The sequence below is a fragment of the Drosophila virilis genome, chromosome 2, assembly GCF_030788295.1.
Source record: "Drosophila virilis strain 15010-1051.87 chromosome 2, Dvir_AGI_RSII-ME, whole genome shotgun sequence".
NCBI classification, from domain to species: domain Eukaryota; kingdom Metazoa; phylum Arthropoda; class Insecta; order Diptera; family Drosophilidae; genus Drosophila; species Drosophila virilis.
This window is the reverse complement of record NC_091544.1, coordinates 20265414-20551422: the sequence shown is the minus strand read 5'-3', so window position 1 is coordinate 20551422 and position 286009 is coordinate 20265414. Positions and strand designations below refer to the sequence as shown.

The 286009-nt window shown below is 38.7% G+C and overlaps 26 protein-coding genes and 1 long non-coding RNA gene across 49 annotated transcripts; 13 read left to right on the top strand and 14 right to left on the bottom strand.

The window, feature by feature from the left end:
* Positions 1-13760: 13760 nt before the first annotated feature.
* On the top strand, positions 13761-14811 carry LOC138910970 (uncharacterized). 2 transcript variants are annotated; one of them, XR_011416220.1, is made up of 3 exons: positions 13761-14058; positions 14125-14418; positions 14497-14811. It is a non-coding gene; the product is annotated as an uncharacterized lncRNA (long non-coding RNA). The 2 variants fall into 2 exon arrangements; XR_011416219.1 differs by having other exon boundaries at positions 13761-14066.
* Positions 14812-63775: 48964 nt separating this feature from the next.
* Positions 63776-68354, top strand: LOC138910922 (uncharacterized). 2 transcript variants are annotated; one of them, XM_070207110.1, is made up of 2 exons: positions 63776-65289; positions 65367-68354. In XM_070207110.1, the coding sequence occupies exons 1-2, from the start codon at positions 64037-64039 to the stop codon at positions 65470-65472; spliced, it is 1359 nt and encodes a 452-aa protein (XP_070063211.1). In that variant the 5' UTR covers positions 63776-64036; the 3' UTR covers positions 65473-68354. The 2 variants fall into 2 exon arrangements, with proteins under 2 accessions (XP_070063211.1, XP_070063212.1); XM_070207111.1 differs by having other exon boundaries at positions 63777-65311.
* Positions 68355-74239: 5885 nt separating this feature from the next.
* Positions 74240-76165, bottom strand: LOC6630190 (RNA polymerase-associated protein LEO1). The gene is made up of 3 exons (XM_002053223.4): positions 76136-76165; positions 76023-76064; positions 74240-75949 (listed from the first exon to the last, which is right to left on the bottom strand). The coding sequence occupies exons 1-3, from the start codon at positions 76148-76150 to the stop codon at positions 74564-74566; spliced, it is 1443 nt and encodes a 480-aa protein (XP_002053259.2). The 5' UTR covers positions 76151-76165; the 3' UTR covers positions 74240-74563.
* A 4600-nt stretch (positions 76166-80765) lies between these two features.
* Positions 80766-82147, top strand: LOC6630191 (opsin Rh3). The gene has a single exon (XM_002053224.4). The coding sequence runs from the start codon at positions 80804-80806 to the stop codon at positions 81944-81946; it is 1143 nt and encodes a 380-aa protein (XP_002053260.1). The 5' UTR covers positions 80766-80803; the 3' UTR covers positions 81947-82147.
* A 17621-nt stretch (positions 82148-99768) lies between these two features.
* Positions 99769-101180, bottom strand: mdlc (RING finger protein mdlc). Its single transcript, XM_002053225.4, has 3 exons — positions 100970-101180; positions 100167-100905; positions 99769-100107 (listed from the first exon to the last, which is right to left on the bottom strand). The coding sequence occupies exons 1-3, from the start codon at positions 101079-101081 to the stop codon at positions 99858-99860; spliced, it is 1101 nt and encodes a 366-aa protein (XP_002053261.1). The 5' UTR covers positions 101082-101180; the 3' UTR covers positions 99769-99857.
* Positions 101181-101203: 23 nt separating this feature from the next.
* On the top strand, positions 101204-102300 carry LOC6629346 (S-formylglutathione hydrolase). Its single transcript, XM_002053226.4, has 2 exons — positions 101204-101312; positions 101365-102300. The coding sequence occupies exon 2, from the start codon at positions 101368-101370 to the stop codon at positions 102223-102225; it is 858 nt and encodes a 285-aa protein (XP_002053262.1). The 5' UTR covers positions 101204-101312; positions 101365-101367; the 3' UTR covers positions 102226-102300.
* Positions 102301-102453: 153 nt separating this feature from the next.
* Positions 102454-104290, bottom strand: LOC6629347 (uncharacterized). 2 transcript variants are annotated; one of them, XM_070207057.1, is made up of 5 exons: positions 104175-104290; positions 103531-104089; positions 103202-103452; positions 102920-102978; positions 102454-102841 (listed from the first exon to the last, which is right to left on the bottom strand). In XM_070207057.1, the coding sequence occupies exons 2-4, from the start codon at positions 103829-103831 to the stop codon at positions 102928-102930; spliced, it is 603 nt and encodes a 200-aa protein (XP_070063158.1). In that variant the 5' UTR covers positions 103832-104089; positions 104175-104290; the 3' UTR covers positions 102454-102841; positions 102920-102927. The 2 variants fall into 2 exon arrangements, with proteins under 2 accessions (XP_070063158.1, XP_070063157.1); XM_070207056.1 differs by having other exon boundaries at positions 103531-104284.
* A 1087-nt stretch (positions 104291-105377) lies between these two features.
* On the top strand, positions 105378-106332 carry LOC6629348 (vasotab). Its single transcript, XM_002053228.4, has 3 exons — positions 105378-105533; positions 105930-106124; positions 106180-106332. The coding sequence occupies exons 1-3, from the start codon at positions 105506-105508 to the stop codon at positions 106236-106238; spliced, it is 282 nt and encodes a 93-aa protein (XP_002053264.1). The 5' UTR covers positions 105378-105505; the 3' UTR covers positions 106239-106332.
* Positions 106327-107479, bottom strand: IscU (Iron-sulfur cluster assembly enzyme). 2 transcript variants are annotated; one of them, XM_002053229.4, is made up of 3 exons: positions 107310-107479; positions 106638-107145; positions 106327-106579 (listed from the first exon to the last, which is right to left on the bottom strand). In XM_002053229.4, the coding sequence occupies exons 1-2, from the start codon at positions 107394-107396 to the stop codon at positions 106768-106770; spliced, it is 465 nt and encodes a 154-aa protein (XP_002053265.1). In that variant the 5' UTR covers positions 107397-107479; the 3' UTR covers positions 106327-106579; positions 106638-106767. The 2 variants fall into 2 exon arrangements, with proteins under 2 accessions (XP_002053265.1, XP_015027219.1); XM_015171733.3 differs by having other exon boundaries at positions 106327-106575.
* Positions 107480-107891: 412 nt separating this feature from the next.
* LOC6629350 (ubiquitin-conjugating enzyme E2 N) lies at positions 107892-108884 on the bottom strand. The gene is made up of 2 exons (XM_002053230.4): positions 108748-108884; positions 107892-108679 (listed from the first exon to the last, which is right to left on the bottom strand). Exon 2 carries the CDS (start codon positions 108615-108617, stop codon positions 108162-108164), a length of 456 nt encoding a protein of 151 aa, XP_002053266.1. The 5' UTR covers positions 108618-108679; positions 108748-108884; the 3' UTR covers positions 107892-108161.
* A 99-nt stretch (positions 108885-108983) lies between these two features.
* On the top strand, positions 108984-111817 carry LOC6629351 (armadillo-like helical domain-containing protein 3). The gene is made up of 6 exons (XM_032435107.2): positions 108984-109177; positions 109244-109451; positions 109515-109968; positions 110058-110432; positions 110489-111069; positions 111125-111817. Exons 1-6 carry the CDS (start codon positions 109124-109126, stop codon positions 111532-111534), a joined length of 2082 nt encoding a protein of 693 aa, XP_032290998.1. The 5' UTR covers positions 108984-109123; the 3' UTR covers positions 111535-111817.
* A 673-nt stretch (positions 111818-112490) lies between these two features.
* pyd (zonula occludens-like protein polychaetoid) lies at positions 112491-224191 on the bottom strand. 15 transcript variants are annotated; one of them, XM_032435072.2, is made up of 15 exons: positions 223275-224188; positions 176277-176352; positions 157408-157942; positions 130869-131038; positions 125989-127539; positions 125306-125924; positions 121748-121981; positions 120935-121557; positions 120272-120423; positions 120113-120212; positions 118806-119040; positions 118443-118746; positions 117753-117885; positions 113995-116237; positions 112491-112956 (listed from the first exon to the last, which is right to left on the bottom strand). In XM_032435072.2, exons 1-15 carry the CDS (start codon positions 223879-223881, stop codon positions 112733-112735), a joined length of 7806 nt encoding a protein of 2601 aa, XP_032290963.1. In that variant the 5' UTR covers positions 223882-224188; the 3' UTR covers positions 112491-112732. The 15 variants fall into 15 exon arrangements, with proteins under 15 accessions (XP_032290963.1, XP_032290967.1, XP_032290971.1 ...); XM_032435076.2 differs by lacking the exon at positions 121748-121981 and having other exon boundaries at positions 223275-224189; XM_032435080.2 differs by lacking the exons at positions 176277-176352; positions 223275-224188 and adding an exon at positions 158037-158482.
* Positions 224192-228185: 3994 nt separating this feature from the next.
* osk (oskar) lies at positions 228186-232199 on the top strand. Its single transcript, XM_002053233.4, has 5 exons — positions 228186-228814; positions 229527-229905; positions 230320-230633; positions 230692-231073; positions 231414-232199. Exons 1-5 carry the CDS (start codon positions 228208-228210, stop codon positions 231517-231519), a joined length of 1788 nt encoding a protein of 595 aa, XP_002053269.1. The 5' UTR covers positions 228186-228207; the 3' UTR covers positions 231520-232199.
* A 374-nt stretch (positions 232200-232573) lies between these two features.
* LOC6629354 (tax1-binding protein 1 homolog B) lies at positions 232574-234386 on the bottom strand. 2 transcript variants are annotated; one of them, XM_002053234.4, is made up of 4 exons: positions 234257-234386; positions 233515-234089; positions 233162-233456; positions 232574-233107 (listed from the first exon to the last, which is right to left on the bottom strand). In XM_002053234.4, the coding sequence occupies exons 2-4, from the start codon at positions 234070-234072 to the stop codon at positions 232872-232874; spliced, it is 1089 nt and encodes a 362-aa protein (XP_002053270.2). In that variant the 5' UTR covers positions 234073-234089; positions 234257-234386; the 3' UTR covers positions 232574-232871. The 2 variants fall into 2 exon arrangements, with proteins under 2 accessions (XP_002053270.2, XP_032292429.1); XM_032436538.2 differs by having other exon boundaries at positions 233515-234084.
* A 311-nt stretch (positions 234387-234697) lies between these two features.
* On the top strand, positions 234698-238945 carry ScsbetaA (Succinyl-coenzyme A synthetase beta subunit, ADP-forming). 2 transcript variants are annotated; one of them, XM_070206804.1, is made up of 9 exons: positions 234698-234715; positions 234779-234853; positions 235358-235461; positions 235932-236084; positions 236145-236307; positions 236373-236640; positions 237398-237822; positions 237891-238060; positions 238725-238945. In XM_070206804.1, exons 2-9 carry the CDS (start codon positions 234785-234787, stop codon positions 238789-238791), a joined length of 1419 nt encoding a protein of 472 aa, XP_070062905.1. In that variant the 5' UTR covers positions 234698-234715; positions 234779-234784; the 3' UTR covers positions 238792-238945. The 2 variants fall into 2 exon arrangements, with proteins under 2 accessions (XP_070062905.1, XP_070062904.1); XM_070206803.1 differs by having other exon boundaries at positions 234700-234715; positions 234764-234853.
* Positions 238946-239016: 71 nt separating this feature from the next.
* Positions 239017-241417, bottom strand: LOC6630554 (beta-catenin-like protein 1). Its single transcript, XM_002053236.4, has 4 exons — positions 241327-241417; positions 239805-241259; positions 239273-239468; positions 239017-239212 (listed from the first exon to the last, which is right to left on the bottom strand). Exons 1-4 carry the CDS (start codon positions 241354-241356, stop codon positions 239127-239129), a joined length of 1767 nt encoding a protein of 588 aa, XP_002053272.1. The 5' UTR covers positions 241357-241417; the 3' UTR covers positions 239017-239126.
* A 651-nt stretch (positions 241418-242068) lies between these two features.
* LOC6630555 (uncharacterized) lies at positions 242069-245150 on the bottom strand. The gene is made up of 3 exons (XM_002053237.4): positions 244871-245150; positions 244643-244796; positions 242069-242561 (listed from the first exon to the last, which is right to left on the bottom strand). The coding sequence occupies exons 1-3, from the start codon at positions 245014-245016 to the stop codon at positions 242199-242201; spliced, it is 663 nt and encodes a 220-aa protein (XP_002053273.1). The 5' UTR covers positions 245017-245150; the 3' UTR covers positions 242069-242198.
* Positions 245151-250476: 5326 nt separating this feature from the next.
* MBD-R2 lies at positions 250477-255596 on the top strand. 2 transcript variants are annotated; one of them, XM_002053238.4, is made up of 5 exons: positions 250477-252037; positions 252848-253534; positions 253600-253732; positions 253795-255212; positions 255283-255596. In XM_002053238.4, the coding sequence occupies exons 1-5, from the start codon at positions 250798-250800 to the stop codon at positions 255465-255467; spliced, it is 3663 nt and encodes a 1220-aa protein (XP_002053274.1). In that variant the 5' UTR covers positions 250477-250797; the 3' UTR covers positions 255468-255596. The 2 variants fall into 2 exon arrangements, with proteins under 2 accessions (XP_002053274.1, XP_070063775.1); XM_070207674.1 differs by lacking the exon at positions 250477-252037 and adding an exon at positions 252749-252782.
* Positions 255597-256106: 510 nt separating this feature from the next.
* Positions 256107-256931, top strand: RpL24-like (ribosomal protein L24-like). The gene is made up of 2 exons (XM_002053239.4): positions 256107-256266; positions 256367-256931. The coding sequence occupies exons 1-2, from the start codon at positions 256186-256188 to the stop codon at positions 256859-256861; spliced, it is 576 nt and encodes a 191-aa protein (XP_002053275.1). The 5' UTR covers positions 256107-256185; the 3' UTR covers positions 256862-256931.
* Positions 256932-256933: 2 nt separating this feature from the next.
* On the bottom strand, positions 256934-257725 carry Dtd (D-aminoacyl-tRNA deacylase). Of its 2 annotated transcripts, XM_002053240.4 has the most exons (4): positions 257581-257724; positions 257432-257522; positions 257145-257377; positions 256934-257083 (listed from the first exon to the last, which is right to left on the bottom strand). In XM_002053240.4, exons 1-4 carry the CDS (start codon positions 257621-257623, stop codon positions 256974-256976), a joined length of 477 nt encoding a protein of 158 aa, XP_002053276.1. In that variant the 5' UTR covers positions 257624-257724; the 3' UTR covers positions 256934-256973. The 2 variants fall into 2 exon arrangements, with proteins under 2 accessions (XP_002053276.1, XP_032294437.1); XM_032438546.2 differs by lacking the exon at positions 256934-257083 and having other exon boundaries at positions 257239-257377; positions 257428-257522; positions 257581-257725.
* Positions 257726-257802: 77 nt separating this feature from the next.
* Positions 257803-266309, bottom strand: Sptz (zinc finger FYVE-type containing 26 spastizin). The gene is made up of 7 exons (XM_002053241.4): positions 265816-266309; positions 263556-265376; positions 262182-263499; positions 260191-261881; positions 259873-260131; positions 258574-259807; positions 257803-258511 (listed from the first exon to the last, which is right to left on the bottom strand). Exons 1-7 carry the CDS (start codon positions 265894-265896, stop codon positions 258073-258075), a joined length of 6843 nt encoding a protein of 2280 aa, XP_002053277.1. The 5' UTR covers positions 265897-266309; the 3' UTR covers positions 257803-258072.
* A 217-nt stretch (positions 266310-266526) lies between these two features.
* On the top strand, positions 266527-268799 carry ninaG (neither inactivation nor afterpotential protein G). Its single transcript, XM_002053242.4, has 5 exons — positions 266527-266800; positions 266854-266988; positions 267045-268315; positions 268383-268594; positions 268658-268799. The coding sequence occupies exons 1-5, from the start codon at positions 266782-266784 to the stop codon at positions 268797-268799; spliced, it is 1779 nt and encodes a 592-aa protein (XP_002053278.1). The 5' UTR covers positions 266527-266781.
* A 26-nt stretch (positions 268800-268825) lies between these two features.
* Positions 268826-269651, bottom strand: Cypl (peptidyl-prolyl cis-trans isomerase-like 1 Cypl). The gene is made up of 3 exons (XM_002053243.4): positions 269484-269651; positions 269371-269419; positions 268826-269301 (listed from the first exon to the last, which is right to left on the bottom strand). The coding sequence occupies exons 1-3, from the start codon at positions 269555-269557 to the stop codon at positions 268903-268905; spliced, it is 522 nt and encodes a 173-aa protein (XP_002053279.1). The 5' UTR covers positions 269558-269651; the 3' UTR covers positions 268826-268902.
* A 1330-nt stretch (positions 269652-270981) lies between these two features.
* bumpel (brother of rumpel) lies at positions 270982-274457 on the top strand. Its single transcript, XM_002053244.4, has 8 exons — positions 270982-271428; positions 271998-272063; positions 272127-272401; positions 272699-272948; positions 273012-273392; positions 273456-273652; positions 273722-273905; positions 273965-274457. Exons 1-8 carry the CDS (start codon positions 271069-271071, stop codon positions 274022-274024), a joined length of 1773 nt encoding a protein of 590 aa, XP_002053280.1. The 5' UTR covers positions 270982-271068; the 3' UTR covers positions 274025-274457.
* An 18-nt stretch (positions 274458-274475) lies between these two features.
* Ipo9 (Importin 9) lies at positions 274476-278300 on the bottom strand. The gene is made up of 5 exons (XM_002053245.4): positions 278047-278300; positions 277335-277976; positions 276859-277277; positions 275199-276536; positions 274476-275117 (listed from the first exon to the last, which is right to left on the bottom strand). The coding sequence occupies exons 1-5, from the start codon at positions 278198-278200 to the stop codon at positions 274599-274601; spliced, it is 3072 nt and encodes a 1023-aa protein (XP_002053281.1). The 5' UTR covers positions 278201-278300; the 3' UTR covers positions 274476-274598.
* Positions 278301-278592: 292 nt separating this feature from the next.
* On the top strand, positions 278593-279647 carry mgr (prefoldin subunit mgr). Its single transcript, XM_002053246.4, has 3 exons — positions 278593-278775; positions 278903-279297; positions 279354-279647. Exons 1-3 carry the CDS (start codon positions 278689-278691, stop codon positions 279457-279459), a joined length of 588 nt encoding a protein of 195 aa, XP_002053282.1. The 5' UTR covers positions 278593-278688; the 3' UTR covers positions 279460-279647.
* Positions 279648-279881: 234 nt separating this feature from the next.
* Positions 279882-280808, bottom strand: mRpL40 (mitochondrial ribosomal protein L40). The gene is made up of 3 exons (XM_002053247.4): positions 280655-280808; positions 280354-280584; positions 279882-280287 (listed from the first exon to the last, which is right to left on the bottom strand). The coding sequence occupies exons 1-3, from the start codon at positions 280678-280680 to the stop codon at positions 279975-279977; spliced, it is 570 nt and encodes a 189-aa protein (XP_002053283.1). The 5' UTR covers positions 280681-280808; the 3' UTR covers positions 279882-279974.
* Between the last annotated feature and the right edge of the window lie 5201 nt (positions 280809-286009).

Sequence of the window (286009 nt, the reverse complement as noted above, 5' to 3'; positions counted from 1 at the left end):
TAAAAAGTAGTGATAGCAAGCGAATGTTGAAACTAGCATTCAAGTGTTTAGAGCCAGATTAACGTTATCCACGACAGAAATCGTACCTAGCTTATGATGTTATCAATAAACAACACTTCGAACGAGCAACGGGAAACACAAGGAAAAGGAATATACAGCGTAAAAGTAATTGCAGCGAAATGCCAAGGAAATGGAAGTCTGTACGCCCAACTGGACACATTCTACTTGGAAGCAGCAGCAGCTAAAACAACAACTACAAACCAGGGAACCAGCAGGGAAGCGCAGCCATGAAATATTTATGAGCTCAATCATGTAGATTTATGTTGCCGAAGCGTCCGAGCTGTGAGCGAATTGAAAAATCTGTTGAGGAAAACTTAAGTTATCTCCGAGTTTTATGCTTTATAAAATAATTAAAGAGACGAAAGCAAAACGTGGTTTTAATTTGCTTTTGCCAAATTTCACAACATTTTCTAAACTTTTTTTTAACCATAAAATTCAAAATTCATACACTTTCATGCGAGTTTTTTTCTAAATCATGCTCAATTATTGGCTTGGCTGTTGAGTAGAGGCATAGCAAGTGTTGCGGTCTGTTCGAGTTCGAGCCCTACCGGGAAATGAATATGGAAAACAGTTTCTTAGGGGTCTAGAATTTGAAAAATACATTTTAAAAAACTATTCTCTAATGTGAAGAAAAGCTTATGCATTTTTGGTTATAGTCAATAGGCTGGAATTGTTGCTAATATAGTTACAACTACAGAGACGCCGTTGTCAACTCCCACGCCGAGATGACAACGCTGTTTTTGCGGTTGTTTACGCCAACAGCCGCACCAGCAACAGCCCTATTGCCCTATCTGCATGCTGTCGCCCATTCCCTTGATTTGCATATGCTCGCGCTGCTGCCGTTCTTTTTGTTGCTTTCTGCTGCTGGTGCTATGGACATAAGTATATGTGCCGGTGGTCGATGGTAGTCATCCATGGAGGCAGTTCCCAGGGTCGTCGGTGCAAATACGCTGACTGTGTTATTGCCGCCAATTGGTATACACGTGTATTCATGTTTTTCGGATCCAGTGTAATATCTGCAACACAGAGATGATGATATGGAGTGTGTGAGAGGACATGAGTAATAGCGGGGCACATTAATGTGTTATTTATGATTATTCGCTGAATGACCTTGGCAGCAAGACAAACACAAATTTGTCCAGTTGCCCACCACGCATAAATATTATGTAATAGGTAGTAACATCGTCAAATAATGCTTTTGTTAATTATATACATGTATTTATTTTTTATACCGTCGACATGCCTTTCATTGAATTGTGGGATGTCAAACTTGAGCTAAAAAATGTCGACTAAAAAAGCATTATGAATATTAAAAATTAAAGCCGTTGCGTCACATCAAATGTGCTCAAATGTTATTAAATTGCATTTTTTCACACTCCTTGTGCCAACAACAAGACAGAAATTCAAATTTTATTAAATTCTAATCCAGCTCAACTGAAATTTGCAGAAATCATATATTCATAGGGGTAAAGAGAAAATATACGTTTTCAATAAGATAGAATAGCTTAAATTATTTACTTATCAAATTTTTAAAACAATAAAAATTTATCAAAGATAACTTACAACTACCACACTTGAAAATTATTTGTGAAATTTAATATAGCTGGCTTTTATTATTGTAGCATATATACAAACTTACAGACAGCCAGTTAATACGACAGATTCACACATAACATCTTACACAAAATCGCTTTGATTGGAATGGATATTGTTGTGCCATGTTTCTCTAACCAGGTGTGAGATACACAGACTGCCGCACTTTACGCATGGAAGTACAATAAATGTGCTTTTTATTTGATTTCAATTGAAAGAAGAGGGTTAGAACAACATCTGACGAGGTCGCCCTTATCCTCATATACAGCCTATTCCACGCCTCAATGGCGTTTTTCGAAGATTTCTTCCTCAAGCTGCGCAATGTTCTGCAATTGACATACAGATACGCACAAAGGATGAGGTTCAAAAAAAATTTTACGCGGACAAACGAATTTTGATTTGATATGTTGATGAACAGAATTCGAAATTGGAATGGAATTGCATCGCATTATGTGAATACGCAGCGCACACCTGTCCGCACAATGGCCCGCTCACCTCGCAAATTGAGTGCACACATATCTCGAACATACATAAGCACACCCGCCTCTTCGTGGGGATAACTAATGTATGTCATTCAAATAAGAATTGAAAGTTGCGTAAATTATGCTGCACAAAAGTGCGCGCAGCGTGTATTCAATCAAATCAAATGCAATGCGAGCCAATTTCTGATATAAATTCAAAGTAACGAAAACAGCCTTTCGATTATATTTTCTTTTATCCGTTTGATAAATTTTTAGAGAGAAAATGTCGACTTGTCAGATTTATATATTAATGTATATTAAAAACTGTTTGAAAAAAAACAAGTAAGAGGTTCTAGTCGGGAGCTTCCGACTAGGGGATATCCTGAACCCTCTTCTTCCAATATTTATTATATTATATTTATTTTATTATATATTTTCTATTTAAGAAGCTATATGTCAAGTTTGGTGACTCTAGCTCTTATTATTTACCAAAATTGCCCAAAAAACACGATATCGATATCGATTTTTATCGATTGCTTGGAAACGGGGTATGTTATCGATTATCTGAAACAAACGATCTGCGCAGGCACCAGCAGCGCCTACATCTAATATTTCAAGTCTCAAGCTCTTATAGGTTCTGAGATCCTTGCGTTCATACATACGGACAGACAAACGGACGGCCGCTTCTGACCTTTGAATTTATATTGAGTAGAGTGCTAATTAAAAAAAAAAATCAACTGTAATCTGTATTAAGTATCTGAAAACCATGGTTACATTTCTCTGCTGATCCTTAGACGCGCTTTGGTCTGTTAGAAATGCAAACTAATTGTGCGTTACATTTATTAATGTGCTGCCCAAGTTCCAAGAAAAACCTCATCAAGCCAGTTTACATAAAATTTGTAGTGAAAATTGTTAAACAATTTCCCTAAATTAAAAAAGTTTGATGATGGTCTTTGCATATCTCATATACTCGAAGTAACCAGCTTTTCCGGTTTGAGACGCAACAGAGACAACTTTGCCAACTTCGAATGCTACTCAAACAAGCATCGGGTGCTTCTTGGAACAGCGTGGCAAGTATCCACCTCTCCGACAGTTTTTCGCCTATACTAAATTAAAAAAAAAGACAGTCAATTTAAAGCGAAACTCTCTGCTGCTCGCCCTCTGTTTGAGTTTGGCCAATGCAATGTGCATTAGATGGCAGGACCGTCCTGCTGAACGGGCAGAGCTAAGCCAAAGTAGTGGGAGACCTTTTACAGTCACTGACTTAATACATATCCTACTTAGCTCGCAAAAAAAATTGGGTTGCAATAACCCACATGGCTGCAGAAATCATTAAGTCCTTGCGTCCCGATAAGAGATGGCGAAATATTCCACATTCTTTTTCAGCATCACAAGCCAAGTCGATCTAGCATTGTACGTGTGTCTGTCCACCTGTACATCCATCCGTCCGTATGGGTGAACGCACGAATCTTAGAACCTACCGCGCAGTACGTGCTAGCTTACGATAATCGATAAGTTGTCCCGTTTTCAAGCAATTGGTAAAAATCGATCTCGAAAAGATGCATTTGTGTTTATTAGGATATCTTGACCAAACTCGGTATTTATTAGTTTTTCTATGATCCTCATACATTTGCAAAACCCTATTAAGATCGGACCACTAACGGAACGATCGGTCGAAATCTAGGATTTTGATTAAAACCTTTTTTGTTTATCAAGGTACCTGGACCAAACTCTTCATTAACTATTTTCCCTGTGCTTCTTAGATACGGGCAAAGCACTATTACGAAAAGGTTGGGTCTGCAATTGGTGTGCCGAAGATAGCCATTCGTTCTTCTTAAAATGATGTTTACTACTGCTAAAGCAAAGCTGCATTTGGGGTTGTCAAAGTTTTTAGCTTTTTAAATCTGCTTTAAATGCTGAGATAATTGATATTCAATTCGTTTTTAATATTCCTAGTCAGTGTATCTTATACGGGAAACTACTAAATTTAAATTTCATGTCCAACTTTCTAAATACTATGGGCTCAGAAAACTGATATCTATTTATCGGCTTATGCGGATCAAGAAATGAGAAAAACTCGTTGCCAGCGCAGCATTAAAAGATGATAACATGGATGAAATACGACAAACAGCTGACAACCCGACAGTCGAGGACGCACTGACTGACAGTCAAGAAAAGACCCAAGCCAGGCCAGACCAAGCCAGTAAGCACGGCTACAGCGAAACCCATATTCTGAAAGAGTGACAGACCGAGAGAAATAGCAAAAGCGACAGTTTCCTAGAGTCATTGGGACTCGACATACTTTGACTTGCCTTTCATTTACGCTGGCTACGCCAACTGGGCGCCTTGGCTTACCACTGTCGTTGTTGTTGCTGTTGTGTTATACCCTGAACTAATTGTAAAAATGATATAATGGCTCTGTGCCAATGAATGTCACAGGCGAATATTTGGTATTCTATATTATTGATCAAGACTACGAGATAAGTCGACCTAGCCATCTCCGAAACTACAAAATCCAAAAAGCCCCATTCCTCCCAAAATGAAACCTACTGTCATTTCAATGAAGATCCTTTCGGTTTGCATTAAGGTTGAATGTTTGTAACAGCAACTCTGGCTATGGGTTAACACTATTTATATCAAAGTCTTGTGTATACCTATTTCAACCAAAGGGGTCTCGTGACACCATAGATAAGAGTGGAAAAAGCTTTTAAGATTAGTCGCTACTAATAAATTAATTTAATAATCAATTAATAAGTTAAAGTTAATAAGGAAAAAATTATTTAACTTAGAAAATAATTTCAAGTTAGAAATTGAAAAGGTGTCTTTTCATACCTTTGGTATAAATAGTGTTAAGGGTATCTTCTAGTCAGGCACTCTTACCTAAGACACTTAAACATCTCAATGTCATGAGTTTGGCCCGGAGCCAAACGCAAATAAGCCAAAGTAGAAGGAGAAATATAAAATGAAATGGGCTAAGAAAAATGCACAGTTGTATGCAACTGAAAACCAAAATATCCGTAAATTAAGCGACCACAGAAGTTTGACATGAGGCAGAAACACGCTCTAAGTAGAAAGGCCGCTAGTTGTTGATAAAAATTTTGTATATGGGTTAATTTATTGGCCGGTTAATTTTGATGCGTCCGTTGATGAAATTTCAAACTAGAAGCCGACAAGAATTTAAATATTCGTGGCTGGCTGCATTCATGAGGTAATCCCTTCCAATTGTATAAAATAAGGCCCCGACTCCCCCTGCCTGGGGCAAACAGCATCAGCTGTTGTCGCTGATATCTAATTTATGCAAGGTCATTAAATTGAGGCTACGCAACATTGCAAACATTTTGCACGACAAGCGTGCCACTGGACAAATCGGTTGGAAGTTTGTGAATGTTTGGGTGGAGCCACTTGCAGCCTAAGTTGATACTATGGGTGGGTTTTTGTCATTCCACTAATTAAAGGCACATAAGGCATAAGGCAGTTGCTGCTTCTCTTTATCAGGCCAAGGCACTCTCTTTGGGCTTTTGGTTATCCGAGTCAAGCCTTGTGTCCTTGCATATAATTATCTGGGGTCCTTGAACCTTGTGTGTTAATTCGGTCAGCGTGTAGCCCTCGGTACGAATTATACTCAAATGCTCGGTCTAGGCCATTAAAATTAAAATAAAAAATAAAAGGAATTTAAATTAAAAAATTGCCATGGCAGAAAACGCATAAATCAACTCGAAAATTAGTAAGAGGCTCTATTTGCGAGTTCCCGAACAAGGAAGTGAACCCTCTTCTACAAACACCAAATGATGCTCGCGCTCGTTTGCTGTAGCAGCAATAAAAATAAATTAACATAAATAGAAAACACTCCTCTTAAGAGAACTCGAACTCTTAACAGACCACATTACTTTCAACTGCCTCTAATTAACAGCCACATCAACACTATACTGGTAATAAAAAAAAAAGGGATAAAAATAGCAGCAATGAAAACAATACAATCGTAATTGCAATGCTGTTGATAGAATTCAATAATCTCTGTTTAAGTACGTCTTTCTATAAAAGAGCAATAAGTCTGCAGAATGAGTAGTTTTCGTCGAAAAGCGAGAGGAAAACAATATGAATTTAAAAGATAAATCTCAAATAACCTCAACAGGAATAGAAAACAAAGTAAAATATTCGACTCAAGATAAGGCATCAACTGATGCCTAAGGGTGCCTGTCATCCCATCTGGGCCAACTGAAGAAATGCAAACCACAAGACCAGCGCAGGGAAGCTGCAATCTGATAAGAAGATTTATGTGACAGACTGCGAACCGCATCCTCCGAGCTATTTTTGTGTGAAGAGAACCCAGACCCACAGAGCCCGAACCATAAGATTACGATCTGACATTTTTATACCCTGAATACATTAAAAATTGCCAGTAATAGTAAAGTATATATATTTTTGATCAGCATCAACAGCCGAGTCGATCTAGCCATGTCCGTCTATGATATTTACTATTGGCACCAATGAGGGCTTTTAGCGTTAAAGATGACGATAACGCCACAAAAAGGCACTCACGTGCCTAAAACTTGCAACACTTTTCGACAATTTGCATGCAAGCGTTTTCAATTGCCCACTTTAAGTTAATCTGCTGGCTCTCTTTTTCGTATTTGTGCATTGGCCGCCAGTTAACTATAAATCAGACGGACATGCATTGCGGCTCATTTCTTTCCGGACGCTCGAATTCATACGACTAAAGTCGAGCTCTTGGCCCACCAACCTCGCTGCTGGCATACCGGCTGTAGCTGCTGCTATGTGAATTAAGCCTCCAATAGAGAGAGCGAGAGAAAGAGAGTATTATAGGGGCGCAGAGCGCGCAGGCATATCTGGAAGTGTAACGTATTCTGCAAGGTGAGCTTTTGCTCTTACAGTCCTCTCTTGTATCTCGCAATTGGTGGTTCATTTGTTCCTCTCTCTGCTTTAGTTAATTTATATAAAAATTCAAATAAAATCTTATCTTTTTCTTATCATTCAACATTATTTGATTTCATGTCATTTTTATTTTTCAATATCAATATAATAATATAATAATTATTATTATGAAACATTCGCGCAATGCAGACTTTTGAGCCAGATTGATTTTTGCTGCGAAAATTCGTTAGCCCGGCATGTAACAGAAATCTGAACGCGAACTGAACAGCCAAACGAGTTTGTTTCAAATTAAATTTTTAATTAATGCCATTAATAAGCACAGCACATAGCAGGCAGTGGGCAGCGGTGGGGAGCGAAAAGGGTTTAAGAGGGGGGCCACAAAATGTCGACATGGAAAATTTAACGGGCAATTGAAGTTTACATCCGCAAATTGTCGCTGGCCTATAGCGAATTGTTCGCAGGGAGCTGCTGGGCCGCAAAACGAAAATTACGCCATTTGCTACTAATTGAAAAATGTTTGCTTCCATTTTACGGGACGGCTGTAGTTAATGTAGCCCGTCTCAAATCACGAGACGCACATTAATTGTTAAATATACAAACTGTTTGTTGCGCCATTGCAGCTTCATAAAATATTCAACTTGAGGAATTTACCAGAGCTCGCATTGGTCGCACAGTGGGAGGCGCTTCGCGGGATCAAGCTGGGTTGGTGGCCATCCGGGTGAATCAGGGTGGACACAATTGCCACATAAAAGTGTAATTAAGTTCATGTGACGAAAATTGAATTGTTTCATAATGAATAAAATTAAAATGGGTTCTTATTTTATGTGGCAAATGAAACAGCTGCATTTGGCAGGCACGCGGAAAATGGAATCCGGCCAGAACTAGAACTATAATGCCTTTGGAGCACGATTCGCATCGTAACCTTGCAACGACTGTTTTTCAGTGTTTCCATGTTGCTTTTTACAAACAGTCAGCAGAGTTTAATTATTTGCCCTTTGGCTTTAAAAAAGATTAAAAATAAATTGCATCCATGGTCATCTATGCGGCCCAGTTGAAATTTCAGTCAGTTCTTGTTGTAGCATTGGTCGCACTGACCTCGAAAGTGAATTTGCCACACGAAAGCATATTCCAATTCAACAGTTGAATTTAAATTTTGTCAAAAGCAAATGTGTATTCGCAAGCGTTTCGGCTTTTTTAATCCGTTGTTCATATGGCAACATGTTCACAAAAATTCTCTTTTCCACAAATTAAATTGTGTTTTTTTTTTCTTATGAACATTTATTTGTATTACAAAATATTTTTTATACGTAGAATTAATAACCATCAATTATTTGACATATTGCGGAGCAAGCGCTTTAATTCTTCAATTTTTTTTTTTATTTGAACCAGATGGTGAACAGAGAATATATTAAATAATTGTTTAATAAATAACTAAGGAAGTTTAGATATGGAAACTGAATTTTAATCAGCTTGAAAAATTCAATGCTGTTTTAAAAGATGTACCACTTTTTATTTAGATCTCTGATCGATTAACAGACGATCAAGTTAAGCGGCAAACCTCGAAGCTCCTCCAAACAATATCCATCAATGCTCTAAGTGCTCAGGGGCATGCTCTGAGAAATTGACATCATCGCTACCAAGCTGAACCGTGCCAATAAATGTCCTGCTACTGAAGCGAAATAGAAGTTAAAAGGCGAAGGACCACAGAAGTAATTTTGAATGGGGAGGGCTCAAAACGCAGAAGGACAACCGTGAACACTTAGCCGTTCTCTTTGTGTCGTCAGCATAAAAGTTTTATTAAATGATAAGGCCAAAGTGTCAGTCGAAAGACGGCCGCCTAATACTTTGCATACTTGCAACAATACTTTCTAAATTTGATTTCATACACTTGCTTGCACACACGAACACATACATGGACGGAGACTTTTGAATTTTTGATAGCGCTGCCCTTGCGACTGATTTGTCGATCTGCTTGACAACCCCATGCCTGCTTATTAAATATAAAACTACAATAGAACGCCTTCGTCGTCAATTTTGTCCCGGCTGGCATTGGCGACACTCATGAATTATTCAGTGCGCACTCCCGGATACTTGCTATTTCTTTCCTCTTTGTATTGTCGACATTGCCTCTCTCTCCTGCCTTATATAGTTGGTAATGTTGCTTTTTATTTTCATGTAAAAAACGCAGTTTAATTTATTTTAATATGATAATTGCTAAAAAAAATTAAATTTTTCTGTTATTTTTTCTTTTTCTTTTTTGTTTTGTGCTGAGCTCATTGCATAATTTACCAACCTCTGCAAGTCGGCAGGAAATATGGTCCTTTAAATACATTAAAGTATGGAAACATTCCCCTGCATATATGAATAGGCATGTGCTTCACATTCGGAGTGTGCCCTTCGTACCTTAACATTTTTTTCTTTGTCATGACTTTGTAATTATATCGAGAGCCTTGCATTGCTTGCGGCACATATTTTATGTCACAACAATTTTATTCTTAATTAGCCATTCTCTGCGGGTTCTTGAATGTAAATTAAAATATTGATTGGATACAAATTACTTGTAAGACTCCTAATGATACATAAAACTTAATAGACATTTTAAAAACTCGAAGGGTGGCAAAAATAATGAAAAAAATGTACTATCGGTTAATTTATTTGTATTTAGCTTCTGCTTAATGTCTCCTAATATAGTGCACTTTCAATAGGTCTAACTTTATTTTTGTTGAACATATCTTTTTGATACGAAGAATGGTCTTTCTGCAATTAAGCAACTTAGGTATAAAACAAATCTAAGTTAAGCGAACAGGACTTATTGACCCATTAAGATAGGCTCGCACAGCTCTTTAGTTGGGAATAATCTGACTAGTTGATGTTGTACAAATTCCAGGCGAAAGTTGAACAATGCGGAAACATAACTGGCAGAGCCCACAAGTTTTGTCTTGGGCCTGTACGAGTATATAACTGCATATCTGAAGCGTGGATTCGGTCTTGACTCGATGCCAAGATTAGCACCGCAGTCGCCGCGAAAATTCACGAGGCACACAGCTTACACTTATTTCCGTTTCCGGATGCTTGCAGAGTACAATTGGCATACGCCCTGCGGATACTTAGGCCGTAAGGCAACCAACAAAAGCTTATGCATAAATTATGAGCAGAGCAACCAGATAAGTGCAATAAATTATCAAACGCCTTAAGATCCGAATGCAATCTGCTGCAGTTGCCCATAGTCCTTTCCTCTAATGTTGCCTGCTTTCCACATTTCCCCACAAACACAAAAAAAAAAAAAAATTAGACACAAACAATGTCAAAAGCACACACACACATGTCTTTTGTTATGTTTTTAGCAGCCTTGTGGCAGTTACTGCTATACTGCCTCTGCACCCGCTTTTGTTTTTGTTGTTAACGCCAGCACCTGACTGCTTTAGAAATTTGTTTTAGAGTCATTTTCATTTATTCAGTTTTATCATTTGGTATTCAAGTCGACTTCTGCGTCGCTTCGTTAGTGCCCTTTGCCTGCGCTACTCGTAAGCTTGCGCCGTTTAATTTTTTTGGGCGTGTTTAATGCCTGCAAATTTATAGCAGGCAACATGTTAGACATTGCGTGTGAAAACACTCACACACCTGCGCACTCCTACACACTCAGATAGAGTAGCTGGGTGTTACCAGTCAGGCTCATAAACATTCAGATTCATATGCAGACACGGCACGAAAAAATGGCGCACTTAGAATTGTTTGGGTGAGAGGGACAAGATTGTAACAACTTTAATATTTTATGCATCAAGTAAGTCTATATCTTTCAAATTTTAGATCTTTTGGAAATCCGACAGCTTATTATTGGATAATGCCTTTGTCACTTTGACAAAATGTTTTTAAATGCCTGTTTAATATTCACTAATTCACGATTAATATCAGTAAGGTATACGTAACAGTATGAGCAGGTTTTTAAATTTTATTCCGAAAACTACAAGCTATCGTTATTTTAATTACGCTTAATTTTATAAATGCTTAAATTCGTCAAAAGTTATCTTTTAAAATATAGATATTAGCCCATGGAAGTGTCATAAATTGTTACGACGAGCTCTGATTTTTAAAACAGACAGTTGCAATAATATTTAAATTAAATATATGTCTTACCTGGTAATCAATACATAGAAAATACATTAATATTATTAATATAAAACGAAGGCTAGGGCAGAGAGCGCAGGTAGCTGGAGCCTTTCAGACGAAACATACATTGAAGTGCATTTAACGCTTTAATTTTATTGTTATTACGAAAAGCTAAATTTATATTGACTGGAGGCTAGCATTGACGCTGGCACTGGATGGAGAATGTGGGGAATATCATCAGCATCAGGATGAGGACAGACGCACTTAGACCCACGTGCACTTTAAATATTTAAATATTTACAGAAATATACTTGCATGCACTTACCTATATATATGTAACTATAACAAAAGTTAAAATACTTCTGTCGCTTTCATTTTTTTAAGGAAAATTTCGTTTTCCATTGTGTAGCGTTGTGCACCAATTCTCTTAGCTCTCTGCAGCCAACATGATTTTTTTCTGCTATTCAAAATCCAGTTTAGTTGGTATGTTTCTGTGTCTCTTTGTTCTGTGCCAGCATCTTAATGCATTTTTAGATATGTTATTTTAGACGTTTCGCAATACATATGAAACGTATTTGTTCGACAGGGTAAAAACAAAATAATTAAGGTATAACTAATATAATTAAAATCGTACATATTTATCAGAAAGATAAACTAAACAAGTAAAAGGTTCGAGTCGGAAGCTCACGAATTGGGGATACCCTTCACCCTATTATTCCAACACCAAGCCCGAAATCGGCCCCTACTATAAATAACATACATTTCAACCTCTGCTAATCCCTGGCAAAAAGACAACTAAATCTATAAAAAAAAAAAGTTTGTTGTGTCCTCCATAAACAGTGGACCTCATTCAAACATGCATATAAATTTATTAACCTACTTACCGAGAGTGCTGTCCGCTGATTCAATGGTACAGCACAGGGGCTTCGATGCGGATACGGACCTTTGAACTGTAAAAATACAATAACAATAGCAATATCAACATCACGACACAAAATAGCAAAACTAACATGAATGGCAAAGCGCAAATAATGCCGTTGATATTTGATGCACACAAGTTACTAGAAAGTGCCCATGTGGTGTGTGTGTGTGTCTGTATGTGTATGTGTGTTGGCGTGTGAGTAAGTGCCATTTATCCCGATGCAGCGTGCAGTGTGGACGGACGTTGTCTGCATTGTGGGGCATTTTATAGGATTTACGTATGTTTAATTTGGAGCGTAAACTAAACACAGCAGCTGCGGACATGCCACGATGGATATACAAAGGTATGGATGAGAGGGCTGTGCCAGTTCTTATGGAGCTGCAGATAGCAGCATGGCTCATGACATATGCCATGGATAATTTATTCTTAAAACACGTGCCAAAGGATGTGTATTTTATGTGTGGAAGCGTAAGTCATGGCATCGCAACAACTTAGTTTGAAAACTCTACTAACTCTAATGTATCTAAAGTTCGAATTTTTTAAAATCATAACTTTTCTATCAATGGAAGTAGTTTCTATTAAAAGTTCTATTCCTTATGTATATACTTATAATCATTTCAAAATTCCTTTTTTGTATATTATGTACCATTATGTACCAAAATCTGTGTTTCATCGTTTGAATCTTTTTTTATTAACAGATATATTTTATTGACCTCATTTTAAATTGTTAGCCAACCTGTTTACTATTAAGCTCCAGGTTGCTGCCATGCTGCAGCAGCTGGCTTACAAGGACTGTTCTGCTGCATACCAATGAGACGACAAACACATGTATTACTGCAAAATCCCTCCATTTACGAGTTTACGACAGCAGAGGGCATATGATGACCCTTTGTTAGCTGGACTGGGTGTGTTCTCAGGAAGGCGTGACCAAAACATGTCGGAACATGCTTAATATGTGTTGTGGACGCCGCAAAAAATGTTGCAGCCAAATTGTTTGCGTGCTCGCTATTAATTTCTATAAAATATTTGAAATCTTAAGCAAGAATTTAGCCTGGAGCCTTTGTTGTGAATTCAATTGTTCCTAAATGTACAGAAATATGTATCTATGGTTGTATCCGTTTGTGAATATAACTCATTATATATTCTCTTGCAAGCACACAAAAAAAACAGATACGAAGGAGAACAGAACAACACAAAAACCTAACCTATGCCCTTTGCCGCACACATATACGAGCTATGCATTTATGCATTTCTCCAATGTGGCACATGGGCCACACACACATACACATAGCTTTATGCATTTTCATGATATACATTCGAGCGCAGGTACAAATTATGCGCTTTACATGTATGTAAATTTATCGACATGGGCATTAGTTTGATATGGGCAAATACCCCAAAATATTGAACTGAACAGAAACTCTTTCTCGACACACAGCACAGCATGCTTTTCAAGCTTTTCTTCGTGTTAAGCTTCAAGATTCCAAAGCCTTTATCATGTAGCTTTGTTACTGTAACCCTTTAACACTTTTGTTTAAAGAGTAGCATCAGTAACATAGATGCAACAGCTAGAACAAAAGAGGTAAATGCTCACATTGTTGAAAATATTTTCCAAAAATATATACTTTAGCGTCGTTTTGCTAAATAAGATATAGTTTTAAGCGATATTTATAGAAGAGAACGACTTTGTCCACATTTTGTTTAGAAATTAACCAAGTACTCTACCCAGTATTTTTTGGAAATTTAGTTTTCCGTATTAACGGAAGCGCTTCATATAAACGAATACTCGCCCAATGGTTTTGCAACCCTGCAGCGCAAACTTCTCACACTTTTTAATTTTCAGTCAACAGTTTGTCTATTAAAAAGAAAACAAACAATACATAGCAGGAACGAAGCGAAAAGTTTATTACTTCTAGATGAAATACCGGCAGGTTGCGCTCAAACCCAGGATATCAAGCAAACCAACCGCGCAGCAACAAGAATATTAACCAAGCCAACTGCAACTTTGGCAATTTAAATGCTGTACAAGTGTATCAAGGAATGCACTCACAAAAATTATTTATATACATTAATTGTTCTAATTTTCAGAACTTTGGGTCGTGCTCGCCAGTTTGCTTTGACTTGCCTTGAGACTGAATGAAATTGAAAGCAAATGTCAGGACCGGGCATAGGAGCTTAATTCAATTTACTTAGTTCAAACGACAGCAAGGCAAAAGCCAAAGGCAACAAAAACAACAGCACTTGCAACAGCAAATCCCCTGCATTTACTCTTTATATTCCTGGCTGGCAGGCAGCTTAAACTTGGTTCGTTGGGCCACCGGATGTTGCACGGCCCGGCACTGTACGCCATTTTGTTTTCTGCACAGCGATACAAAACAAAAGGTAAGACTATTGCCATCTACTTAATAAGATGAATTCAATTATGAAACCTGCTGCGTCACGATAAACCCCACAAATTAGACCCTTAAATCACCTACCGAATCGAAACCCAAATCTACCAACATGTTATTCGTGCTGCTTCTGGATGCGTCTTACGTTTGCTGCACGATTAATCCGTCTACCAGCTATCATACGACATCATACAGCTTGAAATGGATTTGATTCATGTAACAGTTTCCGTTTGCGTTGACAGTGTTCCAGCTGCTGTTGCACACAATTTGTGTATAGCGAATCACGGCAAAATTAAAAAGAAACAGAAAAACAAAACTGGTCAAGCGAAGCGTCTTAGACTGACAAATACCCTCTACAATATGTTTAATGTTTAAAAATATATAAATGACCAAAAATTAATCGCAACGCTTTTACATAAATCATAATCATATATAAATGGAGTCAACTGTGCAGTATTTATTTTAGCCTTCAATTTTAATAATCTGCCTTTGTAAATGATTGAAGCACTGTATATGTTTAGTAAAACAAAAGAGCATTCTACTAACCAAAAAACACAGACCCACCTTTGTAAAAAAAATTAATTTTTTCTTATTGAGTATTCTCTATTCTTTATTTATTTATTTGGCTGATTGACATTGCTACCAGGTGTTGCGTATGATTAATTAAATTATCTGCCAGCTGCGTTGCGTATACGCCATGTGTGTCAGCCACTCTAAGGTGTTTTTTGCTGCTGCACTGAACAAATCGCATGCAACCTTGTTGAAAGCTATTTACACTGCCTTCAGCAGAAACAACAATATGTTTTGATGAATTTACATTTGGGTATGTATGTTTGTATGTTTAATCGCCAAACTTTGCCTAAATCTCTTGCCAGCCTGGCATCTAAAGAAGTTTCCTTTTCTGCGGTTATTCAGCCCACAGCAACAGCAAAGAGTAGCAAAATGCGCAAAAATATTGCATACTTTGAAACGGTTTTCAAGTCAAGCATAATTTTAATTGATATGCCTGCCTCACAGCCGTCGTTGCCTACACTCTTCGCAAAACGGGCATCCTTGCATATACATAAATACTTTGTCACCATGCGCACTTCGCTTGTGTTGGTTTGGTATATGCGTACATATTCTTGACTGGCGACCTGCTTGTCACAAAATTTATATCCGTCTCCTTTGCTCTCTTTGGTTATTATACCCTGAACCTATTAAAATGGGTAATAAGGGTATAATGTTTTTGCAAATGTCAATGTATGTAACAGACAAAAGGAAGCATATCCGATCCCTAAGCTATATATTTTGTTGATCAACGGACGAGTCGATCTAGCCACACCCGTGTGTATGGCCGTCTGTGCGTCTGTCCGTCCATCCGTATATAAGTCCTAGAAGAGCTAAAAATTTCATTAAGAAGGTTAAGGTTTTAAAGAAACTGTGTTCTAGCTGGCCTCGTCTTTGCGGCCGCTAGCGCAAATTGCAAGAATTTTTGTATACATGTACACACACGCATTCGCGCGCTTCATCTTTGAATTCTGTCAACAGCACTGCAATTGTGATTGTATTGTTTTCTGTGCTGCTCAGCTCAGTGCTGCTGTAGTGAGCAGTATATATTGTTGCAATGTATATTACACTCCTGCTTTCGGTTAAGCAGTGAAAAAGAGTTAGAAGATTGCGAGCAAGTGGATCATTAGTCAATAAAAACAAATCTGGCATAGCTATCAGAAGCCCTGTTTTTCGCTGGTTGACCAGCATTTCCAGCTTATCTCAGTTCACGTTAGACAACCCCATGACAACCTCACCTTTTCGGTGGCTTTGCGTCATCTAAGTCCAGGCCCAACCTTGTTTTACACACTCAATCCCGAGGGGTGGTTTAACCCAAAAGCCATGAAAAGTTGTTTGTTGAGCCAAAGGTTAAAATGGGGAAAGAGCAGCATTGTGCGGCGCCAAGCCAACTGCAGTTAGTTAAAAATCGTCTGGCCTGGGCACTGGTAGAGAGCATTCTGGAAAAACATGGAACAGTGCTCGAAGCCCACTCAGTTGCACAGCTTCGAGTTGATTTTGATTAATTTGTTTGCTTTCGCTAAGCAATTTGCACGCGGTGCAAGCTCTGATTTTCCCAACCTAATTGTAGATGGAACAGATACCAGATAGAGTTGTAGCCAGGTGACGGCAATGGACCAGAAACTTTGTGAGCTCAACACATTCGCCCAACTGGAATGCGTTTGTTTGCGTTCTGTCTGTTGGAAGGCAGGTTCCTCAGATTCGACTATTGTTGTTAGCCCGCAGCTGGGAATGGGCAGCTGTGCAGCGGTCGGAAAACGGATGTGCGCACATTTGTAAGCTGCCAAGGGGATTATACAACCAACGCCAGTGTATTTATACCAGCTGTGTATCACTCTGCCTCCACTCAACCATGTTGCGTGACTTGTCTTGCTTTAGAAGAAACTTTGCCAGAAAGGATGCAAAATGCGGTATGGGTCTGTATGCGACAGTTGATAGCACATCACTGTCAGATGCTTTTAAAAAATTATTTTCAAATTTTACAATTGTAATCAGCTCGCTCCTGTCAGATTCATTAGTTCTGTCGAGCTGACAAAATTGAATAATAGGGTACTAAAAAATGAATTTCATATTTTGTTAGAGATAGAATTAAAGATGCTCTACAAGTGCAGATTAAATTGGCGCACAACAGTACCAAAATATCTACATAGAAACGTTTTGAACAAAAATTACTTAAGTTCACATAAGCTAGAGCTTAATTATTTGGCTATAGTGTTTCCTCTACATAAAGGTTGTTATGTCCCCTGTTAAAGTAAGAACAGTTAATATTGTTTAAGAAGTTAACATTATATAAATATTATATATATATATTTTTTTATTGCTTGATTTATTTTATTTTCTCGTACTGTCCAAATTGTCCTTCAATTAATTCGTCACCCATCAATTGATGGCAACACATTTTCTATTTTAATTTGAATAAAACTTTAAGAAACTTCTTCCCTTATTTTGATTTTGATTCATAGCACTTTTCCCAAGTTGTGAAAGTTAATTAATTACATTTTGCGAGCGCAGGCGATTTGAAAAATAAAAATACATGGATTATGTAATCGCAAAAACGAAAAAAGTCTTACATTTATTAAAATAATACAATTTTCATGCTGTTAATGCATTTCAGGTAACGCCCAATGGCATGGTTATATGCTATCTCAGAAACAAGCATTCGAATTATTTGGATAGCTGTAAGGCATGTCCGTGGCGAACAATGTTACCGACCAACAATTCTTCGAAGATTATTATTAAAATTTCAAAATTTGTTATATTTCTATATTATTATTATTAAAATTATTCCAAGCCCGCTTTGTTTGGAATACAATTTGGTAGGCATTTGATGTCAATTGTCAATACTTTGACATTGCGTTCTCTTCTTTGAGAAACGACGAAACAAGCAACAAAATGTACATATTACCTCTATATTCAACTGTAATAAATAGAACAAGTAATGCTTTATTGACAGTTTATAAAAGAAAGCTAACGAAAAAGGTGTTGGTGCTGAGAAGGAAATATATTTCGGTTAAAATTGAAAGGGACAAAAATAAGTCTGAAACTATATTATTATATAGCAAAACTTAATACCCTGATCTCTCGACGAGCCCCTAAGCTAAAATATACAACAAACTTACCAAATAGGTTTATTCAATACAAATAAAACCACCAATTTTTGTGCTGATTGTAGAAAACATGCTAGTAGTAAGTGTACTTTGAAAAAAAAAAAATGCTATTTGCAAAAAATACGCTAATCGCACGATCCGATTAACAACTATGCACACTTTGGCTGTTTAAGCCTGCAAAAGTTGTCTGCAAACTTTCTGTTCGATTCAAACCGTTTTATTTATCCCTTTGAAGGGATTGTCGTAAGTTTTGGAAATCGCTCCTTGATGCCACCCCTGCATTGCAGCTAGAAATTATAACAAAGTTTAACCAATCAGCACGAAATTTGTTGTGGAAGTTCTGCTGCAATCCGCATCGCCGAAAACAACAACAATATGGCCAGCAACAAAATAAAAGCCCTTGCATGGTGAAGCCAAATCATACTGAAGCAAGCAGCTTTATATGTGGATGCCATTAACTTTGGCCTAATTCCCGCACATGGCTCACCGTCCAACTCCTCCTGTGTTGTGCAAAATTCGTTTAATTGTAGTTTGTGTTTCTTTTGGAATTCATTTGAAATGATGGCCGATAAATAATGTTGAAGCATCTTGATTGAACTGGACTATATAAGCCATGCATTAGTCATTCTTCAAATATAGCCCTCATAGAAGCAAATTTATCATATGCAGAGCAACTAAGTTTTTTTTTTTTAATAATATCAGGCAAATTAAAATTACAAAAGCAAACTTACTTAATCATACAGTTCTCGTGACATGCGTTGTCTACGTAACTCCGACAGCAGAGAACAAGAATCCTCGCTGGGTCTTTTAATATAAATAATAATAATAATAAGAGTCATAACAGTTAATATAATAAAAGCTGATTCATAAAATGTACCTCATAAAAAAAACACGATTTTATATTTCTCTAAGAAGAGTTTGATACATCGTCAAAAAAACACTATTTAATTAATGCAGACATGCCAAAAAAATTTTAACGCGATAAATTAATCAATTAATATACAAATATAAGTGTATTATTAGCACACTCCCTAATCTGGTTATCACACCAATTGGTGAACAATATATAAAATTCTATTTAAGTCAATGAAATAAATAATTAAAGTGACATACAGCACATGAATATGATGTGTTGACGACCACAACTCAACCCCCGCACACACAGCCGTATGGAAAACAGCCTATAGCGTACTATCACAGGTAGTCGCGGTTGTCGTGTACGGCGACTGAAATGACACGGGGTAGTAAGATTCTAAATGCCATTATGGCCATGATATGGCCAGATCATAGAAACAGACAAATAGACGGATGGACAGAAGAAAAGGGTTGTTTCGACTCGGCTGTTGATATTGATGAAGAATATACATATACCTAGCTTGTAGGGCCGGAGATATCTCCTTTTATGCGTTACACATTTCACTACACGCACACTTACAAAACTATTGCTTGGTCTTTATTAAGGGCTTGACAGGTGAAGCGGTAAACCTTTTTCCCGCGTAAACCGACGTTGATATTGTAATTTGAATAGTCCCAGGTTGGTAAGGAGCAGGCGAATCCAGGAAAATGTAATAAAGGTCTACTACGCCATATGTGGGTATCTATTGTGTATTTTTTGGATTATGACTCTATTTGGCTGGGTTGCCAGAGGTTTGCTGGGGCATGAAACCCAGTTAATTCTTGTGAAAGCAGCGTCTTAGTTGTCAATTATAACAAATTTAGTGGAAAAAACAAAATAATAATTGTATAATTAGAGTTATATATAAATAACATTAAGAGGGACCCATGCTTGTCTTTGCAGAGCTTTAATTTAAAACCCCGCCAATAAGTATAAATATACAAATCAGCATAACTTATTTATTTTTGATGTAGCTGGTGTCGTGCGTGTGTGTGTATCTGAGGGGGTTAACATGTGACGCATGTTGCCGAAGCTACCATGCTCAACCCGGAAGGCGTCCTTATTGAAGCTCATCTGCAGAACCTTTGCCTTCAAGCTAGATAATAGCCCTCGGGTGAATTTCTTTTAAGCCGACATCACTTCTAATTACTTGCCAAGAAAACAAAGGGAAAAAAGCAAAAACAAATATGAAAAGCAAATAAAGTAGATTTTTTCAAATTAATCATTTTAAATTTAAAAGGCGCGGCATGTGAAAGGTCAAGTGAAGCCTCGGGCAATGCACCATACACGATTTTTTTGGCTGACAGTAATTGTTAAATTGTTTGTGAAAAAGATGCTGGAATTTCCCGTTCTAGACTGAATACTCGTGCAATATAGCCTGCTACTACTTAGGTGTTACGCATGTATTTTATACTTTTCAAAGTCATATTGAAATGTCACAAATTATTCAACCAATATTACAAATTAAACCAATTATTGTTACATAAGCAATAAAAGGCAAAATTTTATTAATTCTCTTTGGACTTATAACCGAACAGAAAAAGGAACACCCAATTAAAATGGCGGCTTTTTTTTATATTTCTTTCTGCACTGTGCAATATCGTATCGTATACCAAAATCCGAGTGATATGCAGGACTGTGAAAACAATCTCGACTATCCAGCGACTGTCAGTACATAATTTATAGCTTGCAACTGGTAGGTGTAACAGGCCTTGGGGGAGGGCAATTGGAGCCCAGCCCAGGGCCAACATATCAACAAATTAATTTTTTATTTTCATTTACAAATACGAAAAAGTGGTGAGATATACAAATAATATATGCGAGTGAATTATGGACAGATCAGCTGCCCCCCTCGGGAGGAGAAAGTGGTTGAAATATGAAATGTGAGCGAAGTATATTGTGAATACGTTTGCATTCAAATGAGTATATGTATCCATACATGAATTTAACCAATTACTGTTATTAACTAATAAAAGGAAATTCTCTTTGAACTTATAACCGAAAAGAAAATCGAGTACTCAACTAAAATTGAAATTAACATCAACGCGGCTTTTGCAATAATTCTACCTGCACTTTTGAATATCGTGTCGTATACGCAACAATTGAATCATTGAACAATTTACATACATTGAAATTTAAATCCCATGAGTGCAGGGTACATAAATATTTTACACATTTAAGCTTATTTACTGTGCTTCGTATTTTGAGTTGTGGTTTTTGCTTATGCATATAAATAAAGCTGTCATTTGATTTGCAGAATTGTGTGCAAATAGACTAAATTTCGGGGAGTCCGGCTGCCAAAAACCAAATTGTCCGCAAAATGTCAAAAAAATAATAATAAAAGAGATCGTGTATGGGCTTGCTCCATATAAATATATGCGTTTTTACTGAAATAATATATTTTAGAATTTTATTGATATTTGAGCACATATAGATGCACTTGCCAGGTTGATATACAGGTTTCAACAAATATGTGCCAGTTTGTTAGTATTATTTTCCTTATCTTAATGCTTTTTGTTTGACCTCCCAACTCGAACAGAGGCACGTTTATGGCAGCCAATGAAGCGAAGGCATTTATTTAATAACTGCACATCAATTTGCATTTACAAGTGCTTCGATTTTAATTTCACGAATCGAATACCAATCCCCAATGCTCCCACGGGGGGAGCTTGCCTTTTTGCTTTTTATTTTTAATTGAAAATAACATATAAACAGTACTGTTGCTGCAACTGTGGTCGTTCTGCAATGATGTCTGAAATTGTTAATTGTTTCATTTGTTAATTTTCCCTTGCATCTGGTATTTTTGTTGATATTAAAAATTGTCCAAATATATATTTTAACTTGGGTGATAATCCGAAATTAATTATAATGATGCCAATAATCTGAGCTAATACACAGAGAATTCAGGTGAAATCATTATTGCCTCCATGTGTGCCAGTACAAACTTGTAATTACTTATAATGAATTTTACTTCCTTTTAATGGAATTATGCTATAAATGGAATTATGCTAATGATCCATATTTCAAGACTCATTACAAAATAAATGGATATCAAAGATAATATTACCCAAAAAACGAATGGTTCACTGCTTACTGGAAAATCTTTGAAAGATTGAATTTTTATTTTAACAGTATCCATAAAATTGAATTAGTTTTGAATTGTTACAATTGCATCTGTCTAAATTACATATGATACAAAAATATTATAAATTAGCTTTCGCAGCTTAAAATATATTTGTAATTATTACACTCTATCTATTCCCTAGCAGCTACAATTCCATCCAAATATAAATCCCGAAACATTTCTTAGCGCTTGACACATTCTGTGCTTCGGCTTTCATGGCATATACTTATTGTTAGTTACACGGACAACCGTGACCTCAAATAACCCTCAATTTGTGCTCCCTATTTACAAAAACGAACAAGAGGCAGTAGTCGAGAGCTCCCGACTAAGGGATACCCGGAACCCATTTTATCCCAACATCAAGTGCAATATATTTTCCTCGGTAGGCCCCTACTCAATATCAACGCCAATAATTGCGTGTTAATGAGAAATGAAGCTGATTAAAGTAGCAGCAAAGAAAACGAAAACTTTATTTATAATTATTTATATATTTATTTCACGTGGTGATCGCCAAGTATAAGAGACGATACATTTGTAATGCCCGCTGTAAGTCCCTAATCCGTACTTAGCATAGATATAAAAACGTGCAAGCAGAATCATTATAAATAATAATAATCTAGACCATATTTTAGCCGAAATAGCTATAAAACATTAAAGAAAACTGAGCAAGAGCAGCCGGGTCCACCTGGTAATCATGAAGCATAACAACAATAGCAATATTTCAAATTATAGAGGCATACTACAAAAAGGTATCACGCCCAACAATAAAATAAGGCGACACAAAAATAAAAAAAAATAAAAACAAAAAAGCGGGAAACAAAACAGGCCTAGAACTGATCCACGCTTTGAAACTCGAAGCTATCAGGAACCAAAGCCCATTCCAGCCAGAAAAAAATGAAATAAAACAATGCCGACAGTTCTATTTTGTGTTCAGTCAAGCATCCGACTTTGCGTCCTTACCGAGCAATTCGAGCAGCAACACCTACTGCGACTGTTGCTCGTATATTTCACGCTCGAACATCTTTGGGGTCCCACAAATCCGATTCACATGAATATAAATAAAATTCATGTCGAGCTTTGAGTTGCCGGCAATAAATTTTTGAGTGCGTTTCAGCAGCGTCACCATCCATAAATACAAACAAGTGCACAGAAAATGAAAGAGCAAGGAAAAATCTTACGCTAAACAAAGGACATGCTCTAGTTTCCTTGCTTTTCTGAACTAATTTCACCTCACTTGCTTGCTTTCACTTTTTGGCTATCTACAACTACCCATTTGCAATTATTACAATTCATTAAATGTGATTTAAGGATTTGCCACTCTACTTGCCAAAACATTTCCCACTTTAAGCACTTTGTGCTGTACTTATTTTAACTATAAGTCGGGGTAACAAAAAATTCCGCTGCAAACAGGGCGGAAAATATTCATTGCAACAGAGCCTTTTTCGAAGTTAATCGACTTCAATCTTATACTCAAAATGTTATTAGATATAGGTCTTTAAGATGTATTTATATGAGTGTATGCATATGTGTAGGTCATTTAGTACTGCGCGAAAAACAACTTTCGTTCTTTTAATATGAAAAGGTCTTGTAGCAAGATCGAAAGTGAGTTTATTTGCGTATTGAGATAAGCATATTCTGATACATAAATAACAATGTTGTAAGTTCAAGTAAAGCCATTTCCAAAAAAAATCTAAAATAACTCCTACTATTTCATTGGACTTCTTTAAACAATGCTCTAACATTCAATGCAGAATCCTGAACTCTTCATTAAATGCAAAAGTGGGTAAATAATGCAAGGCATTTCAATAAACTTACAGAATTCCTTGGCCCATGGCAAAAATGTTTGGGCTTAAATGTATGCACTTAATATAGCGGTAATATGAGGCACAACAACTGCCTTACAACACATAAAAAATGAAAAAAAGCTGAACTAAAGCAACCAAACCAAGATCGAAATAACGAGCTATCAATAAGAAATGATTTTTTTATTATTTTAAAATTGTTTTAAGTTCAGTGATAGTGAATGTAAAGGGGAGCGATAGGACACCGTTGTCGCTATCTGCTTGATGTTTGTTGTTGCTCAGGTAGCTGTCTCCTGTTCGCTCTGCATGAGTGTGTGTTTGTGATTGTACTATGATGAGAATGTAAATTACCCGGAAAATATGACATACAAAAGGACAACAGGAGCAGAAGCAATAGCAGCAAACTACAACAATAAGGGACGAGCGCATCAGCTGCAAGCACAACTGGCAGGAACGTGGTTTCGGCAGGGAGCGTGACTGTGCCACAAATGGATGCCACTTTCCAACTTAAGTGAAAAAAAATAGCAATACGAGAGCAGCTCCCTCTGACACGTGCAGGTCAAAAGGGCTTGCCTTCCCTTATTTATACGCACAACATTGTAGCATAACGGAGAGTCTGTCCGTTTAATTTAAATATTACTCGGCAACTAAGGCGGCTTACCCATGCATGTGTGTGTGCCATAGCTGGGTATAAAACGTGTGTAACGACTAAGAAATTAAAAAACAACTGAATGACAACTATGTGTTTGTGTGTGCGACATAGCGACAACCGTAAGACAATATTAAGAAATATTTCATAGTAGCTCATTTAGATACTGTTTATTGCATTTATATTGTATACTTGACAGCTGGGTTGAAATTAATGTCTTAAGCTTATTTGGCTATCATACTGCTCGCATTTAGGTTGAGAATGTATTCTTAGTTAAAATATGTTTTAAGATTCAGAATTAGTATATCCTTCGCAACGTGCGAACCAAAGTACAATATTATATTGCAGAAAAGTATACGCATATTTTTATACCCTGAACCCTTCCAAAATGGGAGCTCCCGACTAGAACCTCTTACTTGTTATTATTGTACCCTTAAGATAACGAATTAAGATTTTCAATATTTACCTAAGATTATTATTTTCTCAACCGGGACCAGAATGCCAGCGTCGCAGTGATTTTGTCCGGAACATTATGTGTATAGATTTTAAATGTTATGAGAGTTTCCACAGTACGCAAAATATGTAAAAGACAAACGAAAATTCGGATTAAAGATGATCTCTCAGATTTCGCTGATTTTTCTTTGCTTATGGCATACGACAAACGTTCTAAAAGCCCAAACTTTTTGGATGCATTTTCACCCTTTTCCAATTTTTATTCCATGCCTTGTCAACAGCTTGCTGAAATTCATTGCTGTTACTCTCTTGTTCTTGTTGCTATGATTGCCTAGCACAGCTGCGTTGCCGTTGGCTGGAAGATATTTTAAATCTTATTCTTTGGGCTATTTGCACTCAGAAGTAGGGGGAAAAACTTAATGCGAACCCAATTTCACAGCGTTTTCCATAGTATACAAGCACACGGCGTATAAGCAATGTAATCTTGCCTCTATTATAATTTTAATGACAGTCTACCTGAGTGTGTTTATACTTGCTTAACGCCACTTTCTTCCGCGACTCTTACGTATGCACCCTCATTTTAGCCCTTAAATACATTTCGTAGATGTTACCAGAAGCTACTGAATAAATTTCAATGCGTAGTTTTGCCAGTTCTGCCTAAAATTCTCTATCTCTTTCATTCGTTTGTCTGTACTAAGTATGTACATTTATTTTTCTTGGTAAATGAAAACTAACAGACGTTTCAGTTGTAATTGGTATTACTCTAATTTAATTAAGCAAAGAATGCTGAGATCGCAACAATGCTTTTATATTGAAACAATCTAAGATGCATATGCTTGTCAAGGATTTAACTCTCTGACGCAATGATGCTGTGGTCGAAAAATATAAATAAAGTCAATTGTAAAAATGTGAGTCAGCTCAACATGCCTGAAGTCAATTAATATGAATGCTCTTCCTAATTTTAATTTATGAGCTCTCTAGCTTAAGGCTGAAAAAATAACATAATATTATTTGATATTATTTTGCTAATAAATTTGATTTTCAGCTGTTTTATAAAATATAAATATATAATAATATAAATATATTAAAATATAAAACATATATAATACACATTTGTTAATGCAAAACCAGATAATTGTGAATTTAATTATTTAATATAAGATTTTTCAACAAATTTTTTCAATTGACTATAAACGTCGTCGACACGTGCTTAAAGAAGTATCTCAAAAATAAATAAACTTCGCTTTCTTCAGCTTTCAGCTTTCTTGTTGCATAATTTTCGCACACACAAAGGCACGAGGGCGAAGGCCAAATTCGAGTAACACCTTTTTTAACTGCTTAGCGGCTTCATGACAGAACGGGTCTGAACTTCGAAGTTGTATGGCGGGCCGGCTTTTATACCCTTTATTTTAAGATAAGGGTGCCTTAAAAGATTACTATAACTGCTTGGATATGTAAAATATATGTGCAGAATATAATCAAATATTTCTTAATTTTAAAAAAATATCTGTCATATGTCTCTTAAGAGGTATCCGATGATCGTGTTTTAGGATTTTTAAGTGAATTCACTTGTAATGCGCGGGCAGCAGACTGGCAAAGTCCGTGGTGCAAACTTATGTGTGTGATGTTGTGTATGTGGGATATATAAGTGCAAATGGCTTATCAAATAATTTAACAGTAAATTATTAATTTATGGTAAATTGCATATTGAAGCTTCAAGTCGGCTCCATTGTTGTGTGTAATAAAGAGACGGCACCTGCACCTTCCATACGCACCTGTCTTACACTTTCTGTTCTCTTTGTTGTCGGCCCGCTGGCAAATGTAAATTTTTATTTCTTATCAGCTTGGTACCGTTAAATGGAAATTTTTCTTTTAAGTAATTGCGTGTTAAAGGTGAAATTTCTTATGTAACGGAAATGATTACGGACCAAAAGTGGGCGATGTCGAGTACCGAGAATGCCGAGTGACGTAAATTGAATAATGGCTTGTACTTTCTATTGAGCAGGCTCCATTGTAAAACAAGCAGGTTCCCTTCAAAGGCTTTAGTGACATTCCAGTCTTCCTTTACTCCACAGGTGCAACACCTGTCCGTAATCTTAATGTGAGTGCCTGCGGTTCCGGCGCAATTGTAATTCGTTGCAAATTTGCAAATGATTTAATGAAAGCTTTTTCCAAGTTTTAATAATAAAGGGAAAGGACTAAGTGTCCTATGTAACGCAATTCGAAACAACCAATAAATGAGATTTCAGTAAAGAATTTAAATTAATATTATGAAATAAAAACGATAATAAATGAAGGCAGGAAAGGCAGGCATTCCTTCTTTTTATATTATTATTAAATATATAGTAAGAAATATTGAAAAACAATTAGGGTTTGTTTTAATGAAAGAGAAATTATTGATATGTTTTGGTGGCCCATGTCTTAGTTTGAACTTAAACAAGAACTTAAATCCTTTATATCATGCAATAGGCAGATTGAGCTAAATGTAACTTGCAAACTCGTATACTCATACGATACTCATACCAATTGCATTGTACTGGTATCAGGCGATCTTCAACAAAGCTGGCGTGTATATATATGCTTACATATTTTAAAATTTTTAACTGTCTAGAAGTATTTTATATCAAAATGAGGCCCAGGGATCATCTCATGCTGTTCATTAAAAATGTGTTTGGCATTGGCACTTTAATTATATTGAAAAATCTTATATTCGGTACACGTGATCTCTGATTTAAATCTCAAGCCCCTTGTTTATAATATAGAAAGCAGATATGTCAATAAAAACTTAAAGCAATACTGAGCCCGATTCCAAAATCTTCAATATATTGGTTGACTGGCTATTGGAGGCAGACCAACTGCACTTGATTGGTTGTACCTAGACCAGTTAATCGTTCAGTCAATTAATCTGCAATGAGATGCGTTCGCTGGATTAAAACCAATTGGTGTTCGACCAATCACGTCAATGGGGCAATCAGGGGCAATGGAATGCAGTGTGATTCACTCAATACTTGGAACTTCTTGCTGCCAAAGCTCCAGCTATTTTCCATACAGTTTACAGAATATACGAAGCAAGAAGCAAACAAACTGCAAAATACAACTTTTTATGTTTTCTCTTTTCGGCTAGCGAAATTGAAAATGTATTTGTGTACAATGATTTCCTTTCTTAGGAAATGAAAGAAATAAAAGAATTATTTCGTTGGTCATTGAATGTCATTCTGTTGGCTGATAATATTTCCTGCAGCCCCTCAATAAGCTTAACTAAGAGGTAGCAAAGTAATCTTAACATATTTTTTTAAATTGTATTGATGCGGACACAAGTCAAAAATGTGAAGAAAATAAGTTTTTTAGTGATTAAATCGATCAATAAACTTTTTTGTTAAATGAAAAATACCTCTCTCGGCTTGGAACTTACTTTTCTTGTGAAAAATATTATAAGAGTTGGTAAATATATAAACATAAAATAATGTTACACAATAATGTAAAAGTGTGGATCTTTATTACTTTTTTATTTATTTATTAATGGTCGACAAAACGAGTGTCTTCCTCATTATTCAAAAGATTGTACAATATAATTATATGGTAACAGCCTAGTTAAAGGATACAATTTTCTAAATAGCATCACCGACCGATGGAGGTGTTTTATTTGCCAGTCCGGCCAGCTGTGCCCCTTTTCACAGCTAATTTTGTCAGTGACGCTATTAGAGCCTACATCTAAGCAGAAGGTTGTAAGTAGGAAAAAAGTGATCTAAGTGAAATTAAAAATAATCTTAATTTGCTATATTAATAAAGAAAATACAATAAATAGGAAAAAATAAAGTAAGAAAATTGTTAATAAAGTAAAGCAATATACCTTGCTTACTATTAGTTATAACTTTCGACTTTAACTAAATAAGAGATAAGAAATAGATAAAACATCAGCTCAATTCGAAGGAATTGCTAAATTTTCTACACAGTGCAACATAGATTATTTCATTTATGCTTGCTTCATTTGCTTGGTCCCAGCTTTGTTGGTAATGATTTCATGAGAAGTAAGACTGGCTTCACTAGGGCCATTTACAGTAATCCTGCAAAATAAAATTGAAGCGAGAGAGAGCAGAATGAAATTCATTGGAATGTTAAATAACCATACTTGATTATATAGGCACACACACACACAGTCATATATACATAAGCGAAATTAATTGCGACATTTGATTGTTTAATTAGCGGCTTTAAATTGATAGCTCATTTGGCCAACGGCTGTTGACTGTTTAAACCTTACCCGCTCCCCACTCTCGAAAATAATTAAAGTGCTGGCAGCGATGGCGACATTTGTCGGGAAGTGCCAAGTGGAAAATGCTAAAAAGTTAATATTTGCAATTACCAAACATTGACCAAAATGTTGGCGTCTTGTGTTGTTAATGGTTGAGTGCGGCGTATGCCAATTCAGTTTATAGCACAAACGGCAATAGCTGCTTATGGGACTCACTTATGCTAATATGCTGTCCTAATACAGTTGAGAGGAAATGGATCTTTCTATACAAAGTGTTGATTGATTGTGTTGCTGCCATTTGGGCAATTTTAGTATCCAAAACAAAATTATATTGAAAATGGTGGCTCTTATGCATTGAAAAATTAATTTGCTCTCAATGCGATGTTGAATTTGCTTGAATGCCAATTGATGGTAGGGATCCGTACGCATTCAAAAAGATATAACATTTTAAAATCAGACATTATTTACCCGAGATATTCAAAAATATCATCGAAAAAGTTTCGATTTTCGCACCGACCTCCATTTTGAAAAAAGCGGGAGATATGTCGTTTCAAAACGACATAACTCCGCCGTTGATAATGGCGAGATTATGTCGGTTTGAAGCCACATACATAGCTCCGCCGCTGTAAAGCGACATACATTTCTTTGCGCAGGGTTACCCTTGCTCCAAACCATTTTCTAATTCGCTGATTTTCCTACAAAAAAACGCCTTCGATGTTATTTACTTATAATTACCATGTAAATTGAAAACATTCGATAGATAAGTCTGAATAGGATAGTGTAATAATTAAAAAGCTAATTCTAACCCCCTTAATAAACATTAACGATAACATTATTGATGTAATGGCGCGCTGCTAACTGAATTTCGTTACATAAATTAAGGTAACAACAGGTGAATACCCCCAAAGGCAGATGTGCTTTGACATATTAGCCAAAAGGGCTTCCAATTGAACTCGTGATGTCTCTGAATAGATGAGTGATAATGGCCGGAAGTTTAAATGTTTCGGTTTATCTAAAGTGTCATCATTAACCGCAATCAACGCGTATTTTGTGCCAAATGACAAACAATATGCGATTCTGTAAGCGGCAGGTGCTGCAACCGGAGAAATAGCTACATAAACATTTTTATTTAATCTGCTGATCTGCTCATGTGGCAAGCCAGAAAAGCCGTGAAAAGATGCCAAGAAATTTTATTTTTTGCACTCAAACTTTTTTGTAGAAATTTTAAGACAGCTTAGAGCTTCTTTCTCCGCTTAACTTTGAAAACAAAATGTTTTTCAAAGTGGTATAAGCAACAGAAAATGAAGCAAAAAAGTTTGGAGAGCTCAGAATTCTCTGCAATGTTAGCCCACACGAGTTTAATTAGAGACAATACTTGTTAATTTCAACAAGTTAGTTTTGTATTGTGCAACTATATTAAGAAATAATCATTTTAGCTGCAAAAACTATTGTATTTTTTCAATTCAATTTTTTTTATTGCAATCATAGAAAAGTTAACATTTGGTATATATATGGGTTCTATATTTATACCAGAATTGACCGATATTATTACAATATAACTGGCCTTTAATAAGTCGATGCTTTAATAGCCGCTATACCCTTAGTTGGTTAGGGTATGGCATAAGCAAACGAGGTGCTCCAAAGGTGCTTCAAAGGCACTTTGCTGCTTTGGAGTCGTCTCCCGCTTTTCCTCAGCAGATCCATCCGCTCATCTAAGACGCTTTTCGAGATGCCTTCAACTTCGCAGGCTGGGCTGTTGGGAAAATAACACTAAGCCTGGCGGCAAAAGTTTTCGGCTTGTTACAAAAAACCTACGCGGCGTGTTAAAATCTTATCAACAAATGCAGAAGCTTCAGCTTCAGTATTTGCGTTAGTCATGAGTAGAGCTAAGAGAGACTTTTCTTACACAACGCAATTAAATTTGCGTTAAACGAGCTCACGTCGCTGAGTCTAAGGAGCAGTCTCAGCTGCTCGGTCTGCTGCCCCCAATTTTATGCAATAACAGAAACTTTTACACGCATCGTCTCCTTCCCATGTATGCGTGTGTCAAAGGGCGGCCTTGAGCTAAAGTTCCTTTCTTAGCACAAGCAATGGCAACAAAACAACGGGCAATAATCATTGAAGGATATGTGCCTAATCCAGACTGACAGCCGCACGCAAAAATAAGAAATGTGGATGTTTCAAACTTTGCCAACATTTCTAATGTGAGCATTTCGCCTCGAGCCAAAATGTTGATTACTGCCAGCACAATGATAAAACATAAATTTAGATAATATTCCGGCAATGTGCAATATAAAATAGTATTTTTTTTAATATTCGTCCATTTGATTTGCGATGAACAGTACGAACATTTTGTATATCTCTCTATATAAAATTGTTTGTCTTGACTACAAAATCGTGCCACTGGCAAGGCCGGGCAATACCTGCCAGCTGTATAATACATACAAAGTAACGGCCGAGGGTGATACATTTTTAGGCTGCCACCTTACCAATTCCAGGGTTACAAATGCAGTCGCGCAGTCACAAACATACACATCTTGAATATACGCTTCCCTCTTTACTCTGTACTAGACAAACTAAGCACACATATTATTGACACGTGGAGTTTGCCACCTATTTGCGACTCCCATTGTATGAATTAATTTCCGTTTATTTACGACTGATGGAATGCCAAGACCTTGAATTTCAAAGGGCCCTAAGTAATTAAGTTAAGCTATCAGACGAGGGGCGGACAATGAGCTTAGGCATTCTAGGTGTTTTCAGACAGGCACCTGCAGTTACATTGTTGCAGCAGGAGGTATCAGGTTTCAACCGCCTAGCTCGTTTGTATATCTATCCAACTTATACCTCAATAAGAATAGACAAATTATTGGCAATATTACAATATTTTGAATAAATTACTTAATATTCTTAATAATAATTTTCGATCTTAATATTGTCTTTGCATAGTGAAACTTATAAAAATCGAGCTTCGCCCAGATACTTATGAGTTACTCGTTTGTGTCTGTTATCCATATTCTAAAAACAATAATATTTTATCACAAGCTAATTCTTTAATGGCAGAGCATAAGAAGTATTGTGTGTGACTGTGGAAAGGTAAGTAACGGAAAATGGGAAATATCTTGGCAACGGCTTTGTATAAGCCGCAACAAAAAGAGTGTCACACATGCGCCTTTATTAAGTCCGTCCATGTATGCATGTGCGTTCGTGTGAGTGCGTAATGAGGCTGGATTGGAGAACAAAGCGCGAAGCAGAATATTAATTAATTTTGTTAGCGCGCGCTGGAGAGCCACAACAATGCGTGACACAATGCGCTGTGATGTATCAGCTCCTAGAATTATGCTATAAATATTTTATGTGCCAAATTAATGCGATGCGTGGCGACAAGGGTAGCAGCAACGCCATTTTAATGAATTTCAATATAGCTTTAATCAGTACGACGCCTCTTTTCCACTCGCAGTGCTTGTGCCTGGCTCCATCTAAGGTCGCTCATGTGTGAATGGCATCTTGGAAAATCCTTAAAATATCCTTGCAGTTGATGGCTGTTAATTAAAAGCCGCTTAGGACAGCCGACAATTTTTAAGTGCCTTAAATTTGCGTAAATTTCAAATGGATTCTCGAGTAAAGTGAGCATAGTCGGAATTAAATACATACATCCGTACGACCATGCACATAATAAGCTTTTAAGCTCTCATTTATTTACGTTTCATGGATTTTCGACATATTTGTGTCCTTTGTTTTTCTCCACTCGTTATTATATTTTAGTTTTTGTGGATATTTTAAAAAAACTTTTCATTTATAAATTTAAGTTTAATTTACTAATATTGAAGTCCACCTTTTGAGTTATAAATTCACTGAGTTCTTTTCGACAAAACGAAATAAATAGAATATTTTATTTTGCAAAAAGGGTGGTTTAAAAAAATAAAAGGAAAATTCTGGAACAATTTAGCACAACACAGAGCTGCATTTGGGTGCAGATCTGATTCCCACAACCGGAAAATATTGGATAAGCAGAAGGGAGAGAGTACGGCTGACGCACTAGAACCTATGTACACGACAACAAGAAAACCGCAAGAAGACAACCACTAGAAAAAGTTCATGTTCATATTTCTTATGGGCTCACATTATGCAAATAAGGTACAAAACTAAGTACGTTTCCGAATAAAATAATTTAAGCGTAACTTTACGTATTGCTGTAATGAAAAGATTTCAACTTAAAGTGCATGAACAAGTCCGATCCTTCTCAGCCTCAGTCCGATCCTACGCAACTAGAAACATGCAGATACACAAAGATACACTATAACTTTAAAAAGCCCAGCTGAATCTTAAGCAGTAAATATTTTGACAATACTGAAAACATCCGCAATATCTTTCTTTGATGTATTTTATCATCTGTTATACTTTTATCCCAGCTTAGCAGTTTGCAGAGCAACAAAAAGGTTGATAGTTAGCCGAGACCTAAGCGAAGTGGCCAGACATTTCAAATTTAAATCCACTCTTTGTGCCCGGAACAATAACAACCAGAGTAAGAAAAAACAGTCCAAAGTGCAGGCAAAAACTAAGCATTGCTTTGGTTCTTGGTGTTTTTCTTGGCATGACCACTGACAGTCAGCAAGGGTAGCTCAGTGGCAAATGAAATTACCTTCCATTATTGGCCAGACGGCGGACGCCTGCTAGTAATGGGGCCTTTATTAAAGAGTAGGACTGCAGGGTGGATGATGGTCTAGACGGGAGGGATTGCCACATTCGCAATCTGGTAGGCGGCAGCCTACCAAATAAAAAGGGCTACAAAATACATATAAGCACAGCCTGCGGCAATTTAGTCGCTAGCATTTTCCTAACTTCCCACCCGAAAGTCTCTTTTAAGAGCGCGCGCATAAAAGTTACTTCCTGTCGCCTGGCGACAGGAAAGGGCTAAAAGAGAGGCTAACAAAACTATTAAAATGCCGGCGACAAACACCATTCCAGCTGTATGTATGTATATTATTTATTTATCTTTCCCCATTTAGATCTGTGTTTTTATTTGAATGGAACTGGCTTTCGTATTTTTGGGTCTCTCTGTCTGCAGGCTAAAGCGGAAATAGAAATGCTCTAGCTGAGAATTCTGAAATAAAGTTTTCACTTTACCACGTCCGGTAAATGTGGAGTCGCCTGCAGCTTAGCTTTGCCTGTTGCCCTAATGACGCCCAGTCCCACCACACACTATTTCCCCTGAGTGGGAATTTTGTTTTGCTTTTCAGTGAAGCTCGAGCTGCATTTGGCAAGCAAAAAACTAAATTAACGTGTGGCTGGCCTCCGACCGTGTTCAGAGACCGGCCTTCACGCTGGCTCTCCATACTCAGTAATTTGGCGCTTAGATATTGGGACTTAAAAATTCACATTAAATAAGAAATTGCATAAATGAACTTGTCTAAGAATTAGTTTTACTATACACAAACTCAACTCTCATTTATATTCTCTATTGCGAGACCGTTTAGGGGCTTTAATGGGCAGTTATCTGGTCTTTTAATTACATATTTTATTATGTTTAGATCCATCTTTAAGCGTGTTCATAGGTAAGCCACTTGTCAAATTTGGGTAATTTACGCTTACAACTATTGGATATATAAATCTTCATATATACGAACGGACGATCAGACAACTAAGGCAACAGAGCATGCATCTAATTCTATATAAGTACATCAGGCATATTTTCTTATTAAAAAAAAATAAAATCAAAATCAAAGTGACTCTAGTTTACCAAACTAGAGTTCTATATCTCATAATAATGTTGATACGTGCAGCGATTCCAGAAAAACACGCCCGCCCTGAACAAAATGTCACTCTCATTCTCATTCTTATCTGACTGACCAACCAAATATTTCATTTAAATTTTTGTGCGACAAGAAATTAATAATAAAAGAAGCACAAGAATGGCCAAATGGCAGCGTACAGCCGGTGGCAGTTTTCAATCACCTGGGACGCCCCCAGGGACAACTATATAAGGCTGAAAAGCGTGTGGCACTTAATTTATCAGATTTACATAAGGGGCTGTCCCCTCCCCAGCTGTAGGTGCAAGTCAGCGCGGTGAGAGTCGATGTCATTAAATATTGTGTAGTGACTGGCGGCCTGCTGGCCAGGCAAGACGGGGATGCCAAAAAAACTTTCCAATGGCGGTGACAAAGTTTTGCGCTTTACAAAATGGTTGGGCATATATATTTTTTTGTGCTTAATAAAAACAAGCTATGCGCTTAAGCTATTAAAAAAGTCTTTAGGAAGTATTTCATGGCTCCAATACTTGAGGACAACATTTTTTCAAGCCACTGCAGGTGTGCGCCACATAAATTACAAGTTCTGTTGATTAATGATCTTAAATATGCCGACTTGGCAGCCTGCTCTTCGTCATCGTGAACTTCGCTTTGTGAATTTATTTAAAATTTGTCAGAGTTCCAATAGATATTTTAAATAATATATTGAGGAAATTCATTTGCATACATATTAATGAATTTGTTTGATGCGTCTGAGGCCTTCCAATGGTGATTGACCTGCTAAGGGGGATTATATTTTTATTTTAATTTAATATTTTTATTAGTTGCTAAGTAAAGTTTACATTTTCATTTCAACGGAATTTAAGTTTAAGTCAATACCATTTTGCAACAGTAAACTGCTGCTAACAATTTTTATTTCATTTATATTATAGTTGTTAATTCTTATTTCATATAATTTAATATTTAGCAACATAAGATGGGATCATACGTCAGAGAATGTTTAAAATTTGACATTTTTAAGGCTGTTTATTTTTTTATTCACGTAAGTGTGCTCTTATATAACATATTTTAGTCCTAAAGTGTGTAGCTTTAAAATGAAAACAAAAATATCCAAGTGAAATTTTTATTTATTTAATTCTGGTATTCGAAAATCATATGTGTTGGAAGCAATTTGTGAGTAGAAGGGGGGAGAACAAACAAAGTTCGATAGCTTCATGTATATACTTATAGACCAACTTTGACAAACAAGCAGAAAAACAAACGTGCCCTTCTTATCAGGATATCGAAAGCACACATCAACACAAAGCTTCACACATACAAATTTGTATATAAGTAGAGCGAGAACGATGCCAACGTCAACGGGTTACGATGATGACAACAAAGGAATTTTTCAATATTGCAGGACGTTGCGTATACGCGCTGTCGGCCAAAACAAATAAAAGTAAACAACAGAGGGAAACAGTTGCGATTGTGTTATGTAGGTTGAAGGGCGGCTGAAAGGTGGCAGAAGAAAAAGGCGACTAAAATTCAGAAAAGGGCTGTATAAAGAGAGAAAGATTTGACTTGCAGTCCGATGTGTGCGAAACGGACGGAAAGCGCAAGCGGAAGTAGCCGATGTGCGTGTGTCTGTCTTGTTGTGTGTGCGTTGTGTTGGCCCAGTCCCTGTGAATCGCCGCAGGCTTGTACGGCCCTAGCCATTGAGCTAGACGTACCACTAGCTAAAGAAACCCTGGTGTTTAGAGGTCTCCAGAGGTCGTGCACTTCTTGCTTCTGATGCTTAAGCTCGTCGAATGAGGCGTGATTTTCTTCCGTCGTCACAATATATAAAAAAAAATATAAATATAAAATGAAAGATATACAAATTCTATTCAAGAAGCTAAATGTCAAACATGATAACTCTAGCTCTAAAAACCTAAGAGATATGGTTAAAATAGTATTTCATTATCGATTGTTATCGATCGCTTGGATTTGGGGCAAGTATCAACTATCGAATACAAACTCGTACTGCGCGGGCACTAGGATGCTCTAAGATCCTTGTGTTCATACATACGGACAGATGGCAGACGAATATAGCTTGATCGACTCAGCTATTGATGCTGATCAAGAACATATATATTTATGCACAAATATAGTATACCCTTCTTAATGGATTCAATGTATAATTGTTAAATCGTGAAACATTTTCCAACTCCATTTTTTATTAAACGATTAATAAATAAATAATTAAATAATATATTAAAACTTCTTCATATAAGAAAGATAATTATAAAGTGCGCAAATTTTATTAGCTATAGACCTATTAATACACAGATAACTATCGTTGGCATTTTGAAAATAGTATTTGCAGTCAAAATAAAACACTGATTGTGTTTTCAGCTGCATGCCAATTTAATTAACCAAAAATTATTTGACCATACTACAATAACCAATTACAACTCAATAACTGGAAAAGACTGAAACTAGCATAAAAACGTATATGTTAATTTACATGTAAATATTTCAAACAACAACTGCTGCGAAATTTGCTGCCGCATTGCGTTAGATTTTTTAGGAAACACGCACTGTGAAATTTGAATTTTAATCCACGCGGCGTTACAGAAAATTTTGCGCATGCCAAATAAGGCGCAATTTGTTGTCCCCATAAAAAGTAAGCAATTATTTTGCGGAAAATATGGAATGCATTTTAATTTGATCAACATTTTTGCGGTTGCCATTAAACAGGTAAGTATAGAAGTTTAGTTTAGCAAAGTTTAGCAGTTTAGCAAATGAAATTGAAAAACAATAACTTTTAGAGTTTTCACTTAACATGTTTAATTATTTTTGGCTTACATTCACTAACAACTAAAAACTAATTTTGATTATCTTTTTTTCTGGTTAGTGCAACAATCTCTATGTTGTTTTCAATTATGTGGGGAAGATTGTATCATCTATTCTTCCATAGTATAGGAGGCTCTCCGTTATATTAAGCGCGCAGAGACAGGAAAAAATATTGTGATTTTAGGTAGACACTTTTTTTATTCAATTAAACTGTCAAAAATCACCTTTATGTTAGCAAAATTATTTTCCTATACTTTTCGTACAATTTGTTACTTTTTTTATACACAAGAAAAAGACATTTCGGCGAGTTTCAAACTGCCAGTCAACAAAGTTGCAGCGACCTCCTTTCAGCTGGGTCACAAATGTAAAAGAAGGGTGCAAGAGGAAAATCTACACGCAATAAGAATTTTTTATTTGCACTGCCAAGTACGAGCAAGATTACGCATACGCCCCGTGGTGCATTCAAAAGCAACTGGCACGCATAGCCCCAATTGTGTGTTCGTGTGCTTTTAAGGAAGAGAGAGCTTGGCATGGTTTATACTCCCCACATGTGTCCCGTGTAAGAGCGAAGCTAAAAGTTGGGGAAAGATAAATAAAAATATAAAAGTTTATAGCATCAAATGTGCCATGAATTATAGAAGAAAAGTGTATTGGTTGAACGGGCCGGACATCTGGATATCTGTATATTTACGTGTCTCATGCATAAAGCATATGCTAATTGATTTCCCTAATACTACTAAGAGCCAAATAAAGTATGTCAGTGACCAGTGCTGGCACTATGTGGGCCTGTGTGACCGAGTTAGAGCTGGCCGCAGCATCAATTGTTCTTGTTGCTAGTTTTGTTGCAGTTGCTTTTTTCCAGCTGCACGACCTTAAGTCAACAGTGCATTCACCGACCTTTTATCCGGTTGCAAAGATAGTCTGTGTGTATGAGAGTCCGTGGATGAACACCCTCTGCTATTGATGAGTTGGCGATATATATCGGCAGTGGTAGCCCTCCTCGGGCACTTGAACTTGATGGTAACATTAAATCTTGCGTTAAACGGTTCAACTTGACGTCAAGTTATTTGAGTGTGGCCAAGCGCAACCGACCAAAGACTGAGACAGTCTGTGATTTATAATTATGTCCAGTGCACAACTCTAAATGAATGGTTTCACTTTTTCAGAGTTTAACCTGAGATAAAATTCTTATTTGATATTATCTATGCAGAAAGAACACAATTCTTAACGAAAACAAAGATTTTGAATAACTCCTATGCTTATTTATTCATGTTCACGTTCCTCTTTATCCAATTTGAATTTGTATGATAGTGTTTCACAGTATGTAGAAAATTCTGCAATAGTTTAGAGAAAATCTTTTTAGTTTGCACGAAATGATACAAAGAAAAAGCGTTGTCGTTATATTTTTACAGATATATAATTTATTTAATTCAGTTGTAGGTCTTGCCAATGTGCCGTAAATTATTTACTGGATATATTCACTGCTGGGCTTTTAATTAAACACACTCGTTTGTTGTTGGTAGTATGCTGCCATTTTAGTTGTGCTCAATCTTACTCGCACTCCTTTTATATGTTTTCCCTTGCTTTGTTCTAATGATAAATGGCCTGTTGCAAAAAAGTTGCGCAGCAGGTCATAAAACTTGTGCAGACCCAACAACAGCTACAACTAAAACTGGAGAAATATTGGGCAAAGTGCGGCACATTGCAGTTGCTTATCTATGCGCCGTCTTTTCTTTCAATTTCACCATCTCATTTCTTTCCTTTTATTTTCCACGGTGCACTACAAACCACAGCTGAAGTTGAATTCGCAATGTATTTCAATGCATTATAAATAGTAATCGATGCATAAATTATTTACTACTTATTTTAAGTCTTTCACATACCCAAGTTACGTGTTTGCTTTAAAAACCAGTCCAAGAGTTTTCATGCCATGTTTTGGAAGTTGGCCACAACCAAAATACTTTTAAAAGTGGATTTAACTAATTAAGTTTTTTTCTTTGCACAAAAAAAAGATATGGTCGCGCTACATGGCCACTTAAGTTATGCAGAACACATGAGGTTAATGTGTGTACACAATATGTATACATTCAAATAAAGCAAAATGTAATATAATTTTATTTACAACCTGTTACGGCGTCAATTCTAACACGTACCTAAATGTAATTTTTGTAAACGGCAAGTCGAAAGGCCAACAAAATAAAACAAAAAATGAAAAAACCATAAAACGTAACCCAAATACAATATGAATAATGGGCCTGGCAAAGGATAAAGCGCGAGCGCCGCAGCAATAAATAGAAACGGGCAACATCGGCAAAAACACATGAGACTGGGCGCAATGAGATTGGAGGTAAAAACCTTTTTATTGATGCTTTTACGTATATACAAAATATTTTTATAACCTACGCTTGGGCCAAGCAGACACATTTTGCTAATGCTTTGAACAGAAACAAACAGTGAAAAGACGTAAATGCAAATGCACACACAACCAAAGTCACACTCTAGGCGAGCTTTAGAATGTTTTATACGTCTAAATACCAAAAATAAAGAAAATTAGGAAAACTGTTGCATTAGCGATTACGATTACGACGCATCGACATACAGGCAGATTTGCCTGCTGGACACTTTGGCCAAAGTTCTGGAGAAGCTAATCTGCACCAGGCTTGAAGCAGCTGTCCACAACAATGGTGGCTTGTGCCAAAGTCAATTTGGCTTCGCCAATGCAAGCTTGACCGGCAACAAACGCTATCCAAGCATCACGATCAAAGATCGGCCCAAAGAAGAACTGCCTCAATGATGAGCCTATTTTATGTTTGAAATACATTTTTCCGATTGTGTATATAAATCCCATCATTTGGTAAATCATACATTTTACAATCATGCAAGTTACAATTCAATTTCAATTTTTTTTTTTTGTAAATAGTTTCTGTTTTGGGCTTTAAAATGTAAAATGTAAATACCTTTAGGTTCTCAATGAATTTACTAATAATTTTGAAATAGGTATTTACAATTATTTTTATATTAAAATATTCACAAAATTCTCTTAAGTTTTCAACAGCTGAATATACCGTGAATTATGTATACAAATAGAATTAAATAAGTAATGCGATTTGATATCTTCTGCGTAATATTTTCATATTTAAGACAAAGTATTTTATGGAAATTTAATTTGGCAACAAATGTACAAATGTGTATGAGTCTGGTTCCCTTGTACTCAAGTTTCTGATCAGCTTTAAGCATAAAACTCACCAGTTAAAGCCCTTCATGCTTGACCATTTAAATGTATTAAGGTCGTTAGCAGTTTCAGCGACAGACAACGTCAGAGTTCATGTTCTTAACATGCAGAGGGCGTGCTGCTCGACAAAAAAGGGCACAATAAAATTCCGTGAAAATGAAAAGAAAAGGAAATAAGAAGGGTTGACCTTCTTGAAACGTGACATAAAGATAAGGTTGGCGAGCCAATAAAGCTCAGACAGCAATGAAATAAGAAAATCCGACAACTAAATGAACTGCAGCCGTATCAGCGAAACCACACATAGAAACGCTGATGTGTTCATCACACACGTCTCGTGGCTCGTGTTCAGCTTGCGGTTCGTTCAGCTGAATGAGAGCTGCGGGCAGAAAGATGAAATTTCGGATGTGAAGTCGTTGTGTAAATGTTTTAACAATTTAGATAAAGTTAACACATTTCTTTAGAGGCTGTCCGAAACTGTAAAAAGCACTTTGCAGGACAATATAAATGGGCATTAGTTAGGTTAGTCTTTGTACACAAATACGTCTGCGGATGTGGCCAAGGGAGCAGCCAGTCGGAGGATGGCCTTGACACACATACACACAGAAGAAATTACAGAGCACAATGAACTTGGCCTTAAGTAAGCCAAGAACAAACATTTATGTGGGCTGATATTTTGCGAGGCATGCCATTGCCCATTGTTGACGCAATTCCCTAAAAACAAAGAGACCCCTAGACAAAAACCATTAAGAAAAGTTGTGATAGCTGTTTACAATTTACGTACAATTTACAATTTAAACCAATGTTTTGCAACTTTAAACATAACAATATTCAATTTGTAAAGCCTTATTTTAAATAAAACCCCACGTTTATTATGCTTATATGAAGAGAAAAAACTAGTAATAGGAGCCATCTTCGGCACGACGAAGATATAATACCCTTGCAGACCCAACCTTTCAAAATACTCATAGCACTTTGCCCGTGTCTAAAAAGCGCAGGGAAAATAGGTAATGTCGAGCTTGGGCAAAATATCTAAAAAACAAAAAAGTTTTCCTTACGAAAACTTTATTTTCGACCGATCGTTCCTAAGGCAGCACGCCAATGATTTAATGTAGAAGACGGGAAAATTCCAGAAGAAAAAATTGCACTTGAAGTTGAAGTTAAAGAGAAAATATCTTGGTCCGTAAAAAGTAATAAAGTTACACAAACCTGGCTGAGATGACGTAGATAAAGTCGGAGATGTAGAAGGTCCTTGCATAACATCTACTGTAGCTGAAATCATGAAAGGATTCGGGACGATTTCCATGTCAGGAGAACCGAATTTAGCTGTCGGAAAAGTTACAGGATATGGGTAAGTTTGACCAAATGAATTAAGCTTTTTAATATAGTAGCCTCATGCTGACCAATAAGTAAGAAAAATGTACGCAGTCTAAATCGAGGGTAGATTGTCTGACAGATCGATTGGCTAATCGAATACTTCTTGCTATCTCAATGTTGTACTGTTTTCTCTGTCAGGTGGGATCTGTCAGGTGGGATTGATCCCGCAAATGTTTGGTCGCTAGCGCTTGAAGTTGTTGTAGTTGTTGACCGATTCCGCGGAAATGGGGGAGCATGTTACAGGTTCGCTTTGATTAAGTCAAAGGAGAGTGGAGACCCGAAGTGTTTTTAAAGACGATTAAACAAGAAAAAAATATATTATTTATATTGAGAACAAATATCTCCTGAATCCATTGAAAATGGGACACGAGCAGTATGAGTTTGATTCAAATCTTATTAACGAATCGATATCGAAAATCTGTTTTTTTTTTTATGATTTCTCATAGCCCTTTATGTAGCCATCCATCAATTTGGATGCTGTATAAAATGAAAACTCTTCAAATGGGATAGACCCCTCTTATTAATTATTAATTAAAAATTATCAATATTCGAAGCACTCACAATGTAAGACATGCAAAGCAAATAAGAGTCAAATAAGATAAATTAATTTAGCGTTGAGTCTGCCCTGCTTCCAACCTACACAATCTAAATTAATGAGCGTCGAGTATTTCTACCCAAACCCTGACGACGAACACCAAAGCCATTCATAATGATTTGGCCGCCAGCTTATGAAATACTTAAATCAAAGAACGCCCACGTCCATCATTTGGCTACTAAATTATGCCATAAGACTGGGATGTCAGCCACTGCTGGCAGGAGTCTGTGCTAGACGGGACAACAGCAGGTTTCAGGCCATGTGGCATGGCCAGGTCAATGACATGTCAGCAAGCCCAGGACACGCGTCACCAGTCCTTATTTATCCTCGAAAATTACCAGCAACGCGTGTTTTCAACGCGTAACGATGTCCAGGATACCAAGCTTAACCGACACCAGAGCTTGGACCAGATGCAACTGTACATTTTTAATTTGAAAGCTAATAAGCGGCCACAAAATGATCTTAGTTACTTAATTTAGCCAATATTCAGCTAATCGGATAAGTCGCATATTGTAATCTTACTTCGTAGAATAGCTGTATAGACCGTACAATATTGTTTATAACCAAACAATATTATTTCTTAAGGTTAGACGAAATGTTGAATATTAAAAGCGAGGATTTTAGCCATTTTCCAAATAGGATAGAATCGGAACTACGAATCGAACCGTATCCCAAATCCAAACAATTCTAATTTCTTACATAGTTTGGATCGAAATAAAATCATGTTTTTGGATCTCAACAATTTATTGCATTGCATTTTTTATTATTTGAGTGCACCTTCTGAGTCGACAGTGATTGTTAGCGTACTTCCTATTTAATTTTTGGACGCTGATGCTGGCAAAGTAAATTATTAAATTTATAGACTTTGGCAAATGGCTTCGGGGAACACATTTTCTCCGGAGCAACTGCATCAGCTGGCATTAGTGCCTACCATCGCCAACGGCTGTCAATGCAGAATCAGTGAAACGACACTTAGGAATTCATTCCGTCTTAGGCATTCATAGCAGCTGCAACGTCGTTTTTCCAGTGCAACATGGAAAGGACACACAAATCGTGAATCTGGGCTGCAGACCCCCAATCGCCCCACGTGTCGCACTTAATGCACAAGCAGAAGAGTTATAATGGAAATAAAACGCCATACTCTCAAAATGTCAGAGCAAAGTGCAACCCCAAAGCCACGTTAGGGGCGAAGTTGCAGACCGAGTAGGTGCATTGCTAGATTTGTTAGGGGAGCACAAGATACGGCATCCATTTGCTTTATTTTTTATTCTCAAGTAGAGCCTGCGTTTGATGAATGGCGAAATACTAGTGAACGGAGCGTGGAGTACCATTATCAACGTCATTGTCTTATGGCATTAAGTGTACTTAAATTGTCACCTCAAAGGGACAATGTGAGTGATAGGGTGTGGGGTGGAGAGATTCAGCACTGCAGATACAATGAAAAGATTAGGGAAAATCGAATGAATTTAAACAACGATCTTTGGAATCAAAAGAGGTCCGATCGAATGGTCTTAGCGTGCACCTCCATCACAAAGGATAACTTCAGCATCCTAGATATCCGTGGGTTAGTCAGTAAGGAAAAACCGGTATATATATAGAGATACACAGAGGATGCAATAGATTATCCTTTAGGTGCTAAGTCTCAAAGATAAAAAGTTTTATTCGGATAATCATGGATATGATTTTTATTAAGCTGCGAATATTTGTATGTTTTCGCTGCTGCTGGCAGACCCGATAGGAACAACACGCTCGACCAGCTCAACGCTCATTTATAAACCAAATTAATTAAATAATTGCAGGGATTCTCAGTACAGGACATGGCGCAATAAGTAATGTACATAATGAAAAATAATGAAACGTTTCTGGAGCACATTCACATTCACAACCAGAGCCATAACCCAGCCTGTTGCTTATAATGCCGTGTGCACTAATGAACATAACACGTACGCCGAGATTCATGCGATTCACTGTGTACACAGTGCATTACAAGTGAATATACGCACACGCACATGCAAACTGTGCTTATAGTACGGCTTATATAAGGTGTTAGCATGTAGACTGACGCACTAATTAAGAAAAATTAGTTATTGATATGGCTTCCACGAGGATGTTGATAAGTTACGAGACAAAAGTTCATTTCGGCAGTCGGACATTTTAATAAGCAATGACAAGTTTTATTAAGTTTATTATAAGACAATAATTAACTCATATCTTAGTCTTATCTAAGTCAAACCATAACCAATTTCAAGAGATAAGAAAATAAAAAAAAGCAGACTTCAAAAACAATATTTAAATAAAAATGAAACCTTTTATAAAAGCAAGAAAGCCATATTTTAAACTGTTCTCAAATAAATATGATACTTTAACTACAAATAAACCCAAACATTTTACCCACATGTGTTAAGATATACATGCCTTTATATATATATTCAAATAACTAAGTTTTTCAAGAACACAGCGAATAAATATTATGGAAAAGCCGATTTGAAAAGTAAAAGCACGGACAGTGTACAAACTATTTTCACTCGCAACATTGCCAAATGGAAAAACATAAAATATTTAAATTATATATTATTACATTAGAACCCATTACCACCGCACTATTATGCAATGAATAGGGTATTTTATTGACAAAAGAATTTTAAATGCATCATTTATTGGAAAAAGGTGATGTAAGAATTTTATAATTGATATTCAATCAAGCTAGCATGCTGACTAAAATATCTTTAAAGTTGTCATATAAGTCTGTTTCTGACTTATTCTTAAATACATTACTGTTATCTTTTTATAATTGTCTATATTAATTATAAGTGAAGAGACGGCGATAAGAAAAAACGGACACTGCGTATTGTTCCTTATCCTACATATATATAGTTTCTATCGCCGCATATACTCCTCCTATGTCCATTAAAGAATAATAAAAACTATTTAAACGAACTGAATTTTTATTTAACATACAAATAAAAAATCATTTTATTAGCAGATAGCAACTATATTACGTCCACATTATCTGTCGAAATATGAGCTTGATTTTATTAAAATATAAATGAAAAATAATTCTTACTGTTGTGTAAAGTCTGCAAAGTTGCCCAAAATTAATAGCTCCCTATCAGCCAGAGTGCGACTGTTTGGACTCGTCGTTAGGTAATGTTTCACGATATTTTCCAAAGCTAAATGTATTTTGCTTGCGCACAAGGGTAATGAAGGCAAACGCTGGAGCTAGTCAAAGCTTGGAGTGATCCTTGGAAGGGAAAGGGGATATAGAGTTTTTTATGTCCCAAATAGCAAGCTCGTAGCAAGATCAGCTTGGTAATAATTAAATTTTGTAAATGTATTTGTGCCTTCCCAAAAATGTCAAGAAAAGCAAAATTCTATTTGTCGCCAAGTGAAATTCCATAAATCAAAAAACGAGACGAGCCAAAAACGAAGTCCGAGAATGAGGGGCAGAGACAGGGCTGAAGCACAGTAGAGACGACAGGGACATCATTTTGCATTAAACAAACAACAATTCATCATTTTTAAATACGTATACACATGCATATATACGTATTCTATGCACAGAGCCAAGCCTACGCACAAAATTGCAGCTGCGCAGAGAAGGAACATGCAAATTGGCAAAGCAAGCAAACAAATCTGCTGCAAAGTTAGCCACTGCTAAAACAAGAGGCAGCCTTTTCCAACAGAGTACAGAATTGCCCCAGATACAAACATGTCTACCAAACGATTATTAAGTCATCATTTATCACATCCTCCCTCGTCATTGTGTCACATTCTCCGCTAGAACGCCTGGCGACAGTCTGATGAACAGGAGTCGCAGGCTCTGGTGTAACCTTGCCATTTAATAAAATTCGGAATAGAAAAACCAAAGTTACAGGTTACACATAAATACATGTTTGCAAGGAAAGGAAAAAAAGGACAGCCATAAGAATACGCAAATAGGCAAAGGCTCTGAAGCTGATGTGTATGCACGTCGAAAGCTTAAGAGCTAACCCTTCCATAATTCTTAATATTCCTTTATTGAAATATGCAAGTTTGATTTGCCTGACCGGAAAAAACTTTTTCTATGTATGTGAATATCGGTTTTGCACACTAGTGGATGCTCGTTGAGCACTTCTCACTGCGAAACAAAGGGCAAACTAACGAGAAGACTACAATCAGTTAAAGAAACTGCGCGGTTGCCGCTTAAAACTCGGGAATATCCTATGGGACCCCTCAGTGACAGTAGGTAAAAGTAATTTTGTAACTCAGTCTCCCATTTCATTTCATCCTTTTGCTTTTTTACCATTCAAGAAAACCGCAAATGAAACTTTCACTGGGCTTCGTCTGACATTAAACTTTAAGTAAAATGTTTTTGCACCTGGGCGGAGCGTATGTCGAAGTTTTCATAAAAGGATAGCTTAGCGCTTGTCAAAAGTTGTCCAGAGAGAGCGAATCAGTTGGGACGGACAACCGCCGGACAGCTGAAAGGTTTGAGCAGCACAGCAGCAGGAATTTTTCCAACACTGCTCATGTCAGGTTTTCAAAACTTAAATCATTTTTAGCTTAGCTTCCAGCTTAAATGCATTTCTCAGACGTTTTCACCTGAAAAGGTTTCAGGCATCTAAGCGAATCGAGGACAAGCCCCTACACTCTGTGTTCTAATGTCAACATGTCAGTTGAGTGCGAGAACAATTTGTCAGCCAGTTGTGAATGACAGCCAAGCCGACGCTGGTATGAAAACGAAACACACACAAACACGTTATTTGACTATGTAAGAGAAACTGCCCAGGGCACCTGTCAAAACTCAACTGTTCAATATGTTGTGAGGTAATCGAAGCGTTCAAATTAGTATTCAATTATCCTTAAATGAGTTTAACAATATTATGCTGAGAACCGTTGCTGTCAAAAGAGCGTTCAAGCAGCCGGTGCCCTCAGAAAAAATAAAAAAAATTATATCATGCAATATTTTGTGCCCACCTGCACATACAATTTGGAACAGCGTGCTTTGAGTGCGCTTAATGAACCATAATTTAATTCATCTGAACCTTAAGATCTTAAATTCTTATTAGTAGTGAAGTACAAATACATTGGTAAAGAAATTTTTTTTTCCAGTGCGTGATATTCGTATAGTTGGCAAACACTATTTATTAATATTGAATAATTTCTGTGTAGTTATTTTTATTTATGATCTAATGTCTATTTTAAGTAGGCCTTTGTAGGCCACCAAGTTTTGCATGAAAACGCGGATTTAGTAGTTTATTTTGGATTGGAAAACAGAAATGAAGCTTATATATATAATCACCCGCTTGAGGCTCTGCTCAGGCTTTAATAATAAGCTTTCCAGCTACACGACACATCAAAAGTTGTTTGCAATTTATCTAATTTGCCTGCAAATAAATCGCTCTAAAAAAAAATAAAAATATGCAATATAAATAAGAAATGCCAAAACATTTTTAAAGCAAAAAAGCGAGTAACGCAACCTGCATTTGGTATTGGTAGAAGAGGGTTCAGGGCATCCCCTTATCGGGAGCTTCCGACTAGAGATTCATAGTCGTTTAATTACAAGCATGCAGTGTCCCTGCAGTATGGCCTCCTGGTCACAAGTGTCGTAAGGTGGTGCTAAAAGTTGATAAAGACATGTTTCTGCTTGTGGCTAAATGGCCTTTGGGGTCGGTTATCAATTGAAAATTTAATTAATGATCTCGGGTCATAATGGAAATAAATATTATTGGTCGCTTGCCTGAAAAAAAGCATCGAATTGGCGCTTTTGACGCTGACTGGAATAGCAATTTGATAGGAAGTAGTTAGGATGAGCAAAAGATATAGGAAAACGACAAGTTAATCTGTTATTTGAAGTTACACACACGCAAACTCTCAGAGGACTGTAATCGAATAAAAGAACATTAATGTCCCGGAAAATGACTGAAAAATAATAGGCAATTTTCGGGCGCTTTCGTTTCGATAATTCATTTATATATATCTGTATGATGAGTGCGTGTGTGAACGCACTTTAACACAGCTGGAGTTTTATTGCTGTTGCTGTTTTTTTCTTTCTTATTTTTTCAGGGCATTGTTAAATTTGTCAATAAAAACAAGTGCAGTTGAAAGGAAACAAAACATGAGCGACGAAAATAAATGCATGCAAGAGAGACTAAAAATAATAATTTCAGCTTGGCAGCAAGGACAACTGCAACAGAAAAAAGTCTAGTATATTTTGGTTTGTTGTATGTGAAAAGTAATATGAAGGTAAGTCCTTCTCTCTGAACCTCATCTAAATCAACCTTCCATGACAATATTGCTTCACAATCAAGTCAAATATATTTTAAAAATGTATAACTTTTTTTAAAGGAAAATATACATGTTTTAATAAACTCATAGAGAACGTCCATGTTTTGATGTACAATATACGAACTAAGCTTTTTGTTCTTTTCAATTTAAATCATGACTAAAAGCAGCCACAACGTAGAAATTGCTAATGTGCAGAAAACGCATTTTCCTTTGCTTTGTTTGTCCGTACGTGTCGGTGGGCATGTATGTGCGAGTTTTCATATTCTGTATTTTTATAAACACTGCATGCCTTTGTCAACACGCTTTTATGGCTGGTCCTTTGTCTTCGGCATTTTTGTTTTACAGCTTTGTTCATGCCCTAGCGAACATTAACGACAGCACACCCGCCACTCACACACACGCACACTTCAAGGTTCATTTGGAATAACACTTTTCATAGTCATTGCACACGATGCGCACTTTTGCAATAAAATAAAAAAGTTAAGAATAAGATTTATAAAAAGATGTTAACACATGCGGCGTATACTTAATGCACAGCAATATCTTCTATATTGCCATAAATATATATATATACTTATATGTTATGTGTGTATAGAAAATGCTCGGATTAAGTTTTTGTGCAACTGCCTTTATGCTGGTTATTATTGGGTAACACATTTAGATGGATTCACTTGCAATATCTTCTCTTATGGTAAAAATGGTTGTACATGGAGCTAAGCACAATTTTAATAAAATTAAGTGTAGCCCAGCAAATAATTTAAGACAAGACTTTACTGAATAATATACTTTTTCACAATGTTTAAGATTTAAAAAAAAAAAAACTTAGTTCTTAACAATAACGTACTTGAAACAAAGCCTCTATAAGCTCTATGAGATTACTCGTTAAGCAGATGGAGAGCCTATTAATAATATGATGATCTTTGTAGAGTAACATAATTTGTAAGGCTTTGTTGGAAGTTCTTGAAAAAATACTCCCACCGATTTTGCCAACGATAATGTTATAATCATTCAAAAAAAGCTTTCATACTTCAACTATCACATTTATGATAATTGTGTGCGATCGATAATTATGTGCAAATTGAATAAATTAAAAACGATTGGGCTACGCAACAAAATTTATTGTCAAACAAACAAATTTTTTTATTTCATTTTATTATGGATTATGCACGGCAATAATAATAAAGCGGTAAAACATACATTTTTTCAAACTATGAGGAATTGTTGCGAATTTTTGTTTTTTAATTTTTTTTTTACTACTAAAGCAAAGGAGCGCGTAGCGCGAGCAGCATTTGGCTTGGAAAAAGAAGGTTCCCGGTATCCCCTAGTCGGGAACTCCTGACTAGAGCATTTTGTTTTCTTGTTCAGCTTGTAAGAGACGCGTGAATTAAGTGTCATCACTCTTCGCAGTCTATAGTGGAGCTATGTACTCAATAAGTTCGTTTAATCACTCACCCGAAAAATGGCAAACTTTAAAGAAAAGAACATATTTTGTTTTAGTGAAAATTTTCGTCTGCAGTTAACAAGCACTTTTGTAAATGTTCAATCATAAGTTATTCTGTATTATTGTCATATACGAGAAATAATATTTCAAATGTTGCAATGTACAATTTGTTGTCAATTACAGATTGGTACTAATCAGAAATGGCTGATCCGTAAGTTGAAGAACTCGCCACAATACACAAATGGCAATAATTTTTTGGAAAACTGCGGCATTTGAAAATATACCCGCACGGGATACATAGCCGACTCTGTGATGTTTTGCCAGCCATTTGTTGAAGTGGACACTGCGCGCACACACACATGAACGGAAATACACACGCACACACAGTTGTGTGCATTGGTTGCCATGTTGATGCAAGTTTTTACGCGAATTGGAAGCTGCATTTGAAAAAACTTTTAGTTTCGCTTGTTTGCGTTTCCGGTGGTAGGTCCTTGTTGTTGTTGATGTTGATGTGTGCGGGCCTGGCGTCAATTTTTGTATCAATTAAGCGAAACGTTGTCTAGCCAGGCATGGTTGGTGTCAATTGACTGAACGTAACTGGCGAAAAAATTGCTGAGGCGGGTTATGATCTGACAATGGGTCAGCTACTCTTGGCACGTCTGCTCTATAAAGGCTATAAAAGCGTTATAATGTGATTGATTTACAAAATGTCCAATTCCTATTATAACAAGTAAGAGAGGCTCTAGTCGGGAGCTCCCGAACCCACTTATTCCAACACCCAATGCAGCTCACACTACGCTCTCATTTGTAGTTATATAAATATTTTATATATATATTATGTGCGAATACACACATTTTTTAAAAATCTCACATTTTTGATAAATGTGAAAAATGTTTACCCGATTGCAAATGTCATAAATTTTGTTTAGTTTTTTACTTGTTCAGTTTCCTCAAAGCCCACGCTTTCTACACGCCTCCTAACTTATTTGTCAGCTATCAACTTGCCGACACAACGTTGCCACATTACATTAAAAAATTTTTAAGTTTTTGGCCACGCTGTAGCAGCAAAATAAATAGAAAAATTTTTGCAAAGAATATTTAAACCCTTTTCTGGGTCTTTAATTCTACAGTAACTATATCTGATGAATATTAGAACAATGTGTTTTATATACTGGAAATGCATTTAACACATACTTATCTCATATGTTTTATGTGTTTAATTTCGATGGGTTTCCAACTTGTAAAAGTGGCTTATCGACAAGTGTGTACCCGGACATTTATTACGGAAATAGCTCTACGGAAGCTTGAAGCTACAAAGGCAATTTGAGTTGAAGGACTCACATTAGTAGTAGCTACACCCACAATTATGCATGTCAAATTAACTGTACTACAGCTTGTAATAGGGCAGTGACAAGGACAAGGGCGTGGCGTTAGGGCCGTAAGAGGAGACGGCAGTGTTGAACAGCCATAAATCTTAAATGCGACAGACTCAGCGAGCAGTTAGTAATGATGTTCATAATCAGAGCCGCGTGTAAAAGGAGAATGGCCAAATACAGATTTACATCCGGGGGTGAAGGAGTTAAGGCAAGGGTACAGCAAGGGTAAGAAGTGTATGTATATAGCTAGTTAGGGCAGCGTCTGGTGCTAAGTTGTGAGCCACAGCAACTTTTTTAATCACAACCCTCTGTGTGAGGGTGCATATGTATCCGTGTGTTGCGGGAATACAAGCTGTGAACGCTACTAATTTAACGGAAATAAACCAACACCGTTAAGAAGAAAAGCACGAATGAACCCCATGAATTGGACTCCAATTCTGGACTTCAGCTGCTGTGAAGCTATAAAAAGCGCTAAGGCCATAAATGCGCAATATTGTAAAGGAGGCATGACAAGGAATAAAGCCAAGCTATAATCTAGAAGAAGATGCGGTTGTAGATGTGGCAGTAGCTGAGATACAAGTTGATGGCTGGGTGACCTCGATTGCATAAGTACAAATTGACAAAGACATAGACCCCACTCATGTGCCTAATTCTGAATATTCTTTGCCGAGAGTATCGCGTTGTGCTAATTTATGGCCAAAATATATACAAGATACTCGCACTTTTGTCTAGTATTAACATTACATATTCTAAGCAAAGCCTTAAAGTTAAGCAACTAGTTTGCTTCTTCTTTTATTATTCTCAAACAATGAAATATTAATTTCTGCATAGCCCACGTGTTCATTGGATGTTAAGAATATAAGCGTGGCGTTTAAAAATGAGGGCGTCCCTCGTGTCTACTTGACGGCTAAATGCGATACAAAAACCTTGCTTTCAGCTAGGCAATAATCGCGGGTGCTCATAAAATATGAGGTTGAACAATATTATGAATGGAAATTTAAAGAAACTTTTTCTATATGAGACATATGAAAATAGCTAGATTGATGGTCGAGGATGAGCCCCGAACTATCTAACAGCATATATTTATTTATTGATTTATTAAAAGCCTTTAATATATTTCGAATGGATTCGAAATATAGCAATGTTATTTATAAAAACTAATTTTCCTATTAAAATTCTGACCTACGCGAATTTCATTGAAATGTGCGTTTACGTGTGTATCCACAGAACAAACAATTTAAAAATTTTGATATTCTTTTTATGCATTGAAAATTAATAAGATATTAGAAAATACAAACTTTTCTTTTTTTGCCCCCAGCATGTTTGTCAAATTATTGGCCTGAACCAAAAAAGTTTTCTGAGGAGTAAAACAAAGTGAAATACGATGAAAAGGGCTTAATCGATAGCTGCCAATGTGTCCAAAACACTTCAAGTTAAACGGAATTATGTAAGAATCGCCAGCTTAAGCGTTTATAAGTAATACATCTTATTCTTTATTCATCATTGATTTGTTATTTTCGTGAATTGCTTACTGCGAAAATAAATTATAGCCCAAAAAAAGGTATAGTGTATGCTTAGAAAATAAGCTTCAAGAAGTACTCAAAATAACACAATTTGTTGAACTATTCCCCCAAGTAAACGCCTTTTTAATGAAGTAATAAATTTACCCACTTCAAATATACTTACGTTTATATAACATATATTCAAAGTTGGCTAACCAACCCTTTCATTTTGTAAAATATTGAGTAAAAACGTCCCGCTTAATTAACTAAGCGTAACACACAAGATTCCATGATTCGCACCCAAATCAGCAGCTGAAATTGCTGAGTCAATACAGTTTTGAACACAAAAAAGCCGAATGCGGGTCACACAAATGATTATGGAAGGGTAATGGCTCTGCGTGGAGATATGACGTTCCAAAACGACATAGCTCCGCGGAGATATGACGCTCCAAAACGACATAACTCCGCGGAGATATGACCTTCCAAATCATCACGTTTTTTTCAAAATCGAGGTCGGTGCAAAAATGAAAATTATCTATTATATTTTTTTTAATATGTCGGGTAATGTCTCTGAGTGGAGATATGACGCTCCAAAACGACATAACTTCGCGGAGATATGACGTTCCAAAACGACAGAACTCCGCGCGGAGATATGACCTTCCAAATCATCACGATTTTTTTCAAAATCGAGGTCGGTGGAAAAATGAAACTTTTTCTATTATATTTTTTTTATATCTCGGGTAATGCCTCTGCGTGGAGATATGACGTTCCAAAACGACATAACTCAAAGGAGATATGACCTTCCAAATCATCAGGTTTTATTTTTTTAAATCAAGGTCGGTGCAAAAATGAAACTTTTTCTATTATATTTTTTTTAATATCTCGGGTAATGGCTCTGCGTGGAAATATGACGTTCCAAAACGACATAGATCCGCGGAGATATGACGTTCCAAAACGACATAACTCCGCGGATATATGACGCTCCAAAACGACATAACTCCGCGGAGGTATGACGTTCCAAAACGACATAACTCCGCGCGGTATGATGGATAATAGCTCCGCGGGGAGATATGACGTTCCAAAACGACATAACTCCCTCTGCGCGGATGGAAATAGCTCCGCGGGGAGATATGACGTTCCAAAACGACATAACTCCCTCTGCTCAGATGGAAATAGCTCCGCGGGGAGATATGACGTTCCAAAACGACATAACTCCAGGCGGTATGATGGGTAATAGCTCCGCGGGGAGATATGACGTTCCAAAACGACATAACTCCGCGCGGTATGATGGGTAATAGCTCCGCGGGGAGTTATGACGTTCCAAAACGACATAACTTCCTCCGCTCGGATGGAAATAGCTCCGCGGGGAGATATGACGTTCCAAAACGACATAACTCCCTCTGCTCAGATGGAAATAGCTCCGCGGGGAGATATGACGTTCCAAAACGACATAACTCCGCGCGGTATGATGAGTAATAGCTCCGCGGGGAGATATGACGTTCCAAAACGACATAGCTCCGCGCGGTATGATGGATAATAGCTCCGCGGGGAGATATGACATTCCAAAACGATATAACTCCCTCTGCTCGGATGGAAATAGCTCCGCGGGGAGATATGACGTTCCAAAACGACATAACTTCCTCCGCTCGGATGGAAATAGCTCCGCGGGGAGATATGACGTTCCAAAACGACATAACTCCAGGCGGTATGATGGGTAATAGCTCCGCGGGGAGATATGACGTTCCAAAACGACATAACTCCGCGCGGTATGATGAGTAATAGCTCCGCGGGGAGATATGACGTTCCAAAACGACATAGCTCCGCGCGGTATGATGGATAATAGCTCCGCGGGGAGATATGACATTCCAAAACGACATAACTCCCTCTGCTCGGATGGAAATAGCTCCGCGGGGAGATATGACGTTCCAAAACGACATAACTTCCTCCGCTCGGATGGAAATAGCTCCGCGGGGAGATATGACGTTCCAAAACGACATAGCTCCGCGCGGTATGATGGATAATAGCTCCGCGGGGAGATATGACATTCCAAAACGACATAACTCCCTCTGCTCGGATGGAAATAGCTCCGCGGGGAGATATGACGTTCCAAAACGACATAACTCCGCGGAGATATGACGCTCCAAAACGACATAACTTCGCGGAGATATGACGTTCCAAAACATCACGATTTTTTTCAAAATCGAGGTCGGTTGAAAAATGAAACTTTTTCTATTATATTTTTTTTAATATCTCGGGCAATGGCTCTGCGTGGAGATATGACGTTCCAAAACGACATAAATCCTCGGAGATATGACGCTCCAAAACGACATAACTCCGCGGAGATATGACGCTCCAAAACGACATAACTACGCGGAGATATGACACTCCAAAACGACATAATATCGCGGAGATATGACGTTCCAAAACGACATAACTCCGCGGTGATATGACGCTCCAAAACGACATAACTTCGCGGAGATATGACGTTCCAAAACGACATAACTCCGCGGAGATATGACGCTCCAAAACGACATAACTTCGCGGAGATATGACGTTCCAAAACGACATAACTCCGCGGAGATATGACGTTCCAAAACGACATAACTCCGCGGAGATATGACGTTCCAAAACGACATAGCTCCGCGGAGATATGACGTTCCAAAACGACATAACTCCGCGGAGATATGACGCTCCAAAACGACATAACTTCGCGGAGATGTGACGTTCCAGAACGACAGAACTCCGCGCGGAGATATGACCTTCCAAATCATCACGTTTTTTTTCAGAATCGAGGTCGGTGCAAAAAGTAAACTTTTTCTATTATATTTTTTTTAATATCTCGGGTAATGGCTCTGCGTGGAGATATGACGTTCCAAAACGACATAACACCGCGGAGATATGACGCTCCAAAACGACATAACTCCGCGGAGATATGACGTTCCAAAACGACATAGCTCCGCGGAGATATGACGTTCCAAAACGACATAGCTCCGCGGAGATATTACGTTTCAAAACGACATAACTCCGCGGAGATACGACCTTCCAAATCATCACGATTTTTTTTCAAAATCGAGGTCGGTGCAAAAATGAAACTTTTTCTATTATATTTTTTTTATATCTCGGGTAATGCCTCTGCGTGGAGATATGACGTTCCAAAACGACATAGCTCAAAGGAGATATGACGCTCCAAAACGACATAGCTCCGCGGAGCTAAGACGTCCCCAAACGACATAACTCCGCGGAGATATGACGTTCCAAAACGACATAAGTCCGCGGAGATATGACCTTCCAAATCATCACGTTTTTTTTTTCAAAATCGAGGTCGGTGCAAAAATGAAACTTTTCTATTATATTTTTTTTAATATCTCGGGTAATAGTTCCGCGCGGAGATATTACGTTCCAAAACGACATAACTCCGCGGAGATATGACGTTCCAAAACGACATAACTTCGCGGAGATATGACGTTCCAAAACGACATAACTCCGCGGAGATATGACGCTCCAAAACGACATAACTTCGCGGAGATATGACGTTCCAAAACGAAATAGCTCCGCGGAGATATGACGTTCCAAAACGACATAACTCCGCGGAGATATGACGTTCCAAAACGACATAACTCCGCGGAGATATGACGCTCCAAAACGACATAACTTCGCGGAGATGTGACGTTCCAGAACGACAGAACTCCGCGCGGAGATATGACCTTCCAAATCATCACGATTTTTTTCAAAATCGAGGTCGGTTGAAAAATGAAACTTTTTCTATTATATTTTTTTTAATATCTCGGGCAATGGCTCTGCGTGGAGATATGACGTTCCAAAACGACATAAATACTCGGAGATATGACGTTCCAAAACGACATAACTTCGCGGAGATACGACCTTCCAAATCATCACGTTTTTTTTTTCAAAATCGAGGTCGGTGCAAAAATGAAACTTTTTCTATTATATTTTTTTTAATATCTCGGGTAATGGCTCTGCGTGGAGATATGACGTTCCAAAACGACATAACTCCGCGGAGATATGACGCTCCAAAACGACATAACTCCGCGGAGATATGACGTTTCAAAACGACATAACTCCGCGGAGATATGACCTTCCAAATCATCACGTTTTTTTTTTCAAAATCGAGGTCGGTGCAAAAACTTAAATTTTTTTTATTATATTTTTTTTAATATCTCGGGTAATAGCTCTGCGTGGAGATATGACGTTCCAAAACGACATAACTCCGCGGAGATATGACGCTCCAAAACGACATAACTCCGCGGAGATATGACCTTCCACATCATCACGATTTTTTTCAAAATCGAGGTCGGTTGAAAAATGAAACTTTTTCTATTATATTTTTTTTAATATCTCGGGCAATGGCTCTGCGTGGAGATATGAAGTTCCAAAACGACATAAATACTCGGAGATATGACGCTCCAAAACGACATAACTCCGCGGAGATATGACGTTCCAAAACGACATAACTTCGCGGAGATACGACCTTCCAAATCATCACGTTTTTTTTTTTCAAAATCGAGGTCGGTGCAAAAATGAAACTTTTTCTATTATATTTTTTTTAATATCTCGGGTAATGGCTCTGCGTGGAGATATGACGTTCCAAAACGACATAACTCCGCGGAGATATGACGCTCCAAAACGACATAACTCCGCGGAGATATGACGTTTCAAAACGACATAACTCCGCGGAGATATGATGTTTCAAAACGACAGAACTCCGCGCGGAGATATGATCTTCCAAATCATCACGATTTTTTTCAAAATCGAGGTCGGTGCAAAAATGAAACTTTTTTATTAACTTTTTTTTTTTAAATCTCGGGCAATGGCTCTGCGTGGAGATATGACGTTCCAAAACGACATAAATACTCGGAGATATGACGCTCCAAAACGACATAACACCGCGGAGATATGACGTTCCAAAACGACATAACTCCGCGGAGGTATGACGTTCCAAAACGACAGAACTCCGCGGAGGTATGACGTTCCAAAACGACAGAACTCCGCGCGGAGATATTACCTTCCAAATCATCACGATTTTTTTCAAAATCGAGGTCGGTGCAAAAATGAAACTTTTTCTATTAAACCTTTTTTATATCTCGGGTAATGCCTCTGCGTGGAGATATGACGTTCCAAAACGACATAACTCAAAGGAGATATGACGCTCGAAAACGACATAGCTCCACGGAGATAAAACGTCCCCAAACGACATAACTCCGCGGAGATATGACGTTCCAAAACGACATAACTCCGCGGAGATATGACCTTCCAAATCATCACGTTTTTTTTTCAAAATCGAGTTCGGTGCAAAAACTTAAATTTTTTCTATTATTTTTTTTTTAATATCTCGGGTAATAGCTCTGCGGGGAGATATGACGTTCCAAAACGACATAACTCCGCGGAGATATGACGCTCCAAAACGACATAACTCCGCGGAGATATGACGTTCCAAAACGACATAAATTCTCGGCGATATGACGCTCCAAAACGACATAACTCTGCGGAGATTTGACGTTCCAAAACGACAGAACTCCGCGCGGAGATATTACCTTCCAAATCATCACGTTTTTTTTTTCAAAATCGAGGTCGGTGCAAAAATGAAACTTTTTCAATTATATTTTTTTTTATAACTCGGGTAATGGCTCTGCGTGGAGATATGACGTTCCAAAACGACATAACTCCGCGGAGATATGATGCTCCAAAACGACATAGCTCCGCGGAGATATGACGTTCCAAAACGACATAACTCCGCGGAGATACGACGCTCCAAAACGACATAACTCCGCGGAGATATGACGCTCCAAAACGACATAACTTCGCGGAGATATGACGTTCCAAAACGACAGAACTCCGCGCGGAGATATGACCGTCCAAAACGACAGAACTCCGCGCGGAGATATGACCTTCCAAATCATCACGATTTTTTTCAAAATCGAGGTCGGTTGAAAAATGAAACTTTTTCTATTATATTTTTTTTAATATCTCGGGCAATGGCTCTGCGTGGAGATATGACGTTCCAAAACGACATAACTCCGCGGAGCTATGACGTTCCAAAACGACATAACTCCGCGGAGGTATGACGTTCCAAAACGACAGAACTCCGCGCGGAGATATGACCTTCCAAATCATCACGTTTTTTTTTTAAAATCGAGGTCGGTTGAAAAATGAAACTTTTTCTATTATATTTTTTTTAATATCTCGGGCAATGGCTCTGCGTGGAGATATGACGTTCCAAAACGACATAACTCCGCGGAGATATGACGCTCCAAAACGACATAACTTCGCGGAGATATGACGCTCCAAAACGACATAACTCCGCGCGGAGATATGACCTTCCAAATCATCACTTGTTTTTTCAAAATCGAGGTCGGTGCAAAAAGTAAACTTTTTCTATTATATTTTTTTTAATATCTCGGGTAATGGCTCTGCGTGGAGATATGATGTTCCAAAACGACATAGCTCCGCGGAGATATGACGCTCCAAAACGACATAACTCCGCGCGGAGATATGACCTTCCAAATCATCAAGTTTTTTTTTTCAAAATCGAGGTCGGTGCAAAAATGAAACTTTTGCTATTATATTTTTTTTTAATAACTCGGGTAATGGCTCTGCGTGGAGATATGACGTTCCAAAACGACATAACTCCGCGGAGATATGACGTTCCAAAACGACATAACTCCGCGGAGATATGACGCTCCAAAACGACAGAACTCCGCGGAGATATGACGCTCCAAAACGACAGAACTCCGCGCGGAGATATGACCTTCCAAAGCATCAGGTTTTTTTTTTTAAATCGAGGTCGGTGCAAAGATGAAACTTTTTCTATTATATTTTTTTTAATATCTCGGGTAGTGGCTCTGCGTGGAAATATGACGTTCCAAAACAACATAACTCCGCGGAGATATGACGTTCCAAAACGACATAACTCCGCGGAGATATGACGTTCCAAAACGACATAACTCCGCGGAGATATGACGCTCAAAAACGACAGAACTCCGCGCGGAGTTATGACCTTCCAAATCATCAGGTTTTTTTTTTAAAATCGAGGTCGGTGCAAAAATGAAACTTTTTCTATTATATTTTTTTTAATATCTCGGGTAGTGGCTCTGCGTGGAAATATGACGTTCCAAAACGACATAACTCCGCGGAGATATGACGTTCCAAAACGACATAACTCCGTGGAGATATGACGCTCCAAAACGACATAGCTCCGCGCGGAGATATGACCTTCCAAATCATCACGTTTTTTTTCAAAATCGAGATCGGTGCAAAAATGAAACTTTTTCTATTATATTTTTTTTTATAACTCGGGTAATGGCTCTGCGTGGAGATATGACGTTCCAAAACGACATAACTCCGCGGAGATATGATGCTCCAAAACGACAAAGCTCCGCGGAGATATGACGTTCCAAAACGACATAGCTCCGCGGAGATATGACTTTCCAAAACGACATAACTCCGCGGAGATATGACGTTCCAAAACGACATAACTCCGCGGAGATATGACGCTCCAAAACGACATAACTCCGCGGAGATATGACGCTCCAAAACGACATAACTCCGCGGAGATATGACGTTAAAAACGACAGAGCTCCGAGCGGAGATATGACCTTCCAAATCATCACGATTTTTTTCAAAATCGAGGTCGGTGCAAAAATGAAACTTTTTCTATTATATTTTTTTTAATATCTCGGGTAGTGGCTCTGCGTGGAAATATGACGTTCCAAAACGACATACCTCCGAGGAGATATGACGTTCCAAAACGACATAACTCCGCGGAGATATGACGCTCCAAAACGACAAAGCTCCGCGGAGATATGACGTTCCAAAACGACATAACTCCGCGGAGATATGACGTTCCAAAACGACATAACTCCGCGGAGATATGACGTTCCAAAACGACATAACTCCGCGGTGATATGACGCTCCAAAACGACATAACTCCGCGGAGATATGACGCTCCAAAACGACATAACTCCGCGGAGATATGACGTTAAAAACGACAGAGCTCCGAGCGGAGATATGACCTTCCAAATCATCACGATTTTTTCAAAATCGAGGTCGGTGCAAAAATGAAACTTTTTCTATTATATTTTTTTTTATAACTCGGGTAATGGCTCTGCGTGGAGATATGACGTTCCAAAACGACATAGCTCCGCGGAGATATGACGTTCCAAAACGACATAACTCCGCGGAGATATGACCTTCCAAATCATCACGTTTTTTTTTCAGAATCAAGGTCGGTGCAAAAAGTAAACTTTTTCTATTATATTTTTTTTAATATCTCGGGTAATGGCTCTGCGTGGAGATATGACGTTCCAAAACGACATAACTCCGCGGAGATATGACGTTCCAAAACGACATAAGTCCGCGGAGATATGACGTTCCAAAACGACATAGCTCCGCGGAGATATGACGTTCCAAAACGACATAACTCCCCGGAGATATTACGTTCCAAAACGACATAACTTCGCGGAGATATGACGCTCCAAAACGACATAACTTCGCGGAGATATGACGTTCCAAAACGACATAACTCCGCGGAGATATGGCCTTCCAAATCATCACGTGTTTTTTTTCAAAATCGAGGTCGGTGCAAAAAGTAAACTTTTTCTATTATATTGTTTTTAATATCTCGGGTAAAAACTTTCTATTTACAGCAATGAAATTATGCGAAAGGGTGAGAAGGGTCAGTAAATAAATTTACAACTTGGGTTTATCGAGCGAACCAACCCGCAGCGAGCTTTTAATTATTTGCAAATAAAGGCGCCCAAAAGTATTCCAATTAACGCTGTTACCACTAAGTAGACGAGCCACAAGACACTGAAAAGGCGAAAGAGAAAAAAAGTTCTCAGAAATGAGCAAGCCATAATGAATAAATGTCACACCGGAAGCGACGGAAATGTGATCAAGTTTTCCATAATGTACAGCATTCCCGTTAAAGTACCGAAAAGTGGCAACCACCCTAACAATGTGACCAGAGCCACGACAGCAAGAACAATAACAGCGGCAACAACAACAGGAACAACCAGTGTCCAAAGAGGTGCCCGGAAAATGAAAGCGCAAAGGGGTTAGCTCTTAATGACAAATTATGTTTGGTCTAATAAACTTTTTTCGTCCAGTGCAGAGGCCAAAAGCGTGATGACTTTGCTAATAAGCTTCGTAATAAGTTTTGCAACGGAAAAACATAGATCAGCTTAAGTCTAAGCCGCAAGTGCATATACATATTTAAAAAAAATTGTTATAAATTGTTTATAAAAAATTGTTAGCGCAGTGCAAACCGAAAGGAACAAAACAAAACGAAAGAAAAACAAAAAAAAAACGGTCCGAAAAGTTTCTACTTAGGTCAACTCTGCAGAAAGATAAAATTACAGTTGACCAACGATATAATTTGCCAAAGACTGTTTAATGCGACACGGCAAGGTATCTTTGTAATAAAATTACCTCGCTGGTAAAAAAAAAAGCTCTATAATTACAACTATAAGTCGGTATATGCCCACATTTTCAAAAATCTTTGGTCAAATTCATCTGAAGGTTGTTTCGCACATTATGGGAAATCTATCCCTCCTTGGTGGAAATGGGGGATGAGTGACGTTCCACGTTTAAATTCATTTCCAAATGAAAAATCATTTGAGATGTGTTTCACAATTTTCGCAGAATCCGAACTTATTCGGTAGAAATTCTATTAAATGCTATTATGGTCGAATTTTTAACTTTTTTATGATTTGTTTAAATTTATCTTATAGCTTGAGAATACGTGTTTCAGCGATTTGGAAAAGTCCTCCCGCAACAGTGGTAAATTGGCGGAAAACGTGTGTAGGAAAGTTTTTTGTATACCGTTCAAGCAGAGTCAAAATTATTTTTAAATCTTTTTAAGAAAATTTTTTTTCTACCATATGTGCCACGGGCGAGGCTGTGTCATACACACTAGTATAATATAAAATAGTATTTTGTGAGAGTGGGTTTAAATATAATATATGTAACTATGAATTATATAAGACTATGCAGTCACTGAAATAGTCCGGATGAGTGCCATTTTTGGTCGAAGCGTTGCAGACGCGTTTGTAAATTGTATTAGTGTATTTAGTGTACTTAAATTAGGTTCTCTAGGCTAATGAACTCTGTCTTCTATATAATTCTATAAAATAATGTAATAGGATAAGAGCATCATTGGTAACCCTAGCCAGGGTATTATAGTGTCACTATCTATGTTAATTATAACAGTACGATAAGTAAATATCGATAAAGAAAAGCGGCTGCAGAGAAGAAGTGGAAGGCAGTCTCTCTACAGTACTAGCAGTAAGAAGACGTGTTGTTAAAAATAAAAAGGCAACCCGAACATAAGTTAAATCAACGAAGAAAATCATACTATTACAATATCAGAAGTGGGATTGACTCAGAAAAAAAAAAAAAAAACACAACAAAATGGAAAATATAAATATAAATGACGTGTCAATAGCGACATTGAAAAGTTGGTTGGCATTACTAAATTTGCCAACAGAGGGTACCAAAACTGAGCTGATGGCGAGATTAAATAAGGTACCAGTGGACATCCGAGACGATGCTGCAAAGGAACTTGAAGTTCAACGTAACAAGGAACAGACAATTGAGGCTCAAAATGAGTTGCAAAACATAATGCAACAACAGCGTGACGAAATAGCAAATGGCGCCGAGATGCTGAAATTGATGCGTCTCGAAATTGAAGCGTCTCGAAAATTCCTAGAAGAATTTCAAGTAACGGTGAACCGCAACTCGCACATCGGCGGGAGCGACGGGGGAGAGCAAGAAAGTGAAGTCGGCGATTTATTGCAGCTAGAGGATGGTCACACTGAAGAAAGACCACGGTCGACGGATGGCAACGCTGGTGCAGCTGATTACACTGGAACGGATGGCAACGCTGGTGCAGCTGATCACGCTGGTGCAGCGGGCAACGCTGGGGCAGCTGGAAGGATCGACGAAAGTGGCAACGCTGTCGGAGGCAACTTAAATAATTGCATCCAAACTGGAGCGATGATGTTAGCCAAGGAAATTTTATTAGAATTTACTGGAGAAAGTGAGGTGCGTAAATGGGTAATGCAATTCTTCAATGTGGCCAAGATCTACAGACTAAATGATATGCAACAGCACTTGCTTTGTATAAGCAAATTGAAAGGCGGTGCTTTGAAGTGGTTGCATGCAGACCCTATGCGCATCATTGCTCCGATTGACGAGATGCTAAATCAATTGGTTTTGGCCTTCGGGGGAGGATTTTCGAAGTCGGAACTACGACAGAAGTTCGAGGATCGGGTTTGGAAACCAGATGAGGTGTTCGCCACATATTTTAGCGAAAAAAGCATATTGGCACAGGACATCAACATTGATGTAGAGGAGTTAATGGAGGGTATTATTCGAGGCATACCTTGCGAAAACTTGCGCACTCAAGCTAGTATGCATTGCTTTACCAATCCGGCTCAAATTTTACGTGCGTTTGCAGCTATAAAGTTGCCAATTAAACGGGTACGAAACCATGTAGTGAAACAAACTGCACAGGAAGCACAGGCGGACAAACAACAACGTTGCTACAATTGCAATGTTAAGGGCCATTGGGCCAAAGATTGTTTAAAGCCCAAACGGGAGGCAGGATCTTGCTATGCGTGCGGCTCAAAGGATCATTTAATAGCAGGATGTCCAAATAAAAAGTATGATATGGAAAACAAATATGTAAGATACTTAAGAATTCATTTTAGTAACTCATTTAACAAATCAATAATTGCAGAATGCCTTATAGACTCTGGCAGCCCTATTTCATTTTTAAAGGAAAAGTTTGTGCCATTAAAAGTAAAGCGTATGCCAGATGCAAATTCGTATGTAGGTTTAAATGAAAGTAAATTGAAAAATTTTGGAAAAATTTTATGTTTTATGAAGAAAAAGTTAATAAATGTTTATTTTAATGTTATAATTGTGGCAAATGAGTCTATGAGGTATGACGCTGTGCTTGGTAGAGATTTTATGGATTCTTTTGGTTTAAATATTGATTTAAGAACATTAAAAATTGTGAACGGGCATAAAGTTGATCACCAGAATAATGGTAAAAATGATATCATAGCTACAAGCTACAAAGAAAAACAAAAAAAAGTGGACGATGAAGATATCAAACACGAGCAAAATGAAACTATATTGTTAAATGATAAAATCGTTAATAAGGAAATAGTCAGTAATGAAACTGTTAGTGATGAATTAGTTAGTGAGAAAATTGTTAGTCCGGAAACGCTTGGTGATAAAGTTGGTAGTGATGAGATAGTTAGAAATAAAATAATTAGTGGTGAAATAGTTAGAAATGAAGTGATTGGGATCGAAACTGTTAGTGATGAGATAGTTAGTTATGGAGAGCTTAAGCTCGAACCTGATAGTGAAGAAGTTGTTAGTGATGAAATTATCTATAATCAAACCGGGATTGAAAAAGTGATTATAGAAGATATAGGAAACAGTGCAGTTAAAATTAATAATCATGTTAATGAAGCGCCAGTGAATAGCGAAATCATGGGAGTGTTAGAAGAGAATTTTGAGAAGGATATCTTAACAATAAGTTGGGAAGATTCTAACAAAAGAGAAAATATATATATTTTAAGTGAAGATATTGATTACAGCACAAAGTGTGAATTTGAAAATTTATTTGAAAATACTTATGTAAAAGCGAAAAGGCCAAATCAGCCAAAATTAAGACATGAGTTAAGCATAAGATTAGAAAACGACAAAGTATTTAATTGTACACCTAGGCGGTTATCTTATATGGAAAAAGAAAAGTTGCAAGAATTATTAGACGACTATTTAAAAGATGGAATCATTAGGCCAAGTTGTTCAGAGTATGCATCACCTATAGTACTAGTGAAGAAAAAAACTGGAGACATGAGGTTATGTATTGATTTTAGAAGACTGAACAAAATTATATGTAGAGACAACTACCCGCTACCATTGATCGACGATTTATTAGACAGACTATGCGGAAAAACAGTATTTTCAAAGTTGGATCTAAAAAACGGGTATTTTCATGTTTTTGTTAATGAGCAATCTATTAAATACACTTCATTTGTTACCCCTTTAGGACAATATGAATTTCTTAGGATGCCCATGGGTTTAAAAACTGCGCCACATGTATTTCAAAGATTTGTTAATAACATATTTTGTGATATGATAAAAGATAATAAGGTAATTGTTTACATGGATGATATTATGATAGCAAGTACAAACATAAAGGAACACATGGAGACCTTAAAGGAAGTGTTTATAAGACTGGTGCAAAACAAATTAGAGTTGAAATTAGATAAGTGTGAATTTTTTAAAAGCAGCGTTAAATATTTAGGATTTGTGGTGGATAGTAAAGGCGTTAGGGCTGATGAAAAAGGGTTAGAAGCGGTTAAATCCTTTCCAATACCAAACAAAATTCAGGGAGTACAAAGTTTCCTAGGGTTATGCTCCTACTTCAGGAGGTTCATTTTAAACTTTTCTATATTAGCTAAACCCTTATATGATTTATTGAAAAAAGATAAGAAATTCAAGTTTGGAGAAGAGGAGTTTAAGTGTTTTAATATGTTAAAAGATAAATTGTTAGAGGCGCCAGTACTATCAATATATAATTACAAAGAAGAAATAGAACTACATTGTGATGCCAGCGCAGTGGGATTTGGGGCTGTTTTATTTCAAAAAAAAGAAGATAGGAAATTACACCCGATTTTTTATTTTTCTAAAAGAACAACCGAAGTAGAGTCTAAATATCATAGTTTTGAGTTAGAAACGCTAGCCATCATTTACGCATTACGCAGATTTCGTATATATCTACAGGGAAAACGATTTAAAATAATGACAGATTGCAACTCTTTAACTTTAACGCTTAACAAAATAGATTTAAATCCGAGAATTGCTAGATGGGCGTTAGAACTACAAAATTACGATTTTGAGTTAGTGCATAGATCGGGCAAGCAAATGCAACATGTGGATGCGTTAAGCAGATGTTATGAGGACATTTTAGTTATTGAATCCAATAGTTTTGAGGACAATTTAGTTATTTGCCAAAGCAAAGATGACAAACTGGTAGATATTAGAAAGATGTTAGAAAAAGAAGAGCACAAGCTATTCGAAATGAGAAATGGGGTCATTTACAGAAAAACAAATGATGGCAGATTAGTTTTTTATGTACCAAAGGATATGGAAGAACATGTACTTTACAAATATCATGATGAGTTGGGACATGCTGGGAGAGATAAGATGATCGATGCCATTGGAAAGAGTTACTGGTTCCCATATATTAAGGAAAAAGCAATAAAGCATATAGGGAATTGTTTAAAATGCATTGCCTTCGCCCCCAAGACGGGTAAGAGTGAAGGACTATTACATAGCATACCGAAAGGAAACAAACCGTGGGAGATGATCCATATAGACCATTATGGACCAATTAATGCAGGAAGGGCTAATAAATATATATTGGCGGTGGTTGACGGATTTTCAAAATTTGTTAGACTATATACAGCAAAGACAACAAGTACGAAAGAAGCGATTAAGGCATTAAAAGATTATTTCAGAGCGTATAGTAGACCTAAGTTCATTGTATCGGACAGAGGGAGTTGTTTTACTGCAAAAGAGTTTGATGAATTTTTAAAAAATGAGGGAGTAACGCATATTAAAATAGCAACGGGTTGTCCGCAAGCAAATGGTCAGGTGGAAAGGTTGAATAGGGACTTGGGTCCGATGATGGCAAAAATGGCGGAGCCAGAAAATGGTCTACATTGGGATGTTATTATAGAAAATGTTGAATATGCAATAAACAACACACAACACAAAAGCATAAAGAAATTTCCAAGCGAAATGTTATTCGGATTACAACAGAAAGGAAAAGTTGTTGATGAATTAAAAGAAAAATTAGAAGAGTTTACACAGGTGAACACGTGTGATAAAAGAAATTTAGAAAATATAAGAAAGAGTGGAGAAATATATCAAAAAGAAGCTCAAATCAGAAATGAAGAGCGGATTAATAAAAAGAAGAAAGTATCAGTAGAATATAAAATAGGTGACTATGTCATGGTAAAAAATTTTGATAGCACACCAGGAGTTTCAAAAAAGTTAATACCAAGATATAAAGGGCCTTATAGTATAGAAAAGATTTTAAAAAATGATAGATACTTGTTAAAGGATGTAGAAGGCTTTCAATTATCTCGCAACCCGTACGTTGGTATCTGGAATAGCCAAAACTTTAAGCATTGGATGCGAAAATAGGCAATAAGCATTAGTTATAAAGATAGATACACATATAAAAGACAGAGATCGGGAGCTCTCTTTGTCAGGATGGCCGAGTTGTAATAGGATAAGAGCATCATTGGTAACCCTAGCCAGGGTATTATAGTGTCACTATCTATGTTAATTATAACAGTACGATAAGTAAATATCGATAAAGAAAAGCGGCTGCAGAGAAGAAGTGGAAGGCAGTCTCTCTACAGTACTAGCAGTAAGAAGACGTGTTGTTAAAAATAAAAAGGCAACCCGAACATAAGTTAAATCAACGAAGAAAATCATACTATTACAATAACAATGTCAACCGAAAAATGAAATTAATTAAATACTTGAAATACTCTTCGGAAATGTTATGTATGCTTGGGCACTCGCAAAATGATACGCCTTTTTTCCCAATCATCTGTATTATTTAATCAGTTCTGACAGTTCTGATCTTTAGACGTGGGTTATAAAAAGTTGCAAGAATATTTTGGTAAATCTTTACATATATATACACTTTTATAAAAATCCAATATTAAATCTCCATTAAATAATTTTCTGCATTATCATTCGAAATTATTTTTGATTTGAAACCGCCAACAAATGAACAAAATATATTCGAAGCAAAGCATACTTCTGACTATATAAAAAGAAAGAGAATTTTTTCATTTAGCTCTATCTGCGCTTCTCTCCCACTCCCAAAAGGGTAGCTATAAATCTAGATCCTTTTGCTAGCCACGTATTAGTCACATGTACTCATAAATATAATTTGTTTGCTTTCCAGTTCAGCATTTGTGACAGGCAATTTATTAATTGGCACACAAAGATGAAGATACAGATAAAACACAGATACAGCTACAATTGTATTGTATAGGTAATAGTAAAACAGCAGCTGCACAAAGCAGACAACCAATTTGCAATCTATTATGAAAAATGTCAACAAATGTAAGAGCATTTAATATTTATATGCATTTCTACCCTTTCTACCCTTCCAAGCAAGGAGGAAAGTCAAGTGTACATTTGCCAGGAAAGAGTCAATGTGAATACCCTCTGCGTGTGCCATTGCCATTGCCATTTATGCAGTTGCCTGCAATAAATGCGGTTCATATGTGGCCCACACATGTAGTCTCCGTTCCCAGTAGGGTAATTGATTATCAAATTCAGTGTTGCATTTGCGAATGCGCTATTTTGCATAGTACCGCAGCGTAGGCCACAAAGCCAAAATGGCCTTACACACAAACACAAACATTACTTTCGCTGACTGCTGCCCCTGCTAAACTCCGGGCAGGAATTTTCAGTTTTTCCTATTTTATTTATTTATTTCGCTATAAACTTTGGCCGTGCACTTTTTGGCAAGCCGTAGGATTCTCAGTGGGCGGGCCAGTATTGTAAAGTAGCAAGCACATTTTGAATGCCAAAATACTGTGAAATTTATGTCCAGCCGCTTTAATTAAATTTTCTCAACATATTTTTTCTTATATTTGCCCGCTAGGTGTTACTTGCTAATGATTTTTTAAGCATCTTACTGAACGATTATGTAACATACAAGCTGTTTACCGTACAGCACGGACCTGATATATATACGTATGTATATATAATACCTACAGAAAAAGTTTATAATATTTATAATATTTTCTCGAATTCTATCTTCGGAAGCTACGGATTTGCACAAGCCTATACTAAAATAAATAAAATTTCTTCAATTTGCGTAGATTTAAAAGCTTGATACCACAGCATTTATATTAGAGCTGCTATGAAGGAATACAAATTCCATTAGCGCAGTTGTTATTCATGCATAACCGTTATTGTTATCAATTTTAATTAATTAAAATGAAATTTGGCTGTGGTATCAATTTGAAACATTTTTGCAATGAATTGAAATTCAATTAAAACGCGACGGCAGTTGGCACTTGTTGTTGCGCAATGCTCACAAATAAAAACTCGAGGTTGCGTGTTAGGAGCAAGGGTTAAATGTACTTGTGCCGTGGGCGTGAGTGTTTGTGTGCAGCCTAATGGCTTTTACGTCCCACGCAGTGCAACAAAATCCATTAGGTTCAATTAAATTTATTCATCAATTAAAATCGAAGGCTAAACAACAACAAAGCTTCATAAAAAGTGAACATAAATTGATTACAACCGGAAGCGGAAATGCGTGAATGCCCGTCTTTCGCCCCGTTTGCCTTTCAACTAACCTTCGCATTGTGCTGCATTGTGCGAAACCAAAGTTTCGCCGTAGGCGAAAGTTTCCCTGCCACCTTAATATAATAATTTCGGTTATGGCCCAAATTATACAAGGAGTACCCTTGAATGAATCAATTTGACAGCAACGCCTGCGGGGACGACTTTGATGAGGCCCAGCTGACAGTATGACCTTGTGCGGAACTGTACTTGACTCGGAATGTATAGTCTACGGAAATCTATATTCTGGGCCGCGTCCACTTATCAGCACTTATCGTCTGCTTGACATTGCATGAGGTTGTGTTCTATCAATTATTTTTGAATCAAACGCTTTTGACTGTTTTGACCACAAAAAACTTATCTATGTGTGCGGTTGGCTTTGTGTGCGTGCGCTATTGCAGTTTTCAGCTGTCAACACATGGCGTATGTGTTATATTTTCTATAATGACATGGACCAAATTCATGCCGATTGTCTTAACGCAGCATCCACATATTCAACGAATATTGTATTATGCGTGAATTCAGAACATATCTATTTGTGTAACTCATTTGGCTGGCTGGTTTTCTACCATTGTGTGCTCTTTTGTTTTGTAATTACCTTTGCTATTTGAGGCGCCGAGTAGAGAACGGATACGGTAACAGAGACAGAAGCGTGCACGGAAGCGGGCAAAAAAGGTCAGCTCTCAAAGTTCGTATGGCCAACTGTAACAATTGCTTATGCTGGCGCTAAGCAAACAGTCGACACAGTCGGCCCAGCGCTCTGGCAGTTGACCAACATCCTGCCCAACTTGTGTTTCCCTTAATCTGCCCATAGGGCCTGCTACAATGTCAACAGCAAAATGTGAAACAGAATTTTCCAGTCGCCTGGCTCAAGCTGCAACTGCAACTAGAACTCACACTGGACACTGAAAGCATTTGCTGGCTGACAATTGTCGGCATTCTGCAGTCGTGTGTGTGTATTTTTGTTTAAGTTTTATACCGTCCTTATGCCTAGAATATATTTAATAATGTCGCATAAGAACTGCCAAAGACTGCGTGATCTACTCAAATATAAAAAAAAATATACTTTTATATATTTATATTATATTCTTAAAATTCATCCAAATGTATTGTCTTCGTTTAAATAATGCCTATCTTTATGTGTCAGTTAAACGACTTTCGGTACCCACGCAATGTCAGGTCCGTGAAAATAAATATTTTCAGGTTTATGCACAAAAAGCCATTAAAACCTTTGGATCAACGGGTGCATGTAGTGGGCCAACATTTTCAGATCCTAGAGCCAGCTTAAACAAATATACATGGCATACAGACATGGGCACACTTACAACAGCAAAAATTTTCTAAACCTGTGGCTATAAATCGTATATGGAAGGTATTACAAATTTTACAACTAGCATAAACAAACTAAAATATTGACATAGACTGGAATACTGTCTGCTTGTATGTCTACAGGCATCGATCTCTGGAACTATAACAGCTAATGTAATAATATATGACCACCGCTGAACGTACCTTACAGGATTTTGAAACCTCAAATAAGTTATGAGGCTTTTGTATACACAAATCCAAAATATTTTACTTTTTGGATACCTGCCCTGGTTCCCACCATAATTACAAAAACTCTACGAATATCTCATAGTCGAGCGCTCCCGACTAGTCTTCTTACTTATTTTATAATCCAAGCCCGTTCAAAACGCTACAATGCTAAAATTCGAATGGCATTTCAAGATTTAGGGCTAAAAGCATAAAGTTATGCATGTATTTGTACATCATATGTCAGGCACAGAGACACGATTTGCGGTTCCTTCTTTTGGGTATTTGTCTGTATTTGTGTCAAATTGCAGCGTTGACAACTGAAACGTGGTCAGGCTCATAGTCTCTCTCATTACCGCATCTTATGAACACACACACATATATATAAATATATATATGCGCCGACTAATTCGTGTTACGTTGGCTTTATTATGACCTTAAATTACTTAACCAATTTGATGGCCTGAAAATTTAATGTAATTTTGCCAATGCGTTGCTTGAATTTCAAACCCGTTTGCTGCGAGCTGTCGTTGCCAATGCCACAAATATTTAATGACTACGTTATGTAGACTGTAAGTAAAGCAAGCTGTGCATATACTTAAATAAATATATATATATATATATATATATATATATATATATATATATATATATATATATATATATATATATATATATATATATATATATATAAAATATATATTGGGTGCATAGGTCATGAACCTTGAATAAATTAAAGTGCGCCGGAGTGTAACTGTGTCTGTAAGAAGCTCACAATGTGTTGCTGGTTTAATAAGTGCCACTTATTTGCGCCTTACGACCAACAGGGTCATCATGCTGACCAATAATAATGCAAATAGTTTTGGCAAAAACATAAAACTGTCGCTTTAAATAAGCTAGCAGGTTAGTTACACAATTTTCAATTATTATAGTAATTGATATTGCCAATCTTGTTTTAAAAGTTGCTCAACTGAAAAAAAAAACCTCTTTCTGGTTTTTGAAAAATTATTAAACGAATGGTCAGATAGTATTTTCCTTTGAGCAAATTTTAAATAAGTTTCAGGCAACTTGGTATTATACGCCTATTCCAACAATCTACAGCTTTTAATAATTGAATGTCTCTAAATGTTAATTTTAACTATAATCATCAGCATTATATATGGTATAACATATAAACAATCTGAGCCAACAACTGTCACTTAGCTTTGCGGCGAGTCCTCTGCCAATGTGAGCTGCTATCTTCGGGCTTATATGATTAGGCAAACAATAAGAAACTCAATAAACAGGCAACAATAGAGCTGGCTGGCAAAAGTTATATCAAACATTGTCAACCTATCACGAACTCAAATTCTTGCATGTGCATGTAGAAATTCTATTACAATGTCATTTCTGAACTGTTGTTGCGCTGGTGCTAATTGTTTGCTAATAAACACATAATCAAGCTTAACTTACAGCAGGTGCTCTTATTGCATTTAGACAAAGGGCAGCCAACCAATGCAATCAATACTCACATCCGCGTCAGTCCAGCCAGCAGGCCCTGTGCCGCCCAACTTCGAATTCCTGGCTAAGAGCAGCATAAATCGGAGATAGTTTAGTTTATAGCCCGCTTCAACTAAGGCGTACGATGTTTAGTTACATTTTCTCTGAATATATTTATAACAATATCGAATATACTTAAATGTACTTATATTCACCAAACTATATGAGGGTAGACTTCCGTTGAGCATTCTCCAACCTGCACCTCTCCTGGCACTTTTTGCCTCCCCCGAAATTAACAGCTTTGAAGTGTGGCAGTGTTGCATATCTGCCATTTGTCGGACAAAAGGGTGATGTTGCACCTAATATATACTAGTTGTATTATTACAAATAGGCTGGTAGCGACCTACTAATTAAGTCAAAACGCAAGGAATACTTGCAGCAAATGCTATTCAGGTTAATAAATAAACAGCAGAAGGAAGAGCCTGCGCCGAATGCAGGAAGATTTGTGGAATTGTGTCAAATTTATTCAGAATCACTAAGGATTGCTTGCTTGCGCTTAAGTTTGGGTTTGAGTTGTTTTGCACTCGATTTCGTATTGGACTCGGGTTTTAATTTCGGTTGTTCTACAGATTCTTCTTTGTTTGCCGGATTATTCTGTTCCTCCTCATCATCATCTTCGTCGTCGCTTCCATCTTCGTACTTTGTTGGCTTAATGTCTGTGTTCCGATTGGTGCGTATGCCTAAAGTACGTTTGACTTCAGGCGGCACAGACACAGGATTTGAATTGTCATCCTGTTCATCGAGATTACGATCGCCTTCGGTTTCATTTGTCTGTAGAGATGTCTCCAAATCGGTATCATCGGCTGTACAGTGACGCATGGGTTTTACCCTGGGCTTGCGTTGATTCTTCTGCTCGCGACGCTTGTCTGATTTCTCCTTGCGTTCCTGAGCCTGCTCCTCCTTGACTTTGCGCTCGCGATCGAGCGCTGGATTGGTGCTGAGATCCATAAGTACCTTTACACAGCTATTGACCGGCTTATAGAATGCAAGTTTGCGCAAACCCTGGACATGGCTTTGGCCAAAGCTCGACTCCAGTTTGGGCCGCAGCGAAAGCTTATCCTTGATGTGGCCCTGCATATGATAGTAACTGCCCTGGCGCACATACAGCTGATTCTGCCCTGCGGGCATGGGATGGTTCACTACATCGAAAGCCTCGCCGCCAACGTGAAAGGTTTCCGAGCCATCGGACCAGCGCACAATGCGCGCGTTGGACTCCTTGTAGAGCGCGCCGGTTGTCTTATCCTGGCACTCGCGCCAGCGCACAGTGGTCATCAGTTTGGTAATAAATGCGTCACGGGCCTCCCGGTCGTTGAGATCTTCTGGGCGCAGAGCGTCCTGAAAGGTATGCGCCTCGTAGGCTTTCGGCTCGACGGGCATAAAATGTGGCATACGCAATACCCGGTCAAGATCACTTACCAAATTACCATCGATTGTTGGTAGCTCAGTCTTGAACTCGGCGGACAGTTTACTCTGATACTTGTCCTTACAATACTTTTCAACCTGCTCAACCATCTCTTCAAGTTTCGCCTCACGATCGTCCGGCTCAGCGGCTACTGGCTGGGCCAAGACAATAAAATTGGCATCAGCATTTTCCAGCTTCTCGGGGTAAGCTGGCTTGGCCGGGACCGAGAAAAGCTTGCGGCTGCCATCGCTGCAGCTGCTGCTGCGACTGCCGCTACGACTGCCACTGCCACTGCTGCTGCTGCCGCTACTATTTTCGTCGCCGCTGCTAGAGGATCCCTCTTCAGTATCCCTTACTGGAGACTTATTCATATTTTTATTATAACTATCACAATATTTTATAGGAAGCTGAGAAAGCGAGCAGTACTTTAACGAGCTTGGATACTTCTATGAACAACAATGAAATCAAAATGCAATTATAATTTGATGAACTTAAAATATTCAATTTAATTTTACATACCCTTTGACAGCCGAAGTATCGCCTTCTTGTTCCCAGCCAAACCTACGATAAGAAATCTATAAAAATTTAAGAACACATTATAATTTCTTCATTAGAATTGACTTCAACTTAACCTTTTTCAAATGCATACAATAGATGCACTTCTCTATAGCAAAACTTAATTCTCAGTGAATCTGTTTCTTCTTCTAGAAAAACAGGGTTGCATCGAAAAGCGGAACTGGAACAAACAAAAAAGCGTTCTGTACTAAGTATATTAGACACCGAGGCTTTTCCATTTCACGCGTTTTCTTCTCATGGGAATGAAATCGCAGCTTAAATAAAATGTAAAAAAAAAAGTTTTGAAAATTACTAGAAAATTATTATAATAGTTTATTTTAATGGTTTGTTTGTAGTAAAAGTAAAGCAAATCATTTTTATAATAATTTTCTTATTTCTAAATGGGAATTAAATAGCGTAAATTGAAAATCGTTTTCTAAAAAGTTTTCTGTATATTAAGTGATCTTTATCAACAAAGTTAAAGTGGCTTGATCAGCGAAAAAACGATGAGAAAAGCTTTATTCGAAATTTAGAATCATAGAGAACTGCATGAAAGTTAAATTTTAAAAAATCCTTATTTGTCAACTAATCAAACCTGAATGTCTATATATCCCAAGTGATATGAAAACAAATGTACGTACACGCATACGCTTTGGAAAAAGCCGTAAACTTTTCATGATAATAGTATAATTGTATAAAGAGTTCCCAATTAACGAAATCACGAAGTCTGCTGAAATCTGAATATCAAATTTCCACATCTGAAATATTTGCTGTTCTATTACGACCAAGAGGAGATTATTTATTCATAAGTTAAACATAGGTTCTGGGCGTAAAAAAATCATACGCAAGCCCGAAAATGATTGGCTATTAACCAGCAAGAAGGCTTCATTTGAGAGTGCCCGACAAAAAGATACTAAGGTACTAACTGACTGATTGATGATCAGGGCACAGTCGAAAACATTATGTGATCTGAAAAATTCTATGCTGAGCTAAGGAAAATTGGTGGAGTTTAAAAAACGTAACAATGTTGTCGGAAACAAACTCGATCGGCGCGGGCACTCTGAGGACCTACAGCTAAAGTCTTTAAGGTCTCAGCTACAAGTCTCTAGCTCTTATAGGTTCTTGCGTTCATACATACGGACGGACGGACGGACGGACGGGCGGGCGGACGGACAAATATGGCTTGATTGATTCGGCTATTGATGCTGATAATAGAGTCGGAGATGCTTCCTTCTGCCTGTTACATACATTTGCACACAAACATTATGCCCTTTTTAGCCATTTTCAATGGGTGAAGGGTATAAAAACTGTGTAGGTGTGCATGTTTTTATACTAATGCAAACACACCCTTGGAAACCCTTACAAAATCACACACACAGTCAGTCGTGTTTGGCGTTGCTAGCAGGCAAAGTCAAAAATAAACCGACATTTAAAATAAATATTAAAATTTGTGCAATAAGAATGAACATCTGTGTATACATGTGGGTGTGTGCATATGTATTTTCCTAAAGAGCAAGTGCGGAAGTGGCGACCGTCTGAAGTTGAGAAATATTAAGCTTGCCACTCCGCACCACTTACTTAGTTGTATATTCTGTCTGGAAGTGTTGAAAAAAGCCCGCAGTAGCAGGTTTATAGCGCCCAAAGCCAAGGAAGTGAGGCGGAGCAAAGCGCAGCTAAAAGTAATACAAGCAAGTATATGAAGTAATGAGCTGCTGAAATGCGACTGAGTGAGCAACGTTGATTCACCGGAGAGTTGCTGTAAAAATAAGTTTAATATATCCGCCTCGAGATTGCCCCAAACCGGAAGACAGCGTAGGTTGATAAAAGAATCCACTTTGCGGCTGACTTCGCCCCAAAGTATGCAACGTGCAATGCCAGGTTTGCAGGCAAAAAGTAGCACACACACATGCAAACACATTCACGATATTATTGCTTTATTAGAATCCAATAAAGTGGCTTCCCCGATGAGTGCATGAAAAAAGAGCAAATTTCTTATTGCTGCTGTGAGAGCAGTATCAGAGCAGAATATAATTAATTGTATGCATATTTAAAATGTTAGACTAGAGAAAGGTAAAACCGATAACTTCATTTTGACGAAACTTAAGTCTGAGCACTGCGTGATACGTAGCAAAATGCAAAAATAATAACATACGACATATGGGTTAGTATTGCATTTAAATCTAAGCTTTATTTGTCATCCACTGTTTTAATAGCGGTAAAGTAGTTATTTTTGTTACGGTTTTGCCAATATCATAGAAGTGTAGTAAAGCTCTGATGTTGAAAAAATAAGTTATTTTAACAAGAACTCAATTTTCGACAAATCATTACTGTGGACAATCCGAACAATTCTGAGACAAAGCCATATGGACTCGGCGGTTCACATTTATCTCTATTAAATAAACATTATTTCCGAGATGAATTTTTCTATGAACTACATATTTCAGACACATATATAGCAGACAGGTAATATATAGTCAGAGATCCAAGATGATGTATAATACATAATAATAATATTATTTATAAATAAATAGTATTTAAATAAAATCTTTGCATTCCGAAATAATTTAAATGATTTTTGGAAAAGCAGCGTAAACTATAAAACTATTCAATTTTTATAACCTGAACCCATTAAAAATGGGTAACATATAGCTTTTAAAATAGAATGCATATCTGCATTTGATATTTAAAGAAGAAGGTTCAGGGTATCCCCTAGTTGGGAGCTCCCGACTAGAACCTCTTACTGGTTTACTAATGTACATACTGTAGGATTCCCCTTTTTTTACTAGAGGTTAATTAATGATTACATACTTCGCTATGAATCGACATAGAATAAGTGTAATCTCGGTCTCTAATTGGCTTTCATTTAAATATATGCAATCCTTGGAAGCGCTTTATACTGCACTGGCTGCCATTTCCGGTCGCTCTCAGTTGTCGCTGAAATTATTTCCGCAGCTGTCTAATGGAATCCTTTAATCAGAGCTCAACGAAAGTGAAAACGGAGAGAGAAAATAATGGCAACATGTTCAAATTATGCAGGCTCTGATCAAGTTGCACCACCTGGATGCCATTGGGGCATCACATGCCACAAGCAGCTTTACTTAATTGCTTGGAAATGCAACCACCCCCTCCCTCCATGCAGCGACTTCTCCGCTGGGAAGTATTTACCCCAAGTGCTCAACAGACTCGTATTTATACTCTGGACCGCCCATGGATTCCATGTGTTGTCGTGTGGCATATGGGCCAAACGCAGCCTGACACTTGGGAATGGGTGCAGTGGGTCGGTAAAGAAAATATCGCGTAGGCACTGGGCATAAGGTGAACATATCCTAGCGTTAAAACAAAGCATATCAATCTTTGTGGGTACTTTGAGTACATTGCTATATATTCTATATTTGTTGCTATTCGAATCATAAATTTACGTGTGTTATATGGTTATAGAGAAAAATATATATATCCCTTTGTGGACTTTTTCCATATGATTTATGACCTAGATTCAAGGTACACAATCCCGCGTCACATTACTTATACATATACGAACACACGCGCACACACACGCATAATTTCACATATGCTCGCCTGTTTCTCTGCGCCCTGGGATCGCACGAAAGTATGCTACACTTTTGTTTTATGAGTCAATACCACTTCGCCCGTAACAATGGTAGCCACATATACATAAGTATTTAGGGATGCATTTGTGTGTGTTTTCTTTTTTTTTGGTATAGGAAGAAAAAAAGCATTAGAAGCCGAAAAGTGTGGGATTTTAACCCGTTAAACACCCACCTACGCTCCACTGTTGATATTCTTATTTTTTTTTATAAACTCTTCATCTATTATTTTGTACCAAATATAAAATTCTAAATATTTAATTAAATTGTCTGTAAAACTTTACAAAAATATTAAGTGCAAGCTATTTTTTGTAGCTATTAATTTGGCCTTGGTAACCTTTTTGCTTTAACAAATATTTTCTGGTTTCTAAAATCTTGTTTTTGAGAGGAATAATATCGAACAGGCAAGTTATGCCATCATTCGTTCCCAAACTTATAAAATACCATATATTTTCGGTAAATTAAGTTTCAACTATGTTTGCCTATGAAATATTTATATGTTACTCTAATTTATGTACCATCGTGCATATTTATATCTATATACATTAATTCTCAGCTCGGCTCGTTATAAAAGAGTTTTAGTTTCCATTTAACAAATATGGTTAGATAAATGAAATCTTTTTTTCAGACCAAGTTGAATGTGCGTTGATAGACTCGGTTAGGCAGAAATGATAAAAGAATATGTTTCCGTTCGTACTTCAACTCTGCTGTTTTCTGAGATAAGGGACAGGAAGCTTCATTCGGTTCATAGTAAAAAAAAATAAATATTGCAAGCTTGAATCGGTTTTTACCGGTTTAACCGCAAAAAAATCCAAGACAAGTCTAATAAAGTTCTAATTAAATAAAGCTGACAATTAAAAAATACACACAAAAAATAAAGACATAGCGACAATAGATAAAACTTTTAACCACCTTAATCAATGACCTTCTAGGGCTAAGCACAGTAATTGAAAATCAATGCAGAACAGTTAATTCAGCGAATTTGGTTAAGGGATTAGTCGGAGCCACATTGTTGCCCCCAAATGGTGATGCAGATTTGCGGCTAATCCAATTGCGGGCGCGCATATATAAAGGCCGAGCGGAGCGTACACTGATTTTGTCTTGGGCAACGACGGATCCATCAACGTGGCCAAGCGGACCATGGATTTCAATATTAGTGGCATCGGAAATGTGTCGACGGTGCTGCGACCGGAGGCGCGTCTGGCGACCGAGTCAAGATTGCTGGGGTGGAATGTGCCGCCGGATGAACTGCGTCATATACCCGAGCACTGGTTAACGTACCCAGAGCCGCCGGAGTCCTTGAACTATCTGCTCGGTACACTTTACATATTTTTCACGCTAATGTCGCTGATTGGAAATGGCCTGGTCATTTGGGTATTCACGGCAGCCAAATCGCTGCGAACACCCTCGAACATACTGGTCATCAATCTGGCCATCTGCGATTTTCTGATGATGAGCAAAACGCCCATATTCATCTACAACAGCTTCAACCAGGGCTTTGCGCTGGGAAACCTGGGCTGCCAGATCTATGGCATCATTGGTTCCTACACGGGCATCGGCGCGGGAGCGACAAATGCATTCATCGCCTACGATCGCTACAATGTGATCACACGGCCCATGGAGGGCAAAATGACGCACGGCAAGGCCATAGCCATGATCATATTCATCTATATGTATGCCACGCCATTTGTGGTAGCCTGTTATACGGAAGCATGGGGTCGCTTTGTGCCCGAAGGTTATTTGACCTCCTGCACGTTCGACTATCTGACGGACAACTTTGATACGCGCATGTTTGTGGCCACCATATTCTTCTTCAGCTTCTTCTGCCCCACCAGCATGATCTTGTACTATTACAGTCAGATTGTGAGCCATGTATTCAGTCACGAGAAGGCGTTGCGCGATCAGGCAAAGAAAATGAACGTCGAATCGCTGCGCTCCAATGTAGACAAGAGCAAGGAAACGGCTGAGATACGCATTGCAAAGGCGGCCATCACCATTTGCTTCCTATTCTTTGTATCCTGGACACCGTACGGGGTTATGTCGCTGATTGGCGCCTTCGGGGACAAGAGCTTGCTGACGCCGGGCGCCACAATGATACCGGCCTGCACCTGCAAAATGGTGGCCTGCATAGATCCGTTTGTGTATGCGATTAGTCATCCCAGATACCGCATGGAGCTGCAAAAGCGTTGTCCCTGGCTGGCCATCAGTGAGAAGAATCCCGAGACCAGCACGGTGGCCTCCACGACGACCACACACGAGCAGCAACAGACGACTGCAGCGTAGGACTGCAAAATACCTGTTAAGCCTCCAGAAAGGACACGAACTCAACTGAACTCGACCCGTAAAAGAAAATGCCAGGAAAACAACTATAACAGAGACTCAAAACAAAAAGAAAATGTGCTAGCAATAATATTATAGCTTCTGATTATTATTTGTAGCATGCTCTTAAATAAATAGTTAATAAATGCAAGCAATCAAAAGGAAGCCCAAGCTTGTCGGTCAAACCCCAATCCCTGACCAGCTGCCAAACCAAAAGAAAGCCATATAATGAATACTCTGTTGTCAGTTAAAACTAGCAACTATCCCTGTCCCTGCACTCCCTGGGTAAATGCACAGCAGCGAAACAAAATAAGAGCAACGGCGGAAATACAATGAGTGAATGTCTAATATTTTGTGCTAGTTTTCGTTTGCCGAATGCAATCCACAAGGAAATCCAAAGCAAAGCTCTCTCTGACTCTCTCACATATTGGAATGCGTTTGCGCATTAAAACGCAAGTGTAACAAAAGGTAAGAGGCAAAGTGAAGGCACTTTCTGATCAAAACTTAGCATCCGCAGGCTGATAACAGCTTGAGCCCCACATGATTTCTCAACTTTGTTTTGAACAGCTTCCACATTCGTTCTACATGACAAAAATGCATCTTTTAACTAGATCATCTGCTCCACAAATAGTGGCACTACTTAAGCAGCCCCCATCGCCCGCCTCTCAGCACCAACACATACATAAATTTGCATTGGAATTTTGCTTCTAACCCTGCCCATCAAAAGGCGCCTAGGCACCTACACCCAGCTGCCGCAAGACCCGCAAGTCAAAGTGTTGCGCGTTGCGCCTTTTATTTATGTGGCGCATGATAATTAGACGCGTTCACGTAGTTAAGAAGAGAATATTGGTTTTATTGTTATAACGTTTTTGAGTAAAAGTGTATATTACATATAATGTGATTTGATTATAGGAATTATAGATTATAGAATTAAGACTAAGAATCACTCTAAAAATAATTTTTATTTTTTTCATTCATAAATTGGGCGGTCAGACTATTTAAATTATTTTTGAACGAGCAAAACACATTCGGTTACAGCCGATTGGAAAATGCCGCAACCGCAGCTCGTTTCAGAAACAGATTCTCCTTCTTCCTCACTGTCAGTGCCTAGCGGCTATAGCCGCCTTTGCCAGCGCCTTTTCCTGCCTTGCTTTGCGGCAAGCCTCAAACCGCGAACAGAACAGCGGCAGCAAGTGGCGCAGGACATAAGCCGAAATCTTTCGCAGCCACCGACCATGGCGACAGCAAAAACGAAACAAAATTAATGAAAATCACCCACAAGCACACGTTCGTTTCCCCTTCTCACACGCATATATATATATATACAAAGCGAGACAATTAAAATAGCAGCCACAAACGTCCTTGCGGTGCACGCGAGCTGAGTGACTGCCGCTAGGACCGACAGCCGACAACTGACAGCCAGTCCCCGCACATTTTTCTTTCATGAATTTTACTTTCGCACTCATTAATTAAGATAATTAGGCCTTTTCGGCGCCTTCCAAGTTCAACCAGCAAAAAAGCACCCAATAAACGAAAAGCCAGTCGCACGCTTGAAGGACGACGTCGCAGCCGCCTTCGAAATCGAGGTCGAGCCTTAAGTGACAGTTCGAAGCTCGTCGAACCTGTAATAGTCATGGTCCTGGACTGCAATTTTGAACGACTTGCATGGGCACTTGAAGCCTTTAATGAGTGCCATGCAGCATGCCACACACACACACACACACACCTATTCGGCTTGCGTGCAGTGGTCCTCTTTGTGTACCTTACCCGTATTTGTAAGCGGTGCCCCAAACAGCACGGAGCCACACAGCAGCAAAATTAGTTTATATGAAAATAAAATGAATAACATAAAAAATCAAGTCTATTAAATAATAAGTAAATGTTTTGTAAAAAAAAACCCACACACTTCCTTTAATTAGATTTGTAGCTTAAAGTTATATAGTTGAAAGGGATATAATGTATTTTTGCAAATGTGTGTAACAGGCAGAAGGAATCCATGGATAAACAACGATATCGTAATCCTGGTTTTCGAGCCAATCTCGTAGGCAATAAGAGCTTGAGTCAGATATTGGAAAGATATTGACGTATTTAGTCATCGAAATTTTATAGACCTGAATGTAATGATTGTGTTTGCTTCGCGGCCCATAGCCATATTTGGTTGATGCTATTAAGGAAAAAAGAGATTAATATTACTCATTTGTGTATCATCATCTCATCTTTGATTAGGACGGGCAATAAACAAAATTGTTTCGCAAAAACTGGTTCAAATTATATTACAATTTATGTATTAAACCGAAAGCTAAGTTCATGAACCACGTGCATGGTTTTTTTTTGTTTTTTTTGTTTTAAATTTGCTAACCATCCAATTTTGTAAAATTCCTTATTGGTTTTGGAACAATGTGCTTTCTTTGGGTTATATTTGCTCGTTTTTTAGATTCTTTTTTACTTGCAGCTAACATCTTGCTCGAATTTTTGAGGCTAATTGAGATTAACATGATTCTTGTATTCTGTCTCTCTTTCTCTCTTTGTTTTTCTCCTTTTCTCTCGATTAGCCGAGCTGTGTCATCTTTTGTGGTTCTGCTCCAATCCTAGTACTTTGCTCTGTTTTGAGCCAGGTTGCGACGCGATGAGTACACGAGTATTGTGTATACGCCCGCTAGTCCCTTGTTAATTGCAATGCTTCTCATTCAACGGCCAATTTGCATTTAAATTACAAAATTTAAAGATTTTTGTTTTTGTTGCCAATTGCGTTGGGCGCCCTCATACTATACGATTTGAAGAAGAAGGCACCAGAAATTCGGCGGCATTGGTTGCATTTGCCATTGCCATTCATTTGAAATACTAGAGACTTTCTGATCTGTTGTTTATTCTGTCACATTGGCCATCGGCTGGCTAATTCTCAATGAGCATGGCTAGTGTCGTGCAATGTTTTCAGCTAATTTTGTGCGAATTGCTGGACTATAAAAAACAGCAACGAAATTGCCGTGTTATGGCACAGCCCGTCCTGACCCCGAACTTTGCTCATTGATGCGGACGCGAGATGATGGCTGCTGTTTGCCGTTTAATAAAAGCGGCACCCAGCACGAGGCACGCACCAAGCCCCTTATGCGTGTTGACCTTGTTATGTTAACTTTGTGTGCAATGCATAAGCTGTGATAAAAGTCGCACATTCTACGCAGCGTTGTTTGCCCCATGTTGCCTGCCCCACGTTGCCACATTTTTAATCTCAGCCTACTCGGCTTGGTTTTGACTATGGCTAAGAATTATTAGATCGTATAATTTATGGCTTCATTTTAGCTTAAAAAGTTGCGCCAGCCGAGGCAAACTCACCCATATCCTATATACACAGATAAAGCTCTTGAAGTCGTTCCACTGAATTATACATAAATTGGTTGGATTTATTTTTGATGAGCTATAAAAGTTCCGATGCTTTAAATTTGAATAAACCTTATTGACTAGCAATCAAAACTGGTTTCAAAGAAATTCAATTTGTAATTTAAATTAAATAAATAATTGGGTGATTGAGTCCAGATATTCTGTTTCTTATCGTTACAGAGAGTTATTGAGAGATCCTTAGGCATAAATACGAAAGGCAATGGATTTTTCAAAACTTTTCATAGAAAGACGATTTTTTTGAAAATAGGTGGCTTTTTTAATGAAAGATACTTGATATATATATATTATTCTAGAAACAACATGTCAAGTTTGGTGACTCTAGCTCTTATCATTTACAAAATTTGATCAAGAAACAGGATACCTATATTGACTTTTATCGATATCGACTATCGGAAACAAACTTGTATTGCGCGCGCCCAAAAATTGTAACAAATACTGGCGTTATGAAATGAGGTCACAAATAATTTGATGAATGTCATCTTTAACAACGTGGATTGTCAAACTTATATTGTGCTAAAATTCACTATACAACACTAAATGGCGCCACAAAATGTTCAAAACTCTGCAATTATTATTTATAAGTAAATTTAGTTCAATTCCCACGGTTATTTCTGACTGTCGTATGCATAATAGAAAATTATGCGTGTTTAACAGATTAAAGTCACTTACGTGAATATTTTAAATGATAGTCAATAGTTCGCCCGCTTGCAAATAATTGCATCAAGCTTTTCTTGGAGCTCCTGCTGCGTCGTGGCCTGCCAATTTCTGTTTACAGTGACACCGATTGCATTGCGGTTCGGTTGCGTCAGAAACTATTTGTTTTAGCATTTTTATTTTTTAGTTTTATTATTTGTTTTTGTGGGTCAACGGAAGGACAGACCAAAGTGTTATGTCTAAGTCAGTCAACACTTGGCTGGCGGCCAAAAATTGTTGAGCTCTGCATATTGGCACTTCCATTTTGCTTGGAATGTGCCAACTAAGTAAAATACAAAATGTCAACTAAGTTTGACTTTAAAGGGGACTCGCCAGCTCTGGTCACATTTTCAAATGTTGTGTTAAAAACCACTAAAAATGCGAAATTGCGCAAACTATTAAAGACATTTAATTTTGTTTTATTAATTGAAAGTCAAACAACTTTTAAGTTTATGCGCTTTATTGAATCAAAGCGCAACTTTGCTTCTACTTGATTTTATTCGCAGTTGATTATATACTATAAAGCCATTTAATTTATATAAATATAGTATTAAGATACTGGAGCATAAATGTAGCTGGAAATATATAAACAATCATATGACTCAAATTGTAAACATTGAGTCATCATATTGAAAAACTTTAGAAATTGATTGGCAGATTAAAAAAACCCGTTGTCGTTTCTGTTTTTAAGCCGTTAAGGGCAAGTTTTTGGCATTAAAAATCAATTTTCTAATGGCCATTCTATCTGTACTATGACAGAAAATGTCTTTCTGCTTTGCAGATTTGAGTGTAAAATATAACAAAACTCTTAAATAAAAACTAATTGTAAGCTCAACGTACAAAATCTTGAAAAGTGCCCTGGGCCAACTGCCAAACAAGCAAAAACACATTGGCTAAAAAATAAGAAACCAATAAAACTTTGTGAAGCTGCAAGCTTAAGATACTTTAACAAGTTAAATTGAATCAAGTGGAAATCCAAATCGAAATGGAAATTCAGGTTGAATATGATTCGAATGATATCAAAAAAAGGCGCGCCCGGGCTCTAACCTCTTGAATTTCCAATCTAACAAGCCCCGATGTTTGCCTAATACAGCTTACAACATTGTCAACTGAAACTCTAACAACTGCAAACTGCTAACAAGCAGCAAATGGCAGTTACTGCTGCAACTTGAGGCCAGCTAATGCAGGCGCTTCGATTTGCGGCAAACAGGCTAGATGCGGGCGTGCAAGGGATATGCTCGGGGGGCAGTCTGATTTTTCTGATTTTTACAGCCATCGCTAACGAGTTGCACTGGCGGTTGCAAAGCTATTGAAAAGATTACGAACAAACAAATACCACGTGAATTAGCGATATTTGCCTAAAGACCCAATCAGCTGGAACCACATACAAAGCCCGAAAAATGTTGTATTCGGGTCAAAGCTTGCGTTAACGAAATATCAATTTCCACTTGTTCGGCTTCAAAACTTACAATGATTACAATGACTTAGGTACGTGAATTTAATAAATTTAAAGAGAGCTAATTAACTGGTCAACCGCTGGTAATATAGTTAGTACGTAGAAAAACCTTAATCGTCAAATATATTAACATAGCAAATGCCATGTATCGTATTCGGAAATAATACAAAATTACATATATACCAATCAATTCAAACATACAAATTAATTTGTATTCATTTAAAAGGAAAGACCTTGAAAGTTCTGAGGTGCTGCAGATGCAATGCCTGCATGTCAAGTATACGCACATACGCACATGTGTGTGCCATACACACTGCATATGAAACTCTGCATGCGCCCCACCAAGTCGAAACATGTCTGCGGGCTGGCGATCTGACAGTATCGAATCGTTTTTCTAATTCCTAGTTCTCTGTTACTAGAAAGTTGCAATCGTAATGGAGCCGCATTTTGGACCGAATTAATTAGAAACTGATGCAATGCGATTTTTTAGACTTTCTTACGATATTTAAAATTTTATATAATATCATCAAATCAATTCTTGGACTGGTAATATAGAAATACTTAAGACGGGTTGCTCTTTAACTAGTTAAATATTTAAAACTAGTTGTCGCTGACAACAGTTCGCGTTAAATGGGCTTATAAAAAGAGCTCCTACTACTATTATAAAGTATTGCTTACTTTTGTTGACAGCCTTTGTCGAATAGTTAAGTTATTGCCTTAACAAAAAATAATAAATTTAAAAATAAAATATCCCGCAGTTCCAATGTAAAATATACTTTAGACTTAAGATTTTACATTTATTTATCACATTTAAGAGTTTCAGTAAACTCTACGCCTGAATTTGTTAAAACTGAACTTCTTCAGAAGTAAAGAACTTGTCATTAAAAAAACTAGTTTGTGTGGAAATCCATTCAAATCCAGATTCATGTTTGACCATATATATTTTTAAAATAGTTTATTTGTTAAATACCTATTATAGTTGTGGTTGCCTGATGCCATTTGTGTGTCTTTAGTTATATTTCGCTAGGTTTTTAACAATCTAAGAACTTGTTTAAGTATAATTTTAGGAAAATAATAAATTTTGCATACGACACAATTTTTAACCGATTAAACTCTTGAAGGTGGAGCGCACAGCCCATCCCCCAAATGCCCCTATACGCTATTTTAATGACAACAGTTATTGAATTAAATTATCAATATACGGAGGGCAGCTGGGTCCGGGCCAAACAGAGCAGCCCAATCAAATTGATTTTATTTACTTTGACAGCCAGGACCCAATTTGACTTAAATACGGTTTTGGGATCGTTAAATGTAACTAAAAAATTTCCACTGTCCTGCAACTGCCTCTGTCTGACCTTATTGTTTGTTTACTTTGCCGCCCTGTCAATTCGGATTGCTCTATAGAAAATATTGATGGGCACTTTGCTTGGGTCGGCATATGTCGAACGAAAAGCATAAATTTAAGCATTTAAAAACAGATTGTTGCTTTCTTAAATTTTGGGTGAATTAAGTTACCAAATTGCAATCGAAAAATGGTTTACCATTTTAAAGCATAATGGTTTATTGAGCATCAAATTGTTTGCTTTATGAGCGTGAAATCAATGGCAAAATGTATTGGATGAAAATGGAAAATATATAATTTCATAAAATGTTTAATTACGCCATTTAGTTTTGACTGGAAAGAATTTTTTCCGTCAGCCATCCCTTCATAAAAGTAGTGTCCAATGTTGAGGTTTCCCCTTTCTCGAACGCCGTAGTCGTTTCGTATAATGGCCACAGACAAAAGGCCAGGTAATTTGAACTATGAGCACACGCTATCCTATACGCAGAAAAATCACTTCGGTTCAGCTACGCGCCAGTATGAGCCGAAAGACTAAAAAGCCCATTGAAATGGCTGAGCACAATGCGACAAATCAACAAAAAACCGCGGCTTAGATCGTGACAAAAAACCAAAAAAACCAAAATCGCCTGGCCTCGTGTGTGTACGAGTATCTATGGGTGTGCGTGTGTGTATGTGTGTGTGTGTGTGTGTGAGTATGTACATGTAGAGGCTAAGCATTAATGCATTTTTTACGCAATATAAAAAGAGCATTTGATTACTTTCCTGAACCCAACTATTTCCTACCTGTCCAGTAAAATTAGTAAATATTCGTTGTTCTCTACTCAGTTGGATTCTGTTTTAAATTTCTGTTTCTTTACTCAAATCAATTCAAATAAAATTTTATTTTTTTTCCAAAAATGGAAAATGGGCATATTAAGAAGCAGTTGGTTAGAGATTACAATAGTATTTAGGTCTTACTAATTATTTATATTTTTCATTTTATGTACCATATTTTTATATATCTCACTAAGTTTATTCTAAGTATTTTTCTGCTAACTATTCTCGACACTCCAACGATAACTATATTTTTCATCTTACTTCTTAAGCCTATATATAATGTAGCTTTTGTACGCATAACATAAACTTAATATAGACCATGTGATTGACGGGTGAAGGTATAAAAAATCTGCCGGGGAACCACACAAAACGAATTTCGAAATTGTAGTTTTCATGCATCCGCACCGGAAAATCTGCCCAAAAAGTGGCCAGTAAAATTGTTAAGGCCCACGAGCGTACAAAAGCCAACACTTCAATACGACCACGTCCACACCTACGACCACGCACCGTCCAAGGAAAAAGTGGCTGTCGAATTCATTCCAGACTCTCCATGCTTTCAAGCTGCCATTGTTATTGTTTCACTTGCAATGAAGGTGTCATTGTATTTTTTCAATTTCATGCAGATATTTTGTGCACTTTTGCTTGAATTGAAATATGTGTGTTTTTTTTTTTTGTTCCCTATTGGTTTGGCTTGGTCCAGTATTGGTGTTTAGAGTGAAACACCTCATAGCTCTAAATATTCAGAAATTTTCAAGAGTGGATTATTTTGTTTTATTTTGGAAAATGTAAAGAAAGTAGATAAGATGAAATAAGCTTTATAACTGAAATAACTACATAAATTCAAGTTTACAAGAAGCTTTTAATCCCAAATTATGCTTGATATACCCCAAAAAAATTGGCGTAGAGTATTCTGATATATCCCTCACTTGGCAACGCTGAAAAGTCAGCTGAAATATGAACGCATGTGTGTTGAGAAAAAAAAAGGTTGCTGCACTTTATGGCACAAATGGGTGCATAAAAAAGAAGGAGGACGCACAAAATGCCCAATTGCTGTATATGAAAGAGACAGAAGACACGCACACTCACAGACCAGCTCCCATACAACTAAAGGCATACCGAAAAGCACAAACACTTGCACTAAAGGCACGAAAAACTCGTTACAGAAACTGTTAGTTTTTCAATTATGGCGCGCGTAGATTAGTATTTGAAAGCAATGCATTCAGTATAGGATTGTCTATGTGTATGTCGGTTGATGTGTGTCTGTGTGTGTGTGTGTGTGTGTGTGTATGTGCATAAATCTGCCGCAAGAGCAAGAATAGAGCCATTATTGGATTTTGGCTTGCAACAGTGCCACTGGACATTTGCTGAAGGTGATGGCAAAAAACTTTCTGACACCCGCAGAATAACTTTGAATGAGAAGAACGTGCAACGATTCGGCGGGGCAGGCGGGATCACCATCGAAACTTTGTAACTGCAGTTTTCCATTCAACTTCAGGTTCCATTTACGTAGTTAGAAGACTTCTTGCCATTGATTAGCGCGACTGTGCGGGCACCATGCCAATTTAACAATCATAACGCATACGCCGTGTTGTCCCGAACCATTTTCGTGTTTAGAACAAGTTTTTTTATGGCTCCTTTCCTCAGAATGATTTGGAGTTATCACATTAAATGAGGCTTTAATTTATTAAATTAGATCTATGTAGATTTTTTATTGAAGTCATCATTTGATTTATTACTGCACCGAATAAAGAACAAAGTGTTGGAATCAACGGTTTCCGTCCATATTAGTCTTGGTGAGAATATGAAGAATAAACTTTAGTTCATTTATCCTTTGACCCACGTTTTCCATAAAAATTCTCACCATGATATTTGAAAATGATTTTGAAGCCGATCGGATGTTAAAAAAAAAAGTTTAATACAAGCGTTTCTCGTGATTTTCCCCAACACATAAGATAATTTCAGCCTATTAACTCATACAGTCAGTCAGTTAGTCATGCAGTCAGTAAGTCAGCCAGGCCAAGGAGCCAAGGGACTTATTTTTCTTAGAGACTAGAAAAGAACTTACTTCTAAAGTCTGCACCACACATAAGATCCGCATACATATTAAAATTGACTGAAAAACGAATCAACTAAGCGATAAAGGAACTTGGGAGGGATTTACTTAGGTTTTGATACCAATACCTTCTATTGGTACAACAAATTAAAATAACGTACAACAAATTGTTAAGATTAACACTATAAGCACAGCTTATTTGCTTATAATAAGCCCAATTTGCAGAAATGATAAAGAACTTTAAGTTAAGTGTCCAGTTCTGTTGTTCGTAATGATTTTGAACAGGTATTCTTAATAGGTTTTAAGGTCGGCCACTTCATGCAGTTATCGCTGCGGTTGCAGTTGCAGTCGACCGTATAGTTACGCAATTTTATTGTACATTGAACGGACTTGCGTGTGAACTTCTAGGCGACAACAACTTATGCCATTTCCGCTTCCGCCGACCTGAGCTGCGCCACACCGGCTGCAGCAACACAAAATGGGCGATGCCAAGGAACGGAATACAATTGTGCGTTCATGTATGTGACAAACAATAAAGACTATAAGTAACGCGCTGGTTAAGGAAAGAGCGGAAACGGAAATGCCCTGTGTAGATACGTTTGCTCTTTGTGTGTGATTTAGCAATTGTATATACATATGTGTCTATGTATATCTATTACTTATGTGTCTGTGAGTGTGCGCGATTACTTTAAAAATTAAATGCAGTTTTCATGCGCTTTTGCCGCAAAATATTTCATAAGCTAAGTTTATTTTGTTCAACGAAAGTATGGTTGCCATCGTCAAAAGCTTTGGCTTTCAAATATGTTCACCAGCAGCAAAGCGAACGACAACAACAACAAACACATGCGGCAGCTGTGTTGCCAGAAGCAGGGCTACAGCAGCTAAGGGCAAAACTGTTCTTTGTTCTGACACTTAAAAAGTCATAAAACGCACATTTCCCATTAAGACCCACATTACACATAAAGAACCATAGCATACTCTTCCTGCATTCCATTTCGGGCATAAAATGTGTCCATTTTCAAGTTTGAAGTTGGACTTATTGAATTCGACTTCAAGAAAGCTTTCTTCTATCTCTTTGGCACTTAAACATATGTGTTATTTATGGACTAGGAGTTATATAGGAGTTAAATATAAATTCCTTCTGCTACTGGGTCTTGTATAATTTGTCTTATGCTGGCTTGAAATATCAGTAAATTATTCCTAAAAGAAGAAATGTATGTAACAGGCAGAAGGAAGTATCTCCGACCCCATAAAGTATATATATGTCCGTCCGTCCGTCCGTCCGTCCGTCCCTATGTATGAACACAAGGATCTCAGAACAATTTTAGATGTAGGTACTCCTACTGCCTGCGCAGATCGAGTTTATTTCCGATAATCGATAACTTACCCCGTTTCCAAGCAATCGATAAAAATCGATATCGATATCGTGTATTTTGGGCAATTTTGGTAAATAATAAGAGCTAGAGTCACCAAACTTGACAGCATTGTTGCTTTGATATATTATCAATTTGTCTCAGTGTCAGTGTCTTGCACTTCTCGACATTTTGTTAACCTCCTCATGCTAACACTCCGCTAAAATGTTGGCCATTGCGAGGACTATTGTAAAGCAATTTAAAAAAAAATCTTTACTATTATAGAATTTCTAGACTTTGGTCTGGCTTCTCGGAATGCATGCACATTTCGAGCAATGAAAGGATTTGCGAAAAGCAAAAAAAGCTCAAAGCTAGAAGTTAAGTGTGAAGTAACGATTTTTCCACATTCACACACGCAAGCATGTACACTCAGCTGAGACATTCAGCTGATAGTAAAAGTGCCGCAATATAAAAAAACAGCACACGCACACATACACTGGCTGACATTCTTGAAGTCCCGTTGTGTCCTGCCGTGATTCGCTTGAGTTGCTTGGCGGGTGAGCAGCGCAGAAATATGCCACAATTGCAACATAACTTTGCAGCTTATTATTTTTTATTGCAGCTAATAAGCTTAACTTGCCAGTTTAATGGCGCATTTCCGTTTCCGTTGCGCTCAGCACAGCGCACAGTAAACCTGTCGTAAACTTTAAAATGAAAATATTTTCAGCTTATTGCTGCTAAGAAGGAATAATAGCAATGCCAACTTGTTGTTCGAACTGTCTCAGACCTTCAACGACCTAATGGCACATTAAAAAGGCACTCTTACACACACTTCCTGGAAGTTCTTTTTGTTTTCCACACTTTTGAGCTTATTAAAATAAAATTTTGCACACTTTTCATTTAGTTTATCTGCACATCTTTCCTTATTGAAACTTTAAGACTCATCCTGCTCTTAAGTGGCCCGAACAAACCGACCCCATTTACTAAGAATAGCGGCAAACAACGAAACAAAACACGACTACATTGCTTTTGTTGTCTGTTGATTGCGTTTTGTGTGCTTTTTGTATAGTACTGTCTCTTTGTGGGTGACTTTGTAGCTCATTTGTGTGCTTGACCGGAAGTTGTAATATCTTCGGATACGCCGCATTCAAATGTCCCTCTACCTCATCTGGACGGCCAAGTTCATGAGCATGCTGTGGCATTTAGTTGGCCTCCCAATTGGGAACACTTATTGGATAGCATTTAAACAAAAGTCGAACCATTTATTTTATTATTATTACTCTTTATGTTATTGTACTATCAATTTTAAATTAAACTTTTCTTTAGTAAATATTTCTTTAGATAGATTATCTAACTGACTGAGTCATCAAGTTTTATAGACTGGAGTATGATCTTATGGAAGTGTTTTATTTTCCCATCCGGCCAGATTTGCCTCTTTTCATCGTCATCCACAAGGAGGAATACATTTTTCGAAAAGTGCGAAAAACCCATCGATCGGATTATAAGCAAATAAGTTTCATACAAAGATAACTACAGTAAAATTCAGCTTCCTAGCTCTTACGGTATAAACTGTGCGATGATCGCCAATCAGTCAGTCAATCAGTAAGTCAATCAGTCATTCAGGACAGTTTTATATACATATAGAGATTAAGAAGCTTGAGCTAGCATTGAGCTAACAATTATTTAAATTAAATTTATTGCCAAGCATCGAACACATTATTATGTAATTATTTTGAAATAATTATGCGTAAATAAAAAGCAACAACATTAATCCACCCCAATAAAAAAACATTTATTTTCAAACAATTAAGCACACATACTCTTGCATGCTCATGCATATGGAAGTTAAGATAAAAATTAAAGCGCGGGAAATTCAAATAAAAACAATCGTAAAAATATAAATTAAACAATCATAAAATTGTAAATTTTGTTGCGCGAAAACGAGTACAAAATTGTCCACCAGGGAAAAATGTATACGAATCTGATCCCCCAGCCCCAAAACGGACGATACAGAGAGCCCTGTGTGCCTTACTGCGATGCCAAAAGTTATGGGAAAAGTTGCGATAAACAACTAGGTTGATAAGAGTTCCCAATAGGCAACTCTGCTTCTGGCACAGAGTTTAATTTATAACAATATTTGCATTGCTGCGCCAAAATGTTACCCGAAACTCTGACACTTGAATACCGGCCAATACTTTGGCATTCAGCCAGCATAAGAAAAATAGGAATCAATGTACCAGCAACATCAAGAAAAAGAAGGAAGTACTACATTTACAAAACTAACAAAAGCAAACATCACAATGCAGAAGAAAAGAAATCGCTGCTTTCACAACAATACCAAAGAGGCAAGCATCAAATATGAAACTTTTCAAGTTTTCTTTAAAACAACCCGTAAAAATTCTTGTCGCGATTGACCAAAATGCAAATGCAGATAAAAGTGGACACACATTAAAACTGCAAAGAAAAATAAGTAAGAGGTTCTAGTCGGGAGCTCCCAACTAGGGGTTACCCTAGTTCTTTCAATACCAAATGCAGCTCGCACTACGCGCTCGTTTGCTTTCGTAGTAATGAAGATAAATTTAAAAACAAAGTTCCCTTGACAGGGTTCGAGCTCGCAACTAACCGCACTACTTGCCGCCGCCTGTACTTAACAGCCACGCCAGCCAAAGAAAACAAGTAAGAGGCTCTAGTCGGGAGCTCCCGACTAGGGGATACCCTGAACCCTGTTCTTCCAAAATCAAATGCAGATATATATTCTATTTTAGAAGCTATATGTCAAGTTTGGTTGCTCTAGCTCTTATTATTTACTAAAATTTCAAGTCTCTAGCTCTTTTAGGTTCTGAGATCCTTGCGTTCATACACACGGACGGACGGACGGACGGACATGGCTAGATCGACTCGGCTATTGATGCTGATCAAAAATATATGTATATACTTTATGGGGTGGGAGATACTTCCTTCTGTCTGTTACATAGATTTGCATTTTGCACAAAATACAAAAATTTCTCTAGCTCTTATAAGCTCTAAGTTCATACACACGGACAGACAGGCAGGCGGACATGGCTAGATCGACACAGCTGTTGGGGTCGGAGATGCAACCATCTGCCTGTTTCACATATTTCAACAAACACATTTTACCCTTTTTCGCCATATTCAATGGGTTCACGGAATAATAATAAGAGTTTGTAGTTGGAATAGAATAGAATTTACTGTTGCTCTTACGCAATTTAAATAGTGATGTTTGTCGATTTCTGTTACCTTTTACTCCTATTTTCGACTTGTCTTGCTAACATTTTTTTTTTTTTTCGAATAAATGCAAAACCTTTTCGTGCACTATATCATTTTTGGACAAAGTTTTGTCAGCTGCCTTTTGTTAATGTTTTTTTTCGAACCAGTCAATTTCATTTGGTCTAGCCTGACATCATGTATGCCGTCATGCTATATTATTGATTGTCAGTTTAATAGTTTAATAAGTAAAGCCGCATCAACAGGCCTGCAAGGCGAGTAAAAATTGTCTGTTGCTCACGGTTCGCAGATATACTTTGATTTTAGGTTAGATAATTCCAATATGTTTCGGTGCGGGCTACCAATCTGAGGATGTTCTTTAATTGTTAATTTGAATACTGACATCATACCAAGCCATTACCATATTCGGTAAAAAAAAAAAGAAACTCCCATTAAAACGCAATGAAAATAAATTACTTCAATAGATATAACTAGCCACGCCTTGAAAACTTCCAACAAATGTATTAAGAGAATGTGCAAACAGACAGGCAAATTATACGCACAAGCAATAACAATTTATATAGCCGTAGATATTTCACTGCGGCGTACGTGCCGCAAAGCGGGGGGCGTGCAAAAGGGTCGACAACCTTGGCGAAGACAGGTGCATTTCGGAATTAATGATAATTGACATTATAAACGACAAGTTGAGCTGCAGAGCTGGCAACGCCAACGGACATTGACCATGGCGTAATAGCCACTGACATTAGAAGCCAATAAATAAAAGAACGAGCACAAATACTACGTACCATGCGAAACGTGCGGACAACGCGGCGTATGCGCAACACGCACGCCAGTGTACCAGCAGCTGGCATAGACTTAACAGTATTGATGAAAATTTCACAACGAAACGGAACTAAATGTAAACAGAAATAAAAAAATAAATTTGTTATTAGCTTAAATAACATTTAAGATATATATATAGCATATGTACAATATATTTCTATATAATCTACATATATAAAAGAGCGAGTGAATGAGTGACGAATCGGTAACCAAAGTACGGGCGAAAGAGCAAACATTTGAGATTGTTCAATTAATCAAATCATTCAAATTGTTTATTATAATTAATTTTCACATTTCTGATTTTTATGGTCTTAACCAATTAGTAAAAGAGATTTTAAATTGGGCTGAACATGTTAAAACTCATAGCGGTAACAGGCTGCCCCTAACGTTCAATTACTCTAGAAGGCAATTGAACTTTGGAGAGGCAAAGTGGGAGAAATACCAATTTTCGATTGTAAATAGCACAGCATTTTAGGGTAGCGTGTTAATTTTTAGTGCCCCTTAAAGCGCTCTGTTAATCAAAGCAGTCTGTGTTGCTATTATTGTTGAATTGTTAGCTACGTGTGCACGGCGTTTAATGTATTTAATTCTCTAGTAACTATATAGAATGCCAGTTAGCACGTTTCTGTCGCATTGGAGTTTATTAATATAATGAAAACTGATTTGTCGTAAAATATATGAAGCAGTGAACGTCAAGAAATGTTTCGCCCGCTCAATTTATTTTTGTTCGGCCTTTGTCATTTAATAAAACGATACCCAGGGGCAATTGAATGCCTAGGAAGGAGAGTACGTGACCTGTGAGCTTTGTGGCTATGGATGTCAGCTCAGATTAAGATACTCTGATTTAAAATTTTATTAATTACGTCCGTATAGAAGTAAGTCATAGTAACAAGAACGCCATGCACGAAGATAGGGGTTTGAATCCCTGTTGAGATTATCCTATAATGATTTTCAAGAGCTGTGAAAAGGGGCATATCTGGCCGGACGGGCAAGTAAAACCAAAAAACTCAAGGTGTTGGTTTATTATCAGATTCAAGCTCATTTTTGAAGATCTTTATCAGAACTTATTTGACACACCTTCGCAAAGTTCACCACTATTGGAACGAAAATGCGGGTCTGTAAACGCAAGTTTTTTCTTCAGCCTTCAGAGATGCTAATGGTAGATTTCAATTTTCCACAGGCGTGTACTAAATGCAAAAGAATTATCCAAAATGTTTCGCACAAAACGGGCAAAGCCGGACAATACCCGCTAGCTTACTTATATATAACACACCATTTTGGGCTGCACCGATTAATATCCAGAAGTAATAGCCTGTTACTCTTATGATCTCTTAGTTATTGCCCATTTTCATCTCCTTGTGATGCTTCCACAAGACTTGGCAATTAACTATTCAGAGGACCTCAAAAATTTGTTTGCAAATTCATTGAACTATCACTTGGTCGAGCTCCCTTCGGCTGACGTTGATGCCTGCATTGGGGAAGCTCCAATTGATTTGTGTGCATCGGGCAGGGTCCAAAGTTTGTTTTTGCCTTAGCCGGCATTGTTTTCTGAGACTTATGAGGTCGTTTGTTGCTTGCATCGGGCAGCGGGCTTAGTCTCCTCTCACCAAGCAATCAATATTGGCAACATTTTGGTTTTATGCGCCCAAGAATGAAATGCAAACGAGTTTAAAAGGCTTTTTGGTCAGGGTCTTTATTGCCAAAAAAATTCTTTCCACACACATTCTTTTCGTGCTATGTTCTTCAAATGCAGACAGAAAGGCTGAGACAGAGATTTCCAATAGAAATGTGCGTCGATAAGCACAAAATGGGCAAAATTTGAGTTAAGCTTTATTTTGCATTTGGCCATTTCAACATGTTCAATATGTTGTTTATTTTCATTTCGAACTTCCCCACTGACCCAATATCCAAGCAGTTGTATCCATAGGAACAGAATTGCGCAGACGTGGTATTTGGCTGTCGCATGAACTAGTGTCTTGCATAAGTCTAATATAAATGTTGCCCGGTCGGGCAATATACTTGCTTAAATGAAAATAACTAAGCAAGTATAAACCTTAAATGCCTGTACCTACAAGTGTCAACGGAAGCCGAATAAAAGCAAGTAACCAAGAATGTTCAATGTCTAAAAACAAGTGTGTGTCACATTGACAAAAGAGAATCAACTAGGTTCAGAACAGAGAAAATATTAATTCTCACAGAAAGGAAAACCAATAGCTACTCGTCTCAGTTAGTTGTGCTCGTGTGATTTTTCATTTTATTTGGCATTGCGAGCAACGAAGACGACCTAGGTTTCGTATTTGACTTTTCAGTATAACTTAAGCTGAAATTTTCACTTTCGTTTTTTTTTTTTCATTTGTACGAATTTTTTTTGCTTACCATCCTATACGCACGTTTACATCTTAGCGTGCACCTCCATCATATAAGGTAACTACAGTGAAAATTCAGCTTTCTAGACCTTACGACTTAGGCTTGATCAGTCCGTTCGGACAAACAGTTTATATATAAAAATAGTAAGCTTCTTATATTCGAGTTTGTGTGTTTGAATAAAGCTTGTATGGTTTAGAAGCTACTAGATGATTATTCGTAGAGAAAATAATGAATTCACTAGTCTACAAAAATAAACTTTTTGTTTTTAATTTGACAACATTTAAGAACACATTTTAAAAGGCGCAGTACCCAGCGCAAAAAACCTGGCTAACTTATTCACTTTCGCTATTGGAGGAAACTGGCAACACTTGCTCTATATTTTTGTCATGATGGCCGTGCTCAATATTGTCATCGTCATCATCATCATCATCATCTAACTCGTCCGTGGGTGCTGTTTTCAGGCGAGCTATCAGCTCCTTGGCAGGATTAAAAATGCCATTGGTTTGCTGTGAACAAATTATGCAACGCTGCGACTTCTTGTACTGGGCCAGCGCACATTTCTCGCAGAAGTAATGCTTGCACCTAAAATGTGTAGAGATTTATTAGTATATGTTAATAAGCTGTATATTAAGCCAACTAACTTGGTGACCACAGGATTAACAAAGCTCTGCCTGCATATGTGACACTTGAATGGCAGGGATTCCTCATCCGAGTGAATCTCATATTTATGCTCATCCCCATCCGAGTCACAATCTCCCCGCCGTTGCGCCTCGTGATCCATTTCTAGCTGCCAGCCGGCTTTATAGTCACTGCGATCATGTAAAAACTTGCAACTATCACCAAAGCCACAGTAGCCTGTCTCTTTAAAATCTTTACAAATATCTGGCTGATAATCCCAACGTACAGTCGCACGTAGATGCGCCGGGGCCCGTATGGGCCCACTGCGCACCATGCCCGAGCTAGCATTGCCCGCCGCAGTGTCCTTCTTTTTGTAATATTGCGCATAATTATTAATGCCTCGATAGATCTTATCGTCCGCTTTTCCCTCGAGTTCTTCATTGATTTTAAGTGAGCGCGCGTGTATCGCCTGGGCATCGCGATCCAGTTCCGTGTCCATTTCATTAACGGCAGTGGCGCCCTGATCCTGAGGTCCACTAGAAAGAGCTTCACGCTTCGATTTATAAGCCACACCCACAGCATTGCTATCGCCCGCCGAGTCAGCGTCGCTGCCTGATGAGTCGAATCCTCTGGAGCCTATTTCCGCCTTACGTTTAGCTAACGATTTAGTGCTTTGGAAGTTTGGATTAGTACGCTTCCGACGATTTTCAGCACGAACTAAGGCACTTGTTTTACTTTTCAACTCCTCGTCGCTATTTTTTTCTGTGGTTATATATATTTTAGAACTGTGTTTTATCATTGCTTTTTGCGCCAATTTTGGACTTACCCGAATCGTTGCTGCTGGTGCTGCTGACTTTCTTCCGCCTCATACCCGAACCTTTGTTGAAATTACGCTTCTTGAAGCCAAATGTAGAAGTACTTGGCGCCTCTTCGGACATTGTATTACTTATTTGCTATAAGTGATGCCGGTTTATTTACGTATCGTGCGTTTTGCTACAGTTTAGTGCTGCACATATTTATAAACAGAGTATTTTACAACACAGCTGCGACACAAAACCTTATTTCAGGGCTGAACTTATTATGGAACCAGTACTGAGCCCTGGTACCGGTATAAAAATATTCTGATTCCTTTCGCGAAGATAATTCTTATTAAGACAAAATCTACATAAGTAAATATTTTGCTTCAATTATTGTATAGATACTATAATTTGTAAATTTTAGACCATGAAGCTGGAACTGGTGTCCACCACAAAATCCTTCGAGGGCGAGCAACGTGTCTATAAACATCACTCTAACATATTGGATTGCGATATGACCTTTGGTGTCTTCTTGCCACCTGCGGCAGTTGAAGATAAAACCCAATGCCCGGTGGTATACTTTTTGAGCGGCTTGACCTGCACGCACGAGAACTTTGTGCAGAAGAGTGGATTCCAAGGGACTGCAGCTAAGCAGGGCCTCATCGTGGTTAATCCTGATACTTCTCCACGTGGAGTAGACCTGCCCGGTCAGGATGATGCTTATGACTTTGGCAGTGGCGCCGGCTTTTATGTAGACGCTACTGAAGCACCCTGGTCAAAACACTACAAAATGTACAGTTATGTCACGCAGGAGTTGCCTGAAGTAGTCAATGAGAACTTCCCGACGTTGCCCGGCAAAAAGGGGATTTTTGGTCACAGCATGGGCGGACATGGCGCATTGATTTGCGCCTTAAAAAATCCCGGTCTGTACCAATCAGTCTCTGCATTTGCACCAATTTCGAACCCTTCGGAATGCCCATGGGGCCAGAAGGCATTTACCGGTTACTTGGGTGCAAACACAGAGAACTGGCAGCAGTGGGATGCCACCAGCCTGGTCTCAAAGTATGCCAGCACACCGCAAGAACTGTTCATAGATCAAGGATCGGCTGATAACTTTCTTATTGGCAAGCAACTGCTGCCAGAAAAATTGCTTGCTGCAGCTGCCACCAACGACCACATCCAGACCATATTCAAGCAACGCGAGGGATATGACCACAGCTACTTCTACATAGCAACATTTATAGCCGAGCATATTGATTACCATGCCAAGTTGTTAAAGGCATAAGGGATAAAACTAAAATGTTCGAGTTTTGTTTGTAAAAAGTTATGTTGACGAATAAACTCTGTATATACAACTGCACTTTTGCCTATTTACACTTGTCTACCTGTTTCTTATTTTTGCAAGCATGTGTAACATCCTTGCAAGGTAAAGTTTAAGACAAAACGTAGTTTTCGTACACTTTGACTCCAGTAACTTAACAAAATAATATTAAAACAATACATTAATCATAAATATTGTGTAATTGTAGTTTTATTTGGGCTCAATAACAAATGCATATTAATGAAATTGTATCGATTATTCTTTCCAAAATCAACAAATAATAGTTCAAGTAATACGAGATGCCTTTTCAGGAGTTATGATAGAAGTACATACCGGTGTTTCAAGCCTCACTGTCCACTAAAATCAATGTAAGAGTATACACCGATTGTGTGATTAACACATCTGAAACATGTCAGAATCCAAATAAATTAGTAAGGTTTTGACTCTTTCAACAATGAATAAAAAAAAAATATAAGGCGTTATTTTGCATTTAATACACTCGACGCCTGTAACTCATCTCCTTCCAATATAACATGGAAATCCGTTAGATATCGAGATTCGTCCTAAATTCTGGCCGCAACTGAAAAAGTGGCACAAAAATATAGATCATAGTCTCATTTGGTATTTTTGCAGCTTGGATCTGGTTTAGGAAACCCACCTTTCAATTTATAATTCGCGTGCTGGATGAAAAATTATCCAACGCGCCTCCACACAGGCCTGAAATTATGAAACAAATTTTTAACATCGAAGCCAAAGGACCGGTTCAGTGGGCTGGTGTTCTATCATAAGCTCCACGGGCTAAGCTGGTCAAATTTTAAAATTGTCATAATGGAAAGAATTATATCGATTCACAAAAAGAACGCGTTCGAATAGCTTAATCTTAGAATGCTTAAAACACCTTAACAAAATACTTAAAAAAATAATAAATCTATAGACTTGCAATGCATCCGCTGTCTGTGTTGATCAAGAAATCGTCATCTTGAAGCAACTGCGTGGGCGGAGTGCGACTGGGGCTCCATTCGCAGCTTGGAATGAAACCAATTTCCGAAAATTTATTGAAATAGCTATGCTCATCAACAATTGTCAGTGGTTTCAGCGGTGGCTGGCATTCTGGTAGGCCAAAGCTGTTTTCCTCCAGAAATCGGGTGCAGCCCTCATCCTCGTACGCGGGCGCAGGCTGTTGCTGATAATCTGTTAATAAATCATCGATAAAATCATTCCATGAACTTGATGGCGGCTCATTTATATATTGTTCTGCGGCTACACTACCATTGTCGTCGTTCAGCACGCCTGGAAAGGAGTTCGTCTCCATGGGCAGCTCATAGCTGCTGCTTGAATAAGTTGATATAAGGGAGCCATCAGGTGAGGCAGCCCGATTATCCGGCGATGAAATGTCCACATTTAGTACTGTGGTAACATTTTTGTTATTTTTGCAATTACCCAATACGTCCTTTAAATATTGACACTCTTTTTCGAGCTTTTGTGTTAATTTAAACTGCTTCTTAAGTGCTTTTAGCAAGGATCTGTTGGTGCTACGAGTTTCGTCAAGCTCCTTTTCGACTGCCTCCATGTACGCCTTCTTCTTGCGGCGATTTTCGCGCGCAAGCAACGCATTTCTGTTGTATACATTGGGATCTGGACGTCTTGTCGGCAGCCGAGCTGTTCCGGTTTTACGTTTTCCACTCTCCCCTTCAGCATCTTTAGTTTCATTGACGGATTTTCGCTGTGCTGGTCGTCCAGTCGATATGTAAGAGTCACTGTCGCTATCGGAGCTGCTTACATCAACAGACGCATTACATTGGTATTGTGCGACCAATTTCTTTAATTCCTCCATTATTTTGAGTTTTGCAAGCAGGTAAAATGTTTACTATTATGTGCTCTATTTCACGATAGATCCTTGTCTTGTACTTTACCTTTTATTTAATTATATCTATAAATAACATTCAACGAAATATACTTTCTTTTCTATTGTGAAATTGCAAACGTTTAGAGCGAAAAATGACGCATCGTGTTTAAGAAATCTAGTGATGTGATAACACATTGCGATGCCGATATACCAAACATGTTTATATCGATATTTAACAACGATAGCTTGATTTTCCTCTGGGTTCCTCTTGTACATATTTTATAGTTACTTTTCATATGTTTATTTTATTATAAATTTTTGCTTTATTCTTTCTGCGCTTGCATTTATTTATCTTTAACGTATTATTTTCTTAGTCACCTTACATAGCCGTATATTTGATTTATACATCCAAATAAAAACAAAAACAATTAAAACAAGGAAGCTATGCACTTTATACATTATGTACAACGATTTAACTCATATTGTCGTTTTTAGGTTTAATGACTGGCATGACATCACTGAATTAAAACTGATCTTAATGGCAGTCACTGTTTTTTTGGATAAACAAGTCCATTAAATTCCAGCGGATGAAGAGATTTACTTGTAGAACGTTGAAGCATCACGTGAACTGGATTTGGGGGGCATATCCCCGTTCATTTCACACGAGAGGCATGCAAATGTGCGTAAATTGGATTGAGCCAGAAGTGTAACGTTTCCGAAGACTATCGTTTTAGTTTGGAATGACACCCTGCATATAAATATATCGCAGGTGCTACGAAAAGTAAACTTTTTTTTTAAAAGCACATCAAATTGAAACTTAAACTATTTATACTCTATCAACAATTACATAACATTTTAATTAAACGCCATTCCGCATTTTGTCAAAGTCGCTAATTTGATAATAAGTACATACAAATCGCCCACATAAATATGTCTCCATAGCAGGCACCAAGAGTGGGGGCAAATGTCACTTAAACCGTTATAGACTAAATGACACCACCCGACGCGTGTCCCTCAAATGCCGTCCATTTCGAGGCTGTCGTTGTCCCCGTCATTGCCATCATTACCTACCAATACACATGAATGCATTTTAAGCTTGTCTACTTTTAAATACATAGTAATTTAAGTGTGGGATCAGTGATTCCCATCGGCACAATATAGACTAAATCATGCATACATGCATGCATACATATATACTTATGTCTATCGGTATGTACATACACACACACACATACATATGCACGTGAGTCTGTGTGGCACCGGCTATTGTCATCGGCTACGTTCTGAGCTGGACTTGTATATAAAGGTGATAAATCTCACAGTCTGAAATTCAGTTCAATTCCAACTCGACTCAAAGCCGGTTTTCATTTTTTGCTCGAGACCTTCTGGAATATTAAAATGCGTTTTGCTCTGTTTACCATTCTGGGTAAGTTATAGTAGATTAGCGGACATGAAATAAAAACAATGAAATAAAAAAAAAATTCTACTACAATGATATTTGCATTGTGGGGTAGCGCATAGCTTAAATATATAGATTATAATCATATGTTGTAGGACCCTATTTCAAGATCTCTATATCATACAGGCTTGTGCAAATATTAATTATATACAGATAGTTTTTTATTTATATGATAACCAAACAATCTATAACTTCTCATGTATGGCTCATAGAATAACTTGCAGATTGTACAGCAAACTGACCCCTCTAACATCTTTTGAGATAAGGTAAAAATAAGTAGTTAGGGTAGTATAAACCGTGAATAAGGATGTGCTCTTTTTATAGCACTTAGTAAGATTTTATTTTCTTTTTTTCACTGATTAGCGCTGTGCCTGTTGGCGCTCGTCTTTGCCAGTCCAGCCAAGGACTCTAAGAAGCCGGCAAACAGCTGCGCACGCGCTTGCGGCGACGACTACGAGCCCGTGTGCGCCAGGACTAAGAACAGCAGCAAGGAGCGCCTCTTGACGTTCGGAAGCCCGTGCGTCATGGCCAATTACAACTGCCAACACGCCGACGATCGTAAGTCTACTTTGTTCAATCTTAAATTGGCGTTAAATGTAATTTTCACTTGCAGCATTTGAGGTCAAGTCAAAGGGCGAATGTGGCGGCGGCGTCAGCGTGCGTCTATCATAAAAATTGCGAACAATTGCGAGCGTTTACAACTGAAAAAATCAATATCTAAAGTCTAATGGCACAATCAATAAAATAGTCTACCTACATATTCAGATTTGTTAACAGTTTATTGATTATTCATATACATGTACATTCTACAGGCTTAAATTTGCATAACTAAAAATTTAAATGGCTTCCGCACAACATATTGCCTATTCACAAAAAGGGTATCTAATAGTTAGCTAACCCTTAAAAACACACACATCTTCGCATTAACATTCACACATCGCTTAGATAAGTTCAGTTCCAGCTATTTGCCATGGTTTGTATTCCACGCACACACCACTGCACGCACTGTCTATCTATAAAAGAGAATAGCGATAAAAGATATGTTTTATAGTAACTTATACTACTACTCACACATTTATATACTATAAAATCCAATGCAAATAATATATGTACGCATATTGTTGTTTTCTAATATTGATAACTTATAGCTGTTATCAAGTTTGTTGGTTTGTATTTAACTGGAGTATTTATGTATGCGGCTTTAATTCGCCTCCTTCTTTTGCTGCTTGACCTTATAGTCGGCTAGGGCGGCTTTAATTGCATCCTCGGCGAGCATGGAGCAATGCAGCTTGACGGGCGGCAGACGCAGTTCCTTGGCAATGTCCGTATTCCTCAATTTACCTGCCTCGTCAATAGATTTGCCCTTAACCCACTCCGTGGCCAAGGAGCTGCTGGCGATGGCTGAGCCGCAGCCAAATGTCTTAAACTTGGCATCAACGATTTTGCCATTCTCGTCCACCTTGATTTGCAATTTCATAACGTCTCCGCACGCTGGTGCGCCAACCAGGCCGGTTCCAACGCTGACATCCTTCTTGTCCAGGGAACCCACGTTGCGGGGGTTCTCGTAGTGCTCGACTACCTGAAAGAGAAAGTCAATTGTTAACACGTAATTGTTTTCTTATAGCGTGCCAAAAACTATAGGTCGTACAGTACAATAAAAACAGACAAAACATGTAATTATTTAGTATAAAATATGTTACGAAAGAAATTTGCGTGAGGCGAAATCTTAAGTTTAATACATACATTCTCATGGTATAGTGCCACCGGTACACTCTGAACTCGACGCAGCTGGACTTGTAGAAGTCGAGATGATTTTTGGATAAAAGACATATTTATTTCGAAAATGTTCTTGCTTCAAGTCAACTGATATAAAATGAAATGGTTGTGAAATAGCAGCACGAGAAGAGTCGAAAATAAACACACTGGATACTGCGTAGTTTTTATCGAACCAGCTCAATGACTGGAACTAGCGTTCCAAATGGAACTGGTACAAAGAAGCTTTGTTCGTTCATTGGTACTCATGGAATATTCTTTCTTTATATGTATGTATGTATGTATATAGACATATGTATATATGCAAGACATTTGATATACATGTACAATGTATAATGATTTCTTGCCAGCATATACTTTGGATGTTCTGTTTGGGATTACTTTTGTTTACATATATTACTTTTGCTAAATAGGGAAATGCGGTCGTGAGTCTCGAAAACAACAGCCCCATTTACGAATATGTAAATTAGTTAAAGGGAACATACGAGAGTTATTCAATATCATTTAAACAAGTAATTTATTGAAAAAGGAAAATAAATAAATATCAATGCATTGTTTTACATAGAATTTTGTTTTTATTCGTTTATTATAGCATTATAATTATATCTTCAATGTTATATTCCATCTCCATATCCTCGACATCGACTTATTTAAATATACAAAAAATTGTGTGTTATAAAAATGGTTTAATCTTTTATCGGTTTTGTTGTTGGTTGCTTGCTTTGCTTGTGGGTCGAAGGACGAATGTCCATCCAAGAAATTGGCTGTTAGCCCGTTTTAGCTGCACCCACCTTGTGAGGAGATATTAGAGCACGCAGCGCTTCAGTCTTCGACAGCATATTTCTGGGTCCATTCACGTGCATTGCGTATGGCCTCGGCCTCATTGACCTTCCACAGCTCGGCCACATCGTTGGCTAGCGGATCATCGGGATTGGGCGCACTGAGCAGCGCCTGAATGGACAAGAGAATGGTGCGAATTTGCAGGGCCGGACTCCACTTATCCTTTAGCACATCCAGGCAAATGCGTCCAAGACGATCGATATTCGGATGGTATATTTTTGTGATGAAACGCACCTTGGGTGCCGACATTGGATAATCCTCGGGTAGAAACAGCTCCAGCTTGAAGACGCCGCCCTCAAACGGCGAGTCATTTGGACCGGCGACCACTACATGAAAATAGCGCGCATTGTTTTCATCGGGAATTGCATTAATTCCGGGCACCGGCTCCTGCATCAAGCGCTGCGTCTCCTTTATAATGCGACGTGGCAGACTGGACATGTTTTAACCTTCTTTTTGTCCCAGTTGTTGTTGTTGGTGCTTCTGTTGTTGAGTTCACGCAACTTAAGAATGACAAAGGTAAAATATCTTTTTGGTCTGTTCCGCCAAAAGAAAGTTAACTGATCTGCACCTGTCTAGCTTCGTTTAATTGAGATGGACATAGGACTATTACAATGACGAGCTGTAAAACTATTATTTATAGTTTGATCGAGCGTTTTATAAAAGCAAACTAGCCTGTGTCCCTAAAACTTGAACAAAAAAACTAGTTCAAAAATTGGAATAAATTTGCACAACAGCTGCTGAGCAGTGTTGGTAAGTGTGTAACAATGTACATTGCGTACACGATTCAACTAAAAATATCTCGTTTGTTGGCATGAACGTGTATTAGGCGACGGTGCCGATGTCAAACTGCCAGCAAGAATAGCAACAAAAGGCTGTCTTCCACTTCTCAAAGACGCCCAGCAAATTTTTTTAATTAACACAAACCGTTTTACAAGTTGACTACCATGACGTCACGAAAACGGAGCGGCAGTGGTTCCACGAAACGCCCCAAGGAAAAGGTTTGGAATGCACCTCAATTCACCTGGCTTGACTTTCATTTCATGCATTATTTTGATATTTCTTAGGTTGTTTACATATACGAGTTGCTGTGTCGTGGGGAGGATCCCAGCGCGGATAGCCCCGAGTTCTGGCACGAGTTCTTTTTGCTGCAACCCAACTTTGAGTCCCTGGAGGACCAAATCAGCAAAATAAACAACGAACAGCTGCATGTGGTTAAGCCGAACCTGAATACACTATTCCAAAAATGTATAGAAATGCTGGACACATCACGGGGTAAGACGTCTAATACTTGACACATACACAAACACACAGATCTAAACCTCTTTTCACGCGTAGAGGATCACCCCAAGCGCCTGTGCAACAGCCTGCAGACATTATGCTCGCTCTTCTATGGCATATTCAGGAAGTGCAACACCGATGCCAGCTCGAACATACTGAATGAGATCTTCGGACACGAGACAATGGATGAGTGGCTAAAGCTGCTGATGCAGCATTGCAACCGGATACTGCTTGGCGATGTTACCGAAAACGCGCGCTTCATGTGCTTGAAACTGTTGCTGGTGTTGGTGACTGGCACGGATGTCAGCCAGAACGTGCTCCTTGAATACCTGATGATGCACAGCCTGTTCGATGCTTTTGTTCGCCTGCTGAGCGATCCCACATTTCGTGCCCAGCATGGCCACGACATTGTCATACTGCTGACCATTCTGGTGAACTATCGGAAGCACGAGGCAACCAATCCGTATGTAGTGCAGCTCTCCATTCTGGCCGACGAGCTAGCGTTGAATGGGTAATGTGAATCACTGATTAAATTATAGATAATTAGACAAGCATGTTTGATAACGAATGTCTCATAATGTGCCTTTATCGGTTTTGTAGCTATGGCCAAATGATCTCGCAGTCACTCATTGATTTTTGCCGCCAGTATATGCAAAGCTTAAATAATGTGCAATCCTCTTCGTGGTTTTCGTCGCTCTCAAGCATGGTGGGCAACATGTTCGTTTCCGATGAGGGTTGCGAGCGTGTGCAGCAGATTAAGGCCAACAATGGTCTATTGCTGGCCCTGTATGAGGCAGTGCATCTCAATCGCAATTTCATTACGACCCTGGCGCATCCACAGGCAGAGTCGAGTGCACCGCCATCGCCCAGCAACACATTGAGTCTGACACAGCCGGTGCCAGATCTAGCCAATGCGCCCATCATAGACATGACACAGTATCCCACAAATCTGCTCGTAGCAGTTTTTCAATATTGGTAAATCTATGACATTTCTAGTCGATTGATTCACGTTAATTATTGTGTTTCCACAGCTCCATTGTTATGCAGGACAACAAGAATGAGTCCAGCATTGCCAATTTAAAGCTCTGCTTTCTGATACTCACCTGCATATCAGAGGATCAGTATGCAAACTCAATGATGCATGACAGTAATTTGACTTTCAAGGTGATGTTGCATCGCGCCCAAATGCGTCATCGCAAGCTTAATGTGGATCGTGTGGGGAAGTCGCAGCCTCTGGCAGCCACATTGCTTGATTTGCTGGTGGAGTTCATTGTCTCGCATTTAATGAAGAAATTTCCCATGGAGCTATATCTGTTGTGCATTGGAGTTATTCATCGCATTCTGTGCTATCAGAAACGCTGTCGCGTTCGCCTCAATTATCCTTGGAAGGAGCTGTGGTCGGCTTTGATTGGTCTATTGCGCTTCCTGGTCAATCAGGAGCAGACTCTAGTAAAAAAGTGCAATATATTTCACTTGTCGCTGCAGGTGGTCAACATTTTCAATCTCTTCATTACGTACGGCGACACATTCCTAGCCACAACAAACAGCTATGATGAGCTCTATTATGAGCTAAATCGCGAGGAAAAAGTATTTACGGAAATACACGCCATGGGTAAGCGAACGAAGGAAAATGTATTTAAAACACCTTTTAATAATATTCTTTCTAGTTTTGCGCTACACCACTATGCCGGAATGCGAATATAAGGACGATGTTATCAAGCTACTAAATGCTCTTGTCAACATACTCGCCATTGTGAAGCACTTTCAAAACAAAATTAAGGAATGGCTGGCCGAGCAGGGTCTGTCGACACCGACGGAGGAACAAATACTTGATGTCGTACGCAAAAATTATGACCTTACACTAAAGCTGCAGGACTCGCTGGATCAGTACGAACGATATGCTGAAGCACCGCTGCACAGCAGTTTCTTTCAGGCCATGGTCCGTGATGTGGTCAATGATACGCGAAAACACATCTACGGCTATGTTAAGGAAGCTGTGTCCATTATACCCGAGCAGGAGGTGTTACTAGCAACAGTTACCGCCTCAACACCGACGACACCGGGGCCATCCACGTAGGAGCCCACTGACTCCCAAGACTGTTAAAATTGCTTTCTGACGTTTAGTTATATAATTATATCCTTAATTATTCAATCTCTGGAAGCATACACTCGATGTAATCTATAAGATTAAAAGTGCTTTTGCTAGCTTTTGTTACCTTTCGTTGTCGAGCAGTGCACTTATACATAAATATAAATATACATAATTATGTATGTGAAAAATTATACGTATATGGCTATCGCTACTATTTATCATTATAAATGTATTTTAAATATATTTCGTATATTTGTCTACATTTTCATTGATTGTGTTTTAAAATGTTGGGACTGGTCTTTTTCACTTTTGAGGTTTTTGTTTACCAATTGGGGTTCTTGTTGATTAATTCTCTCCACAAAACAAACATATAGTTGATATAAAAAGTTCTTAAAAATGTTCACCCTAATCGTTCAATAATCATTTGTAAATTCAATTAAGCTGACAATTTCACAGTATGAAAATTATTTAATCCATTTTATTTATATTTATATACTTGTTGCTCCTTTATTAATACCCAAGCTTTCTAAGTGCTTATATCTTTTTCATACAAAAAAGTAATTATATGTAATACATATTAGTATATATATTAATTTTGTTGGCTATATAGACGCTTCCTAAGTCTAATGCATCTATGTGGTTTATATATGTATACATTTTGTATACAACATTTGCAAACGATGAACATTTTCAATGCAATAAAATAGATCATAGATAAAAACAATTTGCAAATTGCGTAGAATGAAATATCAATATTCGATTAAATTAATTTAAAGTTGTAAAATACATAGCAAAAAGGGTTAATAAATTTCATTAAAATATACAGTTGCTTGTTATCAGATTTTTTATACAGATATTTCTTTTTTTGCTTTCACTTCGATAATTTAACTCGTTCGCTTATATAATTTATACGACACCTGGTTCAAAAGCAAATCGATCACTTAAAGGCACAATTAACAAAAATTTGCATTTAAATTAGCTCTTTCTTTTTCATAATCAATATCTAAGTTGTGTTATTTCTCTTGTCGTGGAATTGTGGCTTATATGATATTTGATGATGTTATTTACAATTGTTTATATGAATTTAATTAGGTTCCTTTTATGAGAGGATTGTGTGTTTGGGGGCGGGAATATATGGGTCTAAGTAACGTTCTAAAACTATGTAACTGTAGTGCTCTACGGCCTAGAAGTGATCCACCTTGACGGACACTGTGTGGGCAGCCGCATTGCTGGGCAGATCAATGTTGTCCCATTCGGTATGGAGGTTCTTCTCACTGTCGGTGGCCTTGAGTGCCAGACCCAGTGATGCGGTACGTCCGGCACAATGGGGTATATTGAGTGTAACGGGCACCAGAAACTCAAGGCCCTGCGGCCCGCACATGACAAGTGGCGATAGCATCGTTTCACCTGGTTAGGAGATTACAATATTTTAGATATCAATTGTTTTTCATTTTAAGAGTAATAAAGCTAATTGCAAGTATATGCTTGTGTTGGTGGGTGTGATTGTTTTAGGAATAGCGAAATAATACAAGTTTGGTGTTGTTTGGTGTGTTACGGCATGTGAAGTAATAGAAAAAATAAGGTATATAGCATAACATTTAAAGGAATAGATTTGGTTGATAGGGTTATATAAAATAATAATTTTTGTCTACGAACGTTTTTGTTTTTTTAAAGGTACCAAAGGGAAGTTCTTTTATATATTTTGGAGTATATACATTTTATATATAAGTATATCTATTGAAACCATGTTGATTGTATATTATATGTTTATTATATGTGTTGTAATTTTGAGTGAAATGAAAGAAACTATTTATATATATTTAATAAGTTAAAGCGTTTAAGAATATGAGTGTAATATTAATCATTTCCATCAATTCCATTCCGCCAATTAGTATATAAAAATCAACTAGAATTAAGAACATGCAGGTTAAGCTGAATTATAAGAAAATCCAAACTACAGAGTTAGATCCAACTAAATATAATATATAAATATATATAATATAATATTGCACATTAATAATAAAAGAAATGCCCCTTTCAGAGCTCAATTATATAGAAAATTTGCGCAGTTATTTACAAAACGATAAAATGAATTTTAAAAAATATTTTAAACATTAAATATATTTTACAGCTGCGAATATTCAAAATAAACAGAGTTCCGTTAGGGGAATATCTTTATATACATTGTACCTATATACACATAGATTAAATAATTAAAATGATTTGCATTCAAAATATCGCAAACAAAATTCAAGTAAAAAATAGAAACTTGTGAATTTGCTTTAGTAATAATTATAGTTGCTTGTAACTTTAATTGTTGTTTTTGTTGCTTTTGTTGCTATTGTTGCTGTGGTGGCAATAGGTGGTAGTGAAGGTACAACACAATACGAGCAATACGAGAGTAAGAGAAAGAGAGAGTGTGTGTAGAAAGTTAGATAGACCAACCATTCTCCATGTCGAGCGGCGGACCGCCAACGGCCTGTCCCATGCGCGGATCGCTGACGGTAAAGTAGATCTCCTGACGCACACCAGCCGGAATGGCGCCCGGCGGTATCTGCAGCGAGACGTGCCACAGCTTGTCAGCCAGCGTGCCACCGCTGGCATCAAAGAAGCCGCGCGTGGTGCTTGGCTCACGCGGCAGGCTGGGAAATGCGGTGGCACCATTAGCCGGCACTGGACCAGCAATGGGCAGGGACATGCTGCTGCTGAAAGGTGTGCTGGTCGCATTGGGCGGTCCAACCGGCAGGCTGGCCTGCGATGTGTACTGGGTCTCAATCGAGGTGCAGCTGTCGGCCATCAGCGAAGAACTGGGCGGCGGCGGCGGCGCTGTGCGCTTTAGTATGTTGGAAATGTGAAAGGGCGCGCGTAGTGCGCGAGGTGACAACGGCTGTTTCGAGGCGGAAATTGGCTCTGTGGCATGGGGGAGTGGGGTAACCTGATCGGTGGCCTCAAAAACATCATCCGACATATTCTGCGTGTCGCTGGCCAACATAGCTACATTGTGCTGATTATGCTCGATAGCTGTGGGTTGCTCCGCAGGCTCTGTGCTGCTGTCAGCCTCATTGGGCTGGTCGTCCTTAGTCGCATCCGCATCCTCATTCTCATCCGCATCGATCTCGTCCTGCACCAACGGCGCTTGACAGACGACGACGGGGGCCAGTGTATTCTCAACGACCGTGTCCGAGGACTTTTGCAGGTCTGAGCGGCTCAGCGTGCTGTCCTGGGCATCCTCGGGCTGTGCATTTATTTCCACCTGCACCTGCTCCGTTTTGCACTCTTTCTCCTTCTTCTCATCGGTTTCGTTCTCTCGTGATTGAAGGATGCTTTCTTCGCGCGTCTCATAGATGGGCGCCGGCCGGCCCATGTCTCGCTTGGTTACATAGATCGGTTCCGCCATGCTGTCCAGCGCCTCGCGTCGCGTCTGATAGATTTGTTCGCGAAGCTGGCTGCGCGTACCCTCCCGCCGCGACTGATAGTTGCTATCGGAATTGGAGCGCTCGGAGCGGTCGTCGCTGCGCTCGGATTGACTGCTGCTTTGCGCACTCAGTTCGCGTTCCATGTCGCGTTTGCCCTGTATGATGCGTTCCTGCATTTCCCGCTTCGACTGATACAGATGATTGCGCTGCATTTCGCGCTGCATTTCGCGACGCGTCTGATACATGGGTTCGGCCTCCTCGCCCTGCTCATTGGCGGCGCCGGGATAGAAGCGCCGCCGTGTCATTACCTCAGAGTTGGGTGCACGCCGCTGGTCAGGCAACATATATGCGCCCTGGCGTGTCTGATAAATGTCCGGCGGCTGTCCTTGCTGCTCATAGCCATTCGCAGCATGAGCCTGGTGCATGTGCCGTCTGCCAGGTGGTGCGGTTGCACCACTATTACCCCCACGATCCGCCGTTGTGGTGCTGTGTCGACGCACAATGCGTCTTCCGCTGCGGCCGCTGACAGCCGCCTCGGCTTGACGTCGCTCCAGATCGATGCAGGCGCGATTCGCATATAGATCGTACTGATCATAGCCGGCATAGCCTGTGTCTGGTGGAGGCCGTGCCATGTGCCGTGGTACTGTGCCCCCAATATTGCCATAGATATCTTCACTTTCCAGATTCTGGTAGGTGCTGTTCATCAGCTCCTGCTGTGGATAATGCGGCGCACCGTAATACGGATCCGCTGGTGGCGGCAGCGGCGGCCGCTCTTCATAGCCAGTAGCCGGGTAGGTGGGATATTCGTCGGGATAGTAGGGCCGCTGGACGCCGCGTTCAAGCATCGATTGCTGACGTCGCAGTCCCTTCGGTTTACGCTCCGGCTCCACCATGCTATTCATGCGACGCAGTGGTCGTGTCGATTTGATAAGCGCATTTTTCAGTGCCGCGAGCGGACTCTTCAGTACCGATTTCTTCTTCTTGTGCGGCGGCAGTGGTGGTGGCGCCACCTCCATGCCATGCTCATCATAGTATTGCATTTCCTGGCCTCTATAGCCACGACTGCCTGTGCCGTAGTGGCTGTAGTAGTTGGGATCTTGCGTGTGCGGCGGTCGCTCATTGGGATAACGGGGTGCGGATCGGGAGCGTTGCATTTGATGCGTATATGGATGTGCTGGGTGTGGATGAGCCGCTGCTCCTGCTGGTGCCACCGCTGGTGGCGGCATGGCATAATAATTATCATCATAACGCGCATCGTATGGCTCCATTTCGCTAAAGTTTTGAATTTATTTTATATTTTTTTTTGTGTTTCTTTTTTTTTATGGAGATTAGCAAAAAGATTTTTCTGTTTTTTTTTTTTTAGACGGGATCAAACTTTGGTGCGGCAACGCGCTATGGGAAAGTGACTTGAAAAGCTGATTGTGCCAGAAATTAGGGACTAGAAAACACTACCAGGAAGCAATCGGTCCGACAATGAATTCTTCTTTGAACTTTTGCCATTTTGAAAAAAAAAAAACGTGAAGTAGATTTGTTTACGAAAAAAATATGCATTTCATACAAAAATTTGTGCTTGCAAAAATTAGTTTCTGTTTCGCGATTTTCTGCAAATCTTTCGCATAAACACACAAGCGCATACCCAAAGTTGTATTTCTTATTATATAAATAAGTACAATAAATACTTATTAGATTTTGCAAAAATAACCAAATTGTAGATATGTAATACAAAGAAAAAAAATTGTAACCATTTACCATGTTCAAGTATTTTCAGTAAAAGCAACATTTATGAGAGTACTAGAAGTCAATTAGTCGTTTTTGGGTGTTAGTTTTAAGCGTAATCATAATAATATTGTATTTTTTCTTATAAACCCAAAACCAACAATTCAAATACACAAATGTGTTGAACTCTAATTAAAGGAAATAGTTCAGAAAAAGATATATGCTCGCAGCATGAGTATATGTAGGGTGTGTATAGAGAAATTCTAGAATAAGTGAGTGTATACTAAGTAGAACTGTGTGTGGCAAAAAGTTAACCCGAAAAATGTTTTATTTTCGTTATTTTTATTTTTATTTATTTAATTTTTTCTTTCAAATTTTAATTTTTAATCAGCACAAAATGTGCGCTAAGCGAGTCGAGATATATATCTCTATTTTTTTTTTTTTGGTACATTCAGCTTGCAAATTTGTTAAGCATTTTGGTTAATAATTTTGGTTATTGCAAAATACAATAATTATTTATGCGTCACTTAAGTAAATCAAACAAGAATTTATCTTTCGGTTTTATGCGAGTTTTTTTGTGCGTTTTGTGAAAAAATTGCGACAAATTTCCAATTGTTTTTATGCATTTAAACATTTATAATGACCAGCAACCGCATGATTATGAATATATTATATATTGGCAGTATGAGAGAGTTTTGATTGATCGACTGATTGACTGATTGACTGATTTATTGTTGTAAATTGTAAATCACAAAATGACATATAACAAAAATAAAAACATTTTTCGTTAACAGATTGTGCTTGTAAACTGTGTACACAGTACGCAGGTGTACAAGGTGTGTAGAGCTTTGAATTGGCCTAGGTCTTAAGTAGTCTCCAGATACGCAAACAAACACGCACACACACACACACACACACACACACACACACACACACACACACGCACACACGCACACACACAGCTTGCCGAAGCTGTAGAAATTCTCAATCTGTTTGTAATTCAGTTTTTTTTTTTTTGGGGATGGGGATAATTCAGTGTACATTGGCTTATAGTTGGATTTGAGCACTTACCTCATGTTGTGATGGTGCCCAACAGCGGCGCCGATCTGCGGCTTACGATATAATTCAAAGGCGGAACCGCGCTGTTCCCGACTCCCAGCCAAATCCAGTGCGTGACGTTCGGGTGTATGTGGTGGTAGATTGCCTAGAAAATTACAAATTTAAAAAAATGCTCGGTTATAAGGAGAAAAATCCCCAAAAGCTACATATACAGGATGTTGCCAAGATTGTTATAAATTTATTGAACTAATAATATACTGTTAATTGTTTGGGTTACTTCAACATATTTCATTTGGATTTCTTTTCAAATAGGCAAATTATATTAATTATCTTGACCAATTTAATATTTTTATTTTTCAAGTCTAATCTATCTTGAATTCCCCTTCTAAATTACTTAAATTTAATTGAAACTCGAAATCTTTAGATGTCATCTCTCTCAAATAAGAGCTCGAAATATATCTTCTTCTAGAGCATAAGCCGAGTTAATTTATTTTCCATTATATCCTCCAACTTTCATAATATCGATAAATAACGAAGAGTATAAGAGCTTGCTGGTATACACCTTCTGCTATTGTATAGACAGACACAACTTTTATTAATTTTTTGATATATTGTCCCTTTGCTGTGTATCTGCTGTACGGGTATAACCGAGTAGGGCACATATACTTGCACTTTATAAGCCTCGTTTAAGTAGGGACTTACCTATTGGCGGTGGCATGCCCCGATGTGGAGCAATGTACGGTCCGGTGCCACTGCCACCATTGTAGTGATGACTGTTGCCATTGTAGCCATTGGCCTGGGGATATTGCTGCTGCTGTTGCTGCTGGGTCGGCGGTGCTTGCCCGTAGTTGCCAGTGCTGGTGCCGTAGGTAGGCTGCTGCATGTGGCCATTGCTGGGCTGGCCCTGATGCGGTGAGCCGGGTGCCGGCGTCTGTGGTCCGTAATGATGATGCGAAGGCGTCGGGGGATAGTAGAATCCATTGGGCGAACGGGGTGAACCAGAGTCCTGCAAAGAGCAACCACTGAACGAAATGGCTCCAAAAGAGTTTTTGATTAGTTACTTACGCCATTCTCCCAGGGCGTGGTGCCACCGCTGCCACTGCTACCGCCGCTCTGCACAGGCGGCCGATAGTTTTTGGGCTTGGGTGGTGGCACGGGCTTAAATGGTCCGCTGCCATTGCTGCTGGGCGTGGCACTGCCATTCATTTGCCCACCATTGCTCACATTGGTGGGCTGCACAACGTTGTGTGGATTTTTTGGAAGCTTGCTGTAGTCGGCTGCCGATACGGAGTTGTTGCGGCTAGGATTTTTGTGATTGTGGTTGCATTTTTGGGGCGTGATGGAACATGGTGTTGGCACATACAGTTTATACGTGTGTGTTGGTGTTGTGGTAGTTGTATTCGAGTGGTTGTGTGGTTATGATAGCGCATAAACAAATTGTATGAAACGTGTCGATGGGCACAAACAGAAGCGAGAAAGAGAAAAATATTTGACATAATTATAGGATATGTGTGATAAACTATGTACGCAGCTGTATATATATAGATATATATATTTAATTAATTGGGCAAAACAGAACACAATTAGATAGTTTTAATACAGTCGTCGTTTATTGCACAGCAGACATTTGGAATTTTTTTTGCATGGTCTATATACACAGTTGGACTTGATGAGATGCAAGGTCTTTAAGGGGGCATACAAACAACTATTTTGATAAAAGAATTTATAATAACAAAAGAAAATTAAGACTTGTATGGAAAATAACATTTAAATGCAGGCAATTGGGAAGCTCCAGAGATACACACATATATAAACAAAATTTCTTTGAATGAAATGAAACTATATGTATACAGATATAGATCTATTTTTGTATAGTTCATCTCATTTAACTCTTGAGCTGTGGTGCAATATCGTTTAAAAAGATTTCGTTGTGGCTTTACTAAACGAGCGTATCGTAAGCTGAGACAATTGGAAAATTGGGCGACATTTTGAGGCGGGGCGCAGCAATGGGTCTACGGGTCCAGTAGCCCAGGCCCGTTGCAGTTGCATCCATGGCGCCGAAACGCACCAGGCTGTTCAGCTGTAAGGCCGTGGGCGGCTGTGAACGATGTGATGTGTATTTGAAATGCATGGGACTAGGCAAATGGTAGCGTCTACATGGACGACAGCGCAGAGCGGGCGACAACAAAAAGGTACAATATTTTTGTATATTTACGAAACATTTGAAAGTGCATGCGATTGAAATGCCGAAAACATTAGAGAAAGAGAGAGGAGAGAGAGAGAGAGAGTAATAGGTTTCTTTATGATTTCACGCACGATTATACGGAGTGCTTGGTGTATAAGACTTTACTTATTATTCCTAATAAACATACCTATATTTGCCGTAATCAGTTTTGGTTTCCACCAATGGTTTGCGCGGACTGCTGTCCAGGCCCAGATTCGATGGACGCTGCGGTGTGCCATTGCGCGGATCTGCGGAGGGATTGAATTGAGTGAATATTTGCTGAGAAATCAACTGTTCGCAGACTTACCAATATTACGGGACGCATTCAGATCATGATAGAGTGGCCTGCCGGGACTACTTTGGCGATTCAGATCATTGGCCGCCCCAAAAGCGCGATGATCGTGCGTTGCGGAGCGACCATAGTCATGGGGCTGCCCCACAGGCGGCAGAGGACGACCACTGGAAATATTGTTATTTGATTAGCTCTAATGCCAGGTCATCATAACTTAGAGCTAAACAGTTTCTTTTTTCAAACATTAACGAACCCGTTCAACAATAGTTTGTCATATATATATATTTAAAACTTTAATAAACTTTCGAAAATATTAATTTCAAATACTGAAAATATTTTTATAAATATTTTCGTAAATATTTCCATATGCCAGATTTGCACTTGATCTGATCTCTATCTAGAATTGGCCTCTTCAAAATTTGTTTAGATAAATAAAATACCATAGTTGGTTTCTAGTTTAAATTTACTTTAGTGCTGTGGCTTTTCAAATGCTTTATATTTTGAACCAAACCATTTTGAAGAAAAACATTTTTCGGTTCAGCTATCAGTTCAGTTGTGTTTTGAGAATCTGGATTGGCTTAATGTTTGGCTCATATTAAAAAATAATAAATTGAATATCCGGGCTTGAATCTCCTTTCTTTTTGTATTAATATTTATATTTATATTTTTATATCTTACCTTGCATTTGGCACTGATTTGAGATCATCGGGCGCATTGGGCCCCAGTCGGCCGAGATTCTGCATGGCCAATTGTGTGTTATTGTAGGAGTCGTAGCTAGAGACGCTGTCGTAGGTGGAGGCAGGACCTCCATTACCGTTAGTCTTGTGCTGTGCTGGGCTGCCTATGGCCGCATTCATGCGCGCCTGTCGCTCTAGAGAGGCCTGTTGCTGCTGACGTTCAATGGTATCGCCGCCGGCGCCGACCAACGCATTGCGCGTCACATACTCGGCCTGAACATCGTCCTGGAGCACGGCCTTGCCGAAGAGACGTTCCTGAGCGCTGCGGCCCAGTGTGCCGCCGGAGCTGCCGTTGCGTGATGAGCTGCTAGAGGTGTTCAGGGGCAGATCACCCGGCTTGGACTGACGGTCGACGCGCGGCGGAAGATCCGGTGCATTGATGCCATACAGGGACTGTGGGCGTGTGACGCCCACTGTGGAATCAACTGGCTGCTGCTGCTGCTGCTGTTGTTGTTGCGGCTGTTGTTGTTGCTGGGGCATATGGGTGCCGTAGATGCTGTACTTGCTGGAGTCGAGGGTCTGGCGTCGACTCGGTGGCGGCTGCACGCCATGATCGTAGGGTACCTGTGTCGGTGCATAGCAGGTGAGGAGTGAAGGGCAGCGAAATAGATTAGCACACACTGTGATCAATATGGATACGATGGATGATATATTAGAGGGCCTGAGCTGGGCGCATCGGGGCACTTGGGTGGTGTTTAGTGGGGCGCATGCTCGTAATGTTTAGAATTAAGTTGGGCTTGTTTGGACCTCTTACCGTATATGGAGGTGGTAGTCCTTCACCAATTATGTCTCTATCCCTATCCAAGTTATCCTGGTTAGTGGCAATCGATGGATCTGAGCTCGCTTTAACCAATTGCGGCAAATTGCCAAGCGACAATGATGCGGATGGCCCGGGACTTAGCTCCAAATCAGATTCGGGACTTGATGCATACGATAAACGGGATGTGGTCATGGGGAATAGGAAATCATCGGAGAGGGATTCGACGGGCTGGGGTTTTGTAGTTTGTTAAATGAAGGCACGTTAGGAGCGGAGCGGAGCGGAGTCAAGTTAATTTAATTTTGAATTGGTTTAATTAGCGATATTCAAGAGTTTTGCAAAAAATTAACGCGGTAGCAATTTTGATTGTTGTCGGTTATCGGTTATCGGTTATCGGTTATATATATATCGGGAAATAGCAACCAACGATTTGTATTTTTTGTTTTGTTTGTAAAACAGCAACAAGAAACGTAAATGAAACATAGCAAATTGTATGATTGATTGTTTGGTTGATACGTTCGATTGAAATTCATTTGTATTGTCAAGCATATTGAATATATAAAAATAGTTTTTTTTTGGACGAACACAAGATAATTTTTTTTTTTTTTTTTTTTTAGTTTTGGACGAGGACATTTGTTGAGTATTTCGTTATTTGTTGATAATTGTTGGTGTTGTATTGAGGATTTTTTTTTTTGATAATTGTTGTTGATTATTATGCGGCGTGTTTAACGGGATGATTAAGCAGGAAATGACCATGATGATGTATTGCATTTTTTTTTGTTTTTGATTTTGGTTTTTGTTGTATGTAAATAAAAGAAACAAATGAAAACGATAAACATTTAGTTAGCAACTTGATATCAAATATTTTGGGTATATGGTAAAAGCAAAAAAATACATCACTCTAGCTATAAAGCGAGCGATTCTTTTGCGTAGACTTAAGCTAATATTATGAAGATACGAGTAGATATGAGACATAAATATTTGTATGTATATAGTTTTGTTAGGTATGTTTGTATGTTGATGTGGATGGGTTTTTGAGACCCACTCGTTGCGTTTAGCTTTAAAATAAAGGTTCCAATTCAGCTATTTGCCAGCACAATTGGAATATTTTCAGAGATTGTTGGCCGAAAACAGCTGATATTTTAAACTTATATAGCCACTTTGTGCTCAGAAACTTTAATAAGCTGTGTTTAAAAGTAATTTTTAATATTGGATTCATTTACAATGCAATGAGCAAAAGCAACGAGTAGAGTGTTGTTGTTAATGATTTCTGCATGCGTTAACTACACACAAATATGTACAGACACAAACACACACTAAATGAACACTCAGATATACGTAATTTAGATTTGGTTAAAGCAACTACATTCAGTTTTGCAGGCGACTAAATTAACAACGAATCTCATGCAATGCAATCGTTGCTGCGGCCCACATTTTTGTTGGAATCCGCATTGTTATTGTTATTGTTGTTGTTATGATTGTTGTTGTTGCTGTTGCTGTTGTTGTTGTTGTTGTTGTTGCTGCTGCTTAAGTTATTCAAATTGGCTATCTGATTGGATAGATTATTAAAGGCCAGGTTCAAAGATCTAGCGGCCGGCGTCACCCCAAAGCTCGCCTCGTCCGCCCCATCATCGACCAAGGTGCCGGCGCTGCTGCTGTTGCCATTGCAAAGCAAATCGCTACTGGATGAATAACTACTATAGGCAGCGGTCAATTTGGCGCTGCTGACGCTGCCGTCGGGCAGCCGCTGCTGTGGCTTGGCCACGGGTGTTGCCTGCTTGCCACCCACAGCGGCGCTGCCAGCGCCAGTTGACGCCTTGGTGGCTGAGCCGGCCGCCTCCAGCTTTAAATTGCTGTTCTTCTCCCTGTCCTGCAACAGATTCAGACTCGAATCGAATACGTTCTTCTGTAGCAGCTCGTGGTAGTAGTAGGGCGTGGTGCGGCGTTCTATTGAGACGGCACGACGACCCAAGCAGGCGGCAGCTACCGGCGCACGTTGACCGCTTCGCTCACCATGGAGGGCGCTGTTCAAATAGAGATAGCTACTGCTGCTGCTCAATAAATTGGGCTGCGAACTGTGGTACTGTGAGCTGGCATCCTCATTGACAGAGGCGCTCTCAATGCCTCCGCCTCCGTCCAGTAGGTGACCTTTGCTGCCCGGCATGGAGGAGGCGGGCTTTAGAATGGGCACCATGGTAAATGACTGGCGACTACGCGGCTGCAGCTGCTGCTGCTTTTGGTTGTCTGCCGAGGGTAAGCTGGCGTGTATATATGGACCTCGCTCATAGCTAACGGGCGGTGGGCGTGGCGGCGGTGTTAGCGTGCAATCGTTAAATGGCATTAGCGAAAAGGAGTTGCGCCTGAGCCGCGTCCCATTATAGCGCGGCACCGAGATTGAAGTGGGGCGACAGCAGGCGAACTTGCAAGGCTGTGCTATATAGGGTGGGAATAGCATTTCGGTTGGGGATTCGGGAAGCTGCTCACATTGAGTTTTTATTGAATTAATGCATGTGTGTGTGTGTGTTTTTTTTTTTCAGGGTGGTATGTGTGTCGTGATGTGTTGGTGTGTTGGTGTTTCAGACGGGGAAAAAATTGTTAGAAAATAAAATTAGAATATTGACCATAACCAGTTGTAGATAAAGAGAATTCAAGAATTATTAATTAAATTAAAATTAGTTAAAGTCAAGTTTAAGTTGGCTCAGGTCGTGTGTGGGAGTTGTCAAAATTACAGTGATTATAAAAAAAATGTCAATATTTCTAGAATCTAATATTCGCAATAATGTCTATTTAGAAAAATAAAACTTTCAACACTTTGATTGTTTTTCCTTTTAAGAGAATCCATGCAACTGATAGATCACTGTACTCTTTACTGTACTAACTTAAAAGGGTCCTGCCTTATGTAATCTTTAATGTGAATAGCTTTCAATCTATTAAAAGCATCGCCAAGATGTTCTTAATACAGCTCTAATGTGCCTGTTCAATACTTTGTTAATTTATTTTTTTTAACACCAAAATTATAAGAAAATAAACTTATAGATTTTGAAGGGCTCTAGGCATAGGTACACCCAGACAATATGTCCCAATACAGGAAAAAGTATTATCAGGTAATTTTGTCAACATTTAGGCTCGAGAAAAATACGACTAGTATTTTGTTGACCTTTAAACACATCCATTGCTGTGTATATTTTAGGCAATTAAAAATAAAATTAAGAGTATGATAATATTTGTTTATCAATTAAACATAAAATATTAGTGGCTGTAAGAGCTTTGAATAGTACCATATACTTTATATTTTTCCTATCAGTCTATCAGAGATTATTTCGATCAGCCCCATCACCAGACAATTAAGCATACATCGAGAAGATCGTAATTAAGTTTCGATTATCATGTTACGTATGATGTTATGATTAGAGATTCACGACAACACGACATCGACATCGACACTATGAAAGCTACTTGAGATGCTTGCAGAAACTTAGGACTAGACTACACATGACACTAGACAACAGGTTGTTCCTGTGATGAGATAGAGAGGTGGTTGCAGGATGAACTCACCTTAGACTCGGACATCCAGACGGCGCCGCTCTGCTGCAGATCAATCGAGTCACGGAGCTTGCGGTACCAGGATTCCTCATCATTCAGCACAATCTGTGTGCTGAAGATGTGCGACCAGACGCGATCCAGTTTCTGGCACTGCTCGAGCAGTTTCTTGGAGCTCTTGTGCGCCGCCTTGGGCAGGCCATGGCGTAGCTGTTTGATCACGTGTTTGCTGTCCGTCTTGAGGAATATAACGATGGGATAGAATTGTGCATAGTTGAGCCGGTCGACAGCGTTGGGTGTTATGTCCAGCAGCGCATGCTTGCCACGATCCATAATGTCGCGTATGTGGGACAAGCGGACAATGCGGCATTTGCCGTTGCCGCTGCCGCTGCCATTGTTATTGCTGTTTGTCTTGTCATCATCCTGCAGCGGTGTGCTGAACTTATCTGGGAAGTCTTTGGCAAGCTTTTCCCTGGCCAGGTCAGAGACGGGACCGAATAGCACGAGGGGACGCACGAAGCCGGGATGACGCAGAACGACGCGCTCGTAAGCAGGAAACTTGGAAATGCTGTCCGAGAAGACGACATCGTCCCAGTTCTCGCGGGAGAGGCTCTTGGAGCGACGATGTGTGGAGCTGTTAAGAGATTGTGGGTATGGTATAATTAAGACAAGTCGCTCGGAAGCAGAGCAGGACTTACCGGCGACGTCTAAAGAAATTGCCCCGTGATTCGTTGGCATTCATTTCCTTTTTGGTGGCATTAAACTGAGCTGTAGCCAGCTCCTCGGCACGGGATTTGTTTGGTATTACACCACGCTGCATTTCCTGGTGGCCGCGTCCGATCTTGAGTACCTGCCACGAGCCGACGACGCCATTGTGCAGCGTGTCAATGACACGGAACACGTCGCCCGCCTTAAAGGCCATCTCGCCCTTGGAAGGATTGTCGCAGTGGAAATGGGTCTTGATGTGGAACGAGTCACCGCGCTGATTGGTCACCACTTCGTCGTACTCTTCCTTGCAGTACTGCACAATCAGATCGATGCGATCCTGAAGACTAAGCAAAAATAGCACCGCTTCCTCGCGCGTCACGCCGTGCATATCCATATCGTTCACTTTGAGTATCTTGTCGCCAGGCATGAGGCCTTGCAGCGAGGCTGGTGAGCCGGGCTGCACGGCGGTCACAAAGATGCCCGCCTCATTGCCGCCCGTCAGCCGAATGCCAACGCTGCCCTCCTTTTGGAATGAGATGAAACGCGGCTCGGCGCTCTGCCGCTCCTCGTACAGTTGTCGTCGCGAGCTGTAAAAGTCCTCTTGGGCGGCACGCGGTGGTGGCGGCCTTGGCGGCTCATCGACACGTCCACGCCCTCCATTGGTGGGGGTAACGGGCCTATCAAGTTGCTGCAGCGAGACACCGTCTATGAGCGGACCACGTGAGCGTCCGCGTGGCGTCAGGTTGCTCTTCTCCTCACTGAGTCCATTGCCATTGATGCTGGGCCCGTTGGAGGTGCGTGTTGGCGGCTGCACGTAAAGATTCTGTGAGGAGTAGCTGGCGCCACCGGGCAGATATGCATCATCCAGATTATTGCTGCAGCTGGAAACCTGTGCCTGATGTGTAGCATAAAGATTCGCATTTGCCTGCTGATGGCTCGAGTTGTTCAGTTGATTGACTGCCGCCGCCTGGTTGGTGATGTCGCGCAGCACAACCAGATTGAGACGCTCCTTGCAGCCATCGATGATCTTCTTGGCCTCCTTGAGGCTCATGTTATCCGCACAGTTGGTGTTGTGTATGCGCGTTATGATGTCGCCCTCCTGCAGAGAATAGCCATTGGCAGTAAGCTGGTCGCGCGCCTTCGTCGAGATTTCCTTGACGAACAGCCGACAACCCAGCACAATGCCGTAGTCGTCCTTCTTACTGCCCTTGGTCAGCGTCACCTTGATGGGCTGGGCACCGCTGCCCGCGTTCTGTACCAGCGAGGAGTTCAACGAGTTCGGCTGGCTCATGCTGGACATGGCGGCGCTGGGCGCCTGGCTGCTGGCCATGCCACTGCCATTGGTCAGTCCTAGGCCCACAGAGCTCATGCTGTGCGAGTGCTGATGCTGTGCGGGATTCGTTGCGGCCACATTCAGTGGAACGCGACGCTTCACGACCAGTGTGACCGTATTGCCACTGTCGCGCAACACCTGCACCGCGGTGGCATATTCCACATTCTCCAGCGAGACCCCATTCACAGTGATGATGCGATCGTTTACACTGAAAGTTCAAAAGAGAGAGTAAATTTAGAAGATAGGTTCAAGTAAATTAGAATAAAATGTGAATTATAATACATAAGAAGTTTGCCAATTTTACGATAAAGATAAATATATACAGTGGAGAGGGTAACCTGGAGAACATACAACTAAATACATACAATAGACCCTCAATCTATATATACAAAAGAGTTTGTGCGGAATGGCTGACTCAACGGTGATTAACGTAGGTCCCAAATCGTAAACTTCTCCGATGCTGAACTTTTCCTGTAGCTTTCTTTTGGATCGAAAGTAAGCACAAAGACGGAGATCTGTAAATTCAATCTGCTAGGGGGGGAAAGTGGTGTTCACATTTTGAATGATAAACAAAATACAGTACACAGCCAAACAAGCAAAAGACGCCGATTCAACTCCGGCAGAAATATTTACTTTTTTGCCTGTTTTGTTATTATTAAAAAAAAATATATATCACATTAAATTGGATTCCTTAAACGAATTGAATTTCACACTATTTTCTTAATATCTTATGATAATTATCAACAACCTGCATAATCTTACGTTTACATAAATATTCTATTAGCAAAGCCTTCTTTCATAGATATGTACATGTACATGGTCATATTTCATTCGTTCACTTCATTATCTATGCTACTATGCAAGGAATCAATAGAAAATAATCAGAGGTAAGCAAACGTTTTATGAATCATAGTTTAAGCTACCATGATTGTACTTGAAACATGTGTCGAACCTTTGGACCAACATAAGTCCAATTCGTGACTGGCTTTCGATATGGATTTGTGCTTACAACCAGTTGCGGGTCATTGGGAGGCAGCCTTGTCGTGGCAGCAGCCAATCTGAATCGGATCTTTATAAAGTCATTAGTCTATAAGCTACAATTAACGAAATCCACGGTAGCAAACGCTAAAAAGAACGCTTAAAGGCATAAATTGCTGGCTAATACGAGGCTGGCCAAGTGTGTAGAGTATAGCGAACGTCAATGGTGAATACTTCAATATCTGGTTACATGTTTTGCCACAGAGAAATCAGGTTATGCACGGATCGGACTCATACGCTAATAAACAGACAATTGTCTGTGCCTAACATGACTAGACACACGGCTTATGTACGGATAGAATATATCGTCAAATGAGCCGGTGCGTCTGGGCGAAACGGGCACAAAAACGGTAAAGAGAGCAAGAGAGAGAGAGAGAGAGAGAGAGAGAGAGAGAGGGAATGAGCGTGATATAGGGGCGTCTGAGCCGATTGCGTATTTCAAGGGAACAATACAGGCATATCTGTGCCTACTTTATATATAAGTACATGGTACTTCAGTTCTATATTAACAATTGCAAAACGTTCTTGGAACGGAACCTAAGAGTATGACACGGAAAAAAAGTCAAAACAAGAAAATGGGCCAATGGCGCGCCGATGATTAAATACGCTTACATGGATTACGAATATGTGCGAATAATAATCAGGCTCAATATTGCTAAGTTTGGTGTTAGATGTCTTTGAAAACCGATTAGTTTGCCAAACAAAAATCGCTTTTCACAAACTCTTTTTATAGAACTATATGATATAGTAGACTGAGAGTTCCAATTATGCGTTACACATTTTACAGTAAAGTTATAATACCTTCTACAAGGGTATAATAGAGTAAATAGTACATGACTATAGATAAATATATATAGATAAATATATATAAGCAATTGAGTGTGTGAGAGCAGAAAAATGATAATGATAATGATGGAAATTGCATGTCTGTGCCGACATAATTAACATGTCTAAGACGCGCATAAAGCGTCCATAGCCGCGCTGGAGGATCTGTGCCGCGTTTTACTTTCCGTTGACAGGCCAAAAGACTTCGGCTAAGCAATTAAGCTGTTTAAAAATGCGGCAAAAGAGAAGAGGAAGATGAAGAAGAGGAAAAAGAAGAAGCACCAGCAACAGCGGCAGCAGCAAAAAGCTGTTTGCAAGTAGATAGATGAAGCGCAGCTAAAGTATGTGCTGGGCAAACATTCCAGCTGAAATAACAGTGAAACTTCAGCTTGAGCTCACATCCAGGCGAGCAGCTCACATGTTTTGGCAGCTGAGGACCAGGCCAGAGCTGGTCCGCCTGTCAGCTAGCCAGCCGGCCGGCAAAGTCCGCTGCGGCCTTTTATGTTGCAGCTAATTTACACTTGTCGCCGCCGTACAAATATTTTAGAGCTATATTCTCGGGATTTTTCGTTTTTCTTTTACAATTGCTGCAATCCAGGCTGCCTGGCTGGCTGTCTGGTTGCCAGGTAGACAAACTCAAATTGTTCTTCACAGTGTAAATAGTTTCGTTGGAAAAAAGATTATGACAAGTTTTTAATCACACAAGCACAGAACGTCATTGAGCAGGTCGCTCTGCTTTGCCTCTCCTGCCGTTTGCCGTGTCGCCTCTATTGAAAACGCTTTGGAATTTTTATTATCAGCACACACCGCGGAAAAAAGAGCCAGAGGAGCTGTGGCAATTGTGCCTCAAAACCAAAAACGCATTTGGTTTAATTATACGAAGGCTCTCGCTACGTGATCTGAAGTTTTGAAGTTTTTTGGAATTTGTTGGGTTTTCTTTAATGTTCTAAGCAGAAGATTAACGATGTCAGCTGGGAGGTGCTCTGTCAATTGCTGGACTTATGAATTCAAGTTGTCGCATCGTGCTGAGCATTTTATATTAGATACTTCAATTTTTAAAGGAGGTTGCTTGAACCCAAGCATGTTAAAAACGATCAAAAATTTAAACCGATTTTAAATAAATATATACTTTTTTGTGGCGTAAATTTGTTTGCAATACAAGTGAAGCCCGAACATTTTTAAATATTATTCAATTTGCTGATTTACCAATAAAATCATCATCTACTGAGAACTGAGGGAACTTTGAGTACTCGTTTTGTACTTGCAGAATAGACCATCTGCAAACTAAGATACTTAATATTGATCTTCAATTTTCAATGAAAAACAAAAAATTGTTATCTGTTGCCTATTTAGAAATTAACATGAGCACTCGATGAATAGGAAATGCAAAGTTTGCCTTAGTTGTTTATGCAAAATAAGGTCTAAAATTGACTTAAAGTCGGGTTAGCATCATATAGGGGCACATTAAAAGCAAAGAAAGAGCATGTTAAACATTTCACAAACAATACTTAATTTCCTGCCACGACAGCGACAACAGCTGACACATCAGAATCGGACTTGTAAGTACGTAATTATCAGCAGCTGGCGGGCTCGAATACTCCCATATGATATTTGCCAAGTCATTTTGGGTTGGTGTAGTTACATAGATATACATATTTAGATTTATGTACTTACTGCAAACGATCCTCGGCTGGTCCACCTTTGAGCACATCGCTGACTGCAATCGAGGGATCCCCATTGGCAAAGTGGGGATTATCACGTCCACCGGAAACGGCAATGCCAAACCCGTAGCCGGGCACTCGAGTCACCGAAACTGTGTGATACTCCCATGTGGTGCGATCGCCCTGCAAAGGCAAAACAAGAAAACATTGGGAATTGAAAAGGTATTGTAATAAAAAAAATAAAAATATGTGTGAATGCAAAAGAGAAATGAGGAATACGGCGATTTTCTCTCTCTCTTTCTCTCTCTCTCTCTCTTTCTTTTTTCATTAATTTATTTAAATAAATTTTAATTGAAATTTGTTAAGGATGGGCGCCGAACGTTGCAACGAAATATGCTTACGAGGCGGAAGTGCACATATGTGACTTCCGTTTTACAATTTACACAGGCACGTTTGAGTCAGAATATATTACATTTAATTTTAAGACCCGACAGATTTTATGGCTAATAGAAAAATTGCTAAAAAGGGTACATTCTCTTGTGGTTGTTTTAGGCTTATGCTGTGAATAGTCAAAAAAAAACATTCATGATTAACTCAGGTTAGAAAACTTCTAGCAAAAAAACTAAAACTCTTGTTTGCTTTCAGTGAAATATATACCAGGTTATATAGTATGCACAATAAATAACAATAAATATGAAAATAGAGAATTTTAATAAAAATTGTACGCGTGATTTTGCCGTTCGTATGATAAAGATAAATACTCGTATTCATTGACACTCTACACACTATATAGAATTGGCTTTGACTTGACTTTCTCTTTGTTGAAACTTGATTATGTCTGTTCAATAAAAATTATATTTTCAATGCACTCATGCAGACATTTAATATACTCATTTCAACAAAATTTAGTTTAGTGTTTTACAAAAAATGTTACAGCAACACCTGCCATGACGAATTAATTGATTTTGACTTAGCGACTCGTAAATTCCATTTACACTCGCTGCGGGTGGCATCCTGTTTTGTCGATTCTATATGCGATCCACAACCCTGAAAGCCATCAGACAGCTATTTGTCGGAGTTGGCCAGGCAAGTCAATTAGATCTCAATCAGTACACAAATCCAATAATACAAAAATAAATCAATTAAAAAAAAAGTCCCATTGAGTTGTTGTTGAGTTGCCCAATGGCAATCATTCGGTTGCATTCACTCTGATTCACTGCAATCAATTTTAAGTCTCTCTGCCAGAGTGCCAATCCCTCATTCCAAACCAAGCGAAAGCCATGCACTAAACTCAGAGGTGGGCGCCAAGAAAAAAACAAAAAATTTATTATAAATAAATAGCGTTACGAGTAGTCGCATCCAATTTCGAAACCCCATTTGCAACCAGTTGCCAAGAAACAAAAAAACCAAAAAAAAAAAAAAAACAAATATTATATTTTCACGTGGGCTGCGCTAGACGTGTGCCTAAATGAAAATAAAAAACTTGATGCCATAACAAAAATTAACTAAAAAAGAATTTGTTGGGCTCAGCCAAGCGCTCGCGTGGGCATGCAAAGTTATAAATATTTAGTTTTTATTAAGTTTGCAGGTGTAGATTTTAGATGCAATGTGCCCTCCCCGCTCCCCTGAAATGGGACTTATCCTTAAATTAGCATAACACGCATTTGTTTCAACTATGTATTAAGGTTTCTTTTTTTTCTGCATTCAAATGTTATGCTTGGCTTGTCTGATAAACAAAAAAAAAGGAAAGATTTATATAGATTTATTCATGCACACATATGGCAGGTACTCTCATATGGTGACCGAGTTCCGCGTCAAGCGGAGCGGGGCGATGAAATTAAAATTAACTTAATTGCAAGTGAAATTAGCCTGAAGTTTAATGATGTGCTCTAAAATGAAGGCGTGCGGAAAACTCGACTGGTTTGAGAGGAGCGAGGGGGTGTTGTTCGGCTGAAATTATACTTTCTTTGTAGTTTTGTTTATGCGAGCATTTTATTGGGGATCAGCTCATTTCATTGAAGTATTTCAATGTAATTTATTATTCATATGGTACGCGTGTCAAGCGAAAGCATAGCTCTAATGAGACAGCTAAGAGATTTATGACTTCTCATGTGCGCATAAAATATTTAATTCGCAATATTTCCATAAAATCAAGACTTTGTGCGATACAAATCGAAGCTATGCTTAGTTTTAAGGAAAATAGAAAACTTAGAAGCTTGGCTAAGGAACTCACTCGATTTACACAAAAAGAGGTGCATTCAATAACTGCAACTTCGAAAAATAGAAAACAAGTAACATTGCGAATATTTATTTGATCTGAACACTTGTGGACTCAAAAATATATTTATATATTTCTTTTAAGCTTTACAATAGGTTGTTTCTAAAATATTTGGAGCGAGCATGAAAATTCCTTGAATTTCTAAATGACAGTCAATATTAATTTTACCCAACTTTAATTCCGTTTTCTGCCTGCTTAATGACCTAATATTTAAACTGAAATACCAGTCCTATCTTAAGTTCACATCGGTCAGCAATTATGTAAACAAGTAAAAACTGCCTTTGGTTTCCCATACGAGGGAGTTCTACCAGTTTAAAGCTCTTTTAAAATTCCAAGCGCCAACTTTTATGTAACTCAACCTTCATAAAAATAACTCTGATGGTTTAACTGGGCATGGCTGGGTTTTTTTTTCATCTTTTCAGACGCAACAACTTGATTTATAGAGCATTTAATTTTGGCTAACGAATTAAATTATAAGGAAACACTACACACACACAGGCACATACTTAGGTTAGGGGTTTTGGTCTTAACACTTGTTTTTGTTTTGCAGTTGCTTACCAACATGTTGTTTGGCACATAATCCGGAAACTTCATTGTAAATTTGTGATAATGTTTTTGTGGAAAATGGAAATGTTTTTCATACAATTTACACACTTTGAGCCAGTCAAAGTAATTAACTGAAGCATTTAATTTTTAATTGTGCGGCATATTTATTTGGCTTTTGCTTATGTTTCACTTGTTGACTTAGCGATAAAAGCCCAGATATGAATACACGCAAATAGGCACTAGAAGAAACGAAACCAAAACAAAATATTGTATGCATAACAAATGAACACATCGAACCAGACGCGCGACGAAATAGGTAAATAAAATAAAAATAATAACAGGTAAATAAAAACCGAAATCAAATTGATTCAAAATCAAGAGTGTACAACAGCAGCCAAAGCTGATGTCACTTTCAATTGTTATAAGTATGAAGTACGGGCACAAAATATTGCATAATTAATTGCACTTTGTCGCTGAGCTAATGATTTATAAATAAACTTTAGACTAGCTGCAGCTCACAGTTAACTTCCAGACGAAGCACTAAATTTATTCAGGAATTTTTAACAGCATATGGCGACCGGCGACTTGTATTTGCATATTATTTTATGGTGAATATCTCAATACGCGTCATCCGGTAGCGCACAGATACGAAGTGGCTTGTTGTTGTCTTTTTCGGCTGTTTAACATAAATTTATATTTATATATATACATATTTTTCTTTTTGTGATTTGCGTTTAGGGGTGTTGGCTGTGGTCAGCCAAGGTGGCTTTAATTAACACAGACGCATGAAATTACATGCTAATTGCTGCTCGCACGCACTTTAAGATACTTTTTACGACAAGTATCTCGAATGTGATCGCATCTACTTTTAATGAAAGCAACTGCATTGTCTTCTAAGGTACACTTTGAGGGAACACACACAACAGTACGAAAAGCCAATGACCGAATAGCTTTGCAAATTTGGAGCGCAGTTGCAAGTATCTGTTGGATGCACCGAAAGTGAAATGCTCGCGCCTTGCAGCTGCGCTTCACTGGACACCGCTGCAGCGCTGTAGTGAGTAATCCGCTGGGTTCACATAAGCTTTAACGTTCGATTAGCATTTGAATTGTATATTGAATGGTTCGGAGTTGCTATTTGGGCAGCTGGCCAACTAATTAACATTTACATGTCACAGATGTAGCTCTACTAGCTAGGTATTTGCGCTCGTACGAGTATCTTACAGATACCTCGCGTCGTTGTCGCTTGCGCCGTCGCAGTCCGCTCGCGGCAACCGTTGACGTTGACGGCTTGAAACACGCTTCGAAACTATTTTACAATTGTGGATGGCAGTCGCCGTCCACCAGTCACAAGATCCAAAACCGGAGAGCGAAGCGAAGCAACAGACGACGCTGATAAAGGCGAAGCACAAAACAAACAGGCGAATAAGGCCATACAAAGCGAGCGGCGTGCAGTAGCTGCTGCTGCTTGACAGAGTCGACAGACTCGACAGACTCGTGTATCTGTGAAGTTGTGCTGCCCTATCTGTTAGATGCATTTGTATCGGTGTGTGCATGTATGTATGTTCGGCCCGCTTGTTCATTGAGGCCGGAAAGCGGCAGCGAACACAAAAATGTAAACAAAGCGACGAAAGTAAACAGAGCAATATTTGATAAAGCTGTGTATAAAAGAGATTTTCAGATTGTTTGCCGTGTCGTGCCGTGGAACCTAACGCTGTGGAACCTACACAGGTACATACATACATAGCTAAGAGCTTGGAATTCATAAGGAATGCTTTAAACAAGAGGTTCCTTGTGAAATGCGTAGACAAAAAAGAACAGTCGCCTGTCTTTTGTGCTTCCTCTTTGAACTGATGAAGATGGAATATGAAATTTCATCATAAACTGAAATGCAGATCAATGAAATTGTGTTTTGTATCTAAGGAAACAATGTCTACCCAAATTGAATGAGCTTTTCTGCCAGATTTAATAGACTAATTTGCATTTAATGAATAAAAGAGTATATTTACCTTACTATAATATAATCATAATGGTAATCAAATCAATAAAAATAACACGAAAAAACAAAAAAAAAAATCAATAATAGAAAACTTAATACAAATTTCGATAAACATTCTGAAGAAAATATTAAAGTTGATTTTTAATACCCAACTACAATTTAACTAATGCATTTAAATGCTGTTTTGTGCCATGTTGAAAACCTTCAAGACACATACATTACAACGGATGCATCTGAACAAATGCAATTTCTGAGATTAAATGGTGAATGGAAAAGCACTTGAAGAGGCAAAAGTTGAAAAGTTCACAGCTTGATGCGCATTAAATGGCAACTTCAATTCAATTAAGCGCCCGCACCGATCCGAGCCCGGATCAGCGACACAAAGGCAACTTCTTGACATATTAATTCAATCAAGTGAGTGCTTATTAAACGCTTTAAGTGACAAACAGACAGAAGCAAAAGATCTCCATTATGAAATAAGAGAGTCGCAATTGCAAGGGCAGTAGCTTTAAATTTGTATGTATCCGTATCTATAGATCAGTGTATCTGAAGTAAGCAGCGAAACTTCCATGAAGTGCATTTTAGACGGCAAATGAAAATGTGCAAGCTATGCAAAACTTTCATGAATTAAAGACAAAGCTTTATAAGTGTCATGGTGAGAATTTGTATGTGGTATATGTTTAAATATATATGTATGTTTGGTATGCATGCATGTATGTATTAAGTATGCAGAGATATTCATTTACTAGCTCTTGACAGTCGTCACCGCATCATCGTCATCATCACCATCATCAATGGGGGCTCGTTGACAGCGACTGCGACTGCGACTGCAACTGACAGTCGCGCATATTTATGCAAAATGAAAAGCAAATCGTGAAGGCAGTTACCACTCCTAAATGGATCCACTCCATCAACACAACGACAACGATGTCGACCGTTTTTCATGTAAAATGTAAACGACTCCGTAGTCGATGCCGATGTCGAGCCGATGCCATTTCCTATGCCAATACCAACTATTATGCTAACAATGCTGACTACACCGAGACTGTCTGGAATTTCTATAAAGTAGAAATTCATATTATTGTAGTTGTTGTTGCTCTATTCTGGTGTGAAGTGAGGGTTCACAAAAGCGTTTGTTTTCGTGCCAAAAATAAAAAAACAATGCCCAGCCGATAGTAACTCAACACACACAGATACACACTCTCTCTTTGATAGCCAGTCTTGTCACGGTATGCTAAAACAATGGCAAATATTGTTGGAATTCAGAATATTGAATTGCATTAATGGGTATTGAATTTGCTGTTCGTTTAGACAACCACAACTTTAATTGCTTTAAGACTTGACGCAACGACACCCTCCAATAAAAATAAACCTCAACTTACAAAATAATAAAAAACAACTAGAAATTTAAGCTTGAAAGGATATTAATTTCTAAAATTTTAGAAAATCTAAGGCTGATTTATAAATTATTAGAATATGATTTCCAAATCGCCCAGAAAACCTTACAGTCTGAAAAATCTTTTATCATAAAGTTGTACATACCCTTTTCTACACATTTAAACGGTATAGATGCATGCTGCATGAATTTAAAACTGTATTTGCCAAACTATTTTAAATAGTGTGAGGTCAGGTCATCACAAGGAATGCCCAATCGTCGATACATTGCATCCAAGATAGAATCGCGTTCTAAATGATCTCCGCCTTAATTCGTTCGACACCTCCTGCAGTGATTTAACCTTTTCTCTTCTTTTATTGGTATTTTTCCCAGCGCAATGCAATTTTTCAACATTCTAATGATTTTTTAATCTATTTCGTTTTGGATGCTGTACACATTTCTCAGGCATTTTCAGGGCGATGCCTTAGGTAGATGCAGCAATCCTCGAAAGGGTCTTTGAGCCCTAGGGCAAACCTGGGCTACCCTAGCAGGTAGGCAACACACAGACGAACATGAACATGTCTAGACAGGCACAACAGTGGATTACAATCAGCGCAACACGTTCCACACCATTTCGAATGGCCTCTGGGGAAGTGTTTTGTTTCCATGCAGACGCAATTGATAAACAATTGACTTTGGTGCACAACACTAAAATGCAATCAAGCGTTAACATTTGTTTGCAAATTCTGCTGCCCTCTCTTTCTCTTTCAAGGGTTGTTTCAACGGGTCTGGCTATTAAACAGCAAAAATAATGCGGAAATTAGCCGCACTGCTAGATACTCTCTTTTAAAAACATATCAGTTGTTACTATCACCAACTCCTTGAAACTGCTACTTATATATATTTTATTCCATTCGTCTTTCATTATTTTTGAGTCAATAGCTTTTGTGCATAGAAAATTATTTTGCTGAAATAAATACATGTTCCATACTTACAAAAAGACTCTACAAGGAAATGTATTAATTTAGGGTCATAATTTTAGGTCATACTTTTTAAATTTTGGAAATTTGTCTTTAAATGGCGAATTTCTAAATGTTAGAAAATACATACATATAATTCTTGTAATTAGCAAATCTAAAATATAAATCTATTTACGCTTAAGAGCGATCTTTGGCTAAATTTTTTTATGTCAGATGAGAAATATTTATAGCACGAGGAGGGTTCTGGCTCAAATGTACTGTTCTCTCATAATAATGATATACATATCTATGTAATTAATACACAAAATGATCAGCGACCAACATTGGCTTTTGTTTTGTGAAAAAGGGGTATGTTCCCTAAGGTTAGATTTGAAAGTTGCTGGTAAATTAAATAGCAGAGTAGGAAAGAATGCTAGTTGTTTTGGGAATAGTGACAACAGGTTGAGTTTTTGCTCTCTTGTCGGTCACGTATGACAAACGACCGTCTGCGGCGATTAACAGCCCGGATGTAGCGGGAGCGAGGATACGGAAGCAATGAAGTTAAACTGGCATTGGGGAATGGCGTTGACGCGGCCATTTGGTGGAGCATTTCAATAACAGCATTTGCATATTGTCGATTGGCACGTCCTTTAGACGCCCATCAGGCTTGGGGCGTGGCAAGTGTCGCAATGTTGCATGTTGTGTGTAGAGTGTCTGCTGCTGGAGGTCCCATTTGGGAGCATTTAACGAGTTTTATGCCGGCGCGACGTGTTTATGTTATGCCATGCCCAAGAGGTCCTTGCAATATGCATAAATCGGAGAGCTTTCAATGTCAAATGTGTGTATCTGGCAGATACGAGTAGGTTGATAGTGTTTTGGTCATTTGTTGCCATTCGAAAAGAATTTCTATGCCCATTTCTGTGTCGAGTACATTATTTCGATTCGTGCGTGGTGCGTGCTTGAACTACAAAACTCTAGATTTTCAGATTTCATAAATTAGGCAAAGAGGAAGGCACAAAAAATTAAAAAACAAAAGAAAAGAAAAAAAGAAAAAATACCGCACTGAGCACTGAGGCATGCGTCGAGGGGCCATCGACGCCGACGCCGCTGGGTCACATTTCCAAGTGCAGTCGAGTGAAAATTGAAAAGCCTAAAGTCGGGCCGGTTGTCGGGTTCATGTGTTTGAGTTATGGTGCGCATGCGTGCAACGGCACGGGGAAAGTACCTCAAGTACTTCGAGTCGCTTGAGGCGAGTCTCTGTCTATATACGCAGTTCCATTTCTTGAGCACGCAGAGAGGCGCAAAGAGTGACAATGGACTGGCCTCAAGTGCAAGTAGGTAACGTTTTTCAACTTATCATTCTTAGGGTCAATGTGATAGTAGTTAAGCTAGGATTACTCTGGGCAGACACCAGATTGTATTCTCTTTTAAAAACCAATGAGTAATCAAATCTCACACAAATGGGCAGAATAGTGCTTCATTGTGTTTAAAAAAGATTTTTCATCTTTTAAAATTATAAAAAAAAAAAATAACGAATAAGGTAGCTCTTAAGTATGGCAACGATTAAATATTTTTGTGATGTTTGTAAATGCCTACGTTGGTTAAGATATGATAATTACAAAAACGGCTGCTTACACAAAATCTTAAATATTTCCTCCTATAGAACCATATGATATAGTAGTACATCCCAATGTTTGGTTAAGATATGTTGGAATAAAACCAAATTTTTGTATACAAGTAATTATAAGAAAATAAAATCACCTGATAGGATAAATCAAGCGAAGTTAAGGAAAGTTAAATTGTACGGAATGCTAATTGCCTTTTCAAATCATATGCCTAAATTTTACTCTAGCTAATTAAGCTGTTAATATAGACACAAGCTAATGCTAATAACTCATTGTAGCAGAACTTTAAGCACTTTAAACATATGTCAACAACTTTCGCAGGCATTGGCTCTTCGAAGTCAGCTGAGTAGTCTTTTTGGACGTTGACAGGAAAAATGAAAAATGAAAAACTCATACGTGTTCACAGATCCTTTCACTTGTCACGATGTCTTGTGCAAGATACACACATACACACGCACATACACATACAATCCACCCATTGCCCTTAGCAAACATCTCATGCTCCATTTTGTGCGACCTGATACTAGAGTAGGAAATGTAAACAGGAAACGGGATTCGGGCTTCGGGATACGGAACACGTTTCTAGTGGCGTACTCGTATGCAAAAGTAAACATTTTCAAATGAGTGTGTGTAATTTTCCAAAGCAAACACAGCACCAGCAAAAGGACTACAAAAATGAAGCAAAATGGGCACATGACAAGCAGCTTGTAAAGTGCAATAACAAAGAAACATGCAAAATGCAAAGTACGACGTGTCTGTATCCAAATAATTTTACTTTTTCCAATCACTAACTGCAACGATTTCAGTTGGGAATGTGCAACCAGGATGCTGAACAAGAAAATGGCAAAACAAAAATTTCCATAAAATTTGAAAATTATTTTCGATTTGAAGCAAGAAACATTTATAACATAGGAAAATATTATTAATATTGTTTTCATTGGAGAACGAATTTAGCTTTAATTGTCTGTTCTGATTGAAACAACAACAAATTTAACCTATATTCTATAGACAATCAAAATGGCAGCAGCGTTTATCTGGACTATTATTGACATTTAATTTATTACAAAAATAATTTTACTTAAAGACCTGACAATTTTGCATTGATTAAGCATTTAATTACAGTGCGACAAGTTTTTTTTTTAAGCCGAGCAAACGCAAAGTGGTTTTAAATACTAGAGAAACCCACGCTTGCGTTTGTGAATGTCCTTGTGGCACTCGATCAATAATAATAGGTATAAAGAATGTTTAAAAAATTCATTTATGATTATGGTTTTATTTTCTGAATTTTAATGCAAACTATGTGGCAACGACAGCGACAATTGCAACAAGAATGAGTGAACGACAAGGGAGTGGCCGACTGGGAGATACCCTGAAAACAGCATATAGCTTCTGACATAAACATTGTGTCTTCTACCATAGCCTCACATTATGCGAAATTCGTTCTTGATCAACTTCAGTATTTATGTTGTGATCTGTATGAAAGTTTGAAAGGCCGAAATTTGACACAAAAATGTTTGCGTAGACTCTATCGACTCAGTTCGTTATTTTGATCAAGCGCTTATTTACAATATGGGGTCAGAGTTGCTGCCTGTTGCATAACATTGCATATAATCATCATACCCTATTTATACATTTTTAATGGCTTTAGAGTATAAGAAAACGACGGCAACTCTATTAAAAGCCCACACATCGATTTAAGAGCAATTTGCATGAATGCAGTGTCACTTAGGCAAAACAAATAATTGATATCGATTGGAATAAGGCTTTGCGCAAATATTTCTCAGATATTATAATATCCAAGCAGCAGTATGCATCAGTTATATGCATTGCCAGAGGCCCTGGACTTTAACAGCGTGTTGATGGCAATGTGACTGTCATTATATGATTAGATATTGAGAGTAAAAGCGAGCAAGAGACAGAAGGAGAGAGATAGAATAGTTAACTTGTTGTTTTTAGACGCCTCAATGATTCCGTGGGTATGCGGCACATACCTATAATATGTATATTTATATAGATATGTACTCGTAACACATGCAATTAAGTGCCGTGTTACATAAAAGTTGCCATCCATTCGACTGGAAAATGAAAAACGACCATAAAAATCGCAACAGCCAGAGAACCAAAAAGAGTGTGGGCTTAACTAAAGATAGATAGATGGATAGATTGAGTACGCTCGCATATGAAGCCCTAGTTGAGCTGTCGTTGTCGCTGTCGCTCAAAATTGTTTTTGCCCAACTATTACGTCTCCCTAATGGGGCACATGTCCAAGCGATGGCTGGCACTTAGGGCCAGACCAATTAGGCACTGCTCGAATGAAGATTTTATACTCACGAATCTGCCCTAGGGGCATGCGATTTGTTTAAATTGAACATTTAACTCACCTGCAAAGAAATAGAAGCAAAATTTAAATAATTACATTATTATGAAAAATATTTATGGTAATAATAATAAACATAAACATCTACAGTTTATAAATATGCCATATCATATGTAATTAATTCGTACAAAATGAAGAACAAGTAATTATCTGCGGCTTGCCGAAGATTGAATACCCTTGAAGTCTCCCTATGCATACTTGGCGTAACGCATACTGTAAAATTATGTAATTATCTGCTAATGGATTCTATATATAACTTATTCAAAAATGGGGAAACAATTGTCTGAGTTAATACTGAAAGAAATATATATATATATAGAGTAATAATATGTATGGGCTGGGCAAGGGCATAATAATACTTTGCCTTTACCATTCAGTCTTTATTCGTGTTTATATTTTCAGCTCGAATTTTCAACTCGAGCACATTGTTAAATGTCAGGTTTTAATTTTTTATTTAAGCCTTTTGTATTCCTACGACGATGAATCATGAACAGCTTTAGCATTCAATCATTGTATTCAAATGTGGTTGTACAAGAGAGGGTCAGCCAGAAATCAGCATAAGCTCATATGTTAAATGAAATTCACAAGAGTCGCAATTAGTATGCGAGAAAAGAGCGAACTAAATAAGGGAATATACTACATTTTGAATTCGCAGAATGAACGCAATCATTTTGGTCTAAATTGCTGTAAAGGTCTGTTCTGTTCGGATGGCTGGCTAATCTTTTATTCAGACTCCGTTTGATTTGCATATCAAATTGCTTGTTAGCTGGTTTCGAGTTGTGCTAACGAATTAAATGGGATCCCCAAAAACTTTCACGTGCGGCGAGAGTGAAAGGTTGAAAACTTTTGACCTCCAACTGTCGATTGATTTTACATTTTGAATATTGTAAAAGAGCGTAGCTAAATTAGTTTGTGGCCCAAAAAATCGGAAAATTTAACTTTGACATTTGAGTGGAAAAGTGTGTCACTAAATTTATCGAAGGCGGCAAACAGCCCACGCAAAACACATAAAATTGCGGCTTAAACGAATTTGGAGGTGTGAAAAACGAGATTTACAAACGATGCGATGGAAAAACAATGGCGCCTAATTGACGTGCCATGTGAAGCGAGTAATGGGAAAATCATATAAAATTGTAACATGTTAAGATATTTTAAAATATTATATTTATTTAAAATTACTCTAAATGGAAGTTCGTAATCAAAACTAAAGTAATCCCAAGCTATGCTTCTAATTATAATCAATAAATTATAAGCTCTTTCTCTTTGCAACTTTCACTGTGTCGATGTTCTTAATCATACAAGTATAGATGACATAGATGACATTTACACAAATTAAAAATTTCTATTTGATTTTTAAGTGGAAAAGCCAGAAACTTTCGGAAATAATTGTGCCACTGAAATACAATTCAATTGAATTTTTTGTGATGTTCAGTTACTGGAAATGAAATTCTATAATGGAATTTTTTTTCACTGAGTAAACATTACACACAATGGCAACAACAAATTATCAATCTCTGTCTTGGCTGGACAGTGAAATTCAACAGCTTTCAATTTCAATGAGTTTATATAAAAGCGTACACAAATAATTGTATAAAAAACCAAAGCACATGAATAAATTGTAATTAAATATGGTATCAACAAAGAATGCATTTCAAGTAAGCACAAATAAAATGAAAGAAAAAACAAACTTCTTTTGATTGGCTATAGTGAATCATGGCGGCATTCATTGTGACACTGGGCAAGACAAAGGGCGTATTAAATAAACGCAAATGAAAAAATATAAATAAAGTAGTTAAGGCAAAAGACGCAGAAACCGCAGCGTGACACAAATGCCACTCAAATGCGCTGGCAGGTGCTTATTATGGCAATAAACGAATACCTGAAAAAAAATACGATACAAAAAAAAGTGAGAACTTAGGAATGTGCTTGATGGTTCTGCTTGATCTGATGTGAACTGAGAATTACATTGATATTGCCAAAGAGATGAGAATTTTTAAAGTCTTATGCAAATATTTGTGGGGGGCATGAAAAAAAAAACCTGTTTAGTTTTTTATTAGCTGCATTATGAATCAATTGTCTGGAATTTGCGTCTTTATTAACTGGGTGCGGTATGCTCATGGAGTTGTGTATCTTAAAGATACTCGTTTATGGGTCCACACATGATTTCGAATGTGTTGCACCTCATTTCCTAATCAATTGCATACAACATGCTGTTGTTGCTACTTTAGAGCGCGTTGTTGGTTGTTATTGTTGTTGTTGTCTGCCTATCTTTATGTGTCTGTTGTGCCAGTAACTTGGATTTGTGCGGTAGTTTGTCCGGTGGTTTGTCGATGGTTTCGTAAGCAAACGAGTCTTGCTTTTAGCGGCTCAGGAGCCACACACAAAAATGCCGTCACATTCGGCAACCACATTTTTTTTGGACAGTAGAAGAAACAAGAAGGCAGAAGGGGAATCTGTGTTGTGCCGAAGATTGCATACACTTGCAGCTGAATATCGATATTTCGAAAAACAGGCCTATTCTAAATATTCTTTAAAATAGATCCGCTTAGTCAGCTATGTCATGATAAATTATCCGCCTGGCTTCAACTTTCTATGTATGTAAAATGCATTCATTATTAAATATAATGTTTATAGTAATATCTAAAAAAGTTTCTTTTGCCTGCTATATAGATTTTAAGAAACACTTTATAGCGTTACAAATTGTGTGACAATATCTTAATGCCCCGCTCTGCAAGTGTATTAGAAAATAATAATAAACAGCAAGCAAATGCAGCTTGAACGCAGTTTACACGTTTTCGTATCTTGTATCTGGTAAATGTAGCTAAACTATGCACCAGCAATTGAAAACTTGCTGAATAGAGCTCAGCTCACAGACAGTTCAGCTTTTGTTTTAACTGTTTAGCAAGGCCCAGTTTCTATTTCAGTTTCAGTTTCAGTTCCAGTTCCACTTCGAGATAATCGAGATTGTCGCTATAGATTTCGATTTCCATTTCAAAATGCTAATAAATCGCTGCTAATAAGCTCGTTTCAGTAAATACTTATTGTGTGAATTTTGTGAATGGCGGCGGCAGGTCGTAAAATGTCTTTTAGGCCTGAGAAGTAGCTCAAGTCGGACGACATTTTTCCTAGGTGATATTTGAAGGTGAAATCTTATGTTTATCACTTATAATGTAAGTAAATGCAGCTGCTTCGAGTTTCTTATAAGAGTAAATGTACTATTAGCTAATGCATATAAATTAAAATTGAAAAACAAGAATAGTTTGATAAGCGGAAATTCGAATTGTGAAATAAAAAAATTGCAATATATTACGATAAAAAAAATTGGTAGCATTCTGTAAGCATAATTACTAATATTTTTCCAATAAACTAATTTTTTAGTTTTGTGAAGTTCTGATATTTCTGATATTTCATTTTGATTAATATAATAATAATAATATTTATTAGAATGATAATTATAAGAATAGTTGTAATAATAATTATGATAATAATAATAATAATAATAATATTAGTAGGACTTCGCAAAAAAGAAACTATGTGTTGTTTGCATACACAAGATTTATATCAAAGAGTTAATCACAGTTTATTGCCAGTTTTACATCGAGATTTTATAAACAATCATGGACTTAATTACCTGACTAGCAAATTAGTGTAAAAAACACCCAAACCCATTAAAGAGGAAAAGAGCGAAGCAATTTAAGATCACGTGACCAACACAATACAGTAGCTAAATTAACAATTTTACGGCTCAATCGAGCAATGCCAGCATTTTCCAAAGGGTTCCGCTGGCATGCCAAACAATTATGAAGATTAACATGGCAACCAGCGCGTGGAACGGCAGCTCGGGTCAAGCTCCCTTTCATGGCCAGGCCCAGCCATGATTGCCTGAATGGTGCAACTGGGCTGGGCCCAATGCATGTCTGTGGCGCTGACTCTATTCCTATAACCCATCGATAAAGAGTTGGGGATTGTTCAATTGTTTGATCGTTGGAGTTCACGGCCTGTTAGATAACATTCGAATCGAGAGCCGGAGCCCAGCTGCAAAATAATGGCGTTAAATTACCAATATAAATCAATGTGTTAAGCGAACTTGTGAGCCATACACACACACACAACAATTTTTATACACACACCCGCATCTGCGAGCACAAGAAGAGTACTCAAATGTCAGGGCGGGCGGGGCGATAGTCTCCAAAGTGCGGTGCGGCGCAAAGGGCGAGCCGCCAAGCCTTGGGCCGGTTTATACAAACGTCTATACCCTGGAAAAAAAACCAGTTGAACAACTTGACTTGATTCTAAAGACTTTTTCTTTCTTTCCAAAGTAAGTTGGTTTCTGTTCTTTTCGTTTTGTTTTCGTTTGGCTCGCTCTCTCTCTCTCTCTCTCTCTATCTCTCTCTCTCTCTCTCTCTCTCTCTCTCTCTCTCTCTCTCTCTATTTAATGGTTTATCTTTGAGTGGAACTCAGCTAATGAAAGCTCAGTTGGCGGAGCCCTGGAGTTTTTTATCTCCTTTTTTAGGGCGACATTAAGGCACACACAATTCGTGTTTGTGTGTTATATTTGTGTAGCTTTGTGCTGCTCCTCGAGCGGATCGAACCTTCTTTTATGGCTTGCAGCATGTGAAACCAGTTTCTTTTTTTTTATTTGCCTGTGTAGAGATTCTTTATGGTGACTCTGCGATTGTATTTGCTTTAAATTGTTGCTTTATTTCTGTTTTTTTTTTCATCTGCCTTTCCAGAAATCGGTTTAAAGGATTTGTGTTGCGCATTTGTGCGCATAAATTGCGGCTTAAGGTGCTTCAAAACGTCTTCATAAATATGACAAAAATATAAAATTTAAGTATGACACACATAGAATATTTGACCTGATCTAGTCAAGGCAAATGTTTGCCTGCATTGCTAACATTCTCGTGGCTCCAGCTCTCATAAGAACTCTTCTAGCTAAAATTCACATTATACTTTTCAACATGTGTACTTAAAATACACTTAAAGTGTTCAAATAAAAGCCTCTTCGTTATTTATTTTACCCATAAAACAACGCAAAGTGGAATAATAAAATGGTATTTAACTGATGATCATAGAATTTATTGCCATTCAATTATTAGTCATATGAATTATTTAAAATGTGACATAAAGATTGTTGTTGTTGCTTTTTTATCGATTAACTGGCGCTCAAGTCTATCAGTAGCGCGATAAAAAGTGAATGCCAGCTCCGACAAGCAGCGCCAAGTTTGGTCAAGCAATGTCAAGTTTCTCTAGTTAATAGTGTTGGCAGGGGAGCTATTGGACAAACCAGATTTGCCCCCATCTACTATTTATCTATGGGAACGTGTGAGCAATTGTCTTGTAAAGTGCTGTTCTTAAGAATCTTTGCAATCGCCAATTGTGTAAATGAAATTAACTGTTACGATTTGCCCATTGAAAACTCAAATAAGAAAGCTAAGCTACAATGTTTGAAGCAGGCTTGAAGGTAGCTCCTAAACATCTAAGTTCATACATTTTCCATTCCATTCCAGATCGCATCTGATTATTATTAGGTATTCATTTCAGAAAACGTCAACATTAAAAAGTTTCACTTTCGAAATTTCATTAATTTTATGGATACAAGTTGTTTTTAACTCGATGCCAACTTTTTGCACAGATAGTAGTAGGTCAGGGTGGGGAGGGGACTGTCAAGGGGCACGACTGCAGTAGCAGGTCCGTGTAAGACCCGAGACGTAATGCCAAATTTTAATGACAGTCCAGCTGCACATGCGCCTAGTTGCAATGGCCTTTTATATAATTTTAGATGTTTTTTGTTGTTGTTTTTGATTACTTTCCAGCTGGCGCATGTGCTGGGCATATTTGTTAAATTATACACTTTATGTTAATTGGCAGCGCTCCCAAGTGGTTGGTTTTCTTTTCTTTCCATTTTTTATGGCTTTTCGTGCTTGTTTACGATGTTATCAGTGAAATTGTGATTGATGCTTGGCACAAGCTGAAGAAAACTTGCCTAGGCAACGTTTTTTTTTGTTTTTGTTTTTTTTTTTTTTTGTTTTTTATTAAGGGGGTTATCAAACCTTTGGCATCGGGCTTGTGCTGTTGCTCGTCAAATTCTTGTTAAATTGATAGCTGCACTACGATATCTGCCTAATGACGTCTTTGTACCTTTGTTCCATTTTTTTTAATCCCAGTCAACAATTTGTCGCATTAAATTCAATTAGTGGTTTTCTTGTATTTTAATTGCACTGGCTTTGGCCATTTGCAGCTACCATAATATTTCGCTTTTTTTGAAATGCATTTTCACTTAAATGCAAACAGCTGCAAAAATGCAAGTTGACATTTATGCCATGCAACGCGTGTCCATGTTGTTATTTTCCTCTTCTTTTTTGCTTTTGCCAAATAAGCTTCGCCTAATGCTCAGCATTTAGCGAAGAAGTGAGAGTTTTACAATTGAAATTGCATACAAATGAAATTGTAAATATTTTATAAGCTGCACTACAGGCTTTACTCTTTAAAGGAAATTAAGCTGGTCGAAAATTCATATTGTCTAACTAACAACAGAGATCCCAAATAAAACATTAATCAATAAATATGAGCTAGTACAAAGTACTAGTATGTGTTGCTACTTGTTTGCTCTATAAGTTAATCACATGTTATAGCTAATAATTCCAGGATTTTGCTGTCTTCTGATAATGAATTGACTAAGATATATATTGTTTAGTTCAGCTTTAAATTTCTTAAAGTTAATTTAGATTGCCCTTTCTCTAAAAATAAATTTAATTTGATGGCATCAAATCCCATCTGAAGCACACTTTACAAAAAGAGAAGGAATTTTAATAAATAAATAATAGCTTGGCATATTCATTTAGTTTTCACATTCAAATTATAGCCGCAAATATCATACCCTATATAATTTTTCTTTCATTTCATTGCGAAAACTTTGTGTGCTTACATGCATTTAAAGCTTGTAATATAATAAAATTATTGGCCCCTAAGTAAAAATAAATGTACTATAATAAGTATGTTTGGCAATTGAATTAGCCGGTTAAAAAGGAGAACTAATTACTTTCGATATGTCTTAAGTATACAAATAAAATAAGTTTCTAATTTAATTATAAAATATCAACGAAGTTAGTACTGAGCTTTTGATTTATTTTGGATACGAAGCAACGCCAAAGTATTAATAAATAATAATTTGAAAAGAAAAAAAGCCTCCGGATATATGTAATCTTTTATCCAAATGATAATGATGCAAATTAATATTAATTTTGGCAAAAAAAAAAAACACAGACTTAATAGAGGTTGGAACGAAAGTTTTTATAATTTATTAAAATATTAATTCGTTAGTGACAATTGAACCTTTGAAAACTCAGCTGGGAGATGAATTGTTTCTTTAGATATATACTTTAATTTTCATTGTGTAATTGAAATAAATGTTTGCCATGCTAAGCGTGCCCCATCTAAATGGGGTTCATTACATTCAATCGAACTGGTTTCAACTTTCCATACTCGGCAATCGACACTCTCTTTACAATAATTATCGTATTTACCTGTTGCAACAGTGATTCATGGCGATAATGATTGTTTGGCAGAACGTGCTGATTGCCCGTTGCCGTTCCGACAATATCCATGTTAACAGCCGAAAAAAAAAATTGAGAGAGGTTGTTGCTGGTTTGGTTTTTTTTCTTTCCACTATTTATTTATTTTTATTTTTTGCTTAGTGTGGCAGATTTGCGGGCTGTTGCTGTCGCAACATGTTGCACAAACTAAATGCAGGCGTTGCGCGCATGCGCTGTCAAATTTACACGAAAACCAACAAAATGCACAAATTTTCACAATAATTTTAAAATGCTGTGCGTGTGTTTGTGTGTGTGTCACAAATCTTTAGCTGAGCCTTGGTTAATTAGTTGAACAATTTAAACGAAATGCACATATTTTTATGCTGGGCTGCACTGAACTTTATACTTTTTTATTTCATAAATTAGGCTGCACTTTAAATGGGCTTGGGTGGCACGGGCTGGGCGGCTTGGCGGTGTGGCACAAAAAAGTCGCGAGACACGCGCGCGACAAACAATTTGAACACGAAAACACACAGCGACAACAACTGCTAACGGGGCACGTTCGCAAATGGCCCACTGCTGTTTTTTTTTAGAAAGAGAGACGAGTGCGGGCTGGCTTTAGTATGCTGGAAAAGTACAGGCGCCGCCGCAGCAGTGCAGCGAAAATCAAAGCGCACGACAACGTCTCGATTTGAGCCGAAAATAAACCGAAATGGGCGAAATTCATCCGTTAATCGCGTCCATTCGCCAGCAAACGTTGTCGACTTTTGAAATGGACGCCGAGCGCTCAAGAAAGCAAAAGCCGCCGTTGCCGTTGTCGTACGTGGAAAACGTAAAATATGCTCAAAAATGCCCATTGCGCACACACAGGCGCAGGTAAGCAGCGCGCACCTTTCACACAGACGTAGACCTTCTCACACACACACACACACATACTGACACATGTGTCAGGTAGACGACAAACTTGTTGCTGGCAACATGCGCGCGCGATGCTGGCAAAAATGTTGCCAAGCAACTTTTTGAAACATGGGCCAACCAGAGACCCGGTTTGGCGGCCGACTCTACACATATACACATATGCACACACACACTAACACAGACACACACACACACACACACAACATACACACTCGAAACATAAACGTATGCCTCTTTTGTAGAGTTTGCTGCTGAGCGAAAAGGCGACAGCAAACAAATGGGCAGCACTGGCAACGGGTTTTCGATTTTGATTTAAAAATTTGCTGCTGTTAACTTTGGCTTTGGCTCCTTTGCGCGCCGCTTGCCAGGAATTGTTGAAGGAGTGTTTGTTGCCGACTCTCTGTGGCGTGTTCAAGTTTGCAATCAAAGATAAAAGAAAAACTTGCCAACGTTGGCAGTGTGAAGTGGTATTTATAGGAATGTGGCTCCCTTTTGTTGCTGGCTGCCGTTGTGCATTTCCAATGAGCGACTGCTGCGCCAAGCAAAGCAGCCAAGTATGCACATGCACATGCACATGCACATGTACATGCTGTGGTAGTTGATATCGCCATGAGTCAGTTGGCTGGTCAAGTGGTCGCCCGCAAGGGCGTTAAGCGCTCAACGTTTGTCTGTCGGAATAACCAATCGCAATTGAATTTGCTGTGTGCCAGCGACAATACTTAAGATATTTTAAATACCTTAAGCTACGGCACAGTCTGCACAATTAGCGCTTGCTCAATTCTGCTTAACCAATTTCAGTTTTGAAAGTGTTTTTCAATTTTTCGTTTCTTACACAGCTCTATACGCCAGTTTGTTGGCTGACTCACTTGATTTCAAATGCATGATTTTCGTCATCAGGTTGCCGAATATTAAATACTCTTGTAATCTTGAATATGCTTAAAAATTCCTTCATGCCAAATTATTTATTTCCGACCGACTGCTTCTAAAGGCGCAATAGAACATATTCGTACATTTTGTAGATCTTGCCAGAGTATACAAATGATCCTGATATTCAAACTATTTAAACAGAATCGCCTTAACCAATAATAGTTAAAACATTTCGAGTGCTTCAAGAAATTGCCTACAGCTCAAGTGCATGAGTGTGCAGACAGTAGAAAAAAGAAAAATAGAAAACATTTACCAAGTTTGCTATTGCTCTGGGCTTATGGGCGGCAGTCACTATTTTAAGCATTAACCCAGGTTATTTGCCCTCTGCTATTGATTTTACGTATGCGGGCAGCTACGGGATTTTCAATTAAAAACTGAGCTGCTATCGCAGCGTCGTATCAAAGTAATCTGAACTTGGCTTAAAAGTAATAAAAGTATTAAATTTTATAATATGGCAATATAGTTATAGCCAAATGGGCAATGCGCTGCTTATCGAACCGCTTTTAAATGGGAGCAATGCAAATGCCAGGAACACCTAATGCGTTTTTTTTGTACCCACAATTGTTTTATCTAACGTGTTTATTTTTATGATTGCTCACAACAACAACAATGAGCACGTGCAACCTTTCAAACTGGCGGCAATTCGTATTTGACACAATTATTGCTTTGAAAGGGTAGCGGCAGGCAGGGTATTTACGATATGACACAGACAGAACCAGCTGCTGATCATTAGCCTACAAGTTTTTGGTATTCGGGGGCCGGTTGAGTAATTTGATTTGTACACGAACATTGCAGGCGCACAACTTTATGAACCGTAAGTATGAGCCATGCCGGGTAGTCATACCCTCAAAAAGAGTATATGGATTTTGTTGAGTATTTTGTAACGCGTAGCAGAAGATATCTTCGACCTCATACAGTATATATATATTCTTGGTGAGTATCAACAGCCGAGTTACCTGTCTATTTCTATGCAAACTCATCTCACAGTTTCAAAGTAACGCACAGGTCCTTCTGTTTTATTAATCCGTGGAAGACATAATTTAGGAACCAGTTGGGATTTAAGGCTCGCATAGAATGTTTTTCTATAAGAAACTGGTTGTCGAGGGGATATTAGGATATAAAAAAAGGCTTAAGCCTAGCTAAAGTTAATTGTAATGCGTCAAATATATTCTTATATTTATTTATCATTATTATACATTTTTCAGAATATTTTTGTAAATGATTCTTGATATTCTTCAAGCTGTTCACTTATCTGTCTGCTCTATCTTCCGCAGTTTTTGCCTTAGCTTCAATCCAATTCAGAATTCCAATTATGTTGCAATGTATGTTATTTCGCTGATTGATCCAAAAAACAGGAATTCCTGCACTGCATTCATAATAAGCTACCGCAAGACCTCAAAAAACGCGTGTAAAGAAATAAAAAGCACTGCAGATTTTGTGTTGGCACGTGACTGCGTGCAAATGCAACAACAAGTATAAGAAAAGCGGAAACAAGTAAGAGTGCTCTAATCGGGAGTGAACGACTAATATATACCCCGCAGTTGCAGTTTGCGTATCCACAATACTGACACTCACGACTTAAATATGGCATAAAAAAAGTACTTAGCTTTTATTTTACAGTTTGGGCAACATGGAGAGTTAAATATTCTATAATATTTTCGTGTTAGGCTTAAGTAAAAACCAAGTCTCCAATTCGAATTTTATCTATATTTCAAAAATGATACTTGGACTTTCCCTAAAAGATGGTCAGGAATATTTAGAGTCTTCTGTCTGTTACATACATTTGCATAGAACAACACAACTATTTTAAATCGGTACAGGGTATACAAAAATGTGCAATTTTGTTAACAACTTTCTTCTTTCGTCGAATGTCTTCAAGCGAAACTCCAACAATACGGCATAACACATGCCAGCGAGGAGGAGCCCTGCGTGCTTATTCAATTTACGACCAACTGCAGCGGAAAGGTGTTCGCGCTGGCCAACTCCTGGAATCGTCCAGACCCACCGCTGCAACTGCATGGCCAGTTTTGCATAAAACAGGGAAAAGTGTCGTTGTCTGCCCACAATGTTACCCTACCCCCTCCTCTGGCAAAGCTGGATAATGGCATTTTATCTATGCAGCATTTTGCGGCTGCCAAGAAATTCATTTCACATGTTGGCTTAAATTCCAACACATTGCTCGTATTTCAAGGGTTTTACAGGCTGTGTCGCTTCAGACCCCTCAAGCTTCCCCATGGTCTCGGGAATTGAATGAGTTGGCAAGTTTTCTTCATTCGTTTTTTATTTATTTGATTTCGAGTTGATTCGAGCATAACTCCAAATGGAATTTTACACAGCGGAAGTTGAGTCACTTGGCACACTGGTCCTAAAGTGCAGAAAATTATTGTGAACTCTAATTTTCTTTTTGTTATTGCCATTATTTTTTTTTAAATAAACATTTAAATTTGTTTTTAATATATTGGTTAAGGCAGTTAATATTAAATCCATATGGAAATAAATATTATAAATGGAAATACAACGAAAGTGCGTTCTAGTCAGCGCACACTGTAGTTAAAAAAACAATCATGGAAACTAATTTCTCAAACTTAAATGCTCTTCAAAATTCAAAACAGAAGCGCATAAATACTGCCCACAGCGCGTAAAAAATGATGCAAAACCCAATTTTTTTTGGGTTCCCTAATGATGGTACGTGTAGCAAATAAAAAATGAAACAAAAATGCCTGCAAATGGCTGAAAGAACTGACCAAGACCAAGAGTCCGTTTGTGCTGCGGCTGGAGTGACTGCTTAAATGAGTAAAGCTCAAAAAGCTAATGGAAACCGCAATGGAAGGCCTCAAAGGAACCACAGCAAACGGATAGCCAGATAGGCTCAAGCAGTTCACCTGGCAGGTATGCTAGTGTGTATGTGTGTATTTGTGTTTGCTTGCCAAAGTCAGCGTCAAATTAGCAGCTACTGTGGAGTCTGGCCAACGTCGCATCTGCGGCTGCTTTCCGTTTGCTGGCCCGCAAGCAAAATTTGGAGCATCATTAATATTAATTTTTGCGCAGACAAGCCCTCGGGGCCCTACGGGGGGGGGGGCTGCGGGTCGTTGCAAGCTTCGCTGCGTTCTGGACATGGGTGTGAGTGATGGGTCTCGGCGTCTCGGCTCGCAATTAAGGTAAATGGAAAAATGTTGGCTTGACAAATTCTGAACGCCATTTGATTGATCACCTGGTCAACTCACCTTTTTGAAACGCCGCCGCTGCTGTTGCTGTGAGGAGGAGTGCACTGAGGCCGTTTCGAGCTGATTGTCGGCGCTGGGGTCGCGTTTACCCAGCGCATGCAGCAGATCGTCCACGTTGCGTATATAGGGTCGTTCTCGCTCTCGATTCCGATCTACTACGGTCGAGCTGCCGCCGCTGCCTAGGCAACTGCTAATGCTCTTGTTGCCCACACTGTTGCTGCGGGAGCGCGAACGGGAACGCGACCGCTGCTTGCCCAGCCAATAGACTTGATTCGCCAGATTGATGTCGACGGCAGCAGCCTGGCGGGCGCAATGGCGTGCTGCTGTGGCCTGCTGCTCCTGCTGCTGCTGTTCCTGCGCCTGCTCGCTGCCCAGATACTCGCCCGCAATGTGCACCTTGGGCGTGCTGACCAACTGCAGTCCGGTGGCGCCCAGCTGCTGGGGAAATTCATGTAGCTCCAGTGGAAAACGCGGATCCATCGGCTGGCCAGGCTGACGTGGATACATGTAGCCATCGCGCAGAAACATTTTGCTGGTCGTATAGACGCGATCGTCGATCTGATAGAGGCCATCGGCGCCGGGGCCGCTGCCGCCGCCGATGATCCCATTTCTAACAAACGCGGTGGGTCGATGTCGTACAAGGGGATTGTAGATATTTGCTTTTGGTTGCAGTTGTTTCGTTTTAAAGCTGCGTCGTCTTGTCGAAGGTTTCATTTTGCCAGTTGCCCGAAAGTATGCAATGGATTTCCAATAACGATAATGCCCACAAAAGTATGTACTGCTCGCGGTTGTTGCTAAGTATTTCCCTAACAATTGACAGGGAAATGCACATGAACTATTGCATACTTTTATGAGCCATGTAAGTAAAATGAACAACAATGATTCCCGGGAATTGCAGAGCACATGAACAAATATTCATAAAAATAAGAATATATAAATATTTATTCAGAGGAAATTCGTACCCGGATAAACTTGGTATATAGGAAACTTGAATTAAGTCATGTTGTTAAACGAATATTCCTTATTTCAGATTTGGAGAAATTCGAATTACCGGACACAGCAAGTGGAATTGTGAGTTTCTGGCAATTTTTCGAATTGAATTTCGACCGAGCGACGCGCACGAGACGTTCAACACATTTCACGTTCGATTTTTCACTGCAATTGTTTGAATTTTATTGCAACAACTTTTTCTATTATTTGCTAGAAAAGGTAGCTGCCCAGCTAATCCAATTAGCGAGCCCGTTGTAGCAGACCTGAAAATCCGAGAGCCGGGTAGCTGACCAAAGAATTGGCACAGTTGTTGCCTCCGTTTAGTTAGTTGGTTTGCTTATTGTCTTCCTGAACATTGTCCATCATGTGAGCGATAACGATGACAAGAACTGAGCCTGGTCAAATTCTGTGCTAATCTGTCAGCTTGAGTTTGTTAAATAAGCTAGATTTGCAAGTTATTGGCTTAGTGCCAGTGACCACTCGTGGCCCCAATTCAATATTAGCGATTAAATGAAACAATGCACGGACCAGTAAAAGAATCCAAATACACGTAATACAATTTGACGCCCCCTATTTGGATAAAGATAAATGGAATTGAGTTCAGTTTATTTTCTTTGTGGTTTAACCAAAGCCTTTTCAAGGTCAATTTTGGCATCGGAATGGTAACCAAGTCGAACATCAAATTTAAGCCTTACAATTTTCACAAATATACAATGGCATAGATACAAATATATATGTCCATTTACACTCACTATTACCAAACACATTTAGCATACAATCTTAAAACTTTGTTGGCTCTGTTCAGCTTTTCTCTGTCTTTCTCTCTATTCTTTTTTATGCAACCTTATCACCTTATAAGTAACTTCTGTCAGCTTTATACTTCCGCCCCACGCAACAAAGAAATGCCAAATAGAATTCTTGTTCAAAACGCGACGAGAAACAAATTTGTACTGAATGCATAAATTTGAGAAGCAATCTACGGGCAAATGTGGTTCCAATGGTCATTCATTACGAAGATAAACCGAGAGATAAACTTCCAGTCACATAAGCCACAAAGAGAGAACCAAAACGAATTGCGATAACAATTGTTTTGTTCTTGTAAAGAACGTGAGCTTCGATTAAGATACACCCCCTTTTATTGAAAACGGATGAAAGCGAAGAGACGATAGATTGAAAGAGAAAACGAAAAGCATTTTAATGGGCAATACTTGCAAGTACCATTGTGATATGTTATACCATATGATAATATAAGTCGTGGAAAATTGATCAATGAAGGTGTCTACACTCAAAAAAATATCTTTGCTTACTTAAATAATACACAAAAACTGAAATCGGTTGATGGTCAACGTTACATTAGTATTGAGACGGAATTGCAGTCAAAAATTTCATGAACAATATTGTTTTACAATAAAAACATAAAATTATTGTATGGCGCCTAACAAATGAATTGGCATATGACTTATTTTTATTTTTATTTTTATTATTTTTTTTTAGAATAAAATAGTCAACCAGCGTTTTAAAGTTGGAATATTCCTCATTTTTATAAACAAAGGCCCCCAATTCAAGGCATATTTTTATGGAAATGAAAAGGCAATTTCATTTGCGTGTAATTTGCACGTATTCGAAAGCAGACCGCTGATTATCATGAGAGTAAATGGTATTTCCATTAATTAAACTTGAGAAAATAAAGCACACACATGGAGCCGATCTATTCGAACATGCTTACTAACTTATATACATATATGTAGTTACATATGTATGTGTATCTATAAAATGATAAGAAATAGTTTCGTTTTACTTACAAAAAACTCATCCTCGATGACCGGATCGGCGAGCATCTCAATGGCCTCTGTCATGGAGCGGCAGGTGCGATTCGTGTTCTTCTTTTTCTTGAGCTTGCGTCCCAATGTGGCCGCATCGCTAAAACGATGCAACAGCTTGTCGCGCTTGCGCACTGCGAGCGGACTGGCCGTGGAGCTGGCATGGCACAGCAGGGACGAGTAGCCATTGGTGGAGGATATGGTGCCGGTGTTGGCATAGAAATTCTGTGGCTGGTACTGAGCCGGTGCAGTCAGCGTGCTGTTCGAGTCGATCTTCTGTATGAGATTATACTCCGACTGTGGATATTTGCTGGCCATGATGCTGGATGCATGCGAGGAATCTGTGGACTGTAGCGATGCCTTCGATGTTAGCTGCGGCTTGGGCGGTGGCGGCGGCGGTGGCTCCTTCATGAGCGCCACACGACGCGGTGCCGCACGCGGTATGGTGGCACAGTGAGTCGGTGAGACGCCGCCGCCATAGCTAACTGCACGACGGTTGCGATCGTTCTCCTTTTCTCTGCAATACAAGAATATAACAATTTTTATGAGATTAGAAAAGAGAGGAGACAGGAAGAGCATTTTGAGTTTTAGTCTAAGGATACACGGCCCACCTAAAACGTCGCCGTTGCATGGGTGGACTGAAGAAACAGTTGGGCGCCAATGGCACAAAATAGCCCCACTGTGGTGCCGCCTCCGGCCCATCATGATAGACGCCCAGCTGCGGTGTCAGCTCCCTGGCGTGGCTGCCGGCACGCAGAACTGGCAACGAGACACGCTGTGGTGCATAGCGTTTGTGCCGCTGATGCTGCTGGTGGTGCTTGCGATATAGGTGGTGCTCTATGGAGGATGTGGTTGTGGCATCCGAATCCAGTGTGCAATCAGACTGCAAAACATTCTCGAGCGTGCCATCGCTGGAGTCATCTCTGTCATTACCATTACAATAACCATTACCATTTGGATGCACCACCTCATCATCATCATCATCATCATCATCGCTGGAGCACTCGGGCACCGTGTAGCAGCTATAATCGATCTGTGACATTGTTCCTTAAAGAGTTTACTAATTTTTTGTTGGCAGTTTTATCGCACGTTTCTTCACTGTCAGCGACCGTTTCTCACGTTAACATTTTTATGTCTTATTGTGTTTTGAGATTTTTAATTAGTTCACGACTATTTTTTTGTTTGGTTTTTATTTTATTTTATTTTAATTTTCGTATTTGTTGGCGCTGCTTTTGACAAATGTTAAATGACAATTTCACGTTGTGTTTGGTATACATGCAATTACTCTACAAGTTTGTTCCGACACATTTCGTGCTCGGCTGACTTTAAACTTCTGAGAGAGCATTGGACTGGCCCACGCATTCATCATGTGTCAAGTCTGCTACCCCCTGGAACAGAGAACTCAGCTACAGAGCTAGCCAGCTGGCACAGACCCAGCTCTGGTTTCTAGCTCAAAAGCTGTGTCCAGTGGGCGCAATTAAAAGTAGTTTTGTGCTCGGAAAGTTGCCTTAATGAGGTGCCGAGCGGAAGACGACAGCAATTGTCTAGTTGCCTAGTTGAGATGTTTAACTTTTTGAAAAGGGTCCAGGTTGACAAATCATAAAATTCCCCTCCTTAAATGGGGCAGAAAATGAGCTTAATTTGCCAAGTATGAGGTCAACTATAGAGATGTGTAAATAGAAAATTGCTAAGAAATTGAAAAATCTATTCAGTTTTATTTTTTTTTTTGTATATTTGAAATAATTCTGAATGTTGGGAAATCTATTATTATGGGCTCTTTAGAAAATCTACTTAATTGCCCACAGAGTTTAAGCATCTAAAATAATTAAACTCAAGTGAAAATTAGGAATAAAATGAATCTTAAGACATAAATGCAATGCGTGGAAGTATTTATATTAAAGTAGCATCAAAAATATCTATAATATATTGCAAAAGATATCCTCAATTTTAACAAATAATTTAAGTATGAAAAATTGATTCTTATTATACTCAATTTACTAAAATTTAAAATAAGTGGCATTTTTAAAGACCTTTGCAAATCTAGAAATGGCATGAAAATAAAAAATGTATATACGCAAATATGCTTTGTATGATAATAGCATTTTTTGGCAAGATGCCCAAGCAGCAAATGCATGTTCTATAATATATATATAGATATATATATACATTTATATCTATATATAAAACTATGGAGATTTGCATGGGGAAATTGAAAAAAATTAAAAAAAAAAAAACAAATTGGATAAGCCTCTAATTTTGTGTAATGTCCTTTCATTGGATTTTTAATATCTTAAAACGGGCAGAAAAAACTTTTCAAAAATTAAAAAAATTCTTGCCTACAAAAAATGCACCATGAAAAAATCATATTCCGCACACAATTGCTTGATATCGAAAATTTGAAGAGTTTTCGAAAAAACAGTTAATAACAAAATTAAAAATTGCTGCTGAAATTGTGCCGGCGACTCGTTGCTTGCTGGTTCGAGGTTCACACAAAGCTGCATTCATAATAAATTTCTGTTCAAATTACTCGTACTTTTCGTACTTTATTTTGCATGCGTGACTGTAAACTTTGCAAGGATAGAGTCCTTTAATTCAACTTATGCTACGTCTTAAATGTTTACCTGCTCAAATAAATGGAAGTTAACCACCCAAAGTTAAATAAACTTTTATATTTTTCGCTGTTTTTCAAAAAATAAAAAGTTAAATTAGTTTTTGCTTAGAAGTTAACAATAAAACAACATTTAACCGTAACCGCTTAAAGTTCCACTTTGGCCAACGATGGGCGTAATGTAAACTGAGAAATGCATTTGAACTCAAAAAGAGTTCATTAAGAATTTATAAGAAAGCAAAAGTGTCAACAGGGAAATCCATCAACAAAGCAATTAAGATGTCAAACGGCGGAACGAGGCACACGCTCCAAGCACATTCAACAGCTCCAGCTGCAGCTCCAGCTACGGCTCCGGGACCCCATTAGGAGTGAGCGGGTTTGCCATCGTGTCAACATAGCAGAGTTTTTCATAATAATGATGATGCAAAAAGCGCCGCCAGTGACAGTGAGGCACAGCACCAGAATTAAAACCATTGGAGAGCTGACACACAGATAGAGACAGATGGTGTTGGCAGACAGGCGACATGGTAGACACGCAGCGAGCCGGATATGGCAAAGATTACAAGGGATTGTTTCTGCTCTGTTGTGTGCATGTGCGAGTGTGTGTTGGTTTATGTGTTTATGGTGATTTTATTGTTGCAATTATTTTAGAATTTGCGCAAATGAATTGAATTGCATATTGGCAAATGGGCTTGATTAATGCAGGAAAAAAGGGAAACAGTCCCAGACCGGAAAAGAGTTGAACGATGGAACCGCATTAATGCCACTGTTCAACGATTATGTAAAGCTTGGCAGTTCAATTCCATTGGTATAGCAATTCAGCTCCATGGAATATAGTATATACGCGTAATGGAAGATTAGAGATGAGTTCAATTAACTCTAGCTATGAGGGAAGCCAAGGAGAGTGGACATCAAAGCTAGTCAGAATTGTCTTGCTTTCGATTTTTACATCACGACTTTTTTCCCTCGTTCACAAATTGAAAAGAGTATATTGGTGCTGTCATTCCAACCTTTTGATTTAAAATTTGAATAGTTCATATACGTACAGGTATACTCCGCATTAGAGAAACGATTATATGAATGTTTGATAACATTATGACATCCTCAGAGATTCGATATTTAGACTGTCCGCAAATGCCAACTTAATTCAAACACAAATATTTCACAGTTTTAGAGCTAGACCGACTAAATGGGGAATAACAACTACTGATGAGCTCCTTTAGTGATCAAAATCTATGTATTGCCATATATCTTTGCATGTAGGTAGCATGCTGAAAGCTATCATTGGACGGCACTCGATTCCAACGCTTGCTTGATATCAAAAAAGTAGTTAAGGTTTGTTCCATTTCTAATCATTTGCTTAAACAAATCTCAGAATGATATTTAAACAATTGGTTTATACATTCAAAATTTAAAGCAAAGTTATTTTAAATCAAGAAGACCCTTTTTATATATAAAGATGACCCAAACTTGAATTTTTTATTTAACAAATTAAATCCATTTGAAAAAAACAAAAATCTTTTTCTCCTGCAAAGAAATGCATATACAAATTCTAAGAAAGTATTTTTTCCAACACAATTTGCTTTGCTAATGATTGGCTTTAAAATCACATTTGTCAACAAATCACTTTGCCACCTTATGAATATTTATGTATGTATTTTGGTTCGTTTTAAATTTAGCAATTGCTCACTAGTTATTTGATTGCGAATTTTCACTCGTTTTCGTTATTCATAAAACATATATGTGAATTTATAATTATTTTCTTTTTACGCATTTTCCACAAACTTTAGGTTCATTACAATTCGTCCATTAAATATATCCCAAAAATAGGCGGAAAAAACGCGAAACGAATTTTTCAAATTATTCACGTTGTATTCTTTCGAGCGGCTCGACCGAATAAATGCGCTGACCGCCGGCAATTTTCAAACTGATTTTCCGAGCGCTGCGACAGACAGCAATGCTGTAGCCTGGGAGATGAGAGCGGACAGAACGGAAGAGCCGAAGAGCGGCGGCAATAACATGCGCGACAGACTCATGCCTAAAGATGCGGGGACAGGGGCGGGTTCTTGCGACCAAATGAGAACAAACATTGTTGTCGAGATGTTTGAACAATTTCTGACTAAAATAAAAAGCCAAATTGCAAAAGACATTTCAGACATTTTTACTGGATAACTAGGCGCATTAGTGTTTTGTGTGTCTGTGTGTGGGTGCATGTGTGAAATGTCGTGCGAAATAAATGTCAAACGTGTTAGTTTCTCTCACTCAAGTCTCTCGTTTTCTTTCTCTTCGTTTTGGTTACGTGAAATTACCGTGACTCTTTAAAAATATATTTCTTAAAAATAAACACACACCCCTCGCGCGCCTGCTCAGTTCTCCAGGGCAAGAACAAGCAACAATTTTCACTTGTCACGCATATATTTGCCCATTTTCCCCGCAACCCCACAATCTGTGGGCTGTCCACAAATGTGTGCCATGGTTTATTGACATCTGTTTGCCTGCAGCCAATTGGAATTGGTGTGATTAATCAGAAGTGCAACCAACTGCCAAAGCCATTCAAGCGCCTCTGCTGCTGCGGTTGCTTTATCAATTACACTTGTTAATTAACGGCTCGATGCGGCACGGTTGGCCATGGATTAACCCGCATCTTGGACATCCAAGCCATTCTGTCCGCATTTGCCCGAGAGGGTGACGATGTGTATTTGATAACAATTGCATGTTGGGAATGCTGGTGCACAATTGCAATTAAATCAGTTCCAAACGGGCGTTCACTGAAGCCAATTGCAGTAGTTGTTGCTCTTTTTTTTTTTATTCGCAGCCCATGCTGGCTGCCAGGCGACTTAACGGCAGGCGTGGCGCTTATATGGGCTGCGAATACCATAAAAATTAATTGAAGCGATGGGACGAGAACTTTAAGATTATGCCGTGCGGCGGTAGGCATGTGTATCGTACATATATACTTATATATATACAATACACATGTGTATGACTAGATTTGGTGGATTCAGAGGGAACAAGTGGACACGCTAGAATTGCGTGCACACGACAATGCCATACCCTGTAATATGCTGAGCCCACAGTAGGCGTTCTAAATGGCAAAGCTTTTTTGTTAACTAATATCAAATAAAAAAATAAATATTTTAAGAGACCAAAGAGGCTTTAAAAATATGCCATTGTCATAAATGCGTTGATTATAAGAAAATTCTTCACTACAGCTAACCTAATAATATAATAATGTTTATTTCAACTTTGTAAAGCATTTACGAAATTTGAATTTGCATAAAAATATACCTTATAAGCTAAACATGAGAGCTTTATAGACAAGGCCAAATTACATTGTATTAAAATGTTATAAAACTGATTTAAATATTTATTATTTCTTAAGCTTGAAGATGGGCTAGTTGACAGTCTATTGTAAAGCTAGCGGGCTTACAAATTATTTATAAAAAGACATAAATAAATTTTAATTGTCGTTTAATTTTTGTTGCTGATCCATACCTATCGTGTGCTCATATGTTTTTGTTCGATTTTGCTGATAATTCAAGCATTTCGATAGTTTTTTCATAGGCAGGCCGTGATTTATTGTCCCCGGGTCTGAAATTAAATGGCATCCCAAAGAGTAAGATAAAATGCCTACTTGGCCTAGGCTCGTGCCGGCAAAAAACTCCCAAGTAGCGGCAAGAGACAATATGCCGTCTTACATTTTGCCGCAAGACGGTAAATTTATTATTATTGTGGCACCAACAGCTTGTCACCATAATTATAGCCGCAGCTTAGCGTTTGCTTCGTCTGTGTGTCATTGTCTGGCGGATTTTCCACTGCGTGTGATTTTTTGTGTACCCTAAAGCCATTTTAAATGAGTGCAAGAGGTATAATGTGCCTGAGCGAATGTATCTAACAAATAGAAGCTGGCATCTACGATTCCATTAACTATATATGTATATATATATAGACGATCTGAGTCCGTCTGTCTGTCTATCAGTGTGAAAACGTCGATATCGAAAACTGGACAAGCTAGGGGTTTGCAGTCTTAATATGCATATATTTTTCTATACCTCCAAGCTCCAAGATTGGGTTAATCTTTTTTTCGATTTCTTGCCATAATATCGATAAATAGCAAAAATAGTAAGATTTATCAAATTTGGTCGAAATGTGTTCGTATATATTTTAAATTACCCTCAAAAACTGTAAAAATATAATTTTGTAATATATACACAATTTTTTACGCAAGCACCGAAGCTAATGAGGAATGCATTTCACAAAAAGTGGGAGTTAAGAGACAAGGAAGAAGCACAATTGCTTCAAAAAGGGTACAGCTTGGCGCTGGGCTTAGGGTATCTCATAGTCGGGCTTACTTGATAACTTGGGCACTTACGAGAATTTTCCCACCCAGCTGTTCGTTTTGGCAGCTGTGAAAGGGTTGCTAATAATAAAGAGTAGTACTTAGTTATTGCTGTTGTTGTTCTTGCTTATTTTATGTTTATTAATTTTGGTCGTTGCCGTTATTTATAGTGACAGATGCAGGGCAATGTGTTCTAAGAGGGGAGCTGGTCCCCACAAATACCTACACATCGTTTTGGCTGCCTGAGCATTTTTAATGGCCAGAAACATTTAGTGATGCCTCTCAAAACAGACAAGCGCACCAGCATTGGCCGCATTATTTAAACACATTTCCAAAATATATTCTTATATACATATATGTATATAAATTGTTTGCTGGAACATTTTAGTTTCATAAGTGTTGCCCACAGTTGATTTATTGCTGTTATAGACATGAATTATGTGAGGGGCAGCCTTTGAGGGCGGGTCGCTTAGTTTTTACAAGCATTAGCAATATGTGGTAAGGGTATCCAGGTATTTTCAGCATATCCTTTCCATTTTTAGTTATTTATAACCGTTTCTCTAAAGCACTTAGCAGAGACTTGTTCTTAATTTAATGCTGCAAACACTTTGCACAATTAATCATAATTATACCATGTCAACAATTGCACATGTCAATTGGGCCACGTGCCAGCAGCAAGTATCAACCGCTGTCAACAAACTAAATTAACTATAATACTATCTCTGAGATCTGGGCTCTCAGTATTTTTGTTTTTCGTTTTAAGTCAGCCTGAGAGTCTGAGAAACGCATACGATTGCATCTGCTTGCTATATTATTAATAATTTTTTGTTCGTGTTCCCCTCGTCTTTTTCTTTTTATGAAATTTGCATCGTCTGCTCCACAGTTCCGTGTCATTTGGTTCATTGCCTCATAAAAGTCAACTGCAAATTGCAAACTGCGAAAGCATCAGCAGCTGCTGCTCTATGTCTGCTGTCTTTTTCTCGCGCAAATTCGTGTTAAGAGGTTAAAATCATTTGACATCGTGCATTATAATTATGCTGCATTCCTGTAGCGTGATGTGCCTTTGTCTAGAGTTTAATTTATTTATCAGCTGAGTGAATCAACTTAAGCGAATAAGTTTTTAATTGGCAGCTTTATGCTGCAGGTGCTGAAGGCAACTCAAACTTAACGCAAAAAAGCTGTTTTGAAAAATGTTGCAAATGCCAATTGCAAGCTCAAACTGTTTTTGGCAGCACTTTCTAATTTAGGAATACAATTTTGTTAAGAACTCAAATAGCAAAGTGAATCATAAGTGAAAAATTATTATGAACGGTTGAATTAGTCTTGCGTTTGCTAATAAGAGCAAAATAAGCTCCTGCTCCTGCAGCTTATAATTCACAAACGGTTTATGCGTAGATTAAAAAACTAGCAGTGAAAGTGAAAGGATATGTGATAGTTGAAAAGTAACTATACAAAAGAGTATTTTCTCACATCAGACGCTTTGAAGATCTAATGATCACCATCAACGCAATGATTACTCTGCTATCGAATTTCCCATCATCTTTGAACAATTGCTCTTACCCATAAATGAATGAATGCTGCGCAAGTACATATAGTACATACATATATAAATGCTGGTATAGATTTCACATAATGAGAAAATTTTCAAGGGCTCCATTGCCTAGGGCGCTAAAATTAAAACTTGAAAAGGCTCTTGATGAAAGGCTTCAGCATGTAGGAGGCCCCGCAGCGTCTTTGTCTAGCATTAACCTATAATGGGGTGCGATAATTGTACGAGTAGCTTAAATGATTTAAGTGAGAGCGATTGGTACTGAATACAAATACAAAGTGTAATCAATTTTTTGAAAGTAGTAGTAGCAGCTAAGCCTAACAAATTTCTATCTTGTCTTGATGGTGTCATACTATAGCAAAATAAAAAGCAAGATTTGGTTAATGTTGACATCAACTTTTATTATGTGGCAATCAGACATACCCGTATTCATTAAGAACAGCACCTCACTTGCTGCTTAGACTCAAGGTTAGGCTTAAAGTTTTTATTTTGAATGCACCATCAGCTATTTCATAGACAACTTGCAATTTAAGCAAGTTTCTAACGTGTTTTTACCATATGCATATTTTTTTCATATTTAATTGAACATTTTTTTTACACAAAATATTTAAATGCTTTTGTGATGAACAGCATTCAAGCAAAAAGCTGCTAAAAACGTGTTACTGCACAAGAGAGACCAAACGGAATGGAGTTGAGAATTGTGGTGCCGAAAACTTTGTGATGCGTTTGACACGCAAGTGTCAAAAGTATTATGTCGAGTTATACAAAACAGAAACAAAAATTAAAATAAATACAACATAAAAATATGAGTTTCTTTTCAGAGACAACTCTTGAACTTGTTAACAAAGGGTTGCTTTGCCGTCTTGGTGTACAAAGTAATAAATTGTTATTGATAAAACTTTATAAGCAATATTTTACTGTTTTCCATTCCAAAATAAATGTTGAAATATAAGCGTAGGAGCAGGAAAACTGAGAGGTTAAAGGTTTAGCCAAGTAAGAAACCGACAGAAAAAGAGAGTGAGACAGAAAGAGGAGGGCCCTTACTAAAAATCTAATAAGAGTATTATATATTTCACATGCTCTCTAAATATAGTCTATATATAATATTTAATATATAACAACTTTACAATGCAAAAAAGAGACAGAAAGAGAGAGTAAGGACAATAGTAGCCATCCGAAAAAGGTAGATTTTATAATATATGTATTACTATTATTTTACTATATGTACTATTAACGCTTTACTAAAATGGTTAGTACTTCAGAGTAAATATATACAGACAGAAAAACGGGGAAAGAGAGAGAGAGAGAGAGACAGAACGAAAATGAAAGCTATGCAAAGACTTTATTTTTCCGCCTTCTTTTGTGCCTTAAATACTCCATTTTCCATAATATGAACTATATATTTAACGGTCTACTTTTCACTCGGTGGATATTTTGACTTTGACATTTGTGTAACCTCATTTAAATAATTGTAAAATAAAATAATTACTCGGAAATTAATCTTCAGTTCAAAGCAAAAAATGCAGTAAAATTGCTGCTTGAGGATGAAAACAATAAAACAATAATTGCAAGCAAACGTAAAATATGAAATAAAGGCGATTTCCAAGAAATTACCCAAGACACAAACCAAATGGGGCACACACTACTAAATCAAAATCATGTTGCTCAAATGCAAGAGATCTTGTGGAGCTTGCAGGCAAAATTGGCCCCAATTGCGAATGCTGCGCTTTACAACTAGTGATTGCTCTTGGGTGTAGCTACCAGGAAATAGATAAATTGGAGCCAACACAGCACAGCACAGCGCAGAGAGATTGAGTCATAAAGTTATGATTCAAGTTTGGCTCTGACTCCAATGGGAGCAATCAGTGTTCCCAGTTTTTTGATTTGGCCATCACGAAATTGCCAAAAGCTGCCGCTGGCCAGACGGGCTAGAAGGTATCTATCCCCCCGTACACACTCCCCTTACCCTACACACAAACAGACACACTATAAAAAACCAGTGGCAATTTAATTTGCGCAGCGAATGGATCGTAATTATTTCAGAGCTTATGGCTCTTTGGTTCGTCAACCGTTTCAACTAATTAGCTACTGCTTTAGGGTATGATGACTGTTTGGGCATGGCTCTGGCTCTGGGTGCGGCATCGGACTCTCTTTTTATTTATTTTTTATTTTCTTCAGTGTTGTCTTCTCATTTCGCTTCTTTCTTATTTGCCGATTTTCTAGTTTAATGAGACAAAAGTTCAGAGTTAATCAATTGCCAGACAATTAACCGCAACATTTTGAACTCTGATGCCCGGACAAGAGGCCAACGCAATTAGCGAACGCAGTCAAGTCGCGATTGCAGACGGAGCAGCTGCCACAGCCAGAGCGGTATGAGGGGTACGGGGGTGACGGTTACAGCGGCATCTGCGGCGCGTGTTGCCAATTTATCTTTAGCGAGTGCCCCGCCAAGTTGCAGATTTGTAGTTCAGCTGCCGCTCTGACTCACTGCCTTATGGAGTTAATCCTGTTTTTCTGTGTCAGCTTGACTTATCGCCCAGTGCGCTGCCATCGCTCAGGTAAGGTATATAAGATTTACAAAATCAACAACAAAAGATTTTAGTTTTAACGCTCAGATGTGAAATGAACACAATTGCCAAGAGTTTAACAAAGGTTAATAGAGGCATTTAAAGTTTACAATTCTGAAAATTCCAAGACTGGCAAAACGATGATTATACCAATTCAATATACTATAGTAATTCAATTTTTGTGCTGATATCTATCTTTGACGATTAGTGAAGCGTTTGGCTTAAAGCTAAAGCTAAACCCTTTTGCCCCTTAAATACAATATTTGTCGAGTTCTCCGTAGAACTACGTAAAATTAATTTGGTAAATCAAGCAAGTTTTCCGGACACCCCTTTACTGTGAGCGTTAAATGTCATTTTAAACGTATCGTTTTTGTTGGTTTAGTATTTTAGACCTCTGACTATTATCAAAAAGTAGCTTATCTATTTTCAATTTCATCATCAGCGATTTGTCAAAAATCTCATTTAATATTTAGCATTATTTTTATTGTCTAAAACATATGTGTTAAGTAGATTTAAATAATTTTACAATTATGTATAAATAATCACACACAATCTTATTTTTAAATTTGCATATAAGCTTAAACGACACTGAATTTCAATACTCTTTCTCTATAGACTGTCAATGGATATGTAATTTTCAGTAGCACCCATCCAATTTGTAATTTGTGGAAGGCATACAAATTTCGCCATAACTCAAAGACAAAGACACACAGCTCGCAAGCTTTGTTTGCCTGGCCAAGTTGCTTTGTTTATAACTGGTTCAAAGTTGGCACGTCTTTGGCATACATAAATAATAAAAAAAAAAGAAAAAAATAAGACCTGCGCAGTACACACACAACTTGTTTATCTGTCTTTTCAGCTGTCTGACAGGCAACGTCTCCCTCTCCCTGTGCCTGTACCTGCCCCTGTTTCAGACGCTGTCGTTGTCCCGGTGCCGTTGCAAGTCCTGTCCGTTTCCCAAAAACGCTTGACAGGCAGCGCCAACAGCTGTCGTGCCAGTTAGTCTCTATCGTGTAACCCCTTACTCACTTGCATTTGCTTACTTTCATGTGTTGCAATGGGTGAATGCAGTAATGTTCCCCAACGCTGCTGCATCGCATGTCGGCTAATTTCCATGCATATAGTAGCCAGGTTGGAGCTGCCTGCCTGCCAGCGGCTTATAGTTATAGTTGTCCCCTTCGCCGTCTATTATGACTCCATATATTTGTGAGTCTCCGATGAAAATGTTAATGCCTGGTCAGATTTCATGACTGCTTTTCAAAATGCTTCACGTGCATTTCCTACTCATATGCTAATTTCACACATGGCACAAACGTTTTCTGAATTTTAACCGCCAGCATTTTGGCTGCAACTAACAATTTGTGGCCGAAAGACCAAATGGTTGGGTTGATTATAAAAGACATTGCCTTATTAACGTATTTCTGTAACTGTTTGCCCATTCTAGGCCTACTTTTTTAGGGTCAATGGGCGCCCCCTTTGCCTTGCTCCCAATATGAGTAATGGAATTGCGGTAATTTATGTGTCAAGTGAACTAACCAATTTTAGACTGCGTCTATAGTCTCTGAGCAAAGTCGACGCCCATATTTTGGCTATTTTGCATTTCAAATAAAGTTGGCCATGGCTACGGATTGTGCCCCCGCAGGCGGACGACGCTTTGTTGTTGTGAAAGCCGAACCAGAACTCAGCTAACAGCAGCGGCTCGTGCCAATAAAATGGCACAAAATGCATTTATTAATGGATCATAATGACTGCAGGTGGCCCACCAAGAGCGAAAAAAACTAAACAAAACAGTTACCTTTGGCAGGCCGAAAGTTAATAACCCTTTCAATATATCTACATATTTGATCTTAGCTGTGAAATGGTATTTTATACCATTATATATGTGAACATAATTATTTAATAGCTACACTTTTTTTTTATTATTAGGCACTAATATCTTTCACAGGATATTTAAATATGTATGAGTATGTTTGTTAGCACTCTTCTTCTTTATCATGTATTATTCCAACGTAATACTTAAAACTATTAATGCATAACATATTCCCTAACAAAACTAGAATACCCTCTGAAAGAGTATATGAAACAAAAAATCTGAAAAAATAATACATAAAAGTGGGCACGGACGTTACGCCCACAAATTGAGCAAGTCGCTTGATCACATTAAAAACGCGCTGAAATATTTGCGTTTTCTACAGCTTTTGCTTGGGTTTTATACCCATTTTTTTTTGGGGCGTTTCGTTGTTGCAACGCCTAACTGATAAGCATAAACGTTTAATTAGAGCACTAACTGCATTTTTGAAAACTCATAAAACAGAAAAAAAAAGAAGGAAAATACATTTTTATTGCCTTTTTTCAGATATTAATTTATCATTGTGCGGTATTTATTGTTTAGCTCTTGCGTTCAGTTTGTCAACGCGCGCCGCTGACAAAACAAAAAAAAAAACAAAAGACTTAGGCGACAAACTTGTTTCTTTGTTCGACTTGGTTTTTGTTGTCTTTTTTTTAATGCTGCTACTCTATGAATTTTCATGAAAGAAAATCTTTTGTTTTACTTCAATGCGTTGAAAACGATTCAGTTCGCATTTGCTAAACTTTGCCGTGATTAATGATCAATTGATATATTTCTTTAAGACATTTTTTATGAAATTAAGTTTTGCAAGTGTGAATAAGCTTTATTTAGGCGTTTCGCAAATTTAAGTTCAACTTAAAGACCAGACAAGCTATTCCAAATTTCATATATTGTCTCAAATGTTTCTTTCGTGTTTTGCCGCATTGTACTTCACAGCAAGTTTAAGCTTCAAACTTCTGACAAAGAGTTGTCAAGTCTGAAGACGATTGCAAAGTCGGAGCTTATTAAAGTAAGCTAATATATTAAAGTAGCTATCGAATCAGCCGAGCTTGTGAATTACTTGTTGGCTACTTGCATGTATAACGAACATCCAGCCCAAGCAAGCCGCGCTTAAAATTTGGTTAATAAACTTAAAATTTTACGTGAATTATAGGTGTTGTTCATAAATAATTTTCCAGGTACGCCTCGAATTACTCAATGATTTTCGTTTACAAAAGATCGGCTTTGTTTCGTATAACCCTTTATGAGCTTTCCCAGCGTATTGTCTGGTATATATATTTATTTTTTTGGCTTGAGAATGCGCAACGACTTGGCTCTTTAGTCGTTTGGCCCAAAGCTATTTATAAACTGTATTTATTGGTTCGTCATTTGATAGTTTTTTATTTTTGCTGTTACTATGTTAAATTCATAAGCAGACGACCGCTTGATATTTTCAGTTAACGCCGCGCCAGCAGCTTAGCCATTTACCAAATGAAGTTGCCAAAAGCAAACAATAACAAAAGGGGGAAAAAATAACCTAACTCAAGCAAATAAAGCGCCTCTTTATATATTTTAATAGTTGTCTTTTTATTGTTATTATAATCGGCTGGCAGGTCGAACGTCACGTAATCGCCATCACTGGTTACACCTGTTTTTCGTCGCGCTGATCGCTGTAACATCGTGTAATGATATGCCACCAGCGCGCAAACACAACGCCCGTACAGTTAGATGTTTCCTCTTGGCAAAAGTTCATCAAACGCAAAGGCATGCAACAGCAGCAGGGGGCACAGTCGACAACTGCAACTGAAACTGCAAGTACGAGTTGGTGTCCAACTACTTATTATTTGCAAGGCTTTTGATGTTTGGCTAGCCGACTGATAAGTGCCAATACTCGTACAGGCCAGGCCAAAAAACTAATAACATTTGATTTCTTTTGCTTTTACCACGAACCGAATAGCCACAGCAGCAGCAACAACAACTGCAATCCTGAGAGTGCAACGAAATCTTTAAAATATCACCAATTAAAAACTCACTTCAGTGAAAGTCTTTTCGCACATGAATTTTGCGTAGGAAATTTCGTAATAAATTGCACATTAAAACACCAAAAAACTGTTCAATATTCACACACTTTATATGTTCGTGTGTGCGTGCGTGTATATGCTAATTTAAATGCGTTACGGCTAGGGAAAACAACAAAAACGACAGCCACGGCAGCCATGCGACAAATTGCCATCAATTCGTGCGTTTGTTGACTCTTCGGCTTCATTTGCATACGTGAGCCACTTCTCTCTGAGCCAGTTTTTTACCGATTAGCCCAAAGCAAAGATGACGCTTGGAAAGCAAGTGAGACTGCTGTAGTCGGGTACGCCCGACTAGCAAATACCCTGAACCCAGCACGCATCTGCAGTTACTCATCTTCTAATTTCCCCGTACGAGTTCTTTATTAACTTTGAATCATTCAGTGGGAACTATATGCAAACCATATCGCAATACTTTATTTGAATTTTGCGATTTTTATCGATATTATGAATATATTTTTCAAATTTTGGGTAACCAGGATAGGCAAGCAACCAGACAGGGAGTTTGATAGATCGACTTAGCGAAGATGCTTCCTTCTGCCTGTTACATTCATTTGCTAAAAAACAGCATACCCTTTTGTTCACTTTGTATAAAACGTGATCACGCACAAAAACAAGCCTTGATTTTGATATGGCGCCTTCGAAAGTGAAATTTTAAGGCCATCCAAAAGAAAGCGATTCATTTGCCTCATTAAGTTGTAGGAGTTCAGATGAGTTTGTTCAATTTGTGCGTCTAGATATGATAAACCCGTTGATAACATTCTAATTATGCGCATGCAATTGAGTATAATGATGATGCTTTAATTTATGGCCATGTCTTAGCTAAGTAGTTGGTTGACTTTTAGCCTGTCAGCGCGCATGCGAATGTTGTTTTGCATGCAGCCTGAGTTTGTGTGGGCGAAGAAGTGCTGTCATCACATTTAATGGGATAATACTAAATAAAGTTGTTGCCTCATTTTTATAGACGGCATTAAAAAGATTACATCGCTTTTAAGCTGAGAAATATACGTAAGCCCGGATTTATTAGTTGCTTTATAGTGCCATTGCATTCCAGTTGAATGAACTCAACTCAATTTACGAGAGAAACCTAACACCTGGCTGAGATTTAGCATTTGTTAGTGTCCAAATGCTAATCAACTCAACTGTCCAAAATTGTGGGTGCAATATAATTAATCAAGAAATATATATATGGGTATATATATTGTACGCATTTGTATTTAATTTGTTTGCAAACCTAATAGTGAAACTGAATCTTTGATGGCTTATAGAAAGTTGTATGTTTCTCAAATTTGTGCATGCATGCGGGTGGTATAGACTAAGATATATTTTTTACTTTCAATATCTGAAAGCTTGGCAATTTGCAAAGCATTAAAAATTACCCACATTTCCGTTAAGGTGACTGAAAAGTAATAATACTTATATGAAAATATTGATTGGTGTATACCAATTGTTAGAAGTTATTATTTTATTGATTGGAGTATGCTTATGAAAGCTCATATAAATAATATAAAGAAAACATATTTAATATTTAAATCAATAATAATCTTACTTGTGCTTTTTTTGCGATCTGATCATCTTAAATAAAATATTTTTCGGTTGTAAAAAACAGAATAAAAAATGATAAATGCATATAAATCCAATGAACTCATGTTTATTTATCTGGCTATTCTCGTTTATGCCAAAGGCTCACTAGTTTGTTGTCTTAGTCTTTTGTTCTGCCAATGAAATTATATGGTTGTATCCCGTATACGTATCAATGTTATCCCATGGGTAATTAATATCTTATGGGAAGTTAATTAAATGTCGCTGCCTGGCTATAATATTGCAATATTTTTCATGCAAGAAGTGATGTCTGCAGCTCGAAAACGAGTTTCCAATACAACCCGAGAAACCAAAAAAGTGTTGTACACACATGCAACAGGCAGACAACAGCCAAAGCAAACAGCTGAAACAAGTGCAACAAAAACAACAACTGCAACTACAACATGAATGTCATAATTATTTTGGAGTCATTAAACTTTAAGAAGCAAAATCTCGACTACATATCAATAAGCTAGCCAGGCTTATACGCTGAACGGGTAACAAAAAATTATACAAAAAAAAAATGTAAAAATCCAAAAGTAAAAAATATGACCGCAACGATAAGGAAATTATGTATTAAACACATCAACGATTGGACGGGCTACATGATCAAGAAAAAGTCGAACGAACGACGGAAAAAAATTACCATTTAATGTTGGAAAAAACTTAACAAGTTGCCGGTGTCAGCAAAAACTGCAAAATCTGCCACACCAGCCGATTTTGGCGGCTGTTTAACTGAATTAAATATTGCGCAATCTCAAGTGTGTGTGTGTGTGTGTGTGTGTGTGTGTGTGTGTGTGTGTGTGTGTGTATGTGTGTGTGTGTATGTGTGTGTTTGAGCTGAAACTCGCCCGTGTTCATTGGCCATATAAATGGTAACAACTGTGGCGATCATTGAGACGCTTGTTGTTGTTGTCCAATTGGCGTCCACAAATGGCTTAAATGTGCTCATGACCGCAAGTAATAAAATAATTAAAAAAAATTGCTGCATAATTCACACTTCAGGCCGAACTGGTTCCATGGCTAACATGAAAGAGGTAACGTCTAAAGCCTGTGCAATCAGGCTAATTCTTTGGGTTAAGCGCACAAGGCGAGAAAAAGAGAGCGAGTGCGACTTTCTAGATAACAATTTATTGAGTGCTGCCACACAAGAGCGGAAGTTTGCGTCGTTTAGTTTCCATTAACATGGAATTGTATTGACTTGCAAATTTGAATAAATTTGTTCATCAGGCCAATCAATATGAAGAGAAAATCCGTCTGAGTGCTAACAATTGATACAGGGCTTACGGGCTTAAAAAGATATGTGAACATAATTGAGAAGCTCGTAATTGCCAAGTTTAGTCAAGCTCTTTTTTAGAGCCACTCTTTCTACAGACCTACATGATATATAAGACCGATGATCAATTATGAATATATATATACACAATATACAGATTATATTAGCAGAACTATTATAACTTGATATATTTTAGAAATTCTGATATTTATTTTTGAAACACATTTACCTTTTGCTGCAAGAGTAAGAAGATCTATTTCTTACAAATTATTATGTTTTAATTCTAAACTGAATTGGTTACATTTTCACACCCAAGTATGAAACTTTAGCTGACTTCAAGGCACAAAAGAGCGCAGACATTTACATATTTTGCATTAAAAAAACCAGACTATACTGTCTCATAATTTAAAACCCTCATTTGTCCTAGCCTATAAAAAAAACTGTGGTCACCCACTTTAAAGAGAACAAAAAGGAACGACAATCGAACAACTAACAAATTGTAATTGTACTTCATGTACCAACAACCCAACAACAATCACAGTAATCAAAGCCGCAACACCCAGCACTCAGCGTTGTCAATTTGAGGATTGGTCAAACGTGGCGTATACACAATTTGCACAACGTTCCGGCAATGGCCAAATGGCCAAACGGTAACTGCAACGCCAAGATTAGTAAACAATTATGGTTTTGAAATTGCTACAAGTTAATTCCACTTGTAATTGGTGGCAGCTCTGGCGACTGTCTAATTTAATTCGTGTGTTTTTTTAAGGGCGTTTACCAGAGCGAAAAAAAAAATATAAATAAAAATGTAAAAAAGCGCAATTGAAAATTACAGCACTCGTTTGGCAGTTGGTAATTTTCAACTGCAACTTAAATTGGCTGTCAAAGTTGCGATTGAATTGATTTGGTTTTGATTCGAATTAAATTGTATTGACACCTATTTAGGTTCCGTATTTGTCTCTATAATTACTGGTTCTATTTGAGCTTTTAGTTTTATGTTTCTTTTTTTGCTTGCGTGTACTCACTTGTCAATGTAGTCGATCGTTTCAATTTCCTTTTGCATTTTTTCCTCGCCCGGGCTGTGCTCGCTATTGGCAGCATCTGTTAAAGATAATATATAAAGAATTATTTAAGAACTTTGAATTTGAGTAAGTTCTTGGCTCAAAACAAATCACACAGCATTAATAACATTCACAATAAACTCATTACCATACCACAATTTATAACTTAAGTTATCTCTGGTTTTTGCTTACACCATAACATGATAAAATTGTAATAGTTACACGAATGCTTTTTGAAAATGGTAAACACACTTGCCACTTAGCCAAGACTTACATAAATTAGCCATATCGTTGCTTATAAATCATAATTAGTAGAGCAGCCCAGACAGACGCACACAAACACACACGCACACATCAATTGGAATTGCAAATCAGTTGGATATACAAACATTGAGACTTACGCACCCATCGAAGACAATAATAACAAAATTCTGCACGGCCACAATAATGTTTAACCTTACAAGCAAGGTATATAAAACGTTGTATATGGCTTGATTTATGACACAACATTCGATCGACCAACCAACGCAATTGTATCAACTTTTACATATACATATACTCACTTACGTATACACACGTATGCAGCTATCTGTATGTGATCACATTTAAATGGAGCAGTCAATATGCCGACAAATGTCAATCAGCGCAGATACTAAACGAACAAGGGCCACGAGAGACACTTCAATATTTATATATATATATATGTGGGGTTTTATATTAAAAGTTTATTATAAACAAGTGTATTGTTGATTTAACAAATTGTATTGCTTAGGATGATTATCATTCGAATCAAAGTAACACGTCGTTTCGTCGTTTTGTTCTCAGCCTTCATACCACACAGGTCCAGCGTTGAACTTTTCGTCTTAACGAGCAAACATCTTCTGCTCTACGTCCAGTACGTTGCCCTCGTGGCTTTGCACTGTCCTCGTTGATCGTCGTTTTTGGATAACTCGCCGTCTGCGAATTCGCCGTCTTCTTTGCTCGTTGTTACGCGTCGTGTATTCGTCGTTCGTCTTTTAGCGTGTTCGTTGTCTAGGGATTCTTGTGCTGTTGGTTGTGCACAGTGGGATTTGGGTATACAGCATTTACCCAACCCACATTCGGCCATTCTGACTAAGCGTTCGGCCCGAATGCTTCCTCGTCATCTTCGTCATCGCTGCCAATGGACCATGGCTTCATATATTCGGCACACGTTGCAGAATTCTTCGGCCCATCGCAATTACCTACTTTCTGGACATCATACGCGTTGTTATGCTTAATCTTAACGACTTGATAGGGCCCCAAAAACTTAGGCTTTAATTTTAGGCCTCTACCAAACTGTGTGCGTTTTATGGCAATAAGGTCGCCAACATTATAACGTCTTGCATGCTTTCGTCTCAAATTGTATGTATTTCTATTTTCATTTTGAATTTTTAAAATTTGTGTTTTTGCCTTTGCTCTTAATTCGGTTCGATCGTCATTAAATAAAGCTATTGTTTCTTTATTGATTATATCTCGAATCTTCCGATCTTCTTTTGTTTTCATTTTTACACCAACTAAAAGCTCAAAAGGTGTCGCATCAATACTTCTGGAAAATGTCGAATTAATTGCCTGCTGTACTTGGTTGATGTGTCTGTACCATTTTGTTGGGTCATCAATGCTCAATTTTGAGAGTACTGAAATAATTATAGCATTCAGCCTCTCGACTTGACCGTTCACTCTTGGTAGGCCTGTAGTTGTCTTAACTAGTTTTATGCCTTCGTCGTCACAGTATTTAACAAAATCTTGCGAAGTAAAGGCAGAGCCCCTATCCGTAATGATAAATGCTGGGTTACCAAATACAATACTTTGATTAGTTAACTTTGTAATGACCTCGTTTGCATTAGTAGACTTCGTTGGATACAGCCAACAAAACTTGGTAAATGAGTCAATAATCGCCAAAATGTGTTTGTAGTCTTTATGCGTTGACTCAAGTGGACCCAAGAAATCGATGTGGTAAGTGTGTAGGGGAACGTCTTCCTTCTGTAGTGGGTGTAGCAGCCCTTCTTGTTTGCCTCTTTTGCGATTTGTTAAAATGCAGGGAACGCAACAATCTATATACTTTTTTATCTTCTCTTCGAGGTTAGGAATAAAGTATTCTCGGCAAATTAACTCTTTGGTCTTTTTTGCTGCAAAATGGCCTTTGTCATGAGCATAGCCAATAATTCTTTTTTGCATGTCACTGGGTACTACTATTAACTCATCATCTTTTATAAGTTTGTATAGAATACCTGATTTTATGAAGTAGTCGTCGTATGCTTTATTTTTATCGGTTAAAACTTCCTTAATTGCTTTTATCTTTTCGTCTCGGGCTTGTGCATCTTTCATAGCAATACTGATACTATCTTCGTTGATTATCATTACTGGGTATCTGCTTAAAGCGTCGACGTGCTTCATTCTTGTGCCAGCTCTATGTTCTACTGTATAATCGTATTCTTGTAGGAACATAATCCAGCGTGCCACCCTGGTGCATAAACTTTGTTTCTCTAGAGTTTTTGCAAATGCATTACAGTCTGTTACAAGTTTAAAATGAATACCTAGAAGATACACTCTAAACTTCGTCAATGCTTCTATGACTGCCAAAATTTCTAACTCATAGCTGCTGTATTTACGTTGGGCATCTGTAGTCTTTTTTGACATAAAGTAAACTGGATGCAGTTGACAATCTTCGGGGCTTTTCTGCAATAAAACTGCTCCAAAGCCATCAATCGATGCGTCTGTGTGTACCTCTGTCTCACACGTTTGATTGTAAATACTTAACACAGGGTTTTCAGTAAGAAGCTTTTTCAATAAGTTAACCGAATTCTCTTCTGCTATTTCAATTCTAAATTTCGCTTTATTCTTGGTCATCTCCGTTAAAGGTCTAGCTATTGTAGCATAATTTGGTATAAATTTTCTAAAATAGCCTGTCAAGCCTAAGAAACTTTCTACCTGCTTTATTGTTTGTGGCATCTTAAACTTAGATACAGCTTCAATTTTTTCTGGTGATGGGAATATCTTTTTATTACAGATCACATGACCAAGAAATTGAATACGTTTCTTTAAAAAATTGCATTTTTTAATGTTAAGCTCCAACCCATACTCCTTGCATGTGCCAATAACTTCCTTTAAATGTTGCACCGCTTCTAGCTCGTTTTTGGCTGGTATGATAATATCATCTACATATGGCAAAGCAATTCCTCTGCGTGACAGGTGACGAAATATCGCGTTAACATGGCGTTGAAAAACACCTGGTGAGTTTGAAAATCCGAACGGCACTCTCAGAAATTGATATTGTCCTCGATGTGTTACAAACGAAGTATATTTTCTACTTGATTCTGCCACTGGTACGTGAAAAAATCCATTTTTTAGATCAATTGTACTAAAAATATTCGCTTCTTGTAATCGATCCAGCTGATCCTCGATTAGTGGTAAAGGAAAATGGTCTTTAACAATTACCTTGTTGATTCTTCTATAATCTATGCATAGCCGGGTTGAACCATTGCGCTTTTTAACAAGTACTATCGGGCTAGTAAACTCGGATGTAGATTCTTCAATTATGCCATTTTCAAGCCACTCATCAATTTGCTCATCGACAATACTCATTTCCGTAAACGCCAATCTGCGCGGCCGTGAAAATATTGGTGCCTCATCTTTTACTACAATGCGCATCTCTACATTTGTTGTCTTCGTCTTATTTGGTTCATAGTTCGAAATAAGTTCTCGAACTTCTTGTTTAGCATACTCACTTGCTGTGTCTTCTATGTCGTATACGCAGTCGAAGTCTTCAGGGCAAATTCTTAGTATATTTATCTCTTCACTGTTTGACATTTTGCGAACTTGTAAACCGTTACGACTAAATACAATCTCAGCCTGTAAACATAGTTCTTCGCCAAGAATAACTTTGACATCAATACATTTAATTGGAACCACGTAAAAATCAAGTATAAACTCTTCATCGTCAATAAGAATTAGATGTTTAAAATGTCCAGTTGGTTTTATTTTATTCTCACTGCGCTCACTGCCGAATCCAATAAGAAAAACATTGCAGATTTCTAGCTTCGGCTTGCCAATTTCACAATAAAAGTCTTCACGGATGATATTGAATTTGCTGCCAGTATCAAATAACGCTACACATTTCTTATTTGAGAAACATACTTCTTTACAGGATAAATCGTTTTTGGCTTGCAAACTGCGTGTATTTGATATTACGGCCTCACTTTTCTCAATTTGTTCACAATCTTTCGAGATGTGACCGTATTGATTGCATCTGAAACATTTTTTTCCTTTATTTTTATTTTGACAATAATTAGACGTATGCCCTTTTTCACCACAGTTAAAGCATTTCACATCTTTTTTTGCATCTTTGCTTACGTTGAAAGCTTTTTTGTCTCTTTCTTTAACACTGCAATCGTTACGCTTTGTTTTTTCCTTTTCGACTCGACACTCTTTTTCAATCATTGTTTTATAATATTTCAACTTTTCTTTGAATTGATTTAAATTTTTCGCACCGTATAATATGGATTTGTTTCCACCTCTCTCATCTATTCCGTCAATTAAATACTGTATGAAAGCGTCATCTGCAATTTTACCTCGAGAAGCAATGTCTTTCATTCTATAAAAGAATTCGAATACACACTCGTTGTTGCTGCGTTTCGTCTGCGCGAGCTGTTCGTGAATTTCTTTGCTGCTTACACTTGAACTGAATTCTGCCAAGAGTGCTCGTTTGAGAGAGTTCCAAGTGCTTAAACCTCTCTCACTCAATACGAAGAGTTTCGCTATTCCTTTAAGTGCCTTTTTTGCGAACAGAAACTTCTGGAAATCGTTCCAATACGTGAGTGTTGCCTGCTCTTCATATTCTTCTATCCACACTTCTACTGGAATAGTGTTTGTGCCGTCAAAACAACGAATGCTCTCTTCCACGTCGCGAAAGCTGATCGCAAAGCGAGGAGCAATTTCGTAATTTTCAGCAATTCTCCTAGTTTTCGAGTTTTCCCTATTTCGAAGGTCAGCGGTCTGGAATGAAGCGTTGTCTGCTTCCTCTTCTATTTCATTTTCGTCGTCAGTTGCTTCTTCGTCTACTTCGTTGAATTCCATCAAATTGTTTTTCATCAGATTACGAAAAATGTGTCCATGCAAATCTGCGTGAACATATTCTATACCTAGAATGTTGCATATTGATACAAGGTCAGCCTGCGTTAAATTGTTCAATGCGTATTCCTTCTTCGCACTATACTCTGCGTCATTTTCTGTATACTCGAAGCCAGAAAATTCGCGTAGACGTTTGCGATTATTTCTGTCTCCCTCATTTTCAAAGATGAACTTGTGCAACGCAGTTATGCTCCCTTTTTTGCTTGAGCGTAAGCTAGCACTTATTAAATCATTAAGGCACGACATTTTTTTTTTTGAATAGTTTTTTTTTTTTTTTTTGTTTTGCACAATTGTTGTTGTAACGTAAGATCGTTTTCAACTTTATTCACTCCTGTTCAATCTTGCACAATCTCGCTCACTTTTGCTCACACTTGCTCAATCTCGCTCAATCTTGCTCACACTTGCTCAATCTCGCTCAATCTTGCTCAATCTCGGACGAGCGCCCAAAATGTGGGGTTTTATATTAAAAGTTTATTATAAACAAGTGTATTGTTGATTTAACAAATTGTATTGCTTAGGATGATTATCATTCGAATCAAAGTAACACGTCGTTTCGTCGTTTTGTTCTCAGCCTTCATACCACACAGGTCCAGCGTTGAACTTTTCGTCTTAACGAGCAAACATCTTCTGCTCTACGTCCAGTACGTTGCCCTCGTGGCTTTGCACTGTCCTCGTTGATCGTCGTTTTTGGATAACTCGCCGTCTGCGAATTCGCCGTCTTCTTTGCTCGTTGTTACGCGTCGTGTATTCGTCGTTCGTCTTTTAGCGTGTTCGTTGTCTAGGGATTCTTGTGCTGTTGGTTGTGCACAGTGGGATTTGGGTATACAGCATTTACCCAACCCACATATATATATATATATATATGCATAACAATATACATACGTATACGTGAACTGATTGATAGGATTGAAATCATTTAATAGAAAAGCATGAAATAGACAAAGGTTAAATACTCTAACAGAATAATGTAAGGCAAAAAAGTTGTAAATACTTGAAAATATTGAAATATATTTATTTAATGTAAAAGGAACTTAAACCATTTGCTTGGCTCTATGAGTTTTCGATTTCAAAAGCAAGTTGTCTTTAATATAATTTTTTTTTATTTCAGGTGCAGGAAACTAGAACTGTTTTTTTTTCGATGCCAGAATAATTAATTCTTTTGAATGTATATTATCGAAGAATAAATAAAAAAAAAATAATATTTAAAATTCATAGTTTATTCTTTTTTGTTTACATATTATAAATCAACAGCAAAAAATTTTGTAAAACATATTTTCGGCATTGTTAGATAATCAAACAAAATGTTAAATTCAAAAAATAACACCAAGTTTCTTTTGTCAAATATTAACTACAACTACAATCAAATTCTAATTATTTAAAAAGATCTATGATTTAAGAGACTTGTGCATTATTTCTCGATAATATATAGAGTCTCAAATCGATAATCAATGGTGTCACTAATGTAAAATAACGTTTATTAGATTAGATATTTTATTGTGTCATAGTTCTAATATCTGGCTAGTTGAATGACAAAGTAGAGCAATAAGTAAAACACATATGGATAAGAACTCGAATCAAAACAGCAGACACCTAAGAACTTGTGGCAGAGACAAGCTGGCAACTGGCAAGTGGCACAAGCAACTGACTGTAAATATCTATGGCAGTGTACGATTATGTGTAGTGTACCTGGATCGGCGTGTATTCTGATCTATAGCTGCGGCAAACACTTCAAGTTCAATTGAAAAGCGGCTGTCTGGCCAAAGATCAAATGAGCGGAGTGCAACAGACCAACCGCACATGGCCAGGCAGACAATGGAAGTCTGCGACGGATGACTGTCGGGGTTGGGCCCCAGCTGTTGGTAGTTGGTATAGTTTTGGACGGGTTTTTCACTCTATTTTTTTATTTTTATTTTTTTTTTTTTGCTTTTGAAGCATATGACTAGATGAAGTGAATGCCGGGCAGGGGGGTTGTCGATGTGTCTCGGTCGTGTCTCGGCTCACTTAGCGATTTCATGCATGCAAATTAGTTTTTGAACCTGTTGCAATTTGTTGTTGTACCGCTGCCAGTGTTAACGGCACCCTGAAGTGGCAGCCACAAGCGGGCACGGACCACGCTTTTAACATGGGACAAACTGCAGTCTGGCTGCTCTGTTGTGTTCCCATGTTGCATGCTAATTGAGTTTGAAGTGTAGCGCGCAAAAATCACTAAACTAAAATAAACTCATGGAAAATAGTGCACCAATTATTGGACCCGACTAGGTCTGGTAGGTTGCCTCAACTGAAATTCACTCGTGCATATCCTAGAGACATGCGTGAGAATATCAACATAGAATTTCTCACGGATACACACCGTTCACCCATCCCAGCAGGGAGATGAGCAACCCACCCAACTATGGCCGCGTTGTTGTCGTTGTTACATGCAACAAATTTATGCGCCGCCAGCAACCTGCAGCAGTTGTCGAAAGGCAAACGGGCGCAGGGCCAGCTCGCTTGTTGCAGTTGCTAGTTGGGAGTTGGCTGTAGGCAGCAGTTGGCAGTTGGCAGTTGGCAGTAGGCATGCTGATTTTTAGCTTGTACCGTGCAATGTTTAAACATAACAACATACAAAGGTATATAACATGCTTAAATTACACACTGCACACACATCGGCACTGGCATAGTTAAGTGCTTGGCAGGTTGGATTACCTCGTCTGGATGGTGTGGAATATGTAACGAAAACTTTGCATGTTCTGCCACAAATGTAACCAAAGGCGTCGTCAGCACATTTAAAGGCTGTTGCTCTTTCTCTCTGTGGAGCTGAAGCTAACAATTTCAGTCTCGTTTTGTTTAAGCTTCACAACTAACCAGAACAATTCTCATCTGATTATGTAGTTGAGTTACCAACTGCTAGGCAACTGCCTATAATGTGAATTACCAATTACCAATTAATATTGCCAATAAATATAGATAAATCTTGTTTGGTGCGGACATGTTTTTAAATTTCAAATTATTTTATGCATATTGTCGCATTTGACAAGTTCAATATGTAGTGATCCGATTTTGATGAAGTTTCGTAAATAATTAGCAATATAAATAATAATTTGGGAGTCGCTCTATTATAGCCCTTCAACAACTATGCATACAATTTTTTGATCCCCTATGCGATTCTCATAAACTCATTTAAGACTTATAGACTTGGATAACTCTGCTTACTCTCAAGATATCTTAAATTGTTTGTACTACTCGTAAAAATATTTGATAGCAAGTAAATGACTAGACATCACCGGTAGCAATTACACATATGTTTATGGATTTTAGGCTTTTGCTTTGTAGATATTACACATCATTTTTATTTTTTTTTTTTTATGATTGCAGATGGAAATAAGAATAGAGGCGAACTTCATTGGCGATAATGAGTTGAATGCAAATAAAACCACAAAATATTACCTTAATCTACAGTACAGATTAATGCCTCAGCCAAAATACTGAACATTGGAACTACGGAGCGTAGAGAGAGAGAGAGAAACGGAAACGGAAATATCTTACGGAAATTTGCGGTCTTAATAGTCGTTGATATCCAAAAAGTTCCTCGGCCCTCGGTGCGGCCAATATATAAGTATAAACTGCCTTATGATGCTATAATCAAGAGTTGTACATGTGACTAGAAACACCACATTTATCTAGAAACAAGAGATGAGAGCAAAAATATATACATATACGCTTGGCAGAATGCCTTTCCCAGACTGAAGTCAGACTGACGAGTCTGCAAAAATATGCAAATGATTTTTTAGAAAATGCAGCCAACTGTTGCGGTTTGCACTGGCAAGGGATGGGTCAAGTTTACAATTACTATAAAAAGTCAGGACAAAAAATTGCATTAAAAGAGAAAAAAACTTTTTGATTATAAAATAATCAGCGTGAGAAAATAGTTTGTTGGCAAATGTATATATATTTAAATACGCGTCTTTGCTATTGTTGACAACACACAAGTAAAGAGTGAGCGTAAGCATATATTACAATTGTCATAAATCTTATTCAACAAATTAAACTGTGCAAACATTTTACACAATGCGGTACAACAATGAGATAATAAAGGAAAAATACAGCCAGACTTATATATAAATTTCAAATTGAAACACAAATGCAAAGTGTAAATAGAAATGTCAGCAAAAAAAAAAAAAAAAAACGTACTAAACACAACAAACATATGACAAAAGTCGGGTCCAAATATGATACCACTTAGGCTAACCGGGTCCACAGGCCCACAGCGACCCACTCGAAAGGGGCAGACAGGCAGCCAGACAGACGGACAGACGGACAGACCCACAGACAGAAATTGTCGCGCCAATTTTACTGCTAGAGTGTCAAGTTACGCCAGACAACGCTGTCGGCCGAAAGCTGCCACAATAAGAGAAAACAGAAGAAAAACAAAATCGAATGAAAATAATATACTTTGCAATTGTTGCAACAATTACTGTAAGCACTGCAACAGCAACAACAATGGTATCCAAAATGACGCAAGTGGCATAATTTTTAGAGACTTAGGCGATTTACACAGGTAGACCCAGACACCCCTGAGAAATGAAAAGCCCAAAGCGTGCGACAAGTACTCGCTTTTTTTTCAATTAGAGAAGAATTGTGCAATTTATTGAAAGAGAAAGAGACTTATGGGAGTCGAATAAGCTCAACCATTCAGAGATAAAAAGCCTGTAAGATATATGATATGAAGTTTGATATGCGATACAAATCAACAACAAAAAATAGTTGGCTGGATTGTTGATTGGAATGTGAAATCTATATTTAAACAATAAGTCTGTGTTACATCAATTCTGCTCAGTTTCGTGGACAATCCATTCATTTATTTACATTTAGAGCTTCAGAAAATAAAACAAAGATCACAAATAACTAATCAAAATGTTGTGTAAATATGAAAAACATATTGAAAGTTAAAACGGTTAAAACGTATGCATAATTCATATAAACTATTATCTCTAAATATTGTAAGCACGCAATGCTAAAATCAATTCTCTTTTTTAATTACAGGTATTTAAATTTATAATACGGTAACTTTTCGAACTATGCGCATAATTAATGAAACGGCAAAGTGAACTGAACTTTCGGGTCGAAGTCAAGTATCATGCAGATCGTATAAAATATTTATGGATTCAATGTTTTGAGGTAAACTGTGTAATTCGAACGGATTAAGTGCAGGCCATGCAGATCGCACGCCTTAACCATTTATCACAGCCATAATGAGCGGCTTTTGCGGCCGTCAAATTTAATTTTAAGAGGCCCAAGTAAGAGAAAAAAACAGAAAACAATATGCAGAGAAATACACATGAGCCACAATTTGTCGCAATGCAGCGCCAAACAAAATGTCACATAGATTAAACGAGGCTTAGCGAATGTCGCAGTGTCAAGAGTGTCGCAACGGCAGCTGTCGTGCCCCCAAAGAGTATCTGAGGGATTAACGCAGGCAGCAGCATTGTCTAAGTCAATTGATGTTGTCGCTGATATGTATTAAATTGAGCGCGCGGGCGTGCTCTGGCTCTGACAGTCATCAACAGTTTGCAACTGCGCCCCATGTTAATCAATTTTATTAGCTCGTTTTTTTTTTTTTAAAGATTTTTGTTTGTTTTTTGTTTGAATTTTAATTTTGTTCCGCCTTCAACTGACGGACACAAGTAAGTACGAGTGTTGTAGCACTTTTTTAAGTACAATTTCAAACATCAAAAGTCAGCTCTCAAGTGCGGCAACTCATCAAAGCTCAGACGAGAGCAAACAATAAAAAAAAAATAGAAATGTAAAGAAACAAAATTGTGGAATTATGAATGAGCTGGCAGCGTTTAATTCAACATCTTCTACTCGATGGCCGCATGAATGACGACGCTGATTTGTTCTGCAAATGGTTTTTGCTATTTTTAGTTGATTTTTCCATTTGTCTGCCAACGATTACGCTTATGTTTTTGAAGGTCGGCTGTGGGCCTAGAAACCATTATAGGCCTCGATTTGATGACCAGCTCAAAAACGAAACCGAAAACGCAAAGTGGCGATTAATTCGATGGCACTTCTATTTGTAGGCATATAAATTTGAAGGGGCCTCAAATTATTGTTGTTGTCATGAACTCACGAGGAAGAGCTCAAAATAAAAGGAAATAAATTTAGAAACAAAAGCTTATAATTAATTATTCACAAAATTGAGTTTATGCATAAATCTTTGAGCGGCAACAAATTCAAATTTGTAGTTGTTTGTGTTTACCGATTGTTGATCTTTCTGGCTTTTACTAAGTAGTTACAAATTTCTTAAGTTATCAAGCCCAGTTACATATATTCCATCATGACAAACCATTTTCTGTGCTTTTAAAAAAAGAGTCAATCAAACTCTCAAACTTATATTCCTTTTAAGCAATTCAATATGGACAACATCTCCTACCTCAACAGCGACTTCTTTACTTTGATCTCAAAAAAAAAAAATAAAAAGTCTGTGTGAATATCGCTAGTTATTATTATTAATTGATTAATTTATAAATGTAATTAAAGGTATATAGTTTTAGCTGCAAATAATTGATTTTTTGAATTTCATGAAATATTTTGATGTTTTTCCTAACATTTTTGCAACTGTACTTCCAGCTACGAAATAAATATTTATCAGCATTCATGATTTATTAACTCTGAATGATTTCTTTAAGAGTTTAAGTAAATACAATTATGCTAAAGCTCATCTCACCATCTCACCGATAATAATAGTTTGTCTACTTCTATTTTGATTACAAATTCAACATTAAATTAACCGTATTTGATTTGACAGCTCTCCTTTCTCTGTAGCACTCTTATTTGTGTGTTACCCTCGACCTTTTTGGCAAACGAAAATCGGCTCTAGTCGATGCAGGAATAACCCCAACAATTCGCAACAGACTCGTGCTATTGACAGCTGACATTACAACAAGTGTTTGTACTTGTAATTGCTTTATACGGCTTGAATTTCAACCCCGACAAAGCTCGGGGCCATGGCACATGGCACATGTCGTATCCATGCACACAGGACTCATGTATGGTATGTGCATATGCAGCTCTTCCTGCTCTTCATAGTCTACAATCGGCTCATAAGGTCGCGTGCGCCCCTGTCTTTGGTAAATACCGTTTTCATAATGATTTTGAGGAAATTTGATACACCCCTTTGAGCTGATAGCACATGTGTTTCCTGCAACCCTTCTGCACCCACCTTCCGTTTTTCGCTAACCAACCCAAGCCATGTTGCACGTAACTCCTTTCACATGTGCCTCCAAATAATCCCTTTTCGTATAGCTTTTTGCTAAAAATTTGCAATTCTACCAAAAAATATAAAAAAATGTATTCATATTCTATGACAGAAATTCGTTAGCTGCAGCTGTCGCCCCACACGCTTCACTGCATCCAGTCCGTGGCCATGGGACCCGGCAAAGGCTCCGTCTTTGGTCGTGGCCTCATTCAAATTTCATTCCGCATAAACAGTCAACGCAAGGACGTCGAAGACGACGACAAAAATTAAATAAATCGCTGATGCTATAATTTTTCGATTTCTGTTTAAATTTAATTCGGCTCGACTTCTAGCATTTTCTCGTGCTCGTATTTTTTTTCGATAAATACACAACCATGCACGAGTGTGTAACACATGTTCATTTTTACTTTTGTGCTTCAATTGAAATGCGAACGGAAGGCATTAAAATTGCTGCAAGTGCAAGTGGACAGCGGCAAACGTGACCTGCCGGACGCTTTATTGAAAACATGCAAGTTCGACAGCGTGGCTATAAACAAATTTAATTAATCATCAATTTTATTGCTCGTTTGCAATAATTGCATTCTAGCAGATATTCAATAATTCCACTGAATTCTACCTATAAATAGAGCTTTAGCTTTCCGAGAGCATACAAAAACTACTCATGCCTATGATTTGTGTCTGTTTTGATCGTTTTCTGTGAAATTAATTGTAAAATCAATGTTAAATAGTTATTTTATTCCAGAAATGCTTAGAAACGTTCAAATAATTTATCAATAAGGTTTACCCCTCTATTGGAAAGTCATTCCATTGATACTGTTATACTTATTGTATTTGGTTCATTTAAGTTTAACAGATATACGTAAGCAAGTATCGGCTTTTGTATATCCTATATTCACATATCACATCTTTATTAAATAAACTATTTATCTTAATTAAATATACTTCAAAAGTAATTTTATTAATTTTTGAACCGATCATTGCCTGTATAGATAAGTAATTTAGTAAGACGTTCTTTCCGATTAGATGTGAATAACATTTTATGATAACATTTTATTATTGTTATTCGAAATCGTATGATCGATAAAATACTTATGTTATTCATTAACGTTCAACATCAATATTCTATCATATATCATGAGTTTAGTTTTATGTAACACACAAGAAGTGCTAATAGGGTCATCAATTTGCTTAGCTATTAGATAAAGTAATCATTCACCTTACTTCTCAAGCAATTTCAACCCATTCAGTACTTTTCTTTCCAGTACTATGCCAATTAGAAAATTCCCTAACTGCTGCACAGCAGCAACAATCTCTCTATTATGGCAATTGAAAAGTGCAAACCAATTATGACAATTCTTAACCTACTTTCAAAAGCCAGCAAACATATTTTTACGCAATTTGCACAATGACCTGAAGAAATAAAAAGAAAACATCATAAGAAGCGCTAGCATTAAAAGCAAATTTCATAGCTGCACTTTTTCCTCCAACTTAATTGCATATAGGCTAATTTTTCCCATTCCCAGTTGCATTTCTCGACGCACTGCAACCGGAAAATGGGAGACACAACCGCAGACATCATCAAAACTGGAACGTGCGAAGATAGCCCGGACAAACGGCGCCCGAGCAGGGACATAAGCCATTAGGCTAATTTTCAAATGAAGCCCATAGAACATAAACAGAAAGAAGCGGTGGAACCGAGAACAGCGAGTACTGACAAAAACAAGAACAACAACAAATACCATAGCAACAAATGCCATTACAATTGCAATGGGGCTAGGGACTGTCGAGGCGGGCACATTGACAGCTCCATTGAACTTGGGTTCAAGTCGTTGAAGAGCCGCGAGCTTGGCCCGCTTCTGATTGTAATTAAATCAACTTGTAAGGCGTGCCGCCGCCAGTGTTGCCCAAGTTTTTAGTTTTGTTTTTTTGGCCAGTGTGGCCAAAACCAACGGAACAAACCTCTAAGCATTTAATGGCAATTATGAGAGCTGGTTGGGTGACTGTTTGGTGACTCGTTAATTGTCGACTTAATTGCGCTTGGCCGGTTAATTGCATTTCAATTGTCATGCCAAGACCAAGTGTCGTGTCGTTACAACTAAGATGCGGCCCATCAAGGTTGCAAACAACTTGCAACAACTGCCAACATGTTGACAACAATAACAGCAACAGCAACAACAACAGCTCTGACATCTGCTTCGTGTGCCGTTGTCTGTCCAAATGATGAGCCGTGTTTGAGTGCAAGTTATTTGAGAATGAAAAATTAAAAAAAAAAATAAAAATGGGTTACATAAGCGCATCAACCAGCTGCTGCAATGTGTGAGTGTGCATTACAATTAATGCATTCAATATATTATACTATATTCGTGTGATTTTATTATTTCATACCACTGACATCGGGCATGTTGATAAATTGTTATTGATTTTATGCGCCGCAAATGTTTACTTAATCACGCCGCTAATTTTCAGTACAATTTTCATTGTTCAATTAGCTACAGCAATTAAAAGTGCCTGCGACTTATTCCAGTTAAATGAACTATATTTATTTATATACAGAATGCATTCCGAAAGGCAAGGAACAAGTTTCAATCTAATAAATTCTAAATTTAATGTCTCGCTAAGATGGATCAGAGCCTTTTTTCATATTTTCATTTGGTTGCAGTACGAGAAATTGTAACCTGGCATTCAGTTTATTTCAATCATATTAACTTTGCCTTTATGCTCTTGATACTGTTTTATTTTTATAACATACGACTCTAGTATCTTTAGAATTCTACTACCTTAGGCCCTGCACAATGCATTCGATATATATATTTATCAATATTAATCAATTTTAGAGAAGTAAGACAATATTTCGTACAGATTTCGTACTGTATTTCGTATATATTCACTGGGACCTTATTCCTGTTAGATTTGCACATCTTCACTAAATACAGGGTATCTAAATAATTGCGACAGATCGAAACATATTTATTATTTTAAGAAGCCATTTAAAACTAATCAACCGATTTTTTGTGCTAATGCATTGTAATTTCATTTAATCGAAAATAAAATTCACCTAATGCTCTTTTTATGGATTCTTGAAGTAGTTTGTATATTGAAAAAAAAAAACAAGCATTTGCTTGCTTTAAATAATTATATAAAATTTATTTAATTGTCAAAATTAATGAGTAAACTTCATTTTGTGGCACAGTCTTTCTATATCCGCATTATATGTTGAAAGTTATTTAAATATCTGTAATATATCACCATAAAAAAAACTTGCTGATAAAAGTTAAATATATTTAACTCTATGAATACCTGTTTGAACAAAAATTTAAATTCAATTTAGAATTTAATGAGCAGACCGCTGATCTATTTTAATAAGCACACGCGACATCTTCACTTGAAATCTCAATCTGAACCGTAAACACCATGTCTGTGCGATCATTAACTCTCAATTATAACGCTGGCATTTCATTGACAGCATTCCATTCCAATCAAATCGATAAAAATCTGCAGTTTCAGACACTTGTCAACAACAAGCACAACTTGACAAACAGAAGAACTTGTTTTTCCAATTTGAACGGGGTCAGTTGAGCAATTGACAGTTGGCAGACCCGACAAATCGGTTTACAGGTCAAACTGTGGCGAATAGTGCTATAAAACCAAAGCAATAATTGCGTATCGAGGCACATCGTGTGTGTGTGCGTAAGTCTGTGTGCGTGGGGCAAGTAACTAGCAAAGTCTCTTCAAGACATCTACTGCAACAGGAGTAAGCAGGCGGCAGTAACAACCGCATCTGTGCAGTTCCAGGGAAAATCATTAACGTGTCTTAAGCATAAATAATTAAAAAATCAGCAGAAAGCGTTCCACAAGAGACCAAAGACAACAGAAACAACAGCAACATGAACAACTACTTGGAATGACAGCTCTATGACGACGTCAAGGTGTAGCGTCTATGTATCTGGTATTTGCCAGCCAAGATTGGCGCGCACATCCTGTACAGTTGGGTTTGGGAAAAGTGTAGCATAGTAGTTCCATAGTGGCTGTAGTAGTAGTAGTAGTAGTAGCTGTTGCGCTCTTGCAATTAGAGAGGCTGCCACAGCCATAAGGAAGCATGCCTGTCAATATGATGAGTGTGTGCTTGAGCGCTGTACAAGACTGATTGATTGACTGACTGAAATGGATGTCAACATGTTGGCTGATCTCACTTTACAGTTTGTGCGGTCTCATGGCCTGAGAAAGCTCCGATTCCATCAGCCTCACAAACACACACTGGATATCGCATTTCCGGTGCGGTTATTGTGGTAATCTTATGGCCTATATGCAGTGAAGAGAAAACTCAGTGAGATAAACATCTCCATATGCAGCCACTGTGTCATTAAAACAGGCAAAGAAATATACAAAAAAAAATCTTTACAATATGTAGAAATACAACCCAACTGAATTATAGCCACATTCTTAATATTTATATAGCACTTAGTGCCCGGTTCTAATGCACCAAATAAATCAGCGTAAATATTTAGCATTCATTTAACACTCGAAAAACGAGCGTTATGAGAGACCCCGTCACCGCGCTGTAGCGACCCCTGACCAACATTCTCAACTAGGTAACAGTCGCTGTTCTTGGCTGACTCACAAACTTGTCTCGCACACTCCCACATTTGATAAATATTTAAACATATTTAATCTCGACTCACAGCCCACTCGCCCGAACAGGCGGCTACCGAGTTCAGCACAGCGAATGTATCTAGCGACGCGTATGTACATTGTCTCTAGTATTAATTGTATGCGAGTTTGTCCGAAAAGTGCGCTTGAGCCAACAGTTCAAACAACTCGGGTATGACGAGTAGTGCGAGTAACTAAAAACAAAAAAACTGCGTTAACAGACTCAAAAACAATACAAATATTAAGCAAAGAAACACGCCAAATACTAAACTTATTTATGGAGCACTTACCGATACGAATATAAGCTTCAAGAATAATTTGCTTGAATTTGAATTTGCTTTCGCAGAGTTCATTTCGCTTTTTTGCCATAATACTCAAAATATTTACCCTTGTAGATACCCTTTGTATATACTTTTCGCCGACTCCATTAGCTACAAATATATATACTTGATCAGGACGACAAGTTGAGGCGATCAAGCCATGTTGGTCTGTGTGAACGCCTCGCTCTCGGAAAGTACAAGAACTGAAGACTTGAATTTAAAATAACGTTTCTCTTATATCATACATATCATGAGCTTATAGTATTTTTTTATCAATATCTCTCCCAATTTCATAATATCAATAGCATAACTCAAAAATTCGACCTTGATACCAAAATACATACGAAATTGCTCGTATAGTATTTATATAGGGATTATATGTTATGTTATGTTAAATGTTAAAATGTTTTATTTATTTCGTTAAAAATGAAAAGGTAGAGCCTTGTTCTATGGTATATACACTCTATTCTATGCTGTATTTAAGCACTGAAAATTTCTTAAAGGTCGGACTATAAACAACGAAGTTAACTTAGAAAGCATTTCTCAAACATTGTAGAGTGGGCCAATTTGAAGAAGCAGAAATACAACTGATGCGTAAAGTCTGCAGCGTGTTTTTGTACATTTAAGTTGAATTGTCGGCTTGCTGCTGGGTTCAGGGTAGCTCTACAATGCCAAACTACCTCAGTTCTCTAAGGAAATCAAGCCAAGAAAACCTGCAGTTATTTATGTGGGTGAAGTTCTATGACAAAAGCCGGCCACTGTGGCCGCTTTGTGTTTTGGATTTTTGCTTGTTGTTTTCTGTCTGAGGCAGACCAAAAGTGATTTTTAAATATTGCCTTCCAGCGACTCAATGACGCCGCGACGGGCACATATATATGGTGTATAGCGTGTCGCAAGAGTTGAAAAGCATATATATGAAGTACACTATGGCATATAAAAATGCTCACATTTATGGTCTCATATGTATGGCCATACGAGAGAAATAAAGTCACAACAGAGCCAAAGAACGGACGGTGCCAAGCCAAGCGCTCACAAAATGGCTGTTAAAGTCGACGACTCAAATTTTAGAGGTTTGGCTGGGTTTGGTTTTGTTTTTGATTCTCGAATTTGATTCTTTATTTTGTTGCGCCTCTAATGAGTGGAGCTCTTTACTAAGAGCCCTGAGTTATGCTCAAATCGTCTTGCTTTGTTTGGCCCATAAAATTTATGAGGTGTTTTGTTAAGTGTTAAGAAATTTTACATACAGATACAGGGTCGAAGTCCCAGAATGCGATTTGCGCGTGTTTAAATACATAAAATAATACTCGTATTCTGGTAAGACTATATATATACATACATATGAATATATGTTTGTGTGCGACTAATTAAGGCGAGTTTAACAAATTATATGATCGATGTATTCCAAACGGATCTCATCTAATGCTGGGCTAAGCTGATTCTCTGAGAAACCACATAATGACCCGGCAGCGTTGAACAGGATTGACAAGTTTTCAATTTCGCTTGAGTTTAAAAACAAGATTTTGCTGCTCTTCTGCAGTCGCGACCAGCGCCATAAGAGCTTTGACGCGAAAGTGTCAAATTTTTTATGCCCTTCACAAAAATTACAATAAATTTTGAAATTTAACGATAAGCTTGAGACTTCCCCAAACGCTGAGGCAATCTTAAGCCGCCGTTGCACATTAGCTCACCGCACAGTAGATGACGAGCCCATAATCGAATGTGAAATGAGGAGTGTCAACAGAAGAGTGTGTGTACATTTTTACATATTTTTGTATTAGATTGCATAAAAAATACAGTGTTACATGAGTTATTAATGTTTTCATTTAAGATCTCAAAGCAGCAGAAAAACAACGTCAAAGGAGAATTTAGAAAACATAAATCGAAGCAGAATTAACCAATTAACCAATTTAATATTATTTACTTTGCTGCAAATAAACAGATAAAGAAAGATCGCACCAAAAATTGTCGAAAAATTGAGAGCGTGACTGGAAATCAAAGCATTCGCTATGTTACAGCATATTGAATGAATCATATATTACTTGGCAGCTCAGAGTTTCAGGGTCCAGAATATTTCATATCAACAACTCAGAATCTCAGATTGATATGTATAACAAAATGCTCGTAGCCACACCTGATATCTTGCCAACATATCTGAGCGTGTAATATATAAATACATCAAACAATTTGTATGCCAAAGGCACAATAATATTTAATTTTTTTCTTTTATTAACATCTCAACAGCTACGGCAAATTGTAAAGCAATTATTCGAATCACACGCCGGCGCGGGTGCGATAAATTTATAAAATTGGAATATAATGGAACGGAATGCTCGTATGGTGTTATATGGTATGAAATGCTTTGCATCGTTGCATTCGAGCAGACCTCAAATGTTACAGACTACTGGTGATTAATATGGGAATGGACGGGGGCCTTACATGTGGCCGGCGAAATTGTTTTCCACTTAAAACCAAATAACTATCAGCAAAAAAGCTTTGATGATGTCATTTGCTGAAGTCATTAGACATAATGAAGATGAATTTGATTTGTTTATTCGCTTTGTTTTACATACAACAAAAAAAAAATTGCGCATCAAAAGCTAATAAATAAATACGATTTTGCGATTTTATGGATTCATGTTATTATTATCGTCTTTTAATTCCTGAACTCTTTGCTTATTTTTCCATGTGGCTGACCAGAAAATAAAAAATAAATAAAAAAAATTGAAAATAAATAAAATTGCAGCGTACATTGACCATAATTTCATGTTTCCAATACATTTTTTGGCAAGACACCGTGGCGCCGGCTTTTCCATTATATTTGCCAGCAATACGACAAACAAAATCTGGCACACAATGCGAATTCGCGTACTGTGTAAATAAATGTGATAAAAAATTGCGTCGCATGCGCAGAAAACAAATCGCTGTCGTTGTCAGTTTTGTGGCTTGCCAAAAAAAGTTATTGCATTTTGCGCAATTTTCACAATATTTTATTTTTGTCAAAACTTTTTACTTTTTTTTTATATATTGGTTTGGCGTTGTGTTTTGTGTCTAATTTTGCCACCTGCATTTTGGCATATTTGGCAGTTTTGACTAGTTGGCAACTTGACCAATTGGCAGCCCCCTAGTTGGCCTATTGGAGGAAAAGGGTGGCTCATTTTGGTACAAAAATGATTTATTAACGTGCTCACTTGTTTATGTCGACTTGGCTGACTGCCTATGGCCAATGCAATTTGTTATTTAACAATTTGTAAACGATCCGTGTAATTTTATACCCCACTCGGTATTGTATATGTAATGCGACATTCCATGGCTGTTTGGTATGCATTTTGATACAATTATTAGTTACGGGCAACTTTTGACGGAATTTCGCTAAAAAAACAGCATTAAATCTTTATTAAGTTAATTATTTAAAAGCGACTCCCATCTTCTAAATGTAACTATTGTTGCTCTAACTTATATATTTATATTCACCTTTGGATCCCATAATGGGAAAATGTTTACACATTCGTCGCTTAATCTTATCCAACAGGAAAAGAAAGAAGTTCTCCCATACAAATTCGTATTTATATAAATTATTATCATGAGAGTGTTTGCTCTTAAATCATTGCCAGCAAAAATAAAGCTTAAAATAATTTGCCTAAAATTACTTTAATTAGGTTTATTAAGTAATTATGTTATTTTCGTTGCGTATTCTTACATTGAGTTTAATAAAAGTTCGGTGGAACTGCGTAAAAAGAGTCCCTTTTAAATATTTTGGCTATATATGTACATCTGAAGCCTCCAGCTATGGTCAGTGCTTACTTTTGAGCCATCAAAACTTGACTTCAAAGCAATAGCGCCAAATTGGCCATTTGCCAACCCACAACTCACAATATTTAACTCGCCTTAAACAATTTAACAAGCCAAACACGTGCAGTGAAACACGAAGCTGATAATGAAGAAACCAAAGCCAGAACAACAATAATAATCATTAAATAATAGAAGCTACACTACAACAGCAGCAACAACGGCCTCAACAACAGCAACAATAAATCAAGTCGTAAATAAAATTTTGAATTAAAAATGGCAATAGCTCCACTCCACTCTACAAACTATGCAAATTATTCGTAACAATAATAACAATAGCAACTGAAATTGTATGAAAAAATATGTGTATATTGTTAGAGGTTTCATACTTGGCCTCTCGTGCTGCTAGCATTTACAATAGGTGCCAGAACAAACTTACAGATAAAGTATCTATAAATAAATGAAAACATTTAAGGCTGTTGAATTGACTTCTGTTTGGCGATATAAACTTCAAAAGACTCTTGTATAAATTAATCATTTTATGGTTTTATGAACTAGACTCGTATAGACTAGGCCACGCAAAAAAGGCTAACCTGGCTAATAAAAACAAGTAAGAGGTTCTAGTCGGGAGCTTCTAACTAGGGGATACTCTGAAACAATGTTCCCTTGGCAGGGTTGGAATACGCAACTGACCGCATTACTTCGAATTTGCAACAAGCCGCTCCCGTTGCTGCCGCCTCTAATCAACAGCCACGCTAATAATTAAGACCTAATTAGAAAACAACGAATTAAAAGTGCAGCACAGAAAGCAATACAATCGCGATTGCAATGCTGTTATAGAATTCAATGAAAATGAGCATGGATGAGCTGCCCTTAACGCGAGAAGAGCATCTTATTGTACCATAGAATATTCGTGTATTATAAAAAGTCAATTATTTTTCTTATTTTATTTTATTATCTTATTATTTACCAAAATTGCCCCAAGAAATCGGATTTCCAACCGATTATTATCGATTACTTGGAAGCGGGGCAAGTTATCGAATAAAATCGACCTTCGCGGGCATTAGGAGGATTACAGCTAAAATTTCAAGTATGTAGCTCTCATAGGTTCTGATATCCAGGCGGACGGACGGACAGATGGACAGATAGACGGACGAGCTGATCAAGAATATATATACTTAATGGGGTCAGAAATGCTTCCTTCCGCTGATGCATACATTTGCACAAATACGTTATACGCTTTTTACCCATGTTTAATGGGTTTAGGGTATAAAAACCCGCAGCAATTAATACCATTGATATGATACTGTAAATTATGAATGGATTTGAAATGTAATAATATTGACGCTCAAATTTTAAACATTTTTACGAAATCATAATGTCCTTTTTCTAAACTATAAAAGGCTGAGTTAACTAATCTAAAAGAAGTTTTTTGTATTATCCGTTATATTAAACAGTCAACAACTATATTACTTTTTTCAGATATCATAATCGCCTTATTATAAAATAAATTAACCCAAACTTAACTTGATTTAGCTTATAATCCTCCAATTTTTTTGCACTGTACGAAAATAAACTTTAAACGCTATAAATATTCCGATAAATATGACGCAAATTCTATAGATACAAATAGTGATATTTAAATCAATAATTTGTTAAGCACTAAAATCAAAAAAATTGTAAAATATTTCGATACTAATTGGACGGCCTACTAAATTGACGGCTAAGTTATGGATTCCAAAGGAGCTTACCCATAGGAGAACACTAGGTCCGCTTGCTGATGGGCTTCATTGAATTGAACGATTTATGCAGCCATAAAATGCGAACCTGTGAGTCAACAATTTACTAGCCTCGACGCTGAAGAATTACAAATGGGTAGCTCTCAAGTAATTTATATGGCACATTCACAATTTTATTACATCGTCGAGATTGTCGGATGAGCATCAAATTGAAGCCGGGCATTAAATAAATATTTTGTTAAGGCATGCAATTCATGCAAATGAGCAAATCGTTTGATATAAAAACAATCTGGCTGTAAATGGTAAATGAATTGCCAACCACGTCAGCCGCAGCATAATTGAGAGTATCTGTGGCCACTAAATACTCGAATGTGGAGCCAACAGAAACAGGTCCAGGTCCAGCATAAGTATTGTTGGTCGGGCCCGGATCATGTGCGTCATGAAAAAATGTTGCCTGTCTTGCGGTTAGCCGCCTGCCACCATATTTGTACGAAAGCGCATGCGCGCGTGCCTCAGTTGGCCTGGAGTCGACTCCAGCTCGACTTGAATACGGGATTGGGTCTTGGGCGTTATGCCCCCGACCACTTGGCTCGATTGTTTTTGTTTCTATTTTCTGCGGCAGTGGCAGTATTCAAAGCACGCGCGTTTACAAATTGAAAACTTGTTAAGCCCGAACAACTGGCAACAGGTGAACCCCGTTGCATAGCTTTGGTGGACTCGCCAGATTTGAGCTGCCAATTTGCGGGCTGAAAGAGTCACATAACTTAGGAGCTCGAAGCGTCGCTGTCGTGTTGATCGTTTTGATAGAGTTGTTGACATTTTGCGGCTGCCAGAAGTTTATGCTAATTGAATGCCAACATTTTTACTTACTCACACACACACACACACACCCATCGGAGAGCAAAATATACATACCTGAAAATAAACAAAATACAGAAGTGCATTAGAATGTTTGTATACACAGTGTTGGTCAAAAATATCAAGGCAAGAGGAAGGGCTTCGTTTAAGACGAAGTAGACATTGATATTTCATAAGGCACAATTAAAAGTTCGTTATCCTTTAAAGTCTTTAAGCAGAAAACAACAAAAAGATTACAAATCCGTAAAAAGTTTTGATGTGTCCGAGTCAATAAAGCTGAAAATATCTGAGATGACCCCAGTATTAATCCTGCCCATGTCAAGGATTGGTTTAGTATCTCGCAGTGAATACTTCTTTTCTTTCGTTATTTAATTGTAGAGTATGCAAAAACTATATGTTCAGTTGTCCGTATAGTTTTGTCTGCCACTGTATATATGTGTACACCACGCATACACGTAAACTGGGCGAGCTGTGAAAATTGGGTTAACGCATTCTATTCTAAACAGAACCGAGTGTCGGTTTCGATCTGGAGCTGTCTGTGTATGTAAACATTAAACATTTACCTGGGATTGCTTTGATTTTTTAAGGTTCTTGAAAAACATAAACATAACATTTGCTTTTCCTAAAATTGTTTTTCCCAAAGGGCAATTGACCCAGTTTGGTTAAACGAAACACGATTTCTAGAGGCGATTAAGTGGCTTTTCAGCACTTGGCGTGCACTTTGCACCCAAAAAGAACTCGTTGAAGTGGAAAATAATGCAATTCAGCTGCATCTAAATGCCATAAACTACTTCAACACACTTGAGTTTATTTTATAAACATGGCATTAAATGGGGCAAACTTCCAATATACTTTTAATAATACATAGAGTCTAATGTTGTAGATTGTTTGGAGAACGGTTTCAGAAGACCAGCTGAATATATTTTAACTTAAATTTTAGATAATAATAACATGTTCTAATTATTTTAAGTACACACTTTCCATTTACTTATTTTTACTATTTTTAAAAAGCTCATGAAATAAATAATATTCAAATAAATAATATAATACTGTTACAAAAGAATTCACATACTTGAATATTTCCCTAAAGTTAAAATACCCTTGTAGATACGTCCAAATCATTTGATTTTATACGTAGCTTTATGCCTGGCTGACATTTTCATTAGACATCTGATATAGGAGCAGAATTTATTATATGTTATTAGTTGATATATATATAAGTTGATATTAAGTTTTTTACAGAAAAGTTGTCCACCATAAAATTAAAAACTTTCCAAATTCGCGACAACTTTTTTAAATACAATATATTTGTGGATAGCTCTTTCAACGTAACCAATATTGCTATCCAATTGGTTAACGTTAATTTCAATGTCTATATGTACTTTAATTTTTATCTGTCTAAACATTTAATACGTTTCCTACTTATCCGATTACAATATGAAGGAGCCACCAATGGCCGCAAAAGCTCAGTGAAATATAGTGGGCATCATATTCATGCATTATTATGCATATTAAAAGCGACTGTTCAAAGTTCTTGGCCCGATGCAATGGAGTGAAGCACACTCAGCCATCAGGATAGCTCAAATGCAGGCACTTTAAAGCGCACTTCATGCGCAGCACACGCCGCGCCGTCTGCCACAGTAAGCACTCAACAAAGTGGCCACGGAGTAAACCAATTGACACTTGAACGTGCAACGTGGGCTGTGCGCAGGGCCAAGGGCAGCGGCCAGCAATAGACGTTGCTCAGCAAAACCACCAACGCACAGCCGGGTGGGCCTTACAGACGGCACAAACTGGTAAACAGGCGAACGGGTAAAACGGGCAAAACGGGCAACCGGGCAAATGGGCAAACTGGCGGCTTTGGCCTTTTTGGCCCTACTCACTCGGTGACACTCAGTTTGACGGCAACGTTGACGTTTTATTTGATTTTCCGCTTGGTTGCATTTATGCACTCGTCTCGTCGCCCGCTGGAGTAAGTACCAGTTATACCCATTGACAATGGGCAAAGAGGGTATGTTATTTTTATGCAAAAATATGTAACAAGCAGAAGCAATCATATTCAACTCGACTCTGATATAATGATATAATTCTAGATCGACGACGATGAGCTGAGCCGCCCCACCAATATCTGACCAGGAAGCTTCAAAGGCCATAGACTTTAGAACATAAATATATTTTTCTATGCTATTCGCTGAGCAAACACCGAATTTCCTCCATAGGTATTATTGTGTCTGCAAAAATAGTAGATAGAATGCTTGCAAAAATATCTTTTCGCTGACTTCAGGGTATCGCCCAGCTGGGCACTCCCGATCAGAACACTCCAACCAGCGTACATCGGTGGTGCCGGCTGGTTACTCGATATGCATGGCATCGATTTTAAAGTGGTCAACAGCGGCAGCAACCGCTGCAGCTTCAGCATAATTTATAACTATGACACCAGAAACTGTTCAAACAATGGCCAAGATTAATGATTCCGGCTGTGGCACAGGATATGCCTTGTGCTGGCGTTTTGTTTTGCTGCTGTATTTGAAAATGCATGATTGTGGCTTAAATGGAGCTGTGTAAATTGTCTAAAATTGTTGTCATACTTTTACAATTTTAATGAGTTTTCACTGTGAGCCTAAAACATGACTTGTCACTTGTCCTTAGCTAGTTGCATGCATAGACACTTGGACACCTCACACGGGCGTTCGTATGACTTCATCTTCATTAGCATTTTGCAGCTGGCAGCAGTCAAGGCAGGGCATTGTGTACATAGGATGGTTTGCCATTGTCTATACTTCTGTCTGTTTACCATATTGTTTGTGCCTACTTGAAATTGCTCTGGCTCTGCTCAGAAAATAAACTAACAGGATTATGTGCAACCATTGTTGGCCTCCAGGCTTCAGCACTTAAGCAGCAGGTCTCGCAATCCTTTAATCCTATGGCGGGCTGCTCCCCATTCGAGGGGACAGCGTTAACTCTATGCAAATTTATTTACTTTTCGTGCTAAAAATATATATTTTGTATATAATATGGCTTAAAACAAAGGCTACGTGTGCGGCAAAGGGCGTTCGCTTCGGCTACTGTCCAAAACAAACTTGGCAACTTGGCAAATAGCACGCCAAGTTGCACAAGGACAATAGCACCAATTGCACAATTGAAATGCATGAAGGATGCAGCACAATTGGTTTAAAAGTCCAGGGCATAAAAATAACTCTGAATTTAATCACAAGATAAGCATACAAGGAGATCAGATTGACAGCGATTTCAGTTCATGTAATTGGCATCGACTTGAAGATTTCTCTAAGCCAATTAATGATAAACAAATATTGTTAACTAGTTTGCAACATTTAGCAATTAAGATAAACCATCAATAAAATTATTAAATACTGAACTGTTATTATTAAAGCTTAACGATATTGTTATCGTTAACTGCAACGATTTTGTTAGCAATTAAAACTGCAAAGCTGTCTTTTATCACTCGTGATAAAAGACTTACTTTTCGGCGTAAGCAACCAACAAATAAAGAAAAATAATTGTTTTTAATAACTTTTAAAACAAGTATTACCATTATTATATATTTTCTTGCGAAGGAGAAGGAACCGCTTAGCCAGTCTATAATATTAAATATTATATACTTAGTAGAGATGGATGTGGCCAAATGTATGCCAATTTCATCCCAACTTTCGAAGCTCGAAGGCAAATACAATTAAAATAAAGTAATGCTATTGAGTGAGCCGGATTGGCTGGCTTTATAAAATGCAAATTTTTAGAATTTACTGCCTTACATATCGTTTTATAATTGAAACTTATTAAACAAGTCATCAGACAGTCCAACGAGAATGAACCATATACATTTTTTATTTTTGAATACTTGGGATTAGTGAAAGTATTACTCATATTTTGAAGCAATATTGAACAAAATGTATAAGAACTAGTTTTAATGCATTTATTATATATTTAAGTATTAGATTGCATAAATAAGGTGTTCTACTTCAGTTGTACCCTGTGCAGACAAAAAGTTTTGTTTTTTCATTATATACATATTGGCATATATAGCTTTAATTTTTAGAGTCTGGCAAATGCAACTGAACTTTTGCTAAATCGAGTCAAACTTTTCATCTAGATTTCTGTGCTGTCATTCAAAAACTGTCTGTTCATGGCAAATGGCAAAACGAAAACGAAAAACAATTGGATTGGACTTCAAGCCAGAAGCGAAAGCAAGCCAAAAATAAATAAATAACAAAACAGAAGGAGTGCACGCCGAAGTTTATATGCCCTTGTATTAACTTTTCCTTTTTTGACCGTTGGTTCCTCTGAGAATAACATCATAAAATAGTTCCATCCAGCCGAATCGGAAATATGTGCTAGCATGGCTATATCTGCTGCAAGGAGTCGAAGATGTCTCCATACAGGCGTTACACATTTCATCACGAAATTATACTACCTCTAAAAAGAGTATAAAAAGCCAACGAGATCGAAGCAGAAATGTAAATGTGCCACGATTTCGAAATGTGCACAAATGCATTTAATGGATATAAAAATAGATAGAGACAGCGGCAAATGCAGAGCCAAAGGCAGACCGCCGACAAATTTAGTTCGGATGAATATATATATATATACACATATATCTATATACATTCCCGACAGACCGGGAATTGCTGTTGTTGCTGTCTGCACTTGTCTCTGCCGCTGCACACGAGACACAGATGCCTTCGCAGAGCCGATTTTTGATTTGCATTGAAAATTGTCTGGGCTGCTGGCTGGCGCGCACATGCCCCGAGCCCTTCGCCAGACTGCAGCTACCCGCCAACTGGCGCGTGGCTCCAACAGCAAAAGCAACAAATCCAATTTCCAGCCTAACCAAAATACAAAGATAATTTTTTTCGTATGTGCTCACTATGAGATACTCTGTAACAATAAAGTGATAGATTTGAAAATAAAATTAATAGTTTTCAATTTTGGAAAGAGTTTCAAGGTATTATTATCCTCGAGATTTGCTAACACAGTCTTGTTTGAAAAATTTTGCTACATTATAGCAATCGTCCCAGCGACGAATTAATACAGCACGTCCTCCTGAACAAGAATTTATATACTTTTTGGAGTCGGAGATACTTTCTGCTGTCTGTTACATTACAAATATACCCTTATTATAGCTATTTTCACTGGCTACAGGGTATAGAAAAGCATAATTTCATGCTGCGCCCGCATCTGGACTATATGTAAGTGCAACTGTTGTCTCTTGCCTCTACTCGCCCGTCCATACCCTCCCTTACCAGAGCACAGCGCTCGCAAGTGGCGATCCATTGGGCACATTGTTGCACAGGGCATCTGTTTTACATACTTGACAAATTAATAATAATTACGCTCCCCCCGTGTGTGCTTGTGTGTGCTTTTAGTGAGTGCATTCTGTGGGGGTATTCCCTCATTCCCTAAAAATTCGTGTCTAATGTTACACAAGGCTGGATCTGTCGGTCGGGTGTGGAGTTTTTAAGCACTTTGAAGTTAATTTTGATTGATTTCGTATGCATTTGCTTGATTTATGTGAAACGCTGCAAGCTGAGTAAAATATTTGTGAGACTCGTCAGGCAACATTTTCTCACGAACAGAGAAATCTTGAACAATTTTCAAATAGTTTAAGCTTAGTTAATTGATATACGTAATGGATATATGCATAAGGTTAAGTCATCAGACCATTATCATAACATCAATTGTATCTTAAAGAATATGTTTTAGTCAAATATAGTTCTAGGTGTGATTTCACAAATTGATTGAATTTCTATTATCTTTTAAGGTCTATATATTAAAGGTATTCCTTAAATTATACATTTACTTTCAATAAAGTAAAAATGAAAAAATGCCCGAAGTCTGCAGCCACAAACTTATTTTCAAATATCATTGCAACGCAATGTCTAAGATTTGAATAAGCATGCCAGGGTAATACCCGCTAGATGTATATATATTTATATATATATGCATGTACGGTTGTTCGTTTGGTCATAAATTATGGAACAGGTAAGTAGCATGTGGAAATCTAAAGCGACTTCTTAGCAGCATTAAGCCGCAAGGCCAGCATTGACTCCTCAGCACCGCCAAAAAAAAAAAGAAGAAGAAGAAGAAGAGATATGCATCTTTTAGGCGAGTTAACTGCAGTGCATTGCAATTTATACCACTTAAGCGCTAAAGTTGCGCCATTAAAGCTAAAAAGGCGTTAACCCGCCCAGATAAACCAGCTGCCAGTAAGGGGCGGGGCTGGAACGGAATGGAGAATGCCAGCGAATGTTTTATGTACTACACGGTTGCTTTTTCCGCACTCCTAGGACATGGTGGCTAGCGCAGCAATAGAGAGACAGACACAAAAGGGCTCTAAAACATTTTGGCCCAAAAGTCGAGAGACACTGCACAGGATGTGCGCTGTACAATGTGCACTTATCCTGGCAACAGGGCCAGGGCCAGGGCCAGATCCATACTTTTTCGCCAACATGCAAAATGTTAATTCATTTCAGCCACATGAACCGGATTTTTATCTCTCACGTGCGACTGCTACCAAGAGCAGGAAAGGACGACCAGCCGGGAACTGAACAAATGCTAACTAAACAAAATGTTGTGTTAAGGACGGCAAAAGTTGCGGGCGTTAGCACATTTCCGTTTCCGTTTTGTTGCCTCTAAGCCGTTTGCTGTAGCTGCCGCTGGAAAGCTGCCGGTTCCCATTGTGATGGCGCTTCATTTGTGGCCTGCCAGCTCTGGCAGAGAATGTATCTTAAAGCACTCAACTATACCTACTATATATCAGAAATGAGTGCACTATGCATTTAAGTGCCATTTAAGTGAGCTTCCACTTGCCGTAAATTGAGTTTTCAAACTCATCTATCATTTTTGCTCAACTTTTTAATAACTGAATTTCCGTCAGTTAACTTCAATGTTGCAAAAAATATGGACTTTTAATAAGTCTGCGGCCGCAGGCTGCACTCTGGCCTGATTGCTGGCCAAAACTGTTTGAAATTTAATTACTCAATTTAAAGTGGCAGTAGAGTGCATTTTTTTTGTTCATAACAAAGCCAGTTAATAGAATTATTTAAATGAAAATTAACTTTGAAGTCATGTAAAAATATTTTATAGTTTCTTAAGCCCACTTAACTAGATTTCAATTAAACTAAGCAAGAAATGTATAATTTTCAGTTTATGTAGAAAAAGCATACATTAAAAAGTATCTATTTTAATTTTGATTTGGAAATAATTAACAAAATTAACAAAATATTGCCAAACAATTTGTTACTCATTCAACGACCCAATCGAACAAACATAACATATAGCTGCCATAGGCCTTAAACGCTTGTAGGACCAGCATTTTTGTTTTTGACGATAATTCCACCAAACAGTTTTTGTAATAAGCGCTATATATCTGCAAATTCTTATCAGCTCTGTATGACGTAGCTTCTATATGAACAATAGGTCGAAAGTTTTATTGACCACATTTTTTATATACGAGCTCAACGCCAATGCTTTTAACTATATCAGGTCGAAAAATGAATTTCTGTTCGGACATATTTTCTGATTTTCATAATTCCTATATCTACAAAGTATTCAATTTGAATCATATTTCGCTAACACTTGTACCACTGTGCGCACTTTATCAAACCACACAAAACAAGCACTGCTGACCTGCCGATGACGCTGAAAGCGGCTTGTTGCCTGACTCTGTGGGCTTTGGCAGTTGCCATTCGACATCGACAACGCGATTCGATATCGAATATGCAAAGCGAGTGTGGGTGCCAAACTACATGTGTATGTCCACGATGACAACGCAAACGATGTCGATGCTAGAATGGATGAATGCCTGCTTGAATGTTTTGGCTTTTGGCGTTGGCTTGCACTGTGTGTGTGATTGTTTGTGTGTGTGTGTGTGTGTGTGTGTGTGCGTGTGTGTGTGTTACGACTGTTTTGTGTGGCTGAATTGGCGAGCGGCGCCCACACGGCAACACTGGCAAACAACGTGCGCCCATATGAGGACATGGAAATGGCCACTGGCTGTTTGGGCAGCACCAGCTGACGTTGTTAAATACACAAATCTACATTTCTAGATAAATATATGTATGCATGTATATGTATATGTATGTGCATATGTATTGTGCCGCGTGGTCGGTCGGTGAGTGCATTTACATGACGCGGCGAAAGTGAATCGAAGCCATGATTATGCAGGCTGCTCCAGACAACGACAGCAACAGCGGCGACAGGCAACATCAGCAACATCTGAGTAACAGCAACAGCAACAGCAACAACAATATTTGACATGTGTTTGATTGGAGTCGCGTTAATATCTAGATACACATGCATACACATGTATGCCTAGAAAAGGAGGAGGACTTTGACGAACATCCAGCAGAGAGTAGGCTGAAGGAGCGCTGTGCTGACCAGTCGCTCGCTTTTGTATTGAAAATCAAAGCAGAGTGGTGCCTGCCACTTACAGCGGGTGTCGTAAAAACATGACTGGCGGCCACAAATTATGTTAAACGAAGGTGCCACACGGCGGAAGGTGGCAGTCAAGTAGCTGGCCCGTCAACTGCGGCTCTGCGCTCTGGCGATAACAACTACTCGAGCTGCTGCTGCTGCTGCTGTTGTTGTTATTGTTGCCCGTCTGTCCAACTCGCTGATGAGGCCGACAAGGCGTGCCCGACAGCCACAGAGATGACGCTCAATCAGCTGAACATCTGTTGCTCGCAGCCTCGCGACAGCAGTGACATGAGAGGGCGGAGCCAAATTCCTCACTGTTACATATAATTTGCATGGGGTGCAGAGGGGGAAATTATGGCCGAGTTGGAGCCGAAAAGCACACTTTACTTGGTTATGCTAGTATAAAAATAGAGTGACATGTTTCAGATTGGAGAAAAAAAACATGCGGGCCTTGCAATCAAATCCGAATCAAACCCGACCGAATGTTTATTTAGGATATAGACAATATTGTTTCCCGATTTAATACAACAGGTAATAGAGAAATTTCTAATTGTTAAGTTACATAGATCCATAAGATATACGCGAGCTTGATATGAATCATTCGAGCAAATCTTTCAATATTTAGGAAAATAGTATGGATTATATATATATCGAGGCTTTTATAAAACTTATGATCGGGTATTGAAAAAGAATGTACTGCAGTATAAATATGTCACTCTGTTCTTTTCCATCTTGGATATTATCAGCTATAACTAGGCAACTCTCTTGTAATCTTTTACATTCCAAAATCAATTCCATTAAAAATATGCAATTTTGTGCTACGAACAAACTTAACTCTTATTGATTTAGGTGTACCCAAAAAAAAACTTTCCCGACAAAATGTTGCCTACGAGTAATGTGCTTATTTCGTTTTTAAGGCACATTAACAATATTTATCAGACTTATACATCGTGTTGCTCGTATTCTTCCCCTGGGTCGGGCCTTTACAGCATGCTCATCAATTTTATAGTTTGGCGAGTATTTTTATTTTACAAATCAACTCAGCCATGAAAATGCGGTGCATGTAATTTATAGCAATTTCCTTCTTGCTTGGGCTGCACTTTTTATTGCCGTTGTTGTTGTTGTTGTTGTTATTTTGAATTCCACGCCCGCTGATATGCAAATTTAGCTGGGGATAGCCACTAGCTCCCCTTCTCTGTCTCTTGGGTAAAATACAAATTTATTAATTTATGCAACACTTGAGCTTATATTTATTGTTGTTGTTTTTGCTTGTTCTGTGATTTCACGCTACATTTGCTTTGCGAGTGAGGGAGAGAGATAGAGAGAGAGAGAGGGAAATAATTTATATAGCTCTCGTCGCTGTTACATTTAGGTGGTAATTTATATCATTGGCTTCCATGAGACTTATTTGTAAAGTAACATATACCTAGCTATGAGGCAATTAGCAGCAACTGCAGTCAAAATGTTGTTATACCCTGTATCCACATAGGTAAGGTAGCTGTGGGCAGTATGCATTTATGTATGTCATTTATAAGCACTTTAATTAAGACCATAAGCACACAAGTTATTTGAGAACAATGTATCTAAAGTGTGGAGTAAGAAGCAACAGACGAAGCTGAATAAAGAGTATCATTCAGTCGATACTCTTTGCGTTGTTTTTGTTCTCATTATACTCTAATTGCTTGCATTTTTACACAGAATCGATGACTTAAATACTCAGCTTGTTAGCCGGACTGCACGGCAATGCACTGGACCCGAGCTGAGAGGGGAGGAGACGTGGGCGTGGGCGTTTCCTGCGGCACACGCAACAAGCGCGCATTTCCATTTCGCTTGGCGGGGCTCATAAGTAATTCGGAGTTAGTTGCATATCTTGTTATTAGCGCCTTAATGAACCTCTTTACAGCTGCCAATCACAATGTGGCCAATGAAAACTGTGGCCAGTAGTTAACACAAATATGGAAGCAGAGCCCCAACGACGGCGGCACTACAAATGGAGTTAATTTTCATAATATTTTCAAAGCTGATATTCACGTAGGAGGCGTGAAATGTAACTCTTTTGCGTCCCTCGCATAAACCAGCTGCCCGGCAAATTGGCCGTTGACACGGGACACACTCTGTCTGGCGTTTGGGTCGTAGGTTGGGCAGATGTTGGCTGGTTTATAGAGGAAGAAGCACTTGACTTATGACTAGAGCTGCGAGTAGGCGCTAGTCGTAAGCCGAACACAATTGGGCGCTTTAAGTTTATGTGGCCATTAAGGCTAAAGTTTCCAAACATGAGCCAAATGCTGTTTTTATAAGCTTAGCAGCATTTGGTTTATTAAATGTTTTGATAACAATACAAATTGGACTTTTTCAAATGGAAATGCACTTTAGCTTGAACTAAAATTCAATGTAATATTTAAAAATAACTTTTATATATTTTAATTTAAAATTATTCAACAAATATCCTGTTCTAAAATATAAATTAAAAATACAAATAATTAACTTTAAAATCGTCTTATATTTGTGAAAAACATGTAAGTGGGTTAATTATTTTTTTAACACTTTTAGGTACCAATTTTAAACAAATTTTGTTGTTTTAAACAAATTTTTTTATATTTTATCGAATTGTTTTGAATATTTTTTTTTACAAATGTCTCAAGCACCTTAACCCTGCTTTAATATGGTTTCAAAAACACTCGACAAAATAGTTAATTTGCCTTTAGTTAAACTGTAAATAAAATGATTTCACAAATATTTTTTATCTGATTGTTGGCTGAACTTTAAACTTTGAAATTATTTGTTGTCGTCCTGATTGCTGGTGGCATTCATAAATAAACGCATAATTGAAGGTGAATGCCTATTTGTCCAACAATTGTCAACAAAGCCAAGTTTTTGCATTAAACACTATATAAATTTGCCAGATAATGGCAATAAATTCTCGCCTCCATGGACTCTGCAGACGACCTCAGCTGCGGTCAATTGGCAATAACAATGCGGAGCAGCGGTCGTCAGCAGACAAAATAATTTATAATAATTGTGCGATATTAAATTATCAATTGCAGACGTCAGGCGACACGCAATAAATACATTATTATTGTTATTCGACGGCAATTGTGTGAACTGCGAGAAATAGCATTTTCCCACAGGATTCGAGAGTTGAGGGTAACTAAAGATCAACCGCCCAACCCTCCCCAGCTCCACTGTCCCTGGGCAGTGTCCGTTTTCGCATAAAATTGCATCAATAATTGCACAGCCAGCGGCATCCGCCTAAAATGCACACATGTAAGTATATCGAGCGGATGCAAGGAAGTTTGCCTGCGTCTGCATTTGTGTTTGTGCATTTCCGCTGGCCGGCACGTGCAAAGAAAATATTTGCACAGCCGCAGCAGTCACAGGCGGCCCTTCTCACCCTGCCTCCTTCCCATGCCTCCTGGCGGGGCGTGCATGCGTGCAGGCTGTGAATATCACACAGACGGATGAGATGATGGGTGACCCAGAGCTGAACTAGCGGATATCAATGGCATATTTCATTCATCAACATCTGTGAGTGCTCTAGTTGGAAATGCCCAACCGGATAATACCCAGTAGCCAGTGCCGAGATGACATCGTTTTTTTATACACCCCAGCACGCACGCCGTTTTCTGTGCTTACTATCCGATCCTTAGACATTTGCACGACCTTAATATGGGAGCCAAGTGTGTGTTCAGGGTTCCAATAGGTGGTAATTATCGTCGGTTTGAAACATACTTCGACTATCTAGTATTTATAGCTCCCGTTCATACAGAGGGTCGAACGCAAATTTCTAGCTCGCCTCAGCTAACAGAAGAGTCCTTCTGCCTGTTACATAGATTTGAGCAAACCCCTTATGCCCCTTACACCCACTTTAAATAGGCGCAGCCGATGACTGGCTGCGAGCTCGTCTAGTATAACGTCAAATGGTAACAACAAAGCCAACACAAATGCCACGCCTCTACCTCTAAATGACAATACGAGATCTAATTTGACATTGTGTTGAGTTTTCGATTTCAAATTGAATCGAATTGAACTCAATTCAGAGCAATGTACATATTCACGTGGTATCAATGTATACGTATATACACGAACCCACATTGGCAAAGCGCCTAATGGCATCCAATCAACGCGTTGTTGTTAACTGACCTTTGCGGCCGGCACAGGTGCACAGTAACAGACAGGTAACATGCGTAGCGCTTCGATAATTGTAACTGACGCAACAAAGCGATGAGAAGAGAGGGAGAGAAGGGAGGCAACATTTGCAAGCTAATTCAGTTCAAATAATGTTGATAAACTACATTTGAGAATTAACTAAGGCGCTTATTTGTATACAGAAAGAAATTACCCGTCGTTGCCCGGGTAAAATTAATATTATTTTAAAAGCAAGTGGTACTAGATTATATATTCGCGCAAAATATATACAAAGCCTTTTTTTATATTATTTCGCTCCAATTAAACAAATAAAAAACTGTTTTTCAATTTGCTAGAGTTGCCAAATTATCTAATTTTAATATACTTTTGTCTTCCTAATACGTGAGCAATAACAATTTTATAAATAACAACAATACAAGCCCAATTGAAATATTTAAATGTTTTTTAAATATACTAAGAAAAAATCAATTGTATTAGCATTAATATAATCTACAATAATGAAGACAGTTGTCTAGTTCTTTAAACCCGTCAATCAATCAACACAGAAAAAAAACCTTAATAAATAAAAAAGCGATAAGTTCACCTGGATCAGTTCTCAAGTTAAATGATATCGGGAAATAAATACATATGTGTATATACAGTGAATTTAGGAAGTTTGGTTGTTAACTGTATCAAATTATATTTTCGACAATGTTTCTTAAATTCCAGATGGTTTTATTTGTGCTGCTAACCAAATGTTCTCAAAGTTATTTGCTTAAAGTGCGATAAATATTTATTTATATCTTAACTAGAGAGTGTCAACTCTTTGCCAGTCCAAAATTAAAAACGGCAATAAATTTGCATAATCTCAGTGCATGACCAAAATAAATCGCAGTGCACGAAAAAAAATAACCAAAAATCTCAGTAATTTATTTAATCAACAACAGCCGAGACAAACGATAAACGGCTGAGACGAATCATTCGCTTTCTACAGGCCAATTCCAAATACTCTACTCGCTTACTACATAAGACGTCTGATCTTGATTAATATAGATCAAATCAAGAACAACAGCAGCGGCAACAACAACTGGAGCAACAACAGACAGAACAAAAGGCATAAAAGATGTCTGCTGATATTTTTACCGTCCGCCCGGCGTCTGACAGCAACTGAACGGCAGCTTCAATTAAGAAATTTCATTAAAAGTCAGAAGACCAGACCAGCAGAAAGAGAGAGATAGAGAGAGAGGGCAAGCCTCCATGAGACCCCTACAGTCTTCAGTCTCCAGTGTCCAGTGGTTCGCTGATTGCCATGGACATGCTGGACACGCTGGAATTGCTGTCGATGATTGAGATAAACAGGTCGCACATATGCTTGGACACATATATACACACATGCACACTTGCACATATAAATAGAGCAGGAGCCAGCGATTTGCCGGAAGCTGCGCGCACTCTGGCGCCCTCTACATGTCCCGCCCCAATATGAAGTGTTCATGAGGTGTATTCATGGGCATAATTTGAATTTTCTATAAATTTTAAATCGCCGCATATTAAAGAAATTTATGGCCCTAGTTGTTGAGACGCCTTCCATGGGTGTAAGATAAATGTTCTTAGATCGTGCATTCCGATTACCAGCGCAAAATTAAGTAGTTTACTAACAAAGTCAATTGAACTGATTTTCAGTTCATATTGATTGATAATCACGGCTTATACGAGCTGATTTATGGCCAGACACTTAATCGATTGTTAAGGTAGAACTAAAATTAATTTAAGCACTTATAAAAAAGAGTGCAAAATATGAAACGGAAAAAGATTGATTTATTTTATCATATTATTTTAGTTTAAATAACTAAAGTTATTAAAATATTAAAAAAAAAAAAAAGAAGTTACATTTAATATTAAGTTTTCGCAAATTGCTTAAGTTCTGTGGAAAGTTTATTCTTCATATTAATAATATTTTTATTATTATGGTTTTTTTTCATGATTATATAGAATATTTGACTATCCCTTCTAAAGCCAAAATTTATCAAATTCCTGCATGATTTATAGCATTCTTATTATGTTTAATTTATAAATCTATACAGAAATAATGAAAAAAAAAAATGAAATACTTTGCAAAGGAATTGAATCATGGTGCCTTTATTGCCAAGAACTATTAAAAAGAGGATATAGCTTTATCCGAAATTAATTTTCTCAGATGTCTTTAAGTATTTGCATTTTTTACTATCCTAATTTCAAGGGAATTATTTCTTTGAACAACTGATTCCACAAAAGTCGGTTAATATTGAGATATTGAAATCAACTCGATCTTAAAATGAAGCCTTTCAATTGAATTACCAGATTGCACACATTTTGCCACTCAGCACATTTTTGCTTCAATTCTGTTTATTTATTTATCCAGTTGGACAAAACGAAAACAAAAACTACCACAGCGCAGTTGGTTAAGATTAGCAAATATTGTGGTAGCTGTCAAGAAATGTAGGCCGCTGCCCCACTGTGCGGCACGATGCCATCCACATCCACAAATACGCTATCGAATACGTTTGACAACTAGCTCGAGGCGGCAGCTGTCGTGTCACTCCTAGTCAAACAGAATCTTAGATCAGAAAGCACAATCAAACGAAGGGCGACAGTGACCGACCAATAGATACCCTGCACAAGCATCAAGCTACCCTTACGGACGTCGCAAGCGGTGCTCTTTAGGCTCAGCTTCTTCTTCTTCTCCTCTTTTCTTCTTTCTTATACTGCGTATGAGAAATGCTAACTTCGATATTTGAGGCGCGATCTTTATGAGAATTGTAGGGCTTAAATATGGCATTCAAGAGTGCTTATAATGCAAAGCACGTATCCAAAGAAATAATTTATTTTTAACATTTTTATGCCTAAAAATGAATTTGGATTGAATTTATCGATATTTTGAAAATGGGAGAGTTCAAAAATGATGAGCTCGTTTTACTTATCGCCTAAGCTCGTAATTCTGACTTCTGACGTCTCTCTCTGCGAGTCAAATACATTTGCACACAACCATCATGCCCCTTTTGCCCATTTAATGGGTATCAAAAAATCACAATGACCACACACACTTTCAGCTAGAGCTGTGTGTCCGATGGTTCACTTCGCTCCCTAGCAAAATGTTGCCCGCTGGCGCCCTTTGTTTGTCTAACTAAACTAACGCAGCAAAAGTCATGTTCGGTTTGTGTTTTGATTTCATTAAAAGTAAATAAATTTTCTGATAACTAGATCGTGATGCTTTCATGAGCGGTCAAATCATTTGGCAGTCGCTTTTAAAGTATTTTATGGCATTCAATCAAGAGTTTGATTATTTAAAAAGCATTTTGTTTGCTTTTTTTGATTAGTTTTTTTTTTATTGTTTTCTTAAATAAATATTTATATAGCTGTGAGTTATTCACTGATTTCAATACAAAAATCATTCAATATTTTTTTTAAAAATGTCAACGTCAAAGATTTATTACTATTTATATGTAGAGCCGAATTGACTTTTATAATAAGAATTAATTTTAGAAATAATTTAGTTTCTAACACTCGAACACTCGTCTATATATGTTTGTTTAACTTTCACATGTTGTTTTTAAAGCTCTGATAAATACAACTTTAACTTTGCGGTAATTGTTGAAAATGCCTGGGCAAGAATTCAAGTCGCCCCCATTTTCCAACCTGAAACAGTCCAATTATTTTCAAATTACATGCACTTTTCCCCCGCCGTCTTACGATCATTATTAGGCCATTTTCCTACATTGATGACCGTCGCAAACGGAGCTGAGTTTGACCATGTAAAACACGCATTTAAAAACGGTGCCCAGCTCGTTTTTAACAATTTCAAACAAAGTCTAATTTTTCGCTGCAAACTTTCTTTTTTCAATTACAACCAAAAAACAATGTAGAAATGCTGGCATTGTTGTGCTGCTGGCCTTTGAAGCCCCAAAACTCAAGATGAAAATTACTGAAAGGCGATCAACGCCAACTAAATGGCGAAAACTGTAGCGAAAATCGAATGAACTGCACGGCTAGAGCGGGTTGCGGGTTGCGGTTGGGGCTAGCTGAAATTACCAGTCAAAACCTAAATTGGTTATTCATTTGAATATATCATTATAACCAAGGCCAAGCCAATTAAACGCCCAAGCATCAAAAAAATATTAATTTGGCAAGGCAAAAGTTGAACCTGCATTACATAAACAATTAATATACGTGGGCAAGCGATAATATAACAAATGTTATTTTGTGTGAATATTACACTAAGTTCACAATGTAAACATTCTAAAAATGCGGCCTATGCAAAGGTTATAAATATAAGATAATAGAATGTTGCATCTGGCGTTAATTTGAAATAAAGTTATGTTTAAATTTTAAGAGATTTTAATAGGAATTTACCACTGGCAATTGCGCTACAACTTTTTTATTTTGGGCCCTTCTATGCGATTCTCTTGATTTCAAGTAGGTCTCACAGGCAAAATATTTCTATGAAGACCGCCTGTGGGAAACTCCAGAAACCTCTTCTAGTTTTCCCTGCACAACATCAACGAAGCGTTAAATCAAACATTTGTCCAACATGCCCCCTTAGCAAAGATACATAGACCTATACATTTGGGGTCCACATTTGATCAAACCAATCAATCATAATTTTCAACAAGAGAGAGAGACATCAAGATCCCAAACAAAGTCAACTTGTGGCAATGCCACCAAGCTTGAAAAAGCTAAACGAATGGCAACGCTAAGCGAATTTTAATAATGCCCAAAACTGAGAGGGTCTGTCGTGGAGCTGAACAGCCGTAACGGAAAGCGATCAATCGATCGATCAGTAATCAGTAACCAAGTATCTGATCGAAGAAGTTAAAGAAGAAGAAGAAAACGTTTTTTATATGCACCTTTAAGTTCTGCCAGCTGCATTTTATGAGGCAGAACGCCGTCATCGAAACTATGAATGAAATGTTTATGCCGTGCGTGCGTGTATGTATGTGTGTGTGTGTGTGTGTGTGTGTGTGTGTGTGTAAATTAAAGCTAATGACTTGTAAAAATAACAGAGAAGCCATGTAAAAAAATCAAAATTAAAAAAAAAAGCACACACAGATAACATTTCATGTCGTCAGGAAGATGAATTTACACGCCATGCGGCGAACCCAGATGAGTTTTTTGTGCATTCTCTCCTCTGTCTCTCTTTCTTTCTACACAGGTCAAAATGCAGTAAACACAACGGATTTGTTGTTGTTGTTGTTATTGTTGTTGTTATTCGGTGGAAACCGAAACAGTTAAAGCGGCTGCAAGTCTGCATCCGACGGCTCTGCAGCTTCAGCCAACTGGCAAAAGGCTAACGACTGCGCCAAGTTTATCTGCTGCACCAGCAGCAGGCAGCAAAACAACCAATTTAACAAGTCCAAAATGCTGCAACCAACCGATGATCGACCACCAGATACCGTGTATTGAACGAAACTCCTAACCCAATATAAATATTCCTCGCATCAAGGTCAAGAGTTTGCTGCTTACATTTATTTACAGTTTCGCATAGAGCAATTCAATTTATTACAAATTGAGATATTATTAAATTCCTTGCTCTAGCTAGATGTTAAACAACATTTTCGTATTCTTCTACAAATTGTCTTCGTTGTAATGAATGGAATAGCGCACAATTATATTTACATATTTTCCTATACAGCAATATCCATTTTACGTGGACTCTGATCGAAATAGTTAAATTCTTCTTCTTCTTTGTAATCTACGGAATTACGAGTCTGTGCTTCAAAGTTTAACTATATAAGATACCTCACTCTTAGCGAGCTTAAGATTAAAGATACATAATCGGAGCCTTTTCTTTATAGATTGCAGAGCAAGGCATAACAAATATGCCCATTAAACCTTTTGCTTTAAGGTATAATGAAAACAACCACAGAACAACAGTTGTTGCATGGAACAGACGCCAGTCTGGGATCAAGTGAACGGGCTTACAACAACAGAACCGAATCGTTGCTTTCCATGAGTCACACCTTTCCGGGGGATTTGTTGTAAAGAAAGAGCGTAGAAGCCCGCAATCAGTAAAAGAGACGCAAACAAGTTACCTGGAGAGCCGAGGGGACCGCCGATGGCGTGACAGTTGTGTGGGTAAGCGGCTTACCGGATCGTCAGAAGTTGGAAGTTGAAAGTTACGGCCCACAATTCGTACCGAAGGAATCAGCAAAAAGGCCTTAGCTTTGACGGCCATCGAAAATTAATAAAGATTTTACAAAAAATGCCTAATGAAGTTGAGTTGTAATCAGGAGAATTGTCTATTCAAATGATCTACTTACCACCCAGAAGCGAACAGAGTTGGAAACATAATTCGAACTATGGAGATCAATATAGAACAGATAAATTATTATCTTGCAACATTTTTACTACTCGCATCTAATCCGCAAACACAACAGCTTAAGGTTATTTTGTTGTAAACGGTTAAGAACTACATATAAAAAAAAAAGGAAAGAAAAAATTGTCATATCGCAAGAGCCCCATTAAATTCGAGCAATCAGCAAGAGTCAAGCACATTTCCATAAAAACAAATAACAACAAAAAAAATATATAACCCGTTTTGTAGTGTTTACGAGACAATCCAATCAACTTTGTTGCAAAACTGTTAAGAAAGAGGAGCAAGAAACAGCTGAAGCGAAGCTGTCGAAGCTGTCGACTGAAGTTCAAGACAACAACAACAACAACAACAACTAGCAAGTGGTCAACAAGACGACCTACTCTTTGGCCTGGACAGTAAACATAAAGCCAATACTTTAATGGCGCCAGACACATCCTGAGTTCGGAACTGGAACGAAAGACTTGATCGGAAAATCCAAGCTAACAGCGTAGCGAAATCAAACGGCGTAGAAAACGCGTCATGAAAACCCACTTAAATCGAAGAGAGAGAGAGAGAGAGAGAGAGAGCATGCAATAGTAAGTAGGACTCCGACAACAACAATAACGATGGCGGTCACAAAAACAGGATGCGCATGCGCAGCAGAGAACAGAAAGCAAAAGGTGAACGTGAACATCATGATGAAGTTGAGTGGAGGTAGAATAAATACACATAAAAAGCGAAATCAAAGAAATGAACAAATAAACATAAAAGGAAACGATTCTCAGAGCACACACACACATATACATTCACACAAAGCAGCAAGGTACAAGAGCGATAAGAATGGCGAAGAGAAACGTTAAACGGATCGACTAATAGGGGGAGCGGGGAAATGGCAAACGATAAACGTCATCGCGCAGATTATGCTGCATAAATTATCAAATGCAAAAGACTGTGCCAAAAGGGAGCGCCGCAGATGAGCGCAGACAGATGAAGTGCTCAGAGAGCATATGAAAGAAAGAGAGACGAAGAAAGAAAGAGAGAGAGAGAGGGCATCAGAGGTTCAGGCAAACATTGTGCGCTGTAAATAATTGTAATTTACGAACAGGGAACTGGCTCTGCACCATCTACCTGAGCGAGCGGCAGAGGCAACGAGCTAAAGAAGCAAAAGCAATAGCAGGGACAGAGGCAGAGGCAGAAGAAGAAGCATCAGCAGCAACAGCAGCGCAATAGCAAACAAGAAGAGCACGTACAAGAAATTAGCAAACAGAAGAAGAGAAGTAAAAGCGAAACGTCAACCCCGCGCGCACACTTCCCCCTGACGGCACAAGTATTATGATTATGAAGCTAGGCGGCTGATCATAATGATGAATGGCCGGCAGCCAGCCAGACGTGTAGCGCATACATACAAACATACAAACATACAAACATACATACATACATACACAGATGAAAAACGAAAACCGAAAAAAAAAAGAAACCCTGTGGCAGTTGTACAAACGTAGAGTTACACAGACACACACACATACATACACGTTGGCCCCATGGACATTGGACCACGCGTAACGCGTTTCTTGTAATCGTGGCCAGAATCGTAAAACGTGATCGAGTGCCTTATGTACAATATATTGGCCATGGGCTTTAGCAGAAATTGTAGTTGTTGTTGCCACTTTTAATACTCAGCACACAGAAAATGGGATAAGGCAGGGGTATATTTTTATTATGCGCGAAAAGTAAAGACAAAAAGTTGAGAAAGGTATCAAAACTCGATTTCTCTGAGTCGCATACGAATGACATTTTGTATCTTAGTTTTGGTTAGTTTTATAAAATATATAAAATATCTATCGAATAGATAAACTGTGTATTAGAATATAAAAGATACGAAAATATTTGGAATTGGATTATAAAAGCTTTTAATAGATTCTTATGCAGATTATACGGCAAGGAGTACAAATTCATTATTTAATGTACTTCTTCTCTTCAAAATGCTTCTAGGGTAACTTAAAGTCCAGCATTTTATCCTGTTGAGTTAATTTTTGATCTTGTTTTGTTTATTTCTTTTTCTTATTTTTTTTTTTTTTTTTTTTTTTTTGAACACGTATCGCGTAGTATGTAGTCTGATTATTTTTGTTTTCCGTTCGAGCCAACAACTTTTCATTAGGGAAATACACATGCACAAACTCAACAACAGCAGCAACAACAACAACAACAACGACAACGCGAACAAGAACAATGAGAAAAAACAACAATAGTTTATATTTTGCCTGGCTACAACTAGCAGAATGTTGTTGTTTTTGTTTTTCTAGCTGCGCGATTCGGTCTCAATTCTGTTGTCCCTTCCGCCTGCCGTCTTTGTTCCCTCTGCCGACGTTTGGGATAATTTAGAGTTCTCTGCAGAGAGAAATTTACATGCAGACGGACATGTTTTGGGGTCTGGCAGAGTTGTTGTGTTGCCGCGTCTGTAAGTTGTGGGTCAATGAATCAATGAATCAGCGCGTGGATTCATGGATTTCCGTTTTAACAGCTGTTGTGCGAATTTTTGATGAACATGTAGAAGAGCATTGCGGGATGAGAACAAGAAATCAAACACATGTCTAAGAACTAGATAGACCACTGGAAACATATGTATGTATGTACATACATTAGCTAACAGCGATCCGGTAACATTCACAATTTCGCAATTTCACAATGAATCATATTTAATCAAAGGTAAGTGAGTCCTCCCAGCCCATGCGCAGTACAAATTGGGTTTCGATCGATAACAATCCGACTACTTACTCCGTTGCCAAGCAATCGATAAAAATCGATATCGAAATCCTGTTTTTTAAAGAACTGGATAGTTGCTTCTTCATTTCTCCCCGATACTACTGAATGTACACACACATATTCATGCGCGTCTTCTTTGAATTCTATCAACAGCATTGCGATTGCGATTGAATTGTTTTATGTGCTGCTATTTTAATTCGTTGTTTTCTCATTACAAAAGCAACCGAGCGCGTAGAAGCGGGTTCAGGGTATCCCCCAGTCGGAAGCTCCCGTCTAGAATCCCTTACTTGTTTCTATTTCCATATCTTAAATTGTCTTGAAAAACAAAAAACCGGCAACAACTGTTTATATTTCATACATATTACATTACAATAGCATTGGAACTAAAAAAAGCCTTGGGTCTTAATCAAAAATAAAGATGTCTGTACATTTAAGGGATCGGGGATGTTATCTTTAAAACGATTCACATTTAGTAGAGAGAGTAACAAGAGAGTAAGTTAAACATGTGTCAGTTATCGCAAGCGGCACGTTTTTTAAGTCAAACCAGAAAGCCCTCAGGGTCCTTATCATTTCTCAAAGAAAGTGTTCCCAACTGCTATCATACAGAAAATCAGAAGATGACAATTGTTTTTTTTTGGTTTTTTTGCTTGTTTGTTTGTTTGTTTGATTACAGCTAAGCAAACATATACTGATAGCAGTTTTCTAGAATTTCTCTATAAACAAAATGATTGAGTTACTTTTTCAATAAATTTTTCATATATTGAAATTGTTGAGCTGCAAATCGAAAGCCTTTCTAGTTAAGCAAAAAGTATGCTGGACTTCGAATGCCAATAGCTAATATTACATTAATAAATATTTGCTTAAGCCAGAAATTATATAATCTCCAACAATTCACGACTTTACTCGTTTATTTCAAAGCTGATATCACAGAAAGCTCCCATAACTAAAAGCGCCAATATCTTCAAGATTTTATTTGGAACATTGTTTTCCCACCAACATTATACTTTCCACAAGATATCACTTTTCCCTATTATCGTAGATTTCATTTAACTAAAGAGAGGAACTAAAAAAAACCTTCAAATATCGCAAAAAATTGTAAGATTAAGTTTATTATTTACAAAAACCAGCCACATTTGACTTAAGTTAGCAAATGCTTAATCTCCGTGTTTATTATCTGTCGATTTAGAGGCCATTAAAAATCAGGTAGTCTACGATCTCTACAGAATGTTGTCAAATGTCACCTGTTCCACTTCATAAACAAAATTAGCATAGAGCAAAAATTATAAGTCTTATAATCTTAGATAATATCAATAAATACGCCTCCGTTAACGGGCACGCCCACGCCCACAATTCAGCATTCCGTGTGCGCATAAAAAATAATTGAAAAACAAAAAAAAAAATAACCAATTAGCCGAGACGGGAAAAAGTTAAGAACCGATTGAGCACAATTACGCGCATAATTTAGAGGCGATATCGCGATGCCGAAGCAGCCAACGCGATTGCCGAACAGGTTCTATGTTTTGGGCCAAGTGAACGGAGGGGGTACGCAAAATGATTAGAAATTTAGTCACTTACCGCTCTTGAGACGATCGTTAATTAAATCCTCAATCAGCTGCGGGCATTCGCACTCGATCGCGTAACAGAACTGCTTGAACTTCTCGAAGCCGCTTTTGGCGATGATCTCTATGAGGTTGGCGCACTGCAGCCGCAGAATTTCGGCGTCGTTGAGAGCTTCAGTAGCTGCGCTGCCGTTGCCGCTGCCGCTGACCCCGCCGCCAACAGATGGCGTTAGTGAGCGATTGTCGCTCTGTGCGTGATCACCGTTGACACTTGCACTGCGCGAGGAGCCCGCCAAGCTGGAACTATAATCGCCGCCCACGCCGCTGACGCTGGCGCTGCCGCCGCTACCGCTGCCGCTGCTGCTGCTGGCGACAGCGCTCAGTTTGCGCTTGGTCAGTGCACCCACGCTGGAGGGTGCGCTGCCCGGCTCTGCAGCGGCCGCTGCTGCTGTGGTGGCAGCTGCTGTCGCATACGGCTTGAGCAGCAGATCCTCCTCGGACTGGCTGAGCACTGAGTTCTTGACGAGCACCGCCAGCAGATCTGTGCTGCCCAGATCTAGCATAATGCGTTCCTGGTGACGCGACAGCAACAAGCGCACTTCTTCCTCTTCTTCGCGCGTCATTTTGACGTTTTATTTGATTTGCTTCTTTATCTTCTGTTGCTCTTGTTTACAATGCACTTTTCTGTATTGCACTTTAACACTTTTACACACATACATATGCACACACACACTCTCACTATTGTTGTTGTTGTTGTTAATTAACATGCATATTCGTATTATTATTATTTAAATTTATATATTCTTAAGAACATGTATTGATTGTTGTTATTCGAAACGCAAAAAAACACAAACGCGCGCCATTTACTGGCGCTTACGCCGTTTAATTCGTTGCTCCGCTCGCACAACGTTCGTTCAACAAAGTCAGAAAGTAACTGAAAAACCGGCCTGGCTTGAAACAGCGACGAAGTGTCTCACACAGTCCTAACCTGAGAGCGAGAGAGAGAGAGAGATACAGAGAGAGTAAAACGCCCGCACAATACAGAGAGCGTAACGAACAGTGGCACAATATGTGTGTACTGCTGACAAATTCAAACGTTTAATAATTTCTTCTTACTATTTTATCGATTTAGATTAGTCATAAAAATAAGTAATTAAATTTGGGGAAACATTTTCGGAATGCCGAAACTTATGTTTGAAGAAGAAATATTCATTTGATTTTTTCTTGCGCTCCGGCATACCGAAGCCACTGTTCCCTGCTAGTAAATGTGGTTGGTTTCTCTTGCATTGCACTGCAGCTGCAATTGCAAGCGATAACAGTGTAATATTGTTGTATGTGTTAGCCATGGGTGTGTGCGTGTCCATGTGCGCGCTAGTGTGAAATAACAAAGTCAAACAAAACATAATTACATTTGTTTTGCCTCTCGCACTCTCTGTCTTTGAGAAAGCAAAGCAAAGCAAAAACAATGAATTTGCTTTTGCACTGTTAATCAAAATGTAAACTGAAATCGGGCATAACATAGGCAAATTGTAGAACTACAATGTAAAATGTTTAGAATAGAACCTTTTACAATAAAAATAATTAATTAAGTAAAACCTTTTGTTTAATAATATATTAATACATTAATAAAAATAACTAACGGCAATATCTTTCCGGGCAGAGTTACAAAAAAACTAATCAATTAAAGATTTATCGCAAGTCCTTTGCCGTCTCCACGCAAACATAAGGACACAAAGGACTCCAATTACACGTACTTGAGTTTACTTTTGGCCTGATTAGGCCCTTTGCCGGGCTCCGTAACAGATAATCGTAACAGATGTTGGCTCAGCCGTCAAGTAAACGGATAAGGATAATTATCCTTATTATAATTAAAGGAAACGAGTGATTGGCAAAATTTGAAAGCCGGAAACTTTCTGAACCAAGTGGCATAAAGAAGACAATTTGAAATTGTTAAGTCAAGGTTACTGATTAAACAGAAAGAAAACATTCTGAAATTTTATAGTACATTTCAGATAAATAGAATAAAATAGATTCAGTCAGTCAAATAATTATCAATCAGTCAGCCAATCAGTCAGTTAGTCACTCGGTCAGTCGGTCAACTAGTTAGACTTTCACTCAGTCAGTCAACCAGCGAGTCACTCAGTTAATCAATCAATCAGTCAATCGATCAGTGAATCAACCAGCTATTCAGCTACTCAGTCAGTCCATCATTTAGTCATTGAATCAATCAGTCAAGATGTTAGTTAATCTATGAGTCATTTAACCAGCCAGTCAACCAATAAATCAATCAGTCAATCAGCAAGTCAGGAAATAGCCAAGGCACTTAATCAATTTGTTGGTCAGTCAATCAATAGATCAATAAGTCAGTCAACTAGTTAGTCATTCAATCAGTCAGTCAAGCAGCTAGTCACTCATTCAATCAATCATTCAGTCAATCACTCAGTCAAACACTCAGTCAGTCAGGCTAGTCACTGACGGTCAATCCGTCAATCAACGATTCAGTCAATCAGAATGTTAGTCAATCAGTCAATCAATCTGTAAGTCAATTCAATCAATCAGTCAGCCTGTCAATCACTCACTCAGTCACTCCGACATCTGCTTTGGGTTCGATTGAAGAGACTTTGAAAATGTTTTGCACATTGTCTGCTTTGGGCTTGATTGACAGATTTGCAAGAGTGCGTGGAGAGAAAAATTTACCGCCTCGACTTATGGGCGACACTTTGCACGAGGCCGCATTTTCGCATAAATTATGAGGCAGACCTGTTCGGAGGGGGCGGCCAGTTACAACCACATAAATGTAGAAATATTTTCAATTGCAACATCAAGTTGATCGCATTGCTTGTGGCAAGTGCAAATTCCTTGTTGAATTTATGCAATTGAATTCAAATTTGTTTTGGCCATATTGTGGGTGGCCGCCACCTGTTTAGGAAAATATTCAAAATATTCAGGAAATGTCTTGCTCAGTAAATTGAACTCTTTGTGAACTAGTTTCTAGTTTTCCACATCAATCAATCACACGATAGAACGCCTATAAATATTATATTATATTGAGTGCAATCTTTTAAAGAGTAATTTTTTATTTTAAGCTACATTCTTCCTTAGCTCAAGTTATCTTTTAAGTTAATTGTTTTTATATAAAAATAAGTTTTCAAATCATTGATTGATTGATTGATGAAGAGTCTGTTATGTTTACACAAGCTTCTTTTGAGCTCGAAAGTCAAGCAGCAGCTAGAAGTTGGCTTAAATGTGGTTGAAAAATCTTATACGAAAATCTAACAGTTATGTTATTTAACAAATGCTATATCTTAAAAATCAGATCAATGATTGATGTTACTGATACAAATTTATCTAATACAAAGACCTGTGCTTTAAGTCTGATAAAACAAGTCAAGTCTGACAAGGACTTAAATCAAAGATTTTTTAAATTAAAAATTGATGTATGATGAATTGATGAATGTATTTCGAATGCGCCTAAGTTTTTATGCCAGCTAAAGGAACTTTTCTTGGCAATCACAAAATTTTGAAGTAAACTCGGTTAAGTTTTAGATATAAGACGAAGAAGACTACGGCAGGGTCTGAGATTTTTGCATACAACTTTTTCCAGAAAAAACTAACTAGTTTTTCGTTATGTAATGCCATCAGTAAAAGATGAAGTAAAAGTGTCGAAGATGACAAACAGAATACGCCCTATAAAAACACACGCCAGTCTAACTGTCGAACCTCAGACATCCCCCTCTACCCCCCGTGCCATGTGGGCTCATGTGGGATTATGGTTGCAAACAAGTGTTGAGGCAAGTGTTATCAAATGGGCCACATGCCACTTGGCCGGTGCCCGTTTTGGTATTCCGCGTCACGTCTCTGCAGCTTCCTCAGCAATTAGGAGATTTGGTCCAGGGGCTTAAAGCGCTGCCCCACACACACGCCCGTCCGTCCGACTGCTGTGTCTGCTGCGTTTCCTTTCTTCTTCCTGGTTCGAGAGCGGGCGGTGGAATGGGAAGGGGTTGGTGGAAGGGGGGTGTGTGTTGGTCATCCATCAATGCTGTCGGCTTACCCTCAAGCGAGTCGTCTTGTGTCTGCAGCCCACTTCCACCAGGTGAAATGCTGTTCGATAATCATCTGGGGAGTTGTGAGGCATCTTATTATCCGGTAGTCAATTTCAAAATTGCCGCAGCACGTGGTTATATTCCACTCATTTATTATTTCGTAATTACTTAATACGCGTGCATTGCTTATCTGCCGGGAAAACGAAAAGCCAGCTGCCAAGCGTCTATCTTGGTGTGAAGAAAACGCAGCTGATTCCTTTAACATTATAGGCTTAAAGGTGGCACTTATTTTTAATTATTGCACATTAAATGCTTAAAAAAAAAAAAGAAATATATTTTTAGTGTCAATAATTTTTCTTATCAACGAGCCTTTTTGTTACTTCATCGTCTAGTCCCAGAAAATATTCCATGAAAAAAAAAAATAAAAATAAAAATAAATTAAGAGCACGTCGTTAATAAAAATATTTAAGAATCATTGACCATTGATAAAAACTAAAATATTTTATATTTAAAAAATATATATATGTTATGTTGGAATATTAATTTCAATCGTTGGATTTTCAAGGATTCTTAAACTCAATGATATAGGAAGAAAAATAAATGAAAAAGAATTAACTACATTTTATATTTAATGTAAATCAATACAATATAAATAGAAAATAAATCTATTACAACTTTTCACACTTTTTCCCATATTAACTTATTTATGTGACGAATTTCAAATAGTGAGCTACCCTAATGCATGCAATAGCCACAAAGAGTTAAAGCACACAGGCCGATAAAGTGCAGCTATTGCAGCGTGCAAAAGTCTCCAAATGCGCGCACACACCGAAAGATGAATGGAGGGGGCGCAATAATGATAATGCACATGGCAGAGCGAATGGAGAATTCATTTTCGACACAGCGATGGCGACATTCAGAAGTGAATTCAACAGCGTGCCGAACACTTACAACCAGCGCCTGACGGCATTGAAGAAAAAGCTGACCACGTGTTTTCAGCAGTGGCGACAGCAGCTGCTCAAACTTCACCAACAGCAGCAGCAGCCCAAGCAACAGCAACAGCAACAGCAACATCAATCCCAACACCAACACCAACAGCAACAGCAGAAGCAGAAGCAACGTGGCAGTGAACATTTCTACAACATTTTTGTGCGCGCGGACTGCTCTATTTTGAGCGAAAAAGTTACCTATTTGCGCAAGTTCAAGAGGATTTTCACAGCGCGCCAGAATTTGGCGAGTGCTCGGACAGCAGCAACAGCGGCATCAGCCAAACAGCCAGTGCTTGGCAGGTGCATTGGCCAGGAGGAGCAGCAACTGCAAATAGTGGCAAGCCTCTTCTCATCAACATTGATATCGAAGCACAGCTCCAGTGCAAGTATCACCAGCTCCAGCATGACCATCATGGACAACACCTATATTGGGGTGCGCGACGAGTACCCCGATATTGATACTGAAATACGCTCCATACTGCTGGCTAATGCCCAGAATGGTATCACGATATCGAGCATCAAAAGTAAGTCTGAATCGAAGTGAAAAGCCTGGCCCACCTGCTGTTAAACTAATCTACATTATAAATTTTAACATGCGGTTTTTCATATTTAACCTTTTTCATTAGTTTTTCAATTCTTATTGACCTTTTGAGACCTTAACTAGGCATGCCCCGAAAATAAAATTCCCTTAATCTCCCTTAATCTGCCTGACTGACTAAATGGCGATCAAAGATTTGTTAGGCTTCGTTTTGCGTACAAATTCAAAGATCTACGAAAAGATCAATTTAAACGTGTTTCACAATTTTTGTAGAATACAAGCATTATCGGTGGAAATGACTTAAGTTATATCCGACTTGCTTTAAGCTTATTGTCAAATCTCTACATAAGGACCTAATGAATTTGTGTTTCGACTTTTCCACCCGCAACAGTGGTAAAACGGCGGAAAGCATCCGATTCTTGTTTCGCATCCGATCGACTACAAAATCATTTTCAAAGAGCTTTGTGATCTTTGAGAAATTTCAAACTTTTCGATGGATGTTGAAAGCGAGTACATGGTTATAAGGGCGAGGCTTTAAGACTTTAAATACTTTCACATCCTCTGCACTCTCAGAAATCTGAATAGTTTCCATTGGGCCAAGACAATCCTAGAATATATCTACCGGGAATGGCAATCTGTATTTGTTTTTGGTTTTATTCCAAAGTTAAATAATTTCCTTTGGCTCGACCTGCTTCTAGAGGAATATCGACAATTGACGGGCACGGCATTTCCGCTGCACGACAACATCACGGACTTTCTGCTTACCATACCGCATGTCACGGCAGAGTGCTGCGAGTCTGGGAAGCGCATCTTTAACATCAAGCCCACCGAGCATACCCGCCATCTGCACGAGATGATACTGCAGCAGCGACAACGCGACAGTGTGAGCAACCCAATCCAAGCACAGGAGCCGCCACGCTTGTGGCGCGCCCAGTACAAGCGGCGAATCCCACAGCACTTCAACTTCAATCTAAATACAAGTGAGAAGCCTCCAGCCGTCAAGATATCCAAACTGCAGCCCCTGGCCACGGCTGCAGCGATGTCTAACGATGTCTATCAGGACAACTGGAAACATCTGTAAGTAGCATCCAATGGAAGAAACTAAACAGTTGCGCCTATTTACCACCAAAAAATATACCCATGCAAACTCGGAGGACTCCTCCTCCGAGGAGAAGTTCTCCGTTGAAACACATCTCACATAATCATGAATTAGCAATCAACAGTTTTTCGCCCATTTTCCGCACACTTATTACCCATTTACATCGGTCATATTATTAATATGTAACCCCCTGAAAGATACTATTGTTTTTCTATATAAAAAAAGAAAATTTCCAAATGTGGAGAAAACTCTACCTTTGAAAAGGTTGCCAGCGGATAAAACTTTGGCGTTGCCACCTTTTATACAGCACAACCGTTGCCGACACAGGAGAACTTAAGGAAATAGAATTTTTATTGATTTGATCAAACCATTTTTGTGCACTTCATTTGCAGCAACAATCAGTATCAGCTCCCTCAGCTCAATGCTGCCAAGAATAACATCCACTCCATCGCTTCGAATCCTGCACAGTTACAGGCAGCACTGCCGGCAGAGCATCATCCATCCAAACACGTGGAGGAATATGCGCACAAGCGGCGTCATGAATATACGCCCACGCCAACAACGTTGTCGTGTCCATCAACGCAACATGACTCCATGTTCACCATCAACTCGGACTATGATGCATATCTATTGGATTTTCCACTGCTGGGCGATGACTTCTTCTTGTATTTGGCGCGCATGGAGCTGAAATGCCGCTTCAAGAAGTGTAAGTACAAGGCATGGCATGGAGTTGATTTCTGCTTATGCTGCTCTCTCCCCTACAGTCGAAAAGGTGCTGCAGTCTGGTCTGTGCATCTCTGGACAAACCATAAATGCTGCACGGCAACGGTTGCGCCTGGTGGAGCTGCCAGAGATGACACAAATTATTGTTAACATCGGCTCCGAGGACATAATGCGCGGCAGGTCGTTGGTGCAGATCGAGCACGATTTCCGTCTGCTAGTGAAGGAGATGCACAACCGTAGATTTGTGCCAGTGCTGACCACCTTGGCACCGCTGGCCAACTGTCGCCACGACAAGCAGACATGCGACAAGGTGTCCCGATTCAACAAGTTTATACGCAGCGAGGGGCGACATCTGAAAGTGATTGATATACACTCATGTCTGATCAATGAGAATGGCATCGTTCGATTCGATTGCTTCCAGAAGTAGGTTACTAGATATATCTGTGTATACTATATATCAGGGCTGCAAATCAACCGACTCCATTCCCTATGGTTCGGCTCGTAATCCTGTCTTTCGCATCTATGAAAGGAGAGCTGTTGTTTCTTATAACTCAATTTTTCCGACAACAAGCGTGATTAGATAAATGCTAAGGATAGGACTCAAGCTTAAGCAGCAACGTTTATTTTTTGTACCGAACCATTTCATAATATAAATAATAGTTTGATTAGGTTTAAGGTTCAGCTACAGGTTAAGCTTCAGGTTTGCAGCCTTGATCAAAAACTATATTACACAAATTTCTAAATTTCTATATACATTTTCCAGCGGGCCACGTAGTGTGACGGGCTCATCTGAGCCGTATGTATTCTGGAACAAAATCGGACGGCAGCGTGTGCTGCACATGATTGAAGAAAACTTGGAGTATTATTAGAGCTGAGCTGGACTGGAGGAGGAGTGGTGCCGGTCTGGCACCAGGCACACGTTTTACAACTATTTCAAAATTGACGGCACGCTGTTTGCTCTAATTTTTGTTTTTAAGCCAAAAATTGAATTTGGAATGTTAATTTTTAATATGTTTTATGTGCGTTTCGTTCTGTGTTAGTCTTTAGTCCGTAATTCTATGTGATAAATATGTTACATGTTTGTATGTTCTATGTGTTCTTTGTGATTCCCCTACTCTATCTATCGCTTTCTATTGTAAAGTACATTTTGTTATATCTCGAATTTTGACCAATTGTTTTTGCTGCTATCCCAAAAGCATTGGCCAAAATTCGTAATATAACAAAAACATTTTTTTTTGTATTTTTCTCAAATATTTTTTCCTAGCATTTTTCCAAGTGTTGCACGCACAGAGCTCAATGGAAATTGCTATAGACTGTGTCCCAACTCTCTGTTTCTTATGCCAGCTTTGCCCATGCTCATGTATAAGAACTGATCTACTCTGTGCATCAGCGAATATATACATCTGAGCCATGTGCCAAGTTGGTGTCATGAAAATGCATTTGCTTCACTTATAGCCTGGCTTGCACAAAATCAATACCGCGGTTGATTTTATAAATGTGTTTAGGTCAATTTTAAGTGAAACAATTGCCTTATTTTCGTGTTTTCGTCTTGAAAGTTTATTTAAATTTGTACACTGTATATTTAGCACGTTCATAAGTGTGCGCGCTGAGGCGGCGTGTTTTCTTACAGTGTACTTTCCTAGAATGAGTACTCAAATAGTTGCCTTTGTACAAAGATATATACACAAATTCGTCACTATTATAATTATAAACTTATTTATTTTCTTGTATGTATGTTAAATGTATGTGATGATGTAACTTTTTTTTTTTTGTATGTCCAACCATAACAAGCTATGTAAAATCCAAAAAAAAATATGTAAAAATAAATGAAAACAAAAATTAAAAAACCATGTTATGTAATTGATAATAATGTTGATGTTGAATGATCAGATTACAAATTACAATTAATCGTGTATGAAATACTTTTATGCGGAAGGCAATAGAAAATTTTTGAACATTTCTTTATTTTTCTTCGATGATCTGTGGTATTTTCCTTATATAATAAAGGAAGCACAAACTTTTTTATAAATACGTACAATTTAATATCAAACTTATGTTTCACTTAGAAAATAAGATAGAAAAAGTTATTGCTCTACATTTGCCGCCTTCTTCCACTTACATAAAATGTATAGAAAAAGCTACACAGAACAACTTTTTAAGCATAAGTCCATTAATTTAAACTTAATAAATTTTAAGTTATTTTAAAAAATTGTGCCTGTTTTCACTTGTCCAAGATCGCCGACTTGGAAAATGTGTAGAACAGCGATTCGATTTGATGTTTTTTAAACATATGAAAATGAAGCTCTTGATCGCTGTCAGAACGCCAACCGCATAGCTCACACAATGCCGGATCAATGGGTTCCGTGTGCGACTCAGTTAAATGTCGCCGAAACTCGGCATACGATGAAAAATTAATGGGGGACGTACTGCTGCCGCAGGACAGACATATCCAAGGCCCTTAAAAAAATAGATAAATATATATGTATTCGTCAATTTAAGTACATTGCGTACCTATGCTGTTATCAGCTCCAAGAGAACTGGGCGCCTGCAATGCCTTGCAGCCAATACGTCTCGGACTTGGAGTATTGCAACTGACTTGTACAAGTGAACTGTTTTCTAGCAGCGATTCACAATCAGATGATGAGCTGGGGTTCATGTATCTCTGCAGCTTTCGCTTGTATTTTGCAATGGTCTCGTCCCGCTTCTCGTTGCCATTCAGAAGCATTTCGTTGACCGCAGTCAGAGCATTCACGTGCGCGTCGCGGTGCTCCAGCTGACACTTGAGTTTGGCAAGTTCGTCTTCTAGCTAAAAGGATGCAGACAAGTGAATTATAAAGCTGAGGCAAGGATGGTCCATACATTACCTTGGAGCACTTCAGTTTGGCATTAACACTATCTGCTATGTCGTCTTTGATAGCATTCAGCGAATTCGTCAACAAAGCATTTGCCGCTATCAGCTTTTGGTTAGCATTAACCAAATGCTCCTCATTCTGTAAAACTATTTTCAGCTGGATTGCTTGTTCCGCTTTTACATTTGACTCCCGCTTCAGTTGTGACTTGAAATCACTTAGCTCATCTTTGGCAGCTTTTAGCGAATTCGTCAGTCTGGTGTTTTCCGTGAGCAGCTTTTTGTTTTCTTCAAGTAAGTCCGTCTCCCGCTGCAAAACAGTTTTCAGCTGGATTGCTTGCTTACCTCTTGCATCCAGCTGCGATATCAGTTGGCATTCCAAGCCACTGATCTGGGCAGCTAAGTTTAAATTCGTTGTTTGTACACCTTGGGTATACTGCACACTTTGGCTGGAATTCCAATTGCCATATGCACACCAGCCCATGGTTGGATTGCGAGATGAATTATTTTGCAATGGCATTGCATATAATGGGTAATAAGTCGCCTGGCGCCATTGAACATTTTGATAAGCCATTTTAATGCGCACCTAAACTATATTTAGGGTACACAAAATATATTAATAATAAAATTATTCCATTGTAATAATTCCTTTTAATCATCGTTGGTAACGAACGCCCAAGTGAGTCGCTGGTGTTATTTCTCTTAGTATTGGTTATTCTAATTCCGTTTTTTGGCATTCTTAGAACTGGGTTTTTTACCTCTCTCGTCTTTAATTGGTTATTTAAAATCCCAATTTCTTAAAGCGTTTATCAGCGATTATATATTTATATACAATTATTTATAACCATATTTTTCGCGCGTTCGCATCAAGACATGAAACCGATTTCATTATTATAAATATCGATAGGTCGGACTGTCGATACTATTATTGGAAATGAGCTGGAGTATGCGATGAATGCTAAATAACACCTTAACACACATGATCTACACAATATGATTGAACTATTAATTATACCACTAGTCCGTCAACTATTCTATATAATTTAAATCACATTTGCTTATTATAAAATGTCTCGATTTTACCCAGTTAAATATCGATTGCGTCAGTCTATCGACATAACAGCGTAAACAGCTGCTTGCGAGTGTGCCCGTATATAAAAATACTAAAACCAACATCGATAACAAATTTGTTGAATACATCTCAGAAGGCGAGCGAAGTAAGTAGCTTATTTGTGTCGAAATAAGTGCTAACAAATTTAGATCAGTTTTTTACATTTTAGTCGAAAATGGCTTCTTTTTTGGCGCGTGCAGGCGGTACCCTTATCGAATCAGTAAAACCCAAGACAGTTACAAAGGTGAGTCTCGTGCTACATACCCAAATGCACAACTTTTCGTGGTACATTTACATAATTGCAAAAAAGCAACAAGAACCAACAACAAAACGACAAGGTGAATGCGGCTCTCATGCGGGAGAGCGCAGCACAGAACAGCCACCTGACTGGCGGTCTTTTCGATCAATGTATACGTGTGTGTGACGCAACGCCTAACTGTGTGAGATACAATTGGGACCTTGAACACGGAATAGCCGCAACATTGATCTCTTTTATCAATGGGGGCCAATGGGTAACTGTTGTCGAGCCCACAAATTAAGAATTTAATCTATGCGAATTAGATTTGATTAACATCGCGACGCGTCGCTCCAAACCCCCCTTGTTTTTTTTTTTTTGCAAATTCCGATTTTGTTTCTGACCTACAAACATAAATACGTGCCCATTTAATGCGTCATTGCGTTAACCCGTTTTTTTTTCAATCAGTCTCGTGACTTTCTGCTTACTTTAAGATTTTACTGTCTCTTACAGATCCTTAATTATACTCCCATTGGGCTGCAGCAATTAAGAAACCTTAATGTGCAGGAGCATGTCTCGTACACTCTGCTCAACGAAAGTAGCATCCCAACACCTCGGTAAGTGCACAAAAGACAATAATAAATGTATAAATAAACGGTTCAAAGTACAACCAACATTTGTTGTACGACCGCTTCATGGACTTTGACTGCAATCACTTATATATACATACATATAAAAAAAACAAACTAGATTATGATTTGCATTTCTTTAATGCAAATTAATAGAGCGACAGATCAGCAGATGATGTTTCGTTGATAACATTTAATTTGAACCATATTAGAATACAGAAGAAAAATTTAAATATATAGACAGCAGTCCGCGTAACCTTGGGGTAACAGAAATTTGCATTAAATTCACATTTACACGTCCAATTTTACAAATATGTTTTTGAGTTATTCGCTGATAAGAACTGTTGACGTAGATGTCCTTATCAACCACCATATGTTGGATTTTGTACACTTGGTCATAAAAGTCGGGCAAGCTTCAAATATTGCGCCAGCTCAGATGATTCATTGCTTCTTTTCAGGTTTGCCGTTGCCAAGAACGGCAAGGAGGCCCATGACATTGCGCAAAAGCTGAAAACAGATAATCTGGTGCTTAAGGCGCAGGTTCTTGCCGGTGGTCGTGGCAAAGGTACATTCAAGAATGGCCTCAAGGGCGGCGTTCGCGTCGTTTTCAGGTGAAAATAAATATCCATCAGTGTATAGTTTGTCATACAGTAACTTTGTAATTTATCCAGTCCGGAATCTGCAGAGGAATATGCCACCAAGATGATCGACCAGCTGCTAGTCACCAAACAAACGGGCGCAGCGGGCCGCATCTGTAAGAAGGTAATGGTCGCCGAACGAAAGTTTCCCCGCCGTGAGTTTTATTTTTCCGTAATGATGGAACGCGCCTTCAACGTAAGTGCAAAAATGAGACAATAATTTGGTAAATAAATGTATTAATTTGTTTTAATATTTTTTAGGGCCCTGTACTGATTGCATCCAAGGAGGGTGGCGTTGACATCGAAGAAGTTGCCAAAGAAAATCCCGAGGCCATCATTTACGAGCCGATCGACATTGGTAAGGGACTCACCAAGGAGCAGGCCTGCAAAATTGTTGATAAGGTTGGTCTGGGCGGAAGCTCTGCCGATGAACATATCCAGATGCTTCTTAACTTGTACAAGCTGTTTGTAAAGAAGGATGCGCTCTTGGTTGAGATTAATCCCTATGCCGAAGATGCTATGACTGGCTGTAAGTTAAGTTTTTATTGAACAAGTCTTATGTGTTTCATGCATAATCTCTGTCGCCTTTCCTTAACAACTAACTCATTTACCATCCATATTACGATTACTTCATTGCAATTACTATACTAATGCTGCATGATGTGGGTCTATAAAGGCTGTAAGTACTACTTTAAATATATGCTTGCTAGTTGAAATCTTCAAAACACGACACTAACATTGTGAAACAATGACCCAATAATGACATGACAATAGACCCAAATAAATAGTTTACGCAACAGAAAACGGAAACGTTACATAGATGCCAGATATAGGGCCCGGAAATACCTTCTCTACAAATTCAAGGGAACTATCTGCAGTAAAATCGCCAAATTCGTCCAGTCTTGACGACTGGATCACCTTTTGATTTTGGATCTCCGTTTGATTTTTGGATATCCATCCAGTAGAACGGGTTTTAAGAACAACTAGGCTTCAACCTAATCTAGGCTATATATAAAGTGTTTACAACTTCAAAATAGGAAATTTGAATTTTATTTTATATATAACCTAATTGCTCTAAAAGACGATACATTTTTGCCCATATATATTTATATTATGCTGGTCAATCAGACAAGGATCTCTGGTTGATCTTAATCCTGGTCGTGCAATCATTAAACAACCCTTTTATTTTGTAATATATAATTAACATAAACATATTAAATTGTAGTGCACATACTAACACAGCATATGTAATTGGATGATTAAAATAAATTTGTTGCCCTTTTTAGTCTTCGCCCTCGATGCTAAATTGCGTTTTGATGACAATGCCGAGTTCCGTCAGAAGGAGCTGTTCAGCATGCGCGACTGGACCCAGGAGGATCCCAAAGAGGTTGAGGCGGCCAAATACAATTTGAATTACATTGCTCTAGATGGTACCATCGGTTGCATGGTGAATGGTGCTGGCTTGGCCATGGCAACGATGGATATTATCAAGTTGTACGGCGGTGAGCCGGCAAATTTCCTTGATGTTGGCGGTGGCGCCACAGCAGAGGCTGTGAAGGCGGCATTCAAGATTATTACATCGGACAAGAAAGTCATGTGTTTATTGGTGAACATTTTCGGTGGTATTATGCGTTGCGATGTCATTGCTGAGGGTATCATTGCGGCCGCCAAGGATCTGAATCTGAACTTGCCAATTGTCGTGCGCTTGCAGGTAAGTGTCCCGAATTGGCTCCAAAAGTACATACAATTTTCTGATGTACTTTGTGTATTCGTTTGTAGGGCACCAAAGTGAAGGAGGCTCGCGAACTAATACGTTCATCGGGCTTGAAGATCTTGGCACGTGATGATTTGGACAAGGCTGCCGATTTGGCTGTGCATTTGGCGCAAATCGTTTCGCTGGCACGCGAAATGAACATGGATGTTAACTTTGAGATCCCCGATGCACAAAAGTAGATCAACCCAATAAACGGCTAAGTCAACCATAAAAACCACGGATAACACAAACGACAACATAAACACAAAAACACTCATCTACTCAACAAATTAGATACAATTAATATAAAGCTACCTACAATTGCTTAGTAGTTAGAAATATTTGATTTCGACTAGTCGAATTAAAATAATTGAATCATTTTGCAAAAATCTGTTAAACCATAAGCTGAGGTTAAACTCCGATCGTTGTTGTGTCATTTTGAAAAAAAAACCATGCCGTAACATTTAATTACTTCGAATAATCCTAAGAGCTAAAAGTTTCTTGCACCTGTCAAACATTATAAGCGTAAAAACAAATATATTGTTATTTGCACGAAAATTGAATACAGCTGAAACATAAACGTAACGTCGAAAGTGATTTTTGCAAAACTCAATTAATTTATTTGAAATGCAAACTGCTTAAAAAGTAGTATGACGTGTATTATGCAATTTAAATTAGTTTGCTTTAAATTAAAATTCACTAATCTTAAAAAGCCGTAGCACTTTATTTGTAAATTCTGTTCTTTAAAACCCATTTTATGTTGACAAACCGAACTCTAATTATTTTTATTTATTTATTTCACGAAAGAGTTTGAACGAACATTTTATCATAATATCATCAACTAATATACAATTCTATAGGGACAAGTGCAAAAAAGATCAAAAAAAGGAAGAAAAGAAAGATCAATGCAAGGATAAAAAGAAATAAGATGGAGAAACTGAAGACGATTAAAATCGGTTTGCATGCCAAGTTTCATTCAATATAATCAAGGAATCAGGGGGAAGCTGATGAAATAAAATCGAGAGTGGAATTCTTAAAACACGAATACCGGACGAATACCCTTAATCTGCCGATGGATACGGGGGCGTGCAAAAAATTTAAATTAATAAATTTAACTTCTTTCATTTTTCCAAAATTATCATATAATCAAAATTTTCTATATATTATAGGCAAATTCTTTAATATGATAACCGCCAACGGACGTTTAATTTATATTGTTATTTCATTATAATAGCTGGTCATTGTAGGGGGGAGAGAGCTGCTCAGAAACGATCTACTAGAGAGAGTATATGCGTTTGCTCCTGTTCTCGCCAGTCGGTGTCGCCGTCCCCCAAATTGCCAGCGTATTCTACAAATAGAGGTTAAAAAGATGAACTTTGCCTTTGTATTAATATCGGGGCGTGCTTACCTCGCATTATACTCCTAATTGTCTTCATAGAGGCGCCGCGCAAGTTAAGAATTTGCAGCACGCGTTGCTTCACCGTTTCCGTGGTGGCACTGACCTCCAGCAGGATGTAGTCGATGCGCTGCAGCGTAAACAGACCACCTGTTAAACGCTTTATGTAATTGTTTTCGGCCTCCTCATCTTCGTCAATGCTGGCATCCTAATAAATAATAATCTTTTAATATACTCAACTTTACTGGAAAATTATATATTCTGCAAATGTGCAGCTATAAATTCTAGTTAACCAATTCTTAGATGTTCTTTTTGTGGATTTTATAAAGTTGATGTTCTGGGTGAAATATAGACGGAAAACATATACATCAACTTGCTGTGTATTTTAAATTGTTTCCAAACATTGGTGTATTTGTGCTACTAAATAATAACCATTTCTAAATAAAAATATGATATTATGGTCGAAACGACAAGAACCTTCAGCCTAATTGGCATATTACAAAATTCCATCTGAGCGAAATTAATTTATGGACTTAAGGCTTACCTTGGGTTGCTGATCTATTTCCCTGTCGATGGCCTCCACCTTAGCCAAATACTTGAGATGTAGCTCCAGCAGGCGATCAACCTTCTCGTGATCGTTTTCGGTAAATTTGGCCAGCATGCGCTGACGCTGTGTGCCCTTGCAGTTGCGCAACATAGAGGCAATCACAGAGCAGACATGCTCCTCGTGCTCGTCCACGGAGAGAAGGCGTTGCTTATTCCGCTTTGGCGTTTTCATGAATAACGGAAAAATGGTGCGTAGACCAAGAATCTCAACAAACTTGTTGCAATTCTCTCGTCCATCCTGGCCGGCCATGGCATGATCGAGCACCTTAAGCGAACCATTACGCGACATTTTCTTTTCGCGTAGCATCAGATTCATGAGCTGCAAGCCCTCACCGTTGAGGAATCGATCGCGATTCTCGCGTGCCATTAGCGCCGAGCACATACAATTGAACAGATTGGACATATACTCCTGCTCCTCGTTGCTGGCCGGATCGTGACGCTTGTATACGGCTAGCTGCTGCAGTAAAACGTCCACGCCGTCCAGTGTGCCTAACAGCAGACGATTCTCGTTTTCTGTCTGTATCAGTATGGACAATATCTCGCTGCAGTATAATTTGTTTGGATCAAAGGGTGATTTGCCCTTGAGCCGCTTAAGTAACCAAGCCAGTAGACCCTGTGTGGCCGCCTCGCGCACAAACTCGTTATCTATTTCGGTCAAGTTCTCAACAATAGCGAGCGTATTGTGCACGCCATCGGCTTCTTCCTTGACCTGCTCGTTAAGGCGGTCTAGATTCTGCACCAGCAAGGCACAGATTTGCTCCTTACGCAAAGCCTCGATTAACGCCTCTGCTCCCTCGCTGCTCTCACCCAGAATATCTACATCAGTGACCTCTTGTAACAGATCGACGACCGCAACAGCAATGTCTGTGTTTTGATGTGCCAATAGCTCGAGCAGACTGTGCAGGCCATGCAGCTCGACGAGCAGCGGATAAAGATCCGGCACTGTGGCGACTGCTTTTAGCTCTTGTATTACCGTGTGCAGATCAAGTTCCGAGTCCATGAATTTTTCCGGATTATCGGAGAATTTTATGCGCATTTCTTGATTTTTTAGGTTTCGCTTCTCGAACACGAGTATGAGCTTCTTAAGGCCTTGCTCGTCTAGCGCATCGCCCTCGGCCTCTTCGCTCTCCACATATTTCAGTATGTTGAGACGCTCCTCCTCCGTTAACTCTGGATCAAATTCAAATGAGCTGCTCGCGGCTGTTCCTGATCCAGATGTGCCGTCATGTGGCTTCTTGTAGTTGGCTGTTTCCTTAGCTTCCGCAATGCGACGCATTCGCTTAGCCTTTTCATCGCCGCCGCCGCCGCCCCGTTTTCCAATATCGCTGGTCGCCGGCTCTGGCAGCGCGAAATCATCGTCGTCTTCATGTGGTCGCTTCGGCGTCTGCTCAGGCTGTTGTTATATATATGCATAATAGATCTGTTAATTGGCTGCGTATCCCTGCAATGTACATACTTGCTTTAAATGCCAACAGTTCGCCAATATCCATATTCAACCAGCAAATTCAATAAACATCAATGCCAGTTGTACAATTGACATCGATACTATGAAGTATCGATACTAAAAATATTTCGTAAATATGAGAACTATCGTTGGCTAGCGATCTATCGATAAGTATCACAAGCTAAATGGCAGCGATAGCCGCGCTTTTTTAAACACAAAAAAAAGTAATCCATTTCCGTACAACATTTGGAATTCAGAAGAATAATTGTTGACCTGTAATAACTTTTGTTCTGCCAAAATGTTATAAGTGTTTGTTTCTTCTTAAGAAACAGCGTTTTAGAATCGACTTTAAATGTATTGATACTGATATACTGTGCGCAACTTTGAAAGTAAATAAGAGGCTCTTTAAAGTAGGCAAATCCAATTGGTTCGGCGACTCAATCCGAATCACATTTTCATATCCGCTGTCGCGAAATATTTAAGTAAATTAGTAGACCATAAAAAAGCATTTGAATTTTCACGTCGTTTGGAATGTTATATTATAATTTAAAGAATCATAAATTAATACAAAATTAATAATTAATCTAATTGATGAGAAAGAGCGCAGAGATTGGAAAAATGGTTATACAAAATTACGTAAGACATTCAGGATAGTCGGAAGTTCAAAAGACACTCAAAGAGTAACTAGCAAAGAGTATATGAGCAGCACCGAAACGAACAAATCTGTTCGCACAGAAGCACATACATTCACATACATACACATAAACATATATATGCATATATGTGGTAGCTACATAAAATATCATTTTTGGTTTATTTGGAGTCGCTGCTCGAGGCTCCAACTCCACACGTAATTCCAGATGCTACTTTCGTCTGAGTTTGAGCGTTTTAGATGCGCAGATTGGGATTTGTGTAGCGCACATACTTCAGCAGAGCATCGTTCTCCTCGCAGACGAAGGACTTCTTGTGGTGGCAGGCCACGTCGTGCCAGTTAACACCATCATTGTAGAACTGGTTAAGCAGGGCCAAACAGTTTTCGGGTGCGCCGTTTTGTTTGAATTCACGGTTATCGGGCTGGGGCAGGCCAATGCCGCCGGTGGGCGACCAATCGCCCTGGGAACGCTCTGTGGTGGGTGCCAACTTCTGCAGAGTAGCGGTCCAGAACCAACCGTTGATGTTCGTGGGCTGCAGATCGGGACGTTCACAGCCCTTGAAATCGCACAAGCGACCGCTGGTCCAGATATATTTCACCTGCAAGAACGAAAATAAAATGCTTTAAGCACGTGCGCACAAATGAAAGAGAAAAGTGTAACCTATAACTAGAAATTGAGAAAGTATGCGAAAGAATTTAAAACTCTAACTTATTTTGAACAAAGAAGGCGTATAAGAAAAAAGAAAATCTGGTTTAGGTTTTAAAGCTCATGATCTAAACTTGGCTAGTTCAAGTTCATTGCTCTGGCCGATGCTCGAATTCAAATTTTCCGTTAGTTTGTTTTATTGTACGCACGAATATGCGTTGGCACCAATTGTTGCTGGTAGAAATTTAAGCTTCGACATTTGCTGCTTTGCCAGTTTAAGGCATGCCCCTGTAACAAAGCTAGTCAGACAGCCAGCCAGCGGCTATAATGGTGCCATTGAAAGCGAACCCATTCCAAGTCGCGCCCTTTGTGGCCGCACCCGTTGGCGGCGGGTTTCGTTGAGCGGCTGTCAACATTACAAGAGAGCCATGGACAGCGACAACAACCGCAATGTTCATCAGTCACTTTCACCCGAATGGCCATAAAACTGTTTATTTTTTATTGTATATACATGTGGTATTAACGTGCACACACAATATACACTTACACACATACACCTGCCGTCATTGAGTGCTTGATGCTGCCCTTTGAAAAACTCCATTGAGCGGAAAGTTAAAAATTAACTTGGACATGGAATTGTTGTCTATTGTTGCTGCGGGCCTCGCCAGCATTTTATTTGTTTTGGTTTCAATCAATCAATGCATTGCGGAAGCTAACAAATGCACTTGCTTTATTTGAACGTGTGACGGGAAATGTTTGGCTCTTAAATCTGATACGATGTAAAGTAAAAGTGGAGCGTGCATTAAAAACCTTTGAATCGATTAGTTTAAGAGGCTTATCTGCGTATTCGTAAAATGACTTAAAAGAAATACCCCAATATGAAAGCCAATGGTCTTTGTAATTGTATGCGCTGCACAGAGCTAAAGACTAGCCAAAGAAGTTTCTCAAATAAATAAAAGTGAAATTTATTATTATGATACTATAAACCTAAAAGCAACACATTGAATACTCGTTGTTGTGTTTAGCTTCGCTTAACAATTGCAAATTTAATTATGGTTTAGCCACAGCCAGCTGCTAATAGCAGCAAGTTTGTTGCCTAAGTCTTTTGTTTTGGCATTGGCAATGATTCGTGTGGAAACCGCAACACTTCCTCTTTTCTATGGCTGTGCACTATTGTGGACTGTTAACTAAACATATGCATATTGATTTGTTGTTATTGTTAAATTGTATTTCCTTGGCTGTTTCCTCACACTCACTTTCGTTTTCATTACAATTTCAATTGTTTCTCACGTAAGTCAGAGACGCTGCCGGCCGGTCGCTGGTCAGCAGCAGCCACTGGAATTACTTGACACTTGTCTGTCTTTATGTTGCATAAGACACAAATCGTGTGCGCAACAACAACAACATCAGCAGCAGCAACAAAATTGCCAGGCAAAGGAAAAAGATAAATCGCTATGAGACGAAAACAACTGAGAAAGATTTCATGTAACTTTACATTGAACTTGATTGTCCATTATATATTTATGTGTAATCGCATTTAACTGGAACTCCGCTTACTTTGGCACACTTTCAGCCAGATTTGCATGTGACTGCCTCAAAATTAGCGCACACTTTAAAAGCGCGCGAATTTTCAAACCAGACGTGACACAATATCAGACAAAAGACTTAAATATTTAATTTAAGCTCGTAACGCATCATAAATTATTTCCAATTTCATCAAGTTTTGTTGGACGCAAATTATAAATTTAAAACTTGTAGTATTATTTATATTTAAGATTATTATTATTTTTTCTTTTTTGTGTCAGAAAGGTGTCAAAAGCTTTATTGATATTCAGTTGAGGTTGTTTATATACGTATGTATATTTGACTCTCAGTTTTAATCAATCGCTTGTAAGCAAACTATTTATTGGCAGCAACAATGCCATGCATATGTAAATGTTTTTCTGTTAAGCTAGGCTTATTGGTTTAGTGTTTTGTTTTTAGGGATAAGACCAACAAAGCTGTCATATTTATATGAGTTGAAAAAAAACTTACATTTTCGCCTACAACTCGTTGCTTGATCCATTCGTTCTCCAGACTGGTCTCCAGCGAAACCGAGTCCATGCAGCGTCTGCGACAATAGTTTCTGGCAGTCAGCCAATCCTCTTCGACGCCCTTCAATTGTGGGTCACGCCACGAGAAAAAGTAGCTATAGGGTTGGACAAGTTGAAGTGTGATTTAATACTGGACATTTTTCAGATTCAAGCTCTGTGATTAACTCACCCTTTGCCATCGGGTGTCTTCTCGTGAATTATGCGCTGGGCGCATAGCTGCGGATTTGGCGGCTCCAGACGTCCATTTTGGAACTGTGCCGAGCCCAGGCTCAACAGGCCGAACAAACAAACACTGGCAACAATGAACGCTTTCATTTTCTGACTCTCTTTTATTTAACTCTTGCACTGACACCCACGCACTTTCGTTTTCTCAAAAATTTTCTCGAGCTTGTTCGCGACGAGGAGACCAACAACCGACCGAACGAGTATATGAAACTGCAATGACACAAATATTTTGGTAACACCCGGTCTTATATATGAGCGGTTCGATCATTGTGTCTGCGCTTTCGGCAGCGGATTCGGCTTCGACTTCGGCTCTTGGTTTTTTGTGCTCCACTCGACGCTGCGATCGCAGTGTTAAGCCTAACTTTGTGCTGGGTTTTTCGTATGAAAATGAATTTTTGGAGCTTTTTCGCTGCCGTTGCTGAATTTTAAGTGGCCGGTTACCTGTCGATTGCATATTGACAAACATTTTAGGCCTCTCCAGGGATCGTAAGTACTCGTGTGTCTAGCACTCGCTGGTGCCATAATAGATGCGTCTGCGCCTATCATTTTGCACCACTTAGCAGTGCGAATACGCGCCTTGGCCATTTTTTTTTTTTTTTTGTTATTATTATTTACTCGACTCCACTGCCAGGCAGCTACATAATTAGCTATACAAACACGACACGACGCGACACGAACACGTCTCGAATATCATCAGGCGCATGGCAATTTGGCTTGTATCTGTTTTGGTCTCCTTAACTTTACATAATTTAATGCATTTTTACTTTTGCCGCTCTACATTTGTATTTGTTTTAAATATATATTTACTCTTTGGTGGGTCTGGTATGCCTTTCTGTGCTCGGCTCGTGTACTTTTGTCTTGGGCTTGGCCATTGGCCGTTGCATAACCTAAATTGTTGACCAAATTTATTTTGCTGAAAGTCACAGGTGACACATTTTTTTTCCCCCTTCTTGAGGTTCGCCAGAGCCCGCGCCTTGCCATTTTCCAATTAGGAAGTCAGCTGCTAAGTAGTCGGTTTATTTATGTATATCTACCAAAGGCGGTTTGAAGACGCGCTTGAGAAAGTGTGTTCAGGGTATATTGTAGCTAATGTAATCAATAATTATAATGACACACATTTTCCCAACGCTCAATTATTATAATTCAACAACATTATATATTGTAAGCTGAAATCTATTTTTTATACCCTGAATCCATTAAAAATGGGTATAAGGGTATATTGTATTTGTGCAAAATGCAAATGTATGTAACAGGCAGAAGGAAGCATCTCCGACCCCATAAAGTATATATATTCTTGATCAGCATCAATAGCCGAGTCGATATAGCCATGTCCGTCTGTTCTCTTACTCTTACTTGTTTTTATTTAATTTAAGTGAAATAATCTTACAAGCGTTACAAATTTTAGTTTTATTATTTATCTAATTATTTATCATTATCCAATTATGTTTTGATCATGAATTTATGCTATTTAAGATAATGAGAACTGCATAGAAAGACAGTTGATATTTATGAAATCTGAAGAAAGAGAGGAGGACAGTGAAACATCTAAGGCAAATTTGGAATATTTGTTTGGCACCTAAAATTAAGCTAAAGAAGCTTTTAAGGTCTTGAAAATCGAATAGATACAATGCAAAGGAAAATGTCCAAATCAATTGAATTCTAAATTTCTTAAGTTTTTAAAGAAGGAGAAAGTGGATTGTTTAAATTGTCTTTAATTTGTGATTTACCAATATTAAGATCGGTGCGGTTATAGAGAGAGAGAGAGAGAGGGAGAGAGGGGGAGAGTCAACAACGAAAAAAGAAACAAAACTAATGAAATTAACTGAAATTAGAATACACAATTCTAAACTAATTTTATGTTGTTATTGGACTGATTTCCAGTCATTTATTGTACGGAAATACAATTGTCAATTAGCTTCTCAACTTTCAATCTATGAGATTTTGTGCATTGACTGATGACAATAAGCACACCGCCCAAACGATTTGACTTAACGGCAGACAAGTGTTTTAGCCATTACATAATGGTCATAAACAACCAGAAGATTTACATATTTATGTGTGCACGTGGTATTGCATAAGCATAAAAAAAATATTAAGTAAATCTGACGCAGGCAACTGCATTTTATTATTTTTTTTTTTTTCTCAGCTCAAGTGCCCGGCTCATCAGTGGCCCCAAGTCGCGTCTCCATCTCCATCAGCAGATCAAGGTCAGCGTGACGGCACAGAAAAAAACGACAACAGCAACGAGTACATCAACGGCGAAATTTCACCAGCCGAAAGCAAATTAAAGACCCAGACCCAGGCCGAGGCGCGACGCACAGAGTCTTGTACCTTTTGGACTTATTCGTGTATTTCAGTAAAACAAAACAATACAAAAAGTACGCTACATTTTTTCTCTTTAACATTTTTTCCAGGTACCTATTTTGGACATTTTTACATGTTCAGTGCACACGTGCGGTGAAGCATGCAGGCGCCCATTGGCCCCTATTTGCCTTGTATACATGGTAATCCCATATATCAACATTGCAGATCTGGACAGCCCAGTCAGAGTTATTTTAAGCTGGGCAGGTGCTCGTTACAAATATCTCGGAATCGTCGCTAAATGCCGCGCTGTGAATGCCACGCCCATGTTTAAACATGTTTCAACGTATTCAAAATTTCAACGGACAATCCCAAAAATTTCGAATCTCTGTTTGACATCTTATTGAGTGTTAGTTTCACATTAAATTTGTTGGAGAAATTGATAAATGACATGAAAACCATTCAGAAAATTTATATAAAATAAATACTGAATTTCTAAAAATTATTTAATAAATGCTATAATAATATTTAAGTATTAAATGAATATTTATTTTTTTTATAAGTATATATTATAAATTATAGAATTGAAAGTTGTGTGTTTTTTTTATTATACTTTTAAATAACTTAACGGTTGCATATTATTTGTAGTCTACATAAAGAATAGTATTTTTTTGGTCAACGCTCGTAAAGTTTCGGCTCATAAATATGATCTACGTTTGCAAGTATGTTCATATTGAGAAAGGCAAAAATATTGCAATAATAAAATTGTACGTGCAATGGGCTACACTAAATCTTAAGCAATGCCTGTCATTGACGGCACGTCGTCTTTTCCCAACAAACTGACCGAATTTTTGGTTTCAAATATTTTTAATACATTATAATCCCAACAGTATTTGTACTATGCTAGTGTGCTGGGCACTACGAATATATGTTTTAAACAAATCGTCGTACATTATGAGCTACATATCATCGTGACACATTTGTGCATTATCATGAAGTACACCTACAATGACTGACTTACATTAACCTATATAATGACAATTATGAGGGTATTTAAATGTCATAGCGCTCTTTTCTATAATATTACACTCAAATTTTAATTTGTTTTTATTGCCATTGTGTTGATCAACACAAGTTCAAGTTTGCTTACAGTCAACTTAACTATATGATCTTCATTTAATGGCTTAGTTGGGCCGCTAAAGTGTTTAAAATAAAATTAAAAATAAAAATTAAGTGAAACGTTTACTATTACAAATTAAATATTGCCTGAATGTGCAGTTGCCAAGTGGGCGTACATCCATCTCTGAAATTTTTGTAATATTCATGGCATGTTGGGTTTTGTCTCAAAGAGCTTGCATCAAAATCGGCAGGAGTAGAATAGGAAAAAATGATGAATCGCTAGATTTTTTAGAGCCACCCCCCGGGCCCGCCTTGTATGCAAATCTCTGTCAAATGGAGGATAAGAAACTGGCACCAAGTGTCACCAGGTGTCTATATTTCAAATTTTGCTTGGAGCTCATCTTGTTTGCTTATTAAAACATTACCTCATATTTATGCAATGTGTCCCGATACAGTCGGCGGCAGCGCTTACGGGCACTTGGGCTGGCCAATTTGCCAATGCGTTGGGTAAATGTAAATATGTACTTATTAAGGGAGAAAGTGATGCCGTTGCGTTGTTTTATATTTTATTTTTTTGTTTGTTTTTTATTATATTTTGTGCACAGTTTGCATATTGTTTTACTTTTTCTTATAAGTGCGAACGCTGCCAGATCTGCTAGATATTTGCACAAAATGTGAGTATGGCAGGTGCAACCGACCTATTTCCATAGGTGTGAATAGATTGTGCCAATGTTTAACGGAATGGGCGAAGGCGCTCAACATTTCTTATAACAGGTGAAATTATTATGTAAAACTGGTGAACCCGCATTTGGATTTCCCCCAATTAAGTTTGTCTGTTTGGCCAACTCGTGGCCCCCTCAATGTCATCCCACAATTATTTGACGGGCCGGAATGGGACATAGAAACAACAACGCCAATTACTTATTATTTATGTCAGCGGCATATGCCTATAAAGAAATAATAATTAAAGTTTGCTTTATGTTCACGCCGTGATTGGACTTTAAATAAGCACTTATGCTTGATTCGGAACTTATAATGTTTATTCTTGGCTCTACAATAAACCTCATTGAGCATATGCTAATTTTTAATTTGGGAACTCACACGCTGACCTTAGGCTTCACAAAAATAACTGATATTAGCCACGAACTTCGTGAATTGGCAAGAGCAGGAATATAGGAATACAACTTTTTATAGAGTTAGAGCAATGAATACTATTTTATAAGATGATACTCATTTTTACAAAAGTGGCGTTGAGTCTTGATATGTAAGACAATTTCATCCACAAATCATAGATTCTGTTTTATTTTGGATTCGTTATGTATCAGACCCAAATGTTAGTTAATGTTTTATCCGCAAACACATTTGGTTTTGGAGGCCAAGGCTGACTTTGTATGTGTGTGGCATCGACACTTGTGAACTTTTTGGCACCTGACCAGGGTCCGTCAGCGGGCGATGTTACTGTACACACAAGCACGCATACAGGTGTATGTGGTTGTGGTATGCATAGTAATGAATTAAGATGTTTTTTTTTTATTTAATTCCAAATGCCAATTAGACAAAAAACTTTTGATATGAGGGACTATGCAAGTGGCTCTCTTGCGAAATGCTTTCATATTCATAGTTTTTGTGGCATTATGTTGAGTGTAATCGAATTGTATTATTGCAAGGTGTCGTCTCAGTGCGGACGTGAACGTATACCAGTCCAAAATCGAACTATAATTGCATTTCAAATAAGTGCTCAATGGCCTTGCGGCGGCACAATGCGCCTTGATTCACGTGATATTTTATGCGCTGGACATATTTATGCGATTCTGTATGCTGCACCGCATGCAAGTGCCGTTTAATTGCACTTTCCAGCAAATTAACATTAATAAACAACATATTGTGCGCTATACAGGTGCTTAAAGGTTACATTTAACCAACTTATTCAAATTATTAAGCAGATACAATTTATATGTAATTTAAATAACGTAAAGCTGAAAGTTCGGTTTGAACTTAAGTAAATATGGAACATGTGGCAAAGCTGATTGCTATGGCACTTCCCCTCTTTGCACAAAACTTACCACAGCCTGACAAATTGTAATCAACCGACCTCCACAAAATATCGAAGGGCAACACTGTTACTCATTTTAATCGTGCTTTCAACTCGCTTGGTAATTTGGACGAAGTTTATTTCCATTAAATTAAATTATTTACGCCGAAAATTATGACTCGCAAAAACAAGTTGTGCTGTGCTTTCAATTAATTGTCTAACATAAATGCTACAAAATGAAAATAATACAATAAAGTGTACGTATCATTCGAGCACAATCGCAGTAAGCTAGTCAAAAGTGAAAACTTGAGAATACACGTTCTGTTAATATTGCGTATTTCGCTGAAATCGACCTGAGAAACAGCATCGGTGTAAATTGTGTCGGCCATATTCCAAGTGCAAACAAAAAAAGTATCATAATGGGGCGCCGCTGCTGCGTTGCTGATTGCCCCTCTACGTCGCGTCTCGTGGAACACCATGGCGTCACTTACCACTCGTTTCCGATGGACGCTGTAATACGTGCCATTTGGATCAAAAACTCGCGCATCAGTTTGGACCGCCAAATTACGAAGAGTGTGCTTGTGTGCTCACGTCACTTTCGACGCCTCGACTTTAATACAATACGCAATGGCAAGTACTTGCTGAAGCCGCGCGTTTTTCCCACCGTTTTTCCATGGGGCAAAATGGAGCCCGCCGAGATTGAGGCCGATCATCGTGCCCTGCAACAGGCGACTATGGATGGCGCGGGGGCTAGCGGTGCTGCAAACAGTTCCAATAACGAGGACGTCATAAAGGCAACTGTTGATCAAATTGTTGCTCAAATATTGGCCGAAACGGCTGAGCGTAATGCAGCAGCAGCCGCTGCAGCAGATGCAGCCGCCAAAGCCGAAGCTGAGGCTGAAGGAGGCCAGAAAGAGGCAGCTAAGGAAGCATCCGTTCCGAGCTCAGTCGCCACACCCGCAGCTGAGAGCACTGCAGATAATGCCGCACCCGAAGTAACAGCCCGTGCAACAGACTCGGCCAATGAAACGGTGCAGCCGGCTTGCAGCAGCACCTCGTCACCATTGTCTGCCACGCCACCTAAATACGGTTCGCCCACAAACATGACAATTGGAGCCCGCCTAGAGGCGCTGAGCGTCGATGGCGCCTGGCTACCAGCACGCATTGTTGAAGTCAACGAATCGGAGCAGACACTACTAATCCGCTTCGAACGCAACAGCAAGCTGAAGGTGTCGCCGTCGACAAGCGGCAGCTACCAGGAATGGATCGCTTTCAAATCGGAGCGTTTGCGCCAGCGCATTAGTTCACGCGTGCTACCCATTTTCGAGCTGGAGGAGAAGTGCATGGCACGGTGGTCTGGACCACGAAAATTTCCTGGCACCATCAAGAAACTGCTGGGCAACGACACGTACGAGGTGCTGTTCGACGATGGCTACACAAAGAACGTGCGTGCCGTGCATATGAACAAATTGCCCCGCCAGCTGTCAGCGGCTACCACAGAGCCAGACACTGAAACGTCCATCACAAATTCCAGCGCTCCAACTGGCGTGGCACTCAAAAGGCCAAGTACAGGCGCTGCAGTAACCAGCAACAAAAAGAGCAAGCTGATACCTCAACGCAAGGACTGGCCACTGCTGGATATGTCCAACTTGGATTTGGGTAAGTTGACAAAGCTAACCTGACACAGTATGTATTTACATTTAGCGGCTTTCATTGTCTAAAGATTGAAGTATATTGTTAGTATTTGTTATATTTCAGTAAGTAGGAAAATAAAGTTCTTCAGATAAAAAGATAGTTGGAATTGTTGGAAGTCTCCGAACAGAATAGTCTGCGATGCTTATTAAGATCACAGAGGACCCAAAGCCAAAGTTAGTTGGACAACATTTAAGAGTTATTTCCTAAATATATCGAAACTCATTAAATGCAGTTGGCACTCGAGCAATCGGTCGCAAATCTAAATTTTGTGTAAAAATATTTAACAAAGAATCATCCAAAATCACTAATACGAAACACTTATATAATATAGCACCCAAACGAAAGATCAGTCAAGTTTCTGTTGCTGTATATACAATAAAATATTTGTATGCATATATATTTATTTTTTCAGTACTACTTTGCTGAAATGTAGAATTTTTCTATAAAAGGCGATTTCATATTTATGTATATATGTATATAAAATATTGGGCAAATGGAGCTGAGAAATATCTGTTTACATATTTGACTATGTGGTCACGAAAACTTTGTTTAAAATTTGTATAAACTTTGTGCATAGTTCCAGTTGCGTTTGTGGGGTTGCATTCCGGTTGACAGTGGGCCCTGAAACTTGACAATAGTTTCTTTTTTTGTTTTGGCAACACTGGCAATAAGCGACATAATAATAAATAAATGGAATTCTCCAGCTCTAGTAATTGTCGCTAAAAAGTATTCGTAGAAATATTAAACTTGCTTTTTTTTTTCGCACATTTGCAGCTGCTCTGGGACTGCCCGATATACCTCACGATGGAGAATGGACTTGCCATTGGGTGAATGATCAGCCAATTGGCACCGAAGGTTTTCTGATTGTGGGAGAGCACCAGAAGCCAACTGTAATTGTGCACGATTGGCGACTGCCGCCTGGTTGGATAAAGCACATGTATCAGCGCTCCAATGTGCTAGGCAAGTGGGATGTGATATTGGTGTCGCCCAGTGGCAAGCGTTTTCGCTCCAAATCCGATCTAAAGGTGTTTTTGGAGTCACAGGGCCTCGTCTACAATCCAGATGTATATGACTTTAGTATACATCGCCGACGCGCCAAAGATATCAATGCCTATGTTTATACGCACGACTACAGTCCACAGCAGCCGGCCAAGCCGAAACAAATTGATGTGTCTCTGGACGCCTCAGCAGCAGTGCAGGATCAAAACAATAGCAAGTTATCAACAACCGCCACATCCACATCAACTCCCATATCCACGATGGCTACACGCCGCGGCGCTGGCGAGGATAGTCAATATATGGAAACACCGGTGGCCTCATTGGTGCCACCTGCCGAGTTGATGTCACCATCGCCGCATGCCCAAACCAGTGAGACAGTGGTGCCCACAGCTGAAGCGGCCGAAGCCAGCTCTGCGCTGGGCGTGGATGAGCAAGGGGCCGTGCTGGTGGAAGATGGTTACGGTCGGTAATCCGTGCAGAACAAAACATTTACTAGATAACTAAGCTATTTTTTCTCTATATTGCAGCGTTCATTGGCGGCCTGAAGGTACAGATCACCGACAATTTGTTCGTATGTCCGCGTGAAGGATGTGGTAAAACCTATCGCAAGGAGGACTTTCTGCAAATACACATACGACATTACCATAAGGAATTTGCACAGTGAGTTTAAGAAAGATACATAAATGTTTGTTCGTTAATTATTGTTTTTTACCATTTTACAGGCACGTCAGCCACTGTCCTAAGATGCAGGAGCTGGCCGTTAAGCGTACGCATCCCTCATCGATTGACCAAAACGAGCAGACGCCAAAGAACCAAATACCCAACCAGCAGTTCTTTGCCAAGCTGCATCAACAGGACTTACAGCAATCCCGCTCCTTCCGACGCCAACCAGCTGGCACCGAAACATCTCCCACGAATCGTGATACATCACCAACTGTTTCGCCCAGCAATCGATTGCTATCGCCCAAAACAGAGACGCCAACGACACCAAAAAGTGCGCCTCAGGTAGCAGTGGGTGGCACGCCAGAAACGGCGGCAGCTCCGGTCGGTGAGCCATCGCCAGTTGAAGTTGCGCCAACTCCAACTTCACAGGAGCCCATCAAGGCCAGTACACCAGTCGTTCCGGCTACAATCAATCGCTCAGCCAAACGTGCACGTCCTTCTTCTAGTAAACGCTCGTCTGGATCCCGTAAGAGCAGCCGGCAACGTACTCAACGGCGCTATGCAAATGTGTCGCATGGGAAAATGCCTGCTGCAAGCAAAACGCACAATTCGCCAACCTCTGGCGTAGATAGTGAAGATACACGACTGCCTTTTAACACGCCCACTTCAGAGATTCGTAACGATGCTAAAAAGCGGCGCGTAGCTGTCTCAGGAACGCCGGTTAGTTCGCCAGCTCATATAGATCCGGCGTCAACACCGTCGTCCAATGATCAGGTGGATATAAATGCAGCACTGGCACCACCGCCGCCGCCAATGACCAGCCAGACGCCACAGTACATTAAGGAGAACGGCGAGCTGATACGTATTGTGCGTATGAGGCAGGAAGAGATAATCAATTGCATTTGCGAATATGGGGAAGAGGATGGTCTGATGATACAGTGTGAGCTGTGCCTGTGCTGGCAACACGGCGCCTGCAATGGTATTGTCAAGGAGTCGGACGTACCGGATAAATATGTCTGCTATATTTGCCGCAATCCGCAGCGAGTGCGCGATTCAATGCGTTTTAAGCACGATCAGGACTGGCTCTTCGAGGGTAAATTGCCAGTTGCTGGCTACCATACGCCCAATCCGCAGGCACCTAAGAAGTTCGAGCTCTTGAAGCGTTCCCACACACTTACTGGCAATTTACTAGATGCTAAACGTTCCATGCATTCTTTGTTGGTCAAGATCAATATTGCTCGCAATCGCTGCCACCCCAAACTATATCTATGGGCCAAGAAATGGGACGAAGATCAGGCCGACAGCTCGACTACGCCCGTCAAGCGCCCAAAAACCGAACAGACAGATTGGCCGCATGTGCCGCAACCGGAAGCTGCAATTGATCCTGAAGAGTGCCAATACCGTTTAATAGAGCACGTTAAGGTGCAGCAATCACTGTTGATGAATCGCCTCAACGATATTGAAGCCGAAATTGATGGTATGCATTATTTTTATATAAATAGTATCAATAACTTTGAATTGAATTGATTTTTTTAAATAATCTACAGAACTCGAAAAAGAAGACAATTTGCCCGATCTGAAGGATGCAAATATGTCGACGACCAAAGAAGCAATTGCTACCTTTATAAAAGAGATGGAAATATTAAAACGTCTTGCTAAACTCAATAAAGTAGCCAATATGAAGCAAACTCTCAAGGATCAAGAATCGGCGTCCGATATTACACACGTGTAGAAGATGATCATTTAGTTATAAGTATAACTTACCATAATAGTTTTCGTTGAATATCAATACATTTTTGAACAATAAAACTTCTAAAGTAGTCTCGCTTTAGAATATCAATTATGGTAGTCATTCAGTATATACAGTATGCCAAGAAATTCTTTTGACAAAACGAAAAATTCATATTTTCCAGGGTAATTAAATTAAACTACATTATTTTAAAGTATTTCTTTTTTTACATATTTTATATCGAAAAAAGTTTTTACATATTTTATGGAAAATATGAAAATATATAATGTCAACATAATTTCTTGAAAGAATGTACATGATAAATTTACAGAATTCTTAAAGCTAGTTATAATTGTGAAATGCTTTAACGCCTTATAATATATGCTATACCGTTATTTTTAGAATTTTTAAAATTAATTTAAAGCTGTACAATAGTTTTGTAGTGTTGTGTCCTCCATAATTTTATGAGCTAGTGGTCTGCCTCCAACTGTGACGAAAAATATGAAGCTATTAATGAGCGTTTTAAAAAACAAAAATTTAACCGGGCATTGCTAAGGTCTGCCGATATTTGGAAAACCAAAATGTTAAATCGAGTTTGTTATCGATAGTGAACGAACACTATAAATATCGATTTGCAGCTCTACAAGTATTCCTCCTTTGCAGCGCACGTGCTGACAGCATTGCGTTTTATTTTTACAAGTTATTTTCATAATTTGTAAAGATGCGCATTGATACGTGCTATTTTTGCTCTAGCAAGATATATCCCGGGCACGGAGTACATTTTGTACGCAATGATTGTAAGGTAAGTATCAATTCTTCCATTTGAATCCGAAACTTTCCCATTTGTATGCGTAAACATATCATGGTACTAATGCAAATACTGTTGCCTTTGCTATTCGTAGATCTTTAAGTTCTGTCGTGGAAAATGTCACAAAGCATTTAAGAAGAAGAAGAACCCACGCAAGGTAGCATGGACAAAGGCATATCGCAAGGCACATGGCAAGGAACTGACCATTGATCCCAGCTTCGAGTTCGAGAAACGCCGCAATGTGCCTGTCAAATATAATCGCGATACTTGGCAGAAGGCCATTGGAGCTATCAAAAAGGTTACAGAGATTAAGCAGCGTCGCGAGAATCACTTTGTCATGGAGCGTCTACGCAAGGGCCGCGAGGTCGAGATCCAAATGGACGTGAAGGACGTGCAACGCAACATGTCACTTATACGTTCACCGGCCGCAGGCTTGAAGGAGCGCCGTGCCAAGGAAGAGGCCGAAGAGGCAGCACTTATGGATGAAGACCTGCCAGAGGAGAAGATTACGTATGTCGACGCACGGGAACTAGAAAAGAAGCTGGAAGAGGGTCTTGGCGAGGGTGATTTGGAGATGCTAGAATCTTAAGAATTCTACCTTAATTTAGGATTAGTTTTAAGTGACTGCGGAGAATAAATGTTAAGAATCCCGTGGTGCATATCTGTTGACATACATTTATTACAAAAGTGAGCTAAACATTCTATTTATCCACACATTCCTCGGAATGCTTCGGCTGGGGTGACTCCAATTCAATGGTAACCGGACCATCATTCTCTATATGCACTTGCATGTAAGCGCCAAACTTGCCATCTGACATTGGAAAATGAAACAATTAAAAAAACAATCCGGCAGATATTTGAAGGAAGATTACCTTGGATTTTGCTCGCATCGTAAGATTGTCGTAACCGATCCAGAAAATGATTATAAAGCTGGTTAGCATCTTCACCCTTCATCGCAGCTGAGAAGTCTGGCTTGTTGCCCTTCAATCTATGGTACAGTGTGAATTGGGATACGCATAGAATATCCAGCTGCAAATCCTTGACAGATTTTTGCCAACGTTTTCCCTCATCCTCGAACAGCCGTAACGCGAGAATCTTACGCACGCTAAAGTCTCTGTCAAAAATTGACCTAATGTCTCCTTATGAGATATTTACCTACAGGTATTCTACATCCGTTGTCGTATCGCTACACTTAATGCCAACCAGCACACAGAGTCCAGGTCCAATAGACGACACTAGTTCATCTAGTACTGTAAAAGGATCACAGTAGTCATATAACATACAACATTAAAGGATTTTGCCGTATACCCGTGACCTTAGCGGCCCTGACACGTTGGATTACAGCCCGCATTAAGTTTAAAGTTTTCCTAAAGTGCAATACAGCAACTTGAATTTATCTCCCATAGGCAGGTGCACTCAGCTGTCTCAGTTATCGGTGTACACACAAACATTATGCTTTTCGATTAGCTCCGAGGTAATCGGCAGTGGCAGCTATCGATATACATACAAACATGAATTTTCAATTGGCGGTTTACTTTTTGGTTTGAATAACAATGTTTTTATTTAATAAACAATAAAAATTACATACTATAACAATGAGTTGGTAAATACAATAAATTGACAATATTTATATATGATTATAATTTGGTACTTTGTATGAGTTTGAGCAAAGAGTAAGAAATACTTGACCAACGCATTGGCTTTTGGAAAGTTTTAAAATCAATTGTTCTAAAACTAAATTATTTAAATAAAGCTAGCAATAATAAAATTAAAATATATATTGCCTGATTGAATATGTTATCACAGTGGCGTTGGCGACATTGGAGTTGAATTTATGTTTAGTTTCTTCTCACACAATTTCTTAATATGTATTTGGTTGGTCATTTCCGCTTGCCGCAAGATCTTGCGTATGTCTGCCAGACGCTCATGCTTGTTGGCCAGCAAATATGCGGACTTTAGTTGACCTATGAATATGTACGACGATATGCGAAGCTCCACGTTTCCAATACGCTTGACCAGCTTGTCCAGTATCAGCTTCGTCTCTGGCTCATTGCTGTGCACAGCGGCATTGACGGCAATTGATAGGAGCTCATCGGCCTCTGAAGCACTACTGCTGCCATTGTTGCTGGCTATGCAGTCCAGCAGACGTTCCACCTCGGCGAGGCGTTGATTTTTCGCCAAATATTTTGCAGTTGCGCCAAACACCTTTATGGGCACCAACTTGTAGTCTTGCATAATGCTGTGAAAGAGAGACCAAAGCATGCAGCCGATGATGGGATAGACGACAAACTCTTAACATACCCGTAGGCCAAGCCGAAGCCCTCGTCTATATTCTTGCCGCACAACAACACCAACATGCACAGCTGAATCTTGTCTGCAGCGCCGTCAAACAATGTTGGCAAAGTGCCCCGCGGAGCCTCGAGTCGAATCTGTTTTAGAATATGTAGCGTGCACACCAATCCTCCAGCCACTGGCGGTTGCTCCCGTTCGCACTGTGCCAAAAACTTCGCCAGTTCCATTTGGCGACGTATTGTGTTAATGTGACCATTCAGAGAACGTGCATCCAATTGCATAGCAAAACAAGTGGTGCCCACATTACAGCTGACAGCGCTGGGACGTCTACTGCCCGCCAGCTGCTGTTCACGCTGCAGATGCTCCCAATGAGCCAAGTCCAGTTCACCCTGCAGATGCATATGTGCTGAAATTAAATGTTGAGCATTTGCATGCAATTTCTGAAAGTTATCGCAGTCCAGTGGATAAAACTTGACGCACGTCATGCTCGCGCGTACATAATCCTTCAACAGGAGCTGGAGTTGATAAAGGGAATTCAGCTGCTGGTGCTGCTCCAAATACCGGCACGTTTGCAGCAACGGCACCCGCCAAGCACTCAGTTGTGAATCGGGATCCAGTTGCTGCAGTTCCCCGATCAGCGCCGGTAATCGTCCCCCGGCTAATGACACCTGGAATATGTACTGTATAAAGAGTTCCGATACCAGTTGCTGATGCTGCCAGTAACGCAGCGCTGCGCGCAGTTCGTCCCGCTGCATTAGAAACTGCAGTATGTCCGCATGACTACCATAGGTGAGCACGTAATGCAGAGATTCCTCAAAGGTGCGTGACTGACGATTATCCTCAGCGCCGCTGCGCACTGTCGGATCACCGTACTGACCTTTGGTGATGTGTTTAAGATTTGATAGCGCGTTGATTACGTTTAGCGCTGGCTCCCGGAGTGGCGTCTGTACCACGTACGGCTCCCGGCGCCGCGAGAAAAGTGAGGCTAGCGAGCTATTCGAGTTACGTATGAGCGAAGCACGCTGCAGCGTTTCTGGCTGTGGGTGTGTCTGTGGCAATGTTGCAATCAGCTGGAGTATCTCCTGCAGCAAGGCAGGTCCACGCTGGGGCCGCTTCTTGGGCATGGGTGGGTTATTTGGTGCTTCTGTCAACGCTATTTCCTTTCCAAAAATGTCTTTGTATATGCAACTGTTTTGTTCCTCAGTGGACAGACGTGTCATGCAATGCGCAAATTTCTCACGTGCTACAAAGAATATGGGTTGATTGACCGAAAGATAAAGCTAAGCCATTATGCTTAGATATGCTCACCTGCATCATAGCACCCGGCGCGCAAACAGGTCAAGCCATGTGCCGCCATCACACCGGTAGTAGCGTAGCCCCACTTTAGGTGCACCTCCAGTGCTAATTTCCAGTGCTCCGCCTCAACCAACGCATCAGCCAACTGACGTAGACTGTGATTGTTCAGTGGTCCGGCTGGTATCAGGTACTCGCAGCCCTGCTGTACCACCGCCATGATGATCTCAGAATGTTCACGTATGGTCTCGAATTCGCCCGGCGCGCCACGTACCTCGAAAAGCAATTGAAACATGAATTTAATGATATAAATTAAAATATGCTGCATCTTACCTTCGCTGCCAATGCTAGACAATTCATCATTTTGGCAACCAGCTCGTAGTCGACCTCTGGATTGGGCACAATCAGTTTCTCCAGCTTGCGACAGTGAAATAATAAGAGGTCCACGCATTGTTGCTGGTCCAAATGATGCCGCAATATGGATAGACTGAGGGCCACGCTGGGCGCATGCTCGTAGCAGAATTCTTCGCGCAGCAATTTGTCATGAGTAATGATGCCGCTAAGACGCCACTTATAGGCGTCCGGTGGACAGGACGAGGAAGGGCGTGGAATGACTGCAGAAATTTCGTTGACGTTCAAGGGTTTCTCTGCTACGACCGGTGCGCAGCAATCATTGCAGACGCGTACCTCGACATCGCCGTAAATCTCTGGAATGATCATGCGCTGAGCAGAGCAGGCAGAACAAACGACACGACCACAGCGGCGACAATGATGGCGTCGCATTAGCATGGTAAAGGCGGAACGACGACAGCACATGCAGTGACTTGCCTCCTCATCGGGCATCCACTGTTCGCGGGTCGGTGCCTGTTTGGGCACCTGAAAAGCGCCGCACAGCGAGTCCAGTGAATTTTGAACATCAGTGCCCAAGGAGCCCGGCTCTGGTGCGACTCCAATGCGCACATTGGCTATATGATAGTCCAGTGCCTTGCTGGCATAGATGCGCAACAACAAATCCAGGCAGTCGTTGCTGACAACATGATCCTGTTGATAAGAATTGAAGTTGAGCAGAATAAATGCTTCCGAACTGGTCTGACCCAGCTGAAAGCGCAGCTTGCCGGAGCCTTTCCCGCAACCGCCACTGCTGCTGCTCTGAAGATCGTAGGCATGACCACGCTTGTCAAAACAGTAGCCACAGGGTCCTAGAGGCATACGCTGTTCCAGCTTTGCACGCGCCGGCTCCAGTAGTTTGGCGAGCAGCTCGAAGCGTGTATTCATGACTAGCTGCTCCACAATCAATAAGGGATAGCGTAAGAGTGGCCAGAAATGAAGACGCTCATTGTTAGGCAGTTGCCGCAACAGATCCAGTGACAGCTGATAATTGAGATAGGGACGCGGATCGCGTGCATGTCGCTCCAAATAGTCCAACAGCCATTTCAGCAGCGATATCGAACGCATCTTATCTTTGTGTGTGTCCAAAAAGTTGACCAGCACCGTAACTGGAAATAGCTCCGCAATGTGCAACAAGTGTGCATCAACCTCATCTTCATCGCGCAACTCCAGAAGCGCATCGAGTAGTGTCAGCAGGCAGACACGTTGCTGTCCAGCTGAATCCGTAAGCTGAACCATGCGGCACCATTCACAACACAGCTCGTAGTGTCGCCCAAGCAACAACTGTTCGAAGATCACATTCGGCGTCTGACGTCCAAAGTCATAGGCCTGCGGCCAGCTTTCAAATTCAAGCAATGCTGAAACTCTCGCATAGATCCTAATGTCCGAAAGCGTGTGCTCCAATTGAGTGCGCAGTGTTTGCGGAATACCATGCGCCGCCGCTCGATGCTGCAAGGTGCGCTCTATTAGCTCCTTTGCCAATTGACTGCTTGATATTTTGGTGATATGCTGCTGCAGCAGCTGTGCCCGTGTGCCCAAGTCATGCATATGCACAGCCAGTTGTATGTGCCTAGGATCCTCCGCAATCAACTCACTTATCAAAAGATCGATACGGGCTTTCATCTGCTGGGCTGGTTCTGCATAAAAAAAGAATAAGCATTCATCATGGTTGGATATCTGATACTTGTTTTTTTGTTTTTTGTTTCTAATTTTAAATATCATTCTTTGACACATTTCCCGCCCGTGGGGACTTTAAATATGTCCATACCACCCTGAACTCCAACTCTCTAGTTATATTTAACAAATGTATTTGGAAATGAGCATTCATCATCACGAGAATTCATAACAACTTCGCAGACGAGTATGAAGATAAGAAAGGTTTTTAGAGTGTCCTCTCAATAATTAGAAAAAATAATGCTAATATTTTCTATACTTACCACCCTGTCCGCCAATGCCCAGCAGGAGGATGCGTAACTGTAGCTCCTTGTTGACCTCCAAGTGCTCCAGCGTAGCACTATCCAGTTTGTAGGCATGCAGAGCAGCCATAACTGGATTTTCTTGATGCATAAGCGCAAGCGTCGTAATTTCGGGCAGCTGCATCAATTGGCGCAGGCAATTAAAGTTTAAGTTCGTTTCGAATTCATTTATCACTGAAAGATCGCACAGTTGTACCGCCTGCAGCAATTGGGCCAGCAGCTGATTGTGCTGCGCAATGTAGTTGTGAATGGATTCCTGTTTCTGTGGTGAAACCGAACGTGGCGACTGTTTGCGAGCACTATCCGCCAGCTGAGGGCATATGTTGAGCGCTATAACATGCACCAGATTCAGATGCAATGCAGCCACATTGGCTTCAATTTCCAACGGCGTAATGTCGCACTCGTAAATCAGTTCGCCAATGACTTGGTAGGGATCGTGTCGCAACAGCTGCGTGTTGTGATACTCTAGATTTGGATCCCGCAGCTGCAGCAGACGGGCCAGTTGCTGCACGTAGCTACAAAAGCGGGCGTAGTAATTGTGCCGAGATTTCAGCTGCTGAAAGAGCGCCGCATGGGCACGCAACTCCCTGGAATGAGCATAGTCCGAGGACAACTTGTGGTAAAGCGTTTGAAAGGCGGCCTCCCGCTGCAGCTGCAGCGCCAGTGATGCGGGCTTCAGAACATAGCTGTGCTGGCACAGCATGTCGCTTAGTGCCGTTTCCCGGCCAGCGCGCTCCAGCAGACGCATGCACTCGCAGAGATTTTCCAAGAAGTACATGGGGCCAATCTCACGTGGACTACCTTCACTTGAACTGTCGAGCGCTGGTTGCTGCTGCTGTGGTGGCTGCTGCTGCTGTTGACGTCGTATGACCAGTAAAAGATTGCTCGTAATCTCTCGATTGAAACGTAGGTTTACAATCAAATCACAGACGATAAGCGCATTCAGATTGCGCTCCTGGAATTGCTGCAGGAAGCTATACTGCGCATTGGCACTATGCCGTTGCAACAGTGCCTTCAGTTCGGCGGCGTGTTGCAGCTTCTGCGACTGTGCAAAGTTATCCACCACGCTGATTATCTTGGATAGCTCAAAGCCCTTAGCAGCAACACTTTTGATTTGCTCCACTGTGGTAGTAGTTGTGGCGCTGCTGCTCATGGTCTTGCCCTCAACAGCCAGGGCTTCGTAGTTGGCATAGATGTTGGCCAGCTTTTGCTTGATCAACTGCTGATGCTCCATGAATTGCAGCTCGCGACTCAGCTGACTTTGCTCCAGGTGAAAGGTCTAAAAGCAAGCAAATATTGTTTGGTTATGGAGTACCCTTATCCCAAAGAGCTTACCTCTATGATGTACTTGACATCATTAAAGTTCTTTAGCGCCAGCGCCAGAATGGCCAACTGCTCGGGAGTGCTTAGCATTTTGGGGATGATGGAGCGTTCTAGGGATTGTGCCACGGTCATCTGTGGTTCCTTGTTACTTGCACCACCGCTTAGCAACAGCTGCTGGGCACGAGCGCGACACTGTTCAAGTGTTGGCGCATCAGCCGACCTGGTAGCCACCGCGCCACTGAAACTGGCCGCACGGCGTTGCCGGCGTGCCTTGCGTCGCGTTATACTGGATGCCTGGAAGCAGCGCTCACGACTCTCATCATCGCTGGAGGCCTTCTCACGCCCATTACTGTGCATTTGTATCAGCTGCAGCATCTGCTCCGGTTCCAAGCGGCAGGCTGAGGCTGGTGTTGTCTTCGTTAGCGATTGCTCAATCTTTTGCAGAACACTAAACTTCCACAACGTCTCGCTGATCGCATCTACCAGACGCTGAAAGGCGCGCTGTTGCTCCTCGGTTGCGTACTTGAAATCCTGTGTGTGTAGCTTCTTAGTGACAAAGCTTTTCAGGCAACTGAATAGCGCATATAAAGCTCGAGCACGACAAATGAAGCCATAGCGACGTCTCGGCGCAATATTGACATTGGTCGTACGCGGAGGCTTGGCATCGTCGTCCACATATTGCTCATCATCTTCATCATCCTCATCGCCGTTATCGGCATCTCCACCACATTGCTTTAGATTTTGCAGCTGCTCCCAGCGCAGAAATACAAGTTGGAAAATATCCTCCAGCAGTGAGCAGAGCGTTCCCAGGTCATGTAGCTGACGTAGCTGAGCGGAGAGCAACAACAGCTGCTCCTTTACAGTGGAATCGTGCAGCTCCAATATTACATTATAAACTTGACACAGCGCTGTGTAGTAACTCCATGTTACCAGCTCCTCAGCACGCACGCACCTAAGCGCTGGCGTTTGCAGCTGCCATTTGTAGGTTTGCTCAATGAGCTGAATCACCTGATCCTTGTCACACTCAATGCCATGCTCATAGATCAAGGAAAGCACACCCGGTGCACGCAACAGTGCATCCACTTTGATGATCTTGCAGGCATTCCCATCTCGCTGCTGTTGTAAAAACTTAAGCAACACACAAAGCCGTTGAAAGTCGGCGAAGAAGAATTGATGCACAGACTGCAGCTCATCGGGAACTGCAGCTATATCAAAAGCGGCCAATAATTGATCCAGCTGAGCCAATTCGTCCAGCGTCTGTCTGCCCAATTCAAATTCGTTGGCCAGACGCAGTATGAGTAAAATATTTCGTAATGTGCGATCCTGAATGCACTCAAAGTTCTTTAACTGCTGACACAGTCGGGGCATAAAGTGCACCCGTTGCTTTAGGGTCAGGTGCAGAACCAGCTGATTTGTGGGCGCTGTGTTGCCGCACAACAGCTCCAGTTGCTGCTGTTGCTTATGCAGAACCGTGTTTAGCAACTGTGGATCTTGGCGAGCCAGTAGTGCGAGCATTAAATGCTCATTGTTGCCCCATGAATCACTCACTAGACGCTCAAGCAGCCTTTGCTGCACTGTTTCCGTGTCCAATATATGTTGTGGAAAGTTTGCCAGCATGCTGAGGAAACGTGTCGCAGTTGAAGCGCCGCTGTGTGCGTCATCATCTAACATCTGTTTGAGTGCTGCGCTTATAATGCGTCCTATATAGAACTTGGACTGGTCATATAGCAATTGGAGTATTTGTAGCGTCGGATAGGGCGTGGCAATAAGCAGCGCCTGCAAGCGCTCCTTATGTGACTGAGCGCCGCTTCCACCCAGACATTGGATAAACGACTACAATAAGAGTAAATAATTAAAATAAATTAATAGAATACATAAAATGGACTCTAAAATGCAAACTATACTTTTTCATTGCTCAACGCTTTCAATTCAACAATTTAAGCCCTCAAAAGTAGGACAACAAGGCGCTTGCAATGCTAGAGTCGATAACAAAGGAGGTAAAATAGTTATACAGAAATCTTAAATGTTTTTTGGGTGTTTATAAATTTCAGTTACTTGGTATTATCTACTGACTGACTGACATATTGATAATAAGCGTATAGCCCAAAACCCATAATTGTAAAAATATCTTGATCTTCAAACACAATTTTACCAGGGAAGGCTTATAAATGTCGGCTAGTATTTATAAAAATAATATAAAAAAAAATTCACCTTGAGCAGCTTATAAGCTAAATACATATACTAAATAATATGTTGCTATGGACATTTTTACCTGCACAACTTTTTCCTCTTCGATGGGTAGTAAGTCCATAAGCCGTTGCAGTGCCTGTTTCTGCTGCTGCTGGATTGCCATTGTGGAGCTCTCGATTCGGACACCTGTTGATTGGTTTTGCTGATAAAGTGTATATGCGGCTTTGCGTCAAGCGGAGTTCATTGCACACTGGCGACTGAAGACTTTAAGCTTCTAAGTGCCTCTGACTGCAAATCATTCGCTGATTACATTTGCCTATTGTACGGCGAGCCACTTTTGTTTTCTTTACAGCTGTTCCCTTGTTGTTGCTGCTGTTGTTGAGGGCGCAACTGCGAATTTCACTGGCGGTACAACAAGTGATAAGCGACGCCTGCATATTATTACCGTAGTCAGCGTTGGGCAGATCCAATAAAGCGCTGCTTAGACTGCTCAATAACAATGGCGAGCGATAAACAGCTCAATATGTATTACATTCAAGCAAAAACAACAACAATTATGACCATTGAACAACTCGATTGCCATTAACACATTCTAGCATCATTTTGACATTCACACAAAATGCGTATGCCGCAATTTGACAATACATTTAATTTTTTTGAACTTATTAAGAACTATATATAGTTCAACTCTTCAGAGGCCAGTATTTTAAGTTCATGTTTTTTATTTACTTTAAGTACTATTATTTTCCATATACCTACACATTTTAAACATTCTTGTCTGCTTGTTGTTTTTTGACCGCCAAAAAAATATCTGGCGACTTATCGATAAGGCATCTAACAACAGATGTTGAAGTGTCCCAATCACTTATCGATAACACATATACCAGCACAAGGTGCAATTCCCGCGCTTCTATTTAAATTTTTGGACATTTCCCCTCAGGTGCGGCCGGCGAGCCTATAATTGGATTATGTCGTTGACGGTTTACTGTGTGTGTTGTTCTTTCTAACTAAATAGTTGTATTTCGTCAGATCAGAGGGCTGCCACGATATGGGAATGCATTTTCAAAGTAAATTGATACTTTTATTTCGTTTTTTTGTGAATAATAAACTCTTCTTATAGAGGTAATCTGTGTTGGCGCCGTTGTTATTGGTTGCTTCTCGACTTTGCTGATTATTGTTTGCAAATTGCTGGGTGAAAATATTTCCAATGTGTTGTTACTTGAGGATAGAGAGTATGAGTTCGATTATGTGATTGGTAAGTTATAGTCTCCCACGCCCAGTTGATTGAATGTTGAAATTTGAATTTTCTAGTGGGTGCCGGGACAGCTGGTTCCACGCTTACATCTCTACTGACGAAACACAGCAATGGCAGCGTGTTGCTAATTGAGGCTGGCGGCTCATTTGGCTACCTTAGTCGAATTCCACTACTGACAACATTTCAACAAAAGGGCACCAATGACTGGTCTTTTCTGTCGGTCCCCCAGAAGCACTCGTCAAAGGGTCTGATCGAGCAGCGTCAGTGTCTGCCGCGCGGCAAGGGCCTGGGTGGATCGGCTAATCTAAACTATATGTTGCATTTTGATGGACATGGTCCTGACTTTAACGACTGGCACAAGCTGCACAACCTAAGCAATTGGAGCTGGACTGACATACGTCCTTTTTTGGCTGCTGCCAAGCCCAAGCCAGGGGATCTTTTTGAAGTGCCACGTAGCTACTCCACGTTATCGCAAGCGCTGGACGAATCTGAAGCAGAATTTTTGCATAAGCCCTGGCATTTTCGGCGCTCTGTTTATAACATAAAGAATGGACTGCGACACTCTGTGCTACAGCAATTCCTGTTACCTGTGCTCAACAGCGTGAATCTTCGACTACTGCCCCAGGCTCTGGTAAAAAGCATAAGGCTGTCTTCAACATCCATTCCAAAAGCCAGCTCCGTTCTGGTAGGTGTCAAAGACGAGCACAGCAAGGAGCTGGAGTTCCACATTAAAGTGCGACGTGAGTTGTTGCTCTGTGCAGGCGCCTATCAAACTCCGCAATTGCTTCTAGCCTCCGGCATCGGTGACAGCACAAAATTAACCCGGCTGGGTCTGCAAGTGCAACATCATTTGCCACTGGTGGGTCAGGGCCTGCATGATCACTTTAATGTGCCGATATTTGTCTCAATAGATACCATCGGACCTACTCTTAACCAGCGCACATTGCTTAATCCTATGAATCTGTTTAAATATTTAAGTACCGGCTCTGGAGCCTTCGGAAACTTTGGAGTGCTCGGACATGTGGCTGGCTACGAGGAACAGACACCCTTCGGTATCACGTTCTTTGGCGCCGGCGCCATAGATGAAAGTGCCTTCATGTCTATTTCCAACTTCAAACGTTCGGCATTTCGTGCACTTTTTCCACGTTACCATAATGCTTCACAGGAGGGTTTTATTTTCATATCCAGCTGCTTACAGCCCAAATCTAGAGGGTTTGTTTCACTGCAGCACAAGTCTATGCGCAGAAATCCCCTTATTGATCCGAACTATCTTAGCAACAAGCAGGATGTGGCCTGCACCATTGCGGCCATAAGAAACGCTGTAAAGGTAACAAGTTGCTTAAATGTTCCAAGCATTTGAATGTATAAACCTACTTATATGTATATATTTAAAGATTGTCACATCCTCCGCTTTTGTAAAATTAAGGCCGCGTATTCATTGGCCCAAGCTACAGGAATGCGCCAATTTCGGACCCTTTGAAAGAGATTTTGTGAAACAACAGCCCTCGGATAATTATCTGGAGTGTCTGATGCGTCACATAGGTCTGGGATCACATCATCCAGGCGGCAGTTGTGCTTTGGGTAGCGTAGTCGACTCTGAACTTAGGTAATTTTTTTCTATAACTGTTGAACAAAAGCCACGGACATTTATGTTCAACTCCAATTACAGATTATATGGCCTTGCAAATGTGCGTGTTGTCGATGCCAGCGTATTGCCCCGACCCATTTCCGGCAATCCCAATACTGTTATTACAGCTATTGCTATGCGCGCAGCCACATGGATACTGAAGAATGAGCTACAAGACAGTTAAATTGATATAAATTAGCTTTGTTGATATAACTAGTTGACGGTTATCAACATTTTTGTTATTTTAATTTCCTTATTAAATATTTATTAAAAATGTTCTATTGTGTTTACAGTTTCTCTACTTTGGCTTTAATAATTCGTAACGGGTCGACCGGTCGATCATTCTTATCCGTTTCCACCATACCAATCCGCTTCACTACCTCCATTCCAGTGTACACGCGTCCAAAAATGGTGTGCTTGTTGTCCAGCCACTGAGTGGGAGCCAGAGTAATAAAGAACTGTGAGCCGTTTGTGTCTGGGCCAGAGTTGGCCATTGACAAAATACCGGCACCAGTGTGCTTTAGGTCACTATGCAGCTCGTCCGCAAACTCTCCGCCGTAAACAGATGTGCCGCCACGGCCAGTTCCTGTGGGATCACCGCCTTGTATCATGAAATCACGTATAATGCGATGGAACACCACGTTGTTATAGTAGCCGCGTCGGGACAGCTCCGCAAAGTTATAGCACTAAAGCCAATGCAAAGCATTAATAATTAATCAATAAGTGGTGCCCATATCGCCATATCGGGTACGTACAGTATTCGGTGCGTGTTTCCAGTACAGCTCCACAGTAATTTCGCCCATACTAAGGGAATGGAAAGCAATTCATGCAGCATATATGTTGCCACTTATTGTCTACGAATACTCACGTAGTTTCCAGCGTCACGAAAGGCGGCTGCCACGCCTTGTCGGGCACGCTGCCAGATGAAGGATTCGCCAACATTATTTGCTTTTAATATATTGCTTGAATAATTTAAACAACAAATTACAATTTGTACACCGCAACGCTGTTAATCTTGTGGCGGCAGGCCGATAAGTCGTCGATAAATTGCATCCGAAATGTATTTGTCGATAATTTATTATGTGGGATTGGGAAATTAATTCCGTTAAGTAAGAAAGTCTATTCTGTTAACCGTGTAGATTCTGTAAAGTTGAAAATGTAAGGTTTTAATGAAATTATGTATTAAATTGTTCCCGACACTGCCGAGCCATTTTTGGTTTAAAAATATCAATATAATATAGTCTTAATCATGTTTTTTTCCTTCAAATATTAAGCGAATTCAAATTAATTATTATCCATTAATAGCACTGTTGTTCATTTTTCAATAATACTATAGAGGTTATATTTTGAATTTTATACCCTGTACCCATTACAAATGGGTAATACGGACTTAATAGTTTTGTGCTTATGTATGTAACAGGTTAACGGTAGCATATTCCACCCTACAAAGTAAATCATTTTTTGGTCAGCATTAATAGTCGACTCGAATTAGCCATATCTTTTTTAAAGATGGTAGACAAGAGATTTAGAAAAATTAAAATATAAAGCCTGTATGGATAATCTTGGGTTAGTATAGACACATATTGGGACTCCATATTCAAACCTGAAATTTGCATTAAGTTTTGCCTATAATCACCAAAGTTAACTACAAATGCATTTTCCATTTGGTGGGTGTGTGTATGTGTGTGTGTGTCTGTGTATGTGAGTGGCGTTGTGGATCTATTTTAAAGTTCTTCTCATTTTGCTTTTGGGTACAGGGTAACTTCTAGTCGGACTGTGGACGAGAGCACATTTACTTCCTACGATTAAATTGATTGACCCAAGCATTCCTATTTTCTCTTAGGTTATCTACTTTTTGTGCCAAATAATTTTTTTTTTTTTTTTATTACGTAGGAAATCGGTATCCATCCCAAGTTCATACAAGCTAAAAAAAAAAGAGCTAGTACAACGATATGCCATCTTATTTCTCACATCCATTCGCTTTATAAAATGAAAACTTTTCCATAATTTAATATAAATAATACACGTTTAGTACTAGTCGTTGGTCATTGTTTGGCATGCGAGAAATATAAATTATGCAAATTTCTTGTGCGTTTTGGGGGTCAACAATTTTATCCAGATATAGACAGGCCCCAAAATCACTTTATATGTAAGGTCACAGCTATGAATATGTTGCAACTGGACGCTGAAGTGTCGCAATTCTCTCTAAGTAAAGCACGGGAACTGATTAACTAAAATAAACCCATGTGTGTGGATTTTGTGTGCTGCCCGAAACCTAAATTGCCCGACAATTGACAATTGAGCGAAATTGGATTGAATCACAGAGCCGACTAGCGCCCAGCACAGCGAATGGAACCCACCGATTCAGTGAGTCACAGACAGATGTAAACGCAGCGCGCCTTAGTCCAAGCTGTGACCGCAGAGAGCTAAAACCCCTGATCGGAACTTGAAAAATGAATAATATCGACGATGTTCTGGGAGTGCTGCAGCGATTTGCATGGCCCGACTATGTTGCGTTTGTGGCCATGTTTCTACTCTGCATCGGCATTGGCATCTACTTTGGTTTCATGAACAAATCCGTCTCCGAGGATGATTACATGCTGGGAGGCCGCAAAATGCTGGTGGTGCCCGTTGCGTTCTCACTGGTGGCCAGCTTTATTTCTGGCATTACATTACTTGGACTGCCCACCGAAGTGTACTCGTATGGTATACAGTATCTATATGTATCCCTCGGCGTCATAGGCATGGGAATTGTGATGGGAGTCTTTTATTTGCCCGTTTTTCATGATCTTAACATTACGTCCACCTATGAGGTAAGCACAGTAAGCTAAGAGTCAACAACCTGAATGAATTAAAGAGAGTTTTACAGATAGCTTACTTTTTTCCACTTAAATGTTACTTTGTAAAACTCTTTTAAAATTTTGTTGAATATATATATTTCGCATGGGTAAAAATATAACTCGAATGCATCTTAATCTCATGGACCTGATACGTTAGAGACTTCAACTTAATAATGTTGACTGATTTTAAGGTCTGTCCTTAATCACGACTTAGAACATCAAATTTGGCATGTATTATGCGTATCTCAAGCAAAACCTCCCCTGCTGCTCCAAAAATTGAAACAACAAATTTTAAGGCTTAGTCCTAAGTTTGTATCTTTCATCAATAGATTGCGAAATTAATTTTACGACTGAATGTTACAATACAGGGTATTTCCAGGCTGTGCAGTTTCGTCTACAGCACGCTTTCCTATATTTGTTGAGTTTGCTTTTTTGCTAACAAATGATAAAGAACTGTTTACGTCATGAAGATATATATATTCATATAGTTAGGATAATTAATTAATTCTAGAATCATAAAAAAAAATACCCTTTTCTTATAGTATTTGGAGGTTCGCTTTGATCGTCGACTGCGTCTTTTTGGTTCCATAATGTTTGCCATTATGAATGTAAGCATTGCAAATACTCTACAAATATTATGCACCAAGTCTCATTTAAATTATTATCTATAGGTAGCCTATCTGCCCATTGTGATCTATGTGCCGGCACTTGCCTTCAACCAGGTAACTGGAGTAGGTGTGCACACCATTACGCCGATTGTATGCATCATTTGCGTGTTCTATACAAGCATGGGCGGCCTTAAGGCCGTCGTCTGGACGGATGTGGTGCAGGCAGTGTCCATGCTGGGCGCCCTAGCTTTGGTCGCTATAAAGGGCAGCTTGGATATTGGCGGCGCTAGTGTGGTATTGGAGCGTGCTTGGCACTCGAACAGATTGGAGGCACCCGAGTGAGTTGAATGACTATTTTCGGCTCGCCGAACAGCTAATACCCTAGTAGACCTATCGCTTGTATGGTAACGCGTGTAATTGCTGGGCTCAGTCATGAGATCTTCAAAGCAGACATGTTTTCTATATAGTAATCTAATGTGTTGATGTGTTGCTTATTTAGAAGCTGCATCAATTAAGTAAAAGTCAGAACCGAACTGCCTCTATGCGTTACAGTTTCATGACAAGCTATACTTATTTCAATGTGGGTACACAAATGTTTCCAAATAAGCTTTAAAGTGTTTCGCATGCTCTTGTAGCCTTAGTATTGATCCCACAGTACGTCACACATTCTGGTGCCTGTTCTTTGGAGGCATTGTCTACTGGACGCAGACCAACGCAGTTTCCCAGAACATGATACAACGCTATCTATCGCTGCCCACGTTGGCGGATGCACGCAAGGCTTTGGTCATATTTTGTACCGGAGTCTTGATCCTGATGGCCTTGTGTGGCTACAACGGACTGCTCATCTATGCGACATATCAAAATTGTGATCCACTAACTACCAAGGTATGTATGTAAATAAGTCAGGGTATGGTTTTTATTTTGAATACCATTTAACTGCATCAACAGCTGGCGAAGGCACGGGATCAGCTTTTGCCGCTTTTTGTCATGGACACGCTGGGCGAGCTGCCTGGAATGACGGGTCTATTTATTTCTGGCGTCTTTAGCGCTGCTCTAAGCTCACTCTCAACCTGTCTGAACTCAATGTCCGCTGTGGTATTGGAAGACTTTGTGAAGCCGTATGTTAAGAAACCGCTAACAAATCGGGCCACCAATTGGATCATGCGTCTGGTCGTAGTGGGCATAGGAGTGCTCTGCGTGGCGCTAGTTTATGTTGTGGAGCATATGGGTACTGTGCTGCAGCTGACCATGAGCCTAGAGTCAATCACAAATGGGCCACTCTTCGGCATCTTTACCATGGGCTTAATTATGCCCTGGATTAATGGCAATGTGAGTCTCAAATGTTTCACAATATGCCCTAAGAACCTTTCAAGAAATTTGTTATTCCCCTAGAGCGCAATACTCGGCGGTTGCGTGGGAGTCGTTGTAATGTCTTGGGTAAGCTTGAATGCACAGTGGGCCATCGCATCGGGCGCCATTCGTTATCAAACCAAACCATTAAACGTTGAACAGTGCAGCTACAGTTTCGATGCAGCTGCTCTGGTGTCCAGCGCCACCAATGCCACCCATATGAATGGGCCATCAGCGGAGTAAGTGCAGCCTCCCTGGCCATCATTGATATTATTACTATACTACTTGTTATGCTTGGTGTATTTTAGGGATATTTTCCCATTGTATCGGATATCATATATGTGGTATACGACCTTGGGCGCCTCAGTTACTATAATCATTGCACTGCTCAGCACTCTAGTCTTTGGCACTAACAATCCCAACAAAGTGGATCCTGTACTGCTCACACCTTGCATTCGAAAGTACTTTAAGTTTGATTCACTCAAGCCAACGGTGGGTATAGAAACTCATCTTAATGAGCATAAATTCATTTTATATTTACTTTTTAAAAGGTTTACAAGGTCGAAATTCCGCTGCAGCACAAGCTATGCAGCGATGAGGTGGCTCTTTAGTTGGTCGTGATATGAAAATCAAATATAATATTGAATATATATACATATAAAATATACATAAGTGTCTATAAATATTTTTCAAAAAAATCCTATATATGTTTCCTAATTGGGCCAATCAACAACAAGTTCGCAAAAGTGCACCGAAATTTAAAAAATCTCATTTTGTGCGCATTGTTTTTGTGCAGACGCATACATTTAAATGAACTTCAGAACTTAATGAGAGCATTGAGAGTATTAACCCATAACACTTCCTCTCTTGGCCAGATGCCAATCAAGTGACCGAGTTGCGGACCCGAGCAAAAACGAAGTCTATCTTGGACCTGAATCAAATGTCAGAAATATGTGGCTACCATTTATCTTCCAACTTAGTCTTAATGAGTCATTTAAGACTAAGTCTTAATAAGTCAACTAATGACGATCAGGCCAGCTAGTTTAGATTTTTATATAAATGTACGTTACAAATATAAAGGTATTCATTTATTAAATGCTTGATAACAATTAATTATAAACGATTAACACAATGGGCTGTGAGACACATTTTTAAATTTGATAGTCGATGGGGCTGCCGCTTTAATTACTTCTGCTGCACTTTGGCTAGCAGAACGAGGCGCTCGGATTCATTGAGATGTTCGTAAAATGTGGGAAAATGTTCATTTTGTGCGAAGTTGGTGAGAAACTTTTGCAAATTCTCGCCAATGTCGCCTGTGTAGTTGCACTCCTTCAGCAGTACCTGCAGCACTTGCTCATCCTCTACATTGTCCTCATCGAAATCGAAACACAGGTCGGAGATGTAGCGTGGCTTGGCGGCATTGCCGGCAGCATCATCTTCCTCGGTGACTTCATCCTCGGAATCTGTAAGCGGCGCATCCGTCTTGCCTTCTTGGAAGTGCTGATATTCGGATATGAGCACTTTAAATATCTTCACAAGTGCGGGAATCGTAATCCATTTCTGATATGAGGACGCAACTGAACGTGTGCGTATGCGATCGCCGCTCGGCTCATCCACTAGTTCCTTGTACGTAATTGACGTCAATCGATTGTCCTGCGTTGCTACGCCGTACTCGAAAAGCTTGCACAGAGCCATCGTTGTGACCTGTTGAGAAATAAAGGTATACATACATCTGTTTCAGTTGTCAGTCCATAAAATAATAGGTTTATAGAGAAATGTACATACTTTGCGTTCGTATGCACCAAAGAAGGAGTTCTGTCGCGACAGCCAATTAGTCAGAACAAACTGTAAGGCAGGCTCGCCATTGGGTCCAGGCACTGTAGACAGAAAGTTTAGCACAGCATCCATTTGGGTAAGGAACAGATGGGCGAATATGAGCACCAAATTCATGATGACCTTGAGGCACTCGAGGTTCTGCATCTTGCTGATGACTGCCTTTAGCAGCATATCAACCGTTTGACCAAGCATGCTACCCATTTTGGTGATAATGGTGATGACCAATCGTCCAATTTGACCACCGGCTGTCATCTCGGCATTCATGGGATTTAGCAAAACAGTTGCCACCTGCATGACATAGTTGACGCCCTCGCCATTCTTATAGTTGCAGATCTGCTCCGGTGAAACATTGATGAAGCTGCGCAGGCACTCCCCACCAGCGACCATTACGGTGTGATCGTCAGTGTGCAGCACACAGTTGATCATCGCGGGAAATGCTGTTTCCAGCAGGACATTGGGCAGAGGCGGCTCCGTGTACCTGACAATTGTATTTAGCACATCCAGGGCAATATCCTGCTTCTCGGCGCATTGTTCACCCTGAAGCGCTAGTATGCTTACAATGGTGGGTATGAATTTCTCTTGGAGCGATCCCAGACACTGCTTGTGCTGGCAGAGCGCCTTGATCAGATCTTGAACGTTCTCCAAAACAAACGGATCTTCAGCATATTTCAGGAAGGCTGCAATGGTCAGGGGTGTGATCTTGGGGTGCATTGCGTACGCAAAGTCCGCATCAAACTTGACCATCATTGTTAGAGCCTCCATTATAAGCGCCAGAACAGTGGCCTTGCAGCCGGGCACAAGGGTCATAATACCATCTAGGAAACCAGGTAACTTGGAGACAAGTAATGTACGTTTCTCCCCCTCGACATCTTCGTTAGCTTGCAGGAAGCCGTGCAAGGTGCGAACGGCACTGATGCGTAATATGTGCGACTTATCCGGCGATAGACTGCACAGAGTTACGTCCAGAATTTCGCTTATCATTTGCGGATTGTACAAATCTGACTTAGAGTATGTGCTCAGGGTCCAGAGCGCACGTCCGACCAGATGGGGCGATTCCTGGTGCACTAGCAAATTACGAACGATTGTCAGATAATTAAGCAAGTCAAATTTCGAATCGCCCTCGAGTATTATGTCACGAAATCCATGAACAGCATCCATGCAGGCTTCTTGAATCTTCCACCAATTCGGATTGTTAGCAGCCTTTTCTGCCTCGGCCACGCTAAAGTGCCGGCCCAGTGCTTCCTGCAACGGCTGAATGGCCTTCACTCCGAACTCGTCATTTATGGCCTGTATATGAAATATATCAGAGCGGAAATATATTGGCCATCATCTACATTATTTAACGCATATATGCCTACCATCATAGGGATGTCTACATACATGTATACACACATACATATATGGTTAAAAATCAACCAGCCCTGACTAAAGTGCACACCTTTTAAAGCTTTAGGAATTGGCGCGGTTTTAAAAGCAGACAGACGGTTATTGATATATACACACAGTACAACTTTAATATAGCATTTCTAGCTGATATGCAATTGATACATTTCCTCCCATTTGATATTTCGAAAATAGTTTGTATATATAGTTAATATTAGTGACTCACCAGCAGCACATCACGGCCACACATGCGTACAGTTAGCTCGACACCGCCATCGTCCTCGTCGTCAACGAATTTCTCGGGGTCCTCTTGCCAGTCCTCCAACTGCTCCTCACTGAGCTGTATGTATACGATGGTTATGTAGATTAAATCGGCAAGGACATTCTTAATGTTGCCACGCAGTTTCCCACATGTGACAATGCAGTTTATGAACTCGAGGATTTGTATGATCAGCGTTTGGAAATTGGTCTGCTCATCATCTTCTTCGTTTTCGCCACTCGCCAGCGGATTTGCCTCCGTCTGATTAACGGAAACCTTCACGTAAGTTTCTGCAATTTGTGTAAGCAACTGCCAGATAATTGGCAATATGCGCTCCATGAAGGGATTAATGTATTTTGGCATATCGGTTACCAGATAAGTGAACACTGCAAATTAAAACCGAAATTATAAACTGTCGCAGGGTTTATTAACAGATTACAGACCTTTAATGATTTCGGAGCGCAGCAAAAAGCTGGATCCAGCGCCACAATTCATACTCAGATAATGCACAAGCTTATCCATGAAGTTCGTAAGTATGGAACTCATCATGGAGCTCTGCTCCTGCTTGTCAGTTATCAGCGCCGAGATAGACATAAAGAGCTGTTTCAGGGTTCGTATGGCGGAGACGCGCGTTTTGATTGAGTAGTTTTGCTCCGAGTCGAAAATGCGATACACCTCGGGTATGACCACTGGACCAAGATCCTTGATTTGCTCAACATCGTATGTAAAATCCTGCAGCACTTGCATAGCTCCATGTATGGAATCCTCATTGCCACCCAGACACTTGACAATAATGTCAAAGAGCTCCGCCCAGCAGTGTGGATAATCGGTAGCTGCTATTGTAGATATTGTGTGTGCCACCGAAGAGCGTATCTTAGAGTTGGGGTCGTAGAGGCCATTGGGCAATATGTTACGTATTGTGCGTTTGGCCTGCTCGGTGGCCATATGACCGCCTGCCTTATCCGTCTCATCGAGATCTGTCCAGTGATTTTCCACGTATCGCGTCAGCATTATAATGGCAATTTGACGCAACGGTAGCTCGTGCGACTGATTCATTATAATCTCCGACAAGTAGACGCCATACCCTGCAATTCGAAGCCGTTAGCATGAAGCAGACAACGCCTGGCTTTGCCCGCCAATTTGCATGCATCATACCTTCTGTGTATTGCAATTGCTTGTTACGCTTTTCCGCCTGTTGCAAAACACTTGTGTCCGAGCTCAGCAGATTCTGTAGTTCCTCGATGATGGCTTGCTTAACAGAATCGCCGCCACCGCGTGCAACACCTACGCCACCTTCGTCGTTCGACATGACAGAGTATCAAAATTAAATATAAAAAAAATACACAAAGCCGCTAAGGTGATGTTTGCCGCAGCAGATCGTAGCACATGTGAACTGCTGTTAGTTCTGTTCAAACTTATTTTTCTGTTCTACAACACTGCTCGTGCGTTCACTGTGTAGTACTGTGACTTTACAGTCATAGTGAAAAAACTGTAATTTAAATAATTCTTCAACTGAAATTATATTTTAGGGCGTGGCAAGCTTCAATATTTACCTTGTACTGTAATGCCAATGCTTTTTACGAATAAAGTAAAGTTATTAGGAATTTATTTAACGTCATACCCTAAGGTTGCAATAATATTGGTAAGAGTAACTGTTAAGTACTTTCATATTTAAAAAGCATACATGCAGTCGTTGTACAGCACTTCTTTTAATACCATCGCCTTGCTCTGCCGCTGCCGCCTTTGACCTGCTGTAAATTTATTACAATTTATAAGAGTAAATATTAAATAAAAGCAATGACGGGCATCATGGATACAGTAGAAATGCCTAAATTACCGGAAAATCAAAAAACTTTTGCGGGAATACCCGAAGCAATATTTTTAGTGAGTATCATGTTGCAGGCGTCGTCGGCCGCTGAGTCAATTCCAATTCTAACCTAGATGTAGACCACAGCCAAAACATCTGTAGACAATTTTCCATATTAATCATCCACCCGTGTTCTGTTTGCAGGAGGAAATTGATACATTTATGACACAACCCGAGAACGAGAATTGTGAAAAGGTGTTGCAACGGCTGGACGAACAACATGGAAAGTATCGATTCATGGCCTACAACTTGGAGGCGCGCCGCCGCAAGCTAAAATCTCAGATTCCCGATCTGGAGCGGTCGTTGGAGATGGTGAATGTGCTGCGCAAAGAGAAAGAGGAGCGCGAAACGCAATTCTTGCTCAGTGACCAGGTGTTCATCAAGACGCTGGTGCCGCCCACAAAAACAGTTTATCTCTGGCTGGGAGCCAGCGTCATGCTGGAGTATCCACTAGACGAGGCCGAGGCGCTCTTAAAGCAAAATATTACATCTGCTGTGGGCAATCTTAAGTCAGTGGAGCACGACCAGGACTTCCTTAGGTGAGTTAAGATTTTGTGCGGTGCTGTATATTTATGCGTATCTCCCATTCCTACAGAGATCAAATAACCACAACCGAGGTTAACATGGCGCGGGTCTACAATTGGGGTGTTAAAAAGCGGCAGGCCGCGGCCAAAACTAATGCCAATAGTACGCCCTCGTAGATAACCCGTAGAGGTTAAAACTTAAAAAAAAAAAAGCACGCAAGGTAAATCGGGTGTTGTCCCTTATATATATTATTTATTTGTTTGAAAATATATTGTTTTGATTTCCGACGCCCGATAAACATTAAACAAAACATATAATCAGCTAGCAGTGCTTTCAAAATTAAAGAAGAAAAAATCTAAGGATACGCCAATTGCATTTTGTACTTGTTTAACTCTTGTTCTCGATAATAATAAATATGAAACACATACAATGCAGAAAATGGGCGTCAACATAACATACGAGATTGGGCCTCAAGAGTAAGCAAGCCGATGGAGGAACAATATATTTTGGATTAAAATATATATCTTTTTATATAGTCAGATCAGGGCTTCTTCAGCGAGAGAACTGGCTTACCTCTTTAATAAGAGAAGGCAGTAAATTGACACAGATGTATATGCATTTATTTAATTGTTTTTAATTGCATTAAACAAACTAACAACTTTTTTTTTCCCTAATTAGACAAAAATCCCGTTTATTCCCACTTCATGGACTGGTGTATGTAGTCGCCATCGGGGCTTACATAGTTTTTGATAGGAGGCGTTGCGACAGGCCCTTTCACAGCGACCGGCAACAGTTTCGTGTCTATTTCTATAGCAGCTTGGTAAAGCTCCTCGGACTCACGACGTAGTTCCTCTAGCGTTTTGTTTTGAGACTGCAGCAAGCGGTCAATGATTTGGAAATCTGCCACCTTCTCATCGTGCTTGTAGTGCGCCCATTGTTTCTTAAGAAGTGCACGCTGTTCTAGCTCCGCGATGCCCAAAGGTGTAAGCTTTCGTTCCCGTTTCCTGTACAGAAAGAGAAAGAAATTAAGCAGCAATTGGAGCGTGTTCTTCAGAAAGCAACCAACTTACGCCTTGTCGTCAATTAAATCTAAAGGCACCTCCAGTTCTTCCACCGGCTTAAGTTGACGCGCATTCCTTTCAAGCCTACGTATTTGCTTTTCGATTTTCTTTTTCTTGCGGTCCTCTCTCTGTTTTATTATCTGCGGGTCAAGTTTTTTCTTTTTCTTTAACGGTTCAGCGCACAGTACGGGCGTTGTGTGAAGGCAACGTGCGGCAAGACTGCTGCTCTGCAGACTCAACCTATTTATGTATGAAATGTGTATCTATATTAAGAGTAGGCTGTTAATTTATATTGTTTTAGAACAATTACCTGGATATTGCGCTGAGGAGCGACATTTTTAGTAAACAATTGAGCTAAAAGCCGAAATACCGTTTGCGTAATGTGCTGCTTCTTACCGTCGGTGTTTCATTGAAGTATATCGATTATCAACTTCCAAACATATGTTCAGGGCTGCAACGCACTGGCAACGCTGTGATGCTGCCGGACAATTTTATGGTTCATATGATTGATGTAACAGTAGATTATTAGAAGGCGCTGAGTTTGAATATTTTTATTTCGTCTGCAACACTGTCTGACAATGCATCTTGTCGATTTCTAAATATATGGTCAGGGCTGCAACGCACTGGCAACGCTGCGATGCTGCCGGACAATTTTTTGGTTCATATGATTGATGTAACAGTAGAATATGAGAAGGCGCTGAGTTTGAATATTTTTACTTCGTCTGCAACACTGTCTGACAATGCATCCTGTCGAAAAATGCATTTAAGTCTAAAGGCACTATCCTAACAAGGATTAGCCATAAAAAACAAAGCATCTTGAGCTTTTCTTCCCGTCCATCCGCAAATAAAACTTGAGCATTTTTTTTTACTATTTTTATACGATTTTAAAACTTTATTTTGAAAGATGAAAATAAACAATATACTTTTATTATGTGTTTTTGTTGTTTTAGTAAATTTTACATAATTTTCAATAAAATAAGTAGTTTTTTTTTCGATTAAAAATGTTTTATTATAGTTTAGTGTTTTGTTGTTGTTCTTTTACCTTCCCTTCCCGCGTTATTCGTTTTTTCCTTACAATTGCTGCATAAATATAAATTTATGTAATCATATTTTGCTTATATCCCAAATATTTAATTTTTCTTTTACACATTTTTTTTAATGCTGTATTACGTTCTATGGTGTTTTTTTAATTGTTATATTTATGTTTACTTTAAATGCTGTCTCGAAATACAAATCATAATTTTAGATTTTTTTATTTACGAGAAAATTACAAATTTTTGTGTAAGTCCACGTATTTGGCTTCTGCTTTACGGTCCAAACATTTTTTTTTTTCGAAAATTCCAAAAGATACACCAAAGCTAGTAAAGTAATATTGTAACGGAACCGATATCGAAATCGAAATCTATACAATATATATGCATGTCTGTCTATTTGCTGCGAATACACACATTTATATATTTCTGATTTAGTTTTTGCATTCGAAATGATTTAATCATATAAAGTTAATATATTATGCATTATACGCAGTCATCATGGATTTTGAAACTTTCGATTTGTGTATGCGATGCATCTTGCGTATTACATTCATATATATGTATATATGTTTATTGTGGTAAATAGTATTGTGTGTGTGTGTTGGAGTGTGTGTGTGTGTGTGTGTGTGTGTGTGTGTGTATTTCTGGTCTTTGGGGTAGGGTAGCATAAAAGGTTATGCTCGTCTATTGTTATTACATATACTTATAATTTAAATTGTCTGCCTTCTTTTTTTTCTGATCTCTCACTGCTGCTATCTTTCTTTCCACGTTGTGTTGAAAGTAAAGTTTACATATGTATGTATCGTAATTTAGTTGTTATTACTTGAAGAGGGTAATTCATTTGAAATGATGTTCTGCATATAAAAGTGAATACAATATAATTGTATCTTGAATTCGGTCAAGAAGGAATTTCGAAAATATGATTAGTGCCAGGCTCTTTTGTTTTGTAGGCAAACAATTTCGCTTAGTTATCATAATACATTCAACTAAATGTGTGCTTAAGTTAAAATGAAATAAACAAAAATCGTATATGCTTTTGAGGGACTTGGTTTTTATGGTTTCTTAACAGCGCTCTAAATCTGTCAATTTCATATTCGAAAATTTCATCTGCTTTACGCTTTCAGCTTGGTCATCTCGTCATTTTTTGAAGCCCTCAGAACTTTGTTTGTCTGGCATATTTTTAGAGCGCTGCAATTGCCGCTTATTTTATAATTACATTATAAAAGTTATTTCTAAAGTTGTTTGTACTATTTCTTGGAAATAATTCCGGTCTATTGTTGTATAACTAAATATTTTTTGTTTTTGTTTTCATTAATTTATTTTTGCTAAAATTAAAACAAAATTGATTTTTTGTTGTTCGTTTTTGTTTGACTTGGCTCTGGTATTAAGTTAATTTTAAACTTTCGCATCAGTGTATCGAAAATGATGCTTCTCAATATGGCCCAAAGATTATAAATTTTAATGTCGTAATGTTGCCGAAATGGTTAAATACATTTAAAAGGTTCTAAGCAAAACCCTTGCACATTTACTCCTGTTCCTGCTTTCGATCCTTATATGTACGCATACATATGCTGATGAAAAGAATAATTGGATGTTTTTTTTTGTTTGTTTTGTATTTGTGTTCAGCTCCGAAATCGTAAATCGTAAATGGTAAATCGTAATTCGTAATCCATAATCGATAAATGAATATTCATACATACTTATATACATAGTGTGTGCGTCTAAACACCTTTAAATGAATGCATATTCATAAATTAAATTTAATGTTCGTAAATTGTAAATTTTAAATTTTGCTAATTTTTGCTAGTTGGTTTTCTTCAAAATGTTTCGAAGTACGTTAAACTCACAACTCAATATTCTAAACTGAATAATGCAAATATTTGTTACTTTTCCTTGTGTGTGTGTGTGTGAGTGTGTGTGTGTGTGTGTGAGTCTGTGCGTGTGTGTTTGTGTGAGTTGTGAAGTGGGGGAAAGAAGCACAAAAGGGACATTCGTATTTACTCGGTTTTCTTTTAGTCTTTTAGTTTTGTATATGTCTCCGTTCTTTGTGAACTGCTTTGCTTCTCATTGCTAGCCTCTATCTCCTATATTCGTATGCACATGCAAATATTCAATTTTTCCATTTTTGTTTTTAAATGTTTATCATATTTCATTTTTTTTTGTTTTTGCTTTTTTTTTCTTTTGTTTTTGTTTTCTCGTATCGGTAGTTGAGTTAAGCTTAAATTTAGTTGCATTATAGCTTATTGCCGCCTCTTAAGTATGCCGTTCTTAGTACTCTTGCAATCGTTTAGCTTAATTTTCGATTTTAATATGTGTGTATTTTATTTCCACCTAAGATCTAAACTAAATGTAGTAGAGTGTATTGTGTGTGCGTGTTTGTGTGTGCGTGTGTGTGTGCGTGTGTACGTGTGCGATAGAAAGTAATACATTCATTAATGAGCAACTCATCGCTATGTGGTAGGTATATGCTTCGTAAGTAGTCAATGTATATCCAAACCTCTTTTCGTTTCTAAATTCTAAATCATTTATTTCATACATAATTGTTGACTTTTTTGTGTAATTTCATTTTCGTTTACAAACTATAACTAAATATACGTTTATGTATGTATATCGCTTAATTAGGTAGTCAATGGACAACTTTGCTAGTTGGGTTTCGGTTTAACTTAAGATTTGCGCTTTATTATCCTTGATAAAATTTTGTTGTCGAACTTAGAATACTCGTATGGGTGATCGTAATACCGAGCGACTGTGTGGCCAGGCCAAATATGTTGAGCAGTTTTGGTATTTGCTTGAATGCTGGTCTATTTGGAGCCCTTTTTCGTATATTTTGCTTAGATTTTTAAATTTGTTATAACTTTTTACAATTTTTTAATTTTTATACAATTTTATTAATAATTTCATTTGGTTTTGTTTTTTTTTTTTCATTCGTTCCGTTTTAGTTACATAAAAAATTAACAGATTTTGTTTTTGGTTTTTACTTGTTTTTTGTTACATGAAGGCACTTTAGATCGGACGTTGTGGCCCCATATCAAAAATTGCGTTTAACTTTTGCTTTACTCGTTTATCACTTTGGTATCTGTTCTTGTTCTTTTTGTGCTTGGTGCGTGGTGTGCGTGGAGACGTAGTCGCAAAATAACAAATTAACAACAAAAGCGTAAGTAATCGAAAGTTGTTCGAAACTCGCCGAAAGATTCTTGTTCGAAATGTTGCCAAAATTCCTAGATTCGAAACATGTCTTTACCTTGTCTTTTGCTCTGCTTCTGCATCTGCATCTACTCTATATATATATACATATATATATATGTGTGTGCATATATATATATATACATTTCTGTTGCCTGTATGGTAAACCATTTATATTTGAATTTGTATTGCCTTCAGTGCTATTGTTGCAAAACGGTCTTGGATGGATCCAGAGCATGCATGCAGTCGAGACCCCTTCGGTTCCTGTTCGGGCTACTGCCATGCAGTTTGGTTTTATTTCAGGCTTGAGAACTGCCAACGCTTTTGGCCTGGTCCAAAAATCATTTGCTCTGCTTGTCGTCTCTTTTATTATGCATTGGATTGTCGAAAACAGTGACAAAAATATCATACTCATTTGCTTTTAAATTGGTATTGCCATGCTGTAACCGAAATAACTAAGAAAATTGCCGATGAATAATCTATAAAGCCAACTAAAAACCGGTTCGTTCAAACAATCGATATATTGTACAGGGAAATTGAGCGCAAATCTTAGGTCATCGCAAAGTTAGTCAACACAAAATAGCGAGAGTCGGGTACACATTTTTATATATTCATTGATATATATATTACATATTACATATGTTTAGTGGATATACATTATTAGAACTAATTATTAGGGACTGAATTTCGATTTTAAGATTTTATAATTTTTCCTGTCTACAATTTTTACATACACTTCTTAATTTCATTTATATTAATTTTTGCCTCACCAACATCTAACTTAAGTACTGTCCATGTTTTTATTCTTCTTATGTTCTTTTTACACCTAAACATTTACAAAGGGTTCAATAACAAAAACTCTTAAGCATTTTTTTTATGATTTCTTTTCTATTTCATTATTGTTTTGTTTTGTTTTATTTGGGCATAATAAAGTAGAGAAAACCTTTCCTGTTTTTGTGGTTCTGGGGTTTGTTTTTTGCAATATTTTGTTGCTGCTGTTCTTCAGAGCTTTAAACCGTAAGTTGGTTCAGTTCGTAATTTTGTTGAATTTTAGTGCATTTTTTGAATTTTGAAATCTGCAACGTCTTTGGCGACGATTTTGAATTTTGCTGTTTTCTTTTATTATTATTTTTATTTTTTGTTTTTGTATTTTGTAGCTTTTCAATTTTGTTGCTGTTCCTGTCATGCTCAAAAACATGTTTGGGCAGTTCATGCCCAAATCTGTTTTGGCCGTGAATTGTTTGACTTGTCTTGTTTTTATATAATTTAAGGCAGATTTTCCACAAAATCAAAATGGGCTTGAAACAGAAATAAGAATTTGCTTTTATGCGTTTTTTGATATCAGACTTAAATTAATTCATGCAATAACTACCAGGAGATGTATCGAAAGTTGCGTTTTCTTGTTTGTTATATAAAATTTACACAGTTTTTCGTTTTGTGTTTTTTTT

Excerpts from the sequence above, each read along its gene's own strand:
- LOC138910922 (XM_070207110.1), top strand. The coding sequence starts at position 64,037 with ATGGAAAATATAAATATAAATGACGTGTCAATAGCGACATTGAAAAGT. Across the intron at positions 65,290-65,366 it reads GCAGGATGTCCAAATAAAAA|AATGCCTTATAGACTCTGGC; the intron begins GTATGATATGGA and ends CAATAATTGCAG.
- LOC6630190 (XM_002053223.4), bottom strand. Across the intron at positions 75,950-76,022 it reads GATACTTCGGCTGTCAAAGG|AAGTATCCAAGCTCGTTAAA; the intron begins GTATGTAAAATT and ends TGTTGTTCATAG.
- LOC6630191 (XM_002053224.4), top strand. The coding sequence starts at position 80,804 with ATGGATTTCAATATTAGTGGCATCGGAAATGTGTCGACGGTGCTGCGA.
- mdlc (XM_002053225.4), bottom strand. The coding sequence starts at position 101,081 with ATGTCCGAAGAGGCGCCAAGTACTTCTACATTTGGCTTCAAGAAGCGT. Across the intron at positions 100,906-100,969 it reads CACCAGCAGCAACGATTCGG|AAAAAAATAGCGACGAGGAG; the intron begins GTAAGTCCAAAA and ends ATATAACCACAG. Across the intron at positions 100,108-100,166 it reads GTTAATCCTGTGGTCACCAA|GTGCAAGCATTACTTCTGCG; the intron begins GTTAGTTGGCTT and ends TACACATTTTAG.
- LOC6629346 (XM_002053226.4), top strand. The coding sequence starts at position 101,368 with ATGAAGCTGGAACTGGTGTCCACCACAAAATCCTTCGAGGGCGAGCAA.
- LOC6629347 (XM_070207056.1), bottom strand. The coding sequence starts at position 104,095 with ATGGAGGAATTAAAGAAATTGGTCGCACAATACCAATGTAATGCGTCT. Across the intron at positions 103,453-103,530 it reads CGTGCTGAACGACGACAATG|ATTATCAGCAACAGCCTGCG; the intron begins GTAGTGTAGCCG and ends ATTTATTAACAG. Across the intron at positions 102,979-103,201 it reads ACACAGACAGCGGATGCATT|GCCTGTGTGGAGGCGCGTTG; the intron begins GCAAGTCTATAG and ends TCATAATTTCAG.
- LOC6629348 (XM_002053228.4), top strand. The coding sequence starts at position 105,506 with ATGCGTTTTGCTCTGTTTACCATTCTGG. Across the intron at positions 105,534-105,929 it reads TGCTCTGTTTACCATTCTGG|CGCTGTGCCTGTTGGCGCTC; the intron begins GTAAGTTATAGT and ends TTCACTGATTAG. Across the intron at positions 106,125-106,179 it reads CTGCCAACACGCCGACGATC|CATTTGAGGTCAAGTCAAAG; the intron begins GTAAGTCTACTT and ends TTTCACTTGCAG.
- IscU (XM_002053229.4), bottom strand. The coding sequence starts at position 107,396 with ATGTCTTTTATCCAAAAATCATCTCGACTTCTACAAGTCCAGCTGCGT. Across the intron at positions 107,146-107,309 it reads TGGCACTATACCATGAGAAT|GTAGTCGAGCACTACGAGAA; the intron begins GTATGTATTAAA and ends TTTCTCTTTCAG.
- LOC6629350 (XM_002053230.4), bottom strand. The coding sequence starts at position 108,617 with ATGTCCAGTCTGCCACGTCGCATTATAAAGGAGACGCAGCGCTTGATG.
- LOC6629351 (XM_032435107.2), top strand. The coding sequence starts at position 109,124 with ATGACGTCACGAAAACGGAGCGGCAGTGGTTCCACGAAACGCCCCAAG. Across the intron at positions 109,969-110,057 it reads GACGAGCTAGCGTTGAATGG|CTATGGCCAAATGATCTCGC; the intron begins GTAATGTGAATC and ends TCGGTTTTGTAG. Across the intron at positions 111,070-111,124 it reads TACGGAAATACACGCCATGG|TTTTGCGCTACACCACTATG; the intron begins GTAAGCGAACGA and ends TATTCTTTCTAG.
- pyd (XM_032435072.2), bottom strand. The coding sequence starts at position 223,881 with ATGACGCGCGAAGAAGAGGAAGAAGTGCGCTTGTTGCTGTCGCGTCAC. Across the intron at positions 120,424-120,934 it reads AAATCAGTGCCAAATGCAAG|TGGTCGTCCTCTGCCGCCTG; the intron begins GTAAGATATAAA and ends CAATATTTCCAG. Across the intron at positions 116,238-117,752 it reads GGGCACCATCACAACATGAG|CGAAATGGAGCCATACGATG; the intron begins GTAAGTGCTCAA and ends TCAAAACTTTAG.
- osk (XM_002053233.4), top strand. The coding sequence starts at position 228,208 with ATGGCGACATTCAGAAGTGAATTCAACAGCGTGCCGAACACTTACAAC. Across the intron at positions 228,815-229,526 it reads CACGATATCGAGCATCAAAA|AGGAATATCGACAATTGACG; the intron begins GTAAGTCTGAAT and ends ACCTGCTTCTAG. Across the intron at positions 231,074-231,413 it reads CGATTCGATTGCTTCCAGAA|CGGGCCACGTAGTGTGACGG; the intron begins GTAGGTTACTAG and ends TACATTTTCCAG.
- LOC6629354 (XM_002053234.4), bottom strand. The coding sequence starts at position 234,072 with ATGGCTTATCAAAATGTTCAATGGCGCCAGGCGACTTATTACCCATTA. Across the intron at positions 233,457-233,514 it reads CCAAACTGAAGTGCTCCAAG|CTAGAAGACGAACTTGCCAA; the intron begins GTAATGTATGGA and ends GCATCCTTTTAG. Across the intron at positions 233,108-233,161 it reads TGGAGCTGATAACAGCATAG|GGCCTTGGATATGTCTGTCC; the intron begins GTACGCAATGTA and ends TATTTTTTTAAG.
- ScsbetaA (XM_070206804.1), top strand. The coding sequence starts at position 234,785 with ATGGCTTCTTTTTTGGCGCGTGCAGGCGGTACCCTTATCGAATCAGTA. Across the intron at positions 236,641-237,397 it reads CGAAGATGCTATGACTGGCT|TCTTCGCCCTCGATGCTAAA; the intron begins GTAAGTTAAGTT and ends TGCCCTTTTTAG. Across the intron at positions 238,061-238,724 it reads GAGATCCCCGATGCACAAAA|GGACAAGTGCAAAAAAGATC; the intron begins GTAGATCAACCC and ends ACAATTCTATAG.
- LOC6630554 (XM_002053236.4), bottom strand. The coding sequence starts at position 241,356 with ATGGATATTGGCGAACTGTTGGCATTTAAA. Across the intron at positions 241,260-241,326 it reads GCGAACTGTTGGCATTTAAA|CCTGAGCAGACGCCGAAGCG; the intron begins GCAAGTATGTAC and ends ATATAACAACAG. Across the intron at positions 239,213-239,272 it reads AATTAGGAGTATAATGCGAG|AATACGCTGGCAATTTGGGG; the intron begins GTAAGCACGCCC and ends CTCTATTTGTAG.
- LOC6630555 (XM_002053237.4), bottom strand. The coding sequence starts at position 245,016 with ATGAAAGCGTTCATTGTTGCCAGTGTTTGTTTGTTCGGCCTGTTGAGC. Across the intron at positions 244,797-244,870 it reads AAGACACCCGATGGCAAAGG|CTACTTTTTCTCGTGGCGTG; the intron begins GTGAGTTAATCA and ends CCAACCCTATAG. Across the intron at positions 242,562-244,642 it reads AACGAGTTGTAGGCGAAAAT|GTGAAATATATCTGGACCAG; the intron begins GTAAGTTTTTTT and ends TCGTTCTTGCAG.
- MBD-R2 (XM_002053238.4), top strand. The coding sequence starts at position 250,798 with ATGGGGCGCCGCTGCTGCGTTGCTGATTGCCCCTCTACGTCGCGTCTC. Across the intron at positions 252,038-252,847 it reads TATGTCCAACTTGGATTTGG|CTGCTCTGGGACTGCCCGAT; the intron begins GTAAGTTGACAA and ends GCACATTTGCAG. Across the intron at positions 255,213-255,282 it reads TATTGAAGCCGAAATTGATG|AACTCGAAAAAGAAGACAAT; the intron begins GTATGCATTATT and ends AATAATCTACAG.
- RpL24-like (XM_002053239.4), top strand. The coding sequence starts at position 256,186 with ATGCGCATTGATACGTGCTATTTTTGCTCTAGCAAGATATATCCCGGG. Across the intron at positions 256,267-256,366 it reads TTGTACGCAATGATTGTAAG|ATCTTTAAGTTCTGTCGTGG; the intron begins GTAAGTATCAAT and ends TGCTATTCGTAG.
- Dtd (XM_002053240.4), bottom strand. The coding sequence starts at position 257,623 with ATGCGGGCTGTAATCCAACGTGTCAGGGCCGCTAAGGTCACGG. Across the intron at positions 257,523-257,580 it reads CAGGGCCGCTAAGGTCACGG|TACTAGATGAACTAGTGTCG; the intron begins GTATACGGCAAA and ends ATCCTTTTACAG. Across the intron at positions 257,378-257,431 it reads ACAACGGATGTAGAATACCT|CGTGCGTAAGATTCTCGCGT; the intron begins GTAGGTAAATAT and ends CAGAGACTTTAG.
- Sptz (XM_002053241.4), bottom strand. The coding sequence starts at position 265,896 with ATGGCAATCCAGCAGCAGCAGAAACAGGCACTGCAACGGCTTATGGAC. Across the intron at positions 261,882-262,181 it reads GGGCATTGGCGGACAGGGTG|AACCAGCCCAGCAGATGAAA; the intron begins GTAAGTATAGAA and ends TTTTTTATGCAG. Across the intron at positions 258,512-258,573 it reads GGCTTCGGCTTGGCCTACGG|CATTATGCAAGACTACAAGT; the intron begins GTATGTTAAGAG and ends TCTCTTTCACAG.
- ninaG (XM_002053242.4), top strand. Across the intron at positions 266,989-267,044 it reads TGAGTTCGATTATGTGATTG|TGGGTGCCGGGACAGCTGGT; the intron begins GTAAGTTATAGT and ends TGAATTTTCTAG. Across the intron at positions 268,316-268,382 it reads CCATAAGAAACGCTGTAAAG|ATTGTCACATCCTCCGCTTT; the intron begins GTAACAAGTTGC and ends ATATATTTAAAG.
- Cypl (XM_002053243.4), bottom strand. The coding sequence starts at position 269,557 with ATGTTGGCGAATCCTTCATCTGGCAGCGTGCCCGACAAGGCGTGGCAG. Across the intron at positions 269,420-269,483 it reads TTCGTGACGCTGGAAACTAC|TATGGGCGAAATTACTGTGG; the intron begins GTGAGTATTCGT and ends CCATTCCCTTAG. Across the intron at positions 269,302-269,370 it reads GGAAACACGCACCGAATACT|TGCTATAACTTTGCGGAGCT; the intron begins GTACGTACCCGA and ends CATTGGCTTTAG.
- bumpel (XM_002053244.4), top strand. The coding sequence starts at position 271,069 with ATGAATAATATCGACGATGTTCTGGGAGTGCTGCAGCGATTTGCATGG. Across the intron at positions 272,064-272,126 it reads TAATGTTTGCCATTATGAAT|GTAGCCTATCTGCCCATTGT; the intron begins GTAAGCATTGCA and ends TATTATCTATAG. Across the intron at positions 272,949-273,011 it reads GTGATCCACTAACTACCAAG|CTGGCGAAGGCACGGGATCA; the intron begins GTATGTATGTAA and ends CTGCATCAACAG.
- Ipo9 (XM_002053245.4), bottom strand. The coding sequence starts at position 278,200 with ATGTCGAACGACGAAGGTGGCGTAGGTGTTGCACGCGGTGGCGGCGAT. Across the intron at positions 277,977-278,046 it reads GCAATTGCAATACACAGAAG|GGTATGGCGTCTACTTGTCG; the intron begins GTATGATGCATG and ends TTCGAATTGCAG. Across the intron at positions 276,537-276,858 it reads GTGGCCGTGATGTGCTGCTG|GCCATAAATGACGAGTTCGG; the intron begins GTGAGTCACTAA and ends TTTCATATACAG.
- mgr (XM_002053246.4), top strand. The coding sequence starts at position 278,689 with ATGACGGGCATCATGGATACAGTAGAAATGCCTAAATTACCGGAAAAT. Across the intron at positions 278,776-278,902 it reads TACCCGAAGCAATATTTTTA|GAGGAAATTGATACATTTAT; the intron begins GTGAGTATCATG and ends TTCTGTTTGCAG. Across the intron at positions 279,298-279,353 it reads CACGACCAGGACTTCCTTAG|AGATCAAATAACCACAACCG; the intron begins GTGAGTTAAGAT and ends CCATTCCTACAG.
- mRpL40 (XM_002053247.4), bottom strand. The coding sequence starts at position 280,680 with ATGTCGCTCCTCAGCGCAATATCCAG. Across the intron at positions 280,585-280,654 it reads CTCCTCAGCGCAATATCCAG|GTTGAGTCTGCAGAGCAGCA; the intron begins GTAATTGTTCTA and ends ATACATAAATAG. Across the intron at positions 280,288-280,353 it reads GATTTAATTGACGACAAGGC|GAAACGGGAACGAAAGCTTA; the intron begins GTAAGTTGGTTG and ends CTTTCTGTACAG.